Source organism: Acinonyx jubatus, chromosome D3 (assembly GCF_027475565.1).
Source record: "Acinonyx jubatus isolate Ajub_Pintada_27869175 chromosome D3, VMU_Ajub_asm_v1.0, whole genome shotgun sequence".
In the NCBI taxonomy this organism is placed as follows: domain Eukaryota; kingdom Metazoa; phylum Chordata; class Mammalia; order Carnivora; family Felidae; genus Acinonyx; species Acinonyx jubatus.
The window spans coordinates 71,434,598-71,674,827 of NC_069392.1; the positions used below are offsets into that span (position 1 = coordinate 71,434,598).

Here is a 240,230-nt window from a genome sequence, read left to right on the forward strand (position 1 = left end):
AAACTAACAAAAGTACTAATCACAGGCAAGAAAAAAAAAAAAAAAAAAAACCCTGACACATGCTAGATGGCAACTGAGAATTCAGGGGAAAGCGACACAGTTTTCACGCTATTCGGAGGCGTATTGCAAATGCATGAACTATTCTCTACCACCTCCATTTGAAACCTAAGGCCCAGGGATCACAGCTGACTGTAAATCAGGAATCCCAAGGGGGCGGGGGAGGCTATTTATTATGTGTGCTCTTTTAACAGAAAGAATTCCAATCAGTCTGTGAATATAATCATTTATTTGTCTTTACAGTGATGATGGAAGAATGTACAGGTGTCCTCTTTCAATAAAGTATAAAAATCTGTTTATATACAGTGAAGTCACAATAATCTTTAATTGGGAGATTTATTTGGTACTACTGATCGGTTCATATTAAAACGGGGGAAAACAAATATTTCACGTAAGTGCTACATTTCCAGTAGATTGCACCTGGCATCAAAAGCTCAGCTTCAACTTAAGCGTCCTCCTTGATATTACAAAAGTCTAATTTTAAGTCCTAGGACTCAAAATAAACATCATTTTTTGAATAACAGATATATACATCAAAAATACATCTAAAAAGGCATTGGTTAGTGCTATTAAAAAGCTGTATGTGCTCGGGTATGTTTTTTTTCTTACAGGCGAAACCCAGTGGAAACGCTTTTGTTCAATTCTAGAAATTTGCTCTTGGGGAACGTTGGTCGAAAGTTACCTGTAAGGAAAAACAAACAAATTTAAGTAATTCAATGATTTCTCAGGTGAGGTCAGCAGAACTTGAAAAAGTAGAGGCTAAACTTCACGTAGAACCACATTTTTAAAGTCTTGTTAACATTTCATTACAGCGCTTTGTACATAAAAAATGTTCAACATATCCTCTCATTGTTTCAAGTGCTTTAACAATAACTTTATACTCCTTTTATTTTCAAAAGAGTCATATGTACAGCTTTGTATGCTAACACAAATACTATCTATAATTAATTGAATCCATATAAAAACAGAAATCATAGGGCATACAAATTTTAAAAAAAAGTCTGTAGTAGATACAGCCAAATGCAAACAATTTTGAGAAAATTTAGAAAAACTACTAACTGATTTACTTTACTTCAGAGCATTTAGAGATGACAGATATGCACTGAAGTTTTATTATTATTTCACCTCGGTGAAACAGTACTGTGCAATGGCAGAGTTTATATATGTGATCCCGTATCTCAGATGTAGCTACATATTTTAAAACCTTTGCTTTTATGGTTTTCTTCTTGTTGCATTCACTCCTAAAACTGCGATAATCTGGGTACTCCTCTATGATTGTAAAATTTTAACAGTTCTCAATCTGTTACAGATATATATACATATATATCAAATAGGGGCACCTGGGTGGCTCAGTCAGCATCCGACTTCAGCTCAGGTCATGATCTCATGGTTCATGAGTTCGAGCCCCACATCAGGCTCTGTGCTGACAGCTCAGAGCCTGGAGCCTCCTTCGGATTCTGTGTCTCCCTCTCTCTCTGCCCCTCCCCTGCCTGCACTCTGTCTCTCCTGTCTCTCAAAAATGAATAAACATTAAAAAACTTTTTAAATAAAAATAAAACAAATAAATAAAGGCCCACTTTGCTAATAAGGAACATCAGAAAGAACCATGGCATGGTGGGGTGACAGACCCAAGCAGAACTGCATGTTACAGGCTCCATCTCTTACGAGCCATGCGAAGTCGGCCATGACCTACCCTTTGATCAAGCCAAGCCCTACCTATTCTACAGATTATTACAAACACCTGATTACGTTATGTGGCAGTGCTCTGGTTTATGAAACACTTTAGGTGCAGAGAGGACTAAATGAGCGAATTAGGTACATTTAATTCTGAGAACTAAGAAGTACTTCTAATTCTTCCACAACCTTCGAGTCTAATGGCCTGGTCTCATAATATCATTCCCCAGTTTAGGATGTGATACCCATACTCTGAATCTCTCTGTACCCAACATGCCAAAACAATGGCTACTTTAAGTATATATTAAAATTCTAATCACTCAATATTAATTAGTTTGTTCCCACCATTAACCACATTTGTGCCAGGCAATGGGCAATGCTGGCATTCATTCATTCATTCATTCATTCATTTATTTATTTATAATGCTTATTCATTTTTGAGAGAGAGAGTGTGTGTGTCAGAGCGGTCAGCACAGAGCCTAACAGGGGCCCAAACACACAAACCGCAAGATCATGACCTGAGCTGAAGTCAGACACTTAACCTACTGAGCCACCCAGGACCCCAATGCTGGCTCTTACATGAACAAAGTGCCTAGTCCCTAAAACCCATGCTTGCTTACATAAATCAGGGTACTGCCTTGATACCCATTTGCAAAGTGATCTGCGATGTAAACAAGGGTCTAATGAAACCTCAGTTAGCAGACCCCTGATTAAATTGTCTTCAGGACAAAGTCTGAAAAACAACAAATGCTAAAAGGCTCTGAAGAGGAGGGCTCTCCTAGAGTCCCTTTTGATGCAATCCAGGCACAACCATTCCAATGCCCACACTGCGCTCCAGAGACAGCATGGCTGAAGCCTTCAGACAGAAGAAACATGCTTCAGACTTTTCCTCTGAAGGACTTACACAGACCACGCACACTCATCAAAGCCCATAAAACACATCCCGGCCAGAGTGGAAAACAAGATTCAATACCAACATGGCGTCTTCCTGTCCTCAATAAGGGAGAAAAAAAAAAAAGACTTAAAATAGCACTGAACTGGATTCCCATGGTTCTGTGTGTTCAGGAAACTGTCACCAAGTGGAAATGCTATCACTGAATACATAATGTGAGGCACTATAGTTATTACACGATTTCTGTATCACTGTGGCATGAGCCGCTCCCTGGGTTACGGCAAAGGCACTGATGGGAAGGGAAGGTTGTGTGAACCATTGACTCAGCGTCCCTGCACACAATACCCTGTCTGTGCCTGTACCAAACAGGCCTCTGGCCATCCCTCGGCGGCTCAAGTGAAAAACCTGGAGTCGTCCCCATCACTTCCATTCAGTCACCTGGTCAAGCTGATTCTATCTCCAAATACCTCTCAAACGGACCTCTGCTCTTCCTCTTTCTCTGCACCCACTGCCAACATTCCTGTGAAGCCACCATCTCTCTCTCTGCCAGGCTACAACAGCCTCCTCACTGGCCACCCCGCGTCCAGGCTGTCCCTGCTCTAATCCTCTCTTTCACACGGCAGCCAAAAGGAACTTGCACAGAAGCACATCTGACCATGTTCCTCAGCCTTCAGTGGATTCCCATTTGCTTTAATGTTAAAGCTGGAAACCCTTAACAACAACCCATCAGCATAAGATTCGCCTCCACACATTCTCCCAGTGCTCCCCAGACCTACTGTAAAGGCACCGACTTCTCCTTGCTGTTTCTTTACATGGGAACACTTTTATCCCGAACTCTGGCCTACTGCTGCTTGCCCTTGAGGCTCAACATAAATGTCACCTCCTCACAGAGGCTTTGTTGACCCTTCACACCACGTTAGCTCCCCTGCCATCAGCTCCCCCAGTACCTTTGCTTCTCCTTTGTAGCACTGATCACAATTGGTAATTATGGAATGTGGTGAGTGTCTGGTTAGTACAACTGTATGGCACGTTCCGTGAGCAGAGGGACCATGTGATTGTGGCCACCACTGTGTCTCCAGAACTAGCACCAAAAGCAAGAATGACTAAGCGGGGCCAGGTGTGGGTCCATAGACTGAAAGGGATGGGGGAGGACAGATTCAAAAACATCTAGGAGTTAGAATTCTAACTCACTCTGTTTGTTCTCTCTCTCTTTCTCTCTCTCTCTCTCTCCCCACAATGCCTCAGTTTTGGCTTCAAAAGACATAAATAAGTCACTGACTCATAGGGGACAGAAAGTAAGACAAGGTCTGCTGAAACCAAGCAGGATGGCAGTTGGGAAGCAAGATGCCACATTAACCCCTGGAGCCTGGACCACAGCCACTTAAAGAGAATATATACCCACCAGGACAGAACCTATGACACTCATGTGAGCTCACGACAAGGTCAAAGTTTGTATGTTGTAAGGTAAATTATTTATTATCCTTTAAAATGTCCTTCTGAGTCTCTCTGCATCAAATCTATGCTAGAGAAAACCTACTTTAGGGCCCTAATTTTCAAGAGCGGACAACAGGGGCGCCTGGGTGACTCAGTTCGTTAAGCATCTGACTTCAGCTCAGGTCATGATCTCGTGGTGTGAGTTCCAGCCCCACATCAAGCTCTGTGCTGACAGCTCAGAGCCTGGAGCCTGCTTCAGAGTCTGTTTCCCTCTGTCTTCTGCCCCTCCCCTGCTCGCATTCATTCTCCCTCTCCCTCTCTCTCTCAAAAATAAAAAATAAAAAAAAAAGGGAGGGGGGGAACAACAGACCCCAGAAAGATGGTGTGGCGGGGATGACCGCCACCTTCACCACCTGCGACGGCTCTCCTTTCTTCCACCTGGCATTACAAGAGGAGGTTAGACTCCTTGCAAGTGGCTTCAGGGCTGTGAGTGTCTTCACATCATTAGGACAACAGGGTGATTCTTAAACACAGAAGAGGCCGAACGGCGCCTGCTCACCCCTGCGGGGGAGCGTCTATACTTTGCTGAGGCAGGCCACAAAGGGCAAAAGCAAGAAATCAACCATCTTCAGGTGCAAGCCCCTCCCCCTCTGCTCTCAGTTTACCTGATCATATTCTTAGGCTTCATCTCCACTGTCCATTTCGATATCCATTTCTTCCGTATCAGCAGCTCGTGACAAGATGTCTGCCATCAGTGCTTCTTCCAATTTTTTGCGTACTTGTTGTACTCGCTCTTCCTGTTTCCTTTAAAAAAAAAAAAAAAGTAAAATCACACTGATGATCTGGCAAGTACTGGAACCATGCAGCTGCTACTACACTTTATGTTTAGTTTATCAAAATCACGAAAACTCCCAACAGTACATTTCCTTCTCCTTAACTTTGCAAAACTTTCTCCTACACCCACAAAGCCAAATTGCACAGGAGGCGGGCCTTGCCAAAAAGAGGAAACTTCAGACAAGCAGGTATCCCACATCTCGCTGAGAATTCCTGGCAGGAGTGGATTTATTGCAGTGACCTCTTCTTCAATTTCAAAACTTTCAAGTATGTGAAGATTTGGGGCTGTTGCTGTAAGGGAGATTAGAAATAACTTGAAAGCAGGGATAAAAGAAAAGTTATATGGGAAATAAAGAAGGGGAAGAGATTTGTTCAACAAAGCACAGAGGAAGATGGAGGAAATGGGGGCACGATGGAGTGCCGCATTCTGTCTTTGTTAGGGGCCAGCCCGTCGGAGCTCTTCCCTGGGTTCCCAGTCCTACCGACAGCAGGCCATCACAAAGAAGCCAAGACCAAGGAGAAAAGCCGAACAGCATCTCAACTGAGATGAGCTGAGAGGTTAAGAACATGCCACAAGTTTCTCTGTGTCTTGGGGATTGCAGTGGGACCTCAAAAGTGAAAGTTAATAGCGCCAAGTCATAAAAAGAGGTTCTGAACCATTTGGTGGGAAACAAAGCCCGGGAAGAAAGTCTACTGGTATGTACTTTGTGTCTAGAAGTCAGACTAAATTTCAGAGTAGCTCCGTGACAGTGCGAGAGAGGGATTCCTAAAACAGCTCTCCTGAGCAAAGACGGTAAGTAGCAATTCACATCCAGAACCCAGCGAAGAGGCCACGGCTGCCAAGAGAAGGGGGAACCCTAGGAAGGAAGAGGTTCAGGAAACCCAAGACAGGGAAAGAAGTAGAGCCACAAGTGGGGTGCTGGCCTTGACTCGAGAGCGGGACAGATCGCGTCTTGAGGCCAGAGGAAAGGTGGTTAGGACAGATGTAGACTGGGACATGGAACAGCTCGGTGACAAGTAAGAGACACAACAAGCAATACTGAGGGCTCTACAGTGGGGGCTGGGGGGGGGGGTGATTTTTCTCTGTCGATATTGAGGAAAACGAAGTGCAGCACTGCCTCAAACCTGGGAAAGTGGTGGGGCGACATTCTGGAAGAGCACGTGAAGCTTCCCTGAGGACGTGCCTCTTGCGTCCTCAGCCAGTTGTAAAGCTGCATGTGCTGTGCTGTATCCCAGCCTGCACGTTTCTTGATCTCCTGAGACTATATCCCAAGTGAGAAGCTAACATAAAACTCTACAGCCACAAAAACTTTAGATGTCCTCTTTACTGCAGTCAAAAAAACAGCACAAAGAGTTAAAAGGTACACATTTCCACTTTATACATGAATTTTCACAAAGAGGAAGGCTGTCACTGAGTAAGCCTCTGCCATGTTAAGAAACTGGAGTTGAACAGATTTTCATGTAGTTGGAGCACGGTCAAGAAGAAACATTGTTTATTTCTTACATAGTCAGCCTCGCCTTGGGCTCCCTGACTCAAGGTTTATGACAAATGGCATATCAGTCTCATCGGCAATCTCTCACTCCTAGTAACTGAGTATGAGAATCTGCACCAGTGCCCCAGAGTAATCCCATTAGGAAGAAACCAGAGCAAATCTAATGTTTGCCATCGATTCTCTTTTGTCTTGAGCGTTCCTTCCCATACTTATGTAAGCTGAAATAAAGCATCTGCATCTGCCCATGGTGGGAGGCAGAATGCAACAGTCCCTGCCCCTGGAGAGACTCCCTGTGCAGTTCCCTCCCCTTCAGGGAGGCAGAACTTGTGAATGGGCCAGGATGTCCCTCCGTGATTAGGCTACTGATCGATGGGACCTTGAGTTAATCAAAAGAGATTATCCCAGAGGGCCTCACCTCATAAGAACTCTTACAAGAGGCTGCGCCCTTTTTGAAAGAAATTGGGAGAAAATGTGGAGGGAACCTCAGAGCAAGGAACTGTGAATAGCCTCACCCCACATCCAACAAGACACCAGGGGCCCCAGTCCTACAACTGCAAGAAAATGGATTCTGCAAAAATCACAGGACCTTGAAAGAAGATATTAGAAGGGAATGCAGTGCAACTGACACTTTGGTTTCCGCCCTGAAAGACCCTGGGCAGAGAATCGACTTGTATATCAGCCCCAGGCCTCCGGCCTACAGAACTGTGAGCTATAAATGGGTGGTGTTTTAGGCTGCTAAGTTTGTGAGGACTTGTTATTTATATTAAAATAACATCCAAGGATTAAAATGTTATCGAATATGCTGAAAAAAATATATACTTAATGTTTAGATCTTTTTTTTTTTAAGGTTTATTCATTTCTCAGAGACAGAGAGACAGAGCATGAGCGGGGGAGGGGCAGAGAGGGGGAGAGACACAGAATCCGAAGCAGGCTCCAGGCTCTGAGCTGTCTGCACAGAGCCTGATGCAGGGCTCGAACTCATGGACTGCAAGATCATGACCTGAGCCGAAGTCGGACGCTTAACCGACTGAGCCACCCAGGTGCCCCAATGTTTAGATCTTTAACTGAAGGTCTAATATAAACAGAATATTGGCAGGGCACCAGGACAGCTCAGTCGGTTGAGTGTCTTGACTTCGGATCAGGTCATGATCTCACGATTTGTGAGTTCCAGCCCCATATCAGCTCATTCCTGTCAGCGCGGAGCCTGCTTCAGATCTTCTGTCTCCACCCACTCTCTGCTCCTCCCACCCCCCTCAAAAAAAAAAAAAAAGCATTAAAAACAATTAAACAGAATATTGGCTGCACAATTAGAGAAAGGGTAATAATTCCATTTGCAATAATTTTGAACCTGTATTAATTCAACAAGAAATGTGTGCATAATAATTTCTGTTACGACAATTAAATCAAATGGATAATTTGTTAAACAAGTTTACCCTAAAAGGAAATCATGGAGATCTGGCTTTGAGATAGTCTGCTCTACTATCAAAAGATCTGCTGTTGAAGGCATCAGCATTCCCATGACATCACCCAGAGGCCCTCAGTCTACGCCCACAGTGACCTGGCAGAATCCCTACTGATTTACCCGGTATTCATTCCAAGACAGGTAAGAACCTGTCTCCAGGGTAATTTCCTTCCTCAAGGGTAAGAATAATCCAAAGGGCAAGTCGCTTCCTCCTCTTGAATTACATTTTGTTTTTCTTAAAAAATAAAGCTGATCAGGGGTGCCTGGGTGGCTCAGTCGGTTAAGTGGCCGACTTCGGCTCAGGTCATGATCTCACGGTCCGTGAGTTCGAGCCCCACGTCGGGCTCTGTGCTGACAGCTCAGAGCCTGGAGCCTGTTTCAGATTCTGTGTCTCCCTCTCTCTGACCCTCCCCTGTTCATGCTCTGTCTCTCTCTGTCTCAAAAATAAATAAACGTTAAAAAAAAATAAAAAAAAAAAATAAAGCTGATTAAATTCCATGCAATCAATGCATGTGAATGCAACTTTGAGTCATTTTACACCTTTTACATCTTTGCAAAAGGAACTACTTTAAAACCTAGCAAGTGCTTTACAATTACAAACCTAGGTAGACTCACACATTTAAAAACATTTTCATGCCACCTTTTCATGGATTTAGAAAAAAAATACAAATATAAACATTTTAAAATTCTATGATTCAAAACTGCCATCTGCTGGTTTTGTCTAGGAATAATACTCTAATAAAACTTTCTGATTTAACATTCAGAGGATAGAAATGGTGAAAGATATGCATTGTCCTATTTTTAAAGAAAATACAGTGCACTACAATCTCATTATAAGGCAATGATATTCCAGTTCATAAATCCCATATAACAATTTCTTTCTGCTCTGAATATCTGGAATAGTTTGCTTCTTTTGAGCAACGGTTTGCTCATACATTCTGGGCATTATCAATCTGAATTGTACATTTTCTTTTCACTATTTGCTGCTAAAAACTAACTTGTGGAGCAGTCCTGGAGTAAAAGAGGTTAAGAAAGGAACCTCGTGTCCTCTCCTTACCCCGGGCTCTGTTTTACCACTTTATGCTTTACCCTTTGCTTGATATTTGCCATTTGCTTCTCACCGAGCTTGTGTGTGTGTGTGTGTGTGTGTGTGTGTGTGTGGCACCACCTTAAATCTTTACCTGAAACAAGATGAAGCAGAAATGAATAAATCTCTAAACTAAGCCTAAGAGAGTAAACAGAATCAAGATAAGCAAACTGACCTTTGAAAGCACAAGTCAGCTTAAAGCAGCATGGTTACAATTTGTTTTAAAGAAGACACTGGTTTGCAGACAAACCAATGCAAAAAGCAATCACAAAAGGCATCACTGAATGAAAGGGGTTCTTTACAGCAGAAAGGCAGAACCCCAAAATGCAAAAGACACTACAGTAACAGTGTGTAGAGAGTACAACTGATGTGTCCTTCAGACATGACCGTGATGATATTTCCAGCTTTTTTCAAGCATGTATTTGTTTTAAATGCCCTATATCACCTTCCATTAGTTTCACAAGTTATTAAAAAAAAAAAAAAAAAAAAAAGTGTAACTTTCTGATCGATTCATCACTTAACCATATGTGCCACAGAAACTAGGAGGCAGTATAAAGTTTATCAAATAGGAGTTATATTATAACTGCCTTACCTAATGTCTTCATCTGTGACAATGAAAGCCTTGCAGAGGGGTTGAGATGTGTTCAGCCAAACAGCGGGGTTCTTTTCCACAGCAGGGGAGACCTGCCCTGTGATTGGCGCAGAGCTTGTGTGCAAAGCGCTGGCAACAGCAGATAAAAGGGTCTCGTCATTACTACCTGGACCAACTCCTGCGATCAGAAATACAAACTGGTTAAAGGGACTTCCAGATGTGCTAAGCAAATCTTACATAACCTAAAACAACTGACATTTTTATGCTTGTTTGGGAGCATATATTTAAAAGGATGATATCGTATCTACTGAACAGTTATCATATACCAGAGAATTAACATTCCAAAAAAAAAAAGTAACAAAATAGTTGAGCATTTTAATAAAACTTTAACACAACTTCAAAATACATTCTCCAAGGTACTAAACTGTTTAAAGTTGGCTACGTTTGTTCAAGCAGGGTCAATTATTTTAATGATCTAAATCCCTTCTAAAGTCACATCATATTTGAGTTTCCCTATTAATGCATCCCTCAAGTCCTACAACAGTTACTCCTGTAGGTTTCAATATTAATTTCTGGCAATATCTCAACACTTTTCTTTTGTTTGGGAATTCACAGGAAAAGCCAACGCAAGCATGCTGTACCTGCAGCTCTCACATCCTTTTCAAATACCTAACAAAATATCCAAGTTAACCAATTAATAATAACCAATAATAACCAATTAATATTAACCAATTAATAATTGCACACCGTGACTACCTACACTACCTACACCGTGACTGGCACCAGGACCGCATTTAAATGCACTGCTTGAAGTCCTAAAGTTATGAAACCAGTGAAAGCACTAATTTCCAAGAAAAGAGAGGGATGCGATAATGTTCTAGCCATGAATTATGACAATTTTTGAGCAACCCACACTAGATCAACATTTGGAAGCTGAAGTTCTAATACTTGAAAAATAACGCTCCTCTGGAATGGAATTAACATGGGATATGACAGGCACACTAGTTAACTGATTTCTATACCCCGCAGACCCCACTTGCTGCTGTTACTGGGCCAAAGTGCCTCAGTTCCCACTGCTACATGCAGCAGCAGTCTGTGCAGGGAGAGACAGAAGAGTTATTAGCTGTTCTTCTGATAAGAGGAAGAGTGAAAGAGCAAGCATTGAAGCCAGATGCTGCTTTGAGCAGGAAGCTTGAGAAATTCTGCCACTCGGCTGCATTTGGTTCTAAAAGCAGCACATGGGTCGATTTATACGGTGAACCTAACCTAAAGCCAAAATTCTTACACAGAAAAAAATCAGAAACATCCCTGCAACACTGTACAAGCTCTTCAAGTACATTCTCCCTGGGTTTACCCCAACACAAGAGGGACATCATCCAGAAAGGCACACAATCCCCCAAAGTAAAGACCCTGTCTCAATCATTTCTGACTCCCACAGCATCTAACACAGAGCCTGGCACATAGTAGGTACTGCTCAACTGAATTTGGATAATACCTTGAAGACCTTTAGGTAGTTCCATGGTTTTTATAATTTGTTCTGTTACATCTGATGCACTAAGTCCTTGTAGCCTCTTCTCCCAGAAAAGCTGTAAGGCAAAACATCACTGTTAATAGACATTCTTGGACCAAGAAAGTAGCGCATCGATGCTGCTGAATGATGAAACTGAAATCATTTCAAGAGTTTCCTAATTTCCCCACTTTTGTCCTTACATATACTAAATGATACTCCAAATATGAATTATTTCAACATGTCATAATTCTTTAAAATGATATTAATCAAAATTTTCTTATTTATGCAATCTATTCACTTGTTACAGTATTATAGATTTTTATATGCTATATATTATATATAGTACTTCATAAGGTAACTTCCAAAGAATGTAACTTGAATTATTAAAGATTTCATTTGGTATGAAAATTTAATGTTATAATTTATCAGGGAAAGAAAACAAATTATATTATAAATACCCCTTTATTCAATATTATTAGGGAAAGAGCTCCTCCACCTGTGTGATTCTTCCCCAAAACTGAAGTTTAGTATTTAAGGGGTCAAGAGCCAGTTTTTATGAAAACTTTTCTAAAATGTTTTGTATACTTCCTTGCTTTTTGAGCAGGGTGTCACGTTCATGGGTGACTTTCTCCCTGTTGCAGAGAGCCCAGATCACCTGAGTCACTTAGTGGCCCCATGCCATCATTCTGGACATGAGTCAGCACACTGAAGGCTCCTCATACTCCATGGGGCCACTGAGGTATGCAATTGCTTATTCAAACACTAACTGGTCCAAGACAGTTCTGCTGTTTGGTTTTCATATCCTTTCTGTACTTCATTTTCTCTCCTAGCTAGCTATTACTTCTCAATAATGTCATTCATTTGTTCAACATGTATTTACTGAGCTCCAACTACGTGCTGCCCCGTGGATGCCTTAGTAGATGAGATACACTGGGTCTCTGTCCTCAAGACTTATCTCTTTTCTAGTCTGTTTCTTATTCACTGTAGCCAAAAACAAAACAAAACAAAACAAAAAACAGATAAAGGAATTCCTTAGGACTCTGTATATTTGTCTTTAATCCCAGATACCTGGGGCTTGTCAAAAGTAGGTACTGAAAAAACACTGGTACTAAAAAAAATATTGAATGCCTGAATATGGGAATAAAGGACTCAGAATGAGGATCCTGAGGGGCACACAAACCCAAGTTGAAACCCCAGTTCTAGATGTCTAAACCTTCAACTGCCTCTTCTGTAAAATGTGACAGTAATGAGAACCATGTAAGATTAATATGGGGATTAAACAGGGCAATGTATGTAAAGTACCTGTCATGGGGAGTCGGCACAAGGTTTATCATATTTACTTTTAGCAAATTTTGACCACCCTGAGGGCTTATATTCTGACTTCTAGATATATGAGAAGTATCAGGTAACTGCCCTCCAGACAAATGCAAGATACAATAAAAATCTCTTTATGGCAGAAGAGTTATACGCTGGATCTCTAATAACCTCACTGCTAGCACCAAGAGTAACCTGCAATAGAATGCTTCACTCTCCTCTGAAGACGGCTGGTATATGGTAACAACTCCTTACATCTCCCTATAAATTATGTCATCAGCAGAATATGTGGTCAACGTATATGAGGACACGAATGCATTAATTATCATGGGTGAAAAATAGTTAGGTGAAGGTAATAATTGATAAATGTGATAAATGTCCCAAAAAAACCCCACCTGCTATTCTCTTTTTGTGGGAAATAATATTATCTATGCATTGATTATCACAACTATGGGAAGAAAAAAAAAAACAAGGAAAACAAAAGCCAGTCAATTCCTAATGAAAAAGGAAAAGTATTCAGAGGAATCAGTGAGTATGATATTAGCAAGCACCTTTAAAAAAAAATAACTTAATTTGCAAAATAAATCAACACTACCAAAAAACAAAGTATAGATATTATGTACAGATATGATTACTAATATTTTACATACTAACATTTTACATAAAATTCCATTGCTAGATATCAAAAGTTCAATTTTTTTACATTCTATAATTTTTAATTTTTAATTTTTAAATTCCTATTAACTGAAAGGAAAACGATATAAAATTTAGAAAGGAAAGTCTTGCAAAATAAACCTTGGACTGAGAAACGAAGTGTATGGATCTGGATTACAAGTCCTGGTATCACCACATGCCATCTCACAGCCCTCAACTAAGTCTGAAGTTGAATATGATATGCACCGATGACCTCTGTATAAATGAAATGCTTATGCCATGAAAACGGAGGCACGTGGATTTACGTAGGTGGATGTGTGTAGGTGACTGTATTTCTGCCCCCACTCGCGCTCCCCAGAGGAGGTGGGGGATATGGGAGAAGGAAAAAAAGGCTGGTTTGATAAAACAAAACATACACTGGGTGTAGGTCACCACTGCCCTGCGCTCCATCCTTTCCACCACTCATTCAACACTATCAGCTCACCTAATTTTTGAGAGAACTGAAACAGTCTTCATGAGATAAATGTCTGTTTACAAATCCGTATGTTCCTGGGGCACCTAGGTGGCTCAATTGGTTGAGCAACCGACTTCGGCTCAGGTCATGATATCGCAGTTTGTGGGTTCGAGCCCCGCATCAGGCTCTGTGCTGACAGCTCGGAGCCTGGAGCCTGCTTCGGATTCTGTGTCTCCCTCTCTCTGTGCCCCTCCCCCACTCATGCTCTGTCTCTCTCTGTCTCAGAAATAAAAAAACTTACAAATCTTTATGTTCCTAACTCATGTTCCCTACATTAATTTTCTCAGGCCCCTACCTGTTTTGTTTGTTTGTTTTAGGGTTGGGAACTTCTTTACATTTGAAAATATTTCTTAAAATGACATAGGCATCATGCTAAGTGAAAGAAGCTAGTTATTTACATGCTGTGTGATTCAATTTATAGGACATTCTGAGAAAAAAAAACCTATAGGGAGGTTGCCAGGGATTAGGGGTGGAGGGAGGGTCTGACTACAAAGGGTCAGCACAAGGGAATTCTTTGGGTACTGGAATTGTACCCTCTGTTTTTATCCAGCTGCTAGAATTACCATTTTCTTTACTTTTCAAGCCAGTTCCTCAAGGAATGACTGATACGTACTACCTCCATCCCCCATTTCCACTTGACTACCCCCATCCCATTCCCCATGAATTTTCACCAAATTTGCTCTTGGAGGCAGTCAGCTCCTGTCACCAAATTCAACGACCTATTCTCTTTCTCTCTGGTCATTTTATAACCCTGCATATGCTGTGGAGAGGTACAGCGAACAGAGAAATCTTCCTCTGCCTAACTTTAAAATTTTCTGATCTGCTCATTTATGAATTCTATGTTTTCATTAGGTGACAAATTGTGGCCATCTGGAGTTCTTATTACTTCTCCAGCTATTAGAAGGCTAAAGGCAAAAACACTGAAATGATGAGTCTCCTTAAATGTGTAAGGAGTCTCCCTCTGTGACAGCGATCCCGTCTCTTCCACCACACCTTCATAAGCACTATTGCTTTCATGAATCCTAACCTACCCACTGAAAATCTGATTTCACCTGCCAAATCAATGATATTCTCAGTGTAACCTTGTTGCCTGAGGCCAAATAATCAATGTAATACTTTTAAGGAGCAGTGATTTAATATTTGGAGAAACTCCCAAAACGTGCTATCACCCTCAGTTATTATATCCCTTTCTAAGTCCCCACTACTTAGACCCTCCAGGTGCCTCTAACACCTTTTCTTTATCACCCTCCAGCATATAAGAAAACTGGAGAGAGCCCATGTGTGCATGATGTCATATGGCCAACAGTCTGGGCAATGCCTGATCCAGTAGACTAGCCGATGGAGAAGTGAGGCTGGGGGTTAAAAGTCATGTAAAACCACAAAAGTGTCTAAAATGTCAGCGACAGGGGCAGTGCAGCTTTGGAGGAACTCCCTCCGCGGAAAATGGAGTTCACATCCACAGCTTTGTTCCTCACATGAAGATGCATGTAATTCTATCTTGGAGTCCCAGGGGACAAACAGGATCGTGTTATGAAAGCTGTTTCTTTAGTGAGATGATCAAATCTGTTTTCTGAAAGTAAACCAACCCAGAATACAACTGCAGCATTTTCTTCTCTTAACTGCTGTGGATTTAACTGGGACTTTGGGAAATTTGTTCAACTGGCCTTACAGAGGATATCCAAAAGAGAGGATGAGGAAGAAACTGGGATAGCAAAGCAGCTCCCCACAACCACACACAAACACACCATCCCTATTCTGATGCAGTAGGAACTCAGGCTAGTCATGTTTATTAGTACTGTCCTCTATCACCCTGAACTTGATCATGTGTACCATGAAGGAATCTGTGCTCTTCTGGGGAAGTCAGAACAACACGGTTTACCGGAAAAAGTAATTAGAGGATCTCTCCAGATTCAACAAATATTCTTTTAGTGCCCATTATACACAAAGTATTTTGTCAGGTACTGAGGATAGTTATTAGGATAACTGGTAATCACTGCCCTCCAGGAGCTTACTGCTTGTTGGGAAACGAGCAAAACTCTACAAGATAGACTGTGATACCCGCAACAAAGAAGATACGAAATGAACTTCAATTTGGGAGAATCCAGGAAGGCTTTTAGAAAGAGGTAGCTCTTGATTTAAAAAAAAAAAAAAAAAAAAAAAAAATGTGTAAGAATTCTACACAGGAGGAAAGACTACTCCAAACAAGGAATCACTTAAGCAAAGGCAAGGCGGTGAGACAGGGAGTATAGGTCACTATTTCTAAATGTTCTTATACAGAAGAATAACCAGAGTGGCTTGTTTTAAATCTATATTCCAAGGTCTCAGCCCTAAAGATTCTGTTCAGTAGGTCTGGGGTTATAGGGCTTGCTTGGTTTTCTTTCTTTCTCTTTCTTTCTTTCTTTCTTTCTTTCTTTCTTTCTTTCTTTCTTTCTTTCTTTCTCCTCTCTTTCCTTTCTCTTTCTTTCTTTCTTTCTCTCTCCTCTCTTTCCTTTCTTTCTCTCTCTCTCTTTCTCTCTTTCTTTCTTTTACAAGTGTCTTAGGTGATTTTGATGCAGGTCCAGGGATCTCAGTTTGAGAAAAGCTGGTTTGGTCTATGTTGAAAGAATGGTGGTACAAACATAACGCTGGTGTATACTGACCACCAAGATCTCCGAGTTTTATTCCTGATTATACCAGAAAGTAAAAAATATATTATTCTATTCTGTTCTTGCAGAGGACTGGAGAAAGATATTTGCCTTCCTCTTTTCCATTGTAGGAAGACATGTGTCAACGTATATTTAAGAGTATACCAAATTGTTCAGGTGTAAATAGGGAAAGGGCTGACCTAAAGTTCTTTTGGTGCCCAGTCATATTCTCTTGGTGGAATAAGAGGAGGAGAAAGAGGACAACTACCACTTATCCACCAAGCCCTTTCCACAGGCCTGGCACTGCGCTCAGTGCTTTATGTGCAGAAATCCTATGAATCTTTCCTACAGCATTTTGAAGAAGACATTATTAGTCCCATGTACAGTCACTTACCAAAGGTTATGTAACTAGTCAGTGGTGCAGTTGGAATTGAAACTCAAGTCAGGGTGATTAAACAGCCCTGATCTTAACAATAAAAGCTCTGGAAGAGCATTTCCATATTTGGCTCTGTGTTAGATCATAAGGTAACAGGCCTCAGACCCTTCCATTCATGAAATCAAAGGCTGACAAAAGTTCAATACATATGAAGAGACGTTATCAAGTTGCTCTTAGTTCATCTGCCTATTAAGTCATACTGGGTAAGTCGTCAATTGCAGGCAATCTGTGCTGATGCCTGCCCCCTCCTCATGCAGAATTAAGAGGCCCACACTTGTACTGATTTAGATTAAAGCCAGCATAGAATTTTAAGAAGATATCAAATCATAATTCAGTGTAGCTTATATGATAAAAACCAAAGAATTGATATTATATTCTCTGAAAATGAGCTTTCTTAGAATTAATTGCAAGTATCAACCCCATTGAATATCAAATTTTTATTTGGTAAATAGAAATTAAAGTCTGAGAACCCCTACTCCAAGAAAACATTTTCAGGTAAATCCCACTAACAATAGAGTGGTAACAGGTATTTCATAAAACAGGAGAGAGGGTGTGATTTACTATAAGCATACATAACAGAAGGCTTTTGAATTTTTTCTATAAGAACACTGTTTTAGGTTCATTATATTAATATCTATTTCTCATGAAACATTGAAAAGCATGTAGATCAAATATACCACTATTATTTTCATCCACCATTGTATTTAATTTGAAAAACACTGATGTGTCTGTGTCGTGTTCATAAAAAATTCACTGACAAAAAGAAATTGACCTTCTATTTATACTCATAACATCAACTTGACAACTTGACAGTCAAGTCAGAGGGCAGAAGATTTAACTTCTGAGTAGCAGAGTGAATGTCAGCGGGCTTGTGTTCAAACCCTTGCTTTGTCATTTACTAGCTTTCCAAAGTTAAACCACTCAACCTGTCTCAGTATCAGTTTCCAACTTTATGGAAAAGGACAATAAAAAACAATCTCAAAGGGTTATAGAAACTAAATGAGGAGGTTTCACAAACACCTGAACGTGCTAGTACAGAGCAAGTATCATTTTCCCACATTTTTCCCACAAGTCTTTCAGCACACTGATCATACATACAGTGGCATTCAGTAAGCAGTTGGTCATCTTATTACAATTAACAAACATAAACAGATCAGAAATTAATCGACTCTGAAAGGTGAGTATTCATACATGAACACTGAGCACATGCACATGAATCTGCCCTTCCCTCCCAGAGTTTCAGCTGGGGTTTTCTTGCCACAAAAATCTTACAACTCCTCCTTTTCCTCTTCTCATCCAAGCCAGACTGCCTCTCACTTAGACCAAAGCTGGTTGGGAGAGCTCTGGTGAGCAGGACCAGCCACATTATTTGCAGGACCCAGTACAAAATGAAACTCTGAGGTCCCTTGTTCAAAAAGTATTAAGAATTTCACGATAGCAACGAGGCTAGACCCATGCCGTACGAAAGAGCCTTCCCTTAGCCCCTTGTTAAAATAACCCAAGGATCTTTCATCCCTCCCGCCACTCCTCATTTGGAGGACCATGAAAGGATCACTGCCAAGGCTCCTCCCAGTTGAGCAGTAGGAGTGAAGAAGGAGGGAAGCCCAGGCAGGGAAGAAACCACATTGGGGAAGAACGGACAGAGCCTCAAGAAGGATCACAATTTTGTTCTATTTAAAGTCCAGCAAATAACATGGGTAGCTTTTAATCAAGATTTCCTGAAACTGTAATTTTCTTGTTATTTTTACTCCATCTATTTCCATGTTGTGATGATACTAAAGCCCTTAGAAAAACCTCAAAAGGTCTCTGAGCTTATTTCAAGAATAGAAGGTAGGAGAGAATCAGGGAACCCAGACTACATTTCTGTCCTGCCATTAAGCAAGAAGAGAAAGGGGGGGGCGGGGGGGGGCGGGGGGGACTTGAAGCAGGAACAATGGTTTAAAGTAGTGTCTCAGTCTTGGCCGTATTAACATTTTGGGTTGGATAATTCTTTGTTGTGGATGTTCAACAGCATCCCTGGCCTATATCTGCTATATACCAGCAGCACCACCCCAGCTGTGACAACCAAAGGTGTCTCTACACATTGCCAAATTTCCCTGAGTACAGGGAGGTGGGGAGGTGGGGAGGTGGGGAGGTGGGGAGGCTGGGGGGGGGGGGGGGAGGGGAGACGTACAAAACCGGATCTGGTTGAGAACCTCTAGTCCAGACAAAGACAAGGAGGGCAGGGTGGGAGGCTTACAATGCGAGGGGCCCAAACCTCCTAGCTGCACAGAAAGAAGAGCCCTCCAGTGGCACATGCTATGACTGCAGTCAGCTCCTTTCTCAACTTCCAAGAGTCCCAGCTTCTCACTCCTGGACCTTGTAAGAACCACCCTACATGGCCTAGAGCCTGGTGCTTCTTTCGTCACTGCCAGATGAGGGTGTGAGTAAGATAAAGCAGAAGTGGGAGAAACCTTTCTTAAGAGGTGAAATTTAAGGCTCTTCAAGATAGAAACATGGTTATAAACAGTGATTATTTTTAATAATTCAGACATACCTAAGATTAAATGGTCTTTATAGGCTGGTCTGGGATGTTAGAACCATTTAGAATATATGATTTCTGCTGGACGAGGTTAGAGTTCCAAACAACCGAAACATGACACTTTACATCCCAACTCATAAGTTAGATAGAGTCTGTCCGTACAGATTTTAGAAGGAGTTCTCTGCTATTACCAAAGGATGAGAAACCATATGCACGTGCAACTCTGCCACTGACTACAGAGAAAGACACATCTCTGTTCAGTATGATTTTAGGTATTCAAGTATAGATAAAGCAACAAAACAGAATGAAAGGTTGATCTTGACCATGTTAATTTCCGTAAGATCTTTATGGGTAGCTATAGGTAGGGCCTGGGCAATTCTAAACTAACAGCCATCTCCCCACAATGAGCCACACAAAAACTTATAACTGATTTTAGCCCTCACATACTGTTTCAAAATGCATCCTCCCTTAACTTTTGAAATTATATCTCCACTAAAAAAATAAACAAATTGATTATATAGAAACACACTGAAATTTCAATAATGAAACTAAGCAAAGTTCAACTAAAACTCCCATATATCTGAACCTCCTATTTCTCATTGTGTATTTTAAACATATACCACAAGCTGAACGTTAGTTCCCATGCCGAGAAGCTGTAACAGACTGTGCCAAGCTTAAGGGCCCTTCCACAGTAGATCCCCTCTGGGCCATTTACCTTCCTTGACTTTTCTCCTGTCTCAGAGGAATAAGCACCCTGCTACCTTTCTAAGATTATCCCTACACAGGGCTCTTGGTCTTACCTTCTGCCTTCTCCTGACCTTGCCCCATCAATTTGCCCAACTTCTCCTCCCCCATTTCCCATTTTCCCTCTTCCTCTCCTTGGGCTTCTTCTGAAGAGACAGATACACTCCAACACTGATAACCTAAAAATGTCCTTGTGCACACTTCTCCCTCAGACCAGCTCCAACTTCCTCTTTCTACTAGGAGGGAAACCTTCCCTCTGATTTCTCCACCTTCCATCCATTCTCTTCCTTCTAGACTCTACTCCTATTTTTATGTTAACACTGACCTGCCCAAGGTCAGTAGCCTTGTAATTACCAAATCCAATTCCTAATTCAAGCCTCTTTTACCCTGCTTCACTGTTGAATCACTTGCTGCAGAAGACTTACGAAACTCTGCCTTTTATGATGGTTCTCTTTACATTTCTGTATTTTCTATTACTATTAAGCAACAAATTAAAATTTCTAATGGTAATAGTCAAATAAATAAGACTATGAGCATTTTTTTCCTAACAAAAACAAATCTTTAAAGTACATAAATGTGATAGATACACCTTGTAAAGTGTCTGAGGACAAGTGGCACCTAGGTGGCTCGGTCTGTTAAGTCTCTGACTTCGGCTCAGGGCATGATCTCATGGTTTGTGAGTTTGCATCTGAGAGCCTGGAGCCTTCTTCGGATTCTGGATTCTGTGTCTCCCTCTCTCTCCGCCCCTCTCCCACTTGCGCTGTCTCTCTCTCTCTCTCAAAAGTAAATAAACATTAAAAATAAATAAATAAGTAAAATGTCCGAGGACCAAAGTGCTAATATTTTGTAAAATAGAAGAACCAAAAAAATGACCTTCAACATCTCACCATTTTAAAGAGTGTTAATCTGCAGAATCTTTCTCTCTATCAAGAGCATGATGTTAGACACAGAGTTGGCACTAAAATGTTTTAGGGATGAATTTGTGGCTAAGTAGGAGTACATGGTAACAGAAAGACACTGGTTTGAGAGTTGAATGTTTTAGTCCTGACTCAACTATTAAACAGATGTGCTGTCTTAGGCAAGTCACTTAACCTCTTTGGATGTATTTTCGCTAGTAAAATAGAATTACCAGTAACAGTCTTAACCATCTCAGAAGGTCATCAAAACACTTATGATACATGAGTAAATTCTTTGAAAATATAAAATATTTATTGAATTTTTCATTTTCTAATGTTAGGATTTCATAAATTCAATGAATATTTGATTCACTTTTCTAAGGCTTTTGCTAACTCTAATCAAAGAACAAAGGACCTTGTCATGTATTTGTAGACTAAAGCAAAACCCAGAAAATGTGCACTTTATATTCACTGACTCATGAAAAGCTAAATATGCAAGACACTGGGTTAGGGCTATACAGAGGAATGATGTTTCCTGCCCAGAAGGAATTCACTGGCCAATTTATAAAATGCTCTATTTCAAATCAACCCCATATGATATCTGAGTTGTCTAGTTCTGGTCAGCAAAAACAACTTAACTTAAATACCATGGCCTGCAAACATCAAAAGCCAAATCCAAGCTACCTTCTTATTTTGTGAGAGTGGCCCAGGAAGAAAGGGTAAGACCATGACCAGAAAATTACTATGTAAATCAAGGAAAAGCTCGACTCGTGTGGCTGTGTAAAAGATAACAATTTGGGCTCAAGAGGCTGGAAAAACTAAGCAAATAGCAAAACTCAGAGTTGAGGGGGATGCAGGTGTGGTACATCTGCTGTAGCCACTTGTCCAAATTTTGTCAGGAGTGCTATCGAACTTACACAAGGTGGGCATGTAATGCTTGTCAAAATTTTATGAAGTCTTAGACTACCAAATGTGAAAATTATGAAATGCACAAATTCCTAGAAAAACATATTCTCAAAACTGATACAAGAAGAAATGAAAATGTGAATATTTATCCATGTACCTATCAAATAAATTGAATCTGTAATTTCAAGCTTTCCTATTTAAAAAAAAAAAAAGGCTGAGATGCCTCACAATTAATTCTTCCAAACATACAAAGAAAAGTACCAATTTTATACAAACTCTTCCAGGGAAGGTTAAAAGAAGGATCACCTCCCAGCTTATTTTATAAAGCCAGCAAAACCTTGATACTGAAGACTGAAAAGAAAATTATGAGAAAACACAAGCCAATCTCTCTAATGAATATAAATGCAAAAAATTCTAACCCACGTAACAACAAATCTAAACAGCAATAACAATGATAGTACATCATGACCATATTTAGCTTAATCCAGAAATTCAAGGCTTGTGTAACATTCAAAAAACCTCAACCAATGCAATCCACCACATAAACTAATTACTATAATTCATGATATTAACAGAAAAGAATAAAAACCATTTCAGCACTTAACTAGATAGAGAAAAGAATTTGATAAAATTCAATACCCATTTATGAAAGATAGCCTCAGTAAACTAGGAATAGAAGTGAATTTCCTTAATCTGACAAAGGGTATTTACCAAAAACAACCCTACAGCAAGTATACTTAATGGAGAAACATTAAAAACATTCCCTGGTAACACAATGAGACAGGGATACGTGTTATCACTCTTATTCAAGATCATATTGGAAGTCCTAGCCAGTGAAATAAGACAAAAAACAAACAAACAAACAAACAAATGTTTAAGGGTCAGCAGGGAATAAATAAAACTCTCATTTGCAGATGACCATGTTTCTTCATGTATAAAGTTGAAGAGACTCGTTGATTACTTAATAAGTGAATTTAGAAAGATAAATCAGTACAATGTGCAAAATCAGCTTATTTCTACATATTAGCAACAGACAACTAGAAAATTAAAGAAATTAACATAATCACTTAGAGTAGTATCAAAATACTCCAAATATCTAGAAATCATTTAAAAATATGTAAGATCTGGGGCACCTGGGGAGCTCAGTCGGTTAAGCATCCGACTTCGGCTCAGGTCATGATCTCACAATTTGTGAGTTCGAGTCCCATGCCGGGCTCTGTGCTGACAGCTCGGAGCCCGGAGACTGCTTAGGATTCTGCGTCTCCCTCTCTCTCTGCCCTTCCCCTGCTGGTACCCTGTCTCTCAAAAATAGATACACGTTAAAAAAAAAAAAAAGACTGGACAAGGTAAGTCTAAAACGTATGTAGAAATGCAATGAGCCAAAACTAACCAAGATAATCCTGAACCAAGACTAACAAAGCTGGAAATGCATACGACCAAGTATCAAGAATTCTTATGAAACTATAATAATGACGACAGTGAGGTACTGGAAAAGAAAAGACAGACCAATGAAAAAGAACTGAGTGTAGAAATTGACTCACATGTACACAGACCAAAAATAGAACTGGGAGTCCAAAAACTTTCATAAGACTTTTACACATTTGCATTTCGACAATGCAGAGCAATGAAAAATAATGGACTTTTCAGTCAATGATGTTGGGTCAAACCAGACTGCATCCAAGCAGAATAAAGTTATTTCTAACGTGCAGATTCCCAAAACCTTTACCTCCCACTATATTTTATGAGAAAGGTACTGGAGGATTAGTTACAGCAGAAGGTATATATTAAGACAGAGGAAGACAGAAATCCAGAAAATTCCAACGCAGAAGTGCAGCAAAGGAAATCTCCGGAGCTGCAGCTACATGGCAGGACCAGAGAACAAATTCAGCCCAAGTGGGGTAGAGGGGACTCAGGAAAAACACAGCAAGGAATGCCATGGATTTCAGCATAAGAAAAATATGATTGATGGGCATGTGGCAGAAGTACTGATGCATTAGAGACAATGAACTATAAAGAAACCTAGCATACAATTCTTAAGATTAACAACAACAAATTATGAAAGCGTTCGGATGATGACTGGGCATTATCTGCCCTACCCATGAATATTTCCAGTCATAATAATGTAAACCCTGACTATTTGACCTATTTAACTAAAAACATGATACGCTATGTTGGGAACACGAGAGCAGAGAGAGAGAACTAGGTACTCATCTACCACCATGAGCTACCCGCCTCAATTATTTCCATATTCCTGTCAGTGACAATATTCTCCCAGTTACCTAAATTCTGAGACTTTTTTTAAAATTTTTTATTTTACTTTTGAAAGAGAGAGAGAGAGAGAGAGAGAGCGAGCGCGCGCGCAAGTTGGGGAGGGGCAGAGAGAGAGAGAGACAGACAGACAGACACACAGAATCTGAAGCAGGCTCCAGGCTCCGAGTCGTCAGCACAGAGCCCGACGCGGGGCTCAAACCCACAAACAGTGAGATCACGACCTGAGCCCAAGTAGATGCCCAACCAACTGAGCCACCCAGGCGCCCCTCTGAGACTCTTCTCATAAGCACCGCTGAACAGTCAACAAATTTCATCCATTACTTTATGACCAGCATGAAGCAGATCTTATCATTTGTGCCCTAATTTCCTGTAGCTTCTTGGTGTTCTCCTAGCCTTAAGTCATTCTTTATATTACATACAATAACCAAATTAAGACCTCTGTCTAGAATGTTCTCCTCCATACTTCTCTGCTTTTGAAGACCATATATTATGTGTTTTTTTTCACTGCACTTATCATACCATGGTACATTATGTACATATTTGTCTGTCTCTCTTCCTATTACAGTAGAAGGGAAGATCCATGAGATCAGGGGCTGTTATTTTGTTCACTGAAGTATCCCTACTACTTGGGTAAGGGCCTGGCACAGGTTGAAGGCTCAATTAAAGATTTTTTAATTTAAAAAAATTCACTAATTAATTCATTGAGTCAACAAATGCATATTAAACACTGACATAATGGAGATATTGTGGATAAGGTGATGAGTAACTAATACAGTCAGATCAGAAAAGGAGAAGGGAGAGATACTAAGGAGGATCTCTAAACCCAGACTTGATCAGTTAGAGGTTTTCGGAACAGGTAAAGTGATATCTAAGTTCACACTTGAGGGAGGAGTAGAATACAGATAATTAAATGTAGGAAAGAAAGCAGGATGAAATATGACCAGGGGATGCAGGGGCAGGAGGCGGCCATGAAGTGGAGTGAATCAATAGCATGTTCAAAAATCTGCAAAAACTTTCATGTGATTCACATGTAGAACAAGAAAAGAAAGTGAAGCCAAAAAGATAAGCAAAAGCCAAATCATGAAGGACTTTGTAAGTCATGTTAGGTGTTTTGACTTTGTACATCATACTTAGGGGTTTTTTTCCTAAAACCTTATAGGAATCATTGAAAGCTTTTGGGAAGAGTAACACTATCAGATCTTCGTGTCAGGTGGAGTTTCTGGATGCAATATGAAGAATAAATTGAAGAGAATAAGCAGCAAAGAGATGAGACGAAATGACATTTACCTGGTACAGGGATGGAGCAAGTGAATATTCAGGAGACAGAGTCAATTGGACTTGTCGGCTAATCAGAGGTTTAGGGTAAACGATGGGAAGAGTCTAGGATGATGCTCAGGTTCTGGCTTAGGCAGCTGAGTGGACAGTGGTACTTTCACTAAGATAAACAAAGCACATACAAGAAAGGGCCGGAGGTGCCTGGGTGGCTCGGTCGGTTAAGCATCCGACTTCGTTTCAGGTCATGATCTTACAGTCCGTGAGTTCAAGCCCCGCGTCGGGCTCTGTGCTGACAGCTCGGAGCCTGAAGTCTCCTTCAGATTCTGTGTCTCCCTCTCTCTGACCCTCCCCCATTCAAGCTCTTTCTCTGTCTCAAAAATAAATAAAAATTAAAAAAAAAAAAGAAAAGAAAAGAAAGGACCCGTTAAATAGGATGATGAAGGAGATTACACAAGATGAATCACAAGTGCTGGTAAGACTTGCAAGCAAATAATGTTAGTAGATGGAGAGATACAAACAACTGGAGCTCAGAATGAAGACGTAGATTTGGAAATCATTAACATACAGATAACAGAAGCCATGAGAATGAATGAAATCATCTGCACAGGCTTTACATACAAAGAAGAATGCACAGTTTTCCCTGGGAAGATGGGTAGAGAAAAAGGAACCTAAGAAGGGGAATGAGAAAAAGGAACCTAAGAAGGGGAATAAGAAAAAACAAAAAGGGAGGAAAACCAAGAGAGTAGAGCATTACAGAATAAAAGAGTATTTCAGAAGGCAGGGTAGTCACAGTGCCTAGCTAGAACAGGTTAAGTACTGCAATCTAAGGGTGGAAATTTGTCCATCCAATTTAATGGCGATCATCAGCAGTCTTGATAACAGACATCCACGGGGCAGTGGGAACAAAAGTCGTGTTTCAGAGATACCAAAACTAAGAGGTAAGGTAGATATTAAATACACACAATTCCAAGAAGTTGTACTGTAAAAGGAAAAGAGAAAACAAATTGCAAAAGGGACACAGAGTAAAATGAATACCTTTTTAAAATGGGGAAGATCTGTGTATATTTAAAAGCTTTTGGGAAGAAGCCAGTTTCGTGAGAGAAGTTGACAGTGAAACATACGTATGACATAATCCATCGAGTGAGATGTCTGAGAAGGTAGGGGGAATGTGTCTGGGGTGTACAGACGCTGGCATTAGCTTTAGGCCACAAGGAGATATGCTCACATTCAGTTCAGAGGGGTAAAAAAAAAAAAAAAAAAGCTACTCCCTTGTTCAAAATCCTCTAAACATTTCTCATTTGCAAAGTTAAACACAAATGCTCTAGTTTGTTCAACTTCAGAAGTATCCAAATAAGTGAAAATTTAAAATGAAATACCATTTTTATACACTGAGCTACCAACAAGAGAAAGCACTGATAATACAGTGACAATGAAGAAAAGCTAAAACTGGAATGCACATAACTTGTCCACAAACTTTTATTTATTTATTTTTTTAATTTTTTTTTTTTTAACGTTTATTTATTTTTGACACAGAGAGAGACAGAGCATGAACGGGGGAGAGGCAGAGAGAGAGGGAGACACAGAACCGGAAGCAGGCTCCAGGCTCTGAGCCATCAGCCCAGAGCCCGACGCGGGGCTCGAACTCACAGAACGTGAGATCGTGACCTGAGCTGAAGTCGGACGCTTAACTGACTGAGCCACTCAGGCGCCCCGTCCGCAGACTTTTAAATTGGTGCAACCTTTTGGCAATCAACTTGCCAATGTGAGTCAAAACTCACAGACATTCATACTAATTGTATTTCTGGGAATCTAGTCTGATGAAACAATGTAAGATATAGGAAGGATCTTATCTATATAAAGATACTCACTGGAGTACTACCTACAATAGTGAAAAATAAAAATAACAATATGAAAATGATTAAGTAAATCATATGCTAGCATAATACACAGTTGTTGGAATAATATAAATTATAAAGTTATAGCACATAAACTATATAAAACATGGCTAAAATTGTATATAATGGTATGTATAAATATTAAGCATGTGTGTGTGTTTTGTGTGTGTGTATATATGTACATATACATGCGTGTGTATATATACACACGCATATATACATATACATATATATATATATATGTATATATATACCCATATACATCATCAAAAGATGCATTAAAAGATTGAAAAAATATAAAAAATGCTGGGGCGCCTGGGTGGCTCAGTCGGTTGAGTGTCAACTTCAGCTCAGGTCATGATCCTGTGGTTCATGGGTTTGAGCCCTGTGTCGGGCTGTGTGCAGATAGCTCAGAACCTGGAGCCAGCTTCGAATTCTGTGTCTCCCTTGCTCTGTCCCTCCCTCGCTCACACTCTGTTTCTTTCAAAAATAAACATTAAAAAAAATTAAAATATATATATACATATAAAATACTAAAATACTGTAATTGAATTACAAAAAAGGAATGATGAGAATTTTTTTTGTCTATCCCAAATATCTTTCTCTTATAAATATAGGAAATTATAACATTTTTAAAATTTGTAAAGATTGGCACTTAAGGAAATGCGCTACAACATTTTCAGCTTCCACTACTTCCCATGAAAACCCTGATCTGCAAACAACTTGTCTTTTCATTCCCTGCCCATTCCCACTACAATAGCTTTGCTAACACTACTCTCCCTAGTTGGAATGTCCTCGCCCTCCCATCTGCTTTTCTAAATCCCACTCAATCTGCAACATCCGGCATATGTCCTGTATCTCTTCTAAAGATTTCCCCAACCACCCTAGCCACAGTAAAATCACCTTCTGGAACACCTATAGCATATGTCTGTACTATTTATTTGATCCTTTGTCTACGGCACCTCTCCTCCTACACCACCCAGAATAATGCTTTTAAGTATTTCAGGACAACACGTCATCCACTTCCTCTGCCCAGGAAGCTGATTTTTTTGTCTAGAGAAAAGGAATATAACATCCTCCACGGAACTCTGTGCTTTAGCTTCTCTATTTCTCAATCATAAAAAAACTAAAACAAGTCTATACTAGAAATAACCCTTCAAGGTTACGAAAAAGTAAATGCTCTTAGAATGTCTAGAATGAAGAGTAATTTCCTAGGTTATGGTAACTAAACACTGAAATATTTTACAAACTTTTCATACACAATGTCTTTAAAGTGTATATGTTTTTGAAATTTAACTTCATCTTAAAAGTTTCTTCTAACATATTTTAAAATATCCATTCTTGGTTACTATCAAAGAGCCAAGAGATATTAAATGTTACCAAAGATGTGGAGGAAAGAGAACACTTGTATACTGCTGGGAATGTAAACTGGCATAGCTACTATGGAAAACAGTATGGAAGTTTCTCAAAAAATTAAAAATACAACTCTCATTTGATCCAGCAATCCCACTTCTTAGTATATATCCAAAGGAAATGAAATTACTGTCTTGAAGAGATATCTGTATTCCCATGTTCACTGCAATATTATTCACAATAGCCAAGACATGGAAACAATCTAAGTGTCTATCAATGGGTGAATGGATAAAGAAATATTATCAGCCATAAAAAAGAAGGAAATCCTGCCATTTCTGACAATATGGATGAACCTCAAGGGCATTATACTAAGTGAAGTAAGCCAGGCAGAGAAAGACATATATGATCTTACTTATATGTAGAATCTAAAAAAGCTCAACTATTAGAAACAAAGAGTAGATTGGTGGTGGCCAGGTGTGGGGGTGAATGGGCAGGTGTTGGTCAAAGGGTATGAACTTCCAGTTATAAGAGGAGTAAGTTCTGGGGACCTAATACACAGCATGGTGACTATAGTTAACAATACTGTATTGTATTCTTGAAAGTTGCTAAGAAAGATCTTAAATGTTCTCACCACCACCACCACCACCACCACAACAAAAATGGCAATTATGTGAAGTGATGGATGTGTTAACTAACCTTATTGTGGTTATCATTTTGCAATGTATATGTGTATCAAATCATCACGTTGTAGACCTTAAGCTTAGACAATGTTGTGTGTCAATTATATCTCAATAAAGCTGGGAAAAAAGCATTCTAAAAAAAAAAAAAAAAGGCTGACTTCTAGAAGGGAGTAAAAGAAAATTTCATATCTTTTGAAAGAAGAATTAGCAAATAAAAGGAAAAAATCTAGGATCAAATAGAACATTTAAATCCACTTTTTTGCTAATTCTTAAATATTTATTTTTTGGTTAAAAAAAAGTGAAGAAATGTAATTAATATTCAAAGACTATCAAAAACACCTCCAGCCTATGAGCATCCTATAATATAATAATTAAAAGGAAGAAGTAATGGCTCAAAAATGAAGTTTCTTTGAGTTGAGGATAAAAGAAAAGGTGAGAGACCAGAAAATATCAAAGATGACAGGATCAAAGAAATGAGAAGGAAACAGAAATGTGAGTTCTTCATATACTGAGGGGAGAAAGCTAGGAAAGACAGCCTTAACAGCAAAATCATAATTATGTCATATTAAAAAGATTTTTGGAGGTGTTTTATATATATGACCAAATAAGAACATTTCAATGATCTTACTATTTGGGATAATAGTCTTATAGTTGGTCGAGTTTCCCCACCCCACTCCAGATTTCTGTTTAATCTAAGGGAAAGACAAGCACTTATCAAATATGCTGATAGTGTGTGTGTGTGTGTGTGTGTGTGTGTGTGTGTGTGTATATATATATATATAAATGTCTACTTACCCTATCATAACTAGGTTTTAATTATAGGCAGATATTATTGCTGAATTCCATTTAATGCATTTTTGCTTACATACCCTAATTTGCAATTTTAAAGCTTAGGTATTTTCAAGGAATCAATACACTAGAAATTTATAATTCATATATTTTACAGAAATCAAATCAGACAGCCACACAAAGATGCAGGCATAGGATGTTTGCCACGTAAGACAGAATTATTCATTTCTGTGATTGCATCACATGTAAACTAATCACTTCAAATTATCCAACGGAGAACCTAGTTAAGATCCAAAAATCCAATCCCAGTCCTAGGTCTCTAAGTATTACAATACCACTAGATTGAATACTTTATTAAAAGACTGCGACACGGTTAAGAAACAAAAACATTTATATCTATCTCAAAAACAGAAACCACTCTGTCTAGTTTATTTACTGAATGATCAAAAGAAGTTCTCCAAATGGAATATGTGGCAATTCATACTGCCGATCTAGTTCAACCAGGCTGTGTGAAAGCACAGTGGAAGAATTATTTTTGCCTATATGTTTTATTTTTTTTGTCAACTACCTCCTCAACAATAGTTGATTAGCACATATCTGACATATATACACCAAAATATAACTTAAATCAACATCTTTCCTTTACTAAAAAGCCTGAATCTAAAATGAAATAGTCAGAATGACAGATTATGATTTCTCAAACAATAATATAGAAGTTGTCTCTATTTTCCTATAGTTGCCCAACGCCCTGTCCTTTATTTTGAAATCCCATTAGTGAGACAGTAGTCAAATATTCCCTCAATTCTTATGTTGAAGATAAAGCCGGGGGAAAGACAACTAATGTCTTGGTATAATCAAAAACACCCAGCAAAAACCACCAGGTGATGTGAGGATAAAGTAAGAAACAGTTCAAACTTTTGAGGAAGTAACCTCCTAAATAATTTTAATACTTCTCGTCTATGCAAGCAAAAAGGAAGATAAAATCCTCAAAAGATCTGAGTTGAAAATGATATAAGATTTGGGGGTGGGGGCAGGGGAAGGAGGTGGGATTTAGCTTTTTTGTTATATTCTTTTCATTTGAGAACAATCTCAGAAACTTTAATAAAAGAGGAAAATGTAAAACTACTCAATGTATCAGTGAATAAGGAGCAACTAACCTGATTATTTCAGCTTTAAAAATCTCTGTTACCAGTGTCCCCTACAGCCAGGTAAACACCCAGTAAATACAATTACTACAGTTGTTAAAATCTGTGACTGAAGTTAGGTACAGAAAAGAATTACTGTTTAAATAATCGTAATTTGCTACTCAATTGATCTTTAAAATATTTGGGTTTAGAGACTATATTGAGAATGACTTGGCAAAGAAAAGATGAGGATAAAATCCATCTACTACCTATTCTCAATAAGGTAACTCAAATTTCCAATATGAAACTATTATTAATAGTTATTCCACTTTCTTTATCTTTCGAGCTTTTTGAAGCAAACTGTCTTACCCACATATAAACTTTGAAAAATTTCAATTGATAAAAATCTTTACAAGGAAATGATTTAAAAATCACCAAAATGCCAAAGGACAAGATGTTCAAGACTTTAGACAGTATCTAAGAAAGAACATAATCGGGGAATGGCTTTATCAAGGTGGGCAAAGTTCAGAATGGCAGAATTCCTTCCCTGTTGTAATGAGTATACTAACACTACCAGCGGTGTGGTGACTCTCACTGGGTGCAGTAGTAAAACAGAAGGGAAAAGCCTGGCACAGAATGCTGAATGGCCCAAAGAAAACCTAAGTGGTGACAAGAGCCTAAAGGCACATGCAGGTACGCATCTTTTATATTGGATGTGATACACTTACATGGCCCCTGTTGAATCTCTTGGGGACCAACAGTAAAGCAAGTTTAGAACTTCAAATCTTGAGACATCTATAGCAAGATGCTGATCCAATGTGGCTCCAAATATCTTCTGTTTTCCTGGCTCACCTGAAGAGGAAAAAACACTACAGAGGATGTGGGAACTGAATTTCTTTAGGTAGTTTCTTCTAGAGCAACTGTCTGAAAGTTTTGGCCCAATCCTTTATGAAGTCTGGAGATGAGACACTTGAGGGACTAGTGAAAAACAAAATTCAAATGAAAAGGTGGAGTGAGGCATCTAAACGGGGAATATGAGAGCAAAAGATAATCGTCGTAGGTAAATCAGCATTTCTAATCTGTAAGTGGGAGGAGGCAGAGAAAGGAGAGAAAAAATATGCACAGATGTTTCTCCCTCCACTCCCTCACCCCAATTGCTACTAAAAATTCCCGAAGTACCTAAACTTTTTGACCACAATTAGGGAATGAATAAGCAAGGTTACTTGGAAAGGTAAGCATTTTATCAAGTCTCCCTCCCCTGGCTATATGGCATTATTAAACAGCAGGGAGGCCTTTCAGATAATACTTTTTTCCTAAGAACAGATTCTGGTGCCATACAGTTTGAAGCCATAAAGAAAGAGAAATTTATTAAACTGAATTTCTGCAAAAATGGAAGTCACAGGACAATATACCGTATTGACAAAGTTTATTTAATTGTTTTTCAAAAGGGGAGGGATGGCTGTCATATAATAAGAAATCAGAAAAGTAGTTTCTATAAAATTGAAAATATTTTTAAACTAAGCAACACAAACTGCATGCTTCAGCCTCCTAGGAAATATTATCCCTGGAAAGATAATCTAAACTAAGATTAGCAAAAGCAAATCTGATGTACATTACCACACAAAAACACAAAAATGTAGTCCATAATATTAATTTAGATTCATTTTTAATTAACTTTTTTCTTAAAACATTTAACCTAAATATTATTAGACTTATTCTCCAGCATTCATGTAATAGCCTAGGAACATAAAACAATTTTCTTTCCAAATATTTTCCATTTTAACCGGTTTACTTGAACTATGTCTGGTAAAAATACCAGAATTGTCTGACAAGTAAGATTGGAGAACCAAGTAGATCCTTACCTGACGTGGCTGCTCGTTCATTCGTTGTGGGTCTGACTTCACTTTATTACTAGGATGATTTGTGACTTTGGTAACTGGTTGTTTGAAAATTGATGCAGTTTGTCTAATTGGCAATGTTGTATTCAAGTCTGGTTTACCCTGTGAATATAAGCATGTTTTTGTTAATAAATATTACATATAAATATAATTTGAATTCTTTTTTATTAATTCATTATCCATTACTTTATGTTTTTATTCAAATTCTAGTTAATTAACATACAGTGTAATATTAGTTTCAGGTGTAAAATACAGCAATTCACTTCCATACAATAGCTGGTGCTCAATTCACAAGGGCATTCCTTGATCCCCATCACCTATTTAACCCATCCCCCTACTTTTAATCAATCAGTAAATAAAATCTAAGATGTGTTCTAGTGAAGTCAAAACGTGGCACAGAGCTCCTTTTAAGTTCATTTGCAAGGCTCTAACCATGGGGTATACAGGGACAAGGAAGGTGGGGAGGGACAAAAAGAACAAAATGTGATTTAATCATTGTGGGTTCTGATTCTGGCAAAAAACACATATAAAAGGCCATCTGTATCTGAAGACAACATACCTGATATTTTTTATATAGAAATATACTTGATAAATCTGCAGGATATTCAATGAACTTCTGTCTTTACAACTATCCCCAGATAAAAATTGTGTTATCAACTTCCAGACTCCAAAACACTGGTTCTCAAACTTCACCACACATCAGAACCACACAGAGGGTTCATTAAAACACAGATTCCTGGGCCTCACTCCTAGAGAGTCTGATTCAGTAGAGATCTGAGGTAGGCCCTGGGAATTTGCATTTCTATTAAGGTCTCAGGTGATGCTGACTGCTCCAGGAAGCACTTGCAGAATGATTACTCTAAAACAAAGATTTGCAAATTGGTTGCAGGAGGATGAAGTTTAACCCATAAATGTATTTCGTTCAGTTTTTAGTGTCTAATAAGTGAGCCAACATCTGCAAATATGGAGATATCACATAAAACCCAGATTCTACTTCTCTTTAAAACTCAAAGATCTAGAAATACCAGACTTGATTTGGCCACAAGAGGCCATAATTAATTAGTATAGCTGCTCACAAGAGGTGTCAAGGATCTCCTTTAGCAAAATTCTTCAACAACTCATATTTGCATTACCTGTCTGAGGCCTATAAGTGTTGAGGTTTGTGAACTCTGCTTAAGGAATGTTATCAAGGCCTAGAAAGGTAAGCATCAAAATAAAGTGACAATTATCACAATTACAGGATTTGGACCCACTACTAAATATGTCTCCATCACCACCCTCTCCACCTTCGTTCCCTCCACCCCTTCTTCTCTGTATGTACTTGTCATTCCTTTATCTTATTCAATTTTCCCCCAATGTATGTGCTTACCTTTAGGAGATATAGTCTTCTTTTTTATTTAGTTTTTTTTTTTTTTTTAAACAATCTCTACACCCAACTTGGGGCTCTAACCCACAACCCCAAGACGAAGAATCACCTGCTCTTCCAACCGAGCCAGCCAGGCGCCCCAAGACATACTCATCTTAAATAAGACTATTCCTTAGGTATTTAGCTTTCTTATCTTTGTAGATATATTTTCAAAAACTTTGATTTAAAAGTGAGCAAATTTGACTGACAGGCTGCAAAATTACCACTTAGGATGCCATCTTTAAAAGTGTGAAGCCTAGGAAGGTATATTTTTAAAAGCTCTCCTAGTAATTCTGTGATGCACAGAAGGTTTGGACACCTCTGATTTATGACATCTAGAGCATTCTGAGGCCATAAGTGAAGCCACCCAAACTATGAAATAGTCAATATTTTATCCTAAAGAAGCTCACGGAGAACTTTTCCTGTCACTAGTTATAATTAGTATAGATCACTAAACAATACCCTGTTTGGTTTTTAATGTTTCCATTCTTTAATAAAGAACGATGTGCTCAGCTGGTATTAAAACAAGATGGCATCAATGGACACAGAAATACGTTGCAACTGTTTGTATGCACAAACAGTGGAGCCTCTTAAGATTCCCCTTGTTACAAAGGATGACTAGAGACAGCAGGGACTATTTCTAAATGAATCCTGAATCCACAAAGACTGGAAGGAAGCATGAAACATATAAAACTATTGGTTCTACAATGGGAAGGTTGCTGTTTTTTTTTTCATTAACATGTTTTTGGTGTAATAAGTAAAAATTAGAAGAAAAAGCTGGCTACAAATATTCAAAATACACAATTCCCATTGACTGATGAGGTAGTGCATTCCTCACTGGGAGCAAGAGATTTTTCAAGAGTATGCTGTATTACTTTTCTCTTGATCTTACTTTGGTTTTTATTATGTTTTCTCCTTTTACCTGGCTTGAAAGCTCAGAAGACAGAATTTTTCACTAATGAATTTTGTATTCCAAAACAGTAGCATGTAATCTGAAAAACTGGACTAACTGGTTTTCCCAGAAACTGTCACAAAAACAGTAAATTTTATTACCACTCTCACCTGAAGAGTGCCAAAGAGTCACTGTTTATGCCCAGCTGTGTGTCTGAATCCTTCTAAATAACTACCAATCTGCCATAAACTTAAGAATTATAAAGCAAACACTGGTTTTGGTTTTGGTTTTGAGACAGAGAGACAGACAAACAGAGAATCCAAGCAGGCTCCATGCTCAACGCGAGCAGGACACGCGGCTCAATCCCACGAACCTGGGATCAAGACATGAGTGGACATCAAGAGTCAGACACTTAACAGACTGAGCCACCCAGGTGCCCCAAGCAAACACTTTTTTTTAATGGGACAAGATTAAGGCTACTCTTATAATTGTAATCTTCCCTTTCAGCATACGAAAAAGTAAAGCAGAAGTTTCTTATGTCACAAAATTAAACTTGCAAACACACATTCTAATTATTAGAAAAAGTTTCCAACCTTGATTAATCTCAGTATACAGGCTAACCCTCAAACCAAAATTTAATGTATTTTATAATAATGTGTATATTAGGGTGGAAATACTCAAATAACTCAAATAATTTTTGAGACTATTCTTTCCTCTTAGGTGCTGGAAGAACACAAAAACAAATCTTTTTAATTTTTAAAAAAATGTTTACTTCATCCCTTTCCAATAAGTATCTCTGAAAAGGATCTTTGTACATTCAGAAAGAACACACAATAAAAATTAATTTTTAAAAAATCAGCGACAGGGAGAAAACAAATTTCCTTTTGAAAAGATTAATAGTGATCAATACTAGAGCTGAGCATCAAAAGTGGATCTGAAATTTTTAGGATCCCGGGTGAAAAGAGAAACATTAAATTATATAGATATCAGGTCAGAGAGAAGGAAGTATACCAATTAATAAGGGAAACAAAGCTGTCCTAGTATTAAATCTAGAAAAAAAAATTAGAGACACTAACATCACAACAAAACTAAGCAAATTTCAAATGCTTTCTCTTTTTCAGTGGCCTTCCATAAAAGCCAAGAATATAAAATTTAAAGGAAACTTGGTGAAGGTGATTCTTAAAGGGACTAAGCACCCGTGTGATCTAATTACCATGTCACCTTTTGGTTGGTCTAACTTGACTGAGGCTAGAAAAGAGGATAATTAAAGAGGTGGAGGAAGACCATGTGTTTTATAAACGGGTGACTTTCGAACATTTTTGCATTCCTACCAGCTAAAAAACTTTTGAAAATATGTATCTCACCTACATTTCAAAGCTGACATCAAGACTATTTCAAACTGTAATGTAAGTGATTGCAAAGAATGCACTTACTACCATTTTAAGTACTGACACTTTAATAAACCTATCACTTTACAATGTATCTAACAATCTAAATATACTCACCATCAACCACTTATACATGAACAAACTTTTCAGTAAGTACATTTTGTTTCACTCCTTTTTCTCTTTGAGCTAATAATTCCATTCCCAAAGTTATTTCCTCTTTTAAACTTGAAAACCTTTAGTTGATCATATATATGTCATGAGATTATTTTTTTTTACTTTTTGTGACCATAAAGTGCTTAGTGATTAAAAAATGTCTTTTGCTTTACTACATCACTAGTATATAACTGCCCCTAAATAGTAAATTACATGTTAATGAATGAGATAAAAGTTAGATGCATTAAAGAAGAGAATTTTTTATTAAAAAAAAAAAACCTCAGGGCACCTGGGTGGTTCAGTCGGTTGAGTGTCCAACTTCGGCTCAGGTCATGATCTTGCAGTTCATGGGTTCGAACCCTACGCTGACAGCTCAGAGCCTGGAGCCTGCTTCCGATTCTGTGTCTCCCTCTCTCTGTGTCCCTCCCCAGCTCGTGCTCTGTCTCTCCGCCTCTCAAAAATAAACGTTAAAAAAAAATTTTTTTTTTTTTTTAAACTTCATGGGCTGGGACAGATGCTAGAATAGGCCCAAGATTTAGTACCAATTCCATTCCTATCCTTCATTTTTTGTAGATGTAACAGCAAGAAACCCTATTTGCATAAATGAGTAAATAGAATGAGTTTTCTTCTCAGTCAATTCTTTGAACTTCTTTTGAGTTACATGTCAAAATATCGCATAGTGAACCATCAAAAATTTTTAATAATCGAAGTCTACATAAAGTGCTCTGTAAATTTTAGACAAAGAACTTTACTGAAAGTCTTGACTGTTACCAAGTAATTCATTTTCTCGGCATCGACACCAGTATTTCAAATTAATCCTTTACTGGAGATCAAACATTTTGCACCATGGTAACACGACAGGCTAGTAAAAAGTATGCTCTTCTGTAAAATGGGAGAAGGTGGACTACAAAAGGGCAACTGGGGAAAAAAGAGTTTGTACCTCCATCCCGGGGCATGCTCAGGTCAACTACACGAAAGAGTATACTTCTAGAAGTTAAGAATATAGAAACACTCCTTTAAAACCATGCGTGTTGTGTGTACTATGGAAGCCTTTACACAGCATAGTTTTGAACAGCAGGAACTTATATATTCTAAATACCACTTTTTCCAGCCTAGCTTTGAAATAAAACTGAATGACAGTTCAAAATTGTACATATTCTATGACAAGAACCAAAAGGACTCATTTCACCTGTAAAATCCTTGCAAATTTTGCACTTTTGAAAATTAGCCATGTTTTAATGTAAAAAATGTTGCTCTACCTACCCAAAATGCTCAAATAAAACTGATACTTCCAAGTATCATTCATCATTTTAATTCCATGGCTTTCCAAATAGTACATCCCCCAAGAAATATTCATGCCCCATTGGAGAACTTTGTTTTTCTGGGATCACTTTCCTCATCTGTAAATGAGGATGACAACAATAACCATTCATAAGATTCTTACAAAGATCACACAAGATAATGCATGTATAATGCTGCTTTCATCCAGTCATTGAACAAATACTGAGTGCCTACTACGTGCCCGGCACTGACTGTATGCTGGGTATACAGTTATCATCAAAACACAAAAATCCCTGCCTCAGAGCTTACATTCTGGGAGAAGACAACAAAATAGCTGTAGGTTTTATGGCCACATTGGTATGTCAATTCTGAATAAATACCTGCTCTTTCTATTATCAGCATTAATGTGTTTTTGAGCATGCTACTGAAAATTAGGAACTTAAACCTATTAAGCTTTTTCAGGAGAAAAGCCATTCCCTGGTTCACAAAGAGGGGAGCCTGAGTGGTACATTTAGAGCAAACCAAGAATATCATCAAAAAAATAATTTCATTTTGTTCCAGAATATGTACAGTAGCCTATACTTCGTGCCTTTCCACAAAATCAAAAGCCAATAATGCAAATTGCTTTACAATCTTTGATTTCGTTTAACTGGTATATAATTCACACACCATAAAATTCACCATTTTTAAGTGTACAATTCAGTGGGTTTTTAAAAAATACATTCACAAAGTTCTGCAAACTTCATAGGCTTTTACAAAAAATAAAGAAAAAATATCTGGGATCTACAATTTTGTACTGAAAATCCACTTAGTATAATTTGCTAAGAGCAAGATTCTTTTTTAAGGAGATCAATGAGATATTAAAAAGAGGAGACAGACTACATTTTGAGCTCATTAAAAAGGACTTATACTTGTAGTTAATTGAAGAGGTGGAGGGCTGAAATTCATCACTGAAAACAAGTTTTGAGGAGTTCTACTTGAAAAATAACTTCTTGCAGTTTTAGTTAATATGAGGTCATTAAAGAACTTACAACAAAAGACAGAAATGAGTTTCAACCAAATACTGAAGAGCAGCTCTACTCAAACTAAGCCACGTACTGTGTGGAATTCATTATCTCCTTTACATCTGGGTTGGCACTAACTGTATACACATCCTTGGGAGAATGGTGGAGATAGTCACACAAATCATTTGCTGTAGGGCTTAATTCTCTTACCGACTTACAGTCTACAATGTCAGGGAACTCTTCAGGACCTATAAAACTCAGTGAAATAGACCTCAATTGCCAACAAAAAAACCTGGGCATCCAAAATAAATCTTGCCAAAGCCACAGCATAGGCTACTATGACTCCAAATCTACCTTCATTATTAGCATGAAATCCAAGCCCAGCCCTCTCAAAAGGTTCTATCATATTTGGATAGATCTGAAGGCACTAACTTACAACATAAACCTAATATCATACTGAAGAGACTATTCTCATCAGTAAGTCTATTTGCTAACATGTAAAGTTCTTCTGTTCGCTTTTTGCTCCCTAGCAATCTTTATCCAATCAATATCTAAATACAGATAACCCTTGAATAATGTGGGGGTGAGGGGCACCTAACTGCCACACAGTCGAAAATACACACATATATATACATATATAACATATATATATACACATATATATAATTTTGACTTCCCCAAAACTTTACTACTTATGGCCTGTGACCAGAGGTCCTATGGATAACATAAACAGTTGATTAATACATGTTTTCTATGTTGTATGTATTACATACTGTATTCTTACAACAAAGCTAAAGAAAATGTTATTAAGAAAATCATAAGGAAAAGAAAATACATGTATAGTATTGCACTGTATTTCTCAAAGAAAAGTCTGCATATAAGTGGACCTGTACAGTCCAACCTGTGTTTAAGGATCAATTGTATCTGCTCAAATTAGCCAAAAAAAATGGAACAATGTTGTTAACTGATACCTTATCTTCATTTATTAGCTAAAGGTTATTAGCAAAAGATAAATAGGTATCTATTATTAAGGACGTTCCTGCAATGAGAAAATTAGAAGTGCTTTGAACAAGAGAATACTAAACAGTTCTAGGACTAAAGAGGCCTTTGCTCTGATCCTTTCCTCCTTTATTCACTCATTAAACAAACACTGTCCACGTCACCATCATTCCTGCCTGAATGAGCACTGGCCCCTGACTCCCACTTCTGCACTTCTACATTTTCTACACAGCAGCCAAAGCAATCCTATTGCTCCCTATCTGGAGTCCGAAAATAGCATTCCATACCATTCCTTATGCCAGCTTGACAAGCCGTGATTGTCTGCTGCCTTGACCTCACCTAGGATGCCTTCCCCTCTCTCACTAAACTCCAGCCACAGTGGCCTACTCTGCTCTCACAGGCTTAATGTATCCTGCCTTAGGGATTTTGCACTGGCTACTCCCTTTACATGGTATGCTTTTCCTTGTGGTTTTTGTATAGCTCACTCTTAATCATTCAGATCTCAGCTGCAAAATCCTCCTCTTGGAGAAAACTTCCCTGATTGCTCAGCCTGAACAGCCACCCAGTCAGTCTCAACCACTGTTAATTGATTCACAGTACAGCACTTGATACTTAAACTGTGTATTAGTTTGTCATACCACTAGAATTAAAGTTCCATGAGCACAGAAACTTCCTTTACCATATTTTTCAGAGTCTGCGATAATGCCTAAGCATATAATGTGCTAAAAGTTTTCTGTGGAATAAATGGATGCATAAAATGTCTATTACACGTAAAATCTTATGTTACGCAGACCTGAGCCTTCAATAGTCTCATTTTCTGCTTTAAACTCAAAGGTACTAAACAGGTAGAAAATACTATCATTCATTGCTATCCACAACGTCCATCTCAAAATTATTATGCAAAGAATGAAGTCACCTGGGGCACCCAGGTGGCTCAGTTGATTAAGCTTCTGACTTCAGCTCAGGATATGATCCTGCGGTCTGTGAGTTCAGGCCCTGCATTGGGTTCCCTGCTGTCAGCACGGAGCCCAGTGTGGATCCTCTGTCCCCCTGTCTTTCTGCCCCTCTCCCACTTGTTCTCTTTCTCTCTCTCAAACTCTCAAAAATAAACATTAAAAAAAATTTTTAAGAATAAAATTATCTATATTATCTGCCTTGAAATCATCAATGTAAGAGAAATGGCCCCTAGACTTACTCCATCTATTACTATTTAAATAATGCTTATAGGTGGGATGTGGCCAGTGTCTTCCTGAGTCACAAAGTCAACCCAGAGTCCAGACCATAATGTTTCAACTGTATACTCTGCTCTAACAATTACCAAAATTAATACCACCACATATTACATTCCTCAGTAATAACCAGTCAAGTCTCTCAGATCATACACTATCACCCACCACTCGTCCCCGTAATATTCTGCACACCCACTCATCTACCCCACGGTTCAGTGGCTTTCAAACTTTTTTGACCCATCCCAGACCCAATCCTCATAGCATACACTCTTGAATGACGGGCCACTTTCCTATATCCTCTATATTTTCTCTAAACGTTCTCTCCAGTTCCTGCATTCACTGACTTGGCCATCCTTTGATGGCCTCAAGTCCTCTCACATGAAACTTCTCTTTCCCTCCCTCTCCTCCCACCCTTCCTACGTCTCTCCCTCTCTACTGCATATCTAAGGGCCAAGAGGTGGCATAGGTTTTCTCCTTTCTCCCATTTTTCTCAAATAATTTCTCCACTTTTGATCCTTCAAAAACACTAGTTCCTTTGACGTTCATATATCTGGCTATACTACCCTCTACCCCTGCTCCCTTTCTCCTTCATTCACTAGACTTTAGCTTCCATTTCAGTCTTCTTCTCCATCCCAACTCTTGTCCTCATTCTGGGAGACCTCAAAAACCATGTGGATAACTACCCAATATCCTGAGTCCTTTGACCTATTATTCCTCTGCCCAACCTCACTCACCTAACATTATAGTCACAGGCTTGTCTACACTAGTAACTACACCATCTCCAGTATCTCAATCAAGCATCCAAGTCTCCCAATTCCTACTTCCTATCCTTGCAGCTCACTTTCTCAGAACTGCCCTCTGCATTCTTTGACTCCCATCCATTGACTCTCTTGGTTTCTCACTGCTCTTTAACCCCTTTCACATTCATGGTACAGGTTTCATGGTAGTGGTGGTTGTTGTTGTTGTTGTTGTTGTTGTTGTTGTTCTTCTTCTTCTTCTTCTTCTTCTTCTTCTTCTTCTTCTTCATCATCATCATCATCATCCTGCGAATGTGCTTGTTTGATGTCTGTGATTTTTCCACTTTGCTACAGACCCTATTATTAAACTTTTCAAAGTCTTTAAGGTGGGAGTTTAACCAAATCATCTCTTTCACCTACCATCTAGTGATTCTCTTCTCTATCCAAAAAAAATTACCAAAAGATTTGTCCATCTTAATTTTATCTCTCACTCACTTTTAACTCTGTCCAACCTGGCTTCTGTTGCCACTGAAAATCAAGGTTATTAATTTACCTTCATATTGCCAAATTCAAGGGAAATTTCTGTTTCCCTCCACTCAACCCATCATAGGCATCAATACAACTGACCACTCACTCTTCTTTTTGAAACATTCTCCTCTCCCATGTCTCTCCTACTGTACTAGCCATTCTTTCTCAATTCACTTTGCTGATTCCTTCTGCTGTAACCAAGTTTTAGTTATTGGATTTGCTCAGAGCTTGGTTCTGGATCTTTTTGTCTGGGCAATCTCTTTTAGTCCCATTACTTGGAATACTGCCTAAGTGCTAATGACTTTCCAGGTGAGACCTCACAATTTGGCATAGCAACTGCATATGTGACATCTCCATCCGGATGTTTAATAAGCACCTCAAACCTTGCATGTTCAAAATTTATTTTATTGACCCATACAAATTATTTCCTAAGGTGATCGCAGTGAATGGTAACCCAATCCACCCACTCATCTAAAAAAGAAGGTCTCACACTTGAGTCTTCTCTGTCATCTTCCATACCCAATCATTAGCAAATCCTGTAAATTCTACATTCAAAACAGATCTAAAAACTGTCTGCTTCTCTCCACCACCACGTGTCTAGGCCATCATCATTTATCAACAGACTACTAGAATAACTACTTGCTCTCTACTTCCACTTTTGTCCATTTCATTTCAAATTAACAGAAACTGGACTCAACAGTGGCCTACACTTAAGGGAGATGCCAGTAATCCCTTATAAGAACTTTAAGGCCTAGCAATGCTAATTTATCACCTATGATCTGCTTACTGCCCCTCTTCACTCCCAACTATATCCACTGGAAAGATACCAGAAGAAACTCCATGCCAACAAGTGCTTAATACACTGACGAAGAGGACATTAGCATCTTTGGGAAAGATTTTAGTTACTTTCTCTATAAGACCAGGAACAAAGAATGAGAGGTCTCTGTTTTCAGTGTGGATGGAGAGATTCTACAAAGAACCCAAGGGGCAGTTCTTACCATATAGTATGCTCTATCAGGAGCTGGTAATCAGAATGATCTACCACAGGAGTCCTGAGGACATAAATAAGTCAGTCCACTACAGGACTACTTTCAATAACTGAAAAATCCCCAATTTCTTCAACAAAGTCCTAACTTGAGATAGAGTCCCTCATATCTTCTGCCAAGGCTTTGCTTCTTCTCTTGCTTCTAAACAGTGGTTATTAGCTTTGTCAGCTACATTTTCCTTTAGAATTTGATAAATAGACTCTCTCCTCACAAAAAATGCATAACAGAAAATGCTGCACTTAGTTCAAAGGTTCCTGGAGGGCCTCCTGAAGCATGGACTCTTAGACTGGACACCTGCCTCTCTACTGGTTCTCTCTTGGCCACTTTTATCCATTAAAAGAAAAATAACAATAATGATAGTGTTCCTTGGTCATGCATTCTCTTCTGAATATTTTCCTCTCCTCTACCTCTCATTCAATCTCCATAAAAGTAGTCTAAGCATTTTTATGGTTAGAGGGGTAAAAATATATACTGTACATACATGTTTGTAAATGCACAGAAGTTCTGGAAGGACACATGACAAAACTAACAGCAGTTTCCTCTCAGGAAGAGGACTGTACATGAGAGGCTGTAGAGGGAGGGAGGCTTTTTTTATCGACTATCCTTTCACCCTGTGTACAAATTACCCAATCAAATAATAAATCAAAATTGTAAAACCTTTAAAACAGCAGGATACATTTTGCTTCTAATTTCTCATTTCCCAGAAACTTTCTGGTATTCTAAGAAAGACTTCTGGTCCCTCATAACTGGTCACCAGATGCCTTCTAACTTGGAAATCCAATGGATACTACAAAGTAAATTTTCTTTCCTAGGCTTTTATAACACAATTTCTTGATTCTCCTACTACTTTTCTGGAAGTTCCTTCTTACTCTCCATGAAACTAATTTATTCATTTATTCACTACCAATGGTGTGACAAGGTAATTTTCTTCTATTTGCCCCTTTGTTAGGCGATCCCAGTAAGTTATGACAAACCACAATGACCGGAGTTCTCAAAGCATGACCTGGGAGTTCCTGGGGCTGCACCAGATCCTTTCAGAAGTTCAAGTAACAAAACTATTGCAACTCAGTCTTTCTCACCCCATCCCCAAACTTGATCTTCTTCCCCTATTCTTTATCGACCTCCACCCCAGTGACTCAAGCCAGAACTGCAGCATGCATCAATGGTTCTGTCTCTCTACAATCATCAGTACTTAAATGTACTTATATCTCTTGATTGACTCTAACACCTTTCCATACCTCCTGCTACAGCATTAGTTCAAGCCATCATTACTTTTCTAGACTACAACAGCCTAAACCACTATCCCTACTTCCAGTTTCATCTTTTCCCAAATTCATTCTCCCCCTGTACCCATTCTGTCCAGTACCCAATCTGATCCCCACCATCACCACCTGTTCACTTGTGCTTCTCAAACTGCAGATACTGCCCCCAAGATGTATTAGCTCTCTACAAGAATTTTTTTATTATTTTGTTGAGGATAAGTAAAACAAGCACATTCTAGATCATCTGGTTACATACCTAGGATACAGCCATACAGAATCCAAGGTCATGTTGATAAAATCACAAGCACACTACCATAAACCAACATAATTCATGAAAAATGAATAATGGCAAACTTACACAATTGATTCCACTCAAGACAATCTAATGTTGTTTATTTCCAAATTATCAAATTTGTGTGACTAGAGAAATGTGATGAAAGAACTGAGTCTTTCCAAAGTAAGCACACCCAGCCAACCTAAAAAGTAACTTGTTCTATACCATATTCACATTGTAAGCATTTTATAAAAATACATCATATGGCACATTCATGTTGGGGAACTTGGACTTTATTAGTTTTGTTGCTTTAATTTATACACATTTTAGTGTTAAGAGCTAGAACCACAGGAATTCAGTTTAATGTTCACACATCTGAAACACTGAAGTAAAAGGAATTTCTAGCAACAAAACCCAACTACTGGAGTTCCCAAAACATATTTTGTGCACAGAACCACTGTGCTCTTTTTATCCAATCCTAGTTTTTCCAATTACTTTTTTAAAGAAACTTACCCTTTCAAGAACTAAAAATCAGTTATTCAGTCTCACTAGCCATATTCCAACTACTCACTGGCCAGCCACATGTGGCTAGTGGCTACGACATTTCCATCATTACCTAACTGTAACTTCTCCCTTTGAGTAAGCATTGAGAAAGCTATTCCTCCCTTCAAACTCTGTTTTGATGACTTCCAAATCTTCGTTTAGTCTTTTTCTATTAACTTAATGGAGTACCTTCAGCAACCACTTGATAGCTCTACTTTATCAGCTAGAAAGACAGAACTAGTGACTGGAAAAAATTATGGTAGTACCAAATCAGTAAGGTACAATGTAATAGGGAATGGAAAAGATTTTCAGGGTAAGGTTAAGATTGTGATTGAGACAAGCAAGAATAGGTACTGCAAAAATAGTAGTAAATACAAAAGACAATGCCCACTCCACTGTACCCACTCATCCTAAAATGATTACCACTTTGCAAAGATCTTCAAAAGATATCTTCCCAACCATACCTGAAGTATTAGCACTCAGTAAACGCACTTTTGATATGGAAAATATATTAAGATCTCAGTATATAATCGGTCATTATGAACTGCAATTTAACCTGTTTCAAAGTTTATTTTGTTAATAACATTTCAAATTCTTTCAAGGGTTTTTAAAAACCTCAAAAACAACACAATTAATAACGTACTTCAGCCAAGTTTATAACTATACAGCAAAACTACCTAACATTCCTGTTTACTAATTTAAATTTCCCAGCATTCTCTATACCGTATTATTTTTTAAAAAGATGTAATACATTATTAGCCACAAATACACTTTCTGCTTTATAGAGATATTCAGTGTTGGCATGACTCCAAAAGAAAGCCTATTTTTAAAACTGCAAAAGTCAATTTTCTGAATGCTTAATTAAAAGAAAATCAGGTGCAAAAGTAAGACTATGCCCCCCAAAATTCAAATAGAAACTTCAGAAAACAATGACAATGAAAGGTAGTTCCAAAATAATGTACGGCATATTAATTTATTCAATGTTTATGACCACTATAAACTTCCGGAATGAGGTGAATATTAAATCAAATAAACATGAAGCAAACATTTATTAAAAGTACCTACCGTGTGCTAGGCTTTGGACTACCTACACAAAAAAAAAAAAGAAAAAGAAAGAAAAAGACAGTCCCTGCCCTCATGGAGCTCACAGTCTAGTTGAAGCAGACAAACAATCACAAATACAATGGCAAAGCACCAGGGAGGCATTATGGAAGAAGGGACTGGTCCTGCCTGATGAATGCAGGGGCGGGCTTCACAGAGGTGGAGACAATGGAGCTGGGCCTTGGATGAGCAGGAGTTCACCAGATGGAGGGGAAGGGGGGAAGCGCATTCCAAGCAGAGGAAACAGCACATGCGCAAGCAGAATCTCGAAAGCACATGCCATGGTGCAGGAGGATGAGCAGTCCAGCGCAGCTAGAGCATAAAGGTGCACACAAACTAAAGAGACGAATTAGTTTTTGGTTTTTAGTGAATCGTAACTATCAGGTATAAATCTTCATATTACACTTACTGTAGCTTAACTGTGATTCTGATAACAATAGGGCAGTTTGAAAACATTCCATTCATTTCACAAATATTTGAGCCCTTTTGACAGGTACCCAGCAATGTGGTTAGAGTTGTTTTTGTTTTTTTAAAGCAGTTTTAGAAAAATAAATCTTAATATTCCTCTGTACATTCAAGTGGCAAAATTAACCCAGAATAAAGGTTCTCTTAAGCTGAATCACAGAGCTTCACCTATACACACTACACTCACTTTCGGTAATCTGAGCTCCCTGTACTACCACTATCTTTTTTACCCTTAACACTTTTGTAACTATCAACCCAAAGTAACCCCACAATTAAGCAATAGAGAAAGCAATTTCAGCTTTCCCTTCCCATTCTGCCTATCTAGACATGGTACTTGACAATGCCCCTATGGACATCAATGCATGGTGACCAATGCAACAGATGAGGAAATAATGCACTCTGACCACCATACCAATTTTTGGAAATTAAACTATTATAAACAAACTATTCGCTGAATTCTGAATAAAGAGAGCTACGAAGCAGAGACCCATAGCCTTTCAGGAAAAGTAAAAAGGTACAGAGGAAGAGATCTTCGGTCAAAGAGTTTCCCACACTGGCCACCAAGCAACACTGTTCACCGAGGAAGCTTGGAGCTTAGGAGGGTGCGATGCGGAAAAGAAAGGAACTCACATGGGTCAAACACTTTATTAGGGTTTTCATATTAATTCCTATTTACTCCTCGCAGTAATGCTAAGGGAAAGAGTGCACTATCTTACTTTCACAAATGAGAAATCTGAGGCCATGAGAAGTTAAAAGAGTCACCCCATGACTGCCTGAGCTAATAAGTGGCAGAGCCTGCCTGGTTCCAAAGCCTGTCTCATTCTACACACCGCCTCGGGGTTCCTACAGTGAATGCTAGACTCCCAAGTGGCATGCGACTGACTGTAGCAAGGTTATATATACCCTGGAAGAAAAGACCTTGCTTTTCCCTCCACTATGTTCACAGTCAGTGTGAGACGATAGTGGTGGCAATACACATACATGTATCTCTGAAGTTTAGAGGAAGAAAAATTGTGACAAAATGGTTACGTAAGATTAGCCGCCCTTGGGGCGGGGGTGGGGAGGGAAGCTTTCTTAGCAAAGATATTGGATGCTGTAATGCAATTAAATTAGCATAATAACTCAAACTCTACTTGTTTAAATTCCTACACAATAAACCATCAAACAAGCAGCTCAATAAAAATAAGAGCTAATGGAAAAAAATCCAATCATCCTATCCAGATGAGAATATTATTGCTACAAGTCCTTCTCCTCCTCATCATCAAAAGTCAAAATAAAAACTACCCTTTCTCAAATCCTAATCCCAAAAATTGATAGGTAAGCATAAACTATGTGGTAAGGATACTTGCCACATTAAAATTTTGCCTCTCTTTGGGCAACAGCAACTATTTTAAGAAAAAAAAAATGAGACAATTAACATCAACACAGAAATCTTTTGTAAAAAGTCCCAATGGGCCAAAAATGTGATGTTTGAGAGATACTGAAATATTGTTTTCAACTGTGCACAATTTACGTATGCAAAGTACTGCCAACTACCATAAATTAATCAGATTTATAAATCAAAATGCTTTGCCAGGGCAGGGTAGACTAAGACATTCAGACACAGCCAAAATTCTAGTGACATAATTACAATGTAAGATACTTTGTGGAAAGCTTTTGAAACAGGATACATATGCTCTAAGTAAATTAACCAACCTTATTTTGATTGAGAGGATCATTCCGCAGTCTCTGTTTGTTCTTCTGTAATTTACTAGGCATCATCTTTCCAGTTCTGAAGTCAAAACTGCTGAGGTCAACAGTATTTCCCAGGTACCTTGCCAACTGAGGTTTGCTTCTGAACTTCTTACCACTTGGACTAGAAGAAAGATAACATCAATTGTACAAAAGATAACAGTATTTAGATCTCCACACATCTTCTTTTCTCTCCCAATATGTTTATTTTTTTCAAAGAAATGGTAAAGTTTTAAAGGAACTTCACAACTTCCCTGTAAGAAGAGATAACGCTTCATCTAGTGTCACACTCCACTAGGTACACCGCTGGAGTAACATCTGCAGATGTTACTGCAGATTATCCCACTGGTCACTCACTCCAGAGCCACTGTCAGAATCCGGGTACAAACTGCATGCAGAGCACAATACACATGCTGCAAAGGTCTTCAACATTACAAACTACTTCCAAACTGACTTTTGAAATGCTTTTTCTTGTAAGTATTACATATACACAATGTCAGCAGTAATCAGAACTTCAGAACACATTCTTCTGAAGTCAACAATCCTTGTTAAAAACACACATACAAAAAAACAAACAAACAAAAAAGCAGAAAACACTTGGAATCCATACACTCTTTGGGCTACCCATCTGAACTCACAACATTAAAATAGAAAAAAAATATATTGAATTCTGATAGTATTTAAATGCTCCCTAAAAGGAGGAAACTGAGGCAAGCATTTGCAAATGGTGTGAACATTGTTGACATGAACTTTTTTACCCAAACTCCTACCTCGGAGAAGCTTATCAAGAATAACTTCTCAGGTCGCCTGGGTGGCTCAGTCAGTTAAGCATCCAACTCTTGATTTTGGCTCAGGTCATGATCTCACAGTTCATGAGTTCAAGCCTCACATAGGGCTCGCACTGTCAGCACAGAGCCCGTTTGGGATTCTCTCTCTCCTTCTACCCCGCCCGCCCTCTCTCTCTCTCTCAAAATAAACCCAAAAAAAAAAAAAAAAAAAAAAAAAAGGATAACTTCTCCTAAGAAAATATTATCAAAGCTGGAAAATTATAAAAGTGCTAAAATTATATAGAAAGCTAAACTAAACTAGTGTTTCCTAAAAAAGTTTTTTGCTGTGTGGCATTGATCTAGAAGAAAAATTTTATAGGAAAAATGCCCCAGTTTTACCTAATAAATTTTCTGAGCCAAACGTGCTAAAATCAACTATTAAAGTCAGCATAGATAGGTTACCAGAAGAGAACTGTAAGAATTCTAAATTATTTCTCAAAAAAAGCCAACATGTCCTATTTAGAACTTAACCTTGCACTAACGGACCACAATAAAAGAAAAATAATTGAAAAGGAAAACAAAAGGGAATTTTGCGTGGGAAACCAAGCTACAAAATACTGCCCTGGAAGAGCAAAACTTTTCTCTGGGTCAAATCCAAACCAGCACGCCGCACTGTCACAAATTCTGTGCCACCACTCACTTCAAGACAAATGAAGATCATATCGGCATTTTTTTTCTGACAATCACAGAATTCAAGTATTCTTGAAACACAATTCAAGTTATAAAATTCAGCCTACAGATGGAGGTAACAACCAGTAACAACTAGGACATAACGGAGTAGAACAAACTCAGACAACAACTAGAACACAGGAGAGGAAAGAATACAGGATTACGCAGAAGTAAACCTCCACTCTCATTCTAACCAGATTTCCAAATATGCTCAGTATGACAAACAAACCGCACATAATCCTCAAGATGGTTCAAAACTTGAGCCATCTCTGCCCACCACAAACTTGCACCCCAAACCCCATCTCATGTCGTCCTCTGTTGTGGCCCCACTGCCGTCCACCCAGCGCCTAATCCACCAAACTAGAAAGCCACTTGACGATGCTTCGGTGCCCCACCCCTCAGCCACACATCTGACACCAAGTGCTAAATGTTCAGGCTCCTCAATGCTGACAAAAATAGCTTCATCTCCCCAGGAACACATCAAAGACCTTCCATTTGTTTATAGTTATTTTCAAAAGTCCGTTTCTCCACCAGCCTTGGTACCCCACGTTCCAAACTCAGTGTCACCAGAAATACGCCATGAACCTTTGACTTTTAGCCATGTCTTTCCAGATGGAAGCATGAACATAGGCAATATCCTGCCTGTCGTAAGATTATTAAAGCCTCCAAGCCCAAGTAAAATGTCACCTCTTCCGTGAAGCTGTGATTCTCCAAACCCAGTTAGAAATAAATCTACTATATCTCTGCAATTCTACTTCATTACAAAAATCTCTATGTATTTCCTTGATGATTCAAACAACCAGAAATTGCAATGCCACTTTTTAAAACTCTCAAACATGAATTAACATATATGAACACTGAACAAAGTAACTTTCTCACAACAAAATACTTTATCAGTTGAATGGTAAAGAACATAAGTTTCATTTGCAGACACAATAAAATGGTAAGTTCTATACTTATGTAAGTTATATTGCATGGACTCTTAAAATCGAACCAGAAAATATTTTCATGATTAATCTATTACACTACATAAGAAATAAAGAATTAAAGACCCAAATTAATTTGAAAACTTGGTAAAGATTATTCCATTATGTCACTTATACAACTACAATGAAGATTAAGCTAGAATAGCCATTTAGTCCTTATAATCAGAAATTCCAGTTACGGTCAACAAGATTCTGATAACCTATTTGATATACCTCAAATATGAATAAAAACCTCTCTACAAAATGATAATTCTCAATCAGACTTCCATCTAATAAGACATCTTATTAGTGCAATAAAAGCTGAGCTTAAAGTGGACTTAGTTTCAACAGACTAATGCTCCAGAAAATGAAAATACTAAGGTAGTAACTTCTACCAATAAGATAAGCACTATTATTTTTAAGGATACAGCTTACAAACAGAAAATCATTTTTTAAGAAATCAATTTACTAAATTCACAAATTAGCCCTGCAATGAGTAGTTTCTTATGAAACGGTGGAAATGCCAGCTATCTACTGCAGTTGAACACATACTAGAGCGTCAGTATAACATCACTCTAGAACAAAACTCATTAGAAATCAGTTTTAGACACTGCTCCCCAAATTAAGGAAATCTAACTACGTAAGAACTCAATTAATGTGACTGCATAGCTTATAATCTAGATTAGCAATTTAATATGGTTTAAATAGTTCCTATGTCTACTGATTTTAAAAATCAAATGGAAACTGTGAGAAAGGCCTGACATATTCTACCGATAAACTAAATTAGCAATGAACATAGTTCAAGTCTTAGCTATGAACATATCCCAAAAAAGGTAGACTATTAACTGGTACTCTGTCGGTTATTCATACAAATCACTATCCCCAGTCATAAAGACGGAATTATATGCGGCATCTACGCGGGATAGCTACAAATACTGGTCATACACACGGCTGCCTTCAGAACAGTGGTACAAGCTGTTCTCTGTAACTGCTATAGCTTGTGCTCATTAGTGTTTTAGGGAAGTCAACCTGGCTGCCCCAGGAGATTATAAACCAGGGATCTTCCTCTGCACAAGATGAAGGCTAGCATATAGAAAGGCAAAGGCCAAGGGAACGGTTAAGTAAGAATTCTTCCCATCAGGTACAGAAATATGTGGATAGCACCGACATGACCCTGAAAGTGGTAGAGGAAATAATGCTAGCTGAACAAAAAAACTCCCAGAATGACTAAGTCATCATCGGTCTGCCCTCTAAGATGGCTGCAGTAAGTAGGTCGCAATCTCACACACCAGGGATTAGCATGACTAAGCTTTTATTCTAAAAGCAGCAAACTATAACCTAGGAACATTCTAGTAGACTAGTGAAGGATATTAGTCATTTTCAGCTTTCTCTAACCAAAGCGATTACTTCTAATCCCAGTAATGAAATACTAATATTTCACTTTCAACCACACAAAAAAATTCCCTACCAACTGTCCCCTAGATATGCCCACCCAGAACCAACTTGTGGTCTCACCTTTAACTTCTCCTACCCTCCAAATACCCTAAATAATGATTAAATGAAAATCAAAGATGTGAGAGTTTTAATTTCAGATGAGGACATTTCATCTATGCCTTTGCTAGCTTTCATTTTAATTAAACTGTTTAAAGCACCTACGTGTAACACCGCCTTAGAGGTTTCTAACTACAGATTATCAAAAAGAAACAAATTTTATTAGCATCTGACTTTCCACTCTAAAAAAATTTCATTGAGATAACAGAAACTACTTTAATTCTGGTCACCTTAGTTTAGTGGTATTCCCATTTTATCGCTCTGTATACTCACCTGTGATCATCATTCCCTGAGCTACCTGACGATAGCACACCCTGCCAGTCTCCACAGAAAAAGCAACTCTTCTGAAGACCTGCTCCTGGCCTGTGCAACTGCACCCTGAAAACACTCCTCTGGTGGAGCAGAACATATGTTTTCATGTTACTTTGGTAGCATGGATCATCATGATGTTCAGCCGAACAGGATGAGGAGCCCAGAGTCTGAGCAAACACCAGTATACCTCCGAACCAGTTTCTAACAGGATGAACTGTGGAGGTGGCAGTAATCAGAGCACAATAAGGAAAGCTGGCCTATGAGCGACAAGGAGCACTGTGGACAGCAGATGGTCAGCTACACGGCTGAAGAGCATGTTCAGGAGGAGGGCATCACTCTCCAACAGTACTTTGTGAGGCATGAGAAAAACCTCCATACTAAAAATTCCCTAAGCTACAGCCCTGGAAAAGTTTGAGATCAAAAAAACATCAACTTTCTTTGTTTTATACCTCTTTAAATGTTAAAGCTTATTTGTTAGTTACAGAGTAAGTACCGAAAGAAAAAGACTTCTCTGACTTTAACAACTGTCTCCACAAGTCAAATTTTGGTTGAGACTAAGATCTGAAATCAAAATTATCTTGTACTTCGGTACAAAATATATAATCAGAAAACTGTCAAATCAATTAATTCAAATAACGTATACCATTGCTTCAAAGCTGTATGACATACACACAAAGAAATCTACCTACAAGTCAGCTCCCAATCCCCCTTTTTTAGTTCCTTTCCTCCCACCTTTACATGCGGGCCTTTCCTAAAGTGAACCATCTTCAGCCCTCGTCTGCAGTTTGTCCCCAGTACATTTTATCTACTTGTCTTGTCTTGTCTTACTTATGTCTCCCATCAGGTACTACTAAATCCAGTTCCTTTCTTTGAATCTATCCTTCCTTTCCATTGCCATTGCCCAAATCAAGTCTTTATCACCTTGGGTCTGAATCACCAGGAGAGGCTAACTGACTTTCTACTTGTTGGTCTCTGCATTCTAACTACCCAAATTACTCTTCCTAAACACCACTCTGACTATAGTTTCAGCTGAAAAGCCTTCAATGACTTTAACCCATTAGCAAAAGGATACCAAATATCTTAGCTCTGCATTTAAGATCCTTTTTCATCTAACCTCCTCTGAACCTGTCAACCCTACCTTCCACTCCTCTTACTCAATGACCTCTGCTCCAACCATGTTAGTTTATTCACTGTTCGAAACAGGCTGAATGGTTCCCTCTTAGGCCTTTTGCAAATCATACCTGTTACCCAATCCATAATGCAGGACTCCAACCCCGATCCTCAAGGGCCCAGAAATACCAATCCACATTATATCTCTTCCATAAAAAGCCTTCCTTCCCAGAATGAAGCAGTGGAAGGTTTCTTTCCTCTGAACCATATAGCAATTACTGCCAGTATCAGGTAAATAATCGCAAACTGCCTGTTGGCATCTCTTGTATTCTGGCTTTGAAATACTGAGTTCTATATGGTTATAAAACTTCTACAAGTTTAAATCTTATCTTCACAAGCAGCATACTCAAGTAGTTATTTATGAATGAAATGATATGATGTCAGATTTGCTTCCAAATAATAAGGTTGAGTCAAGGTAGTACATTGGGGGATAGAAGAAATAAGATTAACAACTGCTGAATTGAGTACTTGGTAGTTTTTTTATATGATCCTACTTTTACATATATGTTTGAAAATTTCTACAATAAAATGTTTAAAACAAGCATTAAAGTATACAAGCTGAATATATCCCCTGAAAATTTCAAAGTAATTTTTTAAAAATATGAAGTTTGGGCAAGTAAATGTGAGCATTAAAGAACTTCCTTAGCAGTTGAGGGACAGGTAGAGAATTATTTTTAAAGTATCATTAAGGGAAAAAAAATTATTTACAGTTTGGCTGCTGGTAAAATGTGACAACATTGCACCTTTTCCCTCGGCATAAATGTTTAAGGAATCACCAACGCAATCTTAAGTGGTATAAAAGACCTTAAGTATAATTTGAATTCTGTACCAATCATTCTCATTCCATAAACTAGCATTTATGTAACAAACAACATGCAAACAGTATATTACTGATAGCAAATTCTATTATGTCTATATCAAAGCTAGAAAAAAATAAAAGCCAGGGTGATCCACTACCTAATCTCATCCCACTGCCTAAAGGTGAGAAAGAAAAAAGGAAAAAACACTGGTTATTTTGGTTGAATTGAGGACTGGACACTGTTATGGAAATGTCAGAAATTAAATACATCTGGGAATTATTTCAAAATATAATGGGAAAAGGGAGTTGAATATTGATGAAACAAGCTTGGCCAGGAGTTCATAATTATTAAAACTGGTTGATGAGCCCATAGGAGCTTCATTACACTTTTCTAACAATTTTTGCTCTTGCACATTTGAATTTTTCCATAATAAAAAATTAGATAAGTATACCCCCCCCCCAAAAAAAGACTATATTTTGAAAAAAGAGGTAGGGGGCCTCTGGAATAGGCCTTTTTAAAGAAACGCATACATCACAGCATACATGTTAAAAATAATTTTAAGACATTCATCCTTGCTTTAATCTATGGATTCTTCCAGTGTAAAAAGAACTATAAAAGAATGTACACACAGGGGTGCCTGAGTGGCTCAGTCAGTTGAGCGTCCAACTTCAGCTCAGGTCATGATCTCATGGTTCATGAGTTTGAGCCCTGTGTCGGGCTCTGTGCTAACAGCTCAGAGCCTGGAGCCTGCTTCAGATTCTGTGTCTCCCTCTCTGCCCCTTCCCTGCTCATGCGCTTGCTCGCGCTCTCTCTCGCTCTCTCGCTCTTGCTCTCTCTCAAAAATAAGTAAACATTAAAAACAAATTTTTAAAAAGAACATATACACCTATATACACAGAGAATGGAAGGCAATATGTCAAAATATTAACACTGATTCTCTTTAGGACTACAAAGCTGATTGTCATTGCTCTCTCTACATTCCTATATTTTCCCAATTTCCACACTGAGCATGGGTCACTCTTCTAATCAGGGGAAAAAATAAAATATTTCTAAAAACCCTGATGAACATGCCCTAATCACATTTCAAAATTAAAGTAAATCTCCACATGATTAACAACTGTTTACATTAGTTAATTAAGCGAAGGGAAAGAAACTACCATTTTATTGATCTGCTGACCATCTACTACATGCCAAATGCCTTACACGTACTTTCATTTAACCTAAAAAAATTCCACGAGGTAAACTTCTTACCTTTGATTTACAGTTGAGGGATCAGAGGCTTATATTATGGAAGCTTATAAATCTGTCCAACTTAAAATAGTAAAGCAAGATGCAAGACTCAAGTCCCAATTTTCTGACTCAGAAGTTTCCATTCTTATTCTAAACCAGTGCAACACAAGTGTGGTCTACAGACAGACTTACTGGTCTTCAAGTAAGTACAGAAGGGGAGAGAAAGCAGTTAGGAACTGACTAGTAAGTTTATGACTGTAGGATCTAAGAGTATAAAGTTGCAACATGTATTCTGTATAACCACTTTTACATTATATTTATTTTTTATCATAAACTACTTCCTACCAGATACTATAACAAATAACTTTACAGTTATGGCACAAAGAAATAATATATTAGTTAACAGTAGATAGAAATATGTTATCCTCCCCAGATGATACAAAAGCAATTTTTGATGGTAGATGTTTAAAGCAAAGGATAAAAGGATTTTTTAATATGAAAATTGTAATCAAAAGTCCTACTACAGATTCCTTCAGGTCTAAAAATCTGTATGGAATACACACACAAACACTAAACACACACAAGTCTAAAGAAAAATAAGAACATTTACTTCAGCTATTCACTATCTGCATACCTGGTATGGTACAAGACAGGATGCTGGCTATAGCAGGAGACACAAGACCACCTCTATAGTGCAGGCCTATTTACAGCCAACACTAACGAGTTTTTTAGGTCATTTAATAGAAATGTATTAACTATTTGCTTCATTCAACAAGCAATTCTTAAGAGCTTTCCGTATAGCAGGGACTATGGTGGATACTGGAGATTCAAGAATGAATCAGACTCAGCCACTCACCTTGAGGAGGTTCAGAATCTGGTGTTCGAGACTGCCAACGATTACAGCACATGTGGTAAAGGTTAACAGAATTATGCTCAAAATGCCATAGGACTTGCCCGTTTCCACTACAGGCCTCTGGGAAAGGCTTTTTTAAAGAGAGGCACACATCACTGCATACATGTTGAAAATAATTTTATAACATTCACACTTTCTTTCATCTATGAATTCGTCCAGCATAAAAAGAACACCAAGATATATTTCAAAAATCTTCTTCCACATGTTTGTAAATAACTCATAATCATTCCTGATTGAATGATTGAACAAAGTGTTCAATTTCAAAATTTAAATTTGAGTATTTACCATTATTTACATTCAACTTATGTAATCAAGTTCCCAAACAAGTTTGAATTTATAAGACAAGGCAAAAATCATAAGATCCATAGATATTACTAAAATTTCACTCTATTCCATACTTTTATTCTTCCTTGTGAAGTTTTAGTTTTTAGAAGTTCTGATAAAGTTAAGCAAAACTTCATTTTACAATTTGCCTCGTCATTTCTTAGTGGAAATGGCAAATAGCCATAAAAGACCAATAAACAAGGACTGCAAAGGGTATTAATACCCCAAGTCAAAAAGTAAACCCATGAAATAAGAGCTGGTGATTTATTTCTAATTCATCACACAGGTCTGAAAAGACCTCAAACACAGGAAAAAAATTTATGAATTTCTATTAGTCCCACTATGAAATCTAACACACACACACACACACACACAAAAGTATCACTTCCTTTGCAAATCACCAGCTTCTGCTCGATTAATTAAAACTGCACTAAAAAATAAAAATAAAACTGCACTATGAAGATTAAATTATGACTCTATATCTCACAAATGAAATTCTAAAGCAATTTGAAAAAAATTATCAATTTCTGTTGGACACTATTTCTAGAATACATGTGTATCAGTTCCTTTCGAGCTATGTATTTCCTCTACTACAGGTATTGTGGGTGTTTTGGCAGGTGAGACTTTGCATGTCAGATTTGAAAAATCAGATGTAGGACAGATGGCAATGTTGTACCCTAACAAAAATTCCCCTAGCACAGCACAGAAAGCTGGGATGGTACGACTGAGAGAGAATTATCAGAGCACAATTTCCACCACAGCCATGTGTCTTTTATTTCCAGATTCAGGCTTCAATCAGTCTATTTCAAGAAAAGGCTAAAAGCAAGTCAAACTTGCAATTATGCAATGAGCACTTAGTAATAAACCTTGCATTTCATTCCTTTCTCCAACTAAAGAGATTTTTTTGATTGGTCTGCAGCGCACATTTCAATCGTACCTCAACTGAAAGAAGCACACGAGCTTTTTGGAGGAAACACATAAAACTATCTCGAGCTACATTTAGACTGCAAGTTACAATTTGATTTCTTCTAGTTTTTTTCATTGTTTATTTATTTATTTATTTTGAGAGAGAGACAAACAGAGGATACCAGGAAGGCTCCGTGCTGTCAGCACAGAGCCCTGAGGTGGGACCGATCCCACGAACCATGAGATCATGACCTGAGCCAAAATCAAGTTAAGTCGGATGCTTAACTGACTGAGCCACACAGGCACCCCTGATTTCTTCTAATTTAAGTAAAAGCTTTTAAAACGAAGATGACCTATAGCTTGCTCCATAGGGAACACACTGCCTATCTGAATATCTGAGAAACAACATGGTCAATCCTAAATTAAACATATATCAAAAGAGCAAGCAAGAAAGAAGGGGGAAACATTTCTGAACCAAATGATCACTTCTATTACCCAGAATAAAACTCCTTTAATTATGTTAATTTACCACAATTTTTCAATTTCTTTTCTCTCCATTACATAGAGCTGGAAGATCATCTTTTGGTACAATGGCTTCACTACCAAATAGGATTTAAAACTTACCCTTTGTCAAAAAAAAATAACATTTACCCTTTGTCGACTTAAAGGTGCAAATATAATAGTAACGAACTACATTGTTTTAGCAGCCCACCCAGCTCCATAAAGCAGATTAAGTATGAGATGGTTCAATATTTGAGAATTACAAGTAAGGATTTTCTATGGGAGGCAGCAGAGCAGGGTGGTTAAAAGTTCTGGGGTTAAATCCCCTGCATCAGGATTCTAACTCTGCCCTTACCAGCAGTACAACCTTGAGCATATTACTTAACTTCCCTGTCCCAAGTCCGCATGTGTAAAATGCAGATAATTGTACCTACAGCTAACAGGGTTATAAGGGCCCAATAAGATAATACATGTAATGCATTTAGCAAAATAATACTAATAGCTGCCAAAACTATGAGAGCTGTGACATAGAACACACATAAAATTAAGACACACAACACCCTATACTTAATAAAAAACAAACCTATAGACTCGATGAGATTCAAATGTTGATTTCTCACTTGTGTCTCTGCACTATGAGCATTTTCACTATATCTCTAAACTACTTTCTATCCTTCTATAATATCCTCAACACTAAAGATGAAAATAAGAAACTGGAAAATGCTTGGACTTAATAAAATACCCCAACCAATTTCATCCCAGCACACCACCAGGTAATATAAAGCAATAGCTAAGAAAGTCATTTAAGACTTGTTTCATAAAATTTTAAGCATCACATCAATTGGTAAACACCTATTTAGTATCTAGGTGTACCTAGGGGGAAAGAAGACAGTTATGTGAGAGCGCCACAGGTTCTATGGAAATGAACATACGAGTAATACAGGAGACACCAGGTTTAACCACATGGGGAAGGCCAGAAAGAAGATATTAGGTAGGGGAAAAGCCAATCTACTGAAAGCCAAAGAGAAATATTTAAGAACTATAACAATGGGGGCGCTGGGGTGGCTCAGTTGGTTGAGCGTCCGACTTCGGCTCAGGTCATGATCTCACGGTTTGTGGGTTTGAGCCCCTCGTCAGGCTCTGTGCTGATAGCTCAGAACCTGGAGCCTGCTGCTGATTCTGTCTCCCTCTCTCTGCCCCTCCCCCGCTCACGCTCTGTGTCCCTCTCAAAAATAAATAAAATTAAAAAACAAAAAAAAAACTGTAACAATGGATCTCTCCCCTGGTCCATCAAGTTTTTTCCAACAAAGACTACATGGCAGAGCTGTTTTTTGTTTGCTTTTTTTTTTTTAATAAAAAGTCAGAGAGAGAGAGAGAGAGAGAGAGAGAGAGAGAGAGAAGGAAAGATCTGACTGAACTCTGACATGCTCAATGATCCAGAACTCATGCCCTCAAAGCATCCTACCAGCCTTCGGTAACAAGTCAGATATACGTATACATTTTTTTAAACCTATTTGTATCTTCAGCCCATACAACTGGAGTTATTTAATGAATCATTTTCCCTAATTAGTCCTTAAACATATCTATGTATTTATTTTAGTGTACTGAAATTGAATCCTTGTATCACTCTAAGTACAGGTAAAATCATATATGCACTTTACAAACAGACAAACCACAGGACCAGGAAGTGTAAGTGACAGGCTCAAGGTTGCACCAAATGGTAAGGGCAGAGTTAGAACACCAACTCCGGACCTCTTTACCCCGTGCTCTGCTGCCTTCCCTAGAGACTTCTACTTTTATCATATCACTCATGATTTTATAGACCTGAGTCCTCCTCTTTCCAGATCAAAGTGAAATAAATTCAGTCTCTCTTCTTGCACCTGCTCCCTATTATTATTTTAATTGTTCTCTAGTGCCACTGTATCCTTTTTTCAGAGAAGTGATCAGGTACAAATGCAACATAATTATAATACAAGAATCAAAAATATTTACTATTTTGTTCCCAGTATCCAACCACATGGTATTTTATGGCAGAAGCTGTAACAGTTTACGTCCACTCCCAAGTCTTTAACTGAAATTATAACCAAAAGTCTAAAAGCTAACAAGTTTAGACTAGATAAAAATGGCATGAGTTGGCTACTAAAAAGGGTCCTATGCAGAATAACATGTCAAAAATATCAGTCAGCAAGCGCAGGGAGCCAAAAACTAGAAATAACAGGAGCCAAGTAGACCAGTGAGAAAATTATTGTTCACAGAATGGGTTCATATGATGGCAACAAACTTTTCAGAAACTATTACCAATAGATCCAGCTCTTTATCTAACCACACCTTTTTGTAAAAACACACTTTGTATGATAATGTATGAACTGCCACACACTATCAGTAATCCTGACAGAAGGCATAATTATATTGCTTAACTGGCAACTCAAGGCACGCCTTCCTGTTAGAACTCGGCAGTCTCGGGAACAACCAAAACACCATTCTACCAAAATTTGAGGCTTTCTCGATGAGCTTAATTTCAGCCCAATTAATAAGTGTAACACCCTATGTTAACAGGCACAGGTTGTTTAAATTCATCTCCCCAGAGGCAGGCTAATTCAGGAGTTAGCATTATTAGAACGTACATGAACAAATGGGTGCAGGTGTTCACACTACCAATGGGAGCGTTAACTCTTAACCCACCTATTAACACAGATGGCTGGTGTTTTGTGAGCTACTGGTTTTTAACAGGTGGGGTATATGTGGGGATGCTAATATGCAAAGCTGTGACACTTTGATAGAAAAAGAATGTGTTCACCTTCAGTATGAGTAGGTGCCCTCCATCATTTATCACTGAAAGCGGAAGTCACAGAGTAACTGCTCTGTTACAAAAACCACATCATGCTACCTGTTTCCTACTGCCTCAGAATATAACCTCTCAGCGGGGAATCAAGACTGACTGTTACAATCCTGCCAAATAACTAACATTTTGTAGGTAGTCAAACAATTAGATAACATTCCTTCCAACCTTTAACTAAACACATGTGGCACAAATCTGTTCAATGTGTCTTTTCATTTTGTATAAAGTAAAAAGCAAATCATGCTGCACCGTCTAATAAAAAGACTTCAATTTTAGAAAGTAATTATCACTATACTGGTTTCATGATTTGTCGTAAGATGAATTTGTTTGGAGGGGCAGCCGGGTGGCTCAGTCGGTTAAGCATCCGACTTCGGCTCGGGTCACGATCTCACGGTTCATGAGTTCAAGCCCCACATCAGGCTCTCTGCTGTCAGCACAGAGCCTGCTTCAGATCCTGTCACCCTCTCTCTGCCCCTCCCCCACTGGCACGCGCATGCTCTCACTCTCCTCTCTCTCACAGAATAAACAAACTTCAAAAAATACAAGATGAATTTGTTTGGAAAATTCATCTTAAATTGATTAGATCAGTTTTTCTGCCATAAAATATTTACTGAGTTTGTATGAAAAAGTTAACATTGAAAAATTTACAACACATTTGAAAAAATACTACGACCACAAATCAAAATGAGCACTACAGCAATCTGCGTTCTTGAAATAACTTTTCCAGCTACTGCAAGGAAAACAACAAAAAAACTCCTTGCAATAACCCAAAGTTAGTTTGAACAAATACGTCATCCCAAAACCAAACAAACTGTATCCCAGGAGAAATGCCATAGAGAGTGAAATTCAAAGTTTAAGATGCTCTACTGAGAATAGACTAGTCACCTATCCCTCAAGGAGTTCAATCGCAGACACAGAATATTCTTGTAAAATGTAACTGGCTACAAGACATCAACACATAGTTCACCTAAAGAAGGTAGCATACTACCTGCTTAGAAAGAAAACAAAAGTTGTTAATGGAAGAGTATGCAAGAGTGAACAACTGTGACTAGCACTAAATGAAACCAGTGAACTTGAGAGGAGTTACTGTTCCACAATAACCTTTTGTAAAATTTTTTAATGTTTATTTATTCTTGAGTGATGGAGAGAGACGGAGCGCGAGCAGGGGAGGGGCAGAGAGAGACAAAATTGGAAGCAGGCTTCAGGCTCTGAGCTGTCAGCACAGAGCCCAATGCAGGGCTCGAACCCATGGACCAGAAGATCATGACCTGAGCCAAAGCAGGACATCCAACTGACTGAGCCACCAAGATGCCCCACCACAATAACCTTTTTAATATTACTGAAGTAAATTTAATATTTAATGATGGGGAAATACAAGATTATCACATCTGAATGTTTAAAAAAAGCTTGCCATTTTATTATTTAAGATTTCAAAATGCGTGGTCTCAGACCAAGTGACAAAATAAGTTCTCATGCAACGCCACTTTCATGTTTTACTTGAACAGGTGAAACAAATTGAAACGATTTTTCCATATATTTGAGCAGCCATCAGGAATATGGTCATATTTACATGTTATACCACTGATGATCACATCGTGTGTACACAAATGTATTTTTAACCTCTCAAGTCTATTTAAGAGTACTCTCAATTCATAAACATTGGAGAGACAGAGATAGAAAAAGAGAGAGACTGCGCACGCGTGTGTATATTCCTCCCTCCCCAACCAGGGGCAATGTATTAACCTACTTGATGAAAGTAAATCCTCCATAACATTATTCCAATGGCTAAATGGCTGACGACAATTGGCTCCAACACCCAAATATATTCCCTGAAAAATGAGTCAATCAGCCCACAAAACGGCCCTCCACACCAGTGAATATGTTTATATTCTCTTCTATAAATGGGATGGTTTATTTTTATAAGCAAATTTGTTGATAAGAAAATTCCAGTGATATCAACAGCCACAGGCACTCTCCTGAGCTTACTGGATCATCCAAAGAAATGGCATGCACAGCAGAACCACAGAATTGCAAGATCACATCAGGGCAAAAACCTGAATCACTCAGACCAAGATTTCTCAACCTGATTTCTCAAACTGGTGACATTTTGGGTCAGATAATTCTTTGTTGTGGGGACCATTCTGTGCATTACAGAATATCCTGCAGCATCCCTGGTCTCTACCCACTACATGCCAACAGCACACCCTTCCAAGGTATGACCACCAAAAATGTCCCCAGACATTGCCAAACATCCCCTGGGGGACAAATTTTGGTCTCAGAGTCTAACAACATATTACAGTGTTTCAGTTTTCAAAAGTGACTAAGTTCTGCAACACCATGAGAGTTCCAAGAAACTTCAGGCATTCCAAGTGGCTACTTTATACCAAACTTTCCTGGATCTCACAAAGTAACTGAAGCCTTATTACTGTAGATAGCTAATTCTTCCACATGTGCATGATTAAACACTCTTGTGATGATGAATCTGGGAAAGGCTGGGACAGGAGCCAACAGTGACTGGGTTTTATAGTTTCGATGAATTACACCTTCTTTTAACCCTTCTATGGACTAACCATCCTTGCCAGAGAACGTTTTTTTTTTTTTTCCCACAAACCATTTTCCCCAACACTGTCAACCTAAGACGCCCTCCTCTGGACTCTCACCATTCAGATACTGTGCCTGACCTGTCACTGTACTGGGGTCAACTCTCACCCAAGGGCTCAGGGACCTTCCACTACCAGGCCAGCCTGTCTGTGCCAGTGCCCTCGGGCCCTGCTCTCATATTGACATCCCATGCCCAAGTCAGCTGTTGACCCTTGACCCCGGCCTGACCCCGCTGCCCCCACCCCGCCCCCAGGGCGGTACCTGAAGTAGTAGACATCGCTCTTGCCGGCACTGAGCCCAGATTTTCGGATCACTTCCTCCTTCTTCCATCCGGGGGGGAGGGCCGGGCAGTCCATCCTCTTCCCGCTCTCCGTGGCCCGGGGTCCCCTGGGCCCCGGCCCCGCGCTCCCCGACGGGAAAGGGACCGGCTCCCGCCGGGGGGCGCCGCCGCCACCGCTGCCGCCGCCGCAGCCGCCGCCGTCGCCGCCAAGGCCGCCGCCGCCACTCGGGGGACGGCCGCGGCCCCGGCCCCGGCCCCGGCCCCGTCCCCGGCCACGGCCCCGGCCCCGGCCACGGCCACAGACGCCGCCGCCCCGGCCCGCCTGCTTCCACCGCCCCCGGCCACGGCCGCCGCCCCGAGCGCCTTCCCTGCGCACGCCGCTCACCGGGGACGGGGCGAGCGCGCTGCCCTGGCCCCCCTGCTCTATGGCGGAGTCGCCGCCAGCGCCGCTGCCGCCCGCCGCGCTCTCCCCCTCCTCCTGCTCCGGGCAGCAGCGGCCTCCCCCCGGGTGCGCGCGCATCCAGCCCCCTCCCCAGCCGGCGCTGCGCTTCTTCCGTAACCGAGCCCTTGGAATCCCGGAGACCCGCCCCGCCCGCAGCGCGGCGCGCGGGGGACGCGCGCAAGCATCATAGAGCGGACGCGCACAGAGCGGCCCTCCCGCTCGGGGCGTGGCTCCGGCCGCGCCTCTTAGGTCCTCCAAGCTCCCGGGGCGGCCATATTGTCTCCGCCTTTTCGAGGGCACGCCCCTGGCCCCACCCGCTCCGCCCCCAGCCGCGCCCATCCGGCCCCCGCCCGCGCTTGGGTGCGCAGAGCCCGGAAGGCGGGTAGGGCCTGGAGTCTTTTGTGGAGGAATGTGAGAAGGACTGCGGTTGTTTTGTTTCCTGTAGGGTTAACCTCCCTCTCTGTATGATTTTACCTATGTTTGCTCCCCCAATTAATGAATAACAAAATAGTTCGTTTTATATTCACTAACTAGATAATTCATTTAAAAAGGTAATAGACACCCGATACTTTCTTTCCCTCCTCCCTCTACCAAAACTTGCCAGAATGCTCAGATTGAAGAAGCGAGTCAAAGTGTTCCATTAGATGAATATTCCTATCCTCCAGAGTCTGGCTTCTGGGTTTAGGTCCCGGGATTATGCTCCCGCAACTTTATAAAGTTATAGGAAGAAAAATGACAACTTGGGACATAATTCCTCTACTTCTACGGGGTTTACCTCTAAATTCTCCTTTAAATGACCAGGATCCCTGAACCCACCTAGGATTTACCATATTTCTAAAGATTTTTTCATAATTTAAACCTCCATGTGTAATGGCCTTTGACAATTATCCGTGGCCTTTGGCTTGGTAAATACTCTCTTATGTTGAAAGACTACCCTAACCCACTATGAACCCTTTAAGAATCTGTGCGGAATTCATTTGGATCTGCCAACTCATCGTTCAGGATTGGGTTTAAAGAATAGTGCTAAATTGATTAAGAAAACTGATTTAAGGGTGCTTGTGTGGTTCAATCGGTTGGGAGTCCGACTTCAGCTCAGGTCCTGATCTTGTGTTCCATGAGTTTGAGCCCTGTGTTGGGCTCTGCTGACAGTTCAGAGCCTGGAGCCTCCTTCAGATTCTGTGTCTCCTTCTCTCTCTGCCCCTCCCCTGCTCGCACCCTGTCTCTCTCTCTCTCTCTTTCTCTCTCACACACACAAAACATAAACATTAAAAAAAAATTTTTTTTAATTAAAAAAAAAAAAGAGGGGCGCGTGGGTGGCTCAGTCAGTTGAGCATCCTACTTTGGCTCAGATCATGATCTCCCAGTCAGTGAGTTCCAGCCCCACATCCGGCTCTGTGCTGACAGCTCAGAGCCTAGAGCCTGCTTCGGATTCTGTGTCTCCCTCTCTCTCTGGTCCTCCCCCACTAACGCTCTTTCTCTGTGTCTCAAAGATGAATAAATGTTAAAAAAAAAAAATTTTTTTTAAAGAAAACTGATTTAAATTCTAAAGCACATTTTCTATGTGTTGCTTAATATTTATAGAAATGTACTATCAAAATTCAAGATGATATGTGATGAACTGTTTGGAAGACTGAAACATGTAATGCACATTTTATCAGATTGATTATAAATTTCAGTTTTCATACACATAGGACCTAAAAGTTAAAGGCCAAGTTTATAGAAAAAAATGATTAATGTAAAATAATAGAAAATCAAAATGTATTTGACTTACCTTTGCAATATATGCGAATAAACACTAACTTGTACACACAAACTTGTCTGTCTCTGAGCTTAACTTTAGATCTCATTTGATGTGTTTTATTTGAGACACACTAAGTTACTGCTTCCTGTAGGAAAATGTTCTAGAAATGTGTCCAGCAAAGAGTTGGAAATTCAAGTCAAACTCTCAGAAGAGTGGTCAGTTCTGGGGGTTGTGTTTTTAGAAGTCATCTTGTGAAAGTCATCTTTGAAGGAAACTCTGCAAGTAAATAAGATCTCCAAGGAAGAACATATATGGTAAAATAAAAATAATAATAATAAATAAATAAAAAGTGGACCAAGAATTAAATCTTAAGGAACACCTACATTTAGGCTCTGGTAAAAGAGTTAAAGTTAGAGAAAAAATGCAATCAAAGTTTGGATGACAGACGCTCTGTAGAGAAAGGGCTTTGATTTTTCTTTAATTAAAACTAAAGGATAAACATGAGGAAATCTCAGTAAAAATGGTGGTTAAGACAAGAAATGGGAAAATATGTACTTTTGGAAGTTTTTATTTTTCCATGGTGTGTCAAACAAGGCTATATAGATCAAGTAATATAATGGACATAAAAGCACATTTGTTGTTTGTTTGTTTTAAATGTTTATTTTTGAGGGAGAGAAAGAGAGAGGATCTGAAGTGGGCTCCAAGCTGATAGCAGCAAGCCCAATGAGGGGCTCAAACTGACAAACCATGAAGATCACATGAGCTGAAGTCAGACGCTCAACCAACTGACCCACCCAGGCACCCCAAAAACATGTTTAAAGGAATAAATCACTATGAATTCAAGGTTATTGCTTTGACTTCTACTACCAGATGCCATTTAGTAAATCATAGTTTGTTTCCCCTGTTAAGAAAAATCTCATGTAGCTATTTCAAAAGCTATTTTTGATCACATTGGAATTTTTCTGCTGTAATACAATAAAGCAAAGTATAAATTTTTTTTTATTCTCCCACTAAAAGAAGAAAGAAATATAATTAAGGAAACAATAAATTCTTCCAAGGTCTGGATTGAGACCTTAAAATTATTGAGATTAGATGCTAAATACCTAAGAGATAAATCATATTGTTTTCCTTAAAATATTGGGCAAATAATACACCACTTATAATTATGGGAAAATGCATTTTATATCACTCCTTGATGAACAGCAACATTGTTTTTCTCAAGCAGTAGAGTTCTGACCAAATTTTCAGTTTAATCTCCCTTAACAGTAGAAGAGGTCTTGATAGTTTTACTTTATGGCAAAAGTGAAAAACAACGAGGGAGAATTATGTGTGAAATCTGGTCCATTAAGCAAACAATAGAGATTTAACCACCTCTGATCTCTGCTTCCCAGGTGTAAAAGCAGGTGCTAAAACACCAACTGTCACCTCTGGAAATCTATCCATTCTTTAAGGTGTTTTCTCCCTTATTGTTTACCTGGAAAAACTGAGGTTAAGCCTTTAAAGAAAAAGTAGTTCCCAAGAAAAACCATGAGAGGTATTACTTTGTGTTTTATTAAGAAAAATAGAACAAACTCAGTGAATGAAACAAAAAGACCGTTGGGTCTGGCGGGGGGGGGGGGGGGGGGTGGCTAATGCCTGTTTTAAGATCTGTATATTTTATTGACAAATATATAACCTATATTTGAATTTATGATGAGTGTAATAATATACTCAATTAAAAAAAGGATTTGGGGGTACCTGGGTGGCTCAGTCGGTTAAGCGTCGACTTCAGCTCAGGTCCTGATCTCGCAGTTTGTGAGTTCGTAAGCATATTTGGATCAAGAGACTGCGGGGCCAACACTTTCTTCTTTTACAGAGTCTAAGAGGCATGGTCAGAATTTATCAAGACATTAAATAGGAGTGAGGGCATAGCCAAAGAAACATTTTCCAGCACCAATTAGCAGGTTTTATGATTCACTGAGTTGGCCCATCTACTGTTCACCTAATTCCCAGCTAAAATGAAATGCTGCTGGCATGGCGTGTCAGGAGGCCGATCGACACTTTCAAGTACATGTCATATAAATAAAGATTTTTTTTAATTGCTTTCCACTTGGAATGACTACAGAGGACTCTTACCCTGCATCATTCAAACTAAAAAGAGAAGAGTTAATTACTTGAAAGGCAAGAGAAAACAAGGAGAGGTAAATTTTGAACCCAAAGAAATTTATATGATAGTCTGTGGTGCTTTAAAATTTTTCTGCTTATTGTTACATTAGCCGTAGGTAAGTGGCTAGTGTTAAGTGTTCAGGATTAAGGGATGGAAAGATGCTTATTTTATTTCACCTCCTAAAAATAGAAAACCCAGTACTAGCAGTAGAAAGAAAATGATCTTTAGGTTTCAGAGCCCCGAGGTACCACTTAACACGCCAAACAGTGGTTTTTTTAACCTTAATTCTGGCTGCAAAAACCCATGATGCATGAGAAATAAGGGCTGAATATGTCTGGCGTCCATGAGAGGAGGAGAAGCAGCAACCAAGTAAATAGAAAAATGCATCTTGCCAGGGATTTCATGCTCTAAGTGGCTTTCACGGACGTCTCTAGAAGTAGCAGAGCTGGGACTAGAGCCCAAGTCTCCTGACCCCAAGTTCAGAATTCTGTCTTAGTTGGCTTTCAAACTGCTCTATTGTATCTGGCTTCTTCACCCTTGAATTTGCTCCTTTTTTTCCACCTCCACCCCCACCCCGTGCCTTTCTTTGACTGACTCCTACTTACCTCTGAGGTCTTACCTTAGACATCACTTCCTCCAAAGAGCCTTTCCTGACCTCCCCCAATGCCTCCATTCCTGAACCCCCTGGGTTGTGTGCTGTGTCCCACACTACCATTAGGTGTTTCCCCCATCCATTCGTTGTAATTAGTTGTTGAATTGTTTTCCCCCTACCAGCCCAGAAAGCTGATCTTCATGTTCATATGGAATTCCCAGTACAGAGTATTAGCAGCTGTTCTAGTCAGAAAATATGATTAGGTTTCCATGTCCCAAGAGACACTTAACAATAAATTTGACTTCATTAAAAGTGAGGCTTAAATTCACTTTACAAACATGTTTGCTTATAAGACAGTTACAACATTTTCTTCAGAGTAGTCTCTTCTACATGAATTGAAAGTAACTTTATTCATCAGTTCCTCAAAAATGTTGTGGAATATGTACCATAAAAGACTTAATCACAAAATGAGTCTTTACTTCTAAACAACCATTTCCTGAATTTGTATATTTACCTACATTTATTTGTGTTCTTTGACTTTAAATAAGTCAAATCCTAATATTCTCTGAAATTATGTGCATACACACATATTTCAATGTCTTTTGTGTATTGTGGAATCCTTTACAAAGTTTTCTGAGTATTGCCTTTTTGGCTTTGCTAATTTCTAATTTACCCCTAGTCTGTGGTACTTTTTAGCATAGCTTTATTTAAAAAAAAAAAAGCTAGAAAATGATGAATCACGAGAATCTACCCCCCCAAAAAGAGTACACTGTATATACTGTATGTTAACCAACTTAACAATAAATTATATTAAATAAATAAATAAGACTAATAGAGAGTCCATGATTTGGCCTAATGATCCCCTTCTGTAATACTTTCAGACTTTATATCCCAACCCTTCATCTACCTCAAGACTCCCCAACAAGTTCATCACAATTGTACTCTTAATCTTGAGTCCTCGTATTACTTATTTCCAGGTATCTATTATTATGTCACATATTCTTCTGCACAGCTCAGAAGTCTGCCCTCTGAGGTAGAAGGGGGGGACAGCAGTGATACAGCAACTTTCTCTGTCACCATCCACGAGAGACACATTGGTTGATCTAACCCGACATCCTTTACCAATCTGATTCTCCTGTGTCCACTTTGGCTATAGACTGGAAAATCCAAATACTCACTCTTCCAGCCTAGTTCAGGTAAGAACAAGGGAGAGCTGTGAGTGGCTCTGAAAAAAAAAGGTTTTACTTCTCTATTAAAACAGAAGAAAACAAAACCATGGTTGGCCTATCCTCTTCCCTTTGTTCCTGCCTTAAACATGGACATGATTCCTGGAGCCGTGGCAACCATTCTAAACTATGAGGCAAAGAACACGAAGATAAAGGGCAAGCACCATAAGAATAGCAGAGTCAGAAGATGGAGAACTTGAATGAACTTCCCAAGCAGATGAACCGAGTCTTGCAACTATTTATCTCCAGACTCCTGTGTTATGCAGGCAACTAGACCTTTTTTTGAATTAAGCCCCTGTTGGGTTCTTAGACCACTACAGCAGGAAACATTCTTTACTGAGGTACAATCCCTCCCCTCAATGGATTGTGTATATCTTACTGAAAACCAGGCAGCTCTCAACCTTCAAACCCCTGGGTAAGAGGTTGCAAGAGTAGAGGAGAGAGTCCGAGAGAAGGGGAGAGAGCCAAAGAGCAAAGCAGAAGAGTTGGTAGGCTGTGCCTGTAACAGTAGCAGATCAAGAACTATCTCCCTTTCGTACTCGGATGGAAGGAAACACATTCCAAGAGATCACTTGTAATTCAGCTGTAAGTTTTCTTGTCTTCTCATTCAACATGCTCTCTCTTGGCAATGTTACCTACTTGCCAGATTTAGCCACAGGAATTGTCCCTGCCCTGTGATGCTAGCATGACTTAGGCACCATTGGTAAGATCATCCTACTGTAAATACCTTATAGCAGGTCTCCAGATGAAAAAGAGAATCACACTTTTTGGCTGCTTTTGAGGTGTTGAGGGGTCCAAAGCTTAGCACCCCATCTATAGCTCTTGAGTAGAGAATCTATTCAATAAATAAGAAAAGGGATAAGAAAGATGTCCAAAATAACTCCTTTCTCACTGAGAAAGTCTAGGCCAGAGGACCTATCATAGTGTGAGAGCTGAATTAGCCTGTTACTGAACCCCAAATTTAATAGACCAAGCTGTCAGCTTAGGACCAGACTATATAATGTGTCTCCCTCCACTCTCCAGGGGGCCAGTCTTTCTCTTCCTCTTTATAAGATGGCCAAGAATAATCAAGAACAAACGGGCTGGGCAGGCAGCAAAATGCCAAGAGGAAAACAGAGAAGGGCTGAGCTGCAAAGATCCTGATCTTTCCCAAATCCCCCATTCATTTGATCTCTGTAGAGAATTGAAGCAAGAGACCAGAAGCGTCTAGGAAAAACAAGACAAAACAAAAACATCTATCTGTTTAAAAACAAGAGTAGAAGAGACATTTCCTCCTAACAGTACCATTTGCAAGTGCTGAAAATTGTCCCTTTAAATGTTATGTTTCAAATTCATACGTGTGTGTGTGTGTGTGTGTGTGTGTGTGTGTGTGTGTGTTTCCTGAGAAGTTTGGAAACTATTCAAATGAGTTAACCCTAAACTTAAGAATCATAACTAGATGACAGAATCTTAATGGTGTAATAAGATAGAGGACAAAATACTGCCATAATATTTCTCTAAAGGGAAGCAAGTTTTGATATTCCCCTGGGGTGTATATTGCCCGGGTAGGGAGTGGGGTGAGAATGCAAGGAAAAAAACATCATTTTACTCAGGTCTAGTTTTTGCCTAATCTTGCTTTATCATGGCACAGATGAGATAAGGGAATAATCTCTGAACATACTTTGAAATGTAAGCCATTTGTGACCAGCTTGAGAATGTGAATTTTCTTTGCCAGAGAAATATCACTTAGAATATATGCTATTTAACCATTCAAGATGCACATGAATGGGGGTGTGGGGACTAGGGGGCTGTTGCAGATAGATCTTTCTGCGTGTCCCTTGCTGAGACAATAGGATTATAGGATATAGAGAGAATTAAATTTTTTAATGTTTATTTATTTTTTAAATCTTTTTTAACTTTTATTTATTTTTGAGAGACAGAGAGAGACAGAGCATGAGTGGGGGAGGGGCAGAGAGAGAGGGAGACACAGAATCTGAAGCAGGCTCCAGGCTCTGAGGTGTAAGCACAGAGCCTGACAAGGGGCTCAAACCCACGAACCATGAGATCATGACCAGAGCCAAAGTCAGAAACTTAACCGGCTGAGCCACCTAGGTGTCCCATTGTTTATTTGTTTTTGAGAGAGAGAGAGAGAGAGAGAGAGAGAGAAACAGCACAAGTGGGGAAGGGGCAGAGAGAGAGGGAAACAGAATCTGAAGCAGGCTCTAGGCTCTGAGCTGTCAGCACAGAGCCCAACATGGGGCTCAAACTCACGGACCCCGAGATCATGACCTGAGTCAAGGTCGGATGCTTCACTGACTCAGCCACCTAGGTGCCCGGAGATGCTACTTTTACCCACTGGTACTTTGGTGTTAGTCTTACCTGCATAACCAGAGGCAGACCATGCCATATGTCATTTCCATCCCCAATGCCCTGACCATTGACATTTCTTTCTTGCACTAACATTAGACTATTATCACTGGATTCCTCAGCACAGCAGCCTGTCCTTAACTCATTTCCAAATGTTTCCTTTCACTATCATTTCAACCAGACCCTTCCCCATCCCCCATGCTTAGGTTCTCATGCTCCCTTCTCACTGCATCTTAATCAGATAAGATCCTTCAACGATTACATTTCAAATGTTTCACCAGGTTGATCCTACCCTATTTCTTCTTAATAGAAAGATATTATTAAATACTTCAGCACTTATCCCCAAGTTTCTTCAAGGTGTGTAAATGCCCTGCTTTCTGTGCATTATACTATTTATTTATTCTTTCAAGACAGTCTTAAAATCTTTCCTGTCCATGAGCACAGAGCTTCCAAAAACAGCTTTCTCATATTTTACTCTGTAATGTGGGCAGCCTAGAATCTCTAGGCATTTGGAGAAAGCCCTTAACATAGAAAAACAGGAGTGGAGGGGTGCCTGGGTGGCTCAGTTGGTTAGGCGTCCAACTTGGGCTCAGGTCATGATCTCACAGTTGGTGAGTTCGAGTGTTTTGGGCTCTGTGCTGACAGCTCAGAGCCTGAATCCTGCTTCGGATTCTGTGTCTCTCTCTCTGCCCCTCCCCCTCTCACACTCTGTCTGTCTGTCTCTCTAAAAAATAAATAAACATAAAAAGAAAAATAAAAAAATGGGTGGTTTAAGAAATAACTTTAGGGGGCGCCTGGGTGGCTCAGTTGGTTAAGCGTCCAACGTTCAGCTCAGGTCACGATCTCGCGGTCTGTGAGTTTGAGCCCCACGTCGGGCTCTGGGCTGATGGCTCAGAGCCTGGAGCCTGCTTCCGATTCTGTGTCTCCCTCTCTCTCTGCCCCTCCCCCGTTCATGCTCTGTCTCTCTCTCTGTCTCAAAAATAAATAAACGTTTAAAAAAAATATAAAAAGTAACTTTAGTAGAAACAGAGCAATGAAATGAATTGAATAAACTTTTTTTTAAGTTTGTTTATTTATTTTGAGAGAGAGAGGGCACGGGCACACAAGTGAGTGGGGAAGGGGTGGGGGAGAGAATCCCAAGTAGGCTCCATGCTGTCAGTAGAGAATGTGGCATGGGGCTTGATCTTGAACCATGAGATCACAACCTGACCTGAAATCAAGAGTCAGTCATCTAACTGACTGAGCGACCCAGGCACCCCCCCCTCCTGTTTTTCTTTTTAAAAATCTAATTTTTAAAAATCTAACCCTTTTTAAAAATCTAATTAATATACTCAGAGATTGACACACTCAGATGTTTCAGGATGAACAAGATGATATTAAGAAGAAACAATCAAAGAACCAGAATAAGCTCTTGTAAATGTAACTATGATTGCAAAATGTTTTTAAAAATCCATACAAGTATTGAAAAATTAAGTTAAGAAAATCGTCCAGAATAATATTGAAAAAAAAACAAACTAGGAGGCCCAACATTTGACCAACAAAAGTTTCATAAATAAAGATAGAAATAGCAAAGAGGACTAAATAATCAAAAATTATATATTTAAGGGGCACCTGGGTGGCTCAGTTGGTTAGGCATCTGACTTTGGCTCAGGTCATGATCTCACAGTTAGTGAGTTCAAGCCCCGCGTTGGGCTCTGCTGACAGCTGGGAGCCTGGAGCCTGCTTCGGATTCTGTGTCTCCCTCTCTCTCAGCCCCTCCCCTGCTTGTGCTCTGTCTCTCTCTCTGCTCTCAAAAATGAATAAATGTAAAAAAAAATTTTTTTTAAGTATATATTTAAGAAACTTTCTAGGGCATGAATCTCCATACTGATAGGCCCCAGCGCAATGGAGAAAAACACAAACTCACCTCTAGATAGAGCCTCATGAGATTTTAGAACATCATAGATAAAAGACAGGTCCTAAAAGCTCCCAGAGAGAAGAAAATCCACATACAGAGCACTGGCAATAAGAATAGCACTGAACTTCTCTGGAGCACCTGGGTGGCTCAGTCAGTTAAGGATCCAACTTCGGCTCAGGTTATGATCCTGTGGTTTGTGGGTTCAGGCCCCAAGTCGGGCTCTGTGCTGACAGCTCGGAGCCTGGAGCCTGTTTCAGATTCTGTGTCTCCCTCTCTCTGACCCTCCCCTGTTCATGCTCTGTCTCTCACTGTCTCAACAATAAATAAAAGGTTAAAAAAAAATTTTTTTTTAAAGTAAACATTAAAAAAAAAAAAGAATACCACTGAACTTCTCAACAACACTAAAAGTTACAAGGAAAAACATGCCTTTAAATTTTTAAAGAATTATTTAAAAAATAGATTTCTAGGGGCACCTGGGTGGCTCAGTCGGTTGAGCATCCGACTTCAGCTCAGGTCATGATCTCACAGTCTGTGGGTTCGAGCCCCGCGTCGGGCTCTGTGCTGACAGCTTGGAGCCCGGAGCCTGCTTCGGATTCTGTGTCTCCCTCTCTCCCTGCCCCTTCCTTGCTTGCGGTCTGTCTCTCTCTGTCTCTCAAAAATAAATAAATGTTAAAAATTAAAAAAATAAATAAATAAAATAAAATAAAAAATAAAAATAGATTTCTATACCTAGTCAAAAACCATTTTTTCAGAACTGCAAGATAGGTCTCAAAACCCAAATTTCCCAAGGGGTCTTTCCCAGGAAGCCACTGAAGGATGTGCTCTACGGAAACAAGGGAGAACAGCAAGATTGAAAAATATGGAGGACCCAGGGAAGGATTTCGGCAACACAGGAGAGAGGCCAAAGAAAGCCCACGATGATGGGGAAAGGAACTCCTAAGAACCCAGAGAGCAATATTCTAGGTTGGTGGGAGGGGACAGGTTATATAGGAGGCACATCTCTAGGGGGGAAAAAAGAGGATTGATTATCTATGCTGATGCCTATGCAGAAAATTATATTAAAAACCCGTTGGAGACCATGGGGGAAAAAACAGTGACAATTACACAGAACACTGAGAGAATTTTGAGAGAGATAAGCAATAACTTCAGGGGCAAAAAGAGAAAGGAAATAGAATCATGGTCATAATACTGTGATATTATGTAATACATAGTAACTTTTTTTGTTGATTTAACCAAAACTGGGGAGGTCAACCTACCCCAGAGGAAGGAGCTAACAAAAGAGAAAATCGTTACCTCTGAGGAATGGGACTGAAGAATAGAGGTGGGGATGAAACTTCGTATTTTCTTTTTATTCTTCTCAGTATTTAATTGTTAGAACCACGTGCATGTATGATTTTGGTAAGAATATAGCCATTTAAAAAAAATTTTTTTTCAACGTTTATTTATTTTTGGGACAGAGAGAGACAGAGCATGAACGGGGGAGGGGCAGAGAGAGAGGGAGACACAGAATCGGAAACAGGCTCCAGGCTCTGAGCCATCAGCCCAGAGCCTGACGCGGGGCTCGAACTCCCGGACCGCGAGATCGTGACCTGGCTGAAGTCGGACGCTTAACCGACCGCGCCACCCAGGCGCCCCAGAATATAGCCATTTTTTTTTTAAAGAATATAACCATTTAAAAAATAATAACGTGGCTTCTTTTCGGTACTTCACTTACAACTCCAATGATATTAAGGATAATTACTATCTTTTGTCCTGGATAATTTACCATTTTCCCCTCCACTTTGTAAATAAGGAAACTAAAGTAGTAAAAGGATAAATTATGCATCAGAGTTTATCTAACTGGTAAATCATAAATTAAAGCGTAGGCTCTTTTAGTTACACATTGTGGTAAACTACAGCTTCACTTCTGTTAACATTTAATTTTAGGTTTTGCACATGGTGATTAATGATTCCCAGTAAGGGCTTTGTATATGTGTAGGTCAATGTTGTCCGTTATATTGTCACTCCTTAAGTTGACATGTTCAGCGTGTAGCTTACTTATCTTCCTTGGGTTCCTAGTGTATAATTTTGAATAACTCTTCATCTTGTTTCTTCGTTAGCTGATGAGTTTCAGAGATTATTCTCAGCTCTCTGAGCTCAAAGAAATTTTTAGCACAGAATGATGGTCCTGAACTGTTCACACTTCACAGTATTGGTTCTCAAGTCTGATTGCTTGGTGTAGGGGGGAGGTAAGTACGAGTTGAAGAACGTGAGGTGTGTCTAGAAAATCAGAGTTCCTGGGGCACCAGGGTGGCTCAGTCAGTTAAGCAACCGGTGACGGACTCTTGATTTCAGGTCAGGTCATGATCCCATGGTTTCGTGAGTTCAAGCCCCGCATCAGGATCTGTGCTGACGGAGTGGAGCCTGCCTGGGATTCTCTCTTCCCTCCCTCTCTGCCCCTCCCCCACTCATGCTGTGTCTCTCTTTCTCAAAATAAATAAATAAACATTAAAAAAAATTTTTTTTAAATGTTAAAGAAATGTTTTGTTTTGTTTTTAATGTTTATTTATTTTTGAGAAAAAGAGACAGAGCGTGAGGGGGAGAGGGACAGAGAAAGAGGGAGACACAGGATGGGAAGCACACCCCAGGCTCTGAGCTGTCAGCACAAAACCCAACACGGGGCTCAAACTCACGAACCATGAGATCATGACCTGAGCTGAAGTCGGACGTTCAACCGACTGAGCCACCCAGGCACCCCTTAAAGAAATGTTTTAAAAATGTGTTGGGAAATATTTTTCTTTAAAAGACATATAAACACAAATGTTTACAAACTTTTCTAACCATGTAACTTGTCTATAGTAATTATATATGAAGAAGATACTGCTGAGAATCTAGTTAACAATAAAAAGAAGAGGGGCACCTGGGTGGCTCAGTTGGTTAAGCATCTGACTCTTGGTTTCAGCTCAGGTCATGATCCCACAGTTTCATGAGTTCAAGCCCCACATTGGGCTCTGCGCTGACATCACAGAGCCTGCTTGGGATTCTCTCTTTCTCTCTCTGTCCCTCCCCTGCTCACGTAGTCTCTGTCTCTCTCAAAAATAAATAAATAAACTTAAAAAAATAATAAAAAGAAGATAGAATTATATATTGATTTTTTTTTAGCATCTAAACTTAGGTCAGAAGGAAATTATTTTCCAGCGGTATATTTGTTGTGGTTTACACTAAGATAATATTTGAATATCTGTGATGGATTTGCTATAAGCCACTACAACTTGTAGGATACTGTAAATAACTAAATTACTGGTCCTGCCTAATAAATAGCAGTGGAGGATGCATAAGGAAGACCATCCCAAACTAAACTACATTTTAGAGCGAAGTGGAGAACGAATGGATGCGTGAAAATATAAGAGAAATTTGTTCTTATTTTAGCAAATACCTGCTGCAAAATTTTCAAAGCCTATTATTATGCAAATCATGATCTATTAAAAGGAAAAAGAATTAAGCAATTAATGAAACCACAGGAAGGAAACATGATAAACTTTACGATTTTTTTAAGTTTATTCTATTTTTTTTTTGAGAGAAAGAGAGAGAGAAGAGAGAGAGAGAGAGAGAGAGAGACAGAATGAGTAGGGGAGAGGCAGAGAGAGGGAGAGAGAATTCCATGCAGGCTCCATCCCATCAGCACAGAGCCCGATGTGGGGCTCTAACTCATATACAGAGAGATCATGACCTGAGCCAAGATCAAGAGTCAGATGCTTAACTCACTGAACTACCTAATCTTTAGCCTCCCTAATCTTAACAGATTAGATGCCCCTAATCTTTACAGTTTTTAAAATAAATAGAAAAATGGTATGGTTGCCATATAGATTAGAGCCAGTTTTATTTAATGTTGCATCCATTTTGGAGAAAAAACAAAATAGATTAAAACATTTTTTTTAAGTTTATTTATTTTTGAGAGAAAGAGTGAGAGAAAACAGAGCATGAGTGGGGAGGAGGGGGAGGCACAGAGAGAGAGGGAGACACAGAATTGGAAGCAGGCTCCAGGCTCTGAGCTGTCAGCACAAAGCCCAATACAGAGCTTGAACCCACAAACTGTGAGATAGATCATGACCTGAGCCAAAGCCGGATGCTTAACTGACTGAGCCACCCAGGGGCCCTAAAAATAGATATTTAAAGTCAGAACTCCATGAGAAGCACTGTAGAGATTCCTCAAATGCATAATTTCTTAAAAGTCCAAGTATATAGTTTCCTGGCTACCTTTTACTATAAAACAATCTCAAACTTCCAGAAAAATTTTAAGAACATTTTCTTCCTCACTATTTGAAAGTAAATTGCTAACATAATGTTCTTTAACCTCAAATACTTTAATGTGTAATTATTACAAACATGGACATTGGCCTTTATAACAGCCACAATGAAACCATCGAATCGAGAAATTAGCCTGACCCTCATTCAGACCTCATTCGAGTTCTACCGGTTGTTCAACAATGTCTTCTATAGCAGAAGGATCTAGTCCTGATCATAAAACCCATTTGGTTGTCGTGTCTTTTTAGCTTCCTTCAATTGTGTAGCAATTTTCCAGTCTTTCATTGACTTTCATGACCTTGAAGTTTTTGAAGATTCCGGTTGGTTATTTTGTAACATGTCCTTCAATTTGGGCTCACCTACTGTTTCTTCATGATTAAATTTAGGTAATGTGCATCTTTGGCAGGAACATCACAGAAGTAACACTGTGTTCTTCTCATTACATCCTATCGGCTGACCCAGGATTTCTTTTTGTCCCATTACTGGTGATGTTAACTTTGATCACTTGACTAAGGTGGCCCCTTCTCTGTAAAGTTACATTTTTTAACCTTTGTAATTTATACACATTTAAATATATAAAGTAAACATTTTTAAATGATAATAAAACACACTTGACTATGTTACAAATCAACTTTTAATTCATTGGAGGCCATTTCAAGTTGGTGGCTTAACTCATCTTTGCATAGAGCTTAGGATGTTGCTTACTATCTCCCTCAGGTTCTTACTATATCATTTCGAATGACTCTTCATATTGTTTTTTCTTTAGCTGATCTGAGTTTTCTGAGCTGACCTGACATTACCCTCACTATAGCTCTGAGCTTAAAGAATTTTTAACACTGAATGATAGCTCTGAAATGTTCACAGGATTTATCTGCCTGGTCATAAAGCATCTGCATTTGTTATCTATTGTGGGATAACTAATTACCACACATTTAGCATCTGAAAACAACACACTGTTTATTATCACATGGTTCCCATGGATCAAGGGTCTGGGTACAGACCCTGGGTCCTCCGCTCTTGGGAGGATTCAAGGTGTTGACTGGGGCCGGGGTCTCAATTTGAGGCTTAGGTTTTTGTCCAAACTCACATGGTTGTCAGCAGTATTCATTCCTTGTAGCTATAGAACTCATGCTGGCCTATTTCTTCAAGACTGACGGAAGAATCTCTGGCTTCTGCTTCTGATCTCTAGACCCTCTTCTAAAGGGTTCACTTGGTTAAGTCAGGCCCGTCTATTATAATCTCCCTCTCGATTAACTCAAAGGAAACGAATTAGCAACTTACATTACATCCACAAAATCCCTTCACCTTTGCCATCTGGATCAGATACTTGAACTTCTTGTATTGTTTCACTGGCCATTGAGTTTGTCACTCAGGCTTGACTCAACCTTTTCTTTTTTCAGTTTTAATCTAGAATTTCACATGTCTGAACACATAAAACTGTACAAGTAAAAACACTGTTACAACATGTGTGCATCATTGTGAAATATCGACAAGGCATGGATATGTCTGTTTTGTGTGTGCTTACCACAGAAAAGAGGCTGTACAATAGCAAATAAGTGCATAACACACTGAGTTGTGATACTTTCATATTAAATAATGTTAACACTTATTGTAAACTTTGGGTGCTTCTTGCCTGTCTTTGTGGGTAAGGAATGAATTCAGTGGTTAGATATTGTTAGTAATTCCACTTAGAGGCAAACATTTATCAACATCCTTTCCAGCTTCTGGATTAGTTTAACTGAACAGTATACTCAGTTTCCAATGGGCACTGATTTAAAAAAAAAAAAAAAGTGCCATTTGCAATTGCCTAGCTGTATGATTCTGGAATTTCTGAAAACTCTATAATCCAAACAAGATAAAGAAATAGATGCTGCAGTTGATATATGACCAACAATCATCCACAAACCTACATGGCAAACCTATGGTTATTATTCTCTACTTACATTGCACTTATTGATAAGCATTAAAAATGTAATCTTATAAAATAAAGACAGGGTCATAAGTTTCTACTTTTATCTATGGCAGGAGCGATGATTGAGGTGGGGGTTTTGGGTGAGATTTTACTTGATTAAAGAGTCTAAAAGAAAGCCACAAAAGAGTTTGAACAAAATAGTAATGGGAAAGCTGGATCTACAGCTAGTTAATGAATTTAGGAAATTCAGAGCTTAATCAAGTAATCATTTAATTCAATGACTCCTTTAATAGGACTTATGGAGTCCTATATAATTTGACCATTTGTTTATCCACCCATGGTAGCAGAACTGCTGATGTCACCTCCTCCAGCAAGACCCCATCACGCTGTCTTACAGAGATGTACAATAGCTCATGGTCTCCTACCACCAATATCTGACTGTATATGCATTTTATCAGACAAGGCCAGTTCTTTCAACTGTCCTCTGTAGTTTTAGTTAACTGTAGGCTGTGTAAAGTCCACGGCACAATTCTCCAAACACAGTAGATTCCTTGGTATTGGTATATGCCTCCTAAGTGACTAAGATTTCCTCTCCTGGAATAGGGCTACGAAATGACCTCAATCTAAATGTCCTAAAGTGTTAGGTTTCTCAAGGTGTTTTTCCCCCTAATCTTACTGAAGGGTAATTGAGGTGTAGCAAAGCACACACATTTAGACAGTACGATTTGATCCATCTTCACGGACGCACATACCACAAGCAAGATAATGAACATTTCCATTGGCCTGAAAGGTTTCCTTTGCACCTTAGTAATCCCTGCCTTTACATCCTTCTACAGAGAACCACTGATCTGCTTTCTGTCAATATAGGTTAACATTTTCTAAAATTTTATATATGCATTATCATTGAATTGCTCTTTTTCTGCCTGGCTTCTTTGACTCAACTGTTCATTTTAAGACTCATCGTGGAATGCTGAACATCAATTATCCATTCCTTTTTACTGATGAGTAGTTTTCCAGTGTATGGATGTATCACAGTTTATCTATTCATGACAGATGAACATTTGGGTTGTTTCCAATTTTCAACTCTTTCCAATGAACCGGATAAGAACTTTCATATACAAGTCTTTATGTGGGCATATGTTTTCATTTTCCTAAGGCAGATAGCTAACAATGGAATGACATATGGCAGTGTTATGTTTAACTCTTTAAGAAACTGCCACGTGCATCATTTTACATTCTCATGAACGATGTGTGAGAGTTTCACTTGCTCTGCATCCTGATCTACCCTTGGATATAGACAGTTTTTAGAACCTGAGCTTTTCCAATGGGTGTGTAGTGGTTTTGCTACATTTTCCCAAAATGAATAATGATGTTAAGCACCATCTATGTAAAGTGTTTGTTCAAATCTTTTGCCCATTTTCTTGCCAGGTTGTCCTATGTATTTAAAAAAAATTTTTTTTTTAATTAAAAAATTTAAACTGAATTAAATTTAATTTTAATTTTAAATTTAATTTTTAAATTTTAAATTGTATTTCTTTATTTTTGAGAGAGAGACAGAGAGAGTGAGCAGGGGAGGAGCAGAGAGAGAGGGAGAGAGAATCTCAAGCGGGTTCCACACTGTCAGTATGGAGCCCGATGTGGGGCTGGAACTCACAAATTGTGAGAACATGACCTGAGCTGAAACCAAGAGTTGGACACTTAACTGACTAAGCCATCCAGGTGCTCCTGTATTTTTAATGACTATGTCTGGAGAAGACTTGGCCTTCAAACAACCCATTTCCAAATGTTGAACATTTTGGCTCCGGAAATGATAAGTCAACCATTTTGATATCCATCAATTTTGAGGCAACTGCTACTTTCCTCTCTTTGTAACAAGAATCTGTTCTGTGCTGTTTGATCTGGTCATCTAATACATTAGATGTCCTGTACCTCCATATTTATATCTTTCATACCGTGTCATTGACATTATTTTTGGAGACATGAGCACTAGAATTGGTACAGAAGCGATTGAAAGCCTCCTTACAGTCAACGGGAGAAGGGTTTTTCTATCTTGTTTTATGATTATCCTTCCAGGGAGAGCATGTCAACTTAAATTGAAAACGTTTCTCTAACTGTATCAATGAGCTATTACTGATAGAAATCAAAGGGCAGCCTTATAGTTACCCTTAGACTTAGCATTATCTATTAAAAACAAGAGAAGTTGATTAAACAACAAATTAAGCTCTCTTTGCTCACTACTATCCTCAGGGTAGCTATTTTGGACTCTATAGATAGTGACTGATACCGCTTTACTCTAAATCTTTAATAGCTCTCTCCAAGCTAAGTTGTGTGCATAACTGGACTTTGAAATCAATATTGCCTGATAAAACAAAATACGGATAAAAGAATGGAGTCACACCCAAAATAATAGCGGTTATCTATATTTCCAACTATTGTAGGTGTTAAACGTTAGCTCTTAATATTTTAGTAATGAAAAGAACCTCTGCTCTACTCCCCCAGAGGCAATGTATTTACTTTCTCTCTCTCTTTTTCTTTATTCATCCTCTCTTTGCTCTTTCCCAAGGCCAGAAGTGGTGTTTAATTAGCGAGGAGGAGTGCCTGACAGTCGTAAGGCCAGGTGGGGTTAACGTGCTGTGGTTCAACCTTTAAAATCCCTCCTGGATCGCCTCCCCTGAGGCGTTGCTGGCTCACTGCATATCCAGGTTCTAATCTGTCAACTGGCAGGTTAGTTGGGCCTCCTGCATGCCCCGACAGGCCTTCTGTGTCTCAAACTAACTTCTTGCCCTGCTGCTGGGTGGAAAAGTCAGGTTGGCTGTTCACATGGGGCTATTTATCTTCAATTCACTGTGGGTATAGCGATGCAAGGGGTAGAGGGGAGACCTTAGGAGAAAGCTTATTCCTTCAAACCTATTTCACCACTAATAAAGTTGTGAATGAAAACATCTATCTCCTTGGTTCTATTTCTGAGTTAGTAGATTTGGAAGGGATTTGAGCTATGGGCTGTGAGTTTAAAAAAAAAAGTGGGGGGTGCCTGGGTGGCGCAGTTGGTTAAGTGGCTGACTTCAGCTCAGGTCATGATCTCACTGTCTGTGAGTTCAAGCCCCACATTGGGCTCTGTGCTGACAGCTCAGAGCCTGGAGCCTGCTTTGGATTCTGTGTCTCCCTCTCTCTTTCTCTGTTCCTCCCCTGCTTGTATTCTATCTCTCTGTCTCTCAAAAATAAATAAATGTTTAAAAAATTAAAAAAAAAAAAAGCTTGAATTGACTTATGTAAATGCGTGGCTCTATTCTGTTCCCTTCAAGGAAGCGTTGCCCAGTTCAGAGAACACATACATAATGTGGCTCATGGTGAGCTCTATTTTTGCCCCACCCTATCTGTCTATACATACCTTCAAGACAAGGCTCTCTTCTCTGGGGCTAATAGGAAAGTATTGAGATACTTTGTAAAAAGGCCTGGGTTAACACAAGCATTTGCTAAGACTTGCAAAAAAAAAAAAAAAAGGAAATTATAAGTAAAAGAAACATAAGCACAGGAAAAAGCAACAACAAATTTTAAGGTAGAAAGAAAGGGCTGATTCGAAAGCATTAAATAGAGTTACATCTGAGAACCTGATGTTAATGTGAGAACCTACCTTAGCAGTTTTTCCCAAACAGTGGATAAACGTGACTCAGGGCAAGGTGACCTACTGGATCAGGTATTTCATGCCAGCAAATCTGGTTTGTTGCTAAAGCAGATACAGTTCTACTTTATGGAGTTCAGCACATATGTAATATTTTCATGGCATGCATTTTCTCCTCACACTGTATATCCTTTGCAATGAGGATTGTAGCAATAGTTTGCCCTGGTCGAAAATCAAAGGCTTTCAAATACTCTTGTTTCTTGAAATTTGCCTCAGATATAGAAAAACAGATCAGTAGTAACCTAAAACTGACTTTATCCTTCTCAGTTTAAACTAGTGAGCCAACTAGAGGCACAGACTCAGATGAGGCCATTTGAGAACTCAATAATTTTCATTTTTATTATAAATTTGTTATCCATAAAAATACATGTAAAATCCTGGATCTAGCCATTAAAATTTCAGTGAGGACAGTGGAATAACTCTGGTGTGTGAGATGACAGAAGCCCAATTCTGACAAAAGTTTTGGAGGCCTTCTCAGCTAAGACAATTGTCCTGAACTTTGTACACTGCAGTCTTTTCTCTGATTTGACACCTAGTAATACTTGCTTATTCACTTGAATATGAAGTTGAATTAAATAGAGTACAGAGTGAAGACTTGAATCAGAACAGTCCAAAGATCTTAAATATATAAACTTTGATCCTTGCCACCTTTATCTTTCTTGAATTCTACCAGTGAGATTCTGTTCAAATGGAAGAAGAATAGATTCAGCTCAATGTTCAAGAGGGTATTCTTCCAAAATTCAACACTGTAAACGATCTGTTGCCTATTTCATCCAAAAACTATGTCATTATCATTTTCAATAATTCCAAGTCTAAATTTTTAGATCAATTTGAATTAAACTTCAGGCAGGACCATTCCACTTTTAACCTGTTGTTCTATGTTAGCATTTTTGTAATGCAATCATTTGGAAATGATCATTGACAGCTTATGTTGTCCTTTTATGGACCCCGAAGCCAGGGCTAATCTGCTTAAGCGTGACATAGATCCTAGTTGTTGATGCTTTTACAAAACCTGCACCTCAGTGGGCAAGAATCATTTCCAGACAGATATTTCAAATAATGTCAAGTAACATTCTAAGTCATCTATAATCCTTGTGCATTTATTTTTGAACGGTTTTGCTCTTTGTAAACTTCTACATTTCCTTATACTCTGCAGAATTGGTGCTTTAAAAGTATTTGGCTCTTGGGATTGTGCTTTTCACAACATCAAAGCATACACTTGAGCAACCTGAGATGTACACCCTGTCTAAGAAGAGTTGGCTAAGATTAAAAAAGCAGTGGTTTAGGAACCAGGAAACCTGGTTCTGTTAAACGCCTCAATGCCTGTGAGCAAGTTTTTTATCTTTCTGGTTTTTAGTTTCCTTATCTGTAAAATGACGCAGTTGAATTGGATAATTTCTATGATCGCTCTGAATGGTTGAACTATAGAGTTTTAAAATGTTTGGGTATTTCTTATAGATCCCTTTCATTTTATCCTCAAAGGAATCCCTAAAGTAGACAAGGCAGGTCTTTAGAGGTTAGATAGACAAGTGTGTATGATTTTAGATGTGGTAACCAGGGTTGTGGAAGTTTGGTGATTGGTAGACATTACCTATACGACAAATAGCAGGACTGGGATATGAACTCAAGGTCTTTTGATCCTCTCAAATTTCTGTGTAGGCCACAAAAAGACATAAGAGAGAGCATAACGGTTTGGAATCACTAATTATTGATTGAGACTAATTATTGATTGATTAGAGATTGAGAAATTACAGGTGTGCTCTGGGTGGGTAAGTTTGAGGCAGCAGTATGGAGCAAAGTTATCATTCAGTTATGGCCACTCCTTGCCAGAAATATAGAGATAAAGTACAGGGGGCAATTGGGGAACAAAGCCATGAGCAAAGACAAGGAATTGGGAACCCCTCACTGCTCAGCTAAGTAAAATGGGAAAAGTCTTAGAAAGTATTTGAAAAACAAAAGCATATGAAAAACATAAAATGTGTACTGTGTTGGAAAGAATTAAAATTTGGGAAGGATATGAACTCAGTGGTTAGATTGCGATAAAAAAAAGATTTATGAATATAAAATTATATGCCAAAATGACTGATAGGGTTTAGGGAATACATACTGGAATATTAATGGGGTAAAGGGCATGATGTATGGTTTACCCATCTTCAAAACAAATTTTTTTCTCCCAAAGCTACCAAACTAGCTGATCGTTAAAAATGATTTCCATTCTGGGGGTGCCTGGGTGCTCAGTCTGTTAAGTGTCTGACTCTTGATTTCGGCTCACAGTCATATAATCCCTGAGTCGGCTCTGTGCTGGGCATCGAGCCTGCTTAAGATTCTCTCTCCCTCCCCAGCTTGTGCTCGCATGCATGCTCTACCTCCCTGTATTTAAAAAAAAAAAAAAAAAAGGAATTATTTTAAATATGAATTAATGGGTTTCAAGTATTTGGGGGAAGCTGTATTATATCAGAGGTTCACAAACCAGTACCCATGGGCCAAATCCAGCCTACAGATGGTTTTTGTAGGAACTAGAACAAAGAATGGTTTTTACATTTTAAGATGGTTGGGAGAAAAAAGAATATTTTATGACTCACAAAAATATTTTTTTTAATTTTTTTAATGTTTATTTATTTCTGAGACAGAGAGACAGAGGACAAGCGGGGGAGGGGCAGAGAGCGAGGGGGACACAGAATCTGAAGCAGGCTCCAGGCTCCGAGCTGCCAGCACAGAGCCTGATGCAGGGCTCGAACTCACAGACCATGAGGTCATGACCTGAGCCGAAGTTGGATGCTCAACCAACTGAGCCACCCAGGCGCCCCAATGACTCACAAAAATATTATGAAATTCAAATTTCGGAGTCCACAGATCAAGTTTGGAATATAGGTACGCCCATTTGTTATATATTGTCTGTGTCTTTGCTTACACAGGCAGAGCTGAATGGTTGTGATAGACACCAGAGAACTTAAGCCTAAAAAGCTTAGATATTTACTATCTGGTCCTTACAGGAAAAGCTTGCCAACTCCTGTGTTATATAAAAAACTGGTGTAGATTATACATTTCAGGAAAACTCAGTGACTTCTGTGCAAATATTCATTTGAAAAGGAAAGTGACCTTTTAGGACAGCAGGATTAATTGGGGCAAGCCCTTTAATTCAATCAGGGGGCAACAATCGTCTGCATTGACTCATTCCTGCATTATAGGTGTAATTTTTGAAGTTGGTTGTGATTGGAGAGTTAAGTTTTGCCCCTTCCTATAAATCTTTCCTTTTCCCATTACACACACCCAAAGGAACTTCTACTGTCAACTCTGTGAGTCCCCCAAGGGATATTGGCACTGTACAAAGGGCTCTCCCAGAACCCTTTTCTGGGGTGGGAATTCCAAACACTTCTGTAGTACCGTGGAGACTTGAGAGGGTGGCAGATCCTTAGATAGTGCTCCTTAGATCCCACCTTTTCTGTATAAAGTCGGCTTTAGCTCCACCTCTCCTTTGATTCTCCAGACAGCCAATTTCTGCACAAAGCAGAACAGAAACGTTCTGCTTTCTATTGCTATCTGACACAATTATTCCTGGCTGGGGGCAACATCCTACCCAGTTCCATAAGGATATGGGAGATCAGCAGAGCTTATAGACTGAAAGTATTTGCCCTATTCCTGGTACTTGGCCCCATTCTTGAAGGTGATATGCTAAGCTCCTGTGTGTCTCAAGGTTTCTGTGAAAATCAAAGACTTAATAAATAAGAAAGTGCTTTGTAATGACAATGAAATAATACAAGTGAAAGCATTCCTGAGCTGTGGCAGGCAATATGACTATAATAGTTACTACAGTTATACTAGACATAATTATCATTCACCTAAAAGCAAGCCAAGATTAGGTTGAAAAAAAAATCATCAAACCAGTAGTCTTTTTTTTTTTACATTATAAGCACATTACAGATAGTTTAGCTGCCTTAATCCTGATAGATACAACATCCCTTGCTGTTTTCTCTTCCCAGTGACTCATGAAGCATATTCATTTGTTAGGGCTGTCGCAACAAAGTATCACCAACCCGGTGGCTTGAACAACAGAAGTTTATTGTCTCATAGTTCTTGAGGCCAGAAGCCCCAAATCAAAGTGTTACCAGGGTTAGTTTTTTCTGTGGGGGAAGAGTGTGTTCAGGCCTCTCTCCTTGGCTTGACAGATGGCCATCTTCCCCCCGTGTCTCTTCACTCTGTGGGTGTCTGTGTCTAAATTCCCTCTTCTTATAAGGACATCAGTCATACTGGATTAGGATTCACCCTAGCAACCTCATTTTCACTTGACTGTCTCTGTAAAAAGCCCATCTCCTATCAAGGTCACATTCTGAGGTACTAAACATTAGCACTTCAGCCTACAAATTTGGGGACTACACAATTCAACCCATAACGTGAAGGATGGTTTATTTTGTGAATTTAGGTACAAAATCCTTTCCTTGAAGACCTAATTCTTTGATGACCCATTGATTTTAGTGAAAGATGTTCTCGCTTACTTTCTCAATGTCAAGGCATGTCTCATTTTTACTGCTGAATCTATCTAACCAAAATGGCAAAGAGTAGATAAGCTTGCCCTCCACAACATTTGCAAAGGACAGTAGTGAATTCAAAGCCCTACATGTGGAGTTCAGGGATACCCAACTTGGTGTTTGGTCTTTCAAGATACAGATCTTTCCCCAAGAACTTAGGAACAATATTTGAGAATGAAATTTACCACCTTCTGCAGAGCGTAGAAACTAAGAGACGTGTGGCTGTGGCTGGAGTCAGTCTGCTGGCTTAGGTAGAAGATGGTGTAAGCAGAAGTCTCATGGTTGGGTGCTCACCCGTGTCAAAGGGAAAATCAAGAAGACTATTTTTATAAGGAACATATATGTGATAGGATACTAACAAATACAGGATTTCAATGTGTTCTGTTAGAGAGCAGACTGGTTAAGAAACCGAAGGCATTGAAGATGACTCTCTTTTTTTTTTCTTTAAATTAAAAAAAATTTTTTTTCTAATGTTTATTTATTTTTGAGAGAGACAGAACAGAATGAGAGTGGTGGGTTGGGGCAGAGAGAGAGAGGGAGACACAGAATCGGAAGCCGGCTCCAGGCTCTGAGCTGTCAGCACAGAGTCTGACACGGGGCCTGAACTCACAAGCTGTGAGATCATGACCTGAGCCGAAGCCGGATGCTCAACTGGCTGAGCCACCAGGTGCCCCCATTAAAATTTTTTTTAATGTTTATTTATTTTTGAAGGAGAGAGACAGGGCGTGAGTGGGGGAGGGGCAGAGAGAGAGTGAGACACAGAATGCAAAGCAGGCTACAGGCTCTGAGCTGTCAGCACAGAGCCCGACCCCGAGCCGTGAGATCATGACCTGAGCCAAAGTCAGACACTTAACAGAGCAAGCCACCCAGGCTCCCCAAGAAGACTCTTTCTGTGGCTAGAATATCTATAAATCTGAAAATTAGCCTTTTTATTTTTAAACATTAAACTAACTTTATTTTCAGTTTTAATAAAAGCATTCCAGCTAAAATGTTAATTGTAGCAGCTGGCCTTTTCCATTGTTCCCTGAATGCACCCCCAACGTTTAAAATACAGTCTTCATTTACATTTGTCTTGTGCTAACATGTGCCGCCGCGCATCTTAATGCAGGCAATTACTGAAAATGTCTTTGATGCAGTAAGACAGGTTCTACCTAATTCTCCTCTTCTGACTCTGCAGGGTTCAGTGAAAATCTGGAAGTCAAAAAAAGAAGAAGAAGAAGAAGAAGAAGAAGAAGAAGAGGAAGAAGAATCCCCAAAACCTTTTTATGAAACCTTCCCCAAATTTGTATTCAAGTAGTGACCAATTTAATCATTAGCTATAGGCCTCCCCTGCTACCAACAGTTGCTAAATGATAGCAAAAGCTGTGCAGGAAATTATCAGTGAGGCACATACAAGAAACTCTGAAATAATCCTCAGGAAAGGCTGTAAAATGACTGTTGTCAGCCTCATGCCAGGGGCAGTGTGAGGGAGCAAAGGCCAAAATCCGCAGAGTAACCTTTTGCAGTAGCCTGCTTTGCAGCCCATGCCTTTGTTTATTTATGGATGCCTTTCCACTGTGCAAGAGATGGAAGTGTACCTGCTGAGCTTAAATCAACAATAAGAAACGGTGACAGTCACTGGGCTCCAGCTGAACTGAATTACTGGTACAAGGATTATAATGAGAAGGAAAGAATCTAGCATTTCCTGAACACTCACTGAGTGACTAGGTCAGTGCTTCACCAACTTTAATGTGCACGTAAATCATCCAAGACATCCTCTTAACAAGCATAGTCAGATTCAGCAGGTCTGGGGCAGCGCCTGACATTCTGCATTTTTAACAAGTTCTTAGTGACTGCTAGCTGCTAATCCCCAGATCAATGACGCTGGAGCCTGAGCAAGAGCCTAGATCCTTCATATTTAATACTTTCAATAAACTTAAGAGATAGACATTGAAGGAGAAGTTAAAAAAATTCATAAATGAGGAAACCTGAAATTTGACTGACAGCAAAGTTCTACTGTTAACCAGTACTCGGATAACACCCCACAGGAGCACCGGATGCTTTATTTTATGTTTCAAAATTTGTGTCTCAAATATACCTCATCGTCTGTGACATTTGTCAAAAACTCAGATCCTCAGGCCCACTGCAATCTATTATATTAGGAGTTCTAGAAAACATGCTTAGGAAAAGGTATTTTAATTGGCATCTGGATTATTCTTGTGATCAGGAAAGTTTGGGAAACAACGATCATTCTGGTCACACTGTAGTTTTGAAAACTCAGATAAGGAGCACTGTTGTTCTTTGTTTATTATATCCTCGGGGAGAACATTGTCAGATCAGGCAAAGAAGGACTCAGAAAGCCCTGTACTGCATTTTGATTTCACGGGTGCAGCCCCTGTCTTTGTTGGGAATGAAACTTGTTGGTTTTTGTGATGTAGGGATAGGTTTAAACCTGTATCTTGTAACAGGGTACTAAAGTGTAGTATCTAATTATGTCCGTTTAATTGTAAGGTGAAAGAAACAAGAGGCACAAAGTTTTCCTTTCCTCTTTATCAAGTAAATGATCTTTGTCTACCAATCCAGTTAAAGGGCATCTATATTCTAGAAGAATAAGCCAACTGAATATTTCCCATTTCCAAAGTCCACAATTACATTTTTTAGTTGGAACTCTCAGTAAGATCAGAGTGAGGTTGGTTATTTATTTTCGCTTTGAAAGAAGGGTAACTTTGTGTCGAGATTACCCTTGATAAATTTTTCACTATAGTTCAGAATGGTAAATAAACGGCCAAAGAAATAGACTTTTGAAAGTAAACACTGAGTTACTTCTTTTAGATCACTGACCTCTTTTCTGGCTCTTAAAAAACACATTATACCGCAATACTATACTTTATTAAAAGGCACTCTAGGATCTTGATATAGTTAATGTACTTATGAAATAAATAATTTGTTAGTTTTATACACTCTGTTCCTAACAGAACCTAATAACTTAATAACTAGAAGACCTTGCATTTTCTCATATATTTCTACATATTGAAGAATACATAAGGCCATTTTTAAATATGACATTTCCTCTTAAAATTCACAGAATCTTTCAAATATGTCAAAGGGCTTGTATTATTGAAATCTCACTATGACACAACTTCACTGAGAGTAGAATTTATTGCAGGCTAGGTCAACCCATATAAAAGTTAGACATTTAGAGGCAGCTCAATCTGCGTTCAAAGCCTACAGTGTGCCAGTTACTTAACTTTTCTGAACCTCCATTTCCTCGTCTGTAAAATAGAGACATTTCCTTCCTGAGTTGTGTATTAGACTAGAGAGAGACAAATGGCCAAGCATGTGCTGGGTGACTACTGAATAGTAATTATAAAACAGTATTATTGCTGAACTGCAAAAAGGACTTCCTTTTAATGATTATCACGCACAAAATGATCTCCAAGAGTGAACTCCCCCAGCACTTGATTAGCAAAATTCCTAGATATTTACTTCCTCCACTGAGTCATAATGAAGCCAAATGATATCTACATTTTACTTATTCAAATTCAACCACGTGCACTTGACAAGAAAGAAAAAAAAATGGAAAGAGGAAAAAAGTTTCCCCCAATTTTAAATTATCTAGGTAATTTAGTCCAATAGCCCACTCAGTGAGCCAATACTCTGGCATAAATAAAAAATGATATGGATCTTTCTCTCAGTTGGTCTTGCTTCCAAAGGATGGATGGACATTTTGTGGTGCAAAGCATAATTCTGGTATCCTGAAATGTATGTTTCTGTACAAACTGTTCCTAAAGCAGAGGCCAACAACTGTACTTTGCCTGCTGCTCAACTACAAGAACAATGTTCTGTTTCAAAGCTGGAGGGAAAACCAGCTTTATCAGAATTATTGAGAAATAGTAGGTCTGTCTGAAGTAACGACTTCCTGAGGAATTTTCCCATGCAATTAAAAAAAAAATCCTCTTATTTTGAAATGATTTTAGACTTACAGAAGTTGCAAAAAAGTTACAAAACTAATTCAGAAAGTTGTTGCCTCCCCTTAATTTCTCTAATGTTTAATTTTTTTTTAATATTTATTTTAGAGAGAGAGAGAGAGAGCATGAGCGGGGCAGGGGCAGAGAGAGAGGGAGACACAGAATCCTAAGCAGGCTCCAGGCTCTGAGCTGTCAGCACAGAGCCCGATGCAGGGCTTGAACTCACGAACTGTGGAATCATGACCTGAGCTGAAGTCAGACACTTAACTGACTGAGCAACCTAGGCGACCCAGTTTCTCTATTGTTAACAATATAATAATCATAATAAAATGATCAAAAGCAGGAGACATTGGTACAAAACTGTTAACTAAACTACATAGCTTATTCAAAGTTTGCCTGTTTCTCCCCCCACTGTCCTTTTTCTGTCCCAGGAAATGATCCAGAATCTGAACTTTCATTTATTTGTTATGTTTTCATAGTCTCTTCCAGTCTGTCATATTTCCTCATCTTTCTTAGTCTTTCATTTTGATCTGTGCCTCCATGAAGGTAAAGAAATGCGAAGTGAAGTCAGTATTTTTATAAATGTCTTAAGTAGGAACTGATTTCTTAGGTAATGATGTATAAATCCAAAACCAGGATATTTCCTACAGTGGATTATTTATTAATTTGTCACTATACAAGTGAATGTAGCAGATGCCATTAAAGGAACAAGTGCTTTTGTCCTTGGGTAGTTACTGCCTTCTAGTAGGAGTCATTTCAGATGCTGATAGAAGAATGTGTTGGTAGTACACCGTTTGTCTCTCTTCAGATGAATTGCATATTCAGCAATTCTGACTTCAGCGTCTCATTACCACTGATTTCTTAATAATCTTTCTGGCTTTTATTCAAAGAAAAATAAGCTAAAACTTATAGACAAGTTAGAATCATCTCGTGTTGGAAACTCTTTTTATGGAGTGATGATTTTAACAGCAGTAATTATCTGTCGGGTGCCAGTATGTTCAAAAATATCCTTCAATTATAAAAATTAAATGGGCATTAACTGAATAGATAGCATCTTTTAAGTAATTTTAAACTATGGTAATAGAAATGGAAAATAATAGCTGAAACTTAGGAGGTTTAAATTTCTGTAAACATAATTCAGAAGACAGTATTTATCAATTTATACACGTTAACTAATAAAAAGGCAAAATGCTCATTGCACTTTTGAATATCAGCAGCAACATATAAGCTTTTCCCTCCAACTTTACTGACATATAACTGCAAATAAAAATTATATTTAGGGTATGCAACATGATGATTTAATATAAGTACACATTGTGAAATGGTTACCACTATCAAGTTAATTAACACATCCATTGCCTCACAGAGTTACGTGTGTGTGTGTGTGTGTGTGTGTGTGTGTTGGGTCTAGAAGACAGTCTTTTTCATTTTTGTGTTCTTTTATTTGTAAAGATTTGAAAAAATATTAAGGTTTATTTAGATTCTGGTTTGTGATTCTCTATTTTTTAAAATAACCTTTTTATTTTGGTATAAATGTCTGTTTATTTTTATTTTATTTTTAATTTTTTTTTAACGTTTATTTATTTTTGAGACAGAGAGAGACAGAGCATGAACGGGGGGGAGGGTCAGAGAGAGAGGGAGACACAGAATCTGAAACAGGCTCCAGGCTCTGAGCCGTCAGCACAGAGCCTGATGCGGGGCTTGAACTCACAGACCGTGAGATCATGACCTGAGCCAAAGTCGGCCGCCCAACCGACTGAGCCACCCAGGTGCCCCTAAATGTCTGTTTAAAGAAAAGTTGCAAAAATAATAAAGAGAGCTCTCACCCCTCATCAGTTTCCCCAGTCATTCGCATCTTACATTACCATGGTACTTTGGTCAAAACTAAGAAAACAACATTGATGTATTTACACAAACTTGAGATTTTATTTGGGTTTTGCCAGTTTTCCCATAAATGTCCTCTTTCTGTTCTGGAATCTAAGCCAGGATGCCATGTTGCATTTAGTTGTCAGGTCTCCTTAGTCTCTTTTAACCCATGACAGTTCCTTTTACCTTGTCGTTCTTGACCTTGATACCTTTTATGAATACTAACCAACTGTTTTAAGTCCCTCCATTTGAGTTTGTCTGAGGTTTTCTTACGATTACATTGAGGTTCTTTTGGGCAACATTCCACAGAAGTGATGCTGCACATCCTATCAGGAGTATATGATACCTACATGATCATTTGGTTGAGGCAGTGACTGCCAGGTTTCTCCACTGTAAACTTACTATTCCCCCCTTTCCATCCTCTGTTCTTTGGAAGGAAGTCACTGTCTGTCTTCCAGCAAGAAGAAGAGATTAAGCTCCACCTCCTGGAGGGGGCTTATCTGCATATATTATTTGGAATCTTCTATAAGGAAGATTTATCTATACAGGACTTTTAAAAATCTAACATTATTAAGTTAGCCAATTGATATCAAAATAATGCCATTCATTTACAGCATGCATATTTTTGGTATTTACCAATAAAGCACAAGGCATACTAGGTCCCTGCCCTAATACAATTTACATTCTAGTAGGAGACAGAGATTAAAAACAAGTAAAGGGCAAATAAACAGTTCCATATTTGGGTGTTATAAATGATACTCAGCATGTTGTGAGAGAATGTGATTCTGGGGGAGGCCATCTGAGAGAGTGCGGTTTGGAAAAGTCAGTTAGAGGTGTTGCTATTTGAACTGAGAACTGGAAAAACAGAACAAGCCAGTTATGTGAAAACATTTTCAAATGATAGGGTGGTCTGGAGGCTGGAGATTGTCCTGTGGTTAATTTAATGTGTTAATTTGACTGGGCCATAGGGTGCCCATGTATTTGGTTAAACTTTATTCTGGGTATGTCCATGAGAATGTTTCTCGATGAGATCAACATTTAAATTGATAGAATGAGTGAAGTAGGTTGCCTTCCCCAGTGAGGATAGCCTCATCCAATCTGTTGAAGGCCTGAATAGTGCCAAAAGGCTAAGTGAGGAAGAATTTGCTTTCTCTGCCTGAATGTCACAGAGCTGGGACATTGGTCTGCTGCCTTCAGAGTTGGACTCAAACTGGAATTTACACCATTGGCTCTCCTGGTTCTCCGGCCTTTAGGCTCAGACTAGAACAATATCACCAGCTCTCCTGGATCTCCAGCTTGCTGACTGCAGACCAATATATCTCCCCAGAATAGAAAGGGGTTTGGTGTGGCCCAAGTGTAAGGAAAAATTATAAACTGCTATGAGAAGAAGTAGAGAAGAAAAGGCCAAGTGTGCCCCAGCGGAGCCTTGAGAAACATGGCAAGAAAGGGGTTTGAATTTTACTCTAAAGGTTGTGGGAAGTCTTTGAAAGGTTCTTAGCAGGAAAATGAAATTATAGATCATCATTGTAGGGCCCACAGTTGGTAAAAGGCAGACATTAGGCTAAGCCAGGGATGACTGCATGTGGCCTGGACGCGGAGTGCGTTGATGCGTAAGCAGAGGAGTGGAGGGATTTGAGAGCACCTCTGGAAGTAGAACTGACAGGCCTCATTATCATGATGTGCTTTCACAGTGTGTTTTATTAATTTAACAGGACAAAGATAACATTATTACTTAACTTTGGGGTTAGATTTGTCCTAGGGAAGGGTGAGATGAAACTCCTGATGAAGGGCACAAAGATGTATGTACAAGGATGTTTGCTGCAGCAAAAAATCAGAAATAAGTGTCCATCAATATGGAATTGTAAAACAACGCAGCCACTAAAAAGAATACAGTATATTTTTATGCATGGAAAATAAATGATGTTCAAGAGATACTAATTGAAAAAACATGGTGCAGAAAGTCTGTACAATATGAGCCCACTCATATAAATTAAAAATGATTATCACTATGTCTATCCTATCCTTAGCATTATAAGAAAAGATCTGATCCAATATATCTATATATTGTTAATAGTGGTTAACTCTGTTGACAATGGTTATATCAAAGTGCAGTGGGGATTATGGAGGATTTTTATTTTATACCTTATGTTTTTTGTTTTACTAGAATATTTTAAACAATGGATGAGAATAAAAATGATTTTTTTAAAAATCAGAGGCACAAGCAGTACTTTCAGGATTAATAGGTACTTTAATGAAGTCTTTGAATCAACTTTAAAAATAAGTCTTATACATATAAATGTCATTTTCCTTTTTGAGTTTATATTAAATTCAAACCAAAAACATGAAGATTATTGATTAAACTAAAATTATTAACATTTCCAAGATGATGCTGAGACCATATTTATTCATTTCCCTCAAATTAACATCAAAAACAAGTAAATGTATGAAGGTTTTTCTAGGTTATTTATTCCAGCAATGCATCTCACAATGGTTTTTGTGGTTTGGTAGAGAAATAGATGCAGAAATATATTTGTGAAATTAAAAAAAAATTTTTTTAACTTGTGGTTTATGAAAAGACTATTAAAGCATGGTTATCCCAGAGCATCCAAATTATGGATTATTATGGGTTATTTCTATTTTCTTATCTCCTTTCTATATTTTCCAAATTCTCCATAATCGTGAATACTTTTGCAATCAGAAAAAGGGTTTCTTTTTAAAAAAATGATTACATTAAAGGAGGTGTCTATCGATTTAATACAGTAAACCTGATCTATTTCAATGTGCTTGCATTTTCTATATGACATCCAGTAATTCTCTTTCCCTCAGTGGTTGAAGTTTGCAGTCGTTATTTATAAACGAGGACCAAATGACTTGTATTATGATCACATTGGTCCCCATCTCTCTCCAGAATGACAAAGCAAGGTCCACTGAGCACAACCTGACAAGCAATGTTTTAAATGCCATTACTAAAACAGCTACACAGGCTTTTCATCAGACTTCTACAGAACCACAAAGAAAGGTCAAAGCAAAGAGAAGCTGTTAGAAAAACGTCAGCCTCATATACCTTCTCATAGTCACAATCACATGGTATGAAGCAAATATTTTTAGGTTACAGAGAGAAAAATTGAAACTGCAGCTTTGGTGTGCAATGGGATGTACAGAATGAGAGAGAGAGAGAGAGAGAGAGAGAGAGAGAGAGAGAGAGAGAGAGGAAGGTTTTTTCATGACAATTAAAGTTTTCATGCAAAGGGTTTGGGATCCTGGGATGAAAGTTCAGTAAATACTGGAGGACATGCACATTGTACAACAGCGTGTCATAATTATAGTTTGCTTTCAACCATCTGAAGCCTTTATGTGTTTTCTGGTTTTAGTTTCTAAGCCTTATAAATTATTTCTGACTCATCAGCCTTTCACCCTAGGGGCAACTCACAAGCTCCATAAAAATGTAGATATTTTTCTTAAATCTCTTTTCTAGCAAATGCATTTGTTTTTAGCCTCAGAACGTAAATTCCCACAATGAAAAGCAACTAAATAATACTTGTCTCCCTCTCTTATATCCCCCTTTTTCTAGAAACGTCCATTTATAATTAAAAGCACATATCTGAAGATCAATTCTTCATTATGACTGGAAACCTGAAGCTGAGGAGAGAGTTGGGAACAGGATAGTGTAAATGCTACTAGTGGGCCAGAGCGCCCAACCTCGGCCCAACTGACACCTTGGGCTGGCTAGTTCTTTATTGTGAAGGGGTGCCCTATACATTGTAGGATGTTCAACAATATCCTTGGCCTCTACACACTAGATAGATGTCAGTAGTGCAGAACTCCAATTCCGCAAACATGACCACCACAGTATCTCCAAGATATTGCCAAATATCCCTAACAGACAAAATCAATCCCAATTGAGAAACACTGCACTAGGCTAAAAACCTTACAAAACCAAATTCTCTGTGTCTTTGCCAATTCAAATTGTTCTTTTGACCCTACAGTCAATTTCTACATACCTAACTCCCTACCAACATAAAATACAGACACTCACAAACACCTTCACACTCTTTGTGTCAAAGCCCTTGAACATTGTCTAGAGTTTTGCCTTTGAGCTGTATGTGGCCAATTTGGCTAGGAGGAGAGAAACAGGCAGTGGTAACTTTCCCACCCTTCACTGACATGGGCGTTCATGCTTGTCACTTTTAATGTACATAAGTTCATGGTGTCTTGACTTCTGAAGCTTGTAAATGTCCCCAGTTGTGTTTTTTTTTTTTAAATCTGCTAGTCACACTCTATAACCCCAGGCTCCCCATGAATATTATTTCAACCACAGTTTTATTTAATTAAATATGTTTATTCTGTCTTGAAGTTCTCTCACTTTGCACTTAAATATGCAATTGTGATCTAGGCTCAATATGTTTATTTCCTGAAATAATCCTCAATTAGAACCAGCTAATTAAAATAGAGGAAGGGATTTATAGAATAAAAGAAGCACTTCCCAATTCATTCCTCAACAAAGCAACACATATTAGCTCATATAAATTGTATTTTTATGCCTCTTAATACATTTGAGGGATGTTTATTCTCCCTACTTCAAGTTATCTGATGTTTGAAGCACCAGGGAAGACGGAGGGAGTGACTTCCTCTATGGAAGAAACATTATTAACAAATCCTTCTCTATGGAAAACTCTGACAGGTGGATTTACCATTACTAGATTCATAATCTTGAGTAAGCACCTTAGTCTCTGCTGGCCTGTTTCATTTTTGGTAAAATGAGAATGATGATGCCTATCCTCTAGGGCATGTTGAATGAGATCATCTGTTTGAAGCTCTTAGTCCTATGCCTGACATAGAGATGTTTTATTAATGTCATTTCTATGCCACTTCTCTTCTTTGTTCCTAGCACCAGCTAAATAATTTGTGAGGTACAATGCACAATAAAAATGAGTGCTCCCTTGCTCAATTATTATTAAGAATTTCAAGATGACAACAGCAGAACACTAAACCAAGCGCAGGGCCCTTCTAAGCATGGGGCTATCTCTGTATTACTGTAAAAGTTGTACACTCAAAAAGCCAGCCCTGGGGCACCTGGGTGGCTCAGTTGGTTAAACCAACTTCGACTCAGGCAATGATCTCAACGTCTGTGAGTTGGAGCCCTGCGTAGGGCTCTGTGCTGACAGCTCAGAGCTGGATTCTGTGTCTCCCTCTCTCTTCGCCCCTCCCCGACTAATGCTGTCTCTCAAAAATGAATAAACATTAAAAAAATTAAAAAGTAAATAAATTTTAAAAAGTTAAAAAAAAGCACCAGCCCTGCTTGCTCCCTGAGGGTTTTTGAGTTCCATTTATCTATTCTACTAAATTAAAAGCCCCTCTTCATTTTGACAATTGACAGGGAAATAAATGTAACTAACCAGTTAGGGCTTGATTGTGTGTGTTGTTTTTCAATGCTGGCTCACTTTTGCTTAAGCTGTTGAGTGTTACTGAGCCTAGAGCTGTTAAAAAGGAGTTATTTTAATCTGCCATGGCATTTCAGGGGTTTGTATCATTCTCAATATGGGGGAATTAAAAAAAATACCTTTGTTGTCTGCAAGTAATTGGACCCCTGATGATAGCCCAAGAGGCACTTAAGGGCCGAAGAGGCACTTAATTGAAAAGCTCTTTATCTACAGTTATAAAATGGTATTCACAAAGAAAGCAGCATAGCTCTAAATATTTTAGATCCTACACTGGAGAGTTTTAGAGAACTGGTCCAGATGTCTAAGGGTAAAATACCCAAAGAGGAAGACTTGGTCTTCAAACCACTGAACCCCAGTTCTGACCGTTACTCTTTCTTTAAGGATGCATCAGCATGTCCTTTAAAAGGTTTGCAAGGTTCACACATCCTTGACAAGTGTCAAGGTTCACTTGTAAGATCGAAATTCTGTTAAAAAAAAAAGGCAAAATGTGTTTGTAAATATATGTATAAATATGTACGTACACACATAAAAATTTCCAAATTTCCTCTTATGGAAAACACAAACACACACACACACACACACACACACGCAGAGGCACACAAGCGTCTTAACAGAAAGCAAAGACGACTATCATTTACTGAGCACCCCTGTGTGTCAGGTGTTTTACATGCACTGGAATACTAAACTATGTTTTCATTCACTTATTTAATCTCTAGACACTCAAGGCAACGGTCCCCCCCAACAGTGGAGAAACTGAAGCTCAAAGGAGTTATGCAACCTGCCCAAAGTCAGAAAATTGGCAAGTTTGGAGGCTCTGGTTTGGAAATTTTATCTGATTCCAAAACTTCATGTATCACGCTCCTATTCGCTTTAGATGATTAAGAATTCAGGGATCCAATTTGTCAGTGTCTTTGAATCAAACAACGAACAAAATGCAACAATATTTAACATACTTGCTAATCATGTCAGTTCACACGGCCCCCTTGGTCTTACCATAATTCCCACCCTTTCTCTTAGCCCCCATCGCCACGAATCGTTCAGTGTCTTAAGTGTTACCAGTTTTGCTTGTAACAGTTATCGAGAGAACAGGCTGGCCCCAGTTAAGATAAAAAAAGTTAAAATTTGTGGCATGGGACTAACTCCGAAGACCTCAAGAAAAAAAAAAAAAGAGCTGTTTGTGACGGTAATCCCTCACTTCCGGCCTCAACCGGGCGAGAAGCAACCTCAGCACGTGGGACCAAATGATTCCCAGGCCGCGCGTTCCTCCGGGCAACTGGCTGGTCGGCCCGGGCTGCGCAGGCGCCAAGGCCGAAGGGACTGGGGGCGGTCGGCCCCTGGTTTCCCTGGAGACGGGGCGGAAGCGGCCGGAAACTGCGCTGTCGTTGGCCGCGGCAGGATGGAGAAGCTGGGGGTGGAGCCCGAGGAGGAAGCCGGCCGCGACGAGGAAGAGGACGCGGCTAAGGCCATGGACCGGGCGGAGGCGGGGGAGGCAGGCTGCTCGCGCGATGCGCCGGTGCCTGAGGAGCCCGGCGGCGTCCCTTGGTGTAAATGAGAAGGGCGGGGCGGGCGGAGGCCAGGGGAGGCGGCGGCGGCCGTTGGGGGGCGACAGTCCTTGCCTCGCTCTGTTCCTTTCGTTTTCACGGCCTGGTAGAGAGAGCTGCCCTTCGTTACCTGCTGTTTACAGCTAAGGACGGGATCGGCGAATCAGTTTGTTATTCCAGGGTGCATTTGTGATCCCTCAAATAGCCGAAGAGGCGCCGGGGCTGAGTAAGGTTGCAGAAGTAGAGAACCTTGTCGCCCACTTGGCGGAGGTTGGGGCTGTAGCTTGGCTCGGCACCGAAAACGAGGCACATCTGCAGTGGCCATCTCTTCGAGGACCCACTTTCGGCCTCTGGAAATATAAGGGCTCTACCTTGTACTGCCCAACCCCAGGGCCTGAGGCCAAGGCTCTTCCTTGCCCCCTTCTGCGCCCCCGTTTGACTTTTAATTTTTGGAATTAATTTTAGACTCACAGAAGTTGCAGAAGCGGCTTTCCCTATTGTTAATATCTTATGTCACTTATGTTGATATCTAATGTACATATGTCAAAACTGAGAAGTGAACACTGGCATAATACTGTTAAGTACAAACGCTATACAGGGTTTGCCAGTTTTTTCCACTTAGTTTTCTGTTCCAGTATCCAGATCATAATACCACATTGCACTTAGCCTGCCTCGTTTTTAATTGGTTAAGAGCCGGAATCTCCTCTCTCATCCCCCTCCGCACTCCATGACCTGAGCTACTTCTTCAAATTCAAGAAATATTTACTCATTCTTTTAATTTAGCGAGTATTTATTGGTAGTCTGTTATATGCCAGGCCCTGTCCTAGATACTGGGGATTCAGCATTGAACTAGATAATCCTGCCCTCATATGGGTGCCAGATAAAGTCTACTGGAACCCATAGGTCTGGATTCTGCCCTTTTGTATTTAACGATTCTTTTTTTTTTTTTTTTAATTTAAGGACATGCCACTTAGGATAATTTTTAAGTTGGTTGAAATCAGCATTAAACTTACCTATCCCTTGCGATTTAATCTAAACTTTATTATAAATTTCCAGGTGATAGGATTACCTCTTTCATCTTCCATTATCGATTTTTTTCCCTCTCAAAAGTTATTTCTAGCCTGAGAAAAATACAGTGCACAAAGAAATACTAAGTACACAGGACTGAAGACCCTCCTATAGATGGAGTTTCTCTCGTGTCGGTAATTTTTAGATGCTTTGACACATAAATCTAGGAAGAAACTTAAAATCATTCTTCATTCTTCTTCTCAGTTACCATGTCTTAAGGGACTGCCAATTGCTCAGAGATGATAAGCAGCCTGAATATATTTTTCTATTTCTTTGCATATTGTGCATTGGTTCATGGTCAAGTGGTGCCAGAAGGAGGTTCTTCATCCAGAGTCATAGTGCATGTGGATCTGGATTGCTTTTATGCACAAGTAGAAATGATATCAAATCCGGAACTGAAGGGTAAACCTTTAGGTAATTCTGGACATTGATAATATTTTCATTTTGTATAAGAGTATTAACTATGTTGATTATATTCTGGTTTATTAACCATATTAAAGATTTTGGAAGCAGTTCTTAAGGTACTTCATAGGCAGTAACTTGGCTTCTCTAGTAGGTGTAAAATTTCTAAGCCTCATTTAATAAATGATGAAAATGATGAATTTTACACAAGTAGTGTATATAGCCAACTGAACACGTAAACAGAAAGTTCATAAGCTATTAGTCTTTTTCTCAATGGTTAAAATTAAAAAATGTCTTATTACATTCTAATGACATTTTCACCTACCCAACCACCTTTTGATTTTGACTCTTGAACCGTGTAACATGACAAAATAGTTGGATTTTGAACAGAACCCTAAATACTTGAGGCATATAGAGTGTAAAATTTTCCTAAAAATGCAGGTATCTTTTTAAATAAAAGGCAAAGAGGGATTTTATGTGGAGGGTTTACTTGTATATGTTGGCTTGTTTTAGCATTTCTATTACATGTATGTCTTAAATTGGAAAAGTCATTTAAATTTCCTAAAATTTCTTTTATGCATGTAGTAAGAATTTATCTTTTAGTATAAGCGTAAAGAACGATTCTGGTTCACCAGCTGCTAACCTCTTGTGCCTAGGTTGTGTTTGATAAATCCCAATTCATCCCAGCCTACTTGATTTACTAAGGAAGAACAAAAGGATGACTAGTTTTTGGTGTGCCAGTATCAGTCTAGGATTTTTAATCCTGAAGGATTAATCATTCATTCTTAGGGTGTCAAGGAATTAGGATTAGGGGCTATAAAATTTTCTGCTAAAGTCATTTCTAATTAGTAGCAGTGTAACATAAGATGCTATGTAGGTAATGCTTAATAAAAAAGTATAGTATAATTAAGACACAGGGATGAATGATTATCTGGAAGTGAGAAATGTGATGCTGAAAGTTTCTGGGAGAAAGGGAAAGTAGTCTTTCAGTTATACTCAACAAATATGTGACTATTTAACTTGGGCTGGTAACATATAGTAGTAGTGAGTCCATATAATTTAATTCTGTATTAGGAGACTACTTTTTAAGTTAAGGAACTTACCAGTCTGATTTTTATATAGCTCACTAATGAATCTTAAATCACTACTTTTGACCCAGAGCTTCTATTGTGGAGTATATAATCGGATATGTCACAAATCTTTATATGAAATAACGTTTCTTTGCCTTGTTTCTAATATCAAAGTTTTAGAAACAAATGCCTTACGTTGGTGGAGTGGACATAATCTTTTTTTTCTTCTACATGTTTGTGTTTTAATGAACACTACTTTTACAGTGGTAAACAAATGGTCAACTTGTGTAAAGAGAAAAGTAATTTCAGCAATCTTAAGCCACCACTAGTAAACGAGAATTTGTGTAGTCTGTAGATGGTCATAATTTAGTCATTTTTGATAAGGAGGGGTCCCATTAATGATGCCTCACTGCCTTATCTTTTCGGCAAATTACTCTGGGGAACAGTTTAGTAATTGCAACATTTATTGGGAGGAGATCCTTCATGCTTGTTGTAGGTTGGCACTTATAATAGAACATCGCTTTATGGTCATCGGAAAGTTTTTCTAGCAGAAACCAGTGATTAATTGTACTCAGTTATTTTCATCTGCTTTATTTTTTGGTGAAACATAGCCTAGACCTATATAAAGAGTTAATTCAGTATAAATTAATCTGGTTTCATATTGTCTGAAAAAAATCCCTAGGAGGATTTTGTTTCTATCTTTTTGCTGAAGACTCCAGACAATATACTGATTTACTTTTAGTTTTTAAATGTTTATTTATTTCGAGAGAGAGAGAGAAGAGAGCAGGGTAGGTGCAGAGAGAGAGAGGGAGAGAGAATCCCAAGCAGGCTCTGTGCTTTTAGCACAGAGTCCAATGCGGGGCTTGATGTCACGATTCTTGAGATTATAACCTGAGCTGAAATCAAGAGTCAGATGCTTAACTGACTGAGCCACCCAGGTGCCCTGAGAATATACTGATTTATGATAATTTTTGTTAATTTTATAGAACCTTGGTGAATGGAGGCTATACTTAAAAAAAATTTTTTTTTTTTAACGTTTATTTATTTTTGAGACAGAGAGCGTGAACAGGGGAGGCGCAGAGAGAGAGGGAGACACAGAATCTGAAATGGGCACCAGGCTCTGAGGTGTCAGCACAGAGCCGATGCGGGGCTCGAACTCACAGATCATGAGATCATGACCCGAGCCGAAGTCGAACACTTAACCAGCTGAGCCACCCAGGCGCCCCGAGGCTATACTTTTTAACCGAATAGCACTTTTTCGTTTTAATCAGAATAGATTGCATTACAATTTAAAATTATGGAATTAGTAAATAATATATTAAGATTTTCTTTAATCCTGTTCAGTTTTCTCATAAAATATTTACTTTTTATAGGGGTTCAGCAGAAATATTTGGTGGTTACCTGCAACTATGAAGCTAGGAAACTTGGAGTTAAGAAACTTATGACTGTCAGAGATGCAAAAGAAAAATGTCCACAGCTGGTATTAGTTAATGGAGAAGACTTGACACGTTACAGAGAGATGTCATATAAGGTTACAGGTACAGATTATGGGCAATACACTTTCAGCATTAATTTGTATATGGGATGCCCATTCACTACATGAATCTTTTAATACATAAAATGCCATAAATCACTTTCTTTTTTGCTAATAACTTTTATTTTGGCTCTTGCCTGCTTTAAAAAATATAGAAGAGGATGACTTTTTATGTTATGAGTAATCTTGACAGAAAATGTATAGTTGTAAGAAATTTGGAGTCTGTCGTAATTGGTGTTTATAAAAATGCAAGAAAAAATGTAAAGCAAAATTTGGAAATGAGAAAATGGAAAGATATACCAAAGCAAGTAAAATTTTTAAAAAAATTTTAATTAAATTATTTATTTTGAGAGAGAGAGAGAGAGAGAGCCCGCGAGCAAGTGCACAAGCAAGGGAGGGGTAGAGAGAGACGGAATCCCAAGCAGGCTCTGTACCATCAGCGCAGAGCCTGATGCGAGGCTTGAACTCACGATCAGTGAGATCATGACCTGAGCCAAGATTAAGAGTCAGATATTTAATTGACTGAGCCACCCAGGTGCCCCTCAAATATTTTTCATTTTAAATTTAAAACCAAGTTTAAGTGAATTATGCATATACTGTACTCTAATGTGCTAACAGTTGGGAGAGGCTTCTGAATGTTTGATTAACATAATTAAACACTGATTTGTTAAGAACTATTAGCAAAAATAATGGGTATCTTATTAATTTTTTCTTGGATTTTATACATATATATATATACTAAATACTACAATATAGGCAAATTCCTCCATACTAAGGTTTGGGTTTGAATCTTAGAGTTTTAGTAAATTATAGGAACTGTGAAATATATTTGTACTGGCATACCGCAGATATATGTAATTTAAAAATGTATAAGAATCAGCTGTTTATCTTTTCTGCTGTTGTTTTTGCTTGTTCTTAATTGTAGCAGTTTTCAGATGAATGTGTTAAGTATAATATCCAAAAGCCCTTACAAATATACAAGGAAAAGATACTTCAGAAAAATGGACAAAAGATATGAATAGGCAATTGACAAAAAGAACAAACCCAATGTCCACAATTATGTGAAAAGAGAATACTCAAATTCATTAGTGGCTCAGGAAATTTGAATTAGTAAGATTATTTTATGTCCATCATACTTGCAAAAAATAATGTGAGAAAAAGTAGAAACATAAAGTAGTACAGCTTTTAAAGAAGAAATACAGAAATGTTTTTTCAAATTAAAGATACTATGTTTTTTAACCCTGTGATATTACTTCTGGCAATTTATCCAATAGAAATAAAATCATGAGAACATATGTACAAAATATGGTAGCATGGTTTGTAATTGGTAAAAATATGGAACAAAAACAAATGCTCATCAGGATGAGAATGGCAATAGAAACTAAGACTTCTCTATGATGGAATATTATATAGTCATTAAAAAGAATGCATTGGTGGTATACTATTTGATTCCGAGAGATATTCCTTGTTGAGTAAAAGGTATGTATGTCTATATATAAACAGGAAACAAGGGAAACAAGAGGATATATACTAGGTTTTTAACTTAGTTAACTTCTGGAGAGGAAGTGGCAGTGGTGAAATGGGAGAAAGGGGGAAGAAAGGATAGCTAAGCAGAAAAGACAAGCCTGTACTCCGAAAATGTCGCTTGTACATCTATGCAAAATTGTGTGTATATGAATATTAAGATAATTTTTAGTGTACACAGAAGAGGTTATGCATCTTTGTGCCTCTTCATGTAACTCCTCCTCATTCTTTTCAATACCTGTGCAGTACTACATTGTATTTTGTTCTGTACTTACTTAACCTGTCCTTTAGGGATATGAAGACAGTATGTCCCACTTTATTCCTATTGTCCTATTATTAATAGCACCTCCTTTCATTCAAAAAATTTCTTATTTTGGAAGATAAAGTACATGGTTTCCTGATAGTGATAGATTATTAGGCTGTTAACTAACTTTCTGCTCTTCCTAATATATGCTCCAGGAGACTTTTTCATATAGAAATTCTGTCATACTTTTATGGAGATACCCATAGCGTAAGTTCTTAGAGGTAAATTTCTAGATCAAAGGTAAGTTGCACTTAAAATTTTGAACACTGCTGAATGTTGCACTTGAGGTTTTCCTAGCACATTGCTAGTATATATGGATGTTACATATTCTCAAACTGTAAAGATTTTGCCTGATAGGTGAAAAAAATAGTCATTGTTTTGATTTGAATTTTTCTATGACTAAGTTTGAACATCTTTTCATATTTTGGTCATTTATACATATATTCTCTGTGAATAACCTATAGGGCCTGATTTTCATTTGGATTGCTCTTTTTTTTCTAATTGGCCTATATCATTTTTTGGAAGTTAAAGAAATTAGCTCTTTGATACCCATGTATTATAAATATATTTCCAATTTGCATTTTACCTTTTAAAATTTATTTATGGTGTCAGACTTATCGGTCTTTCCCTTATTACTTTTATGCCACTGTATTTTTTCATCCTTTTCATAATTAAAATGTCATACTGGAAATTTAGTTGGTAAGTCTGACTTTTTATACTGATTCTTAATTTATCAAGTATCTTGAGAGAATTAGACATGCACTAACATTGGGGCACCCGGCAGGCTCAGTCAGTGGAGCATGCGACCCTTGATCTCAGATTTGTGAGTTAAAGCCCCATGTTGGGTGTAGAGATTACTTACAAATAAGATCTTTTAAAAAAATGCATAATATAGTAACAAATATCCTGGGGGCACCTGGGTGGCTCAGTTGGTTGCGCGGCCGAATCTTGATTTCAGCTCAGGTCACGATCTCATGATTCATAAGATCCATCCCCACCTCAGCTCTGTGCTGTCAGCATGGAGCCTACTTGGGATTCTGTCTCTCCTTCTCTCTGTCCCTTCCTTGTGTGTGGGTTCTCTCTCTCAAGATAAATAAACTTAAAAAAAAACAATTCTAAGCATGATTTGTGCATTAATAAAAAGTAATTTTGTTAATTTTTCTCATAGTATTTTTTGAGTTGAAGTAGGAACATAGCTTAATAGTCCTATGCTGAATTTATCCCTGACCTATTTATAACGTATCTTATTGTTCCATATTTTTCTAAAATATGTATACGTTCTTGTCTAGATAGTTTTTTCTCTAATTACAAACTCCTGTCTTTGGCCTTACATGTTTAGTAAATGCATCTTATTTATGAAGTTGCCAGCAAAAAACTATTAACTTCAGAAATGGGATAAGTGATTTATCCCTGTGACCTAATAATAGAACCCATATAATCAATCAGTTCAGTGATTCACCAGCTTTGTGCATGATTCTTGTGTTTAATTTGCTTTTCTGCTTAGTATTTAAAAACTTGTCCTTTAGTTTTCTTATGTAGTATATACTTTCGAAAAAATTGCAGAAATTGATGTACGAAATGCAAAAGAATCCTTTTATGTGATCAAAAACATTGTCAGTCTCAGGACAGATAAATAGTTTTCTCTAGGTAGAGTGGAAGTGATTTTTGGTGGTCACTGGGTCACATTATCTTTATTAATTGTTTTCTCATGATATTATCAAGTCGGCATCAATAAAATAGAGGTATTTTTAGTATTTATGTAAAAAAGCGATCTGTCTGGAATGACATAGTACTTTTATTTCTGAGCTTTCATATTATAGGACTTTGAGAACCTATGCATTTAAATTTTTTTTTAGTGTTTATTTTTGAGAGAGAGAGAGAGAGCGAGCAGGGGAGTGGCAGAGAGAGAGGGAGATACAGAATCTGAAGCAGGCTCCAGGCTCTAAGCTGTCAGCACAGAGCCCGACACGGGGCTCAAACTCATGAACTGTGAGATCGTGGCCTGAGCTGAATTTAGATGCTTAACTGATTGAGCCACCCGGGTGTCCTGCTTATGCATTTTTAAATAAGAAGAGGCTAGTAATTTGTATTCTGCCATCCTACTGGTATCAGTAGAGATTCAGAGAGAAGTGAAAATTCTTCTCAGTGATTACAGAGTTATTAGTTTTAATCCTAAAAAGAATTAATTGTCCTTTTGAATTTATTTCAAATCTTGGTTCACTTCAGTTTAGCAAGCATTTGACTTAAGGACAGGGTATTTGCTAGGTGGTGGACATTCAAATACATGTAAGTCATGGTCCATATCTACCCTTGAGGAAAAAGCTGGGGGATGACTGGTCAAAATCTTACATTGTAGTATATTTTGAAAATTAAGTGACTTTTCTTTTTGATTCAGTAATAATTGGAAATTTTAAATTTTGTCTTTTTAAAACTCTTGTGGAAAATATAGTGGAGTATATTATTACTTGTTTCTGCTTTTCTAGGCTGACTGTAATTTATTCTTTTGACCCACTGTTTCAAGATCATAATGAACGATAAGCATTAATATTTAATGTACTACAGGTATAGAAATTTTAGGTATAGGAGATTGAGCTAAATCTATTGCTGTGAGCATCTGCCCAGGGAATGTCATTTTGGACTTACTTTGTTGGAAAATATTGCCTTTACTCAAAATGTGGTACAGAAGAAACTCCCAGTTAACTGAGGACTTTTTAAAAGATATTGTGGAAGAGTGAAATCTTTAACATACCTGATGTATTTTTAAGCATAAAATAGTTACATCTATTTTAGTTATGGCCTTAGTTAACATCTGTGCACCACTATTATTTCAATTTAGAGTTGTTGGAAGAATTTAGTCCAGTTGTTGAGAGACTGGGATTTGATGAAAACTTTGTGGATCTAACAGAGATGGTTGAGAAGAGACGACAGCAGCTTCAAAGTGGTGAACTTTCAGCACTGACTGTGTGGGGTCATGTATATAATGACCAGTGTAAGTCAGTTCTTTATTTAGTAACTAAAAGTGCCTACATTTTTTAATGTTCACTGAGTTCACTGAGCTTAATGAATGGACTTTATCTTTCTGAAAATTTTATGTCTTTTGTTGGAGGTATAGCCAAGTTTCAGTGGTCTGTCTAAAATGATTAAAATTAGGTGTTCCATGTTAAGAAGGCAGAAAATGAGATTTTGGTGACCTGTAGCTCAGTGGTCATGCACTTTTCATTTCTCTGACACAGTTTGTGTGTTACTGTTTTTAAGAGCGATACCTTTTTCAGTTATAAGAACTGCCTTGATGGTCTATTTTTTATTCTCCTAAAACTGTCTTTAAGCAAATTTTGAGGTAAACTAAATTTGTCTTTTTGCTTGTTCCTTCTATTCCCCCAGGCATCAAGACACTCATGTTGCTCTTTGACTTCCTGATTTAACCCCCATGGAAGCTTGTCCAGGCCTACCGGCCATCTTTTGCAAGCTCATATTCAGCTGTTAGCCAGCTGTTAGCAAGCTGTTAGCCAGCTGTTAGCAAGAAAGCAGAATGGTCCATCTCCTTCACATATTAAAGTGTGAATGACTGATGGTGTTTCCAGAGATATTTACATTTGAAAATAAGCATCAGTAAGCCCCAATGAATATTGTAACTCTGCTGGTGACTTCTATATCATGCCACATGGAAGACACACTACTCTGCATTTGTAGATTTGCCCTGACCTTCTTGCCCCTATATCTCAGCATGTGTGTCCTCTTAGTCTAGTTCCCTGCCTCTCTGATAGTAAAGAAAAGGAGGTAGAGCTATAGCTCTCTTCTAGAAGAGAACACGAAGCTTTTCATGTGTCTTTTGTACCTGTGCTCTGTTGTCATTTATAAGGACTGAATAGAATAATTTTTAAAGTAAATTCAGTATTTGTTAGTACATATTACAGAGAGCTAGGCTTTATATCCTAAAAAGAAAATGTAATTCTTCATGAATCCTTCCTTTCAAGATTTTGTTAAAAAATTTTTTCTAACCTACAGGAAAGTTGACAGAATAGTACTGTGAGAACACGTATTATACCATTCCTTATAGATACACTCAGTGCTATTTTGCTACCTTTACTTTATCTTGCTCCCCCTTTATTGATTGATGGTTGATTGATGAGCCATTTAAAAGTAAATTGCAGGTGTCATGACACTTCATCTGTAAATACTGCTGAGAATAAGGACTGTCTCATATAATTCTAATACCATTTTCACCCCCAAGAAAATTTGTTTCTGTATAATTTCCCTACACTTTTCATAAAAGATCTCTCAAACTATGTACAGATTCAGAATTGTTTTCAGTAGCACATCTAGTTACTGTGTGTAATGTTTTGATTCAGGTCTTTAAAGCTGTAATCTTAGCTCTCTTATTAATGTAATACTTTTACTTTTATGCTTGCTTACAGTTAAAAATGAGTAAAAGTTTTACTAATATCAGTAGGAATTTTTTTTAATGTTTATTCATTTTTGAGAGAGAGAGTGCGAGCAGGGAAGGGGCAGAGAGAGAGAGGGAGACACAGAATCCAAAGCAGGCTCCAGACTTCAGGGTCAGCACAGAGCCCGATGCGGGGCTTGAACTCAACAAAAGGTGAGATCATGACCTGAGCTGAAGTCGTTCGCTTAACTGACTGAGCCACCCAGGCACCCCTTAATGATTAACAGGTTAAGAAACTTGATCTCTCATAGAAAATTCCTACTGATGGGGTGCCTGGGTGGCTCAGTCGCTTAAGCGTCTGACTTGGTTCAGGTCATGATCTCATGAGTTCAAGCCCTGCATCAGGCTCTCCGCTGTCAGCACAGAGCCCGTTCGTTTCCTCTGTCTCCCTCTCTCTCTGCCCGTTCTGCACTTTTTCTCTCTGTGTCTCAAAAATAAACAATTAAAAAAACATTTGTTAATCGTTAAGCACTCCCAAGATGCATTCACTATCGCAGTCACTTGGAATTCACTTCTGGTAGTTATTTACTTTACAGAATTCCTATGAAGAACAAAACAGATGAGTTAAATGGCCGGCAGTATGGTGGTGTGGTGTTGTGGGGGAGGAGATTGGATGTAGGTTAAGCCCTGTGCCTTTTTTAAACTCATTTCTAAAGAAGAAAATTAAGATTTTTTTGTAGTGACTTGTAATGACATTGGTTGTTTTTATAGATGTAAACCTGCATGACATCTTGCACGTCAGACTCCTTATTGGATCTCAGATTGCAGCAGAGATGCGGGAAGCCATGTATAATCAACTGGGTCTCACTGGCTGTGCTGGAGTGGCTTCTAATAAATTATTGGCAAAATTAGTTTCTGGTGTTTTTAAACCAAATCAACAAACAGTCTTACTACCTGAAAGTTCTCAAGTTCTCATTCAGAGCTTGAACCATGTAAAGGAAATGCCTGGTAAGACATATATATTTGAAAAGTATACATTAATTGCATTTCTTTAATTTTCAAAATTGTAGATACATGTAATTAATTCTTACAGCCTGTATCCTTGGCTCTTGGAGAAAACCCAAAACCCTAATGTTCTCTGGAGGGAATCTGGATTAGGAAATCTATGAAAGTGCTTTTCTAGTTTCACCTACTTTATTTTAGTATAGTTTGAATATGATCATGAAAGTTATAACTTGGAAACGTGGTCCTTTATTTCCAGTCCCTGCTTCATATTCTTATACTGTACACTGCATTTGGAGAGGGGCATTGGTCTTTTACTAACTCTGCTTTGGGATTATATAGAAAATATTAGGGCTACAAGGGACCTTGCAAAGCATTTAGGCCAAGTTCTTGTTTTAAAAAACTTTTTTTTTTTTTTTTAACATGTATTTATTGTTGAGAGACAGCGACAGACAGAGCATGAGCAGGGGAGGGGCAGAGAGAGAGGGAGACACAGAATCCGAGGCAGGCTCCAGGCTCCAAGCCGTCAGCACAGAGCCTGTTGCAGGGCTCGAACCCACTAACTGTGAGATCATGACCTGAGCCGAAGTCGGACGCTCAACTGACTGAGCCACCCAGGCGCCCCTACCAAGTTCTTATTTTAAAGATGAAGAAACTAGTTTTCTTGAGGCGGTTAGTGACGTATTCAGGGCATGGGGCAAATTTCTGTCTTTGAAGATCAAATACTTATGTTTTTATAGACCATTAATAAGGGATGTGTTAAACTTCATTTCTATGGCATTGCTGGGGAATAAAATGTTAGAATTCTGTGGAAATGAATTTTTAGGACAACTGAACCTTCAGATGTCATAACTTCGTATTTTTAATCCATGTATGTGTGATTACAAACGTTTTTGTTCATTCATATAGCTTGTAGTTTTCTGAGTCTGCAACAGTTAACTATGTCTGGTTGTAATAAATTAAGGACTATACTGATACAGTCATAAATAACGTTATTACTTGGCTTTATTTTTTGAGTTCTTGGATTTGTTTCTTTTTTTACAGGCTTTCTCTTCCTTATGCCAAATTGCCAGCCCTCTTTTATTTCAGCAGTGAACATACCTGTTACTCCACTTTAAATTTTTTTTTTTAACGTTTTTATTTATTTTTGAGACAGAGAGAGACAGAGCATGAACGGGGGAGGGGCAGAGAGAGAGGGAGACACAGAATTGAAAGCAGGCTCCAGGCTCCGAGCCATCCGCCCAGAGCCCGACGCGGGGCTCGAACTCACGGACTGCGAGATCGTGACCTGAGCTGAAGTCGGACGCTTAACCGACTGAGCCACCCAGGCGCCCTCCTGTTACTCCACTTTAATAATTTCCCCTCCATACCAGTTGGCTTTGATTTACTTCTTTTACTGTGCAGGGAAATCAGAAGACTGTAGAATTAATTTTTTCTTTTTTTTAATTGAGAGAGGGGTGCTTGGATGGCTAAGTCGGTTAACCGTCTGAATTTCAGCTCAGGTCATGTTCTCGCAGTTTGTGGGATAGACCCTACTTCGGACTTCCAGCTGACAGCTCTCTCCCTCTCTCCTTCTGTCTCTGCCCTTCCCCCACTTACACTCTCTGGCATGCTGTCCTTCCCCCCCCCCCCCAATAAATAAATAAATATTTTAAAAAAGAGAAAGGGGCACTAAATTACCTGAGCATCTCAGGTAAGGTGATAAACTATGACTGAGTGTTAGTGCAACAACTTTTGCTAGGAGTTTTGCCAATGAGTAGATTTTTTTATTTATTTGCTTTATGGCTCTTGTATTTGGGCAAGTAAATATTGGCAGATACGACTTGTGGATAAATGTGTGATATATGCAGGAGTCAGATTAGCTAGTAAGCACATGCTAATTAATTTTATTTAGTGACAGTCTTTCTTTGCATAAATAATAACCATGACTCTTGAATACTTCCAAAGTGTTATATAACAGGTGATAAATACTTCATTTTATCAAGACAGCATTTCTTGGTTATCTCCATATTCATTATGTTGTACTAGGGTTGTTAGGTTTTGGAAGTGGTTCATTTAAGAGACCCTGAATAGAAGAAGGACAGCCTAATTTTCAATAAAATTTAATCCTAGCACAATATTCATTATGGTATTGAAAGACGTGTTTGATGGTATTGAAAGATGTGTATTATATATACTTGAATTAGCTTTATTTTAAGGAGAAAAGCTACTATAACACTGTGTGTATTTCTTTTTTGCCTAGGTATTGGCTATAAAACTACCAAACGTCTTGAAGCTCTGGGTATCAGAAGTGTGCATGATCTCCAAACCTTTTCATCCAAAATACTAGAAAAGGAATTAGGAATTTCAGTTGCACAGCGTATTCAGAAGCTCAGTTTTGGAGAGGATAACTCTCCTGTGACACCCTCAGGACCACCTCAGGTATGTGATAATGATATTTATTGTAATTGTTGGCACATTATTTGAGATAAAGATTTCTGGTTTTAGTACTATGTTCTTACTATTCTAATTTGCTTACTAGGTTGAGTACATGATCACTTTCCTATGAGAAGGCTAATTTATTAGATTAGTAAATATTTTTAAATTGAATCTAAGAATTAGTATTTCAGCCTCAAGTTAGCTACCTTGATTAAATGCCACTTAATTTTTAACAGACTTTATTGTATACATTAGCTAAAATATTTCAGTTTTTAAGAAATCTTGTTTTCTGAGTAGTCTAATGATTTAAGAAATATAGAGACAGGTATAATCACCCAGTTAACATTGATTTTTTTTTTCCTATGTGACAGGCACTTTACTAAGTGCTTTACATACCTTAGCCCATTCAATCTTTACAACAAAGCTTTGAGGTAGGTAGTACTATTATTTGTTCATACCTTTTCCCTCTCTCTCATTCTTTTTTTAAGATGAGGATACTGGGGGCGCCTGGGTAGCTCAGTCAGTTAGGTGTTCAACTTCGGCCCAGGTCATGATCTCACGGTTAGTGAGTTCAAGCCCTGAGTCGGACTCTATGCTGGCAGCTCAGAGCCTGGAGCCTGCTTTGGATTTGTGTCTTCTTCCCTCTCTGCCCTTTCCCTGCTTGCACTGTCTCTCTCTGAAAAATAATTACTCAGTAGATTGTTACTAAATAATTACAATTATCTCTCAAAAATAAACATTACAAAAAAGTTGATAAGGATAATGTACTTTAGAAAGGTTAAGTAACATGTCCAAGGTTAAACTCAAATTCAAGTGCTAGGAGATTAAGAGCCTTACTGTAATCATAGAATAAAGGTTGGAGTTGGTACTAGAGCTTTTTGTTGTTGTTGTTTATCATGAGAGAGAGGGAGAGAGAGCATGCATGTGTGCGCACACACACGTACACACACATGAGCAGGGGAGGGGAGATGGAGAATCCCGAGCAGGCTCTGTGGTGTCAGTGGAGAGCCCGAATTGGCTCAAATTCATGAACCGTGAGATCATGACATGCGTTGAAATTAAGAGTCGGACACTTAACCAAGTGAGCCTCCCAGGCGCCCCAGGTAGTAGAGCTTTATAATTTTCTTGACTTACAGTGAGCTTTCTAGTGGAGTACAGTAACTTGCAGGTAAAAAGAGCTCATACAGAAGCGAACTAAATGGCTGAAACTGAGCACCAGAGGGAAGTTAGTAAAGAATGTACTGAATATTTGACATCCACGCTCATAACTGGACTTGCTTATTTGGGTTTATAGTAATCCCTATTTGTGCTTCTTTGGTAGTCCTTTAGTGAAGAGGATTCATTTAAAAAATGTTCATCGGAAGTTGAAGCTAAAAATAAGATTGAAGAACTACTTGCCAGTCTTTTGAACAGGTGATTTTCCATTTTGCCATATCATCCTATATGTTCTGTGTAAAGTATATAGAAAGTATACTTGATGTTCTTAGAATTTATAGAATAACTAGAGACCGAACAGTATAAAGAGTGATCATTTATCATTGAATTTCTCTACATTATAAACTGTTGCAAATATAGGGACATATACTCTTAACTAAATTTAATCCGTTTACATTAGTTTTAATTTTAGTAACATTGTGATTATCCTTTGGATCTTAAGCTGCTCATGGTTATCTAAGAGGGTTTTATGGATATCTGGAATCTCTACACCTACAAATTTGTGATGATTGAGGTTAGGAAATTATTCAGACGAACAGTGATGGAGAGAGTAGAAGAACGCTTCTATCTCCTTTGCCTCAGACTGTGTGAAAGAAAATGGAGTCAGACAAAGGAATAGCTAAGTGGGGCTATGCGTGAGCAGGGAGAGTGAGGGCAGTGTGTGCGGGGCACTGGTCTGGAAGGACATGAAAGTGTCAGCTGGGATTAGGAGTGTACGAATAGCATAGCATAAATGGAACAAGATGTTTAGTTTCTGATGCTCCTTTCCTATCATATATCTATTTCTCAGTATTCCATACAAGAGTATGATCTCTTTGCCTCCCATTTCTTTGATTTCTCAAAGTAAGGTGTCAGGGGTCTAACACTTTTGGGTATCTGTGCTTCTGTAATGACTGTAACTATGACTAGAGAGAAAGGTTTTAGATGACTGTAAGTGTCAGTAAACTGATGAGGGAAAATTTCCTACAGCTTTGCTGTCACCTGCTGTGTGGTTCTCATGTCTTGAGCAGAGCCAGAGCGCATGGTTTGCTGCCTGGGCTGTGGCTGGCTGAATGACCCAGCTCCGGTGATACAACTCAGGCTGGGCCTGTGAGTATGCTGCTGAAACTGGGTCATCCACTTTGCTTCAGCTAAACGGAGGACTGCTGTGAAATGCCGGGCCATTGGCAAGAGTTCTGCAGGTAGAGAAGCCACAGAAATTTTACAGCCCAGAAGAATCAGCCCAGAAATGAGACTAGATGCTTTAAACCTGTAATTACCACCTATAGGTGGCTCAGCCGATTAAATGTCTGACTTTTGATTTTGACTCTGGTTATGATCTTACCATTGTGAGATTGAGCCCTGCATTGGGTTCAGTGTGGAGTGCAAAGCCTGCTTGGGATTCTCTCTCTCTCTCCCTGCACCCGCCCCCCCCCCCATGTTTTCTCTCTGTCTCTTTCAAAATAACATAAATTTAAAAAAAAAATTACTGTGAATTACTGAGAAACTGTGAACCGTTTCTCCTTCTCTCTGCTTGCCACTCCCTCTACACCATGGCCCCTTATTTCAGTGACTGAGATATCATACCATCTATGTGACGGGCAAAAAAATAATTGTGTTTGTGTGAATGTGTTTTTTTCTAGAAGAGTATATGATAACTAATGGTATAGCTATGTAAGAGGTGTAAAATCATAGAATTTTTTTATAACTTTTTTTAATGCTTATTTTTGAGAGAGAGAGAGAGAGAGAGAGAGAGCAAGCTCGAACACACGCAAGTGGGGAAGGGGCAGAGAGTGAGGGAGACACAGAATCCAAAGCACGCTCCAGGCTCCGAGCTGTCAGCACACATCCCTACTTGGGACTTGAACTCACTAACCGTGGGATCATGACCTGAGCCAAAGTCAGATACTCAACCGACTCAACCACCCAGATGCCTCTAAAATCACATAATTTTTAACCCATCCTCTGGGCACTAGTTTAAGCTTGCTTAGAATATGACCTTTTCTTAATATGTCTTAATTAGTTATAGGAACCAAGTCAGACTCTTTGAATAATGACTTAGTAGAAGACACTTAACTGGAAGGTATTTAAACTAGTAATGTGTTTACAGGAACCATTTAAGATATCTTATTATTTTAGTAAGGCAACAATCAAGTCTTGCGTAAGAAAAATAAGAGAAAAAATTATTTTTTACAAAAATCCAAATTTTCTAGTTCAGAATTCAATTTGAGTATGTTTAACAATGTACAATATTTGTATTTTGTGTTTGTGATTTTTAATACATTGCCATACATATAAAAAGGAAAATATTATTTTTTAATGACATTTATTCTAGTAATTAGATTTTCTGCTTTTTAAGTGAATTTTGTATCTCATTAAAACTTTTATTTTCAACACTAAAACCAAGACCATTTGAATGAAACACTTTTTAAGATGCATGTACGTGTACTTATTTTCTTAAATGTGGCATATAATTGGTCTTTGAAGTTATTACTCTAATTTGCCATATAATGGTGGTATTACTGTCTCCTTGGATCTTTTCAGGGAGTGCTTTTTGACAAAATTATCTCATTAAAATTTTTTTCTTTTTGTAATCCTTTTTTCCTGTGTAAAAAATCTGTCATTTTTCATGTATTTGCCTGTCAGTGAATGATTCTCTTAGTTTCTTAAATTTCCTGCTGATTTTAATATATTGCTTTCAGTTATGTTTGGATTTGAATTATAAAAATGGCTTGTTATAATTATGTAATTGTACCTTATTTCTGTTCTTTTCTGATTGCCCTCAATTCTGAGTGAGGCCTGAGAGCCTTAACATTTAAGATTTCAGAGCTTTGGTGCATAGACTTGGTGACTATTCAGACGCTTGTATTGCTTCCTGCCTAGTTATCAACTATGTTTATAATTGTTACGGTGATACCCTTAGGTTCAAAAAAAAAAAAAAAAACTTTAAGTAATACTTTTCTGATTCCTTGTTTCCACTTTCTCTTTACTTTTAGAGTATGCCAAGATGGAAGGAAGCCACATACAATAAGATTAATAATCCGTCGGTATTCACCTGAGAATCACTGTAGCCGTGAAAGTCGTCAGTGCCCTATTCCATCGCATGTAATTCAGAAGTTAAGGACAGGTTTGGGATATTTTTCTAATAATTTAATTGGCAGATTGAACTCTTAAAAAAACAAAAACAAAAACTTTGAATTAGCAATATGGCCCAAAGATGGAGAGTCTTCACAGGGAGTTAGTTAGCTATTAAATACCTTCATTATATCAGGAATTTTCACAGAACGACTTTGTTGTTTGTTGTTTTTTAATAGATAATAAAAATAAAGCTGCAGTTAACAGTGTTCCCCAAGTACAGAGAAAACAAAACTATGATAATGTGTTACATGATTCAAGATAACTTCTTTATGGGCATTTAGGTCGTTACCATTTTTTGGCTATTATGAAAAATGGTGCTATGAACATTTGCATGCAATTCATTGGGCAGATATATGTTTTTGTTTATCTTGGGTAGATTACAGAGAGTGGAACTGCTGGGTTGTATGTTAAGTTGAACTTTTAAGAAACTGCCAAACAGTTTTCTGAAGTGAGTATAAACATTTGTATTCTTACCAAGAATGCATGAAGGTTCTAGGCTTTCATATTCTCTTCACACTTAGTGTTGTCAGTTTCTTTTTTTGGTTTCTTTTGTTTAATTTCTTTAATGTTTCCAATACTAATATTTTTTCCAAAAAGTAGAGGAAACATCTCCAGGTATTTATCTAGCATTTATAATTTTCATACAGAAATGGTATATGGCATAGTGCCATAGTTTTAACATTAAAAAATAATTATTTTAAATTATAGTAAATTATAAAAGTATTCACATACATAATCATTATAAGAATTCAGAGTTTTACAAACTAAAATAAGAGAAAAAAGTAATTTTTTCAATTTAAATCAAAAGTCTAATTTTTTAGGACGTTTACTTCATCATTCATTGATTTATACTAGTTGCTTTGGTATACTTTTAGGTTGGATAAGATATATCTTCTCTTTGTTATAGGGTATCTATTCCATTATTTTAGGTACACTTTCTTGAGCAGAATGTATGTATAATGATATAATGATTATGTATATATAATGATATACAAATTATAGCTTTTTGCATGTTAATATAAGTTGGTGTATTTTATTATGGTCATTCTTGTGGCCTTGTAGTAGTATTAGTAGTATTTCATTGTGTTTTGGGTTTTTTTTTTTTTTTCTTTTATGGATAATGCTTTTCGTGGTCTATGTAAAAATTCTTTGCCTAACCCAAAAGTCACAGATATTTCCTCCTGTGTTTTCTTTTAGAAATGTATAGTTTTGGAGTGCCTAGGTGGCTCAGTCTATTAAGCATCCGACTCTTGATTTTAGGTCAGGTCATGAACTCATGGTTTGTGAGATTGAGCCCACTTCAGGCTCTGTGCTGACAGTGCAGAACCTGCTTGGTTTTCTCTCTTCCTTTCTCTCTGCCTGCTCGTGCATGCTCTCTCTCTCAAAATAAGTAAACATTTAAAAAAATTAAAAAAAAAAAAAGAAATGTATAGTTCTAGGGGCACCTGGGTGGCTCAGTCGGTTGAGTGTCTAACTCTTGATTTTGGCTCAGGTCATGATCTCACAGTTGTGAAACTGAGCCCTGCATCAGGCTCAGCATGAAATTCAGAGCCTGCTTGGGATTCTCTCTCACTCCCTCTTTCTTTGCCACTCCCCTGCTTGTGTTCTCTCTCAAAATAAATAAATAAACTTAAAAAAAAAAAAAAGAGCACCTGGGTGGCTCAGTCAGTTAAACGTCTGACTCTTGGTTTTGGCACAGGTCATGATCTCACAGTTCGTGAGTTTGAGCTCCACGTTGGGTTCTGTGCTGACAGCCGGGAGCCTGCTTGGAATTCTCTCTGCCCCTCCCTCCCTCCCTCCCTCCCTCCCTCCCTCCCTCCCTCCCTCTCTTTCTCTCTCTCAAATAAACATTTCAAAAAATTAAAAAAAAATTTATAGTTTTAAGCTTTACACTTAGATCTACTTTGAGTAAATATTTATCTATGGTGTAAGAATCTTAGTTCATTCTTTTGTATATGGATATCCAGTTGTTCCAACAGAATTTGTTAAATAGACTCCTCTTTCTCTCTTGAATTGTCATGGCACCTTTGTTAAAAACTGACAACAGAAGTGTTTCTTTCTTTATATGCTTAGTCCATTGATTTATATGGTTATCCTTCTACCAGTGCTACCCTGATACTTTGTTGTAAGTTTTGAAATTAAGTAGTGTAAGTTCTCCAGCTTTGTTCTTTTTTGAAATTCTTTTCGCTATACATGATCCTGGGCTTTTGTTTGTGGGAAGATTTTATAATAGGAATTTGATTTGTGTATTTGTTTTAAGTTTATTCAAATTTTGTATTTATTTTGAGTCAGTTTTAGTAATTTTTAATCTTACAGGAATGTATCCATTTCATCCAAGTTGTCTAATTTGTTGGCATGAAGTTGTCAGTATTCTTTTATTATCCTTCTAATTTTTGTAGGATCTATAGTGATGTCTCCTCTTTCATTCCTGATTTTGGTAATTCATGTATTCTCTTTTTTTCTTTATCATTCTAGCAAAGGTTTATCTGAGTGAGGCCTTATTCAGGTTTTATTTGTCTTTTCTAAGATCCAACTTTTGGTATCATTGATTTCTGTGTTGTTTTTCTACTTTCTATTTCATGTATTTTTGCCCTGTCTTTGTTATTGCCTTCTTTTTTCTTGCTTTAAGTTTAATTTGCCTTTTCCCCTCTGTTTTCTTAAGATGGATGGGGCGCCTGGGTGGCGCAGTCGGTTAAGCTTCAGCCAGGTCACGATCTCGCGGTCCCTGAGTTTGAGCCCCGCGTCAGGCTCTGGGCTGATGGCTCAGAGCCTGGAGCCTGTTTCCGATTCTGTGTCTCCCTCTCTCTCTGCCCCTCCCCCATTCATGCTCTGTCTCTCTCTGTCCCAAAAATAAATAAACGTTGGAAAAAAAAAAAAAAGATGGAAGCTTACATTATTTTATACAGCTTTATTTTCTAATAATTCAAGTTTAAAATTATACATTTCCTTTTAGTAGTGCTTTAGCTTCATTCCATAATTTTTGTTGTATTTCCTTTTCATTAAGGTCAAAATTACTTCTAATATCCTTGTGATTTCTTCTTTGACCCCAATCTTGTTTAGAAATTTGTTTAATTTCCAAGTATTTGATGGTTTCCCAAATTTCATTCTGTTGTTGATTTCTACTTTAATTTCATATTGATCAGAGAACATATTTTGAGTATTTTCAGTGTTCAGATTTATTGAGTCTAATTTTATTGCCTAGCATATGGTCTGTCCTGGAAAATGCACCATTTATGTTTGAAATGAAGAGTTGAGCAACACTATCAAACCATTCTCCGTAACTAAAATGTATGGAAAACTCTACCAACGCAGCATTTTTTAATGACAATTTGTCCGGATATATAATTCTTGACAGTTTTTCCTTCCATACTGTGAATATACTATTTTCTAGTCTTCTGGTTTCCGTTATTTATGGTGAGAAAAGAGTTTTCTATTAATAGTGTTATCAGTCTCCTTCCAATCAAGAGAGAAAAACCACACAAAAATTTGCATAGAGAAAGTTTCACAAAATTATTAAACTATGATGGGGAGTGACTCTAAAGGTATAAAGAGAACTCTTTTTTTGTTTGTTTTTTAATGTTTGTTTATTTATTGTAAGAAGGAGAGAGAGAGTGCACACATTGGGGAGGGGCAGAGAGAGAGGGAGGGAGAGAATCCCAAGCAGGCTCTGCACTGTCCTTTAAGAGGTACCCAAGGACTGAGGAAAAGTACTCAAGGAAGGACAAACTTGGAAAGGAGAGTCCCCCTACCCCTCAAGGAGAAGGTGTGGTTGCAGAACATTGGATGGTAGAGAAATCCTTTGAATTCCCTGGCCCAGAGCTGGTCCATAGTTACTGGGTGAGGAGAAAACCGTCCTCTGATCTGTGGATAGCTGGTGGGCACACAGAAGGAGTTGGGATGGTGGGAGCTTGCTTACTGGTGAGGCAGTGCATGAGTTGGCGTATGCAGTGTTCATGTTGGGAGGGCTTCTGTTACCAACCTTTTAGGATGCAGGCAAGCTGAGGCCAGTGGCTACTTGTGCTGAAGAAATCTGTATTCTGCTAGTGCAAAGGTGGAAGGGATAGTGCCTGCATAGGAAGAGCTGGAGGAAGCAACCACCTAAGTCAAGGCAGTTAGGTGAGTGTGCAGAATGAGTTGGGGCACTTCCTGGTAGGTATGGTGTTTGAGTTGGTAGTGCCATGGTACATAGTCACTAAGCTCAGACTTGGGCTCGAGGTTGCTTAGGGACTGGGCATTCCACATGTGTGTGATATGGCAAGCACTATTAGATGTGCCCACATGTACTACCAACAAACCATGTAATGAATGGAAGCAAGAAAAATTAAATGGCAATACATCCAGGAAGAGAAGCTGCCTTTCTCCTTTAGTGGTCTTCTGGTGTTCTCTAATGACAAAACTTAGTATCATATTCAATGTAGAAAATTTTAAAGAGTCTAAGCATTATCAGAGCAGGTACTGAAGGGTGAATTTGGAGCTGAGTTGTACTGTACTATAACAACAATTGTATTGTTATTCTCCTTCATGTGATGGGTCATTTGTCTCTTTGTTTTTCAGCAGTTTGACCATGATGTGTCTAAAAGTATGGAATCTTTGTGTTTTTCTTACTTGGGATTTATTGAGCTTCTTGATTCTGTAGATTAATTTTTTAATGAAATTTGTAGAATTTTAGGCTCTTATTTCTTCAAAAACTCTTTCTTGCCCTTTTTTCCCTCTCATCTCCTCTGCGATTCTCATTGTGAATATGTTGATATGCTTGATAGTGTCCTACAGATATGTGCAATTCTGTTTATTTTTTCTTCAGTCTTTTTTCTCTCCTTTTTCAGATTGGATTTCTTTTTTTTTTTTTTAAGATTTTTATTTTTTGAAGTAATTTCTATATCCAATGTGGGGCTCAAACTTAGAACCCTAAAGTCAAGAGTCTCATGCTCTACTGAGGCAGCCAGGCACCCCAAGATTGGATAATTTCTATTGAGTTGCCTTCAAGTTCTCTTGATTCAGCTATCCAAACCACTGTTGCCCATCTAGTGATTTTATTTGTTTTGATTACTGTAATTTTAACTCTAGATTTGCTATTCGCTTTGTTTATTTGTGTGTTTGATTCTGTTTCCTTATGAGATTCTCCTTTCTTGGTAGTCTATCATATTTTACTTTAATTCCTTAAAATAGATTTCTTTAATTCTTTGAACATGTCCATGGTAGCAGCTTTGAAGTCTGCTAAATCCAACTCAAAGTCAATTTCTATCGACTGCTTTTTCCTCCTGACTAGATCACACTCCTGTTTCTTTATGTATTGTAATATTTTGTTTGAAAAATGGACATTTCAGATAATGGGTTTTAGCAACTCTAGATTTGGATGTTTTTTCCTGTGGGCTCCCTGCCCCCCCCCCCCGCCTTTTTCTTTTCTAACTTGTCTGAACTTAAGCCACAGAATCTACCTCCCCTGTGATTTGTAGCCTCTGATTTCTCTGCTTAGCTTTCTTTTTCTTTTTTAATTTAAATAAAAAAAATTTATTTTGGCTTCTAGGCTACCCCTGTGTCTACATAGTTTAGTAGTTAGCCAATGACTGGTCAAAGCTTTTGCCTGAATGCTAGAGCCTGAAAGGCTTCTACCTTCTGTCAGTAGATAAGTTCATGGGTTGGAGAGCACTTTACAAAATTAAGCCATTTTCAGGGTGCCGGGGTTGCTCAGTTGTTTGAACATCTGACTTGATTTCAGCGTAGGTCATGATCCCAGGGTCATAGGATGGAGCTGTGCGCTGAGCATGGAACCTGTTTGGGATTCTCTCTCTTTCTCTCTCTCTCTCTCTCTCTCTCCCTCCCCCCTCCCTCCCCCTCCCGCTGCCCCTCTCCCCAGCTTATGCCCTCTCTCTTTCTCCCTCTAAAAAAAAAAGAAAAAAAAGTGAGGCCATTTTCAGCTCTGCCTTAGGGGCTTTTATTTTCTGTAGCCCACTTGCATCTTCCGTGTATGTTGGTTGCCATTCTGTTCAGTCCCGTGTGGAGAGCTTGGGCCTTCTCTGGCCTCCCCTTCATGTGCATGCAGTGTCCCAGTCGGCTGGGTTGGGAGGAGAGCTTATCCAGTCCCTCTATGGCTGTCTCATTTCCAGATCTCCTGGGTAAATTTATGGCTGGTCCACTGATGGTTTTGCTCATTCCAGTCACAACTACAACCTCAGGCTAGAGTGCTATGCAGTTTCCCCATTTGTTTCCTACCAGGTTTATTCACTTCACTGGGCTTCTGCCTCTGCCTCAAATCAAGTCTGTCCTTTCTGGCAACAGAGCTGCTGGCTTTCACAGCCAGCCTCACCTGGCAGGATTGCTGTGTGAAGATATGAACAATCCCAGCCAGTAAGGCTGTGGTCTCGTACTTTCTTATCTAAGTTCTCAGTTCATTTGCCTTTCATTCACTTCCAGACCCTCAAAATAGCTGTTTTGGGCAGTTTTGTTCAGTTTTGTTTTTCCAGTTTTTTTAATTAGAGAAAAAGCATGGTGGGGGCGGGCGGAGAGAGAGAGAGACAGAGACAGAGACAGAGAGAGAATCCAAAGTAGGCTCTACATTGTCAACCTAGAGCCCGATGCTGGGCTTGAATTCACGAACCTTGAGATCACTACCAGATCCGAAGTCGGACACTCAACTGACTCAGCCACCCAGCCACCCAATTTTGTTAAGTTTTATTACGGTTTTATGGGGAGATTTTCTTACCTCATGACACTTCCATAACCAGAAGTCCTGTATTTCAAATCTTTTGAAAACTTTAACTCATTCGCCATTTTGTCTTAGTGTTTAGGTTGGCTCAGTTTAGTATATAATGTCAAGGTGTTTTCAATGATATCTATTTAAGATTTTAACTTTTTAATCGAAGCAGTATACATTAGATTTAGCTTTTAATATTGATTATGATACAGTGTGCTTAGATATTGTCTTGTCAAACATTTTATTTAGGAAATTATGATGTGATGACTCCAATGGTTGATATACTTATGAAACTTTTTCGAAATATGGTGAATGTGAAGATGCCATTTCATCTTACCCTTTTAAGTGTGTGCCTCTGCAACCTTAAAGCATTAACTACTGCTAAGAAAGGGACTATTGATTATTATTTAACACCATCATTATCGACAACTTCCCACTCTGGCAAGCGCAGTTTTGTGAGTACACTGTTTGATTTGTGTGGTTAAGTTACAAATCTAAGTTTGTGTTCCATGGATACAATTTAGAAATTCCTCCAGATAATATTGTTCAAATGACTTACTCGTATATTGTACCCATTACATAAGCATCACTGGATAAAAGAGAAAACCACTATGGAGGTTCCTTGTTTTGGGAGTGTTAACTTCCAAAAGTTTGGAGCAACCTTTCTCCAAAAACTGCACTACAGATAGCCATAAGGAACTAATAGCAACAGTCTGTCATCATGAAAGACTTAACAGAAAATCGCAAGATTCTACTGATGAGAAAATTACCTTTCCTTTTGACATTGATCTTGAAATTTTCTATGAACTACCAGAAGAGGTACAAAAAGAGGAATATGATGATTAGCTAATATGTGAAAATATTTCCAGATATTGACAATAAAGAAAAATTATACATAAGCTACCAGTGTCCCCTCAATGTTTTGTTAAAGTATTTACATTTTCTTAGTTTTAAAATTATATTAAATTTTGACAGCAAGATTGATATAATACAACTACTGATTCTACAGTTGTAGAAATTAAAAGCGTGGCAGTAGAGAAGCAGAGGCCAGTCATATTTTCAGGTGACTAAAAACAAAAGCCTATATATACGGCCATTTAGCACACCTCTAGTTACTAAATATGGGATGTTTTAGAAAATAATCATATTTTACTAAATTGTTCTTGCCAATAGTTAACTGTTAATTTAAAATGATTTTATTATTTTCTTTGTTTTAATGTTTAATTAGTATAATTTCAGTAATATTTTCATTTACATTTAAGTTTAAAATGAGAACAGAATACTGTTACAGAAATAATGAATTAGTACCCTCTTCAAATTACTTTTTTCCTGTGGCCCTTTTATTCCCTTTATTAACTGAAATTTAAGGAGGTATTTATTTTTTGCTTCTTTAAAAAAATTTGTTTTTAATGTTTATTTTCCAGAGACAGAGTGTGAGTGGGGGAGGGGCAGAGAGAGAGACAAAGCACAGAATCTGAAGAGGCTCCAGGCTCTGAGCTGTTGGCACAGGGCCCGACGTGGGGCTCGAACTCACAAGCCGTGAGATCGTGACCTGAGCTGAAGTTGGATGCTTAACCGACTGAGCCACCCAGGCGCCCCTGTTTTTTACTTCTTAATCTGTACAATCAGAATTGTAAGACTTTATAGTGGTTTTAGGTAAATATAAGTGGAATACAGTAAATTTAGTGTGCCAGATCTCTTCCTTTACTTTTTTGAAGTTATGGTTGTATTGATGTTTCCTGAGTTATATTTGACTGTGAATACATTTTCATGGTGCTCAAAACTGGAGGGAAAATTTAAGTGAAAAACTTTACATAGAAAAATTATGCAAATTAGGGGCACCCGGGTGACTCATTGGTTATCCAACTTTGGCTCAGGTCATGATCTTGCCATTCGTGGGTTCTAGCCCTGCATTGGGCTCTGTGTTGACAGCTCAGAACCTGAAACCTGCTTTGGATTCTGTGTGTCCTTCTCTCTGCCCCTCCCCTGCTTGCACTGTCTCTCTCTCTCAAAAATAAATATTAAAAAAAAAAAAAACTTAAAAATTTAAAGACAAATTATGCAAATTAGAGCTGAAGGTGTTTTTTGAATTTTTATGTAAATGTAAACAGTGTTAACATTTTAATACTGACATTGGATTTTTATCATAGAAAATTTTTTTTTTCTTTCTGTTAAACGTTACACTTCAGAATAGGGATTGTATGAAAACCAGTCCTTGATTCATTGATTCTTTCTTTCTTTCTTTCTTTCTTTCTTTCTTTCTTTCTTTCATTTATTTATGAATGATACCCTTAGGTGAATCATTTATTTTCTAGGCCATCATTCCTTTATCCACAGAATTGGAAATGTGAAAACACGATTGTTAAGATCCTTTCCAAGTTTCCAAACACATACCTATCTTCTGGCTCAATGCTATCTAGGAAGGAAACCTCTCCCTAGAATAGTGAATAAAAATGCACACAATAGTGTGACTAATTATGGTGGATTTATCATCTCTAGTTCTTTGGAACTGGCCAAAAGAATTGAAATTATTGAGTAGGATAGAAACATGTTGGTCAGATAATGGCTATAGTCATGCTTCAGCAGTATGAATATTTAAAAGATACCAGATATCTTAAACTACTGTGTTATCCTTGTGTTCTAGAAAATGAAAGACACTCATGTGGAAGATTTTTCCAAAGACAAAGAAACAAGTTGGGATTTTCTACCATCTGGAAGAATTGAAAGTACAAGAACTGGGGAAGCTCCAGTAGATACTACACATTTTTCTAAAGAAAAAGACACTGATGAATTCCCACTCTGGTCACTTTCTGAAGGTATTGACCAAGAAGTCTTTAAGGAACTTCCAGTAGATATTCAAGAAGAAATCCTTTCTGGAAAATCTGGAGAAAAACTTGAAGGCAAAGAAAGTTTGAGTTGTCCATTACATGCTTCTAGAGGAGTATTATCTTTCTTTTCTACAAAACAAATGAAAGATAGTCCCTTAAATCCTAAAGATCATTTATCCAGTAGCAAACAGATGTCTTCTTCCTGTGAACCAGGAACATCAGGTTTAAGTAGCAGTAGTTGCTGTTCTCCGTCTAGCCAAAAGGATTATTCACATTATTTAGACAGTAGATTAAAAGATGAGCAAATGAGTCAAGGACCTAAAGAATCTCAAGGATTTCACTTTTCACATACAAACCCCGCTGTATCTATTTTCCATTCATTTCCAAATTTGCAGAGGGAGCAACTTTTCTCCACAAACCACACTACAGATAGCCATAAGGAACCACCAGCAACAGTCTCTCATCATGAAGGACTTCCAGAAAATAGAGAGCAAGATTCTGCTGGTGAGAAAATTACCTTTCCTTCTGACATTGATCCTGAAGTTTTCTATGAACTACCAGAAGAGGTACAAAAAGAGCTGTTGGCACACTGGAAGAGAACAGGATCAGATTTCCACATTGTACATAAATAAGCATGTTCAGAAAAAGGTCTAGAAAGCAAAGGAAAGGCCATTGTTCTCAGATCTAGCAGTTTATTAAGCTTCTCTAAATTAAACACTAATAGATATTCAATAATGTGGAAATCTAATATAAGATGTTCCAGATAAAAGCAAGTGTAGTAATGGGAAGTAAATTCTGGCACAAAACATAAAAATATTTATAACAGAAATAATGTAAAATGACCTTCTTATTTCTAAAGCTATTTTATATTGCTTTTCAATAAAAAGAGTATCATGGTTAGTACATTTCCCATAAATTAAGGGGTGGGGTGGGAGATATATGTACCTATATGTAAAAAATAGGCTAGCTAAATCATTGCTATAATATAGCAAAGAACATTTTTTTTTTCTGTGAAATAATGAAATGGCTCAAGAAATTTAGCCCATTAGGAAACTTCCAAATAAGAAATTCTGCTGCTATCTATTAAAAATTCAGTTATCTTTGGCTGAAGTACTATGTACTGTTTAATAAGTTGATTTTTTAAAAAAATACCAAAGCAATGTATATGCAGTTAATGCTTCTGAGTATGCTAGAACCTACTATATTGCCTAGCACATAGAAGGCACTCAAGAAATAATGAATGGTGTGGCAGGGGCCAGGTGGGAAGTTGGGCAGGGGAGTGTACATGTTGCAGAGAACTAGAAGGAACTCTCCATCCAGGTACATTAAGGGGAGGGTGGACCCCAAAAAGGCAGTATAATAGGTTTTTTAGAATGCTAAGTAATGGAAGAATTCATTTCCTTCTGGCTAGTCTTTCAAAAAAAAAATTTTTTTTTTAGTGTTTATTTTTGAGACAGAGAGAGATAGCATGAGCAGGGGAGGGGCAGAGAGAGAGGGAGACAGAATCTGAGTCAGGCCCCAGTCTCTGAGCTGTCAGCACAGAGCCCAATGTGGGGCTTGAGCTCAAGAACCGCAAGATCATGACCTGAGCAAAGTCGGACGCTTAACCAACCGACTGAGCCACCCACGCGCCCCTACTTCTGGCTAGTCTTTAGAGTTTTTCAGTAATGATTAGATGTTTTTGCATCTTCTTTTTGGAGATGAGACTATGGATGTCATACCTACAGCAGATATATGCAGTCACTAAATTGATAGGTGTTAGTTTTTCCCATTCATTGCTTTCTCCTTTTGTCTGCAAGATTAAAAATTGGGTATATAAGATTGTGGACATCCTGTAATTTGCAAGACATAAGGAAGTTTCTAGAACACACCAAAGTATACCTCAGCACTGATTTAGAAGAGGCCTATTCTCAAGTTTATAACCTTTGCAGATATAATCTAAAGACAAAAATAAAGTACACAAATGTGAATAAAGAGTAGTGTAAAGGTGCTTTCTTCTAGGTAAGACATTTAATGTTAGTTTTAGATTCCTTGAAATTTGAAAATTTCCTTACCAAGGATTTTTAACAGGGAGTTTAGGGTTATCAAAAACAACTTGGAGCAAAAACATCAAAAGGTACTCATAAGCAAATATTTAGTACTCTGCATCAAGGACTCTGGGATTTTCTACATGTAGTATACAGGTAAGGTTGTTACATTGATAAAAAGAATATATATTTTTTTAGATAATCCATTTTTTAAAAGTTTCTGATAATCCTTGTATTAGTTCAGCCAGAAATTATTAGACAGCTAGAAAGGTTTAAAAGAAAAAAAGGCTAAGAAGAGTAAAACATTTTTGGCCAGTTTAAAAAGAACGTAAAGTAATAGTTAAAAGTACACCTCCTGAAGAGAGAGAATGCAGGGGGTAAATCACAGCGTTGCTACATATTCTGTGACCTTTAGGTGGTCTTTCAGCATCTTTGTGCCTCCAAGTTCTGAGTTTGTAGGTTATCTTTTATTTCCATGTCCTTTTAATCTTTTAGCTATTTTATATTCTTTTCTTAAACTGGCCAAAACTGTTTTAAGCCCCTTTGGTGTTCTCCAGATTTACTGTAATGTTTGGAGATGTGAATTTCCTTTATTAATCTCAGTATGTGCTGGCTTCCTGTGTCTTTGACATTAGTTCTATAAAATTTTTGGCCACTGACTGATTGGACAAATGATGGCCTCTCTTACTCCATCCTTCATGTTTGTTAAAATTTCATCTTGTTTGTGCTGCATTTTGGTTCATTTCCTCAACTTTGTCTCTTGTTCTTTAATTTGTTTTTCAGCATTGTCTGATCTACTGTTTAAAACACTAATGATGGGGGTGCCTGGATGGCTCAATTGGTTAAGCATCTGACTCTTGATTTCAGCTCAGGTCATGATCTCACAGTTCATTCCGCACTGGCAGTGTGGAGTCTGCTTGGGATTCTTTCTCTCTCCCTCTCTCTCTGCCCCTGCCCCACTCGCTCTTGCTTTTTCTCTAAAATAAATAAATAAACTTAAAAAAAAAAACACTAATGATGGCTTTAATTTTAGTAATTATATTTTTCATTTGATTCTTTTTCTCATCTTCCTATTTATTCATTATAGTCTCATATCAGTCCATTTCTAATTTTTAAAAACTCAAAAATACTTTATATTTTTAATCATTTCAGTATTTTAAGTCTTTTTAAGTCTCAGTTTTTGGATATTGTCATGTACCATTTTGGCCTGTTTCCTTGTGTGTGTGGCTGAGCTTAGTCTGTGGGAAGACAAAGGACCTAGATTGTGCTTGATTCCCTTCAGATTTGATTTGCATTTGCTTCCAGTGAGTCAGTATCAACCCATTCGGCACCACAGTAGCCCCTTCAAGGTCCTTCCTGAATGCGGTTGTCTTAGTTTGTCTTATTTTCATCTCCCTGGCCTTGCTACTGTCCCAAGGTTTTGTCTTCAGAGGTGGATGGCAGGCTGCTGTCAGCATTTGCTGTCAGGGTGAACCCCACCTTTCAAATTTGCTTTTTGCCTGATGCTTCCTGATCCTTTCCTGCTTTTGTTTCAGCTCATTGTTTTCCTCCCTGTGATTGTAGGGGATTGAGGCCGGGACATTCTCCTTATATAGTTCAATGAACAATGAGTTAAAAGGTGTGTTTTCTCCAGAATCTAGCGTTTTGTATTGGGAGAACTGAAAGTATCCGTCCCACCAATAGTGCCAAAGTGCAAATCTATTTGGATTTATTTTTTCCATATTGTTTTGTGCTTTCTGTTTTTCTCTTTTCTGTGCTATGCTTTTTTCCCCATTCTTTCATCTTTTTGGATTGCTTGAATTTTTTATTATGTATTTTCCCTTGACTGATTTGAAATGTAAACATTCTAAGTACTCTTGATTACTCTTCAGAATTTAACATGCTTAACATCCCCAAATGGTAAATACATGTACCCTCTTTCCAAAAATCACAAAGTTGTTAAAATATGTTAATTCTGGTCAGATTCCTTTAGTATTTTATAGAGTTAATGTTTAGGTTTGCACACATGATTATCTTTTTTTTTTTCCTGACCTTTTTTTCTTGCATATCAGAAATTCATTCCTGGGGCGCCTGGGTGGCTCAGTTCGTTGGGAGTCTGACTTTGGCTCACGTCATGATGTCACAGTTGATGGTTCAAGCCCCGCCTCGGGCTCTGTGCTGATAGCTCAGAGCCTGGAGCCTGCTTCAAGTTCTTTATCTCCCTCTCTCTCTGCCCTACCTCTGCTCGTGCTCTCTCTCTCTCTCTCTCTCTCAAAAATAAAAATGTCAAAAAAAAATTCCTTCAAAGTAGAATTCATTTTATAAAATTATGTCTTTAGAACTGTGGATTTCAAGTTGACTTCTTTGGGCTGTTTTAAGATGTTCACTTTTATGTTTGGAAGTCTGTAGTTGTTATTATATGTCTAGCTATAGATTTCTTTTTATCATGTTTAGGATTTAGGTGCTTTCTGAATCTCAATTTATATCTTCATCAAATCTAGATTAATTTCAATATTTAAAAATATTGTGAAATCTACATACGGAAAAGTACAGAAGTAAGTGGGTAATTTTTTTTTTTTTAATGTTTATTTTTGAGAGAGAGACAGAGACAGAGCACGAGTGAGGGAGGGGCCGAGAAAAAGGGAGACACAGAAACCGAAGCAGGCTCCAGGCACCGAGCTGTCAGCACAGAGTCCAATGTGGGGTTCGAACTCATGAACCGCGAGATTGTGACCTGAGCTGAAGTTGGACAACCAACCGACTGAGCCATCCAGGTGTCCCAGTTAGTGGGTAATTATAAGCAACAACTATGTAACTAGGTCAAGAAATAAAACGTATCAAGTGATCAGAAGTCCAGAGATTTTTTGTTGTTGGTTATGTAACTGAAATGAAGCAGTTTGCCGTAGGGGGTTCATCAAATTGAACACAACCCAAGGAAATGTTGAGAGCAAAGAACTTTTTATTGCTTGTTATAAGTGAGAAGACAGAGATAGCTCACAACTGTCTCACCATGCTGTTAGTACAGGAAGCTTTTATTCAGTGTAAGGGGTGGGAGCAAGGGAGATTGCACAGCCACTTTTGGTTCACTTGTGGATGCATATCATGTCAGGGGGCTAGTGCATACATCATATGTTCAAAAAATAGCAGAAAACTCTGCCCGTAGAAGGAGATCGTAGCATTGTAATGAGCTGAATGTAATTTCAGGACAACTCAGGAGAGCTTTTGTGCTGGTCCTCAGTTCCAATCCAGCTCAAACTAGCTCAGATGAGGAGCTATCAGGTGAGACACCTAGCAAGGGGCTATCAGGTAAAACACCTAGTCAAGCTTCTCCTTGGCTGGAACCTTTGGTTCTGCAAAACAAAACCCAGTAATCCAGGCTTTCGTCCCGTCCCTCCTGCCTTCTGCTGATGGCTTTCAGCCTCCTTCTTAGAGTGGCTTTCAGTTGCATCCTAGCTAACAGTTATTTTCTTTTTAAATTTAGATATAATTGACATATTCCAGATGTACAGTATAATTTTTCGATATTTCTATTACAAAATGATCACCACAGTAAGTGTAGCATCTGTCACCTATTCATAGTTACACTTTTTTTTTTTTTTTTTTGCCTTGTAATGAGAACTTTTAAGATCTAAGGAAGTCCAGAGTTTTTCTTGGGGTTTCATCATGTAGGGAGGGTTTGGTAAATCATTGACTCTGTGGTTAAACTCCATCTCCAGTTCACCAGGCTTCTACCTTCCCTGCATGTCAGGATGGTGCAAAGTCTCACCATTCTAATCATGTGGTTGGTATTTCTGTTGTGGGCTACTGCCATCCTAAGTCTTCCTGTTGGCATAAGCTGTCTAGGGCCCCCCATGAGCCACCTCATTAGCATGCACCATGATGAATAAGAGACACATTGTTTGGGATATTCTAAGATGTTTAGGAGCTCCATGCTGAGAACCCTGGACAACGACCAGATAAATTCTATTGCAGACTATTTTGAAATAAGTTTTGAGATGTTTTATGGCTCCAAATGTGTCCTATCTTAGTAAATGTTCTGTGTGTACTTGAAAGGAATATGTATTTTGCTGCTGGATGGAATGTTGTATAAGTGTCAATTAAGTTTAGTTAGTGTTCAAGTCTTCTGGATCCTTACTGATTTTTTTTTTTTTTTTTTTTTTTTTGTATAGAGACAAGAGTATTCAAATCTCCAACAATAAGTATAGATGTATCTTTTTCTCCTTGCTGTAGTATATCAATTTTTGCTTCATGTTATTTGAAGACACATTCAGGGCTATTAAGTTCTGATGAATTGGGCCCTTTATTATTCTGAAATGACCTTTATCTCTGATAAATTCTTTGCTCTGAAAACCAGTTTCCTGATAAGAGCCACTATAGTTTTTAAAAAAATTGTTAGACTAGTGTCTTTTCTTATCCTTTTAACCTATTTGTATGTTTATGTAAAAAATGAGGTTTTGGGGGTTACACAACAGATAGTTGGGTCTTTTTCATTCAGTCTGATATCTTTGCCTTTTAATTGAGGTTTTTAACTTTATATTAACATGACGACTGATGTGATTTTGTGTAAATCTACCAGTCTGCTATTTATTTTCTACTTTTCCCCATGTGTTCTTTGTTCCCTTTTCTTTCTCTTCAGACTTTTACTGGGATTGAGTATTTTTTTTTTATCATTCTGTCTTTTATCTTCCTTACTGGCATATTAACTATATAACTCTTTGCTCTCTTAGTAGTTGCATTAGGGTTGATACTATATATCTCTAACTACTACTTTATGTTTAGGGGCCTTACACCAATATACTTCCGTTTGTCCCCAACTGGCCCTTGTGCTATTGTTACTGTACACTTGACTTCTCCATACCTTGTAACTCCATAACATATTTTTATTATTTTTATTTTTGCTTTATACAGTCAAGGGGGAAAAGGCTATTAAATATACCCACATTTCTGGTACTCTTCGTTTATTTGTGTAGATCCGTATTTCCATCTGGTATCTTTTATTTCTGCCTGATAGACTTTAACATATTTTTGTAGTACAAGTCTGCTGGGCATGGATTCTTTCAGCATTCTTATGGCTTATGTCAAGTTGTTTTTATGTTACCTTCATATTTTTGAAGATAGTTTTGCTAAGTATAGAATTCTAATTTGACAGGCTTTTTTCTCCTCTTCTTTAAAGATGTTTTGTTCATGTCTTTTGATTTGGTATTATTTCCAAAATGAAGTCTGCTATTTTCATTGGTTCTTCTCTAAATAATATGTGGTTTTTTGGGGAGAGGAGGAGTAAGGGTCTGGTTGACTTTAAAGTTTTCTCTTTATAACTGTTTTTTTTTTAATTTTTTTTTTTAACATTTATTTATTTTTGAGACAGAGGGAGACAGAGCATGAACAGGGGAGGGGCAGAGAGAGAGGGAGACACAGAATCCGAAACAGGCTGCAGGCTCTGAGCTGTCAGCACAGAGCCCGACATGGGGCTTGAACTCACGGACCGTGAGATCATGACCTGAGCTGAAGTTGGATGCTTAACCGACCAAGCCACCCAGGCGCCCCTATAACTGGTTTTAAGAAATTTTATTATGATTTTCTTTGGTACAGTTTTATTCATGTTTGTTGTAGTTGGTATTTGTCAAGCTTCTGGAATCTGTTAATTTATAGTGTTTTATCAAATTTGGAAAAATTTCAGCCAGTGTTTCTTCAAATATTTTTATGTCCCCCACTTCTTCTTTGGGGACTTGAATAAGACATTTTCAGGGTGCTTCAAGTTGTCCCATAACTCACTGGTATTCAGTTCATTTTTTTTTTCAGCCTTTTTTTTCTGTCTCTCTGTTAACTCTTGAATAATTTTTATTGCTCTGTCTTAAAGTTCATGAATTATTTCTTCCATAATAATTAATCTGCTGTTATTTCTATTCAATCCAATTTTCATGTCAGATATTTTACTTCTTTGGATATCTGATTTGGGTTGTTTAAAAAAAATTTTTTTTTAATGTTTACTCATTTTTGAGAGGCAGAGAGAGACAGAGTGTGAGTGGGGGAGGGGGAGGGAGAGAGGGAGACACAAAATCTGAAGGAGGCTCCAGGCTGTGAGCTGTCAGCACAGAGCCCGAAACAGGACTCAGACTCACAGAGTGTGAGATCATAACCTGAGCTGAAGTTAGATGCTTAACTGATTGCCACTCAGGTGCCCTGATTTTGTTTTTTTTTTTTTTTTATATCTTCCATGTCTCTACTTAATGTACTCAATTTCTAAAATTTGTGTAGATATTTAAGCAACAAGGTTTAATATAGTAAATTAGATGCTTATAGAACCATTGAGTTGCTGAAGTAAGTAGTGGGTTCTGGGGTTGGCCTCCAGAAACACATCTGAGAACTAGGCAGAACCAGTCTGCCAGATGAGTTGTCATTTGAAGCCATTGATGGAACTATGAATTCAAGGAGCTGGAATTAATGTGCTGTCACCACTGCCAGGGCTTGACATCTAGAAGGCTGGAGAATAGTTACCTGCAAGTGTGTCCCAGTAACCAGGGACAGGAAATCCAGAAGATACTGCTGCCTCTGTCATTGATGTACCCACCGTTTGGCACAAAAGAATCTAGCAGGTGGGTCCTTGCTGGCCAGCAGAAACAAGCAAACAAACAAACCAAACAAATAGGAAAAATGGCCTCTGCCTCACTCAACTCCCAGAAGACTTCATCCAGTGGGTGTAACCTAACACATATCCAGAAGGCAGGTGCAATCAACCCTGGGGATGCATGATTTATTTTTTATTTTTTTTAGCTTTACATCCTCTTTAGTTAGAAGCAAGGTAGAATGGAGGTGAACAAGCCAATACACAGAATCTGTCTAGTGTGTGTGTGTGTGTGTGTAATTGAATTTTTAAATTAGAAAAAATCTTTTTAATATTTATTTATTTTAGACAGAGCATGAGTGGGGGAGGGGCAGAGAGAGAGGGAGACACAGAATCTGAAGCAGGCTCCAGGCTCTGAGCTGTCAGCACAGAGCCCGATGCAGGACTTGAACTCACAGACCGCAAGATATGACCTGAGCCGAAGTTGGACACTCAACCAACTGAGCCACCCAGGTGCCCCTATAATTAAATTTTTAAAAAGTGGGTTACAACAGTGTTTGTCTCACAGTGACAGTTTTTTTTTATATTGTATTACAGACTTGTACTGTGATAAAATTCAGCCTTCGGTTGATTTATCTGAACTAGATTTATGTGGATGCAGATCTATTCAGGTAGAAAAACTTGAGAAGTCGATAGAATACTTAATCTTCAGATTTAGCCGGATTATAATATTCTAGTTCAGTGTCATCAACTTTTTTGATGTATCAACCTAGCAATGAAAAGAATGAGTAGTCATACATTCCCAGTATCCGTATATTTAACTAGGGATGCACCAAAGTTTAGCTTTAGCCTTGGTTTTCAGCCAAGTTCAGTTATTTGGTTTTGGGGCTGTTAAATAATCAACTACTTTAACATCATTTGTGGCTTTAGGGAAATTGTGCATGAAACCACTACATGATTATATAGGTTGCCATCATATCTAATCATTGTTAATGATTCTAGTCATAAAAATAAGGCATCAGATTTATTGTTAGCATTCGAGTATTCGATTTCAAGTAATAGTAGGCTTTCCAGATATAACCAAATAAAATCTCATGAACTTCCTCCTGTAATTCCATCAAAGTATAAATTTGTAATTGTTATTGCAAAGTAAATTGTTGCAGTAATTGATGAATATGAAAACTATTAATTGTATGTAGAAAACAGTTATTTTCAAATTATTGAATAGGGAAGGCGATTGATAGGAGGTGTGTGTGTGTGTGTACGTGTGTACCATATTTGTTAGCCAGAAAACATGAAATCTTGCCATTTGTGAGGACATGGACAGACCTACAGAGTATTATGCCAAGTGAAATAAGTCAGGTAAAGAAAGACTAATACCGTACGACTTCATTTATATATGGAATCTAAGAAACAAAACAAATAAACAGACTCCGAGAAAACAGAACAAACTGGCGGTTGCCAGAGGGGAGGAAGTTGGGGAATGCGTGAAATAAGTGAAGGAGATAAACTTCCAGTTATAAAATAAGTCACAGAGAGGAAAAGTACAGCATAGGGAATATAGTCAATATTATTACAATGTTGGGGACAGATGGTGACTGCTTTTATTGTGAGCACTGAGTAATATGTAGAACAATCAAATCATTATATTCTACATCTGAAACTAATATAACGTGTGTCAACTGTACTTCAATAATACTTAAAAAAATTGAATTTATATGGATATTGAGAGAGTGCAATCACTAACTTTATGATGAACATCCCCTCTTTTTGAGTCAACAAAAAAATGTGTGGCTGTTTTGTGGCATTAATTTGGTAACAACTGCTACACAACTTGGTACTGAAGGTGGGAGCTGTACAACAAAATTGTAAATGATATGCTCTCGGCTCTGGGAAAGTAGCAAGTTGAGCAAACCGTTAGCTGAGGCTCGAATAATAGAAAACGACATTAAGCTGTTATGAAACATTAGCTAAAACGGCTGTTTGTGCTATCTTAGAAAACAGGAAATAGGGGCACCTGGGTGGCTCAGTCGGTTAAGCTTCTGACTCTTGGTTTTGGCTCAGGTCATGATCTCAGAGTTTCATGAATTAGAGCCCCATGTGGGGCTCTGCGCTGGCAGCGAGGAGCCTGCTTGGGATTCTCCCTCTCTCCCTCTCTCTGCCTCTACCCTGCTTGCTCTGTGTCCGTCTCTCTCAAAATAAATAAACTTAAAAAAAAGAAAAAAAAAATAAACCTGATGAACTTTGGCTTTGGGCACGGAAGTCTCCAGGCAAAATGTGGAAAGTGCCACCTGGTGGCTTATGGCTGCATAGTCTAAAGTGCTACTACACGAAAGAGGTGAACTTTAAAAAGAAAGAAGGAAAGGAGAAAGGAAGAAAAAAAGGGGAGAGAAAGAATAGAAAGAGAAAGGAAGGAAGGGAGAGAAAGAGAAGACAAAGAAAAAGACAAAAGGCGCTGGTTAGGTTGCAAGCAGAATTATATAATATATAAAGCCAGAGTTACTAAATTGGAAAATAAAACTGTTGTCTTATCTCCAGCCAGCTCAGCTAGTAAAGTCTTAAAGTAAGACATGAGCACACATCAAACATCAGATCAAGATTGTGACTATCAGATATATTTTTTATTCATATATATTTTTTAATTTTTTTATAATGGTTATTTTTAGTAATTTATTGTCAGGTAAGCTAACACACAATGTATACAGTGTAGTCTTGGCTTCGGAAGTAGATTCCCATGATTTATCACAACATCCAGTGTTCATCCCAACAAGTACCCTCCTCAATGCCCATCTCCATTCAAATGTTTTGATAATACAGTTCTGAGTTGAGTTTAAGGTGTAGATCTCAAGTGGAAAATAGCTTAAGGGTGTGGTCCCACAGAAACCTGATCCAAAAAAGTAGCAGTGAGAAAATCTAAAGTGTATATTGATACCAGTTATAGATGTGGCTTTGGGATGTGTAAGGGACCCTAACCAGACAAGAAAGCTCAAAAGTTTTAAAGTGTTACTAGCGGGGCGCCTGGCTGGCTCAGTCGGTTAAGCATCCAACTGCAGCTCAGGTCATGATCTCACAGTTTGTGAGTTCAAGCCCGCGTCAGGCTCTGTGCTGACAGCTCAGAGCCTGGAGCCTGCTTCAGATTCTGTGTCTCATTCTCTCTCTGCCCCTCTGCCACTCATGCTCAGTCTCTCTCTGTCTCTCAAAAATAAATAAATGTTAAAAAAATTAAAAAATAAAGTGTTACTAGCAAAAACACCAAATGCTTGGCCTAAATGATGATCACACTATGAAAACATCTCTTGGCCTTTGACTTTCTTTGTCATGAAGCAGCTTGAGAAAGTTACTCAGCAGCTAACAAGGATCACGTCTTCAGAAAGAATAAAGGAGACTGATGGGAAAAGAAGCACATAGAGTAACCAAAGGCTGTGGGGAACAATGAGTCAGGGAGCAGCTCCCAGAGACCAGTTAGAGATTGGGCTCCAGTCAGGGAACATTTCCGCATTGCCAGAACAGTAGGCCCAGTAGGGTATCGAAATGGTTGGGAACCAGAGACTTTATGCTTCCCTTTCTTCCCCCTTTCCAATGGAACTATTTATTGTGGTTATTCTGTTCCTTTTGAATTATGTGTGTGTGTATGTGTGTGTTGAGGCAGGGGGCAGGTTACTTATCTTTTTACTTCATAGATCTCTGGATCAAGAGGAGGTGCATCTGGATCTGACATGTGTCATGAAATCCTAGACTTGAGGGCTGATGCTGTGATTGTATGAGACTCCGGGGGTCCTGGAATGAGTGAGTGTATTTTGCATGTGGAAGGAATGTGAATATCACCACTGTGGACTGTCAAAAATCAGTTGCATTAATGGTCTCATTTCTCCACCTGTTGTATTTATGCTCCTTTACCATTTGACTCTACAGTTGGAATAAAAGGCAGGTTCTAGGGGCACCTGAGTGGCTCAGTTGGTTGAGCGTCTGACTTCAGCTCAGATCATGATCTCACAGTTAGTTCGAGTCTCGCATTGGACTTTGAGCTGACAGTGCAGAGCCTGCTTCAGATTTTGTCTCCCTCTCTCTCTGCCCCTCCCCGTGCAAAATAAACATTTTTTAAAAGGCAGGTTCTATTTCTTTGCTTATTGATTACAAGTTTGGCCATGTGACATACTTTGCTAATGGGATGTTAGACTTGAACAAACACGATGTTTCCATTTTCTTGGTTTGCCTTCATCATAAGAACATACCTGGTCTATCTAGGCTGCTGGAGAATGAGACAAAGCACGCTCGGTGTCTCCAATTGTCCATCCTTTCTCAGATGACCCACAGCCAATTGCTGGTCATGTCAGGGAGCCCAGCTGATCCCAGTCTAAATTACCCATTGAGTTAACAGATAAAGTCAGTTGTTATATGCCCCTGAGGTTTTTTGATTATTATATATCCTTATTGTGGCAATTGGTAGTCATACAATAGTTTATTATACTGGATGAATCATCTTTATCACAAAGTATATGAAGAAAGTATCAGTGAAAAAAGTGGTAGTGAAACTCATTTTCTTCTGACTCATTAAATCCTCAACAACCTTTAAATGGACGATAAAAAAAACCAATTTATTAAAATGATTATAGTAGATTGCCTCTCAAACCTGTACATTTTATTGTATCAAATATGTATAGTGTCTGCAGGTAGTCTAGTAACAATACTTTGCCCTGCATTCTGTCAAACTTTAAAGCATTGACTTCTAAATTCTTTAGGCAAAATTGTAATAAGTATTTTTGGATAAACTGCAGACTTATCCTATTATCATCATTTTATGATGATGATAATAGGACCTGGCTTTGATTTGGCCAAAAACTTATTATTTATTATTGAATAATTGACATATAATATTGTGTTAGCTTCAGCTGTAGAACAGTGATATGATATTTATATACATTATGAAACAGTCACCACGATAAGTCTAGTTATCATCTGTCACCATACAGTTGTTACAGTATCATTGACTACATTCCTTATACGGCAATTACATCTTCATGTCTTATTTATTTTATAATTGGGAGATTGTACCTGTTAATCCCCTTATTTTGCCCCCCCCCCCCACTCTGGCAACCATCAATTTGTTCTCTGAATCTATGTGTCTGTTTCTGTGTTGTTTGTTAATTCATTTGTTTTGTTTTTTAGATTCTACACATAAGTGAAATCACGTGGCATTTGTCTTTCTCTGACTTCTTTCACTTAGCACAATAGCCTCTAGGTCTATCCATGTTGCTGCAAAAGCAGGATTTCATGTTTTGTTTTGTTTAGTTTTTTCTTTCTTTTCTTTTTTTTTTTTTGGTTGAGTAATATTCCACTGAGTCATCCTCCATTGTGTGTGTATATATATGCCACATCTTCTTTATCCATTTGTCTATTGATGGACATTTAGGAGGCTTCCATACCTTGGCTATTATAAAAAATGCTGCAATTGAACATAGGGCTGCTCATGTCTTTTCAAATTAGTGGTTTCATTTTCTTTGGAAAAATATTTAGAAGTGGAATTGCTGGACTGAATGATAGTTTTAATTTTTTGAGGAAGAAACATACTATTTTCCACAGCGGCTGCACCAATTGGCATAAGGGTTCCCTTTTCTTCACATCCTCACCAACACTTGTTAGTGCAGAATTGTTAAGTTGCTTTTATTTTTGAATGATGATATTATCTTCAAACTTTTATATGGAATTTTTGTTATTGTAGATGGTACCTTCCACAATTCCTAGCTATTTAAAGGTAACTGAGATGGTAAAACACCGTAATCTATAGGGATAATGACAGGACAAGGAGAAGGAATCAAAGATATAGTACTTATTTCTTTGGTATTATTTACATTTTACCTTAAATAGGATACAAGGTCATTAAATATATTATTTTCCTGTTTGTAAAGTGGGGAAAATAGTAAATTTTTTGCTTCCTGGTTTCAAAGTCATCTTTCTTGGAATATACGTACTGTATTAAAATGTGTTATTTTGAGACTTGTGTGTTTATGGCATTGGTGTATGGCTAAAAGGCTCACAGTCCTGTGAAAGTACAATCTAAATTGGAAAACAGTGAAAGTGACATTAGGTACTCACAAAATAAGGCACAATCTGAATCATAGTATAATTGCATCTTTAATTACGTGTTTTGAAAATTTTATTCGTGAAGGAAAAATACTCAGAACCCAGAATTTTAGGGAGACCAACATCCAAGGATTTGGGGACAGAGGTCAGAGACTCCCTTTAGTTAAGCTGCTCTTCAAAATCTCAGTGGGTTTCTACATACTTCTAGCATCTTTCCCACTATGCCCTCTTGTCCCCCACCCACCAGGTTTCTATGCATCCTCTTAACGCACAAAGGAAGCTAGAAGGTGATTATTAGAGGAGTTAGTTACTTTGCAATGAAAAATCTAATCATTCTTCATGAGAATGGTACTTCTGCATCTTCTTACGCTTGAATTTTGACATAATTTTATGTGAAACATCAGAAGCTGTTCAAGCCACAACTCCAAAAAGGTGTGTACCTCTTTATAGGTTTGAGATTTGGTATATGATATGTATAAGCAAAAGCAGACTTTTTTGTGGGGCTAAATATCTCCTTAACAATAACTTCCATACAAACAGATTAGAAAATCTTGACTAGAAGAATTGCTTATAAAGAGTATTAAACAAGCATTTATAATGTAAATGCCTCAATTATATACTGGTAAATAATAAGATAATAGGTTATTAAAAATCATGATTTTAAAAATAAATGCTATTGACTATGAGATAGCTTTATAGTTTATGGGGTGCCTGGGTGGCCCAGTCTGTTGAGTGTCTGACTCTTGATTTTGGCTCAGGTTGTGATCCCAGGGTGGTGGGATCAAGCCCTGCATTGGACTCTGTGCTCAGTGTTTCTCTCTCTTTCTCTCCCTATGCCCCTCCCTCTCCCCTGCTTGTGCTCTCTCTCATATATATATATATATATATATATATATATCTATATATATATATATCTATATATATATATCTATATATATATCAGTTTGTTTATATATATATGATATATATACATACATCTTATATATATGTTATATATATCTTATATATCATATATATAATTTTATGACTCATTCAATTTTAGGGACTTGGATCAGTTTTTAATTTTTTTTCTTTTGAGTTTTGAGATAATTGTGCATTTAGATGTAATTAATAAAAAATAATGCAGACAGATGCCAAATTTCCTTCACCCAGTTTCTCCCAAAGTTAATACCTTGCATAACTATAGCATAATATCACAATCAGGAAATCTACATTGGTACAATCCACTGATTTTATTCAAATATCATCAGTTTTACATGCACTAATTTATGTGTGTGTGTTTAATTCTGTGCAATTTTGTCATATGTAAATAGATTCATATGACCACCATCACGTCAACACACAGAACAAGTTTATCACAAGGATTCCTCCTGCTACCCTTTCACAGCTGCAGCCACCTCCCTGCTTGCCCCCGCCTTCTTGATCCCAAAATTCTAGTTCTGTTCTCCCTATCCATCATTTTGTCAGTTCAAGAATGTTATACAAATGGAATAATATACCATTTAACCTTTTGAGGTTGGCTTTTTTCACTCAGCAGTATTCCCTTGAGACCACCTCAATTGCGTCAACAGATCTTTCCTTTGTATGGCTTAGGAGTATTCCACATATGGATTGCTATAGTTTGTTCACCCATTAAAGGATTTGTGAGTTGTTGCCTGTTTGGGGCTATTTATAACCAAACTGTTGTGAATATTTGTGTACAGGTTTTTGTTGTTTTTTTATGAACATTTGCATTTCTCTGGGATAAAGAGTACGTTTCCTGGGTTGCATAGTAAGCACGTTCCATTTTGTAAGACACTGCCATACTCTTTTCCGGAGTGGCTGTACCATTTTACACCCACAGTGTATGAGTGGTCCAGTGTCTCCACATCCTAACAGTTGATATAATCACTAATTTTTTCTAAAAATTTTGGCCATTCTGACACGCATGTACTGATAACTCAGTGTGGTTATTTGCATTTACCTAATGGCCAGTGATGTTGAATAACTTTTTGTGGACTTACTTGCCATCTACATATACTCTTTACTGAAATGTCTTTTGTCCATTTTGTAATTGGATTTTTTAATACTGTTGATTTTGGAAAGCTCTTTACATATTCTAGATACAAGTCCTTGACAGAAATGTGTTGCAAGGCTGTTGCTTGTCTTTTAATTTTCTTCACAAGTTCTTTCCCAGAACACACATTGTTAATTTTGATTGAAGTCATTGGCTACCATAACAAATTACCACAAAGTTGGTGGCTTTACAAAGTTTTTTATTCTCTTATAGTCTGGAGACCAGAAACCCAAAATCAAAGTGTCACCTGGGCCACACTCCCTCTGAAGGCTCTGGGGGAGAATTGTCCTCACTTCTTCCAGCTTCTGGTGGCTCTAGGTATTGATTGGCTTGTGGCTGCAAAACTCTTCTCTGTGTATCTCTTGTAAGGACACTTATGATTAGATGACGGCTCACCTAAATAATCCAGGAGGATCTCATTTTGAGGTCTTTAATTACATCTGCAAAGATCCTTTTTCCAAATAAGGTCTCATTCAAGGTTCAGGGATTTGACAAGAACATATCTTTTGGGGGCCACATTACAAAGGGGAAACCATTGAAATACATTGGGTTTGCATGGAGGTGCAGCACCCTGCTGGGTCTTGGTGACACTGGGGATGAGGGAAGAGCAGTGAAGTGAATAGTAACCCAACCTTCTTTGCATTAGCTGGCTAAGTCTTGTTGCTGCCAAGTTGATGTGGGAGGGAATACTCACTTTGCCACAGGACCCCACTGACATTACCCCAGGAAGGATATCAAAGGTGGTTCCAGGCTGGAGGCTTCTGCAGTGCCCTGACTGGAATATACGGAAGGCAATAAGGAGACCCCAACAATGACTATGCCATCCCTCAAGTCCTAGGTTTCTAGGTAGTTTGCCTTCTTTTCACCTATGCTTGAATCTCCCTATGCTTATGTGCAGTCTATTAGTTTTAAAGGGAAGGATTTGGGAGGAATGGATTGTTACATCTTGGCCAGAACCAGAAATTGATTCATGCATTCATTCAATTTTACATTTTAGATATCAGTCGTTATACATTCTATTGGAATTCTTTTCAATTTTTAGGTACATGTCTCCAATAATTATCAATTTAAGCAGTAAGTGAAGAAAAAACAAAATTTTTAACTGGTTATTTATTTTTGAGAGGGAGCGTGCAAGTGGAGGAGGGGCACAGAGAGAGAGACAGAATCCAAAGCGGGCTCCAGGCTCTGAGCTGTCAGCACAGAGCCCAATGCGGGGCTCGAACCCACAGACCACAAGATCATGAGCAGAAGTCAGACGGTTAACTGAGCCACCCAGGCGCCCCAAGAAAAAACAATTGAAAATATTTTTTAATTTTTAATTAATGCTGACCTCTGACTGTGTATGCTTTCTTACTGATTCTTTTGCAGGGCATTTTCCAGGGGGAACAAAACAAAAGATAAAAGTACATTAAAGGACACTTGTTATTCACATCATTCTTATATGAGATTAAAAACTATATTGATTGCTGTTCTCTTGCACGACTGTGAGTTCTTATTTTCACAAGGTGCCTTCAGTAATTTGTACAAGGATACCGTCTAGCAAAGTTTAACAGTATTTATGCACATTGACTTGGAGGTGAGTGGCAATGACTGCCACGCATGCTCTTCTGTGGCCTCATTTCTTTTTTAGGAAAGATGAGTGGCCGTTAGGATGAGATCCATGTCCTGATGGAATTCTGTGTGCTTTTATTCCATCTTTTGCATTGAGGATGAAGCTTATTAAGTTGGAAGGCATGGTTGCTTCAATTATTGATGGGGACAATTTTCCTTTCATTTCTGTCTGGACAAACATCACTAGTTTGGAATGTGCTGGGTTCCTATAAACAAAGGAAGCAGTAAAAATATAAAGATTTTTGGATTTATCTACTGAATTTATAATTTCATAGAAAGCAGGATCCTTGTCTTATTCACCATCGATTCCCTTCGTGGTGCTTATGATAGGACAAACAGTTACTGAAGGTGGGGAGGAAGGAAGGGCACAAAAAGGGGCAGAGTGATTTGCACTCATAAACATTTTACATAAAAATATTAAGTAGACTATATGTTACAGTCTTCAGTCAGCTTTTCCTTTTTGTCATTTTGTTAACTTTTTTAAATTACGAAATTAATATGTGCTTACAAAAATTTAAACAAAACAGAATTTTCATAATTATTCTCCTTATTCTGTTTCCCAGAGATATTTACTATACTTTTGATTGGATCTTTTCAGACTATTGCCTATGTATATATAAAGATAGTTACATATATGCATATACGTTTGCCTACCCCACATATACACACATACACATTTTTGCTTTTACAAAAATGAGATGTATTTTTCTGCAACTAGTTTTATTTTCCTCTTAGTAGGACATCATGCACTTCTTTCTGTGTTGAGACATACCAATCGGCCTAGATATTTTTCATGACTGCATACAGTATTTCATTCTCTATGTGACCAGACCTTTCTGGACTATCATTTGGGTTGTTTCTCACTTTTGGCTGCTATACAAATAAAGCGGCAAGAAAACATCTTTGTAATGGATCCATTTGGATTTCTACAAACACATAGAGTTTCTAGGTCAAAGGTTTTGTGCATTTAACATTTGGAAATATTCTTTCCAAGTGACATTAGGAAGACTGTAGTACTTCGTATTCTAACCCAGTGATCTTCAAACTGGAGTATGTGAAGACTTTCCAAAGGATGTGAGAGGATAATAACATTTAAGGGAATAAATTTTCAGGTCTCTAACCTTCACATGTACCTTTTCCCTAAACTTATCTGAGACCATCTTTGATGGAGATGTAGGCTTCTCCTTTCCCACCAGCATGTTCATATGATCCTCTGTTGCTTTACAGAACACAAGTATACCTGTCACCCTCCCTGAATAGTACTGAGTGATACTACAGTGCTTTGCTCTGGCATGTAAAAATCTCTGAGAGGGAAGCCTGGGTGGCTCAGTTAGCTAGGCATCTGACTCTTGATCTCAGCTCAGGTCTTGATCTCAGGGTCATGAGTTCATGGCCCATGTTGGGTTCCACACTGGGTTTGGAGTCTACTCAAAAAAAACCAACCAAACAAACAAAAAACACAACTCTGAGATCCCAAAGGAAAAATCTGATTAATTGGAAGTGAGTTGGGTAATAAATCATGTTGTCAATTCTTTGCTTTCAATAAAATTTATGGATCTAAATTATTTGTCATTAAAAATAGTTTTTGATTAAAAAATGTTTTTGATTATAGGTCTCTATGTAATTTATGGTACATAACACGAGAATTTCAAAGGCATTTAATGACAGTCCTAGAATTATACTCTTTTCATTTTAACCCATTTATTCAAAAAAAATTTCTCAGTACTTACAAAGTTGGAGTAGACAATAGTAAGTGCTATCTCATTTTATTAGTATCACCAATACACAGATAAAAGAGTGTAACAGTTAGAAGCATGGACTCTGGAGCCAGTCTGGATTGGTTTAAAGCTGAGCTTTGCTATTACCTATGTTTAGCCATGAGAGAATTACTTAATCTCTCCCGGCTTCCATTTTCTTTTCCACAAAATGGAGATAGTAATACTACCTACTTCATAAGGTTATTGGGAAGACCAAATGAGCCAATATATGTAGACTGTTTATAGACTGCCTGGCACAGAGCAAATGCTACCTAAGTTTTGCTAATAATCAAGGCATGTTTTCAGTAACAGTTGGCTTTTATATTTAATAGCTATGTAACATTTGGTAATATATTTTTATTTTGCTCTTTTAATAACAATTTAATCTAATACAACATATATTTTGTTACATTCATTTATTTTTATTTTTTAATGTTTATTTTTGAGGGGGTGGGTGGGGCAGAGAGAGACAGAGACACAGAATCCAAAGCAGGCTCCAGGCTCTGAGCTGTCAGTATAGAACCCGATGTGGGGCTCGAACTCATGAACCATGAAATCATGACCTGAGCTGAAATTGCATGCTTAACTGACTGAGCCACTCAGGTGCCCCAACATATATTCTATTAGGATCAAATTATATGAGGGAAGAAAATAAGAATGTGGGAATCAAGGAGAAGAAGAATGATGTAAATTTCTGAGTGTTGAAGTTTGCATGTATTTTGAAATTGAGTTATGGTAGGTTTCAACTTATTATGGTAGTTAGAGTCTATTGGATATGCTTACAAGAGTGATATAACACTTTTTAAAAAAGTATCAATACTTAAAGTGCCATAAATTGCATCCTCTATATTTAATCCTAGGCAGAATTTCAATATCAACTTACAAATATGCAAGGTGGAGTACAGTTTTACAAAATTCTTTTGGGGGGTATAAAGGCCACTGCTCCTACAAACTGTGTGAGTGTCCCTTTCCCATACTCGTCTCTATGCAGTTTAGACTATTTTCACAAAAGTGTCTCTGGTGGCAGGATTGAGAATATTCACGAGCCGTGGGTAAGGTCTTAAATCTCTTTGAGTTTCCAGTATTTACTAGAAAAGTGCCTTTACTACTGATAATCTTTTTTAAGTTTATTTATTTTGGGAGAGAGAGAGAGAACGAGATAACGAGAGAGGGAGAGGGAGAATCCCAAGCAGGCTCCACGCTGTCACCACAGAGCCCAATGTGGGGCTTGATCTCACCAGCCATGAGATCATGACCTGAGCCAAAATCAAAGAGTCAGACATTTAACCAACTGAGCCACCCAGGTGCCCCCTGATAATAAGTTTTGTAAGTTTACTACATGACTAGTTTACAAATGTTGGTTGTCCAAAATGTTGTGCTGCATGGCACAGAAGAATCATTTTCTATTCGTACCTTTCTCTGAGACTATGAATGAAACCATCTTTTCTCTAACAGGATGCTAGGCAGGGCTCTTGCCCGAAATGGGACGTCTAGATCACCCTTTGTTCCATGTTTTTGACAGTGGAAAGTTAACAAGATGCAAGACGGGGCCTCAGGCTGTGATGCACACCTTACAGTGTGTAGCTTCCTGACTAGAGTCCCCGCCAGTGGCTGATTTACCCAGTTGATTCGGAGCACTACCCCTTCCCTTGTGTTGCTTTCTCCTGCTGTGGAGAATGCAGTCTTGACCATAGATTCAAAAGTGACAGGTGGGTAGAAAGACCATGTATCACCATCATATCATCTGCACCAATGATCCTGTCCATTAATGTACATAATTGTGAAATTCTATTGGTTCTCTAATTCAGTAGAGAACACGTTAAGGAATACAGCCTAAAATGTAATTTTATTTTGACTTTCTTCACATAAGTTTTTTTTTCCCCTCCTATTAAGAGGTTTATATCTGGCCAATAAAAAATTTTACAAGTTTTTATGTGCTGATATATTTTACTTATATAAAATCATTTAGCAAAAATCAAAACTTAAGGAATTTGTGATGAACTACCTTGAATTAATGTACATACATTTACAAAATATGTGTATTTTATGTCACCATTTACCCCTAGGCTGGTCACCTGTGGGCAGTGACTCATCTCTGATTTCTCCAGCTCTTTCCAAATTTACCTACTGTACATCTCATTCTGCAGGTATCTGTAGGTGGTCCACTGGAAAGAATTCATTTAGGACGAAGCATTCATTGCTGATAATAGTGAATATATTATAATTCTTGGGAAGTGTAATTTACAAAAATTGCTTAATAATTCACAGAAGTGACTCTAATGGGGAAATCTGAAGCATCAGGTGAAAGTTAACTGGGGGTGAAGGGATGGGGGGCAGGCAATGCATGTGTATGTGTGACTCATCCCAGAGACCTCACATCATACTTTGTAGGGAATTATCCATTCTCATGATGAAAACACTTATAAAAATTGTCATTTAAATTACACTTAGGGGCAATTTTTCCCCCCTAACAGAATATGCTGGCATATACTTGTACCAATGAGTTAGGAATTTAGTTAAGAATTGAACTAAAAGCCGTTAAAATAAAATAAATGCAAGTAACACTTACTCTTTCAGAGGAGAACATATATAGCCACAAGCATGGTTATAACCACGTATGTAATTTGACGATGGTGGGTATGCTGGAAAATCCACACTGTTAGCTAAGTGATTTAAAAAAAAAAAAAGAAAGAAAATGAACACTATTCCACAAGGATGAAAAATTCTATTTGAAATAGTGTATTAAAAAAAATGTGTGATATAGCATTTAATTTAATTTGGTTATTGTCAGCATTGATATTAGTTTTATACCTGTGTATGTATGTTTGTACATATGTATGTGCACACAGGTCAAAACTGAGAAAATGCCTGTATGAGCACTATTGTCCTCTCAAATGATCTCATTCTAGTATCTCTAAAGATGTTGTTACCTTTTACATACAAGAAAATGTGTTAAAAGTATCATTTAATTAGCTCCTGAGATTTGAAGCAAAAAAAATGACAAAGGAAAAGACTATTCTATGAAGATATCAGGTTTATAAATTTTACTAACCATTTATTATTATTATTTTTTTTAGGGTTAGATCCTTTTTTTACATATTAAAAAAAATTTTTTTTATGTTTAATTTTGAGACTGAGAGAAACAGAGCATGAGTGGAAGAGGGGCAGAGAGAGAGGGAGACACCGAATCGGAAGCAGGCTCCAGGCTCTGAGCTGTCAGCACGGAGCCCAATGTGGGGCTCAAACTCACAGACCGTGAGATCATGACCTGAGCTGAGATCAGATGCTTAACCGACTGAGCCACCCAAGCGCCCCTGTATATTTTTAAAGTTTTTATTTGAATTCCAGTTAGATAACATACAGTGGAATATTAGTTTCAGGTGTACAATATAGTGATTCAATACTTACATATAAATTGTTAATCATTTTTTAAATAAAATATTTGATGTAGTTATTTGGCCTGTCAGTAAAGATGGTTTAAATGCTCTTTTCTGCCAATTCCCTGTAGCAAATTCAGAGGATAATTAAAAATCAGTAGAATTTGTTTTAAGAACTGTGTGGCATAGCCATACTGTATGTGAATGTAGAAGGGAGGTGATTTGATTCTAAGTTTATGATAATTATATATACCCTTTCTGAAAATATTTTTACATTGTATTTATTTATTTATGTGTGTGTGTGTGTGAGAGAGAGAGAGAGAGAGAGAGAGAGAGAGAGAGAGAGAGCGCGCACTTGTGTGCTCATGCACGCGGTGGAGGGGCAGAAAGAGAGACTCCCAAGCAGGCTCCTGTGCTGACAGCGTGGGGCTCAACCTCCCAACCATGAGATCCTCCTCTGAGCCGAAATCAAGAGTCAGAGGCTTAATCAACTGAGCTACCCAGGTGCCCTAAAAGTATTTTTAAAAATATATTTGTTTTTTTCTTGGCAAGTGAATCCTTCTCTTGTCCGAGATGGTGACTTCTCTTTTAGGATTTTAACACAGGCAATCAATTCTGTGGTAAATGCAATGTAAATCACTTAACGGACAAATGAGGCTGAATGCATTTTCCCTGTTCACGGCCAGTTCATCATCTCAACAGATCCTATTGTGCTGGCATAACAGTACTGCTGGAAGTGAGATTAACATAGTGTTTCTCTGTTTAAAATACGGAGATTATCCTGGTCTTTCTTTAAAACTTTTTTGGTTGTATTTCACAAACAAGTATGGATCTTTTATGAGGCATATAGTTAACCCAGAGTTTGGAAAGTCAGAAGACTTGAGTTTTAGTTCTGGTTCAGCTGCTTCTTAGCTAATGTAGCTTAATTTCTGTGAACTTTAGTTTCCTCATTGGTGAAATGATGCACACAAAATATTTAGCTCAAAGCAAGCTGCGTAGTAAGTTAAATAACAACAAAAGGAACGTTAAGAAGAAAACTCAGTATTCATCAAAAATTCACTTTAAGAAAATTGCTTAAAGCAAATTTAGTATTGATCACTGAATGACGGATTACTACTACTATTTGTTGATGTTAACTTCTTCCATACTTCTTTTTTACCTTCCCTCTGACCACTAAAAATGAGATTGAAATGGTCTCCTTCAAATACAGAAAATAACAGATCTATAATTCAGACATATAGTATTTTGTGCTGTAGATGGTGAATAAACTTTTATGCACTCTCATTTTAAAAGGAGACAACTCAATGACGACTATATGAAACTACAAGGGATAGCCACATACAAGTGATGAATATCAGGCCTTATTGCTATGCTGCAACAGAGCTGTGTTTGAGCGGGCAGAACTATGTAGTAGTCTAGTATCTGACATTTAGAGTACTACAGACATAGAATAACTGAAACTTTGTTGGAATATAATAATTACAACACTTAATTGTCCCTACTCCCAAGTAGTTTACAATAGAGGAGATTATTCAGATAGGAATGGTGAGATTAAATTGAATTCTGGAGAAAAACAGGGCTTTAGGCTACTGTCCTACCAAAATCCCTTCACCAGGAGTTACTGTATTTATCTGAGTCCAAGTATGAACTGGTATGTGTTAAGTGAATAAAGCAAGTTAGGAAAAGACTACACATTTGCATTTTACAGAGTGACACATTTTTGGGAAGGCTAAGGATATATCAAAACTTCCAATTTCTAAAAGAAATATAAGCACATTTATGTAAAGACTCATCTAATGAAAATTCCTTCAGGAATTTTATCAGTTACTGGCTATGCCCAATCTACATAATTCATATATAACATAGCATATCCAAAGATTAACTTTGTGTCTTAGTAGTTTTAAAATGTATGCTGTGAAGTTTCAGCCTACAAGTTATGTCTATACTCAGTGCTGCATGGTATAAATTGCAAAAAGGCCAAGAGATGCCATAATTATTGACTGATATAAATGGCACCTCCAGAGTTGGGTAAAACTCAGGCTTGTCTATATTATACATACATTTATTGGTCTCACCAAATAAAGAGAATAACAAATTAATTGAAAGCAGTTTCTCCCAAACCATGAGTTAAAGGAAAACAAAATTTATTAATGACTCATAGTAATTCCAAAATATGGGCAAAATGCTTCAACTTACAACTGATAATATCCATATTCCCTTCGCAGTGCTTGAAGTATACTAAGTCGATAAAGTCTCGGGGGGAAATTGAGCCCATGGCAAAACTTTGTGTAATGGTATGACATATGAATGTGTCCTGGAACAAATCAAACCGTAAAGATTGCAACAGTTACTTCATATCTATCCTTTGTATCTCTCCCCAGAGAATTTCACTGCATTACATTAGCTACTATTTGGAAAAAGAAGGGGGCTTTGAAGTTAGAAGAACATCATCAAATCTGCTCGCGTTTTCAGTGTTAGAGGAACATTAGATCTATAACCATACGCACAGGGCAACCAAAGCAAAAATAAACAAGTGGGACCACATCAAACAAAAAAGCTCTGCACAGCAATGGAAACCATAAATAAAATGAAAAGGCAATGTACAGAAATGGGAGAAAGTAATCTGGAAATCAAATATCTGGTGAGGAATTAATGTAAGTGCAGAAAATTCAGAAAGGAATTTCGTTATTATCTACTCCTTAAATTTTTAGACGAAGGAACCGAAGCCTAACAGATTAAATCACATGCAAAACTAGAGATAAGTACAGAACTAGAACCCATGTTCCTTATTCCCAGTGTATTTCTACCAGTCCACACTGGTTAGATAACATATTCTGACAAATATATTGGTTTAGCACCCTGTGGTATAAGGCCTTAAAATTAAGGACCAGTATTATGCGCCGCCTTGACGTCTGCTGAAGTTGGGAGAGTCTTAAATGGCCTAACTGCAAGGTATTCTCCCCATTCTGTTCCTACAGGTAAGGCCCCTTTGTCAGGCAATGCCCCTTATCACAGGATCAGCCACAGTTCCTATTTGTCCCTGAGTGGTGGGTTTCAGTTCCCTGCTGGACAGCAGAACTGATCCAACCAATCACAGCCTCCTGTAGGAGTCAGGGGTCACCTCAACCTCTTGACACCACAACGCCGGTGTTGCACAACCTCTGGTTATTTACTCTGCTCCTGGGTGCAACAACCATGTCACCCTCCATGGCGGTGTGTCCTTGGGAGTTTAGCTAAGCTACTCCATGGTATTGCTGCTTCAGTAAACTTTTTGTTTGGCCACTGCGCCTGTGGCGGCCTTAAACTGACACTAGCCACCCCCCCCCCCCCAACAAGCGCATGCCTTGGTCACCACAGTCACAAGGAAATGTCAGTTCCTGATGTAACTTCCCCAACACCCCTTCCGATCAATGGTCTCCCCTACCTCCCACAACCTTCCCCTCGTGAGGTCCTTGGACACCTCTGGGACTTGTGTTTTACAAAGTGACCTGCTCTTTTTGGTTTGAATTGGCCAATCTGGCCTTAGCCCAGGAATCCCAAAGCACTCTACTCACAGACGCTCAGGTGCCTCAGGGCCTGCCTCTCTCTGCCTGCAGCCTGCCTTGACCTCCCCATGTGGCTCCTGGAGGCGTTCCGTGTACCTTTTCCAGGACTTGTGAGTAAGAAACTTCTCTATTTCAATTTCTCTTGTGGTCTTTTGTTGAACTGTGGCTCACCATCTGGCACCCTGTGCTCCACTTAACAAATGCCAATTTGACAAAGTTGTAACAGTCCTCCTCTCCTGGACTGTGACTAATGACTGATAAACTGGTGTTGATCTCATTTGTCTAGTGTCAGATGTCATGTCTTTGATCACCCTCATAAACCCTAGAGTAGGAATCCCTCTCTCACCAATGAGAGGGTGAATGAGTCAATTAAAACATCCCTAGAGATGCATACTATAAACATTCATAGGAAGGTAAAAGAATTCTTGGTGCAGTGTAATGGTATTCAGAGATTCTGTAATATATTGGAAAGGACATAGAATTGGAATCAGGAGATCAAGTGTTAAGGCATGGTTCTGCCTGGTATGCGACCTTGGGCAAGTCACATAATTTCTCTGGATCAGTTAAGTTTTTTTTGATGCCAGATCTAGTTATTACAGTTGATTTGCAGCAACAGCAGGAACATATGAAGTATAAAAGGAACTGTGCGATTAGTGTCACGCAGTCATGAAAGAGACAGTCCAAATGTGTGAATCTTCATTTGTGGTGGACTATGCTTCTCAAACTGTATGTTTAAATCCCAAGAGAGTAATAGATAAGTGTTTTTTGTGGATAGGAACTTCAGGTGCTCTCTATAAAATGAAACATTTACTTTCCTGGGCTTTTCTACGACCTCCCCCAACTCCCAGGCTTTAAAATCAATTTAATAAAAGGAGGTAAAGTTAACCTAAGTTCTGAGAAGATGATAAGGTGATGGCAGATAAGTAGGATATTTGTTTTGACGTGTGGAATATGGTTTGGAGACTCAAAGAACCAAAGACCCAGTGACCTGAAGTTTTACACGTGTAATTGTCTATGAAAATCATGAAAGTTCACTTTATGACCCGATTTTTAAAAACAGCTTATTGGGGTGTAATGTACATACCATAAAGTATAGCTGTCTTAATAAATAAGAGGTCTATAGTGTGCTGCTTTTCTTGTCTCTTACATTTGGTCTTTCCTCCCACCTCTGTGACTTAAACTTTCTACTCTAATTACCTGTACTTTTTTCTCTTTGTTTTTATTCCCCCTGTTCATCTGTTTCAGACAATGTATGTGAAAGTTCCTAAAACCACAACTGTATAAGTAGATATATAGGCTTATATAACAATATATAGATATTATTCCATACTATAACCTTACTCTTAAAAAAACAGTTACAGTATGTGTCTGCACTGTTCCTGCTGTCTAATGTATTATGATTAAGATAAATCTACTGACTTCCCATCAAGAAGGCATGCTTCATCTTTTTTTCTACCTAATGGAGGAGGTGAATACATAAAGTTCAATCCCCTCAAGACCAAAGGCACATGTCTGCGCGAAAGCTGGATAGATTCAGAAAGTGCTAAGCCTTTACAAGAGAATAAAGCTAATTAGAATTAAACGTTTGACTAATAAAGAAGGAAGTTTTAAGGCTTTTATAAAGATTTCAATTCAATGGAGTCTATAAAATATGAAGTGTCTATAATCATACAGGTTTAATATATTCAAATCACTAATAAAACTAAAAATATATTGATACAGTAGAAGTCTGATATCAAACAGCAAATTACCGAATCAATCTTGTGTACCATATTGTACACTTTCAATGATTTATCCCATGTAACTCTGTTTTCAGGTTTGTAGAGGAACTCAGATAGCTTAGTTGTTGATTCTGGAATTATTCCTTCAACACGATATCTATAGTTAACAAAATAGAGAAAATTCAAAATTTTACTGGTTTAGGCTTAGCTCAAAATATAATGTGCCATAGTAGGCTAATTTAGCAAATAGCAGTAAAGAACACTTGTAGGTAATATCAGCAATTCAGAACACTACTATTCAATTGGAAGTAGCCAGGTTTATTGAAATAAACATTGCAGTAATTAATATAAATTATTTCAAGATGCATTTTTCTACATATCTTGTTTATAATGTTTTATAGTTGTCTTATTAGAGGGGCTACTTTCTTTTAGGATTTTTCTAAAATATTTCTCATAAATATTTACCTGCCATATTTATCATAAGCCAAATGCAATTGATGAGAAGTTTGTGTGTTTATACGTACAGTATCTTTTAGCCCCAATTCTTTTTTTTTCTTTTTAAAATCTTTTAATGTTTATTTATTTTTGAGACGGAGAGACAGAACACAAGCTGGGAGGGGCAGAGAGATAGAGGGGAGACACAAAGTCTGAAGCAGGCTCCAGGCTCTGAGCTGTCAGCACAAAGCCTGATGAGGGGCTTGAACTCATGAACAGCAAGATCATAACCTGAGCCGAAGTCAGCTGCTTAACAGACTGAGCCACCCAGGCCCCCAGGCCCAATTCTTAATTTATGGATGTAATGTGGTCTAAAGCAGTGGTCAGCAAATTCTCTGGGAGAGGGCCAGATGGTAAATAATTCAGGCTTTGCAGGCCACATGATCTATGTTGCAACTATTCAACTTAGCTAGGGTAGCAGTAAAGCAGCCATGGACAATATATAATGAATAGGCATGTCTGTGTTACAACTGAACTTTATTTATAGACACTGACTTTTGAATTACATTTATTTTTTGTATGTCAGGATTTGGGCAAGTAACTAACCTTTGTGTTTATCCATCAGTGAAATCAGATTTGGCTATCCATCAATGAAATTAAGACAATGTGAGAAAAATGGATTAAAAGTCAGTATTTAGGAGAAGGTTGTTGAACTAAAATGAAGTCTGAACAATATTGGCTCTACTCTTCTCCCAGTTAATCATTCTTTCCAACCTGAGGGGATAGGTTTAAGTAAAATCAAAATTTTAAACCTCTAAAAAGTTATAATTTCTGGGGGGAGTGAGATAAAAACCAAACAGTATTGTTACACTAAATAGTCATATTTATGAAGGATTCTTCCTCTGAAACTTTGTTTTTATGATTTGGGAAACAAATAAGGAATTCATTAGACTATTTCTTTGTATGTTAATTTCTCTTTAAAAGCTCAGTTAGTCCTTAATTTTCTCTATAAGATATCCTCAAATTTCCTTACTATGTAATGTTTCCTTCCTTCAGATCTACAAAGTTTTAAAGAGCTTATTATGAAGCTCTGTATAAGACAATGAGAAAACAACCTGAATAATTATCAGGTCCTGTGAAAAAGAAGTCAGATATGATAACAGTTAAAATTTAAGTACAAAATTATTAAGGGATATGTATATACTACCACTGATTGTTTTTTTACATAATGAGTTATCTCTCTCTCGAGTTATATTGTAAACTTGGAGTATGAAGAGTTTTTAACCTTTTGATATTTCTAACTAACATATACATATCTTCCTTGACTTTTGATGGGGTTACACTAAGATAAATAAGATTTGGTGGGGTTTACAATAAGCTCTCTCCATTGTGAGTTGAGAATGTCTTAAGCCGAAAATGCACAATAATACACCTAATCTACATCACAGCTTAGGCCTTGCCTGCTGTAATTGTGCTCAGAACACTACTTTAGCCTACAGTTGGGCAAGATCACCTAACACAAAGCCTATTTCATTAAAAAGAGTTGACTATGTCATGTAATTTAGGGAAGGATATCTAATATACCTATAAGTTTATCAACATTTAAGGATTTGTGACTTTTCACATCTACTGTTTAGAATAGGGATTGGCAAGCTATGGCCTATAGATCAAGTCTAGTGTACTTCCTGCTTTTGTAATTAGTTTTGTTGAAACACAGCCATACTTACTCACCATGGGTTGTCTATGTCTACTTATGTATAATGCTTTCATGCTATAATGGCGTAAAAATGTATTGTCTATTTATGTGTTGTTCTTCTATGCTATAATGGCAGAGCTAAGTAGGTGCAACAGAGACCATAGTTGCTGCAAAGCATAAAGTATTTACTTATTCTCTGTACCTCCACTGAAAAAGTATGCCAACCCCTGGTTTAGACTATTTACTCAATGGTTAATATGTTTATTTCCCAGTCATTTGTAAAGGTGAGAAAAGTATAAGCTACAGGTATTATATGACTACAAGGCAGAAATTACTTATTTTGCTTTTTGGAAGATTATAAAACACAGTTAAAGCTCTGTATTGGGCAAAGGGTAGGCTACTAGTTAAAAATGACCTTATCTTAATTCACTAATTAGAGTTAGTGGCTTTAAAAAAATATGTAAATATCAAGCCTCTTTGAAAACAAAACATTAATGCGTCTTGGGTATCAGCATCTACTGTGTTCATGGCTCTTTCAGAGATAACAATTTTGTCATATTTGGATCTAAACTATATTTTTATATCTATTGATCATTAAGATGAACAGTTCATTAGATATTTTACTACGATCTACACTAAAGCTTTGTGCTCATTATACATGAAGTGACCTCAGGTTAAATTAAAAATAGTTTAACCGTGGTGCCTGGGTGGCTCAGTTGGTTGAGTGTCCCACTCTTGATTTTGGCTTGGATCATGATCCCAGGGTTTTGGTATCTAGTCCCTCCTGCACCGGGCTCCACACTGAGCTTGGAGACTGCTTGGGATCCTCTCTCTGTCCTCCTGCCTCTCTCCCTTGCTCATGCTCTCTCTCTAAAAATTAAAGAAGTATATATTTTAACTATTTTCTCTTGTCTTTTACAGTTTCTAACCAGCTTTAGCTGCTATATGGAATAACTGATCAGTATATGTGAAGTTACACTTTATTTACAGACCATACATTTCATGAAGATTTCAGGCAGCAATGAAAACCTTTTGGTATGTGTGGATTTATATCAACATACTAATTTTAATGTCTCTAAATACTTTATGGCCTTTTATGATTTTTGTGAATGAGCACTGCCAGAAGAGTAACTAGGAGGTTGAGGAGGAGAAAAATAATATAAAGTGTTTATTTTGGCATACTAGAAACTGTAAACTTGGGGAAGCATCTGTAAGATGATAAGACACTCACGGGCTTTTAGTGATCATATTTTTCACATATCCTATGTGATACTAGAGTTGGGGGTGGGACTTTCAGAGTAGCTGTGTGAGAATTTTAGTAAATCCTCCTCCACAGTGACAACAACTGTTTCACAATACCAAACTGATGAAAATTACCTTAAAAAACAGCTATTGAAATTCTCTAGAAAATGACCAAAGGGCTTTCAGGAAATGGAGAAACATTTATTCAAGAATATCTACTAAATCTAGATAGGAAAAGTAAGAGTCTGTAGCATTTGAGCCACGATCTGCTTCTAGCCAACCCCTTTTCACACCTGGAAGACAAGGAGGGGCTCCCTCTCCCCACTAGCTCCCAGTCTAGGGCTATGGTTTTATCCTAGAGGGGTGGGTCACTGACATCACTCAGCTCATGCTGTTAAACTCTATTCCCAGCAGGCACTGCTGAGAAGACTGAGGCTTCCTTACCCCACCCAGAATTTACTGATAGGAAGAGGGCTCTGTCCAGGGCACAACAGGCGTAAATACTGAGGCCTATTTCCCCTTCCTGCTACATTAAGAGGGCAAACTGAAGTCATAGCAGCATCTCTCCCCAATGTCACCCTCACATCCCCCTTCTGCTCATGGATGGAGGCATCACTCAGCTCCAATAGTAGTGCATGGGCTCTGCTCAGGGGCAAAAGCAAGACAAAATGAGCTGGCAGTATCTCAGCTATGCCTGAGAAGATGGATTTCATTTGGAACAAAATGTGGAGAAAATTTTGAAAAAAAAATACAGATCTTGTTAGTGAACAATTAGAGGAATTACATGGAACTAGTGCAAAAGCACAAAAGACCAGCCAGAAGTAGGGAGAGATAACAGCTAGATGAACAACATAAGATCACACTTATCCCTGGCAGGGGGGTTGTGGTGTGGAAGGCTGTGTACATGAAGTAGATTGTCCCTGCTGAGAGCAAGTGGAGTGGATGTATTACGTTGCCCCTACTCAGATATAAGAATGGATGTACAAGGATACCCTTACTCAGAACAGTCAGAGTAGGTACATAGGCTGCCCGTATTCAGAGCAATCAGAGTGTATGTACTAGGCAGGTCCCACCTAAAAAAGAGGGGATGTACTAGGCTGCCCGAACTCAGAGAAATCAGAATGCATGTACTAGGCTCTCCCACCGGAACTGACCAGATTGGATGTCTTAGGCTGCCCAGACTCAGAGCAATCAGAGTTTATGTACAAGGCTGCCCCCTTCTCCAGAGCAGTAAGAAGAGACAGGCCTTCCCCTATACAGAGCAATCAGGAGGATATGCTGGGCTGTCTCTAGTCAAAACAATCAGTCAAAGAAGTCAAAGCCTCTAATCAAAACAAAAGGTGTTATACTAGGTTGCCCCTACTCTGAGCAATCAGATTAGATACACTAGGTTGCAGCTATGCAGAACAAGCAGAGTGTATATACTAGGATGGTCCTACTCAAGCATTTTGATTGGATGTACCAGGCTGCCACTACTATGGGGTAATCAGAGTGGATGTAAAAGACTGCCCACTCAGAATAATTATACTGGATGTACCAGGCTGCTCCTATTCAGAAACAATCAGAATGGATGTCCTAGGCTGCCCCTCACGGGAGCATTCAATGCAAGGTATGGGTTGGTGACTTACAAGCATTTTCCAAGCTGCATACAGATTAATCAACAAAGAATTGAAGCCTTACTGCCTTTAGAGACTTAAGTGTAACCTCTGACACATAATGTATCCTGACTACTTTAAAATAAAATCATACTCTTTGCTGCTGTTCTGGAAGAATGTCTGTATGCCCACGAGTGCTCCCTCTGAGGAGTGACTGGTTACAGAACTTCCAAGTTACTTGTCCCTGGCTAAGTGCAGGAAAAAATCATAAAACTGCTGAATTGTGAAAACAGCCTGTAAACCACACACAGATCCAACTGTAAAGGGTAAAAATCTTGCTAGTTTGGGGGTCTTAAGCACAACTTGTGATCAATAAATGGCTTATGTTGATCCCTCCTACAGGCTAAAGGATAAAAACAAGGGAAAAAAATCAGAGCAGGGATTATCAGAGGCTGCAGAATAGACTTCCAGAATTAGTCTACACAAACCACCCAACTAATAAACAAATATAACAACAAGCCCTGGGTGGGTGGGTGGAATCTGTATCCAGAGTTGCCACAGTACATGACTTAAATATTCAGTTTTCAATAAAAAACTATGAGGCATTCATGCAAAGAAACATGAGTGTGATGTACACAAGGAAAAACCGCAGGCTAGAAAATACTTGTAGGATCTAAGAGGAGTAAATTAAACATTGAAGCAAATTATTAGCCTACTGCCTGACATATAGTAAAAGATTAATAAATGTTAGCTGCTGCTAACATTTTGGGGAATGTGTAGTGTTGAATTGTGTGCTGGTAATCTGTATTACATCCCTTGAGGGTGGAAAGAAAGAAATTCCCACCAAAGAATTGGCACTCTTCTCTTACATATACCCAAGTGCTCCAAGCTAACCACAAAAGGAGCTTTTTGGGTATGAATTATGAAATCAAGGTGAAGTGCTAAGAAGATATCTTTGGTTTATATTTTTGTACTGCAGTTACAAGGGAAATTTAAATACTTTCTATTTGGCAACCAATATAATAGAACTAAAGTCCATAAGTTCAGTCAATACACATTTGCCGAGTGTCTATGTGATAGACACTCTTCAGGCGCTAGGGATACTGTGACAAACAAAAGTGATTTCTTTATAATCTCGTTCCTATTCAGGTTCCTATTTCCATCAAGTTTACAGTATTTTTTTGTTTGTTTTTTTACCGTTTATTTATTTTGAGAGAAAGAGAGTGCGTGAGAGAGCATGTGAGCAGGGGAAGGGCAGAGAAAGAGGGAGAGAGAGAATCCCAAGCAGGCTCCATGTTGACAGTGCAGATCCTGACATGGGGTTCAATCCCACGAACTGTGAGATCATGACCTGAGCCAAAACCAAGAGTCAGACACTTAACCGATTGAGCCACGCAGGTGTCCCAAGTTTATATTCTAATAAGACATATACTAAATGAGAGAACAAAGGAAGAAGATAAATTTCACATAGTGATAGATGCAAATGAAGAAGGTGGCAGAGTGGTGTAGTAAACAGCAAGTGGGTGTGGCCAGGAAGGTCACTCTAAAGAGCAATGAGGCTGAGATCTTGAGGACAAAAATGACATTAGCCTTGGAAAGATCTGGGGGAAGAACATGCCAGGCAAGTGAAGAGCAACTACAAAGGCTCTGAGGCGGGGTTAAGCTCATTGCATTCATGCAACGGTAGTAGGAGAGCGAGGGTGAAATTGTAGGAGAGGTCAGAGAGGTAGGCTAGGGTTAGATAGTGCCTCGCAGAGCTTGATAAAGGGCTTGGATTTTATTTTAGATGCAATGGGAAGGCTTTAGAAGATTTTAGGTAGGGGAGTGACATAATCTGAATTATTTCAAGCATCTACTTTGACCATTGTGTGAAGAACAGGATACAGTTGAGTAAGAATAGATCCATGGAGTCCATTAGGAGTCACTGAGCTAATCCAGATAGAGATGGTAATAGCCTACACTGGGATGACAGCAGGGAAATAATGAAAAATAAATCACTTCTCTGTACATATCTAGTCAATTAGAGCTTCTATTAGAATCCAAATCTGAGATGAGAGATCCATTATCCAGGCCAATATTTTACAAGCATGTCCTTGGTCAAAAACATGTGGAAAAGTTAAATAGGTTTCTTTACACTAGGATTTCTCTGATCTTAAGAGCGTATTTCCAAGAAGAGAATATAGTCTGGAGTGTTTAGAAAAACTTATTTGATAATGCAACCCCTTTACCCCTAAAGGGCATTTTGAGGGATTACATTTCTCCCAGATACTAGTTTGGCAAATAGCATTAGACCATCCTATCTAGCCGAAAGTGTGCAACGTTCACACTCTGTTGCCCATTCTAAATTCATTTTCATGTTTCTCACTTTGGTTATTTCCAACTCTGTAACTAAAATGTGGAGCTCTCTTTGATGTACTGGAAAAGTTGTAAGCTTCCCTAGATTTTCCCCTTGATTTGACTGCAATTCTCACTTTCTTCTCAATCCAGGCCAGGGGAGGTCAATTTTTGACCGAGGCAGACCAACCTGACCAACATGTTCAGACAAGTTTCCTTTGTAGTAACCTAAATATCTGCCACAGCTGACACAGAATAATAGAGGTATTTTGAAAAAAAAAAAACAAAAAACTGGTCCAGTCATACTCTCCTTCTGTACCTAAACATGGCAAATTTAGAAGAATCTGTGGGTTGACCTTGAGAAAACAAGTATGCAAAACAGTTGCATTACCTTTTATCAAACTTAATTTATTTTTATTTCTTTATTTATTTTGAGAGAGAGAGAGAGAGTGAGTGAGGGGGAGAGAGGCAGAGAGAGAGGGAGAGAGAGAATCTTAAGCAGACTCTGTGCCATCAGCGCAGAGCCCCATGCGGGGCTCGAACTCACAAACTGTGAGATGATGACCTGAGCTGAACTCAAGAGTCAGATGCTTAACTGACTGAGCCATCCAGGTGCCCCCATAACCCTCATTTTAAAGCTGTGTTTGATATTTACTGGACTCTAGCGCAACTATAAAAAAGCATTAAAAGACGGTTCTCCAAAACCCGTGTGTGATAGTCTCTAACATGGCCCCCACTCATCTGCACTTCCTGGTACTCACACACTTGTGGACTCCCCTTCCCCTGAGTCAGGCTGGATCTAGCGATTCACTTCTGATAAACTGAATATTCCAAAAGTAATGAGAGGTCACTTCCAAGATTAGGCTGCAGAAAGGCTTTGGTTCCTGACTTACTTGCTCCTTCTCGTTTCCTCCTAGACTCCTCACTGTGAGGAAAGCAAACGTCATGTTGTGAATAGCCCTGTGGAGCAGTCCCTATGTCAAGGAACTGAGGAAGGCTTCCAGCCTAGAGCCAGAAAGGAACTGAGGCCCTCAGTCCAACAAGCCCAGGAAGATCCAAATTCTGCCAACAACCATGGAAGTGAGCTTGGAAGTAGAGCTGCCGCCAGATAAGACCGAAGCCCCAGGTGACAGCTTGATTGCAGCTTTCTAAGAATCCTTGAGGCAGAGGCACCAGGCTGAGCTATACCTGGAATCCTGACCATGGGATAATAGTGTTAAGACACTAAGAAATGGGGTATGATATTTTTGTGCATCAATAACTAGTACACAGTGTGTATAAATTTCACTTAAAATGTGAGTGTAAAAAGTCCCAATTTTTGTTTAGTTTTGCATGAAAGAGTAAAATGCCTCTGATCACAAATCTCCATAAAGCTCTAAAACAGCCCATTTGGAGCTACTCCTTGAATGGCTCTAGGTGTCATAGAGTATCTTGCTCACAAATATCCAAGAAGTATCGTTGAATGAATAAATAACTTCCAAGGTTTCTTTGACGCATAGGTGGCTGTCTATACTTGTCCAGTATGTAAGACGCCAACAAGCTATAATATTTTTCTAAGAGTTTATTCCTCTAGTGTCACTGGCATTGACCTCACCTACTTCCCTCCTCGGTCTGTTTTTGAAAGCGCCTCTATTAGAATCATTACTTAGTTTTTTTGTATTAAAAAAATTTTTTTTTAATGTTTACTTATTTTTGACAGACAGAGGGAGACACAGAGCATGAGCAGGGGAGGAGTAAAGAGAGAGGGAGACACAGAATCTGAAACAGGCTCCAGGCTCCGAGCTGTCAGCACAGAGCCTGACGTGGGACTCGAACTCACAGACCGCGAGATCATGACCTGAGCCGAAGTCGGACGCTCAACCGACTGAGCCACCCAGGTGTCCCTAGAATCATTACTTATTTAGACAATGAAAGCAGGAATTATCTTCCTGATAATTATTAAAATGAGTAGGACAAGGCATACCAGTTTTGTCTCATAGTAAAAAAATTGGATTGAGACAAAAGGTAATCAAATTTTAGTCAGATAAAAAAGAGCAAGAAATACAAAATGAAGAAAAAGTGGACTCCAAAAAAAAAAAAAGGAACAGAATAAAATTTGATTTCGATAACATACGGTGTGTTTGCATTAATGTGATATCATGAACAATGAATGAACAACTCTTAAGAATAAGGTTAAAAATGTCAGCCCACTACCCTCAGTGTAGTTATATCTGAAATAACAGGATCCTCAAAAATATCCTTAAAAGCAGCTTTCAGAAAACATTACATGTATCAGCAAGAGAAATGACTTGGGGAAAAAAACTTTATTTTGTAGTGGCTTATTTAACGGAAAGGTGAAATGTTTGAAAGGCTGCAAAACACTACTGTTATCAAGGAAACACCAATCTGTTTCTATAGTAATTATTTCTTGATGTAGAAATTTCCTGTCTTAGTGAATTGTTCGCTTGGAAAGACTTTTTTTCCTGGTTGTCTTCAAGTTTGAAAATGATTAGATGGTACATAATTGCTCTAATTTATTAATACCAAATTTAAATTAGTGACTTAATAATTTCCATTTCCTGATTACTATCAAGCAATGTTATAGCCAGTGAAGCAGCACTGAATTCTAGATATATCAATGCCATTGAATTCAAAACGTCTATAAATAGGAAACTGTACTCACAGATTTCCATGGAATCTTTTAGAAGCCTTGCTGGAAACAGTTATCTTTTTCTCAAAGGGGAAAAAAATCCAGAAATAAATTAGCTGTCAGATACAGAAAAAAAAAAAATGAAAAATAAAAACCAACAAACAAAAAGTAAAAATATATTTTTTTGGTTTGTAAAAGAAAAACATTTTAAAAAGTCTATATAATGAATTGCTTCTCATTAAAAAATAAACTCTTGAACCATATTTAACTTGTTTCCTTACTGAAGTCTTAACCACTTTCCAGCCTGATGTATCTTGATTGTATCCTAAAATTTCTTGAGCAGTTTCTTGGGCAAGCGTCTTATAGTCCATCTACCTGCAAAGTTGTAAAAACAGATGACTGGTAAGAATATAATCATACAAAATAATTTTAAAATGCTGTATTACGTTTTAATACTATTTCTACAGTGCCTGTCACATAGTAATGAAGAATCATTACTTGTTTTTTAATTAAGTTTTTATTTAATAATTGCTAAATGCATGCACGCATGAATTCCTTCTTCCTTATTCATAGTTTTTCAAATAGAAAGTGTGGTATACTACGAAGAGCAGGCTTTGGACTGAAAGAGAACTTGGTCAAATTCTGTCTCTGCCACTAATTGTGAACCACATTATTTAATATTTCCGTTTTCCCATTTTCTGGGATAATAACTAAATGTTGAATTAATGTGAGGATTGAGATAATGCACTTAACTGTCCTACTCCATGCCTGGTACATAATAAGCATTCAATAAATCATTAGTATTTCCAAAGGCTTAATCATGCTTCCTTACTCCTGTAAAGCTGCATCATCTGATGATCAAGCGTTCTTGGAAATTAGTCTTTTTATTATTTATTCATGTATTTATTTAAAAAATTGTTTTTAATGTTTATTTATTTTTGACAGAGAGAGAGAGAGACAGAACACAAGCAGGGAGGGGCAGAGAGACAGGGAAACACAGAATCTGAAGCAGGCTCCAGGCTCTGAGCTGTCAGCACAGAGCCCGACACAGGGCTCAAACCCATGAATCATTAACATCATGATCTGAGCCAAAGTCAGAGGCTCAAAAGACTGAGCCACCCAGGTGCTCCGGGAATTAGTCTTTTTAAAGTGAGGGCAGTGGCATTAAATGATCTGACCCTTGGTTTCCTCTCCAAAGGCAACTCCTACCTGCCTTCTCTCCTACTCAGCTTCAATCATATTGACTTGGCTGTTCCTCAAATACAACCAAGCATCTTCCTACCTCAGGGTCTTTGTACTTACTGTTCCCTCTGCTTGTAACATTCTTCCCAAATATGAATGACAGATTCCTCTTCATTGGTGTCTTGTTTAAATTTCACCTCTTCAGACAGGATCAAGTTCAAACCAGTTCAATATAAACATATTTACTAAATCCTTTACTAGGGATTAGGTACTGTGGTAGGTGTGGCAAAAACAGGTAAGATACTGTTTCTGTTCTGAATGGGTTCAGGAAACTGGAGTCTCATTGGTCCTTTGGCCCATCATCTAGTTTTCAGTTACGGGAAGCTGGTTGGTATGGTGGGAAGAAACACACAGTTGGATTCAAATCCTAACTTTGCCACTCACCACAAGCTACATTATTTTGAATAAACTGCTTAACCCTTAATTTCAATGTTTACATCTATAGATTGGGGACAGTAATACTTATCTCATGGAGTCATTATAAGGATTAAGTGAGTGAATATATGCCAACGTGATTGAAACAGTGTGGGGCTCCTTCTTGATGATCAGAAATACTAGTTTCTTTTCTTGAAATGACACATTTAAATCTACCTTTTAAAAAACTCTCCAAAGAGCTGCCTCAATAAGCCTTCTTAAAGTTTAATGATCAGAACCATGTCTTAATTACCTCTCACCTAAAGGTCTAGGTTGGATCATAAACCCACCTTTTCTTATTTTGTTCTCCAGCAAGGCATAACACCTAGTTGACATCTATATTTGAACAGCTTTAGTAAACCATTACAACTCCCTTTTCCTAGTAGACTTTCAGTTTCTTTACCTTTCCTAATAGATCTAGTCCAGAATTTTAATAATTATTGGGACTCTTCTCCAAATCCTTGTGGAGATCTCCATAGCTCTTAACCTGTGAAGGAACAAAGAAGAATTATTTTGATCCATGAATTAGGTCAATATATTTGATCATTTCCTTAATATTTTCTCAGTGTTCTTTATTTTCACTTTATACCCTCATTAGGACACATTTGCTATATATGCCCGTGATGAAAGAAAAAAGTGGTAAGAGAAGCGTTAATAATACTGTTTATGAAAGGAAACTTCAAGACATTATTTTAAAGAAGGACTGGTTAAAAAGACATTCTGGTGGAATGTAAATAAAGACGTCTAACTTTTTAAGCTCATGGCATTAACAGTCCTTGGCTGGTTCCTGATCTGTGCTTGCCCCAGCATATATAACACAGTTCTTCACTTCCTATCAGCAACATACTTGATACTGACTGATTTAAAGAAGCACAGACTATTGGAACATAGCACTAGGGTGTAAACTCCTGCAGGGACTTTGACTTACTCATTTTCAAATCACTAGCACTTCCTGCCACAATAAACGTGTTTAATTGAACCACTCAATTGCATTTTATAGCTCGTGGACTTTTTCGTTTGCCAGGAAAAAAGGAAAGGTTACGTTTAGTGGGCTACAGAGCGTGCAAAGAAGAAAACAAACAGCAGGACTACAGGGCCATTACCTTGTGATGTAACATCGGATGGACTGGAACATATTCCGGTGGAGTAATGGTCAAGGATATCTTCACCCACAGGGTCAGTGGAAAATAAACATAAACCAATATTGAGATGACATCTTTTTTTGGATACACCACTTGGTTGAAACTGGATTCTTCGCACCACATATCCTGTCCCAGCCTCGTAGACAGAACCACGTATGTTGTTAGTGGTCTTTACATCTGTTTGTATATAATCTCCCTTTTTCTGGGCTGCCTGACTGGGTCCCCAATCCGTGCTGGGTCACTGACATTCATTCTTCCCTGGGAATCAAGGTCCCCAAGGAATTTGTTAAATCCCATCCCTGACCAAACTCCCTCCTCCAATCTCGCATCTGCTCTATTGCGAGGGGCTGGCTGCAAGCCCAGAAGGACCGGGCTCAGGGATGGGATGCGGAAGGCACTGAGGAGGGAGGGAAGGAAGTGGTCCGGCGAGCTGCCCCTCCACCACCGGCGGAGATGGTGTCTTATCCTGGGAGCGGGTGCTCTGAAGGCGGGGAGGCCGAGACCAAACCGGCAGCCGCCAGCGCCCCCGAGTCTCCTTCCCCACCTCGTCCCCTCACACACTCCCGGGGAGCCAGCCGAGGGAAGTTCAGCCTATCATCTGCGCGGAGTAGCCGCAAAGAGCGGTGACCGAGGAGGGGCGGGCGTGCGGGGCGGCCGGACGAAGCTGTCCGGAGTCAACCAACCACCCCCTCCGCTCCCCACCCCCCACCCCCAGAAAGACGAGGACGAAGAAACTACACTTCCCGGCTGTGAGTGCGACCTTACACCCTGCCGCGCCCCCTTTCCCCTGCGGCCTCCGCCCCTCACCCAGCTGCCCCGGGCGCCGAGCGCCACGCATGCGCACCGCAAGCCAGCGCCATGTTGGATCAGTTTGAAAGCGAGCGCGGGCGTCGCGTTCCGCTGTGACGGCGGAGCTGGCTTCGAGCAAGCGGAGCCTGGGGCGGGGCGGTGTCCGGCTCGGGGATGCTGTATCGCGTCTCCCGTCCGGTAACAGGCGCAGGCTTTCGGTGGAGAGTTGTGGAAGTGTGCGTTTTTTTTTTTTTTTTATCTCTTTGGGAGACTTCGTCGGTGAGTTCGGCCCGAAAAGGGGCTGTAGTTTCGAGGGCGCCCCATCCTTTGACGGCCCATGGGAGAAACCAGAGAAAGAGTGGCGTGGAGGGAAGAGGAGGACGTCTCCTGAGGGCGGGCGCGAGTGGACATTCCCCGTGGGAAGAGAACGTCTTTAGCGGGAGGCTCCCGAGCGGGGGAGAGTCGCGGAGCGCGACGGAGGGGCCCTGACGTGGGCTTCTGGAGACTCGAGGCGTCTGTTGAAGAGGGCGGGGCGGAAGGGGGATTAGGCTTTAGGGGCTGTCACCTCGGAGAAACTCCGTCCGCCCCGGTGGGGCTCACGCCTGCTGCCTAATCAATGACTTCTGGGTGGAAGTAGCTAAGTGAAGTGTTTGTCTGTGACCGCCGGGGGTGCTGGAATGCTGCAGGGTGGGTGACTCCTAGGTAAAGGGCGGCAGGATTGAAGCCAGCGCGTCGAGAGGGGAAAAGATGCTCTCCCGCAGGGATGCCCGCGATCTTCGCTTTCCGGGTCCATTAATTCTTGTCGTTTAGCTGTAGAATAAACAAAATTCGGTGTCAAAACATAAACCACAGAGCTGTTGTTTCTAGGAGTTCTTCATTGCGCGCGAGCTGTTCCTATTGGTTATTTAACAGTGAACATTCTGTTCTTGAATCAAAGGTAGTTGAAACTTGTTGCCATTCGTGTAACATTTCATTCTTCGGAATGATGGATTTCCTTTTGGAGATAGGAACGGAAGTGTTTACGGAAGAGATGGTAAGATAATGGGATTTGCTTCCAAATAATCCTGTGGTGGAAGTGCGGAGAAGTGGGTGGATAGAAAGTTGGGGTGTGTGGGTGATTGAAGCAGGGTAATGGGTGCACGGGGGTTTATTAAAGTGTTAATTCTAGGTGGCTCAGTCGGTGGAGCCTCCGACTTCGCTCAGGTCATGATCTCACGGTCCGTGAGTTCGAGCCCCACATCGGGCTCTGGGCTGATGGCTCAGAGCCTGGAGCCTGTTTCCGATTCTGTGTCTCCCTCTCTCCCTGCCCCTCCCCCACTCGTGCTCTGTCTCAAAAATAAATATAAAAAAAAACGTTAAAAAAATAAATTCCGACTTCAGCCAGGTCACGATCTCGCGGTCCGTGAGTTCGAGCCCCGCGTCAGGCTCTGGGCTGACAGCTCAGAGCCTGGAGCCTGCTTCCGATTCTGTGTCTCCCTCTCTCTCTGCCCCTCCCCCGTTCATGCTCTGTCTCTCTCTGTCTCAAAAATAAATAAACGTTAAAGTGTTAATTCTACTTTTGTATACTTTGGGGAGCTCTCCCCAATAAGAATTCAATTGTGGCTTTTCTTTCTGCCCTCCTATGAACTAAAATAAATGTTGTTACCCACTTACTGAGAACTGTAATCCAACAGCTTTACCTTTTAGGGGTTCGTTTTTGTTTTTTATTTCAAGTTTTTATTTAAATTCTAATTAACATATGGTAAGTTGGTTTCAGGTGTAGAATTTAGTGTTTCATCACTAACATATACACCCAGTGATCGTCACAGCAAGTACCTTCCCTAATTTTTTTTTTTTTTTAATGTTTATTTTTGAGAGAGAGAGAGAGGGACAGACAGACAGATACAGATCGCGAGCAGGGGAAGGCACAGAGAGGCAGAGACAGAATCTGAAGCAGGCTCCAGGGCCTGAGCTGTCAGCACAGAGCCCGACCCGGGGCTCGAACTCTCCAGCTGTGAGATCATGACCTGAGCTGAAGTCGGAGGCTTAACGGACTGAGCCACCCACACCCCACAAGTACCCTCCTTAAGGGTATCACCCATTTAGCCCATTCCCTGCCCACCTCCCTGCATCAAACCTGTTTGTTCTCTGTACTTAAGAGTCTCTTATGGTTTGGTTTCCTCTCTCCTTTTTTGGTCCCTTCTCCTGTGTTCGAGTGTTTTGTTTCTTAAATTTCACATATGAGTGAAATTGTATGGGGTTTGTCTTTCTCTGACTTACTTCGTTGGAATAAGGGAGAAAATGTTGGGTCAAGCCATATTTACTTGAGAAAATGTAAACATCATTAGTGAAAGCGGTAAAGAAAGAGCACAGCTGACTTAGGCTAGCCATTCTTTGGAGGCATAACAACATCACAGTATTCGGGGAAATCAAAGAGGCTAATTAACCGTTATCTTCTGTTCTGTGGCTGCAAAGGCAGATGCATGCTCTAAAGCTGAGGCAGGATGCTGTTTTACTCTTCTTTAAATGGAAAACTTTCAATATTTTAAAGTCAAATTTGATAGTTATTAAGATTACATTAAAAGTTGTTCTAACTTAAACATTCCCCAAATTATAGCCCAAAGTTGAACATATTAACTTTATAACATTATAACATGTGTTAAGTCCTAGACATTAATCTTTCCTTTTTAGTACAGAAAAAAAATCCATTTCCACTGATTTAATTTTTAAGAGTATCATATCGTACTGAAGTAACACCTGTTTGTTACTTTTTAGTTTTTCAAATGATCCTATTTGAAATAGATGCTATTATTACTATTCTAAGATGAATATGTTGTCAATTTCCAAATTATCTAAGTCTCTTTTAAAAGAAAAGTAGGTTGAATCTGTGTAACATAAGAAGTGAAAATGGTAAGTGTATTGCCAAAAATGAAGGTGAGAAAATGATTAACAATGACGATATTATCTTAGGAAAAGAGCATGTTGCTAGCTCAATAAACTTGTGGTTTATTTCTTTATAATAAATACTATTAATTACTTTGTTCTTAGTTCCCCCCCCCCCCCCCAGGAAAGGGCTGGCTAAAGTTACATATTGGCATTTACAACATTAAAAGTGGATATTCTGTTCTTGCTTCTTGTTTCTAATACCTCATTTGATGCCTTTAAAAATTTATTGAGCACCTACTATCTGCAGTGTATAATAGTAGGCTTATGAATTGAAAAATAGTCTGTATAGGGGAGTGTTAGGTATTGTGATGTCATAGAATCTATTCCCATAAGAAAAGACTGCTCATCAATAGTTTTTAGGACTTTGAAATAGTGAGTACTCTTCTCTTGGTACTGTTCTCAGATAATTATGTGTACACAATTCCAGGCACATAGTAGGTACTCAATAAATGTTTTCTAAATCAATGATGAAGGAATTCACAATAATTATAATAATAGAAAATCAATGTGTATTGCCTAAAAATTATAGAAATGGATTTTATTCTTTAAAGAAGATTATAAAAAGTTTACAAATTTAGTAATTTCTCTCTATATGGCTATTATTCCCTTTAATGGAACCTTAACCTATTGTTTTTGTATTACAGTTTTTAAGAGAAATGAATAGAAATAACCCATTTTGAGGAAGCCATGGCAAAATCAATTACAAAACACAGAGTTTGTTCTCGGGATTCTTCAGTGTCTTCTCTGCTAGCAAGCTGCAGCCTGAGTGGTAGCAATTCCTCTAACTCTGATGGCTCTTTTCAATATAAGGATAAACTGTATAGTTCTGCCTCTCAGGCTCTACAGGCCTATATTGATGATTTTGATTTAAGCCAGATGTATCCTGGTGCAAACACTGGAAAGATTAACAACAATAGGTGTTCTGCTCATATGCCAGAATTCTCCAACTATATTTGTAAACCAAACAATGGTATGCTTTTATTTTGTGTGTGTGTGTGTTTCCCCCCACTGATTTAAAGCATTTCAAAGATGTGTTGTAGCTTTGAAAAACTAGACACTCTTTTTTTTTCCTTTGGGGTAAAAATGACTTATGTAATATGGAGGTCTGGATATTTTTCTTAAATAATTCTGTAATTCTCTGGTTCTCAAGAATTTTCAGCTAAGATCTTCTTGTGACCTTGGAGGGGAAGCTGATGAATGTGACTAATAATAGCAGGTGGTTGATCCTAAACCCTTAAGCCATTTTATTTTAGCATAATGGAAAGAGCATTGACATGGTGGTTCTAGGTTTCATTAACTAGCTTGATGACTTCAGATAAATCTCAGTCTTTCTGAATTTATACTTGATCAATCCCAGTTGATGTGATAAGACTCTGTCTTCCTGATCTGTATTCTATAGGACAATAATATAAGATGTTAAGAGTTTTTCCTTGATGCAGTTCCCATGAAGACAACTTTGGAAAATGCATCTATTGATAACCCAGTTAACACTTTACTGAAGACTTATGGAATAGCCCTAGTATGGAAAAATTTTTCATTCAACTCTTAGAAGTATGTGAGCAATATATATTCCAGAAGACTGTTAGGACAGCTATTCTTTTTGTGTTAATGCTGTTGTAGGCTTAATTGGCAGAAAGCAAATTATTTTTCCACATAGTTTAATAGCATATTTTTCTTCTATGTTGCAGCCAGTGTCGAGTGACTAATAATAATATGAGTGTATTAGTGCACTGGATAGGTCTAGATGAAGAAAGGTTAAACGGTAAATAAAGAACAAGGGAAAATTTACAGGTTGGAGAAAAAAATGTACAACTTAGTTAAAAGAAATTGAAGAGATGTGAGAAAACACATTGTATTTCATCAACGTATACTATTTATACTTTTAATCAAACTTTAGTGAAGATAAAGGGAAGCAGCAAAAATGACAAATTCTTAATTCTCATTTACTGTTAATGTAATGAAGTATTGTTGTATGTGATTGTGGGAAATAAACAGAACTATGCTTTGTTTTTCAGCTTTTGAAAATGTTGATCACAAAAAAAGCTCCTTGTCCTTATCCTGTAGAAGAGAGACTGTTAATGACATAGACTCCATTAGCCTAACAACTGATGATCTGTTAAAACTTCCAGCAGATGGATCATTTTCTTTTGCTTATGTTGGATCAAATCATCGAATTAGCAAGAAAAAGAAGAAATGCATTGGAAGACTGAGTTCATCAGATACTGAGAAGAATAAAAATTTTCAAGAACCCTCCACTCCCATGTGCAAGGATAACTTAGTTACTCCCGTTGTATACACAAATATAAATGGAAAGCAATGTGGTAGGCTGAAAAACCCAAAACTTGTGAGTAAGACTAATAAATGCGTTTCTGAACCATCTTTACCTTTTTCCAAGAAATTGTCTTTCGAGGACAGTTCAGAACACAGTCTTGAAAAGAATTACCCAAGATGGCTCACTAGCCAGAAATTGGACCTTAATGTTTCAGGGATAACTAGTATACCTGATTTCACCTACCCAGTGTGGCTCCACCATCAAGACTTGCTACCTGATACAAATAGTCAAAGGATATATAAAATATTTAAAGAAGATCGGTGTTCCCCTAGACATAGTTACCAGGCACAAAGAACTTCTCGACTTATGAATAAATTAGATTGTTTTGAATATTCTTTTGAACCCTCAAACATTTCAGATTCCTTGAATGATGATAAAGGATTGATTAATGAATGTAAATGTGATTCTCAACACAGCCAGTGTCAATGTGAGAATCCAGTTCTCCCAGGACAAACCAAAAAGCCATTCAGTGGTAATTGTTTTGTTTTATTTTTAAGAACCAAAGAAAGTGTTATAAATTTGACCTAATGTCTAGGAGCTTTTATGTTACATTCTTGATGTAATGAACAGATGATAAATCTTGAACACATAATGGTCTTCATTTATATATCATTTTGTGCCTAGAAAATGTTTTTTTCCTTTGAAATGTCATTAAAAAATTTGTTACAGATGTGTGTATATTCTAAATTATCTGAACTCTTACTTGTTTGTTGCCTTTGAGATTTTGTTGTGCTCTGCATTTACTTTTTTTCTTGAATTAATTTAATCTTTTAAATTAGGTGACAAAATTGAATTGCTTATCCTGAAGGCCAAGAGAAATCTAGAGCATTGTGTTGAAGAGTTTCCGAAGTCTAAGAAAAAGGATGATAGTCCTTGTTCATTAGATAAACTTGAAGCAGAAAGATCATGGGAAAATATCCCTGTTACTTTGTACGTAAGTTACAATGGAAAAAGTTTTTAGTTCTCCAAGTGAAAAATGTCATGTGAACAGTTAATTTATTTTATTTATTTATTTAAAAAATTTTTTTTCAATGTTTATTTATTTTTGAGAGAGACAGCCAGAACAGGGGACGTGCACAGAGAGAGAGGGAGACACAGAATCTGAACCAGGCTCCAGGCTCTGAGTGGTCAGCACAGAGCCGGATGTGGGTCTTGAACTCACGAGCTGTGAAATCATGACCTGAGCTGAAGTCAGATGCTTAACTGACTGAGCCACCCAGGTGCCCCAGTTAGTTTATTTTTTACATAACTCTGTGATAATTGACAATTATAGTGACATGTTAATTCTATAGAATGTTGCCTTTGTGTTTTTTCTTTGAATTGCATTTTTCACTTGTTACCACAAGATGGTGTAATGTTGCATGACCTTAGGCACATTATACAACTTTTGTCTTCTTTATGTGTTTTTTTGTTACACTGTAAAATACTGATTTTACTGGTGAAAAATCACAACCAAGAGCAACCTGTTTTGCAGATGGAAGAGTGCTATGAAACTCTTGTTTTCTTTTTAAGTTTTTCTCCCTCTATATTCTTTCCATATATGGAGTTATACAGTTATCCATTTTTTTCATTTACATTTTATTTTCTCTTAGTCGTTATTTTCCTTAAACAGTGGTGGTGTTTTGGTATGGTCTATTGTAATACATTTTTGTAGTTTCTAATATTGTTTTTATTTGTGTGCTTAACCTTGTTACAACATGGTTTCTCAGAATAATTTAAACTGTTTACATCGATACCTATGAATGTGGGTGTGGAGTAAGAATTGAGCTTAGGTAGGAAAGCTTTTTTCCTTAGTGATATTATTGTCTGAACTCATAAGAAATGCATTCTTGGTAACCCTATATCCTGCCTTACGCTCTGATGATTTATTATCTTCTGTTGTCTAAACTTTCATTCTGTCATACTCTGTTATAGACAGAGTCTGTTAATTGCTGGATCCATTTTTTGATCACTTCTCAGTTGAACATCTTATTTTTTTTTAATATGGACACTTACTATAATTCTGGTTTGGAATCGTAGCTCTGTTACTTTTTTTGTCTTTGCTGACACCTTATACAAGTTAAACTGCTTTGTACAAGACCTTATATAAATTCTCTACTTGGGGCTGTTGTGAGGATTCATTTGATTAGAGAATATAAGGTACTTAGGACAATTTCTGACTTATGAGCTGTCTTGTAAATTGTTAATAGTGGTGATAATTATCCAGAATATTTTTTTTCCTCATTTAGCTTCATTTCTCAATTGTTGCTTCAATAGTATCTTTATTTTTTGAAACTTGGGTGAATAATTAGCTCACTTAATTCTTAAACTTTTTTTCTAATTTCTTATTTTCTTGTCAGTTGGTCTTGGTAATTGTAAAGTACCATAGCTATAATACTTTACTTTCAATTGCAACCAACAAGAATGGGTGAGCAAATAGTATCAGAGGTGTTTAAGAATAAAATTTTTGAATGCTTTTAGTGTATTATGTAATTAGATACTATAATTTATGCTTGTATAATTATTATTATAATCGTTCGTTTGGCCCAGTACCTTGCATATAGAAGTTGACTTCTGGAAGATTGAATTCATATTGTGATGGGTATGTTTGTGCATAAAATGAATGATGGATTGTCAGAAGGAATAGACCTGACCTTAGTATGGTGTTGACAAATTATTGTCAATCTACCATCAAAACAAAAATTGACTAGGAAGTAGTCAAGGTAGTATACTGAAAGGTAGAACACAACCACAATCAGATAACTGCTTTTTTTTTATTTGTTTAACATTTTTATAAGGGAAAATTTCCAAGAAATACAAAAGTAGAAGAATAGTATAATGAATTCTTATGTATCCCACACCCATCTTCAGTAATCTGGTAAATGCTTTTTGATGGTGGTAGATGGATGTGTAAACTCCTTTGGTAAAGAATGTAAGAAAAGACTACATGGGAGTAAGAAAAACCTGCTAGTAAGTTATAAATCAAAGGAGTCAATAATGAAGTGCTGCTAATTATTAAGAAAAAATTAGAATTGTGACATTTACATGTTAGGGAGAGATTCTTAGGTATCTGATTACTTGAGTTAGAAACACATTTTATGTTGATATATAAATAAGAAAGAATGACTTTGTTCTCTGTGACTAATAGAATTTGTTTTGGGAGAATTCTGACTTTTGCTGGGGTTGCCCTACTGTCCCTTGAAACATCAAGAAAGAAACTAATATTTATTGTGCCAGGTACATAGAGTTAATTTATGCAATACTTCTGTGAGATAAGTGGGACTACTAATGTAAAACTGAAGTTTAGGTAAATAAATTATATAAAGTCACATAGTGAGTGGGATTGAGGTTTGAACTCAGGAGTTTTAATTTCACAATTGATCTTTTTCCTACTATAATCTGTCCTCTTTATTAATGCCAGTTCTGGAGGGCAGGACCTGTTGCTTTGACGTGGAAGAGCATGTAACTATCATCCCAGTAGAAACTCATATATTTGTGGGGGTTTTTATTATCATTGGGTAACTGTTTATTTGGAAAAATGTACTGCTTATTTCACACAAATGAGCTTTTGGAGTGTAGCCATAGTTCAAGGCTTATTTGTTTGAGGACTAATGTTTTTACTTGATAGTTTTTTCTTAAAGCTTTAAAGGAGAGGGACACCTGGGTGGCTCAGTCGGTTAAGCGTCCGACTTCAGCTCAGGTCACAATCTCACAGTTCAGGAGTTGGAGCCCCTTGTTTGGCTCTGTCCTGGCAGCTCATACCCTGGAGCCTGCTTCAGATTCTGTGTCTCCCTCTTTCTCTGCTCCTCCCCTGCTCACACTTGTTGGTGCGCACGTGCTCTCTCTCCCTCTTTCTCTCTCTCAAAAATAAATAAGCTTAAAAAATACATATTAAAAAAAAAAGCTCTAAAGGAGAAACAAGGAGACAGGTAGGGTGAGATTCTAATATCAGTTTAGGGAGATAGGGAATCACCAAGCAAAATCCATATGAATTGTATTCCCATTGGTTGTTTCTTGGTGATTATTTGTATTTAAATGATAACCACTCAGTTATACACTAATTTTTATAAATTGGGAACTTAATTACTTTCTTGTATCCTTAAATCCTATTTAGCAAATCTCCTGTTCCTGTTAACTCTGATGATAATCCTCAACAAACTTCAAGGGCAAAGTGTACTAAAGGGTTCCTCGAAGATTTTTTAAATAATGATAATCAGGTGGGTGAAATTAAATCTTTTTAACTTCTTAAAAGAGGATTTTTTTTAACTTATTAAAAGGATTTATGACTACTATACAGATTTTAATTTCTGAGTTGTTGAAAAACAACAAAAAAAAAGATTCAAATCCGCTCTTCCTCAACATAAATGCATAAAAGCATCACTCCTAGAATTATTCATAATTTTATTTTAGTATTTTAAAGTAGAGGGACCTGGGATTGAATGCTACAGAGAGCTTAAATTATGTTTTTGTTTGTTTGTTTTTGGTTTTTTTGGACAATGTATAAAGCATACCATTATAAAGTAAGTTATATTTTCCCATAGGATGGTTGATTATTGAGAGTTGTGTTTCTAACTAAGAAAAAATTATAGACCTCTTTAAAGAAAAATTTTTTTAATGTTTATTTTTGAGAAAGAGAAGGAGGAGGGAGGGAGAGAGGAGCAGAGAGAGGGAGACACAATTTGAAGCAGGCTCCAGGCTCTGAGCTGTCAGCCCAGAGCCCGACGTGGGGTTTGAGCCCACAAACTATGAAATCATGGCCTGAGCTAAAGTCAGATGCTTAACTGACTAAGCCACCCAGGAGCCTCATAAATCTCTATAATTTAAAATAGGAAAATTATTACCCAATTTTGCAAAATCAACATATGTGCATCTTGCATGTAACCCCACAATAAAAAATAATGTGTATGTATGCACGTAAGGAATTATATATAATTTGACATAGAAATACAGCCATGGCTGTTAAATATTGAAACCATACTTTTGGGATCTTACAATCTGGAAGATTTGGCAGGTTGAACACTCAAAAATTAACTGAAAAATTTAATAAACTGAGTTCCTTCGATGAAATTTACTAGAGAAAGTAGAGACTTTCATAATATGTTTGATCTTAGAACTTTGTGTAAGATACTATAGCAGATGTTGGGTAAGTGAAGCTTAATTATTAAATATTTATTTGATAAATATTTGAGGGCCAAGCACTTCTTTAGGAACTGTCTCCCCAGTAGTGAATAAGAGGGAGGAAATCCTTGTGTCTTGGATTTTTTATTCCACTTGGAGAGACAAACTAAACAAATACATAGTATGTGACATATAAGGGAGTACTGTAAGTATTATAAAGAAACATTAGTTGGGATAGGAAAATACAGGTACAATTTTAGATAGGGTAGCTAGGAATGATCTCTCTGTTGAGGTGATACTTGAGCAAAAATCTAAAATGAGTGAATAAGCCAGATATTCCTGAGGAAATAACTTTACATGTAAAAGTAATAGTAATTATAGAAACCCCAAGGCAGAATTGTATTTGGCATGTTTAAGAAATATCAGACTCTAGTAGTGTAGCTCAGTCAGAATGAACAAGAGAAGGATGGTAAGATGGAGAGATAACCAGGAACCAGATCATGTAGCGTCTTACAAGTGATGGAATGAAGATTTTTATGTTTTATTTAGGTGAGATGAGAAGTCACTGGAGTGTTTTGAGTGGAAGCGTGAAATGATCAGATCTACATTCTAAAATATAAAATGGCAGCTATATGGAGCATAGACTTAAAAGGAGCTGGTGAAGGAGCAGGGAACCTAGTTAGGAGAATTTTTCAGTCTTTTGGGATAGGATTGGCTTAGGGTGGGTACATTGGACGTAGTTAGGAATGGGTTGACTTGGCATATATTTTGAAGATAGATCTAGTAGGATGGAGATAGAATTCAAAGAATGAATTTAAGATGTTTGAGCCAAGCAGCTAAAAGATTGGGTGATGCCATTTACTTAGGTAAAAAGCACTTAGTAGAAGAACAAATATGTAGAAATTCTTTTAAGTTTGAGATGAATGAATGTTAAATACTAATCAGTGGTCCCTTTTCCCCTGCCAGTACACACACAATCTCACTACTAGGGTGTTTTTATTTTGTTTTTAATAATTTTAGATGCACCCAAAATTCCTGTCACCATTCTTTCAGCTTCCCTAATGCTATCATCTCACATACTGTAGTATAATGATCACAGACAGGGAATTAACTTAGGTATAATTTTGCTATCTAAACTATAGACCTTACTCTAATTTCACTAGTTTCTCTACCAGTGTCCTATTCCAGGATTCAACATTGCATTTAATTGTCATGATTCCTTTTAAAATAGTCTTAAAAAAATTTTTTTTTAAATATTTATTTTTGAGAGAGAGCATGAGCAGAGGAGGGGCAGAGAGAAAGACACACAGAATCTGAAGCAGGCTCCAGGCTCTGAGCTGTCAGCACAGAGCCTGATGTGGGGCTTGAACTCACAAACCATGAGATCATGACCTGAACCGAAGTCAGATGTCTAACTGAGCCATCCAGTTGCCCCCAGTTGTCAGTTTTCATTAATCTGCATCAGTCTGTGGTAGTTCCTCAGTCTTCCCTTGTCTGTCATGATCTTGGCACTTTTGAAGAGTACTGGTTGGTTATTTTGTTGATAGTTCCTCAGTTTGGGTTTGTCTGATGTTTTCTCATGATCAGAATGAGGTTATGCATTTTGGCAAGAATGCAATAGGAATCATGCTATGCCCTTCTCAGTGCATCATATCAGAGGGTTCATGTTACATTGATATCATTGATTTGTGTCTGATATGTGTCTTAGTTGGGCTACTTTAATAAATATGCCATAGACATGGTGGCTTAAACAACACACATTTATTTCTGTTGGCTGAGCAGTCCAAGATCAAGGTGTCTGGTGAGGTCCTGCTTCCCAGGATGCCATCTTCTCCACATAATTTCCCATGGCAGAGAACAGGGAGGAAGCAAGCCCTCTTGTGTCTCTTGGATCAGGGCACTGTTCACATTCATGAAGGCTCCACCCTTATGACCTAATTACTTCGCTAAAGTCCTTTCTCCAAATACCACCACATTGGGATTAGACTTCAACATAAGAATTTTAGGGGAACACAAACATTCAGTCCATAGCAATATGTTAATAATATATTAATATACACAATTATGTTAATACTTGTGATGTTAACCTTGAACACTTGGTGTCTACTGACTGTCTCTTTAGTAAAATTACAGTTTCCCCTTGTAATTAATAAATGTTGGAGATATTTTGAGACTGTGCACACATGCACATCTATATTTCTATATTTGTATATGTGTCATAGTTTATATGTATGCATAAAATCGTGAGTTTATACTTACACCTTTGACTCCAGTTCAGTCCTGAATGGCTTGTTTTAGCCTTTCTTGTTACTTATTTGTAACTTCTTTCTCCACTGGTAAGAATCCTATTATTATCCATAGTCTCTTAACTATTCGTTCATTCTTAGCATACATACAGTTTGACAATTGCTAATCCATATCCCTGTAAGGAACAAATTTACTAACTAGATCACATTATTTATGTATAGTTCTTTTTATCTTTAGCCTTACAATATCCAGTCAAATTACTGTTTTCCAAAGTTACCTTGGTTAATTATTTTCTTTTCAACCCTTCGGTGTGTTCATGTTGTTCAATTGTAATACTGTTAGGTTGTTAATTTTTATTGTACTTACTGGGTTTAAACCACATTCTATTTGGTTTAAATTGTTTTTTGAATATGTGAAACATTACTATAGTTCTGAGAGAGCTATACAATAAAGATATACTCCAAGACATTCACTCAAGTTTTAATGACGAGTCTCAGGACAAATTCTATCAGACATACCAACATTTATTAAATATTCATTAGTGAATTGCACAAATAGTTTATATAATCTGTTTCATAATTTTCTTTTTGGAACTCTGATCACTAGTTTGCATGAAAAATCCACTCCAGGCTTTTGTAACCCTTATGGTTGGCATCAGGCAACTAGAAAAAAAATTTTTTTTAATGTTTATTTTTTTAAGGCAGTGGCTGAATGCACGTAACTTAGAGATAATGCCTCAGGTCTGTTTACAAGAGTCAGGAGGATAAGGCTAATTGAATCCTTAATCCTTGTTTATTTTCTTTATTTTTATCACTTTTTAAAATATTTGTTTATTTTTGAGAGACAGCGCATGAGCAGGTGTGAACATGAGTGAGGGAGGGGCAAAGGAGGGGGAACAGAGGATCTGAAGCAGGCTCCAGGCTCTACACTGATAGCAGAGAGCCTGATGCGGGGCTTTCAAACTTATGAACTGTGAGATCTTGACCTGAGCCAAAGATGGAAACTTTACCAACTGAGCCACCCAGGTGTCCCTATTTTTCTTTATTTTTTGAATTTTGGTGAAATATGTGTAACATAATATTTACTATTTTAACCATTTTTAAGTGTACAGTTCTATGCAGTAAGTACCTTCACATTGTTGTGCAGCCATCACCACTGTCCGTGTGTAGAACTTCTTCATCTTCCCCAGCTGAAACTATACTCATTAAATACTAACTCCCCGTTCCTCTTTTGCCCCGCCTCTGGCTAGCACCATTCTGCTTTCTGTTTCTATGAATTTGACTACTCTAGGAACCTTACGTGTTTTATTAGTCGGCTGTGATAACAAAATACTTTAGGCTGGGTGGCTTAAACAGTAGAAATTTATTTCTCACAGTTCTGCAGTTTGGGGAATCTAAGATCAAGGTTCTAGCTGGATCTAAGATCAAAGTGCTAGCTGATTCTGTTCGTGGTGAAGGCTCTCTTCCTTGCTTGTAGGCAGCTGCTTTCTCACAGTGTCCTTCCATGGCCTTTCCTTGAGCTGTCAGGTGTCTTTTATTAGAAGGACACTAATCCTGTGGTATGTGGGCCCTACCCGTATGACCTCATTTAACCTTAATTACTTCCTTATGGCCCTATCTCCAAATATAGCTGCATTTGAGGTTAGGGCTTCAACATGAATTTTTGTTGGGAGGGGTACAGTTCAGTCCATGGCATCATGTAAGAACCATACAGTATCTGTCTTTTGGTGACTGGCTTATTTCCCTTAACCTAATGTCTTCAAGGTTCATCCATGTTGTATCATATGTCAAAATTTCCTTCCTTTCTTAGACTGAATAATACTTCATTGTATGCACCATGTTTTGTTTACCCATTCATCTTTGATGGATACTTGGGTTGTTTCCACTTTTTGGCTGTTGTGAATAATGCTGCTATAAATATGGGTGTATAAATAATCTGTTTTGAGTCTGTACTTTTACTTCTTCTACCTATATAGGCAGAAGGGGATCATAGGGTAATTCTGTGTTTAATTTTTTGAAGAATTGCCATACTGTTTTCCACAGCAGCTGCACCATTTTACATTTCTGTATCCCATTTCTTATACTCTGTTCATGTAGTTGTGGAGAGCGTGCTTAACTTTGAACCTCTTCACTAATGAGATTCTATTTCTAATATTCTTGTGCTTGTCAACATCTTCCTCTAGACTTGAAGTTTAAATAGTATGTCAGTTATATTGTCTATACTGAAATATATTATTATGTGGTAGCTACCAGGACACAGCAGCTCATTTGAAAGATACAAAAATAATAGGTTGGTAAGAAGACTTGAAAAAAAGTTTTAAAAAATATCCCTTATGGATTCTATTAAAAGAATCCTGATCATGTTATTTAGTGCTGCTGCCTTCTTTGGATGCAGGTAAGATCAGTTGATAATTGAGGTGTGAGTGTTTTTTTACATAGCAAGGAATGTGTGACCAATGAGTAAGTGAAAAACTAGCATTCTCTGTGTGAAAACATTTAAAAGTGTTTAGAGAATGCTGTATTTGAAATTCTGGTTCTTGTTCAGCTAATAACTAGCTTTATTTACATACCCGAGAAAGAGCATGTTGGCCTACCTGAGCTCTGAGGACCTTCCATTTCTAAAAATCTGTGATTTTAAATGTATAAATGAAAGCATTGCAAATGTGAACATGTACTGTTCATTTGAAAAGAGCAGGGACTAGAAAGGATGTGTCAAACTTCATGGTTGTCTCTAAATAACTTATCTCGCAATTGGGTAAGAGGAGGTGTTGAGTTACAATAATGACTTTTCAAAACACATTATTGATTTGAATTTTTGCATTTTATATTGTGGGGAAAATACAAAATAAAACTTTTTCCTCTATGAATTTGCTTGGTTAATCATTCATCTGTTTTATGTCAGAGCTGTACCCTTTCTGGAGGGAAACATCATGGACCTGTTGAAGCCCTGAAACAAATGTTATTTAATCTTCAAGCAGTACAAGAAAGTTTTAATCAGAATAAAACTGTAGATCTGAAAGAAGAAATTAAGCAAGTAAGCACAAACTTGATTTATGAATTGAGATCTGTGAATGTGAATTAAGATCTGTGGAGATATACGATACCTTCCCAGATCTTTTTCAGTTTGACCTCTAGTTTTATGTCAATAAACATGCCACATAACTCATGTTCTAGAGTTGTAATACTGTTATTTTTTGTAAAAATTAACTCAAATTTAATACTGTTACATTTCTGTAGCTGTGTACCCCTGAATAGATTATCCTCTTTTGTTCATGGTTATAAATACAGCATCTTGTTTAGATATGACAGTGTTACAATTATAGTTATGGAAGGATTGTAGGAATTGTTTTTTAATGCACTGCAACATTATTGGTATAACCCAACTTTTTGTATTTATATTTGAGGAGGCCTGGAAATCCTTTTCAACTTTAGACTTCTCTACATAACCTATGTCTGCTGAAATTTTATTGTTACCATGTGTTTGACTTTTCTTATAGTTAATGTAAAATTTTATTTCAAAACCATTGTGTTTTTATGTATTTCCTAGGAATTTCGAAATCTCTTGGTGCTTTGGACTGCTATTCTATAGGGGTTGAGTTTTCTTCACAATAGTACAGTATTTACATAAAGTTTATATTCTCACAAGTCTGATTGTAAATTCTAATTCTGCCACTTAACCAGCAAGTGCAGTATTTGTACAAATCTCTTAACCTCTTTAGTTTTAGTTTCTTCTTCTGTAAAATGTGGTTGTTGAAAAGATAAATAGAGACAGACTATGTGAAGTACTTATATAGTGCTTGGCTCCTGATAAAAACTTAATAGCTGGTAAATACTTAATAAATATTTTTATTGTCATTGCTTTGTTATTCTTATTCAGTGGAGCTTTATGAAATTCAGTTTAAATTACGAATGAATGGATCAGCTCTTGGAAACTGTCAAGCCTGAATTGTATTTCAATTTTTCTATACATTTTAATGATTATTACAGTAACATATAGCGTGTAATCTATCCCTTTTTCCCCCTCCTGTTTTAGACATCATTGAGACATAACCTTGTTCATTATAGTCTTAATTTGAACCCAAGGATTTATTTTTATTGGACATATAATTTAGAAGCATACATGAAAGATGAATAAGTAGTAGTTTTATTTTTAGAATAAAGAAAATATTTAATGGCATTACTTTACTGAAAATTATTTGCTAGAATTATTTCCTTGGAAATGCAGACTGTTTTTTAATGTTCTCATTTTTCACATACTAAGTAGCACTTAAGTTTATAGTTATATAATATTTTCAATATTTTGTTATATTTGGTGTTTTTAATAATAGGTTTCAGAAGACAATTTCTCTCAATTACAGTTGAAGGAAAGTATGGTTCCTATTACTAGATCACTTCAAAAGTAAGTATTCTCTACTAATTTCTTAACATGTTATAGATACAAATCCATTTTAGTCATCTCTTTGGAATCAGAAGATTCCAGGAGAAATTAAGTAGTTCTAAGAGTAGATAGACTTGATATTTTTAAAAATACTAATTTTTAATTTCTATTCGAGTTAACATATATTACAATGATGATCTCAGGAGTAGAATCCAGTGATTTATCCCCTATATATAACACACAGTGCTCATCCTAACAATTGTCTTCCCTAATGCCCATCACCCATTTAGCCCATCCCCCCTTCCATAGCCTCTCCAGCAGCTCTCAGTTCTCTATATTTGTCTCTTATGTTTTGTCCCCCTCCTTGTTTTTATATTATTTTTGCTTCCCTTCCCTTATGTTCATCTGTTTTGTATCTTAAATTCCACATATGAGTGAAGTCATATGATACTTGTCTTTCTCTGACTAATTTTGCTTAGCATAATACATTAGTTCCATCCATGTTGTTGCAGGTGGCAAGATTTCATTCTTTTTCATTGGTGGGTAATACTTCATTGTATATATATACTACATCTTTATCCATTCATCTGTCGATGGACATTTGGGCTCTTTCCATACTTTGGTTATTGTCGGTAGTGCTACTATAAACATTGGGGTGCATGTGCCCCTTTGAAACAGCACACCTGTATCCTTTGGATAAATAGCCAGTAGTGCAATTGCTGGGTCGTCAGGTAGTTCTCTATTTTAAATTTTTTGAGGAACCTCCATACTGTTTTCCAGAGTGGCTGCACCAGTTTGCATTCTCACCAGCAGTGCAAAAGGGTTCCTCTTTCTCTGCATCCTCGCCAACATCTGTCGTTGCCTGAGTTGTCAATTTTTAGCTATTCTGATGGGTGTGATATAGTATCTCATTGTGGTTTTAATTGGTATTTCCCTGATGATGAGTGATGTTGAGCATTTTTCCATGTCTCTTCATGTCTTTTGCTCATTTCTTCACTGGATTATTTGTTTTTTGGGTGTTTGATAAGTTCTTTATAGATTTTGGATACTAACCCTTTATCTGATATGTCATTTGCAAATATCTTCTCCCATTCTGTCAGTTGCCTTTTAGTTTTGCTGATTGTTTCCTTTGCTGTGCAGAAGCTTTTTATCTTGATGAGGTCCCAGTAGTACATTTTTGCTTTTGTTTCCCTTGCCTCCTGAGACATGTTGAGTTAGAAGTTACTGCATCCAAGGTCAAAGAGGTTTTTGTCTGAAGTTACTGCATCCAAGGTCAAAGAGGTTTTTGTCTGCATTCTCGAGGATTTTGATGGCTTCCTGTCTTATGTTTGGGTCTTCCATCCCTTTTGAGTTTAGTTTTGTGTATGATGTAAGTAAGTGGTTCAGGTTCAGTCTTTTGCATGTTGCTGTACAGTTTTCCCAACAGCATTTGCTGAAGAGACTGTCTTTATTCCATCGGATATTCTTTCCTGCTTTGTCAAAGATTAGTTGGCCGTACGTTTGTGGGTCCATTTCTGGGTTCTCTATTCTGTTCCATCGATCTAAGTTCTGTTTTTGGTCAGTACCATACTGTCTTGATGATTACAGCTTTGTAGTACATCTTGAAGTCCAGAATTGTGATGCCTCCAGCTTTAGTTTTCTTTTTCAAGATTGCTTTGTCTATTTGGGGTCTTTTCTGGTTCCAGACAAATTTTAGGATTGTTCTAGCTCTGTGAAGAATGCCGGTGTTATTTTGCTAGGGATTGCATTGAATATGTAGATTGCTTTGGGTAGTATCAGTATTTTAACAATATTTGTTCTCCCAGTCCATGAGTATGGAATATTTTTCCTTTTACTGTGTGTCTTCTTCAATTTCTTTCATAAGCTTTCTATAGTTTTCAGTGTATAGATTTTTCATTTCTTTGGTTAGGTTTATTCCTAGGTATTTTATGGTTTTTGGTGCAATTATATATAAATGGGATTGAGTCCTTGATTTCTCTTTCTGCTACTTCATTATTGGTATATAGAAATGCAACTGATTTCTGTGCATTGATTTTATATCCTCTGATTTTGCTGAGTTCATGCATTGGTTCTAGCAGTGTTTTGGTGGAATCTTTTGGGTTTTCTGTACAGAGTATCATGTCGTCTGCAAAGAGTGAAAATTTGACTTCCTCCTTGCCGATTTGGATGCCTTTTATTTCTTTGTGTTGTCTTGATTGCTGAGGCAAGGACTTCCAATACTATGTTGAATAACAGTGGCGAGAGTGGACATCGCTGTCGTGTTCCTGACCTTAGAGGGAAAGCTCTCAGTTTTTCTCCATTGAGGATGATATTAGCGATGAGTCTTTTGAATATGGCTTTTATGATCTTGAGGTATGATCTTTCTATCCCTACTTTCTTGAGGATTTTTATCAAGAAAGGATACTGAATTTTGTGAAATGCTCTCTCTGCATCTATTGAGAGGATCATGTGGTTCTTGTCCTTCCTTTTATTAATATGATGTATCACATTGATTGATTTGCAGATATTGAACCAGTTCTGCATCCCAGCTATAAATCCCACTTGGTCATGATGAATAATTCTTTTAATGTGTTGTTGGATCCAGTTGACTCATATCTTGTTGAGAATTTTTGCATCCTGTACTTGGTATTTTTAAGCTTCATGGAACATATTGTTTAATCCTCAACTTTTCTCTTAAACTTGTGCTGTTTCCTTTAATGTGTTCTTAAGACCTAATGAGATAACCTTAGATGCCTAAATATAATGGATATGAGTGGCTTAGAGAGATTCTCTTTTCATTTGTGTAACAGAAACAATTTGACATAGTATTGTTATGGATATCATGGAAGAACAACTTGTTTATGAAATGTGTTTTTATGTATTCCCTCTAGAATACATATAATAATGATAAATCTGTCATTATTTGACATCTCTCTGCAGGAAACCTAAAGTGGGCATAATGTCCTGGATATAAAGATAGGTTTAAATGCCTTGAGTGGGTTAATCCGTCTGTTTTCTTAGTTACATTATCTTAAGCAAAAAATGTGGAGATGAATGCAAATCTTTCCTATAGTCATGGTATTTGCAGAGGGAATGGTATTTATTTATTTATTTCATAATTGAGTTTTTATTTGTTGTTCCGAGGATCACTACAGACAATTCAATTTGTACATAATTCTTAACGTACGTACCGAAAACCTAAAAAAACCATGTAGCTGTGGTTCTTTTCTCAAAGTTATTCCAGTGACCTTCCAGCTTAAAATTTGGAGGCAAATTTCCCTTAACAGTATATCAAGTACCGGTATCTTCAAATGTTGATATGCTGTTACATATCACATTAGTTCACAATTTAATGTCATATACGCTACATACTCAAATTTTCAATCTTGCACAGCACATTAACAAAGTTACTAGGAAACTGGACTACCACGAGGAATGGTATTTATTTATGGGTTTGGTTGTGTGAATGTTAAGTGCCCTCAGAAGATGGAATACTGAGCTTTAGGAAATGCTAAGATTGAAATTTTTTACTTTAGTAACTCCATTTCACTTGGCTAGAAGTGGGGCTAAACAAATCTTGTGTACCTTTTGTCCTTCAGAATGTGTTTAGAATTCTGTTATCTAAGGAAGTGGTGGAAAAGTGAAACACTAGACATGTAAACTTTTGACTCTAATTGCCGTGATATTTATGTGTATGTACGTGTATGCACACCCACTTTTTAACTTCCATAGTTTAAAAATATATGCATGTATGATTTTTTCCCTGTGACTTTATAATTTATAATTTTCTGGGTAGAAATAATGCCTTACTTTACAGTTTGCCATAGTATTTTGGTATAGTATTCCTATCTGGTAGGAGTCCGTAAATAATGATAATAACATTTTTTGAACACTTAACCAAGTGTCAGTGTTCTTAGTGCTTTTGAGTAATTCATGTGATCTTTACAACCCTATGAGGTTGTATTATTATTTTCATAATTCAGATCAGGTAATAAAATTCAAGTAATTAACTTGCCCAAGGTTATATAACTAGTAAGAGGTAGCACTGGGTTTCAAATCAGATGGTCTGATTCTACAGCCTACGTTGTTAACACTCCTCTTATTAATGATAGCGGTACATTATCCATTTAGACTGGTGCAGGGCCTCAATTGATTATCTAGTATAAAGACCTCATTCTGCCTTAAAATTTAAAATAAGATGACTTCAAGCTTTCCATGTTTCTTAAAAGTATTTATATTGAACTTGTGTCATAGACTTAAATATGTTTTCTAAGTACATAGCCTGGAAGATATTTTTGTTGGTGAAAATGAACACTGGGCCATAAGTAATTAAATGAACACAAAAATTGATACTGATTGTAGGGGCACTTTTACCATTAGCTGAAAGTTTTTTTGGTAGTAGTAACTTTTTTTTTCTGGCTTAGACGATCAGTAATCTTGACTAGATATAAAATGCCATTTTCAGAGTAAGATTCATGTTTGCAAATGGCTGTTAGCTGTTGATTCTGTTAGATTAGCTGGGGCAATCTTGATTTGGCTTTTACTTTACATTTCAAAATTATTATCAGTAAAGTACTGATATGAAGTAAGTTTAAACTTTTAAAAGTATGTTAGTACATGTTTTCTTTATTTTTAGTGTGTAGATTATTTTAAGGACAATTTGAAATTCAGATTTTTCTGGTTAGGTTTATGGCCATCTTTTCATATTTTAAAATAAATAGACTCAGCTTTTTCAAAAGTTGCAGATTATACCTTGGATGCTTTAATGACCTTTCCTAGGATGAAAATCCTATTATGTCTCTCTCTATCCCTCAAATAAAAGTTCTTGTTTTTAACAGTTTGACTGCTAACCAGTTTTAAAATGTCTTTCATTAGGCTCAGGAAACACTAAGCTCTTAGTATGGGTTCTGTTTACTCTGTTGGACACTCAGTTTTCTTATGTTCTTTCATTAGAAATAATTGCTCTCTAGGAAGATTCATTGGACCAGAAGTATAAAAGACTGAGTAGCCTAAGATGTTATTTTTTTCCAGAGGGATTTTGCTTTGAATAGGAATCTAAATTGTAATTGTTTTTTATCTTTATAATTCTTAGCTTTGTCTTATGCATTTACATATTAGGAACTTGATAAAAACGTATTAACTGAAACCTCGAAGAGAGAAATTTGCCATCTTTAAGCAAATGAAAAAATTGTAGTTTTTGAACAGGGGCCTTTTCTAGAACCTTGTATGTCATGTAAGCCACCAGCTACTCTGTCTAGGCTGGCTGTGAAGAATGAGCGATAATTGTATTGCTCATACACTATAAAGGTGAGCAGTAGGAGACGATTGCAAAATCATCAGTCATCCAAAAATAATTTGTACTGGCTTTAGAGTATATTGCTTTATATATAATTTGGAAATGAATGTGTAAGATTTTATGGTTTTCAGCAAGTTAAAGGCCTTGCTGTGAAGATTTAATGATAGCTAGAAAGTTGTCCTGTTTCTCACTTCTCTTTTCCCCGCTGTTTTCTGGTCTTCATTCTATACCAGAGATAGATAGAATTAACCTCTCAGATTTGTAAAACATGATCCTAGAGCAAAAATTTTTCTTTATACTAATGTTCTCTGCTAATATCTAGGGAGTGGTAGACATTTTGTTTAGTTGTTGCTGGATGCGATCATGAATATAGGCCAGTAAACATAATACTTAAGAACAGCCGGTATAGCAGTACTAATAGAAAACCAGAGGCAAGGTATCAATGAGTAAATTAAAATACAGTTTGATTGCTTTCATATAATCAGTCTGTTATTAAGTTTGTATGGGCTCATTGATCGATACATTCTCATAATAAGACATGCATCTTTTAAATTTCAGTTTTTAAGGTGAATGACTATTCAGTGTTGTAACATAACTCTTAAATTTATATTTTTCCCATTAGCTTGCTTTTTCACTTTTTTAGAGAAGAAACTCGAGTAATTTCCTTATATAATTTTACCCCATGCTTCTCCCTACACATACCTTTGAAATAGCAAATCACTTTTGGTGGCTTCTTCTCTAAGTAGATTGATTGATTGATTGTCTTGTTCTAAGCAGGGCAGATAGAGGTTAAATGAAAGGAATGAAAGGAAATTAAAGCTGTTGTGTGTAGCTGAGGTAGGGGGACTGAAGAGTTCACATTACCGCTTAGCTTTTTCATTCATTCCCATCATACCACACCCCTCCCTTCCCTTCCCATCCTTCTTCTTTCTCCCTAATATTGTTTTTTAAAGACATAAAATAGGACTAGGAAGGAAACCAGTTATATTGAGTTATAGTTATGAAAATATTAAGATAATTTCTAATTGCTAATTTCTAAAATAAATTTCTAATTTCTAAATTTCACATGCTTCTTACTGCATTTAAATAAGACATTTAAAATACAGGTAAGTTAAAATTCATTTAGTAAAATGGCCTTTTGCGTAACTTAAATAAAAGCATTAAACCATGATGTGGTCTTTTACTTAACGTTCACATGTTGATCAGCAAACGGAGAAAGGGAATATTGGAAAGCACCAGTGGGTCACCACTGAGACTTCACTGTTTGCTGGATGAACAACAAGGCTCAAAGTTGTCTAATAGTTGGCCAGTTATGTCATACGAACTTTTGGATTGTAGACAGAAGGACTGAGGTTACATGTGTAGTACATGTGTTTAGTAATTAATGTAATTTTGTAACTATTATATAACTATTGTAATTTTGAAGTCGTGGTGACTATAAAAGAAATTTTGAGGTACTGCAATGACTATAATGTAATAGAAAAGATCTCTGATTTCTCTGGCATGTGAGGTCACAGATTTGGGTCTGTTGTTTGCATTCATAATGGAAGGAAATGCTAATTTACAGGTAGCATTTAGTGAAAATAAAGATGAGAATATTTTCCCACATTAAATTTTGTAGATTCCATAAATGCAAGGGATCTGTGGCCCTCAGAGTTGTAAATAGATAAGATTCTAGCCACTTGTCCCTCCCTCCTTCCATCCCTTCCTCTCTTTCTATTCTCCTCCCTCCCTTCCTTCTTCCCTTCCTATTTTACTTTTAGCAATCACCACACCCAGTGTGGGGCTTGAACTCACAATCCCGAGATCAGGAGTCATAGGTTCCATTGACAGAGCCAGCCAGGTGCCCCTCTTTCTTTTGAATCATAGGTTGTTAAATAATAAGCTTGAAAAAAAGATAGATCTAAGTCCAAAGTATATTCACAGATTATCTTCTGTCTCATAAATGTGTGTCTCTAGGAAGAAAATAATTCTTTAGGTAAAGAGATTTTACTATAGGATGTAGAAATGATAGAGTCTAGTTAATTTTACCTCTGATTGCTTAGTAATTTTGGGTGAGTTATTGTCATTTAGTTGATGAAGATACAAATCTCAAAAATTAACTGAAGTTGCCAAAACGGTGGCAAAATCCAGATTCTTAATGTATTTGAGTAAAAGTGTCCCAAGAAGTAGAGTACAGGGAAATAGATATAATGTAGTAGTAAGTAACAGTACTGGTTTCTTCCATCCCCTTGTCCTGGGTAAAGTGAAAGATGTATTTTATGTAATACATACTTACTCATACTTAGCGAACCCCGAACCTGTGTTAGAGACTGTAGAACAGGCCATTGTAGTCACCACCTTTCAGCTCACCTTCGAAATAGTAATTTCTGTTAGTAAACAGGTTAGTGCACATCATAATTGCTATATTACTTGCTTCTCTTGGTCCCTTATTAATAAGAGGTCTGAAATATTGTTGATTAACTGATGTTTTCTGAGTGGTCCTTGAGGTTCTGAATGAGTAATAGGGAGGACAGACTGGAAGAATATTTTTAGAGGAAAGTTAAGGTCTTCTTTTTTCTTAGTTTGTTTGAGGGATGATTACATTTTGTCCACTGAGACCTGACCTAGAATTTTAGCTTTGTTTTAGAGAAAACAGATTGTTGATATAATACCACGTAATTGTCATTTGTTTCCCCCCATGCTCAATAAAAATGAGTTTTCCTCAACTGTGACTGATATTTCAGTGCTATTTTTAAAATTTTAGCTATCTTAAATGTACATCTTAATGAATATACTTTCTTTCTTAAGTAATATACACTGTATTCCAAAAGAAAGGGTGTAATTTCACAGTTATTGTGAAAATTACATGAAGAATGTATCTTGTTAAGTGTGATACAAATAAACCTATTATTAAAGTTCTTGGCAAACTTTCAAAAAAAACCCCTTGAATGTCAAAAAATACATATTTTTAAAGTAAGTGTTTATAGAATTTAAATGAATTATTTTAGCCTTCAGTTACTCAGATCTCAAGGTTTTATAAAGAAAAATTCCAAATGTTTGGTACTTATTTACAAATCATTTCTCATACTAATTTTGAAGTTAATAAACAATGTAATCACCATTTGTTGCTGTCTGCATTGTCTGCTCAGTCTTTAATATTGGTTTATAATGTGTTTTGTACTTTTCAATGAAGGGCTTTGCACCATTTATCTCGCCTGAGAGACCTGGTTGATGATACCAGTGGGAAACAGTCACCGAAAACATGAAGAGGAAAATAAAACATTCCAACCAATAAATAGTCACCACAGAACAAAAATGTATATTTTTCCTATTCCTTAAACTGACAAAGAAATTATAACTCATACATTATTCTGTGATTGGTTCAAATATTATATGTTTTTTTTAAAAACCAAACTTGAAAATGTGCATAGATTTTGTGACCTATTCTCATTTTATGCCAAAATGCTAGAATGTGAACTTGAAGGACCCACACTGTGTCCTACAGTCTGATTTTGGTTTTCAGGCCAGCATATGTCCTATATTCAAAGGTGGATGATTTCCGTTCTTGAAGCTGTATTACATGGATTTAATCTTCTTGAACATCCTCATCATTTTATCATCTGTTTCTGGATTATTAACAAACTCTTCTTGGTTTCTATCCAAAATCTCTTCAGTAGACTTTTTGATACAATTAACATCTACTTTTAAGTAGCTTAAAGGAATATCAAAGTTGTTATGGTGTATCTTATCCATATAGAGTATGTTACTTTTAATTTTCCTAAGTATTTAAGATATGTTGTATTTGCAAATAACATTAATTTAATGACGGGGTGACACACTGCTAAAGGAACGTTGTTTTATGTTGTGAAATCCAAGAGAAAACCTCATTTAATTGATATTTTGATTTTGATTCTGTGTAAGATAATCTTGGTCTTGATAGCTTACAAAGCATTTCAGGGGTGTATATTTGAGAATTTAATATTTTGGTACTGATTATTTCCCAGACTTTAGTTTTGGGGTTAGCTCAAACTAATAAAAGCTATGAGATCAGTGACCAATTACTTCATGCAATTTGACAAATAAAATGAATATGGAAGATCCAAAAGCAACTCTGTATTATGAAGCTATTTTGTAAGAACTGAACTTTCTTTAAAGCAGTCTGTAGTCTAAAGTCTGTCTCTAGCTGGAACTGAACTGAGCTCTGTAATTTTGCATTTTCTACCAAGTAAACTTCTAATAAGCAAGAAAGCATCTTTACCAACAACACTAGGAATTAAGTCATAAAGCATATTTTAAAAGCCTGATGAAATGAAAGAATATCTGTGTGTTTATACAAATAGTACATTTTAACATGTCCAAATTGTAGCATCTTTGTTAAGTAGTTTTACTGTCAGATAGGAATTTCTAAGTACATTGTGTTGAAGAATTTTTTCCCCCAAATTTAAATATAGACCTTTGCTATAGAACTTACACATCAAAGACTATAGAGGGAACGTTGTCATTTTTTTTTTTTTTTTTTGACCAAGGAGTCACCACCATGCAGTTGTTTTTTCCCAGTTTGAGAGTCACTTGCCATTAAGTTTGTTTTGTTTAGTCTGTGGAGGTATTTCTGACATCAACATTCTATTTTCTGATTATGATCTTCTGCTTTAAAACAAATAGTTTGCATACACTCAAACAAGGCATTACTTTGATGATGAAAGTACAATGGATGTTAAAAATGCGGATTTTAAGTAGGTGAACATGAAGCTAATTTGGGTTGACATGTTCCAGTTTAGCTAAATCTTCTGTTAGACAAATTCCAATGGAGGCAGAAGAGATGAATATATCATCAGGTAATAAACTTCTAATCGCATATATGTTGATCAGACCTAGTATTTAGTATTTGCCTATAAAGCATTTCCAAAGAGATTCTGCTATAATGACTGAATCGCACTGATTTGATTAATGCTGCCATTTGCAAGAAAATAGCTTCAATGCTAAGTAAAATAAGCCTTCTAAATTTTTATAACTAATATTTTAAGAAACCGTTGATTCTACTCGATTATACTTACGAAAGGAGTATTTTTCCTTTGTGTTAAATATGGAAGCTTAGTCATTTTATTTTCTTTTTTAATTTTTTTTTTTCAACGTTTATTTATTTTTGAGACCGAGAGAGACAGAGCATGAACAGGGGAGGGGCAGAGAGAGAGGGAGACACAGAATCTGAAACAGGCTGCAGGCTCTGAGCGGTCAGCACAGAGCCTGACGCGGGGCTCGAACTCACGGGCCGTGAGATCATAACCTGAGCCGAAGTCGGACACCCAACCAACCAAGCTACCCAGGCGCCCCTAGTCATTTTAACCTAAAATATAAATTAACTTTACTAAAGTGATTCCAACTTAAAAAAAAAAATGTATGGGAGAGTCAACTAAGAAAAATCTAAATGATAAATGTTCATGAAATTTGCTACAGAATTGATTAAATTACATGTTAAACAGTTCAGTATTTTTTGAGTTTTCCAGGAGTGAGAGGAAGGCAGCAGTATTAAGACTGCTGAATTGGAAATTTAAAGAAGATAATGAGTACAATTATAGGTTTTAAAAGTTGCAGTGTGAATATAAATTTTTATCAACCCCTTTCTTTTAGGTATATTTAAAAGTGTTAGGTAGAAAAAGAATTTTAATAAGACATTTCAGATTTTTGGTTGAGTATGAAAAAAATTTAACCTAATTCCAAAATTTTTTTGAGATCAAGGGATAAAAAGTGCAATGAGTATATGAAGACTCAAAACTCAACTGTATTTTCTTTAATACCAGTAGGAGCTTTACTTTCACTGTTCTCTGTGTTAGCACATTTCTGTGTCATAGAGATTTCTGACCAAATTGAGGAACACTGTCTTGGGTTTGTTTGGATTATATGTCTTTCTATGTTATTTCTTGTTGAAATTATAAATGTGGATTTTTTTTTTTTTTTTTTTGGTATCTAAAGTTTAAGCTAACATCTTGTTAACTTATATATAGCTATACCAAAATGTTTTTTGAAGATAAATCATGACACGATTCTCCCTTGCCCCATGTTTTGAATACATGGAATCACTCATAGGTTTGAATTTTTGTTTTATCTTTCCTTTTCCAACGTGTACTGTGTGTCTCAAAACCTATTTGGTGGAAGTGCTATGAAGAAGTAAACTTGCCAAAATGATGCAAGTACTGTGAAAAGAGACAAAAGAAGCAAAAGGCCAATAAAATTGATGATTCATGAGCAATTGAAGTTTCTTGAAATGTGAAAGAGTGTGTATCATTCTGTTCCATGTACCAATTGGATGTTTTATACATGGTTATATATTGTGTTAGTTTGTAGTGCCGATCATACAATGATTGGTGCAAACCTGGTTCTGAATATGTGAACGAACACATATTCAGGTTATATTGTTAGATTTTTTTCCCATGACATTTGAAATTATTCCTTTTCTGTTTCCCTATTTTCTTTCTTCTTTATATTCATCTGTGGCTAAGATTGTTTTCCTTTTTTGAACAAAAATACCTTAGCTTTTTGCCCTCCCAGTTTGTTTTAGACCAGACTTCTATAACCACTTTTCTCACAATGTAGCAACTTTTCTAACGATGTAACAAATGTATCTGTCCATTCTTCATTATCTTAACTAAGAGGAGTCCATTTGTCTAATACCTATTTATTTTTTAAATGTTTATTAATTTTTTGAGAGAGGGAGAGCACAAGCGGGGTAGGGGCAGAAAGGGAGAGGCCAAATCTGAAGCAAACTCCAGGCTCTGAGCTGTCAGCCCAGAGCCTGATGCAGGGCGCGAATGCCTGAACCAGGAGATCATGACCTGAGTCAAAGTTGGATACTTAATCGGATTGAGTCACCCAGGCACCCCTGCCTAATACCTATTTCAACCTTTAACGTTCCTTCCCTCACTTTCAGCCCTTACATTGAAGAGTGGCTGACCGGTCTGCAAGACACTGTTGTAACACTAACACTATAACATTACTAATCTACTTCAGAAATTTGCTGTAAATTGCATTACTCATTCTCCCAACTTTCTACGTATATTCTCACTTTTGTGGATGTTATTTCCCATACTTGAAATACTTAGTTTTCTTTCATTCTGGTTATGTAAAGCTTACTCCAGAATTTCTTTAAAGCTCTAACTGAATGTTGTATTTTCTTTTCCAAATATTCTAACGTTCTTTCAAACTGGGTAGGTTGGCTTTCCTTTTTCCTCTCCCATCATTCATTTAGCTATTATATTTCTTGCTTTTGTTATGAATAATGTCTCTCTACCACATTGTGTCCCTAGGGGAGAGAATGTCTCAAGAGTTAGAGGATTGATTTTCATCTCCTTGATAAGATAGTATCTCTTAACATTACTTTGTATAACCAGGAACGTGTAAACTTAAAGTCGTGATTGATAATTTTAAGCGTAGTTCTCCCTATAAGAGTGTAGGCTCAAGAAAGGACAGATCATACTGTTTTATGTGATGTTCTGCAAATCCTTAAAATGAAGTAAATTAAGCCTATTTTTAGATGTTGCTGGTGCTCTTTATCAAATAGGATCAACATTTGTGTACTTTGGATGATGTCTGTAAGCCTTCTAACCTCTTGAGCTCTCAAAGCTAAGATTTTTTAGTTTTATATATTTTGTATTTCATCATATATACAAATTATTTTACAGATCTAGGGCTATGTCTAGGAAAGCTTTCAGCAGCTGGTTTTCATTGTGTTCTTTTGAGCTTGGCTTGATGGGAAACTAGCATTCTGGGTCCAATCTAGAAACAGGAATGACATAGTGATTATAACAAGAGAAATTTAACATGAAAAAGTTTTAAACTGTGACAAAAGAAATATGAGAATTCTATATGGTACCCCAGAACTGAGGGGGAGTACCCAAGGAAAAGGTATCCTTGGGTGCCTGTTGGAAGTAAGGAGCTTAAGATTTGGATTCAGATCTCACTGAAGAAGGGGTAGCTGTAGCCTACTGGATGGCAGAGAAGTTTACTGGTTTGGCCAGCCCAGAGTTGGTCTTCAGTCACTAGGCAAATAGGAAGTCACCCTCCAAGGTTCAGGAAGGCTGTAGCTAGTTACTGGGTGTGTAGGCACACACAGGCAGGAAGGGGTCTCAGTGTTGGCAGGACACCTGAAACATGAAGTGTTTGTGTTGGGAGGGTCGCAGGAAGGTGATTACCAGCCTGGTCCAGATCTGTGAGTGCCAAGAAGACCCATAACATTCTGGGATTGTGACTGGGAAGAGATCAGAGGTCTTCATACCCACCTGGTTTGCTGATGGTGCAGCTGCCAGAAAGCAGTGGGAGAGCCCCTTCAGGGTGAATTTGGAACTGACAGACTGTAGATTGATAGATTTCGAAAGGTTTTGGTGGGAGAGAACACATATGGAAGATACAAAATGCCTCACCTATCTCTGCCCTCTGTTTTGCAACATCTTATATAGCCTATTCAAACGAGAACTAGGCATAAAGGTAAGGTAGCAAGAATGTCAGGTCATTTAGAAAACAGGTAAAATGAGAGAACATGGGCCAGTGTTTTAAAAATCTAATGATCGGTGCCTGGGTGGCTCAGTTGGTAAAGTGTCCAACTTTGGCTCAGGTCATGATCTCATGGTTCGTGAGTTCCAGCCCTGCGTGGGGCTGTGTGCTGACAGCTCAGAGCCTGGAGCCTGCTTCACATTCTGTGTCTTCCTCTTTCTCTGCCCCTCCCCCGCTCACGCTCTGTCTCTAAAAATGAATAAAATGTAAAATACCTAAATAAATAATGAATTTGGAAACTTAATAAAATAGTTCTGAACTAGAGATCTGGGACTATGTAAGTATTCTGGAATTAAATGAATTATCCTCTTAATCAGAATATCAGACAGGAATACAGTATATTGCTTTCATTATTTTTCATCAAGGTAGCCACATGGCTTTAAATGAATGTTTCGGGAAATGAAGTTTCCTGAAATTGGAATGCTTTGTTTTATAGTATATTTTTGCTTTAATTAAACAACTTTTTGCTTTTCTGTGTCTTCCCCGTATTGCTCTTAATTTTTCCCCTCAAGATCATCTCACATGTGTATTCAGTCTTCCAAGTATTGAAATCAACAAGAGTAATGCTCTTTCCATCTGTCAGGCTAAGTATATCTAGTTTCTAAAGTATTTCTTTAGACAAAGTTTTCATTATTGTCTCACTTTGTGGATGTTCCCTAGTTTTCAATATTTTGTTGTTTAAGAGCCTGGCTTTATTTTACAAATGATCCAGAGCCCTACTTAATAGCAAAACTAGAGTATATCCTTTATTTATTTTTTTTTAAATTGAGTTATAACTAAAAGTTTGATGTGTACAGCACGATAATTCGATATTTATGTATGTTGTGAAATGTTCACAATAAGTCTAGTTAACATCCTTCCACTTTTTAAAAAATTTTAATTCTAGTATAGTTAATATGCAGTGTTACATTAGTTTCAGGTGCTCAATATAATAATTCAATTCCATCACCCAGTGCTCATCATCAGTGCACTCCTTAATCCCCATCACCTATTTCATCCATCCCCACCCACCCACCTTCCCTCTGGTAACCATCAGTTCTCTGTAGTTAAGAGTCTGTTTCTTGGTTTGTCTCTTTTTTTCACTTTGTTTTTCTTATTGCCACCTGTAGCTAGTTTTTTTTTCCTTTGCTGAGGTATATAACTGATAAAATTGTAAGATATTTAGAGTGTGAATTGTGATGATTTGATATACATTATGAAGAGTGCCCCCATCTAGTTACTGCACCCACCATCTCATATATCTCTCTATTTTTTTCTTTTTGGTGAATTATTTTTTTCCAATGTGGCACCAATATGCAACATGCAAAGAGTAGAATGGAACCCTACATTCGATTCTTTATTACTCCATCCGGCTAGCATTTATTTGGCTCCTGGCTCTGTGCTAGATGTGTTTGGAGGTGGATGGAGGAGAGGGGAGTGCAGGGGTGGGAGAGGCGATGAATAAGAAGGCATGACTGTCATGAGGAACTCATGGTGGAAAGATGTAAACGGACACGATTACACTACAACCGGTAAGGGTTGTTTCAGAGGACTGAACAGCTGCTGTAAAGGCACAGGAGGTGGAACACCTAAGTGGTCTGGGGAGATCAGGAATTCTTTCACTCAGGAGGGAAAGCTGATCTGGAAAAATGAAGTTTGCCATCAGAGAAATTGGGTGGAAGGCATTTCAGACATGGGTGTAATGTGCAAAGACTTGAGCGCTAAAATGGTCTGATACAGGATTCATCGACTCAGAAGGGAATGTTGTATGTTTTAGTGGGAGACACTTGTGCTTTAGTATCAGGCTTCTGATTCTGCCGTTTATTAGCTCTTTGTTGTGAACAAGGTACTTGACCTTGCCCTTGTCTTTTGTTTTCCTTCCCATTTGTAACAGCTACTTTATAGCTTTGAGCATTAAATGGTGTAAGTTATGCCTGGCATATATGACATGGTGAATACTAGCTACTTATGTGGTAATGCATCCCGTTGAGGGAGGCACTAGGAGTAAGACGCAAGGCTGCTTCTGTCCTCATGCTTCCCGTTCTAGTCTCCATACTATTGCAAGACTTGTCCTTTAAAAACATGTCTGAGATGTACCTCTTCCCAGAATTCCCAGTGGCTTCCCATCTCAAAAGTAAATGTGAAGTTTCGACTATAGCCTAAGAAGTCCTGTGTGGTGTGCCAACACCTCTTCCCTCAGTCCCCAAACCGGAACATTTCCTACCACTGGATTTGCTCTCTGATTCAGTCACAGTGGTCTTGTTCTCAGGTAACTACAAATATGCTTCTGTCTCCAGGCTGTTGCACTGTATCCTACATCTGTGTGGTCTTTCCTCAAATACCCCATGATTCTCTCCCTCAGGTGTCTGCTGAAATATTTTATCACAGAGGCCTACCCTAACCCCCGCCACTCCCTATGCCGTTATTTATTTATTTATTTGTTTGTTTGTTTAATTTGTCTCTTTACTCCTTTTTTTCCTTAAAGTTGAGGGCAGAGACTTTGTTTTAATTCACTGTTTTCTTCCCAACAACCAGAGTTGTGCCTAGGATTAAAGTGATACATAAATATTGTTCTGTGAATGAATGAGGCTGAGAAAGTGGCCTGGGGTCCCATCTAAGACCCTTGGAATACTCAGCTAAGAATTTTTTCCAGATACTAAAACCAAATATTTTCCTTCTTTCCAGTAGTTAGTCCATATGACCTGATACCATCTTAGCGATTTTTTTTATTATTTATTTATTTATTTTTAATTTTTTTTTCCAATATATGAAATTTATTGTCAAATTGGTTTCCATACAACACCCAGTGCTCATCCCAAAAGGTGCCCTCCTCAATACCCATAACCCACCCTCCCCTCCCTCCCACCCCCCATCAACCCTCAGTTTGTTCTCAGTTTTTAAGAGTCTCTTATGCTTTGGCTCTCTCCCACTCTAACCTCTTTTTTTTTTTTTTTCCTTCCCCTCCCCTATGGCTTTCTGTTAAGTTTCTCAGGATCCACATAAGAGTGAAAACATATGGTATCTGTCTTTCTCTGTATGGCTTATTTCACTTAGCAGAACACTCTCCAGTTTTTAGTTGTTTTTTTTAAACATTTTTTAAAAAGTTTATCTTAGAGCGCAAGCTCTAAGGGGAGGGGCAGAGAGAGGGAAAGAGAGAGAGCTCAAAGTAACAAACCCATGAAATCATGGCCTAAGGCAAAACCAAGAGTCCAACCCTTAATGGACTGAGCCACCCAGGAGCCCCTAACTTGTTCAGAGGTATACAACTACTTTTACTGAGGTTCCTATGATATTTTAGTATAAAATAAGTTCTCAGGATATAGGTTTTATTTTTTTTATAATAATGCTTAGAGGGCTATTGATTTATTTGTATTAGGTTGCAATAGTAGATGCTGTTTGATTTACTGAATAATTGGGTTTTTGGATGAGACTGTAAGACAACAACAGAAATGAGCACAAAGAAGTCTCTTGGAAGGGGATTCAGAAGCTCTGATGACCATTATTGTGCATAACTTGGCTCATCCAGGGTTAAAAGGAACATGATCATGCCCCTGACAAACTAATAATTGAACACCCCTTCAAATAATTTAAATTTTGAAAAATTTGGGAGAGACTTAGGGGAAATATGAACAATTTTATTCATAGAGTTACTGGGGGTATAGCTCAGTGGTAGAGTATTTGCATAAACAGAGTTACTTATTTCATCGTTGCAAATTAAAGCATAATTGATTTGCTATTAAAAAGGAGCGAAGAGTAGCAACTGTTTCCCAAATTTCTGCTGTAGTTCTTGGTTGTGTGTGTGTGAGCATGTAGTTTTGAGTCAGATTTCTTAGGACAGTTTAAAATTTAAAGGTCATAAACCCTCCCTCCCCTACTTTGTTAGCTGTGGTGCCTTGGGCAAGTTGCAGCTTTAAATGAGGTAAAACTTGTAAAATGCTTACTTATTAGCACAGTGCCTCACACATAGTAGGTGCCCAGTGTTAGAAGCTATTGGTAAATACAATTTTTTCAGAATTTCAGCTGATCATAATGGTTGTCATGTAGCTGCCTGTGTGTGGATATTTTGTAGAAATAGATATGGGTCCGTGTTAGTAAGGACTGCTTAAAAATTTTCTCCCACTAGAGGGCACTGTCTTCTTTGGCAATAACAAGATTAAGAAACTGGCCTACTGCCCCTAATCTGGTTTTGAGCTCCAACCCGTGGCTCAAAGTTCTCCATTTATAACTCTTAAAGATTGTGCTAGAATCATTAAGAAATGATCTTTCTTATCTTCCCTTTCCTTCCCACTTAAAGATACGTGTTTTATTTATTTATTTATTTATTTATTTATTTATTTATTTTTGAGGCAGGAGAAACATCTTTCTCCATTCTGTAGACTGGATATATTCTTTAGACTTAAGACATTATGATTCTGGGGAGCCTGGGTGGCTCAGTCGGTTGGGTGGCCTCTTATCCTTGATTTCAGATCAGGTCATGATCTCATAGTTTGTGAGTTTGAGACCCACATCAGTGCAAAGCTTGCTTGGAATTCATTCTCTCTCTCTTTCTTCCTCTCTCTCATGCATGCAAGTATGTGCTCTCTCAAAATAAATGAACTTAAAAAAAGATATTATGATTCAGACCCTGACTCCTCTCTGCAGCATACTTCAGTCCCAGGATTCTTGTTAGACCGCTAATAGACTTGCATTGTACGAGGTCTCTCCCTTGTCACCCTCCTCCAAATTGCATAATGGAGGAGTATTTGGGCCTTGGCACATGCTTATGTCATTGTAAAGGGTTGGCTCTTGAAAGAAAAAATTGGCTTTGGGTCTTGAAGACACAGGCTTGACATCATGAACTGGGAGTAGAGGTTCAAGGGAAGTACCCTGGTTACTTATCATCCTTGAAGCCTCTTCCTTATACATATGGTTAAAGCAAACTTAGCTAGTAGACTAAACCAGTGGCCATAGCTTCCCCAACATCTCTTCATTTCAAGTCAGGGAGAAAAGAGAAGAGGTGAGGTGGTGAAGGAGAAAAAAGGTGGAAAAGGGGCAACAAAAGGTGAAGTACAAAGTTTGAAAACCTCACTATTTAGAACTAACACCCTGCTTGGGTTAATCTTTTCATGGATTAGTAGAAGTTTCTGATTCCTACCTCGTAACTATGCCTACAGAGTAACTTTGCGAAGGATGATATAACATCCATATCCTAGTCTGTATGTGACTTATCGTTTTCTCCCTTGGTTCAATCTGTATGCAGTGGTATGTCAATGTGAGGGGCCCAGGGACTATGTCAGGCCTCCACTTAGTGATGGCCACAAAAGGGAGTCCCCAAACATGAAAAGGTGAGCAAGGTATAGAGATAAGGGACTAGGAGGAGAGTGGACAATCTGCCAGGATGACTGGGTTGCTAAGAATTCTCTAAGGCCCAGTGGGAATAGCCGGGGTGGGGCTGGTGAGGAGGGCTCCCCTTTGAGTTATCTTCGTATAGTCCTGAGTTGTAAAATCCTCTTAGGAGCTGGAGCACCCGTAGCTCAGTTTTAGGTTCTAGAAATATCTAGATCTCATAGCATATTTTTTTCATAGCATTCTCTCTGACCCATAGTCTCAGATTCAAATGAAATTCAAGTCCAAATTTAGCATTAACTGCATAGCAGGGGTTTCTCTGACCTCACTTGTCAAGAATCCCCCAAACCAGGGCTTTGGTTCAATAATTTGAACAATATCTCATCCAAGGACTACACATTCTGACGTCAAATGAAAAGGGCAAAGTAGGAATACTTTTAATATTGACAGAGTTGAAATAATGGCTAAAATCAGAGACAGCTAAGGAGTTTCCTGAAAGCTGGCCAGTTGTTCAACACTGGTTCTGTAAGAACTAGCTTATACACGATCTAGTAGAAATAATCATCCTTCTAACGAAGCAGGATCTACCCTTCCTGGAGGAGTAACTAATAAATGGTGATTAACTGATTCTTAACACATACCTTTCTAATGATGGGGAGAATTTATATCTGTGTTCTAGACTATGACTCACAGGTCAAATGTAGTGTGCTGCTGGCTTTGGTACAGTCCACAGCTAAGAATTTTTTTTTTTTTTTACATTTTTAAATGATTGAATAGAATTTAAAAGATGAATATTTTATGACACATAGAAATAAAAAAATACAATATACATCAACATTACTAGCCTAAGTACTCATCACAATATTTCCAATTCATAGAAAAGCAACAAATTAGAAAAAAAATTGTAATAATCACAACAGAATTTCTTCACAAAAATAAAAAAATGAAAATGAGGCTGAAGCCGCGGTGTTTTCAGTGCCTTACTTGTTAGCCAAGTAAGCTAAACTGTTTGTTGATAGTGAGTTATTTAAATTGTGATTCATTACAGCAACTGAAGGAATGTGTTCTGAGAAAACAAACTTGTTTAAGACTATTAGCTTTTTGGGAAGAATAGCTGATCAAAGTGCTGATGGCATTGGGAGCAGTATCAATAGTCAATTAAAAATCAGGGCAAACTATTTCAATGGCTTTTCTTGGTTCTTGATGAGTCTAAAAGATGTTATGATACCAAGTTGCTTTTATTCCAGAAGTTAATGCTGAGCTTGAAGTGACAAAAGAATTAGCCTCTATGAATGGTCTGTTTTTAATTTTTTTTAATGTTTTATTATTTATTTATTTTTGAGAGAGAAACAGAGCTCGAGCAAGGGAGAAGCAGAGAGAGAGGGAGACACAGAATCCAAAGGCTCCAGGTTCTGAGCTGTCAGCATAGAGCCCAACGCAGGGTTTGAACCCATGAACTGCAAGATCATGACCCAAGCTGAAGTTGGACACTTAACCGACCGAGCCATTCAGGTGCTCCTGAAATTTTTCTTAATAAGAACAAGCCTCAGACATAATGGAACACTGAGTGGCTTTGGAAGTTAGGTATTGAGGCAGACCTCATAATGTGTCTTAATGAATTCAGGCTAAAATTGCAAGCTGGAACATCAGGTATATGCCAGTCTTAGACCTTGGTAAAGTTGTTTTGATGACAACTAATGTTTGAATCTTAAGTCATGTCAAACGCTTCTCGTGCTTTCAAATGTTAAAAAAAGAAGCAAGATCTCCACTCCTACACACGTTTGCAGGGGATGTATTTTTGAAGCTCAAGCTAATTTCAGCAACAAGTTTTGGACCTCCCTGTGACTACAAAAGGGATTTCCATATTTAAAAAAAAATCCAGTTAGTTGTACAATTGAAGAGATTTCACCTTACTTTCAGTTGAAGGTGATTAATGTGAGGACACACTAAAAAAGGAAAATATCAAGTGAAGAAACTCATAAAATTCTGTAAATGCTTCCCAAATGATAAATATGCTCAACTAAAATAATTTGCTTCTAGAGCAGTATCAGTGTGTGTCACTAACTGTGTGAAAAGATGCTTTAAAAAATGAAGTATGTAAAATCTCATATGGGTCAGCATTAATAGATGAACATTTGCAATTGGTTTTGATGATAAGGAGCATTAACTTTGGATCCCAATGAGGCAAAATGTTATTTCCCTCCAAAGAATTCAATTTTCTTCATTAATAGACTTGGTTATAAAAATTATACATATTATTATATTTTAATTTTATCAAAACATTGAAGTTTATTTTCTTTCTTGGTATGTAAGTACTTATGTAATATCTTTGATTTTACCTCTGCTTCTTGGACCATAAAGACTAAAATATTTACTATCTGGCCCATTATAGGAATTTTTTGTTGACCCCTGCACTAGAGTTATGTTTCTGCAATATTGGATTGAGGAGTAACTCTCTAAGTATATATTGAATCCCTACAGCCTTAGTGGTAGCCTACAACCACAGTGCCTGAGCCACTGTCCTGTTATATTTATTGCTGTGGTGTGTTGGCATTTTAAAAAATGTATGCATTCCTTCAAGGATTTTATCATAGTTGGTAGGACCATCTAGAAGTTTTTGTTTGTTTTTTTCTCCTGTGAGATGAACATTGGTTCTGTAATTATACCTTCTCTTTAGAAATTTATCTAATTTAGCCCTTGGGAATCCACAGGTGAGCCCTTCTTTTACTTGGTAATTGTGTGTAAGCACATGTACTGATTAACTGTTGAGCCCCTCTTTCTTCTAGTTCTATATGTGACCATTGATGCTCTCAGTCCTTCTTGGTTTGGGTATAGTATCTGCTTGCTCTAGGATTACTCAGTTCACTCACTGTTCCCTTCCCTGTGTTTACTGTGGTATCTACAGAGAAGTAAGTATATATCTATAATTAATTAATTAATTAAAAAGTTTATTTATTTTGAGAGAGAGAGGCAGAGAGAGAGGGAAAGAGAGAACCCCAAGCAGTCTGCACTGACAGTGCGGAGCCTGATGCAGGGCTCAATCTCACGAACTGGTGAGATCATGACCTGAACCAAAATCAAGGGTTGGACACTTAACCCACTGAGCCACCCAGGCACCCCAGTACATATGTATAATTTATAAACATATTATTAGTAGAATAAACAGATCCCTATATATTACTACTCTTCTACTTACAAAAATATAGAATACATTCTATTTATCCTTTTATATTACTTTTTTTCCTTTGAGTATCGTTGTAAACTTAGAGTATCATTGAACATTTCGCAGGTTCCATATATTTCAATTAACCACAACAGAATTTATTTGAAGCTGAAATTATCACAGTCTGGCTCGTGAAGGCTCTTGAAATCTTCCTTTGTGTTGACATTCTCGAAAACATGATTGCTTTCTGGAAACAGAAGGATGTTCCAGACCCTTCTTATTTTTTCCTGCCATATGATCTAGTCATAGCCTCTTTTCAAGGAATCAGGAGTTCTTGTTCCTCATGGCAGAGAAGTGTATTAGGGACCAAAATCTGGACACTAGGGGAGAACATGAGAGTGGATGGAGGGCAAAAGTACAGATACTACAGATGTCATTGGACTGTTAGTAGCGACGGAGCTGGAAATGCATACATGAGTTCACACTCATGTTTCTTATTTAGCTCATCACATTGCTGTACCATACCTGTTTTCTCATGCTTTGTTTTCTTAATACTGTTCTGTATATGATTTAATTGACTGCTTAGATTTCCCCCGATTTAACATTCTAGAAGGGTAAGATAGGGAGACTGATGAAGGGTGGGTGCATTGGTCACTAGTAGGTAATGGTTTTGGGGAAGAGGTATGAGTGTATGGAATGTAAAGATCATGTAGGAATAAATTCATTCATTTAAGCCTACTAAATGCCCCAAGTATTATGCTAAGCTTTGATGACAGCGTCTCTGCTCTGTGTAGTCTATAATCTGGCAGTGGAGGCATTCAAGGAACGAATAATTTTACCATGAACTGAGATGAGAACTTCATATGAAGCATAGAGGGTGTTCTGAGAATGTATTATAGGAGCACTTACCTAGTTCTGGGGTGTTAGAGTAGATAGAAGGGACAAGGAAGTGGCACTTGGCAGGTGAATGGGGAAGAACAGTGAACCATGTTCAGAAGGAGCTTGCTGTTCAGAGATATTCAGGGCTCACACAGGAGATGAAATTGTAGCTATTGAAGGCTTGTTGTTTTTTAAGAAATAATTTAAACTTTTTTTTCCTTTGTGAATTAAAAGAAAAAAAAGGGGGGGCCATAGGATCAAAGTTTATGGACTACATAAGTTCCGACTGTTAAAAAAGAAAACCACAGGTCCAAAATGGTATCCCTTAGGTTAAGGCCCCAAGTCAGTAAATCAAGACTTAATATCTAACCTGACTGTAGTTTCAACCCCTCAGGAATGTAACCTTTAAGCAATCAGCATGGAATTTCCTGGCCAAGACTAGGAAATATACTTATGGACCCCTTTGGTTCCCCTTAGGAACCTTGCCTAAAGGATGGAGTCCTTGTGAATAAATTTCTTCTTTTTTAAGAGATTTCTTTTAATATTTATTTATTTTTGAAAAAGAGAGAGAGACAGAGGGTGAGCAGGGTAGGGGCAGAGAGACGGAGGCACAGAATCCAAAGCAGGCTACGCTCCAGGCTGTGAGCTGTCAGCACAGAGCCCAACGTGGGGCTCAAACTCATGAGCCACGAGATCATGACCTGAGCTGAAGTCGGACCCTTAACCAACTGAGCACCCAAGTGCCCCAATTCCTTCATTTTTTAAATGCCCTTTCTGCCTGTAAAAAACCTTTCTTTTGTTTTTCTCAATGAAGCTCCCCTCTATTTGTCAGATGGGATGCTGCCTATTTAGGAGTCATTTAATAAAGCCAATTAGATCTTCAAATTTACTCTGTTGAATTTTTTTCCCCCTTACCAACACCCACGTACCCTAAGAGTAAGAAAGAAACAATTTATATTCCTTTTCTATGGGCACATAGCTTGGCACCAATAAAGCTGAGCCTCCCTTTTCTAGGAAATTTTGATCACCTTCTTAAAATTGCTCCCTCCCAAGCCACACACTTCTGCCTTTCCCTGCTTATTTTTTCCCCATAACACTTATCATTTTCTAATGTAGAATGTGAATTACCACTTTTTATTCATCTATTTGTTTATTCTGATCCTCTTCTAGAATGTAACCCACATGTGGGCCGGGCATTTTGTCATTTTCATTTACTGGTATATCCCAGGCAACTAGAATGACACCTGGCACATATGGGGCATTTAGTTAATATTTGTTAATTGAATGGATTTGAGCTGTGTGTGTGGGGGGGTGGGGAACATTTCCTCTGCCTTTCAAGTTTATTCTGGCTGGTCTAAGAATTAAATTAACATGAAACAGAAATTAACAGGAGAAAAATCAAGCAAATTTTGTAATAACACGTATACCTCCAGCATATATGGGAGAGACTCAGGAAAAGTAAGTAACTCCCATAATGGCCAAAACCATCATCTTAAATACCATTGTCAGCTAAAAATAAAAGAAGATGCTGGAATAGGGAGTCGTTTATGGGAAGTTACCAGGACACACCCAGTAAATAAGAGTAAGATTGTTATGCAGATTTAAGCCCAAGCCTTCTTGATAAGAGTTTCTTGAGATTGAGTCTTCTCCCCTCTTTCTGACATAAGGTGGGAGAAACACCCTAACTAATGATACTTCCCTTAGGGGAACTTCTACTTTGTTTTCAGAGTTTCTCTCATTGCTGCTGTTTCTTAAAAATAACCAGCTTGGGGCGCCTGGGTGGCGCAGTCGGTTAAGCGTCCGACTTCAGCCAGGTCACGATCTCGCGGTCCGGGAGTTCGAGCCCCGCGTCAGGCTCTGGGCTGATGGCTCAGAGCCTGGAGCCTGTTTCCGATTCTGTGTCTCCCTCTCTCTGTGCCCCTCCCCCGTTCATGCTCTGTCTCTCTCTGTCCCAAAAATAAATAAAAACATTGAAAAAAAATAACCAGCTTAAAATAATCAATAAGCCAAAGAGTATATCTTGGGGTGGCAAAATTTGCTCCCCTTCAGCTGTAATGGTTTCTGGAGTTGGACTCAGCTAGTTTTTTGTTCATATAATCACTCAGTGGCCTTCCTGGAGTTGTCTTTCTCTGTTAATATGTTTTTAGATTGGCACTATAAATTATATATGAAGCAACTTATTTGGGGAAAAATAACTGCAATGTTGAATATCCTGAATCATTATGTCCAAGAAATCTTGAAAAAATGGGAGTGTCGGGAAGCTAGCCGTCTAATGCTTTTTCTCAAAATAATTATATCCTCAATTCAAGTGTGTAGAGCTAGACTGTCTTAAGTCCATTTAGTCTAGCCTTAATTTTATACATATGAGGAAACTGACTTAACAAGGTTAAGGAAATAGTCCAAGATCAGATTGTCATGTAGAATTGAATGAATAGAATATTTTCATTTTCATTTCCTCCCTTCCTCCCTTCCTCCCTCTTTAGAAAGAGTGAGCACAAGTGGTAGCTGGAGATAGGAGAGAGAATATTAAGCGGGCTCCAGGCCCAGCGCAGACCTGGAGCTCAGTTGAGTGGAGCTCAATCCCATAATTCTGAGATCATGACCTGAGCCAAAGTCAAGAGTCAGACTGGCTTAACTGACTAAGCCACCCATGGGTCCTGAATATTTTCATTTTCTTAATTTCACAAGTTCAGAAATCATTCCCAATGGTCTCTGACAATTATTTTAGAAGCTCATACCCACATAATTCCTGTAATATTAGAGTTCTTCTTGAGAACCTGTTGGAATGGATAATGGTGGAGTATGGGAGCAGGGGGAGTATGTATTGAGGCTTTTTCCATTAAGATCTGGAATTTAAATGGATGGCATTGATTTTGAGGATATAAAATATTTAAAATAATTGCTTAATTTTTCTCTGTGGGGCCAGTAAGGTGATTTCCTCATCTCGATGACAGGGTACCATAAAACTTTATGTTTTTCCTGTTTGATTTTCCTTGTGCATTTGTTAGCTGGAATGAATCATTATATTGTAGAGTCTTTGAGGCAAGGGCCTATGTCATCTATGACTTTTGTGATCTCTGCAGTGTCAGGTTTATAGTACATCCTCATGTATCTGTGGTAGCCAGTGGTCATCTGAAAGTTGAACACCAGATAAGAAACATTTACATAATGAAGACATTGATCATTCTTGTTACTGGTAGAGATTTCAAAGGAAGTAATCAGAAAGAATTCCTCAACATTGTCTTATCAATCTACGCCACATGAACAATTATAAAAGGCAGATAACCTGGAGATGGAGGAAGTTGGGGAAACGTTCTTATTGGAACCTAGAACTTCCCTGCTAGTCATGTAAGCTCTAGTTGGCCCAGTTTAAGTAAAATAGTATTCTTTTATGATTGGATGTGTTCCAGGAAAATAAATTCAAGTCACTTAATGAAGAGTTATATCTTAATATATATTCAGTTTATCTTTTTGATAGATATTGCAACCAGCAGCTCTTAACACTTGCCAAATTTATTATTCGTATGCTCCTAGCCCTTGGAATGGAGATAAACATTTAAAAAATAAACCTGGCAGCAAACCTTAGTGAGAATAATGGCTGGAGATGGTATAAATATGTTTGTTTTAGTTTGTGGTAACAAATAGACTGCCCAGATGTATACTGGTGAAACAGAACAGAACTTTATTATTTGTTTATGCAAGAATTTGAAATGAGAGTTCTTGGTTGGTAAGTGGGTTTTGTCTACACAGTGAACTGTGGGTTTAGGCTCCTTCCCTCTCGTGGCTTTGCCATCCCCAGGCTCTCTCTGCATCCAGCTGGTGAAAGGCAGAGGGGGCATGGTGGGGGCTTACTCTCTTTTGTTTTTTTTGTCTTAGCTTGGAATAGAATTTCTGCTCATATGTCATTAACTAAAACTCAGTTACATGGCCACATCTAACTGCTAAGGATGTTGGGAAATATAAACTAGTCTGGGCCCAGGAAAAGAGGTAATGGTTATTTTTGAGGATTTTCTTTCTCTCCCTCTCCCTTCCTGCCTTCCCTCCCTCCTCCTCCTTTCTTCTCTTCCACCTGCCCTCCCTCCCTCCTTCCTTCCTTTTTCCTCTTCTTTTTTCCTTTTTATTTTAAGATAGTCATACACTTCAGACCTTGGCATTGCAGATATTCGCTGAATGGTTAACATCTACATAACCATAGAACAGCTTTCAAAAGCTGGCACAATACTATTAGCTGAACTTACAGACCTTATTCAGATTTCACTAGTTTTCCCCCATAATGTCATTTTTCTGTTCCAGGATCCAGTCCGTTTAGTTGTCATGTTTCCTTAGTCTCTTGCCTTTTATGACCTTGCCACTTTTGAAGAGTCAGTAATTACTGTCAGTAATTATGTAAGATGTCACTCTGGGTTTGCTATATGTTTTCTCGTGATTAGACTGAGGGTAATGCATTTCCAGGACGGCTACCATAGACCAGAGATAATCTGCCCTTTTGGTGCATCATATCCAAGGGTATATGATGTCAGCATGTATCACAGATGATGCTAACCTTATTCACTTGGCCAGGATGGTGCATCCCAGGATTCTCCACGCTGAGCTCACAATCTGCCCTTTTGTGTAATTATCGAGTATTTAGGAGCGATACTTTAGGAATATACAAATATTCTGTTTTCAGCTTAACCTTTCAACCAGTAATTTTAGCACCCATTGAGGGATCTTGCCTGCAGCAATTATTACTTTGATATTTTAATGGTGATTTTCTATTTCCTACATTAAAAAATGGATTTTTGTGGGGCGCCTGCGTGGCTCAGTTGGTTAAGCGTCCGACTGCGGCTCAGGTCATGATCTCGCCTTCAGAGTTTGAGCCTCACATCAGGCTCCGTGCTGACAGCTCAGAACCTGGAGCCCGTTTCAGATTCTGTGTCTCCCTCTCTCTCTCTGCCCCTCCCCCATCATGCTCTGTCTGTCTGTCTCTCTCTCTCTCTCTCAAAAAGAAATAAACATTAAAAGCATTTTTTTTAAAGTAAAAAAAAACAACAGATTTTTGTTAGATATCTGATGGTTACTGATAGATATTAAAGATTCCTGCCTTCTTCCCAGCACTGCCCAGTTTGGAAATTAAAGTGATCATGGTTTAAATAATATTAAGTAGATTAGAAGAAGATGAAGGGGTTAAAAGAGAATATAAATATAAAAAAGAATATAAAAGATTATATTGCTTCTGCTTTGTAGTACTTAGATATGGTCCAGATAGGAAGCTCCTTGGAATGTCAGTAAGAAAACCTGGGTTTTAGTTAAAATTCTACTAGCTTGGGGCGCCTGGGTGGCTCAGTCGGTTGGGCGTCCGACCTCGGCTCAGGTCGTGATCTCACGGCTCTGTGAGTTCAAGCCCCGCATCGGGCTCTGTGCTGACACCTCGGAGCCTGGAGCCTGCTGCAGATTCTGTGTCTCCTTCTCTCTCTGCCCCTGCCCCGCTTGCTCTCTCTCTCTCTCTGTCTCAAAATAAATAAACGCTAAAAAAAAATTAAAAAAAAAATTCTACTAGCTTAATGTAAGCAGGTCTTTTTACTCTAATTTTAAAAATAAGGACAATTTATATATTGTTCAGGGTAACAGGTGAGAATGTAGTAATTTGAATTATTATGAGGGCTCATAGATGGTTTATGAGCTCAAGTGTCCTTATGCTATGGTAAAGTATAGGTATTACAGTGAGTCTACTTGTACTTATTAAAAGGAACCAGACGGACATTAATTGGGTATGTACTGTATACAGGCACTGTGCTAAGTGCTTTATGTATATTAACTCGTTTAATCCTTTCACGCTTTTACGTGACCCCAACATTACTAACCCCAATGTATGATTGAAGAACTTGAGGCACAGCAAGTTTAAATGGCTTGCCCCAGGTCACACAGCTAATAAGTGCAGAGTTAGGATCCAAACCTTGGTGGTCTGGCTCCGGCATGTGCACTCTTCGCCATTCCTCTATAAACTCGTGCTCTGGTTGTAACTATGGGCAGGGCTGATGTTCACCTAGCACGCATTCATCTAGTGATCATGGCAACTAACGACTCCTGTTCTGACTGCTCAGTGCCTGTGCCCTCGAGATGGTTAAATCTTTTGGGTACAAACCTGGCCACTGATGAATAAAAATGTTTGCATTTCCTAGTCATGTTTGAATTGGGCAAGTATTATAGTTGACAGCGTAAGTGAGCCTTAGGAGATGTTTGTAGGTGTTTATGTTTGGAGGCACACTAGCTTAATCATTTTGAAGTCAAAACAAAAGTATGGGGCATGTCTTTGTTAATTGTTATTTCCAATTTTGAGATACTGACCCATGTTTGTCTTTGCCCACCACATATAAGTAGTATGGCACTTGTTTACACGTGATGATTACACGTGGGATTAGGTGTATCGCAAAAAATGGGCTGTTGGAAAAGTGGGGTCACTAATGTTCTTCTCTTTGTAGAAGTGCTTGGTGATTTGGCTGCTATTTGCAGACTCTGGTTCAGTCTGCAGTTCTGCCTGCTTTCTTCCTGGGCTGCCAAGCATTTCTGGTCTGGCAGAAATGACCCCACTTCTGTGGGTGGTGTGAATGGCTAGCATACCCACTACTGAGGGGTCTCTGGGCTGCACCACCCAGTTAACATTCACATGTTTTAGCCTGATTTTGATACTATTCCTGCTTTCCACTGTTTTGCTTCAATTCACCTTGAACTATGTGTACATATATCAAAGGCATGATGTTCCCTTGCAGCAAATAGAAACAGGAAAATCTCCGGCTGAAAGTGGGAGAGCTGGGCATTTGTTTTGGCTCTGCCAGTGACTTACTGTGTTACTTTGGGAAAAATACTTAGCCTTTTTTGGCCCCCCGTTTTCTTATCTGCAAAGATCAAAAGGACCCCATCCGGCCGCAGCATTTCTGGTTTAGTGCTGAAGTGAGTTTTCACATAGCTTGGTGGATGATTTGCTTGTCTTGCCACTTAAATAAATGCTAAGTGTAGCTCCCAGAGGTGACAGAGGACTGTGTTTTCATACTTCCAAGAAAGAAAAACAGAAACATACAAAATCATGGAAAACTTGCTTTGAAGATTTCATGTAGTATCCCATTCGTCGATAAGACCAAGGAAAGCGGCAAACTTTCACTGAGTCTTAGAGAGCACTCATTGCAAGACACAACCCATTTTCAGAGATGTTGAGGTGTGGAATGGATTCTAGCTAACAAATGCACAGGGAAAATCCAACAGGAAAACATTGTGTTTTATGGTACCCTGAAAACAAGATGGCATCACCTTACTGGCCCCACAGTTAAAACAATTGTTTTAAATAGTTTATGGCTTCAAAATCAGTGCCAGTTTCCATGTCTTGGCTGGAAGAGGCTAAATTAGTATGACGCAGGGCTAGATCTTACATTTGATGAGCTGTGATAGGAAGGCCACAGGGTCAACTCTCCATCACTTGAGCATAATGACAACCCTCATCCTTGTTGGATCCTGAGCTGCCTGGCCCAGAGAGGGTTTACATTTTTACGATATGGAATGTTGCAGAGCTGCTTATAGACAAGCTAGAAATATGGAATAGAATGAAATTAACTGTGCCTTTCTGCTGAAGCCGTGTTGGGACTCCAAGGCTCAGCTCAGAATTATGACTTCAGAGGAGTTCCATATCAGACACAATCACTATCTTCTCTCTCCTTGCAGGAGAGTCTTGTGCCTACTTCTAGCATAACACAGCACAGTCTTTGGTAATGGTTTGCTTTCCATTTCTCCTGCTAGATTATGAGCTATTCCAAGACCTCGTGCCATTATACAGGAGTGGCAGACAGTCTGGGATATAGTAGGCATTCAGTCATGTTTATTGAAAGAATACAGATAGGAAGATAGGAAAGAAGGATGGACTACTTTGTGGATTATAGGAGTGGTTTTTTGCATTATTCCGGCTACCACTCATCACCAGGAAGTATGATGCAAATTAATTTTAAATGAAGATTTAACTGTAACAAAATTCTTCAAGAAACCACATGGAAAAATCAGTCCCATTATTTAGAGACAGGACTGATTTGGGTGAAATAGATTGCACTAGACTAAGCACCCACCATGAAACTGCCAAAAACCAGTGTCATGAAAAATCTTCAAGGGTGCTTTGCTCTGACATTAAAATTAGCTGCATGATTTTGGGCAGTTACTGCACTCACTCTCCATGCCTCAGTTTCCTCATCCACAAAATGGGAAGACTCATGGTACCTGATAGAATTGCTATAAGAACTAAATCGCAGAATGTATGTATGAAGCACTTAGGACAGTGCCTGGCACGTAGCAAGAGAAGGAAATAAATGTCATTTATCATTATCTGTGTATGTGTCATCAATGGGCAAAGAGTTGAGGACCAATGGAAGTGTTTTATTGGACTCTAATTTGGCAATTCTCTCTAGGGTTTTTTTTTTTTTTTTTTTAACCAAGATTATAGTTTAAGAGACAGCTTCCTTATTTCGTTTCCTTTCAGCTGTATATAAGGACTCCCTTCCTTAAGAATTACCATTCTTCACCTCTCAGGGATCTCCCCATGTGCTAGAGCTACATTCTTCCCCTTTTTCTTTTTCGGTGAATTGGTTGCTTGTTTCTGTGAATGGACAACTCAGCATTTGAAATGCATGAAGATGCCATGCAGAATACTTTGCCTGCGGGGAAGATGAACACCACCTTCAGAATGGTAAAGTGAAGATTTATATCCTGAGATTAGCTCACCGCCAACCTTTATGCGGACCTTAGGAAAGAATCCCTCTTTAGACCAGCTTTCCTCAAGTAACCCTCTTTGGAAAGGTTACATCTCCTGCTCTGAGCATTTCTTGATTTGCTTTCTCTCATAAACTCTTAGCTCACAGCTGCATTAGCTCTGTAACGGTCCAGGCCTCCATAAAGAGTTGTTTATGGTGCAGTATAATGTCGTGATACAATGTTAAACTGGATATGTTGATACATGGTTATGCTATGTAAAGTGTATCATTTAAGAATGTTGATGTACTCACATCTATGTCAGAGTTGCTAGTAATCAAAGATATGCCTGCTCAGAGAAGAAGGAATTCAGAGAACAGTGGACAGGAGACCATCAGTACCTACGAATGCCATTGTAGTGGTCAGAGGAGTGAGGGCAAATTGATCCAAATGTTAGGGTATGTGTTCTCTTCACAGCTTTCAGCAATGTGGATTTTAACTCACAGAAATGATACTGTTGGCTTCAGCATATATTTGTGATGTGAAACCAGGAAGTAGTAACATGGATATGCATGGAAATATTGTGCTCAGACTTGGTAGATGGGTTAGTAACTCATACTGGTAATACACTGAAGGAAGGGGTTTAATGAAGCTATTTAAATGAAGGAGGGAGGGACAAAGAGGCTGAGACTTCTCAGACCTGTTTACTAGTATGTTACTTTTCTCATGCTTATTACCTGTACATGTAAATGCATATGTACATTCTGGAACTAAAAAGTTCACAGAAAATAGTCTTTATAACATCTTTAATTTTCAGGTGAAGAACCTGGTAAATAGGGACTAATTGGCTGTGCTGGAATACATTTGATATACAAACTTAACCGGCTACTTGCTTTCCTAGGAATTTATTCTGTGCCTCAGGTTTTCATATGTTTAGTTTTTTTCTTGTTTATTTGGTGTCAGCAAAGTATATGGGATGTGTGTGTGTGTGTGTGTGTGTGTGTGTGTGTGTGTGTGTGTGTTTATTTATAACATGTATTATTTTACTGAGTATATTTATTCCACACATGCATTTTTTTTAAATAAAAGAAAAAAATAAACCAAATTAAGAAAGGAGGCAATATTTTTAATGCATCAAGAGTAGAGAATAATGGCTTCATAATTTCTCTTAGGAAAAGAAGAGGCAGTGGTCATTGATGAACATTTTCCTGGTATGTCTCTTGGCCTGTACCATCACCACCGCAGTAGGAGTACTGATACTTTCCTTGGTTTATACTCAGAACTCTCAGCCACATTCAGAAGTTCATTTAGGACTCGAAGCCCGGCCTCTGCAAACAACTCCTATAGTGCAAAAGGCTGTGGATCCAAAATTCCAGTTTCTTAACCATTTACCTAAGTCCAAGGTATGAATCATACATTTAGGAAAAAGAATCCTCAATTGTGAAGGGGATTTCAAAACAGAGTTTCCTAAGCTTTGTGCCCTCCTCATTGGAAGGAACCAGTGGGGGGCTGTCTAGCTGAGGGGAGGTGGGCAGCAAGAAGCATAGGAGTCGGGTTGATGGGCTCGAGGCAGAGAATCTTTGTGCTAGACACAGCTCTGTGTCGGGTGGGAGGGGGGAACTGCAGGCAGACACATGCGCAGCTTCGATTCTCTTGTCAAGACAGGTGTTCTTTTCATGTCTCACAGGGACTAGACTGACAGCCCTGGAAGCCACTGCAGTCATCCCCCAAGTCTGGCAGACCCATTCTTCCTCTTCCCTTCTGGGGCTCCAGTATTTGCCTCACCACCACTGCCTTTTCTGTTTTGCCTCCCTCTTACTCTGTACACCACAGAGGCCTCGTGTTCCTTGGGAGATGGCCTCCGTGTTGATGGCTGTTTGCTCGTGCCTTTTCAGGTGTTTGAATTCCCCGGTGGTGCAATCCAGTGGGCCCGGTATAGGAACGATGTCAAAGACTATCTCAGCATCGAAGAAGAGGCTTTCGGCAGCAGCTTGAACAGTCAGAGATCACACATGACTCTGGGGACCCTGAGGATAAAAAGCAATGGCCTCCGGGCCCCTCACTGGCACTTCAATGCTAACGAACACGGCTATCTTGCACAGGTACAACCAGCTTGCCCGGCATGCTGCACCCGAGTATTTAAGCTCTGTGTCCTCAAGCTATTGTTTTCGTTGTTGGAGAGCCTTCTTAACTCCGTGACAGACGGCATCCAGGCTTTGGCTGTGTGTTCAGTTAGATCAGTTAGCAGTGCCTTCAAGCATTAACCTGTTTGTTGTAATTATTCTTGGCATCACTTTGAACTTTTCTTCAGTATCCAATCATTTTTCATCTGCTGTTGTTAAAATGAGATCACTGTTCCATCCTTTGAGCCAAAGCTAAAACTGGTAGCGCTGATCTAATGATCAAAGAGACGGCAGCTTTCTTCTAAAGAAAAAAGCGGATTGCTGATTTTCAGCCTGGAGTCCCTAAGATCAGGCCAATGGGATGTCCTTTTGTGGTTCACACTTTGTAGAATTGTCTGGAAGTCAAGTGAGATAGAGCTGGAGGTAAAATGTGTGTTCTCCCTTGAATTGCAAATAATTCATGAATTCTGAAACGTGTGTATTGTTGCATTCTGTATTCCAAACACTGGGGAAACTGTAGTGACTAAGTGCTCATGGCACTTTCAGAGTTTGGTCCTGCCCTGCTGAGCTTCTTAATAGATCAGACAGTCTTACGGGACACATTTCCGTTGTTGATAAAACTCCTTTTTTATACTTGATAATTCATTCAGGTTTAGAATTTATAACAGAAAGAGAGATTAGACTTGCATCTGAGACCAAACACTTCTTTTAAAAAGAAAAAAAAATTGTTTAATGTTTATTTATTTTTGAGAAAGAGAGAGTGTCAGTGGCAGAGGGGCAGAGAGAGGGGGAGACACAGAATCTGAAGCAGGCTCCAGGTTCCAAACTCTCAGCACAGAGCCTGACGCAGGGCTCGAACCCACGAACTGCAAGCTTATGACCTGAGACGAAGTTGGACGCTTAACTGACTGAGCCACCCAGGTGCCCCTGAGACCAAACACTTCTTACTTCTTATGAGAGAACAGAGGCTCAGATAGATTAAGTTTTCTGAAGATAAACTGTAGTTATTGGCTGGCCTGGGACAAAATCCATGTCTTCTGACTCCTTGTCTTTCTTCCACACATCCCAAATATGTAAAAGAGAACAGTCTCCAAAAGGCTAGTTTCCATGGCTTTGGCTGAGTAGTGGCAGAGTGGTAGGAAGAAGGAGAGGCAGATAGATGCAAGGGGACCCTTAAAAACAAACCCCAAGCTAGGGAGATTAATGTGGAACATGTTCTGGTGAATAGCAGGCCTGGACTCCAGCTCAGTCTGGGGCTGCTGTTCTGGAAGCCCAGAGAAAGTTTAGAATCTGAGCTTCTACCTGTGGGCTCGAAAGTGGCCAAAAGGTACAAACTTCCAGGTATAAAATTAGTAAATCACGGGATGTAATATATAGTATGGTGACTGTAGTTAGTAACACTGTATTGTAAATTTGGAAGTTGCTTAGAGAGTAGATCTTAAAAGTTCCCATCATAAGATGAAAGTCTAATGAGGGCGATGGATGTTACAACTAGCCTGGTGGTGATCATTTCACAATATCTATAAGTATCAAATCTTTATGTTGTGTACCTGAAACTAATAAAATGTAAGTCAATTATATCTTAATTGCAAAAATACAAAAAGAATTCAACTCCATAGGAAATAAGTTTGGGCTAGAATATTGTTTAGGTCCCAGGAAAATGGTAGGACCAATCACTCACATGGTAAGGAACCAGTCAGTAGGATGTGAAGGAAGTCCCTCTACTGTGTAGCCACCCATGGAAGTTGCTTTTGTTTCTGAGTGTTTTCACAAAAACCTTGGGAGGAGTGGCCCTGAGAGGAGCTGTGCAGCGGGGTGGCCAGTGTGCATGGCCCTGCGGTGTGTGTCCCATCGGCCACTGTGCTGTCTCTGTGCCTGGAGTAGTTGGTTCCGTGATGTGACTAGATACACGCTTCTGCTATTCTCCACCTGTAGACCTGGAGAGAGCTCTTTAGAGGTTCACCTTTCCCCCACATCTTTAATACCTGTCTGGAACATGTTGTACATGTCTGTGCAGACACAGTAAAGACTGCTTGTGGATGCTTCCCTAATGACCAGGAGTTTCTGGTAAAACTCTGGAAGAAATAATGTTACCTTCTCTACTTACTTGGCAACATAATGCTGGGGAAATGATTAGAGAATGAGAAAAAGGATTTTGTGTAAGTGGAATCGAAGTATGGTGTCATATGGATTAAGAGTGTAGACTTCTGCCCCCACCCCCAGCCTCTGGCAACTATCACTCTAGTCTCTTCTTCTAGATATCTCGGCTAGTTAATTAAGTTTTAGGGATCTTCTTTACAACATTGTGCCTGTCAGTAACAGTACTGTATTGAGCACTTAAAAACTTAAGAGGGTAGGTCTCACGTTAAGTGTTCTTACCACAATTTAAAGAAGTGTAGACTTTGGAGCTGGACTGCTTACATCTTAATCCCAGCTTTGCCATTGACTGGCTGAGGAACCTTGGGGAAATTGTACATTCTGTCCAGATTCAGTTTCTCATCTATAAAGTGAGAATAATAATGGTATTTGCTTTATAGGGTTGATACAAGGAACAATGGAGGTAAGCCAGATAAAGTGCTGAGAAGAATATCCGGACACACAGTAAAAGCACTGTGTTATTGCTATCAGTATTATTGTTAAAATTGTATATAGACCTTTTATCTAGAAAATTCACTTGCATCCATATGCATAATGTACATGCATGTCACTGTGACCACTTGTGAACATCCATGTGCTTGGAAGTCTTTTCAAACTCTGAAGCATGAACTTAGAACTCCCAATTCTCAATGGGGGCGATATTACCCCCAAGGGGGCAAAAGCTGGTCCTTGGAAGGTAAAAAAAAAACTTACTCTTTTTATGTACAAAGCACAAATATGTGTATACCACATACGCAGTATGTACATACAGTTTACAGATTTACTGCATCTGTAGTGTTAAAATTTCATGGGGTCATAGGGTGGTAATTGATTAGCAAAAGAAGACTATAATGTGATCTGATAAGAGAGGTAATGAAAAAAGTTTGAGAGACTTTCCTCTAAAGTGATGTTGCATGTACTTTCTGTTTATGTTTCAGGGGACGGCATGGATTGGGGTGGTTGACGATGGTGGTGTAGTTACCACGTACAATGTTACAGCTGGCCAAGTGATCTTCTTCCCTCAGAATACTCTGCACTGGATAAAGAATGTGGGGGATGAAGACTGCTTTTTCTTGCTCTTCTTTTCCACACATGATGAACTTCAGACCCTGGATGTTGATGATGTGTTTTTTTCGATGCCTGAAGACATTGCTTCCAGGTCACTTAAGGTCTGTACCACTGCTGGAAACAAATCCTTGCACGAGGGTATGCCTTACATAGGCACAAAGAAAGCAGGAGTACTTGTGTTTCTAGGGTGGCAGTCAGTAGGGTAGGAGTTGGCTAATAGACTCAAGAGCATAACTTGAGTTCCTGCTAAAGACATAAAACGTGTTGAAGTTGAGTTACCTTTTACTTTCCTTTATGAAGGACTTCTGTAGGAAACTATACTGAATTGGCCAAATAGTTTTGATAGCATTAGTAAAAATTACTATAATTTACATCCCTGAAAAGCTATAAGCTCCTCCAGGGAAAAGTTGGCTATGGATGATGTAATTAGGTTTTCCTAACCTAATGCAGAGAAGCCCATAGTTTTCCTGAAGGGAAGCTACTTTTGGTCTCTCTAAATAGTTACATGATCATGGAGGGACTGTGCATCCTGCTGGGTGTAGAGGGAGAGGGCCAGATGTAGATGCTGACAATACAAATGGGTGATCAGAAGAACTGGCGATGGCCTGTGAGTGGCAACTGGAAGGGGTTCTGTGGTAAATTTAGAAGTCTGTCTAGTGAGGGTTTGAGATTTATCTCACAGTAGATCCTGGATCTGATGTTATAGGGAGAAGTGGAAAAAAATGAGTTATTAGGAGAGTATTGGTAAGTATGAGTACCAGAGTATATTTTTGTGGGAGTTATAAGGATTATAAAACACCAACACACACACAAAACAAAACAAAACAAAACAAAAAAACACCAACACATTTAAAGCCAAAGTGCCTTGAAAACTCAGAAGATTTTCATAAATATCACAAGCCTTAGGTGAATTGAGGTCATGGGCCACTGAAAACCACACTTGTGCTGATGCTACCCTATCCTCGGCTACCCACCCTTCTATTACTAAAATTTGTAGAATGTTTCACCAATATCTTACATGATTTTTTATGTGTTTCAGCCTGAAGGTGGAATTAATTTCATTAGAACATTCCATAAGCAAAAAGAGGATCAGGGGGTCAACCTTCCTCCCAACTTGGCAGAACTGGTTATAAATCCTAGTTATGTCCAGTCTCCAGATAGTCTTGTGTGGAAATATTTTTATGACCTTAAAGGTATAGTATGTTATTTTGTGAAGCCTTTTCAGTTAACGGTTTATATATGTGATTATATAGGTGTATTGGATATAGCATGCTTTTATTTTACACTTGGTCACAGTCAAGAGGAGTTTGAAAAAACACATTTCTCTACAGAGTAGGAAATGAGAGAAAAGGATTGGAAGCAAAAGAGAATGTCATACAAGACTTCGAAGTGTGAGGGGTGTATGTTGGGGCTGGAGGTGTCTCGGGAGAAGAGGCTGACAACAGAGGAAGGGGTCTAAGAATGCAGGTTTTAGAAACCACAACAATGAGTCTATACTTTATCTTGGTGGAAAAGAGGAGGAATTAGAGATTTTAAATAGGACTATTTTAAATAGTTTAAAATCTATTTAAATAGATTTTAAATACAATTAGGTTTTGTATTTATTTTTTATTTTTATTTCATTGAGATCAAAACTCGGATGCTCAACTGACTGAGCCACCCCAGGCAACCCTTGTATTTAGTTTTTAAAATTATTTTGTTTATTTCATTGAAGTTAATTGACATAAAACATGATATTAGTTTCAGGTGTTCCACATAATGACTCGGTATCATTGAGAAATGATCACTACATGAATCTAGTTAACCTCAGTCACCATACATAGTTACAGAATTCTTTTTATTGCAATGAGAACTTTTAAGATCCTAGCAACTTTCAAATATATAACATAGTATTATTAATTATAGTTGCCATACTGTATATAACATCCTCATGACTTATTTATTTTATGATTAGAAGTTTGTACCTTTTGACTCCTTTCACCCATTTTGCAGGCACCTTAGTCCCTGCCTCTGGCAACCACCAATCTGTTCTCTTTATCTATGAGCTTGTTTTTTGTTTTTAGAGTCCACCTATAAATGAGATCATATGGTATTTGTCTTTCTCTGTCTGACTTATTTTCCTTGACATGATGGCCTCAGGGTTCATCCATGTTGTCCCAAATGGCAAGATCTCATTCTTTTTTATGGCTAAATAATATTCCATTGTATATATGTACCACATCTTCTTTTATCCATTCATCCATTGATGGACTCTTAGGTTGTTTCCATATCTTGGCTATTGTAAATAATACTGTGGTGAATATGGGGATACAGATATCTTTTTGAGTTAGTGTTGGCTTTTTGAAGTGATGGTCAGTCTAGCTGAATTGTGGAGAATAGATTGGAAGGGACCAGATAAGAGGCAGGGAGATGAGTCAGGAGGCTCTTGATGTCCCTCAGGTGAGGGAAGATGGTGGCCCACACTGTGACAGTTTTGAGGAGATAATTGTTATGAAGCAAGAGAATTTAAAGAGGTAGGGCTGATGGGACCTAGAGGGCGAGATAGAAATTGATATGTAGGATGACTGTCGAGTTGTTTAGCAAGGTCCCCTGAGTTGAACAGTCTGTTCAAAATTTCAGGAGAGCTTGGAAGGTAGGATAGTATCTGATGTATTAGGTATGTATCAGATCAATATCTTAGGGGCACATGGGGTCTGATGGTAACAATTCCTACCATGTTTTCTGTGACTGTAGAAGAGCTTAAGTACCTTAGTGGGACTACATTTGACTCTCCTTCTGTAGTACCATTTTGAAGTATTTTATCTTTGTTTTTTCAACTTCATCTGACTCAGGCTCAAAAGAATATAGATTTCCAGGAGGAATAATACAACTGGCACAATACTGGAAAAATGCAAGTGAACTAAGCAGCCATGAACAAATTTTTAGTGAATTCCTGAATCAGGTAATTGAGAAAAAATTTTTTTAAATGTTTATTTATTTATTTTTGAGAGAGAGAGAGAGAACACGAGAGAACAAGAATATACAAGCCAGGGGAAGGACAGAGAGAAAGAGAGAGAGAGAGAATACCAAGCAGGCCCTGTGCTCTCAGTGAGCCCCAACACGAGGCTCAATGCCATGAACAGTGAGATCATGACCTGAGCACAAATCAAGAATCAGACACTTAACATACTGAGCGACCCAGGGGCCCTGAGAAAAAAAATTTTTGATGATGGATTAAATATGAAATTTAGATTGGATTCAGCCATCTCTTGGAAAAAAGGAAGAAGAAACATCTAGTTAAACATTGGCTGATTTGATTAATGGAAACTATTAATTGAGGCCTCAATGTGGATTTGGGAGCTTAACTTCTCGGCATGGATGGTTACACTAATCAAAGGACTGGATGCTTGTGAGACATCTCTTTGATTTGTTTTTAAATGCTCAACCCACTGCCTTGCATAGTGACCCACAAGTTCCCTGATTCTAATCCAGTCCCACCACTGCTGACCCCAAGTAAATCACAGCTAATCTACATTTCACTTTTGTCTCCTGCAAAAAAGGTGGGGGATAATACTGCCAACCTTATGAGATTGTGACATAATAAATGTAAAGGACATAAAAAATCCCGTGTTCAGAGTGAGGGCTGCATTTAGGATTAGTTATGATTATGTGAATGGTTAAGTTGCTGAGTAGGATATTTGCTGAATAACTGGATTTAATTCTTTTTTTCTTTTTCAAGCATCAAAATGTCCTCACTTTGAGTACACTCAGAATTTATAACAATGGATTACGACAGCCACATTTTCATTTTAATGCAAATGAAATGGGATATGTAATAAGTGGATGTGCTAAGGTAATTTCAATGCGAACACTTTTTCGAACTTTCCTTTTGAGTTCAGAAAGAAGGAAACACGAGGTTTTTCTTTGGTTCAGTTGTTGGTAACATTGAAAGACTTGGTGCTAGCAGCTTTCGGGGCACAGTTTCCTCAGAAGATACCATGCAGGTCCTACTAGCTAGCTTCCAACTTTGACATTGGCGTGAGAAGAGGCTAAGAACATTCAGAAGTGATACAGAGGTTGTTACTTATGGTGAAGGGTCTGGAACATTTTACATTCTCAGAGTTTTGCATTTTTACGTAATGCAAGGTTTAACGTGCTGCCCTTTGGGGAATACAAAAGAGCTGTTGGCCCCTCAGTGTAATGTGAGGGGTGATGGCTGGGGAGGTGTGTGGAGCGTCACTAGGGCGGCCATGTAACCTTGTTTCTGCAAGATCCTTCTGATGTACACTTATCTTGGTGAGACTGCTGACTCTTTAGAGAGTCTTGGTTTGGATGATCAATCACATGGTTACCATAAGTGAGTAGCGTGTTACAGTAGGGACTTAATGGCAGGGCTTCTATGCCAGCTTACGTGAGTCAGGTGGGCTTCTGGCGTGTACCTGTCTCAATCCTGACAGAAAGAACCAAACCAGAGTGAAACACACTTATTATTTAATCCATAGCAAAAGTTTTATGTTTTTAGAGGTGAAGGCTTTAATAAACTGGAAATGGGCGTTGTAATCTCTCACAAATTGTATTTCAAGGATCAGATTTTATTTTTGGTGTTGTTATATGCTCACAGGTGTGCATTTGTGTGCTCCTTTAAATCAAATCTTTTTTTTTTTAATCTTTATTTATGAGAGAGAGAGAAAGAGAGAGAGAGAGAGAGCGCGCGCGCGCAAGCGAGCAGGGGAGGGGCAGAGAGAGAGGGAGACTCAGACTCTGAAGCAGGCTCCAGGCTCTGAGCTGTCAGCACAGAGCCCGATGTGGGGCTCAAACTCATGGACCTTGAGATCATGACCTGAGCTGAAGTCAGACACTTAACCAGCTGGCCACCCAGGCACCCCTGTGTGCTCCTTTAGTGTCTCTTTTAAGGAAGACTGTTAGGCTGCTGCTCTCCCAGAAGGATGAGTTTTCCCAACCAGGGAGGAAGAAGGGCATGAGGGGGGCAGTAGAACCCTGAAATGTAAATCCTCTGCCTAATTAGAGAAAGTAATTTATAACCTTTAATTAGAACATAGTGACCGGTGCTCTTTTTGCATGATGTTCCACAGTATTGAACTCACTAATGCATGTTGAGGAACATTTACTACAATAGAGTATCTTTTGACTTTTGTGGGACTGTCTCAGAAACAGATTTTATGTGAGAGATGGCCTCCATTTTCTGCCATTTACCCTCACTAAGTAGTATTTTTATTCATCTGTTCTTCATTATTAATACTTCTCCTTTATGAATATTTGATTTTATTTGCTTAACTTCAACCCCGTTTTTTCCCTTCTCTTTAGGCTGGCGTTATTAACACTCAGGGTATCACAGAGTTTAATGTTCACATTGGAGATGTGGTATTTTTCCCCATGGGAACTCAGCATTACATTAAGAGCGCATGTGATGAGGATTTGCTTCTTATTCTTGCCTTCAGCACTGGAGACCAGGTGAGTTTAAGGCAGTTTAAGAGAGATTGCTGAGTGCCAATGATGTGCAGAATATCCTGCTTAACACAGTGTCTGGACCACAGGGGAGCCTCAGTAAATGTGAGCTGAATGAATGAATGAATGAACTGGTAGAATCTGTGTGTCAAGAGAAGGAGAATCAAATAATCTCATTTGGTTATAAAGGGATCTAGTATTTCTAATAATTCTACGATTCTAGAATTTTCTCCTAATTCCCATGCTCTGAACCAACTTAGAAAAAAACACACATAGATACAGAGAGAGACAGAAACACACAGTGAGACAAACATAGAGGAACAAATCAAGAGAGGCTGACTGAAAAAGAGAGGTAGTGAAAGAGAGGAAAGAGAGTGAAAGAGGGAACAAGGACAGGTCGTCAGACCCAGCTGACTGGACAGCCAGGCCAGATAGGCAGAGATTATCAATCCAGTGGAGAGAGCCTGTGTCTGGCTGTAGAGCACGAGGACCACTTATTAGGCAGCAAAGTTCTCTGTCATGTGCTGCTGGAGCTCTGAGAAGCCCTTCTTTACCAGTCCTTGCTCACAGGAAGACAAGGTCTTCCCTCATCAAAGGGAACTACCTTTTAGTAGGACAGACAGCCCTTCCAAAGGCGGTGCCTCAGCACCTCCACCATCAGTCACACTTTCCGTTTTCTCAGAATTGAAAAGGTGAGCTCCCCATGCCAAGGGAAGACAGGCATACAGATGACCATTCACAGGAATTCATAGCTGTGGAAAGTTACAAAGCCAAGTATCCTGCTGTCTTGCAAGTGCCTTGATGGCTGTAAGATGTTTGTAGGAATCTTAGTACTTTGGCGCTGATGCATCTTGTTTTGGTTTCCACTGCCAGTTGCAAACCCTTGACATGGACGATTATCTCCAGGCCACAGCAGACCACATCCTGGCCCAGCTTTTTTTCAAGAAGCAAAGTGAGTTTAAGAAGATCCCCAAATTTGAGGAGGACCAGGCAATCAACCTGCCTTAGATTTGCTGATGAGTTCATATCTATGCTTCCTTCTTCATTTGTTATTGTTGTTTTTAAAGGACCACTTTGCTAATGAACCTAGAGCTCTGTACAGAGTAGAAATGGGAAAGCAGGTGCAAAACAGCCCTGTGGGCTAATTTAGCTTAGTGATTATAGGCTGTGTATGCTAAGGGTGCATTTCAGTATACTCTGCATAGATTGGCAGATCTATGGAGAAGATCCTAAATTAATCTATTTTTTTATGGATTTTTGTATGTGTGTATATATTTATTTATTTTCCTTGTGTTACTTAAATTTTATTACTCTAAATGAAAATCCATTTTTTTATGCCTATCAGTAAATCTTACTACACTGCATGTATTTTTGTCATTCATCACTGTGAAAGGAAGTCAGCCTGTGTATGTATATATTGAGGTGCTGGAACCCAGGTACCTCAAACTTTGTCTGGAGAGTTCTGTATAGAGCCCAACGCTGGTGATTCCTAACCCTTCTGTTGGTTTGAAGATACTTTTTATAATGGCAAAATTTTCAAGGGCTCACTCATTTGGTTGTATACTTACTGCATATTAGCCAAGAAAATATTCAGTGATAAAGTAATAATGAGTTCAGTACCTTCTTTGAATATATTGGATTTCATTAATCACATCATCAACTATTTACATCTGAGGAGTAGTCATCCCTATATTTGAGAAGCATGTGGTTTATTTAGTCCATCGGCCATGCTGGCTATGTGTGTGGATTCAAGAACCATTTGTCATCACTTGGAAGCTGGTGGTCTCTAAGTTGGGGGTCATTGTCTTAAGTGGAAAAGAATTTGTTCAGATCTAACCTGTGCTGGTTTTTGTTTACAATTTATTTTAGCAGGTATTTAGTCCCTGCATTGTGCTTGGGTACAGCCATTAGTTCTGGGCTACCCTATATAAAATTCTCAAGTCAATATAGCTGATTTTTAATGCTTTTGACCATCACCCACCTTCAAATATTCCCTTGATACCTAATGGGATTTTTAGATATTTTAAGATACTTGTTCCCAGACTAAAAAGAAAATATATGTTCCTTTCTCTCTTTGTCTCTGTTTCTATTTCTCTGTCTGTCTGTCTGGATTGCTAGTTCTGTTGACTACAAGTACAGAATTCAGTGAGAATCAGAAATGGCTCACTTTTAGCCATCTACATAAAGTACCTAATCAGATAACAAAAGGCCTGTTATCGCTTAGAACTACTGTGTATTACCTTATTGCGCTTTACTGGGTGATCCAGCCAAGATCAAAGCGTGGTAACAATGGGAGGTTTGTGATGGCGATGTTGTCTTGAAAAGACTTTATAGAGAATGGGTCTCCAGCCAGGTGGAGGAACATGGTTGAGAAGATTCAGGGAACAGCACCAGGCATTAGGTATATGGAAGAAGGATGTCCAGATAGAGAGGAAATAGTCAGAAAGGTAAACAGCAATGTGTGTAGACAGATTTTATCTGCAAATTTTGTTTTACTTTAGGAACTTTTTTTATATACTATAAACCAGCTCATAATCCATTTTCCTATGTCAGGAAGTATTATTTAATAAAGATTTTATGCGTCTTTGTGTATTCTTTTGTCATTGTAATTTTGAATGAAATCTGTTCTTTATGGATTTATGTATTTGAAGCATTTTTGGATTCCCTGTATGCATCCTCGAAATATGACGTAGGAATCTAGTCCACTATGTATTTAAAAAAGAAAAATCTTAAAAATAAAGATAATGTAATGAGACAATTCAGTTGGAATATTGTTGGTATGTTATTTTATGGGGGGATGTGTTCTTCTATTTTGTTGCTCTCATTTCAGTCCTTCATCCCTCCTTGGGATGCTGATTTCTAGTTATACCATTTTATTCTCTAGGGTAACTTAATCCATTTACACTCAAGTGCTTTTAGGCTTTTTGGTATATCAACTTTATTATCAAATCAGTAGATTAAAGAGTGAATTGCTAGATCAGACTGATTATTTGGCATCATTCAGGCAAACCCCAGACCTTTGAATACTTCTTTTAAAACCAAACTCACCTTTAACCATTTTATATATATAGTCTATTATAGACACAGTAGGTTCTTTTGAAATGGTATGAATTGTTCTTAGCTGTTTTAAAAAATCTTTCAAAAGAACTTTCTTTTTAACAGCACTTTGAATAACTGAATAGAATGAATTATTTTGAATAGAGGAACTACAGGTTAGGTAAACAACCCCAAATGTTCCTTATTGCTTCTAAATAGTGAAAGGTAGTTATAAAAAGTTTCTTTGTTCATACTCTCACCCCTTCCCTATTGAAAAGCAATCAGGCTGCTTTTTATCACCCAACTGATTAAGGAAAAGGAAAATGGTTAAATGTTACTATACAACTTGATTCCCAATGAGTCTATTTTCTCAATGGTTGAAAATGATTCGGCAGTATAATATCATTGCTTTAAAAAACTATAAAAGGGGCACCTGAGTGGCTCATTTGGTTAAGCGTCTGACTCTTGATTTCGGCTCACATCTTGATCTCACTCCCGGAAGGACTCTACCAGCTCTGCACTGACAGCACAGCACCTGCTTGGGATTCCATTTCTCCTTTCTCTCTACCCCTCCTCGGCTCATATGCACACACGTGCACTCTCGCTCTCAAAACAAATAATTAAATTAAAAAAAAAAGTAGAAAACTAAAAGAGATCTTCACATAGTTTGGATACTAACCCTTTATCGAATAGGTCATTTGCAAATACCTTCTCCCATTCAGTAGGTTGCCTTTTAGTTCTGTTGATTGTTTCCTTCTCTGTCCAGAAGCTTTTTATTTTGATGTAGTCCCAATAGTTTGTCTTTGCTTTTATTTACCTTGCCTCCAGAGGGAAAACGTTGCTACGGCTGATGTCAGAAACATTACTGCTTGAGCTCTCTTCTAGGATTTGTATGGTTTCAGGTCTCACATTTAGGTCTTTAGTCTATGTTGAATTTACTTTTGCGTATGATGTAAAAAAGTAAATAGGTGATGGGGATTAAGGAGGGCACTTGTGACGAGCACTGGGTGATGGAATTGTTGAATCACTATACTGTACACGGAACGCTAATATAACACTGTAGGTAACTATACTGGAATTAAAAAAAAACTAAAAAAGAAAGCCTCAGAATAAAAGCCACGGTGATTCTGTGCTATAATTAGAAGTTACAAGTGGTATCTCCTACATAGTCTGCACTCATGATAGTTTTATGAAACTGGTATGTTCATTTTGGATCACTCTTCCTTTGAAAAGAAGAGGAAGACACTTGAAAGTTCAGAAAAGAACAGGGATGGCTAAGGAGGTGGGCACCTGTATTCTTCATTGTATTTATGTTGGAACTGTTTGGGGAAAAATCATAAATCTGGTAGAGGCCATGTATCATTTGGTCTCATTACTTTAGTTTGCAGAGATGGAAACTAAGTCCTGAGAAGGGTACTTCACCCACACTGCAACGAAGTCCAGAACTTTTGAGCCCCCTACCCTTCATCCTGTGTAGTGTTTTTTTATTTTTTATGTTTTGGTTACTATCCTCAAATGTATGAAGGATTCCTCGACATGAAGCAGAACTCTATAGTAGAAAATATTACACCATCTACAAGCGGGAGAGGCAGCTTCTATTATCCACATATAGGCAGCCCCTGATGCCAGAACTTCTCCTGTGTGGGCCTCCCTCCCACCCACCAGATGCCCAGCTTCCAGCTACTTCCATCAAGGAGGTGGTCAGAGCCTCCTGAGATTACAGGTCACTATCCTTATCTAGCCAAATGCTCACTGCTTGTGTTCTATTTTAAATTTTTATTAAAAAATTTTAAAATTGTGATAGAATATACAAAAGGTAAAATTTACCATTTAGCCATTTTTAAGTGTAAAATTCAATGGCATTAAGTACATTCACATTGTTACGCACCCATTATTACCATCTCCAGAACTTCGTCATCATCCCAAACAGCAACTGTCCTCATTAAATACTAACTCGGGGCGCCTGGGTGGCTCAGTCGGTTAGGCGTCTAACTTCAGCTTATGATTTCATGGTTGGTGAGCCTGAGCCCTGCGTCGGGGCTCTGTGCTGACAGTGTGGAATCTGCTTGAGATTCTCTGATTCCTTGCTCTCTGCCCCTCCCCTGCTCACACTCTGTCTCTCTCTCTCAAATAAAAAAACATTTTAAAAAATTAAAAAATACTAACTCCTCCTTCCTCTCTCCCTCCAGCTCCAGTAACCTCTATTATCAGTCTATAAGAATTTGTCTATTCTAGGTGCCTCCTGTAGGTGGAATAATAAAATATTACTTAATGCTCATTTTTATGAGATTCTTGCTTATTTTAAAAAAATGTGCCTTTACTATGTGCTTAGCACTGTGGTAAGATATTGAAAATTAGTAATTTATGTGTTTCTTATTCAGTTATGTACTTCTCTTCCCTTCTGAACCCTTCCCTGACGTCAGCCCTTATCATGAGGATTCAAAGAATGTCTATTCATTCAGATTATATTCAGAAGTCCATAGTAACAGATATGAAAAAAGTTAGAGAAGCAAATCTATCTTAGTTCTGTTATTTCCAGAGAAGGCAAAATACAACCCCCTTGGTGATTCCCATTCCAGGATCTTAACCTTAGTCATTTGTTCTCAGATTTTTCAAGACTCTCATAAAATTTCTTTGCCCCTGCTTTTGGGGGGGTGGGGTGTGAGGCTTCATTCTAGTCTTTGAAGTTTAAACATCCAGATAAGACTGTTTTGATCTGGTTTTTTTTTTTTTTTTTGATAATATTAACAAGAAACCCCAAATGGCCTCGACAGGTGTCTTTCAGATCTCTTATCTTGGTTCAGTAATGCCCAACTTCATCCTGCTGCAATAAATCCATCATTATTATTTTAGCCTGATGTATCCAGACTTTTCCTTGGTTCAGAGGGCGGAGTAGCTCCAACTGAAAAGAAGTGAACTGTGGTGTGCAGGAGAAATGGTATCGTACCAGACTGGCAGTAGTGAGGGGGCCCTGGACTCACACAATGTCAGACAGGGAATTAGCACACATCCAAAAGCCCACTTTGGATGTCAGGACAATGACAAGATTTAAAAAATCTAAATGATCACCCCCCCAAAAAATAGAAAGCGATTAGTAACCACCGCTGTTTTATTTTGTTTTTGTCCCTCTTTTTGGGAAACTGAGCAGCTAAGAGGCAGAGTTTTAAATTTGTTTTTGTTTTGGTATTAAGGATGCAGAGTATTGTAGGTGTTAGTACCATAAGGAATAAATTAAATGAAAAATAGAATGGTTACTAGTATTGCGGAGTTTTAGCACTGTTCAGATGATATTATCCTTGTAGACTATTTGTCTCTGTGCATAAGGAGTTATAGACAGTAAAAGCTGAGACGAAAAAATTACTGTTAGCCAGGATGAGCTGTTCTTCTATCTTATAAAATAAGCAATTGGAGATGGGCTTCCAGGTTTATAGTATAGATCTCCCACCTGGCCTGGGTGAGGGAAAATATTCTTAACATACAGACAGCCACAGGGCAGAGAGAAGCAGGAACACACAAAAGGGAAAAGTATGAGTCTAGTGTTTGTTTTAAAACTTCCTGACTTGGGGCATGTGGGTGGCTCAGTCGGCTAAGCATCGGACTTCAGCTCAGGTCATGATCTCATGGTTCTTGAATTTGAGCCCCGTTTGGGGCTCACTGCTGTCAGCATGGAGCCCATTTCAGATCTTCTGTCTCCCTTTGCCTGCCCCTCTCCTCCTCTCTCTCTCAGAAATAAGTGAACATTTAAAAAAAAATTAAATTTCCTGACTTGATCAAGGGCTGGAGCAGAGGTCTTTCTTCCGATGAGATACCTTGAATGTGCTCCCTAAAGTATTTGCTTTTGGATGGGATAATTTTCTAATCAGCCATGGTCTACTTCAGCCTATATTTTTTGCTACCACCCCTTAGGTTTTTAACTTTTAACTTCCTGAAATGTAGCATACATGGAGAAAACTGTACACATCCTAAGTGTACAGCTTGACGGATTTCTGCAAACTGGACATGCCCATCCAATAGCAGCTCAATCAAGTGCTCTAGTGACGGCAACTTCAGTCGCTGCCCCCAATATGATAGATATTTGTGCCTATTTTTGAACTTTACGTAAATGGAATCATACTATATGTGCCTTTTTGTACCTGACTTCTTTTGCTCAGCTTTATATTTTGTGAAACTCATTCGTATTGTGGCTCCTTTCCTTAATTTTTATGCTTCTTAATTTTTTCTTTCATTTCTCTTCAGATTAGCCATTGGCTTTTATGTATCACCTCCTTGATTTGGTGTGGACAGCCATGACATGTACATAGAGTGACTCTCGTGGTGGCCTTTGATGGCTGAGGTTGTCCCTGCTTTTTCAGCTCTACATAGTTGTCTGGATGTAACTGTGTTCCAAGCAGCCTAAGGGCTGAATATCTCTAACTCATTAACCTGTGCCTGTTAGCTTATAGTTTCTACTACTTGTAGCCTCTTTGAGGTTTCAACCGAACACTGATCCTGGGGAAGCAAGGAACCAGGTGTTCCCAGAAGATCAGACATGACCGCAGTAGAAAATAGCCATCCCTGATATCAGTAAGCATGCTTGAGATCAAATGCTTACCCTGCACATTGACCTTCACCACTTCCCCGTGCCTCCCCCTTAAAAAGTTCCTGCTTGGTCTGGGACTTTGGAGATGGTCTTCAGACATTAGTCGGCCATCTTCCCAGGTTGCCAGCTTCCTGAATAAAGCAACATTTCCTTTCTAACCAATACTTGTTTCTGTTGGTTTTCTAGTGAAGAGCAGCTGAGCTTGGGTTTCAACAACAGGAAGAACTGAGAGCTAAGAAGAGAGGAGGTCAGGGTCAGTGCACTCTGCCCCTGCAATATCTTTTCTTTTAACACTCTCTTCCTGTCTCCAAACCATTCCAGCCCAGTCCCCCAGTTAGCAGGAGAGTAGTAGGTTCCCATTACACCAGCTGGGGTAGATTCCACAGCAATGCTTTTCCAAACAGGACTCACTTTCCTCTCCAATTCGGGAGGGAGCAGTGGAGGGACATGGTATGGGAACAGAGTATCAGCTTTGATAAAGGGATGGTTTGGTTGGCCGGTAATTTGTTCACGATTTTTTCCCCTCTTCTACCGAGCTTGTCCATGAGAAATGAAATAATACTTTATAAAATAGGTAAATGACTTTTTTTGAGGGAGATTTAAACTGCATTAGAACATAGCTTAGATGAAACAACACAAAGGTTTTGATCCATTCAAGTTTGGGCAATTGATTTTATAAAGAATTTTTCCGGGTCCCTTTGCAGCATAACATTTATAATAGTAGCTCTGTAATTCTGTAGATCATCTTTTTACTAACTACTAGTCAAATTCATTCATCTTCAT

The 240,230-nt window shown here is 38.2% G+C and overlaps 5 protein-coding genes and 2 long non-coding RNA genes across 21 annotated transcripts; 5 read left to right on the forward strand and 2 right to left on the reverse strand.

Annotated features, from left to right (window-relative positions):
- Positions 1-267: 267 nt before the first annotated feature.
- MBD2 (methyl-CpG binding domain protein 2) lies at positions 268-65,501 on the reverse strand. The gene is made up of 7 exons (XM_053205694.1): positions 64,837-65,501; positions 48,932-49,091; positions 32,894-33,031; positions 11,021-11,111; positions 9,526-9,703; positions 4,723-4,861; positions 268-739 (listed from the first exon to the last, which is right to left on the reverse strand). Exons 1-6 carry the CDS (start codon positions 65,373-65,375, stop codon positions 4,735-4,737), a joined length of 1,233 nt encoding a protein of 410 aa, XP_053061669.1. The 5' UTR covers positions 65,376-65,501; the 3' UTR covers positions 268-739; positions 4,723-4,734.
- A 36,645-nt stretch (positions 65,502-102,146) lies between these two features.
- Positions 102,147-130,898, forward strand: POLI (DNA polymerase iota). 5 transcript variants are annotated; one of them, XR_008291469.1, is made up of 11 exons: positions 102,147-102,444; positions 103,813-103,923; positions 106,355-106,519; positions 111,180-111,332; positions 113,499-113,735; positions 115,972-116,150; positions 117,469-117,560; positions 120,338-120,468; positions 127,420-127,625; positions 128,595-128,803; positions 129,815-129,906. XR_008291469.1 is itself a non-coding variant. In XM_027068990.2 (10 exons), exons 1-10 carry the CDS (start codon positions 102,297-102,299, stop codon positions 130,628-130,630), a joined length of 2,238 nt encoding a protein of 745 aa, XP_026924791.1. In that variant the 5' UTR covers positions 102,152-102,296; the 3' UTR covers positions 130,631-130,898. The 5 variants fall into 5 exon arrangements, 4 of the variants coding, with proteins under 4 accessions (XP_026924792.1, XP_026924793.1, XP_026924791.1 ...); XM_027068990.2 differs by lacking the exon at positions 128,595-128,803 and having other exon boundaries at positions 102,152-102,444; positions 129,815-130,898; XM_027068991.2 differs by lacking the exons at positions 111,180-111,332; positions 128,595-128,803 and having other exon boundaries at positions 129,815-130,898.
- Positions 130,899-146,351: 15,453 nt separating this feature from the next.
- On the reverse strand, positions 146,352-172,390 carry STARD6 (StAR related lipid transfer domain containing 6). Of its 10 annotated transcripts, none has more exons than XM_027069001.2 (9): positions 172,251-172,390; positions 171,405-171,464; positions 170,705-170,788; positions 168,927-169,020; positions 168,679-168,761; positions 158,745-158,871; positions 155,645-155,762; positions 152,641-152,734; positions 146,352-148,520 (listed from the first exon to the last, which is right to left on the reverse strand). In XM_027069001.2, the coding sequence occupies exons 4-9, from the start codon at positions 169,014-169,016 to the stop codon at positions 148,319-148,321; spliced, it is 714 nt and encodes a 237-aa protein (XP_026924802.1). In that variant the 5' UTR covers positions 169,017-169,020; positions 170,705-170,788; positions 171,405-171,464; positions 172,251-172,390; the 3' UTR covers positions 146,352-148,318. The 10 variants fall into 10 exon arrangements, with proteins under 10 accessions (XP_026924802.1, XP_026924801.1, XP_026924800.1 ...); XM_027069000.2 differs by having other exon boundaries at positions 172,288-172,346; XM_027068999.2 differs by having other exon boundaries at positions 171,405-171,701; positions 172,288-172,343.
- On the forward strand, positions 155,196-169,588 carry LOC128312343 (uncharacterized). The gene is made up of 3 exons (XR_008291470.1): positions 155,196-157,103; positions 161,767-161,880; positions 166,934-169,588. It is a non-coding gene; the product is annotated as an uncharacterized LOC128312343 (long non-coding RNA).
- Positions 172,344-198,768, forward strand: CD3H18orf54 (chromosome D3 C18orf54 homolog). Of its 2 annotated transcripts, none has more exons than XM_027068996.2 (9): positions 172,344-172,468; positions 173,170-173,265; positions 175,802-176,127; positions 177,173-177,961; positions 178,269-178,419; positions 181,583-181,685; positions 187,735-187,866; positions 189,161-189,231; positions 197,661-198,768. In XM_027068996.2, exons 3-9 carry the CDS (start codon positions 175,845-175,847, stop codon positions 197,731-197,733), a joined length of 1,602 nt encoding a protein of 533 aa, XP_026924797.1. In that variant the 5' UTR covers positions 172,344-172,468; positions 173,170-173,265; positions 175,802-175,844; the 3' UTR covers positions 197,734-198,768. The 2 variants fall into 2 exon arrangements, with proteins under 2 accessions (XP_026924797.1, XP_014934434.1); XM_015078948.3 differs by having other exon boundaries at positions 172,373-172,511.
- On the forward strand, positions 189,238-196,179 carry LOC128312344 (uncharacterized). The gene is made up of 2 exons (XR_008291471.1): positions 189,238-190,445; positions 190,483-196,179. It is a non-coding gene; the product is annotated as an uncharacterized LOC128312344 (long non-coding RNA).
- A 22,060-nt stretch (positions 198,769-220,828) lies between the features above and the next one.
- LOC106980924 (uncharacterized) lies at positions 220,829-234,590 on the forward strand. Its single transcript, XM_015079017.3, has 9 exons — positions 220,829-221,058; positions 222,233-222,463; positions 222,956-223,162; positions 226,258-226,488; positions 227,427-227,580; positions 229,219-229,328; positions 230,106-230,219; positions 231,692-231,838; positions 232,706-234,590. The coding sequence occupies exons 1-9, from the start codon at positions 220,975-220,977 to the stop codon at positions 232,838-232,840; spliced, it is 1,413 nt and encodes a 470-aa protein (XP_014934503.1). The 5' UTR covers positions 220,829-220,974; the 3' UTR covers positions 232,841-234,590.
- The last annotated feature ends 5,640 nt before the right edge of the window (positions 234,591-240,230 follow it).

Excerpts from the sequence above, each read along its gene's own strand:
- MBD2 (XM_053205694.1), bottom strand. The coding sequence starts at position 65,375 with ATGCGCGCGCACCCGGGGGGAGGCCGCTGCTGCCCGGAGCAGGAGGAG. Across the intron at positions 49,092-64,836 it reads AGCGATGTCTACTACTTCAG|TCCAAGTGGTAAGAAGTTCA; the intron begins GTACCGCCCTGG and ends TCTTTCTTCTAG. Across the intron at positions 11,112-32,893 it reads TGAACGAGCAGCCACGTCAG|CTTTTCTGGGAGAAGAGGCT; the intron begins GTAAGGATCTAC and ends TTTGCCTTACAG.
- POLI (XM_027068990.2), top strand. The coding sequence starts at position 102,297 with ATGGAGAAGCTGGGGGTGGAGCCCGAGGAGGAAGCCGGCCGCGACGAG. Across the intron at positions 102,445-103,812 it reads GCCCGGCGGCGTCCCTTGGT|TGGTGCCAGAAGGAGGTTCT; the intron begins GTAAATGAGAAG and ends TTCATGGTCAAG. Across the intron at positions 111,333-113,498 it reads TCATGTATATAATGACCAGT|ATGTAAACCTGCATGACATC; the intron begins GTAAGTCAGTTC and ends TTGTTTTTATAG.
- STARD6 (XM_027069001.2), bottom strand. The coding sequence starts at position 169,016 with ATGGACTATAAGACGCTTGCCCAAGAAACTGCTCAAGAAATTTTAGGA. Across the intron at positions 168,762-168,926 it reads GGAAAGTGGTTAAGACTTCA|CTAATTTATTTCTGGATTTT; the intron begins GTAAGGAAACAA and ends TGTATCTGACAG. Across the intron at positions 152,735-155,644 it reads GAATATGGATATTATCAGTT|CTAACAGTGTGGATTTTCCA; the intron begins GTAAGTTGAAGC and ends TAAATCACTTAG.
- CD3H18orf54 (XM_027068996.2), top strand. The coding sequence starts at position 175,845 with ATGGCAAAATCAATTACAAAACACAGAGTTTGTTCTCGGGATTCTTCA. Across the intron at positions 178,420-181,582 it reads GAAAATATCCCTGTTACTTT|CAAATCTCCTGTTCCTGTTA; the intron begins GTACGTAAGTTA and ends AATCCTATTTAG. Across the intron at positions 189,232-197,660 it reads ATTACTAGATCACTTCAAAA|GGCTTTGCACCATTTATCTC; the intron begins GTAAGTATTCTC and ends TTTTCAATGAAG.
- LOC106980924 (XM_015079017.3), top strand. The coding sequence starts at position 220,975 with ATGGACAACTCAGCATTTGAAATGCATGAAGATGCCATGCAGAATACT. Across the intron at positions 226,489-227,426 it reads TTGCTTCCAGGTCACTTAAG|CCTGAAGGTGGAATTAATTT; the intron begins GTCTGTACCACT and ends TATGTGTTTCAG. Across the intron at positions 227,581-229,218 it reads ATATTTTTATGACCTTAAAG|GCTCAAAAGAATATAGATTT; the intron begins GTATAGTATGTT and ends CATCTGACTCAG.